We start from the raw sequence: 220807 nt of genomic DNA on the forward strand, positions 1-220807 counted from the left end.
TTACTCTGGGCGGCTTACAGCATACATCAAACCACAATAAAAGATCAAACTTTTAAAACTTCCTCATACAGAGCTGCCTGTAAATAATAATAATAATAATAATAATAATAATAATAATAATAATAATAACAACAATGGCATTATTATACTGGCAGTTTTATTTTCAATTCCTTTCCTATTGATCCCTACCATGGAATTTGAATTTGCCTTGTTCACAGCTGCTACACACTGGGTCAACATCAAGGTGCATTTCTGGTCACTCACCACCAGTTCAGACCTCATGAGCGTATAAGTGAAATGAAAATTCTCTGCCCTGGCATGCATTGATTTACACCTGTTTTCACTGAATTGCATTTGCCATTTTAACGTCCATTCATTCCGTTTGGAGAAGTCCTTTCAGAGCTCTTTACACTCTCTTTTTGCCTTAAAATAAAGAGAAGAGAAGCCTACCAATGGTCCACCAAAACCTAGAGCCAGCTCTCCCCGTTTTCCACTCAAGATCTCCAGAATCAATTATCACCAAAACTGAACACAGAAAAAGAAAAGAAAAAGAATGACAAGGTATCTGATGTATCATCAAACAACACTGGGTCTAATGTAACACAACATGATTTAGTTGCATCACACCACACTAGATTTCATACCTATTTTGTCCTCATAAAAAAGGCAAGAGATTTGCAATAACTTGGGTGGCATAAAACAAAAAGGAGTGTGTAACACAACATGATTTTTAATGTGTAGCAAGTCAGCAGTAATTCAACAAAATTCTATTGCATCCCACCAATATTTTTGGATGCACCAATTGCTTTGCATTCTTTTTCCTTTTCTATAGGTCAGCTATCATATTTATACACATATCCAAAACGAGCTGATTCACCAGAAATTGAAAATGCCATCAAATGAATTTGCCTCTTATTAGCAGATTTGAGAAAGCAGTGTGTGTCTAAACAGCCCAAGGCCTGTTTTTCCCAAAGATTCAGGAGAATACAAGAGTACTATGTGACTTTGCACCATTTAAATGTTATTTTATTAAATATTTCCGGTTCAAGGTTTCATTATAACAAAGCTATGAAGGTTCTACCAACATTCAGAAAAAAGCCTAACTTGATTTCAATTAATTCTCTATCATGCAAAATTTTTGCATCAAACATCTTCCATTTCCTGTTTAAAACTTGATATAATATTATATATAGATGCTTACATTAACCCCATAAGAGAACATTAAGAATGCTAAAGGTTTATAGCTGTGTTGGATAATGGCCATACCAAGCTAAGGTTCTCATTAAATTAGAACATGTCTCAAAGACTGTGCAAAAACAAAGACAAAAAACTTCAACTCAAAACTGTTCCAAAAAAAATATTTTTGAAAGATGCAGATACTTAATACAGAGAGGGTTTATCATTAATAATCTTCAGATAAAGAGACAAGGAAAGATCAGACCTAAAAGCATGCAGAATTTGTCATTTTTTAAAAAGCTGCATAACTAATTTCCTGTTCCCCACATGGTGGCTTTATTGTTAAAAACCTGAATAAAATCATCAAGGATTTTCTTTGTCGCCTCACTCACTAAGCTTAGTGCTATCTAAGGATGTTCTACATTAAAAGTCTCACTTCTATCCCTCTACTTGAGTCAGCATTCCTTTTCTCCTTCACCTGGCTCTAGACGAGGCTGAAAAAGGTTGAAGGATTTGCGCAGACAAACCTCGCAAAGGGTAAATTCCCTTTGCTGTGCTGAAGATAAGCTGTGATAAATGCCGTGATAAATGCTGTGGGACTGAGCTATCAGCCTTGTTAGCAGTAACAGAAGCTAGGATGTTCACTGCAAAGTAGAAAACACATTCCTTCCGTTCCATGGGATCGTCGCAACTTTCTGTTGTCCTAAAACTCCATCAAAAGGTTGTCTTCCTGCTATTCTCTGCTTAGTCCTTTTTAGGCAGCAAAGGGGTGGAGTGTAATTTAATGGAATCCCATATTCTCAAATGTAAGTGACCGTACATGCAAAAGAGATTTGGTGTCCTCCGTGTCCAGAGGACAGGGAGTCAATCTGAACGTCAAAGTTTACCGGGAAGGTTTCTATCCCACCTCTACTACATAAAAATGGGTAAAACAATGGCCAAGGTGTACAACTGTCAAACATTTTCCATGTAGGGAATAAAGAGCAATGCCTGCCTTTCTTGGTGGCAAGGGAGACAATTGTGGCCAATGCAAAATGGGTGTGTTGGGTTCCTAGTTGTAACTACAGCAGAAACTGGAGAACCTTCTACATAAAGTAAAACCAAAGTTCTGATTCAACGTTTAACTGAGTAAACACACCACCACAGATGATGGGAGGGAGATTTTTTTTAAAAATACACCCAATGGAACAACAGGAAACAAAGCTGTGTCAGAGGGACTGGGCTAGTGGAAAAAGCACTTGCCTGAAGTCGCTGGCTCCCTTTGCTTATTTATCAGAAAACAAATAAAACTGGGAAACCAGCAAGCCCCATAGTTACAGGGGTGCATATATATATTTATATATATATATAATCTATTTCAGTATAAAACACAAACTAAGTTACACACCATACAGGAAGCTAACGCATGTGTGTGCAAAACTTCAGGGCAGGATGTTAACACAAAGCTTTTCAACTGTTTCCTAAGCAGCACATATTCTGCAGCAATCTGGATCCCATCTATTCTAAACAAAACAAAACCAAGCCATTCATGTACCCTCTTCCCCCTAATATCATTTGCTCTTAAACTTTGCCCTTATAAGCTGACTTCATGCCTCCAAGGAGCGGCTGTTTCTTTAAAAAAAATAAAAATAAATCAGTGCACCTCTGAAGAGCAAGCTCCTACGCTATTTAATCCAGCTCACATTTGTTCCTTAAAACATTCTTGTTCATTTTAACGCAGTCCATCAGTGGGACCCAGTGGCCGAGCAATCGGCTGACTGCTGCACATCTCCACCGCTGACCCTTGGGCTCAAGTCAGTCTGCTGTATGGCAAAGGGCTGAGAAATGTCCTCCTTCCACCTTGCCCCCTTTTCTCCACGCTGGCCCTGAGAGCTCGTCGCCAGCCATATCTCGCCGATTAAAGCTGCAGCATAGCCCGGACATGTTAGTTCCCACTGTGCCTTCACAGAGCACAGGTTCCAGCATTTTGCTGCCTGAGCTGCTTTCTCTTTCCCCTTTCTTTGCTCCGGTTCTGAAAGATGCTCCACAGCTGCTGCCTCATCATCAGCCCTGGAGAGGAGGCGCTGGACACTCCATCATGGATGATGATCTCTTTTCTATACAAACAATATGGGTTTTCTCTCTTGAGATTTAAAAGACACCTTCATACAGCAGAAACAGACACGATGGATCCATGGAAAAACAACAGAAAGGCGGCAGCGCCCGGAGCATCAGATTCATGCAGGGTTTCGTGCATTTGGCTGCTGCCGGTTTGTAATTCATATATTATTTTTTTAAACGTCAAAACGAACATGACCGTTGCTGTAATTCAGGCACTCCAGAGCTGCTTGCTGAGAAGATATTGCCCTCCCGCTGAGTATCTCCGAAAGCTGCTGCAGTCAGAAAGGGGAGATAGATTTGAAGGGTGGGAAGACAGAAGGAAACGTAGCCAGGTTAATGGAACAACTTACATGAGGAATTCTTGGATGGATACACCTTGATTTAAGGTGGGGTAAGGGATTCAATTAGAGAGACTACAGTTTCATTAGAAGGCATCTCTCTCACCACCCAATTAAGTTACTATTCATCCGACCCACTTGCTTTGAAGTCACTTCTCACAGCGAACAATAAAACCTGCAGCAAGTAATGGAGCAGAATCTCATATTGGGTGAGATCAGTTTTCTTTTTCTGTTACTTTTATCAGAGGGAAAACTGGAATTACCCAGCAGCTGGCATAATTAGGCAGGTTTGTTTTTGTTTGGGGGGTCTGTTTTTGCAAGCTTCCATTAAGTATTTTAACTTGAGTTAACTGTAATCTCAGCACTGCACTTAGTGGAAGTCAGCATTCCCCAAGACTGAAACCTGGTTAGCAAACTCCGTTCAATAATGAACCCTGGTTAGCAATGTCTCATGGTGGTGTCAATGAACTGTTTAACCATGGTTCAAAATTCAGTGGTGGAAAAAGACCAAAAGGAATTCATGTAAAAGAGAATGAACTGGGGGATGGGTTAGGTGCCTTTAAAATGCAGTACTTCACTTGTGCACAGAATTGAGAACATGTTCCTAGATGTATAAAAATATAAATGTATTAACAGCATGAGCAGATTAACTATGCTGTTTATCATTGCAGATGATATCAGGAGTAAATTGTTGGAACAGGTTGGAACAATTTATTTCCTTGTTATCTATGTGTGAATACAGGAAGTGAGGGGATCAAGTCAGGAGCCAATAAATGTAGGCCTCAGTATACTCTTCAACACTCTTCTGAAGCTGTCAAAGCTAAATCTTCAACAATTCCAGACATTGGGACACACCGCCTTTTGTGCATGATTTTGCCCAGCACGGTCTTCAACAGAAGACCATGAGAAACACCAGGCATAGATAATAAAATTCTGGCTTGGTGTATTCCTATTCTTGTAGACAGGAGGGAATTCAGCACTGAGTTAGCCTGCACCTTCTGGGACTGGAGACGCAAGGCTAAAAAAGCTCTTTTGAGGCAGTTGGAACCTCCCACCAATCTTCAAGAAGGCCGAACAATGACAACTGTGAAACAACACTAAGGGGAGAAAACGACATTTGTCTTGTTCATCATCCTCCTTTGCCTTTCCCACCCCTACCTGATAGGTCTGACACCTTCAGCATGCTTTGTGCTTCACTGCTGGGAAAACAGTAGTGAGCATTATCTACTTAGCCAAGAGATTTGAACTGCCATGTATCTTTGCAAGTTCCCACCCACAGGTCTCCTTGGTCAGGCTTCCTCTGCCATTCTATACTTCCTCTTTGTACTGGAGAGACATTCCTGGCCCAACATACCCATCTTTCAGCTTCACTGGAGTGGAGCTGCTGGGGCCCCAGAGCAGTGGTAGTGGACATTCAGCCACTTGCCGTCACGGCGGTGCCAAACACGGGTTTCTTCCGACTGCGTGGTGCGGGGTCGGCCTTGACCGTCAATATACTGTGTCAAGCGGATGTAGGCAATGCAGGCTGCGTCATCACCAATAACGTGAACGTGGGGGTTCAGGATGGTGGTGTGGATTGGCTTGCTGTTGTTCTTGGACAATACTGGGGAGACATGTAAAACAATCAGCATTCCCCCTAACCTCGCAAAGAGAAACAGGTTTATTTCGTTCATTACTTTGGTCACTTCCCCCAACAGATCACACATCCTTTGCTTTTCTTTCCATCCCAGTCAGACCATAATGAAGCAGTCCGACCAACTGCCCCCACAAAACTCCTTCCTTTTCCTAACTGCTTCTATGCTCCAGTCCCTCAAATAATTTTCTTTAAATGAATTAATCTCAGACTCCTAGAGAACCAGGATACTTTATTATTATTATTATTATTAATTATTATTATTATTATTATTATTATTATTATTATTATTATTATTATGCTGTGTGAACCTAAAGGATTATTTGAAAATAAAAAACAATGGTTTTATCAAGGAACAAAGTTGACTGCTAAGGAGAAATAAAACAAACATAAGCAGATTGCAGAGAAAGGGGCCATCATTTTTCTCCGCCTGCCTCTGGGGAGCCATAAGAGATTCCAACAGTCAGAGCCTGCTTGTAAGTGGCTATCTTTCAAGTGTTGGTTATAGCAGGGAGGAAAGAACCTGAATCTTGCTTGATACTATTATTATTTATTCATGTATGCTTTCTACTTTCTAAAGAAGTAGACAAGGTGGAGTTCACATTTGTGTCCTTCTACTATTCCCCTCCCCCTTTCTTCTGCACTCTGATGCTTATTTGCAGGAAATTCTGGTCACCCCATATCTCTAATAATTTATTCATTTATATTCATTTATATTCATTTCTATACATGGACTCAAAGGTGGGAGAAGGGTGGAAACCAAGGTATCGTCAAAGCCACATGGTTGATAAATCAGATGGTTGTGAAATCACCACTGAAGAAACCCTTTTTTTTGGATCCTGGGGATTTTAACAACTAATTGGCCAGTCACAAATATCCAACTTCTGGGGCTGCTATGAATCTTCAGACACTGCTGAATTACACCAATTATCAGGATTCATTTCAACCTGGTTTCAGGTGTGCCTTCAGCACAGAAATTAATTGCCTTGGTGTCCCAAATGGATAGCCCATATAAGGAGAAACTCTGTTTGTTCTTCTAGATTTTTCTGTAACTTTCAATACCATCAATCAGTATCCTTATGGACAGGCTCTCAGGGTTGTCGTTTGATGGTGTATCAGGCAACTGATACAAAAAATCCAATTAAAAGAAAAACTAAGAGGAGAATTCTGGAGTGCAAATTTCCAAGATAATACACTTACAGTAAGTTCCCCACTGCCAATCTAAGTCCAGAGATGGTCTTAAAACTGCAGTTCTTTCCTACCTAAGCAAGCAGGGTCAAGGGTAATTTTGGTGTTGCCAGTTCTCTACCACTCACAGTTCTCAAAGTAAAACTTGTGGAAATCCATTCCCTCCACGAGATTCCCCAGTGCTTCAGGTTCAAATGAGGTTAATCCAGGGTCACAGATCTTCCTGCAAGAAACAAAAGTACAAAGGATCTCATTGGTATCTGAACCTGCAGCCTGTGTCAATATAGACTGTTTGCACCATGCAGTATTGATTCAAAGGACTCCCCAACCAGGAACAGAAAGTTGAGCTTCCTTAAGTATTATAATAAGCCCTAAGCATTTTCCTAAGCCCTACTTTATGATAGCCCTTTTAGCTTCCTAGAGAATGTGCCACCAGGAAGAGGTTGCAATGCATTACGGGGGGGAAAGAACACTAATCACTGACTAAAGTTTATATGTTGGGAAAATAAGCTTGTTTGCTTGTGTTTATGTGCATGCTTGCACACACTCCTCTATGCAACAGAGAGTGCTTATTAGTATTCACCTCTGCACTTCTACTAAAGTAGCTGCATTTATTCATGTAAATCAGATAATCTTTGGCCCTCCAGGTGTTGTTGGGACCCCAACTCCCATCAATACCAGCCAGCATGGCCAGTAGCCAAGGAAAACAAAAACTGGAGTCAACATCTAAGAGGCCACACATTCCGCACTCCCAATGTAAATGCAAATTCAGGTTCATAGACAGCTCTGTCCACACTTCCTTTCCTGCCTAGTTAGAAAACTAGTCAACTCTTTATTTTTAAGTTGTCACCTTAGAGAGCATTTAAAACTGCCCATACAGCAGCAAATACACACACACTTGCCATATTTACATCCTACTTCGTTCCTGTGAGAAGATTCCATATAACCAAGCGATCAAACACCAAATACATCTTATGTTGAGACTAAGGCCTAGTTTTCACTTAGGTGGTAAACCTGCATGTGGGCTGTGTCGACTGTAGGTGAGGGTTCACATGACAGAATAAAGAAAAGTAGCATACCACAGAGGTTAGGCGAATAACTTTCTCTCCAGCATACTAGTTTTCTGCTCACATGTTTGTTTGTATGAAGGAGGAGGCCATTATGTGAGTCCCCACCTGCATTGTGAAGTGGTACAGTCCAGCAGAAATTTACTTAGCCTGACAGTAAATGTTATTCCTAGATTCACACCAACAAGTGTGATCCTCATTGCCTCTATCAAACCACAGCAACTAGAGAGACTTGTTATTGCCCTCCCTCATAAGCACACAGGTACTGGGATGATTGATAAACACTTGACTATTGAAATTCATTTATTTTTTAATATGACTTAATAAATATAATGGACTGAAACTGTACGTGTATCAGACTACTTATATTTACGTTTTTGCTATTTTCTGCTCCCCTTCTCCACCTCACCACCCCATGGTTATGTCGTCTTTGACCCAAATTATCTGGCTTCGAATGGCCAATTGTGTTTCTCCACTTACGTGTATGCCTCGAAGTCTCCGTTGTTGATTGCCTCAATCAGCTGCTCTGTTATCTTTATGATCTCTTGTTTACGCACTGGAGAAGGGAATAAAAAAAGAGGCAGCTTTACAGCACATGGGAGTTGGGACAAAACATATGGCAAGCAAGTGCTCCCTTCCGGAGATTCAACAGAGCAGTGTTCGCAGCGGTGGTTGCTCTCTTGAATCCCAGAACAGTAGTAATGACAGCTACATATTGGAAAGAATGGAGTCTGGAAGATGGAAGGAATGCAGGAAGAAGGGAGAAGGCGGCAGTTTGAACAGCAGCACTGCTACACCCAAGAAAAGGCTCAGCTCTAACAATCTGTGCAGGAGGTATGTGGAGAGCACCAAGGATCAGACTACCGTCACATTTCCATTACACTATTTCTAGGGTGGAAAGACCCACTGCATCATTCAAATCTGAGGTGCAGATATGAAGAGGGGGAGGGTCTACTGGAGGCACGATGATCCTGACCTCAATCATGGTTACAGCAATGGCAGCAGGGCCAGGAGCTCAGGTGCTCGCTCCCTCTACCTCTTGAGCAACTTTCCTCTCAATTTTCCGTCCCTTATTGCATGCCCACTGTCACAAAGGGTACTTAATGCAAAACATGGCTCCCTCATAAACCTAGGAGTGGAACCATGCTTTGAAGTGGGTGTGCAAACCATCGTTTCCAATGAACCTGGTTTGCGTTCGCTGTAATTTGCACCGGGGTGCACGGAGAATACGAAGCCATTGCTAAAAGATGCGAAGGAAAGAATGTGGGAGTCATTCCAGAGGGAGCTCAGGGAAGGAAAGGGTGCCTGCACCGGAGGTTTACAAACTGCATTATGTTTGCAATGGGCCACAGAAGTCCCTCACTTCTTTGAACTGTGGGCTTCAGTTCCACAGATCCCCAAAGAGAACAACAAAAGGATGACACATTGACAGGTCTACAGAAACTGCCTATAAGTGCCTGTTTGATGGCTTGAACCATCCTTTGCCAACTTGGTGCCCTTCAGATGTTCTAAACCAAGACTCCCACCAGCAGAGGATCCAAAACAGCTCCCAAGAGCCTTCCTGTATCAAGATGCTGTGCCAATGAAAGGTTCCTAGCTGTAGTATCACCTTCCTCTTTCACTGGACAACCTTTCAAGACACAAACCACCTTCTTAGTATCTGCTCCTACTGCATAATTATATAGGATTATGCCTTACTGTGCTACTATCAAATACTGCTACACACACTATTTGCAGGAATGATTCTGGCACACTGGAACCTATTCTCAGCCATACAATCAGCCACAGCTCCTGTGTTCTCACTAGGAACTGTGAACCATCAAGCTGAATGCAGACCACCAGCCATGTATTGTAGCTTGCCAGGAATTTTGCACGCAGACAACTTTGTGGTTTTTTCCAGTCTGTTTTGTAAGTGGGTGCAAAAACATGTTTTCCAATGTTTAGGGGGATTTGTTTAGACTCCCGAGTTTGAGCTTGTTCCAAAATAGCCATGTGTACAGCAGAATGCCCCCAATTTTTAGAGGCACTGAGGCACCCCATGGATTTTTGAATCCCAGACAGGAAGCAGTATCTGCCTCTCCTTTACTCCAATTCAATTAAAACAAAGCTGAGCAAGTTCTAAGAACTGGACCAACTACAGGCCTTGAATGCATAAAGATATGCTACCTGGATGGAAAAAACCGCTGACTTTCTCTGTTCTTAGACATTTCCATGATTGTGATTGCCCTTGGCCCTTGTTTTGGTCAAAAGAGATAGAGCTCAAGACTTAATTTGAGAATGTGTATACTTCCACCGAATTCAAAATGCACACAGTTGTTGCGCATATTAATTACAGAAGTGTGACAGCAGAAAAGCTCTTGTTGGAACCATATGGGAACAGGACAAGAAATAGTTTCTAGGATTCAGGTCTGAGCTGAATCTGTTGGTGCAAGGCACCACACATTGCAAGTCACTGGCTGCTGTTCATAAGAATGTTTCATTTACACAGGTAAGACATATAGTCACTAAGCTTCCCTGGAGTCCTTTGAGGCAAAAGGCAGGGCAGAAATGAATGAATGAATAGCCAATAACAGCAACAAGACCTCTGTAAAGTGGGAAAAACTGCTTCATACCCCATCTATCAATGCTTTCATTTCCCAGAGCAGAAAGAACAGTTCTATCAACAAGGCCATCAATAACTTCACATGCCTTATGAACTTTCTGTATGGATGCTACTGTTACTAGTCTTAAGTGATTATGACGGGACCTATTTTTTCACATTTGCAAGTGAAATGCTGTCCCAACAACAGGGGGAGCATATGGATGTGCTGAGGCGGCCAGTGCATCACATGGAGAGATGCCATGTACATTTCGAACCTTCACCTCCTGCTGTATCCTCCAAAAAAGGAGCAAAAGGCAGCTCTATTTTGTCTCCTTTCAATGTCCCAGCTGCACAGATTGCAGCTGGCCAAATCAGAGAGAAGACACCCCTGTAATTACCACATTGGCATTTTCAATGCAGAAATGGTTCGGAAGCACACGGAGGCCATTCTTAGACCCTCAACATCATACATGCAAGCCGCTGAACCGTTTCCCTCCAGCGATGCTTGGATTCACCTGGAATTAGCATACTTGCCTTCCAGTCCTCTACCGTGGTGAATGCTTAGGAATTGCGGCTACATAACAAGAAGTGTTGGATGTTATATGAATATACAAATACATACACTCCATGCCAGGCCCAACCACAGCACTGTCTACACTGACTGAGAATACATCTCACTGCTGCCAGAAAACCTTTTCAGTGGAGCCACCAGGATTGATGTTTTACATGCAGAACGCCTCCTAGCCTGTCAACATACAGGAATTGAGGCTACAGAACAAGGAGAGCTGGATGAGATCAAAATACTGGTACTTCTCTAAACATCCACACAGCAATCTCCAATGCATTAAAACTGTGGAAGTGGATGGAAGGGTGACAGATGGCACACCTATGGTACGGATTCATTTATTCCAAGTTTGGAACTTTGCTAAGGCTGGAAACTTTAGATGGCGTAACCTTTTTTTTTTTGTCTGCAGTTGCAGCTTGAGAATTGTGCTTGCTGTTTGGGGCTGATGTTTTCATGTGCCCAACGGAGGTCTGAACTGGGGCTTCTTGCTCCAAGCTAGCCAATTCAGGAGAAAGAAATAATTCAAAGAGAGGGAGTGAGGGAGGGGAATATATATTTTGGAAAAATGAGAGAAAAAGGTTCAGAAAAGGTAGATAAGTAAGGAGGCTAAGTACTAGGTGTTGTTTTTTTCTACTCCTGCTACTACAAAGCTAACTTACATGGCGGATTGTTAAGTGCAAATGGAACTACAGGAGTTAGAACAGGCTCCGACTGAGCGCGGTCCAACTCCACAGTTTGCCCTGGGCTGTCCCAGGCAAGTAGTTTCTCTTCACAAGATTGTGTAGTGGTAGCTGCAAAACAAATGCAAGCATTAAAACAAAAATAAAAACCAGAAAACAAAATAAGGACTGCATTGAAAACACACACACACACACACACACACACACACACACACACACACACCCCTCCCAGATGCAGCAATGCCACCAACTTCTGCAATGCAAACCAAGTGGGGAAACTGGATCCTCACAAAGAGAGTCTTTCAAAGCAGCAACTAAGAAATACAGTAAGATTTGAGGAAGGAGAAGGTGAAGGAATCTAACTCCAAATAATAAGAGCAACAGATAAAGCACAGAAGCAGGGCTCCCTTGCCTCCCCCTGAGCAGGATTTCTACATGACCCTAACATGCCTCATTGTGGTTCTACTTTACAGGAGGGGAACAAAGGCTTTGCAATAGTTTGGAATGGAAGATGATGTCTCCTTTGGTCAAATGTTCATTCCAACTAGGCAATGCTGGGATCCAACCCCCCAAATACTTTCTCACCAAACCTATAGATTTTGGAAGAGGGTATTGTTTGGAGAGGAGATAAAGATCATCTCCATATAGGCTTTGAAATACAAATGTAATAAACAAAAATCATGATGCTTTGTTAGCTGTTCCGTATCACTTTCCTCCCATCCGCCTGCCCACGTTCAGCTTCACACACACGTACGACTCACAGAAACAAAATGACTTAAGACAAAATTTTGCTTATCTCATTACAGAAGTTGGCTGCTTAAAAACAGTCCAGTCCTGGTTTTAGAGTAAAATATGAGCCGAGATGCTACAGTTGAATGGAGTATTTCAACTCTAAAAACCAAGGGGCACTAACAAAGAAGTCTCTGAAGGATTGATAGCAGATAATTTCAGGTGAACAAGAGAAGAGTAGGAAAAGGGGGGCAGGGTTTTCAAATCTGTTTTTTACTAGAAAGGGGCTGAATTTGCTTGTGTTTCCAATTCCCTGCTGAAGTGTGCCTCTTCAGTGAGGGATAACCTGAAGTCAAGTTGCAAGTGTTTCTCATACGGTCCCTATGCAGGATCATAACCACAGCTCTGACACATCTCAGCAAAAGTTTCTCAAGACTGATAGTGAGTAATCTAGACAGCTATACTATCCCCAAGGTGCTGCTGGACAGAGAAAATATATCAGAAATGGGTTTTTGAGTTCTGATTTTTCTGTGTGTGCAAGTGATGTGCATGGGTTCACACAACGGCAGTTTAAGTCTTCTGATTTTAACTGATATACCAATGATTTCCTTCCACACTGGTGGGCAATCCTGCATGGAAGGTTTTGTGCTGTGTGCTGTGGTCCCTTCTCACCCATGGTGTGCTGTGTTTGTTTGCTCCATGTGCAAAAGTTGGAAGACCCCCAGCCAATCAGGGCTTCCTGTATACATCTGCAATCACCACTTGTGGCATGAAAGACCTTATCTCATGCTTGTCCCTGCACCAATGTAGGAAAGGGATATTGTGTCCATAAGAGCTGTAACCTAACAAACTTTTTAGTAGAGGCCTTCTCAGCCAGCGAAGACTTCGGTTTACTGAATATTTCTGAACGCTGGTGCAGAATTGAACCTCTGCCCTACAATGGCTGATTAACATTCTACAGCCTTTTAAATGTGTCTGCGGGAAGGTGGAGATTTCATTTTGCTGTTTTGTTTTAAATTATGTACTTGTTTTTATCCCCTATTTTATTCTGTGAACCACCATGAGATCTTACGATGAAGGGCGGTACATAAATCTAAAATAAAATAGTAAGATGATAAGATACATATATACCCCCAAACAAAGTGTCATGCCCAAGAATACACATCAATAAGCACTTTTTTTAAACAATTGCAAAGGAAGTATGTGGTATCTGGCTAAGGAAAAGAGGATATGAAATTAGCTAGGTCATGGTTTCATTTTATTGTGGCAGGGGGAGGGAAAGGAGTTTCTCTGAAAGTGTTACATGAGCAGAAATGGTTCGGGGGTGGAGATGAATCAGATTGAAAATATGAAGTGTTGGAAATGGGAACCAATATTCTGGAAGAATATTGCAGAAGCCGAGGAAGACAGAGAAATGGGAGAAGAGAGAGTCACAGTAGGGAAAGGAATGCTGTGGAGGACTGTAAACCCTGGACTTACTGGCTGAATAACAGAGAGAAAGCTGGGACTGCCTGGACTCAGTCTGGGTTTTGCTCTCACAGTGACTCCGTCCTTCGAGCACTGAGCTGCCATCCCCGATGGAGAGAGGGGGCGCTTGCATGGCAAAGGATGCAGAACACACACACACACAAAACATACACACACAAATAACAAAACAAAATAAAAAACAATGTACATTCAGTAAAAAAAAAAGATAATGGAACAGGACATCAAAACAAGTACAACACTCATTACAAAAAAATCTTGCCGGTGAATCCTGCCAAGACATGACGTTATCAGGTATCGTGCACAGCTAAGGGCAGAGTTGGCTGCTTGTCCCTACACCTGTTCATATAGCTAACACTGAAGCTGCCAACTGCGTGAGTCTGTTTACGATTTTTTTTTCATGTTTACCTGCATGAATCCACTATCCACCACCAAGCTCATCTATAAACTACACTCACGTAGCAACGGCGGATAAGTGGCTCAGCTCTGGCAGAAGAGTGGATTGTGAAAGGGCACTCTGGCAAAGAGCAGCTCATCATGGGGAAAGCAGATGCGTGAGAGAATGGGAAAGAAATGACAACGGTGGAGAAATTATCCTTTCAAGGGACTAGACAGCGAAATCAGAGCTTGGTTCATTCAATGGAGCATACAGTGGCTTCTCTTGAAAGGAATTTATCAAAAGCTCCCACATGCAATTTCTCTTGCAACCCGTACCTTTCTTTTAGCTCTGCATACACACTTCAGAATTACAAGATGCTCTTAAGAGGGCACTTCCTATACGGATGTTTACAATACACTGGCACATATGGGATTTGAAGCCAATATGCTAGGTTAGGCCATTTGCCCATGTAGCCCAGTACTGTTCGACTCTGACTGGCAGCAGCTCTCCAAAGACCCAGGTGCTCATGCCAGGGACTGATCCTAGGACTTGGTGCGCAGAAAGTATGTGTTCTATAACTGAGCTTCGGGCTCTCACTTCAGAGCACATAATGATGCTCTTTTTACCACCACACCACTCCTTATTAAAGCATGCACATGTATTATTTTTGCCTACAGGCAAAAACAGCTAATGCTCTTGACAAAAAATATTCTGTGTTATGAGCTCTCTTGCTCTCTTAGGAGCCTGTTTCCTTGAGTAGAGTGTGAATACTCTCACATACCAGGTCTGTGACCAGTTTCTGTGCCACTAGGCTACGTTTTGTTGGTATTCCAACAAAGGAGCGGGAAGTAGCACATACTTGCTATTGTGGTCCATTCATAGATGCTGGCTGTCCACATCTCTTTGTTCCCCTCTGGCACTTTTCAGGTGGCTAGATTTAGGATAGGCTCCCCCAAGTTGCTAACACTACCCTCAGGGTAGCAGGTCCAATTAATGGCTCAGGGCTAATAGATCAGTCTTACGAACTAGCCAAGGCAAGGGGACATTTCAAAAAGGTGTTCTCAAAGGTACCTGTGCCTGTAGAACCCTCAAATCTTTTTCTGGATCTGTCAGCCCCCATCCCTTCTTTATTTCACTGTGTGACTTGCTCACACATATGAGCGAATGAAAGTGGGCTGATCCTTGATGAGGCACGGCCTCCTGTGTGGAAAGGCTTTTTGCTGAGTATTAAAGAGTCACTGTGGAATGCACCGAGGGTTTCGAACAGCTTAACCAATTCGGCAGTGCCCTCCACCCCAAATGCTCTTTGGTGTCAGTGTTACATTGATGGCTACTGCTACGATGCAGTCTTGTGGCGCTGCTGGCCTAAATTATGAGACTTGTTCATATGGTCTGTTGACCTATAAAAGACCATATGGGTCAAGATCTAGGTAAGGTAAAGGTAAAGGACCCCTGGACAGTTAAGCCCAGTCAAAGGTGACTATGGGGTTCTGGCGTTTGTCTCGCTTTTCAGGCTGAAGGAGTTGGCGTTTGTCTGCAGACAGCTTCCCGGGTGATGTGGCCAGCATGACTAAACCACTTCTGGCGCAACAGGAAACCGTGACGGAAACCAGAGTGCACGGAAATGCCGTTTACCTTCCAGCCACAGTGGTACCTATTTATCTACTTGCACTGGCATGCTTTCAAACTGCTAGGTTGGCAGGAGCTGGGACAGAGCAACGGGAGCTCACCCCGTCACGGGGATTCCAGATCTGGGTGTACTGGTAGAGGCAGAGTTATATAAGAACTATAAATGGGGGTAAATCCTTTGAGAAAGCCCTACTGACCAGCAAATAACTTCTGGCTGCTCATCTTAAGCCTTCATTCACGTTAGGAGGGATATGCCATCACAGCACAGTCTTCCCCAACCTCAAGCCTGCTGCTGAACTATAAACCCCAGGATCACAATCATTGGCCATGCTGGGAGGGGCTGATGGGAGACTAACTAAATATGCCAGTTGGGCACATCTGGGGACTGAAGGTTGGGGAAGGCTGTTGTATTCAGTGGCCCCCTAGTACTGAGTCTTACTCCTGCACAGCTGCTAGGTGAGGTAGGCAGGCTTGAATACAAGACATTCTCGCAGGCAAATATCTCTCACAAACGGAATGCAGAGAGCATCCTCCCTCCAAACCAAATGGTGAGCCATCTGTGATCGGGCCCCATTTCACACAAATGTTCTGATGAGCTGAAGAGAATGCAAGTTGGTTCCTTACGTATTTTTGGCCGGTGGGACTAGTCTACAAATAGCTCCTTGCACTTGCGTAAGGAGCGGTGATATAGCAGTCCGCACCCCCCAAACTCCCAGGATTAGGTGAAATCTCAAAAACTTTTAAGAAGGCAGAGAATCGTACATGCCTTCCTTAGACAACAGGAAGTCCTTCAGCTAGCAAAATCCTTATGGCAGCCAGCCTACTGCCCCACTATACTTACTCCTCCAACTACAACTAGGGGAGGGGAACATAGACCAGTCAACAAGGAGCCTGGCATGGAAAACTGCTCTGTCTCTGCCAGTGAGTCTGGGCTATCTTGCCCACTTGCAGCCAAGGAACCTACCCTTCAGGTCTTCATCTTCAGTGGTAGTATTACAGCTCTCCGTAGAACCCTGCAAGAAAGATTGGTAGATGGAAGTATCGAAACATGCATGACAGGGGGCTTTATAGGCTGAGAGATTTCTATATAAATGGGAAACCTATCAAAGAAATGGAATTTAAAGGAGAAATGGGGAAACATGCACATCCCTTGGTGCGCATGGCAACAAATCAGCACTTTTCTGCCACGTGTGATCTTTCTGAGTTTGGAAATTAAATTCTTATTTCTCCACACTGTTCAAAAGGTATAATTTCAAATATTTATAATTTCTTTTTGCTCAAATATGAACCCGGACAACCAAACAGGTGTAAGAATACCCTGAAACAACGATCTGGAATGTGACTTAAAGGAAGATACTTGGCTAGTAATATTTTTGGGGGGGTTAGGGGGGGGGAGACTCATTTTCGTAATATGAAGAAGTGTCATTAAAGTATAGGGCTCAAGTAGTACATGCCTTCTGGAAGTTTCTTGTATATAAATGCATCTGGAACCCCAAGGTACTAGAGGGGATGTTCAGAAAAATGGGTCATGCCTTCAATTTATTGTACTTTTTTTGGCACCTGCTATAAACATTCCTGTTTAGATAAGCCTGCTTAGGACAGTTGAAGTAATTTCGATCTGTTTTAGTATGTCAACGTTTGTATGTTTAAAAGTAGGGTTGCATTTTTTTCTTGATCTTACTGCTTTATCTTTTGTAAACCACTTTGAGGTTGTTGTTTTTTAAAACAATCAAATGGTGCATAAATATTGTGAAATAAATCAAATTAGCAAATAAACAAAATGTTTCCAAGACTGATTGAAGGCACTGTTTATGATTCTTTAAAGGGCTTCATTAATAAATCAGAGGGTCACAGGCCCCTACATTACAGGGGGTTGGACTAGATGACTCTTGGGGGTCCCTTCCAATTCTATGATTCTGTGACAGGTGTCTCCTCTCATATGAACCTTCGGATTCTGACCTTTACCAGGGGAAACCCTGCCCTAGATATTTTATTTTTTAAGAGGTAGAATTTAGTGGTGCCTGGGGCAGGGCTTTAAAGTGGCACCACATATGTGGCCACATTTGAAAGAGGAAAAGGCTACGGAAATTAAGACGAGGTAGCAGGACAATGGCCAGGAACAAGGACAGCAAAATGCTGCAACTACATATTGTGAAAGCCATAGGGGTATAAACGCAAACCTCAACTCGATGGTGAACCGAGTTCCCCAGCTCTCTCCAGAATTTGTAGCAAAAGCTTATGTTGTGCATACCCTCAAACTCACACACCCCACATTGGTGTGGGTAAGGGAGAGGGAAACAGAGAATGCAAAGATCTCAGGGCACAAGGTAAGGTTTCCTATGTGTTACAGAAACTGGGAGAGATCTCGTTTATGACGCTGCTTGTCTGGATGCACTCTATTAGACTCGGTTTTGGGGGACAGTGAAAAGGGTGTTTGGGACTACACAAGTCCTTTGTGATCTGTCACTTACCTTTATGCCATCATTAGCATTGTGCACAACAGTAGTTTGCGGTTCCTAATTGAAAGAGGACAGAAATACAAGTATCAGATGTCAGCTCCAAAACTTTTCTCCCTCCGTGTAGTGCCTGTTGGGAGAGCAAAGTGACAAGACCAAAGCACAAACACCTCTATCCTAAAACGGTGTAAGTACATCCCACCCCATCCCACCCACCTTAAAGGGCCACTCAAGAGTTTTGGAAGAGAAATATCCAATTGTAATAGATAAACTTGCAAGGAGACAAAGCCATACATACAAGCCTCTCTATATCCCAATTTTCTTTGTGAACTTTCCTCAGCTTAGAATATTTCCAGCAGTGCCCAAGAATTAGTGAATCACGGAGGATACTGGTTATTTATTACTTTTAAAAGCCAGCATTAGCATTTCACCCAGATCAGAGAGGAGAAGCAGGGCTTTGCCTCCACGTTTCCCCCACAAATGACTCTGGAAGGACATTCGCAATTTCCCCACAAAAATGGCAGCCAAAGCTCCATAGCAAAGAACTGCTCGAGTAGGTAAGTTGCAAAGTCCCACAGTTGGTTGAACTGAAGTTTCCAAAATGAGACATTTTCAACAAAAAGAGGAGGGGAGCAGCTGAGCGTCACAAGAGCAGCATTTTAAAAGCCAACGCATGGTGAGGTACAGTGAGTAGAGGACGGGGTTAAAAATTATGAAACATCCCAAGGAGGAGGGGGAACCTCTCCGAAGCATTACACGGAGTAGAAAGCAACTATCCAGTCTCTTAAGACTCCTAACTTGCAGTCATTCCTGTATTATTTTTGAGAAACTTGCCCAGTTCTGTTCCAACATTCTATGACAGTATCACAATGCCCACAATGTTCATCCATTTCTGTGGCCCACAGCCTACTTCCAAGTCTTTAAAATTAGGGCCAGAGTGGGCATTGGTTGAGCTGTCAAAAACAGAGGAATGTGTGCTCCCGCTGCAAGCATGTTAATCGGGAAGAGTGAAAAACCCGGTGCAAGTAAGACAAGGGCAGAAGTTTCCAATTCCATCATTCTTTGGAGACTGGATGTCGTTGACCACCCCATCATGGCCTCCTTGAGGTCAAATTATATCAGGCACACGGACCGAGATCTGTCAGGACAAACTGCAGGCCTCACACACAGACACCACAGCGCTTCTGCACCTCTCACTTGCAAGGGAGCTTGGGATAAGAGCCAGGGGCAAGAGATTGCAGACAGAATTAAGCAGAAACACGGAGCAGCAGCAAGCAGCATTCTGGGCAAGGGTAAGAACCAAAAGTAAAAACCAAAGAAGGGCAGATAAACGGTTGGGAAAGATACCATGGACATCTGCACTGGGGGTGATTCTTTTGCTGGGCTTACTACACTGGCTTTGTTGTTGGTCTGCGGCTAAGACAGAAAAACAGATGGTTTAGTTTCCCCCCCACCCTGCTGGGAAACAGTCATAAAAAACATTACATTGCTATTGCTGCAAACAAGACATTTCAACTCAGTCCCTTCCCAAAGTCACCTGTGGAGGGGAAAGGAAACAGGAGAAGGTGTAGTGGAACAGGTCATGCCTGGTTTGCCACCTTTCATGGCAAAGATGCACCCAGATACCCACGGAAGATTAAATAGGATTGGGAAAAGAACGAGATGCGTATAGATGGGTTAGTCCAAAAGCAAAGTGGCAAGGAACTTAAGGGAAGATGAGTAGCTTAAATAGGAGTGTTAACTTAGCCAAGGGATGGAGGAGATAAGAGAAGGGAATACATTCAGATGAACTGCAATATGTTGGATGGAACAACCTGGTGGCTGGTCACATTCAGAAACCTTGTGGCGGGAGCAGAAGGAAGATATTAATGACTAATCCCTCAGTGGGCCAGAGAAACCAATGTGTTCAATGACCTTCCCAGAATTCCACGTAAGTTTTTGATGTTGGACATAAGTTGGACTCATGTTCACACAAACCTAGTTCACTAAAATATCTTGACTTTATGTCCTTCCTTCCTTCCTTCCTTTCCCGCAGTTCTGGATCCTAGCATTAGAAGTTGCAAGGGCTAGTTGACTCATATGCCTCTCTCAAAGAGCGGAAGACTCCCAGCCCAATTATTTCCCAGTATGAGCAATCCTGCTCGAATTCAGGTAAGCCAGAAATGTATAGGTTGTGGTCTAGAAGCATGTTTTTCAAGAAGCAGGCAAACCCGGATGCTTGGTCTCCTTGGCGATGCACAGCAGAGGCCAGCCCAACCCTTTCCTGGCTGCCAAAGAGCAGACTGAGAAAGGAGCAGATAAGATGAACTAGTCGAATGACTATCCTACTATGGGAGTCACTGTCGAGCTGAAACTTATTTAGTCTGTAGTATCCACAGGGAAGTCATTTGGAAATCTGAGACAACTGGAAGTTGTATATTTGCAGTTCACAATGTATTGCACAGGCCCAGAGCGTAGTCTGAAGGTACATGATGCAATTCTACCGCTGAAACTAAAAGCAAATCTGGTCCTGGTTGGGAGACTGCCTAGGAAGCATATGAAAGTCACTCTGAGCTCTTTAGAAAAAGTGTAATAAATACATGATAAAATAATGGGAGAGGCAGATACCCTTTGGCAAAACAGAATTATACTGACACAGAAATATCTTATTAACCTGCTCTATCAAGCACCTTCGCCACAATAGCACCATGGCTGCTCCACTATTATGCATTTCAACTGGTACCAAGCTCCGCCCCCCCCCCCGGGGCAGTAGTCTTGCAGTAGTTCCATATGCACTAACACATCAATTTGCAATACGAGTTAGAAAAAACACAGTGTTTCATGGTGGCCAACCATGCAATCATCAAGATATTCAGAAGAAGTGTCAAGGATCACCTGTAATGATAGCATATACGTCTATAGGAAGAGGGCAACAGAAAATTACAGACAAAGTTGGGGAGATTTTTGTAACCTGGGATAACCCACAACTAATTTATTTACTTGACAGGTACTGGCCGACACAGTGAGCCCTCTTCAAATACAAACTCCAAGGCATTGGAGATGGCTCCCCATTATACAATGTCACTTTGCTGTGTTTGAGAGAGGAAATCAAGCAACCATGTGGGAGAGCAACCCCACCAAGATGAGGATAGGGTGGGAAAAGACCTTTCCAATTAATTAGCCCTGCCAACATGGTTCTTTGAGTCCCCCCCTCTCTCACACACACATACGCTCCCACACTGCACCAGTGTGGCACTGCATCATGGGAATGTCGCTTTAACACCGCCAAGTGTGAGTAATGGGTTGAGCAGGTGCAACAAGTACAAGCTGAACGCAAACCCTGTAAATAACCCCACACAAATCTCAGCTTCATGGAGAGGCATTGCAACCAACCCTAAGCATGTTCCGACTTTAACCACGCCCACTCTGTAGCATGTGTAAGCAGAACCGACATGCAAGCCATTGAAGCTGTGCTTTCCAGAATTCTGCTCTGTTAGAATTATGCTCAGGGCACACTCACCGGCAGACTTCCTTAACCCACATATCGAAACTGTTCACTATGCTATGTGGGTTAGAGGTTTTCAAGTTCTAAAAGGTCCATGAGAACTATTAACCTCTCCCAAGGGAGGTCATGAGATGCCTCCAAGTTGGCTGGGGAGGTGGTATCTCTGCCCCAGATCCCCTCGTGGCTGCAACCCTACACAGGGAAACAGCTCTGCTTTGGTTAATCCAGTTCTCGTTTTCTCCCCCCATAACCCATGATAAAAAGAGAAAGACAAAGCAAGTGTAAAACTGGGTTTCAACATATGTTCATTTGCACCAGCTAGGCCTGACGTTTCACATACCTTCGAGATGCAAATTAAAAACAGACAGTAACACGTGTGTTTCTGTACCTTCCACCACATGGGACAATGTGCACATCACAGCAGATATAATGGTTACAAATAAAACCAGTAGCAAATCTTCTTGCTGCCTCATTGCTTTTCCTAAAAACAAAGTCTTTGTGAATGAAGACTTAATTCCCACACTTAGGATCCCGCTGATTTTCTTCCTTGCTATGCTGCAAGCACCTCTCTCGCTCTCTTTTCTTTAAGAATTCTGGTATTTAACACGGGATAGATGCCAAATGAAGATCTTTTTGAAAATATATAAATTAATAAAATCTATTCATGGGTGTGTGTGTGTGGAAACGGCCCACTCAGCTCCTATTGAAGATTATTCTTAATACTTTAAAACAGGAGTGGAGAACCTAGGGTCTTGTTAGGCCGTGAATGCAGTCCAATGGGTGTCTCTGGACAAGGGCAAGCCCCTCATCCACTGCACTCTGTGCCCTCTGGGTGGAGGGATGTGTTTATTGTGGGGGTGCAGAAGCCACTGACACCTGACTGACTGGAACACAGCCTACTGTACAAAAAGCTAAGACACCCATCCGTTGCTTCCACTATTTTTTTGCTTCTGGTTCCACCTGAAAAGGAAAACAGCTCTCAAGCTGGAAAACCCAACCCTGTTTTTATAATGAAGAACTGCACCCCAACAAAGTAAACCCAAAATCTCATTAAGCAACGGTGCAGCCAAGAAAAGCACTCACCATATGCAAGGGACCTTGTGGTGTCTTTGCCACATCTTTGACTCTCACAAAGAGATGCAGAAGGGAAAGTCACCTGAGCTACCTTAACATTGCAACCTTATGCATGCTTACTTGAAAGTAAGCTCTGCTGTGTTCGGTGAGGCTTACTCCCAGGTTAGTGTGCATAGGATTGGGCTGAATGCATTGGAAATCAGTAGTAGCAGTATTCCAAATCAGAGACTGAGGACAGGTCAAATACATACACATAGGTTATGCGGAGAATTCACAAGAGAAAGTGGACCTTCACATTAAACCTGCTATTAACAGACATGTGAGAGGGCAGCCAGTTGTCTGCCTTGACAGCAACTGGCATACACAATAGAAATAGTGGCAGGCAGGCATAGAGTTCGTTCATATGCTGATTTACTATCTTCCCAATGCAGCAACTGGAAACACAAGCTGGGCACTGCTGATAATGAGCAAGACGGAAGAGAGTGGTTTCCTATAGAGAACATGACCTTAAGATCATTTAGCCCACATATGGAGGGAAACTTTGGTGCAGTTATCATGATATACAAAATTTTAACTTTGCTGTTACAGAGGGCAGGGGCCACTAGGAACAATGTCCACCTCCTGTTCTGCTCTTGTGTCATCAGAAGTACTAACTAAGGGGTTCAGGAGGTATAAGTGAGAAGACAACAGCCCAACCTGCCACCTTGCATCAAGGCCATTTGTTCCTATGGTGTACTTGCATTGATGCTTTACCATGAACTTCTCCAGCTGAGCATTCAATGGCGACGTGGCCAGCTCTGCTGTTTTTACTTTATAGTAGCAAGCACAAAACCTGTTGATGAAGAGACCACCTGTATTCTCCAGGAGTCATCCTGCTGTGTCAGATGGCTAGGCTATAACCAGATATCCCACCTTCATTAAGATTAGGCCAGGTACTGTCCAGCCCAATGAGGAGACAGGGAGCAAGTACCTGTGTCATGGACACATGGTGCGCTGGGATCTTGATTTGGAATGATAACAAAACCCTGAGGCCAAATGGTGACGATCTCCCTGCCTAATGTAGAAAGCCTCACTCGGCAGAAAGTTAACATTGAGGCCAATCACTATCTACTGACTCCAATGAGTGTTACTCTAGCTGGTAATCTCTGTTGAGGGGGGGAGCATGGAGCAGCATCCTCTTGTGCACTTTGGAAAGTAGCTAGGACCATTCTACTAGGTAGGTTGTGGTGCTGTTTCTTCCTTGTCCAGGAATTGGCGGGTGGTGGTAAGGTTTGGATGAGCACTCATCAGTGTTGGTGCTGACCTTCTCCCATCAGATGTCAAGGAAATAAACAACTTTCTGACTTTTAGAAGATCTGAAGGCAACCCTGTTTAGGGAAGTTTTTAATGTTTGATGCTTTATTATGTTTCATGTATTCTGTAAGTCACCGAGCGTAGCTGAGGAAACCCAGGCAGATAGGCAGGGTATAAATAATAAAATTATCATCATCATCATCATCATGGCACATTCAGCAGGTACTGCATTGTGACAGACTGTAACACTGCCCTCTATCTGCCTCATGGTTGCTCTTGCTCTGTGTTATATATTGCTCTGAGTTATACGCTGCTTTGGTCCTGAAGGCAAAATCTTGGCTGGAAGTGTAGTGGTAGTACTTACAATCCCCCACCCTCCTTGTAAGCTGACTTTCATTTACAGGGAAGTGAGAAAGAGGAGACTCTGATGGGGGCGGCGGCGGCGGGGGGGCACCCTAAAATTAAAACCTGAGGAGGTGAGCATAGCAGGAGCTTTACCTAGACTCTGTTTCTTGTCTGTAGATGGAGCTGTTGAGAGTGCAGGAAGTCTTCCCCCCCCCATGAAGGAAGTCTAAAGCTTTGGCTCAGCCACTACCCTTCCCAAAAGCTACCCAAAGCAATCCCTAAGGAAAGCTAGGAGAGGGGTGCTGATGTAATCAGAATTTTGCTTGAAGGAAGCGAGAGCTTCATATGACGAGCGACATAGAATGAGACTTACTTCTTTTGACATTTGGTTGCATTATATATCCAGCACATCCGGGGGGGAAATACACATTCATTATGAAGGGGGAAATGAATGGGAACAGTTGTCAGATATGTGATTAATGCCAACTCATTTTGGCATTAATACCAACCATATACTTTTGGAATTTTTTTGGTGCGGGAGGAGCACTGAAGTGGAAGGGAGAAGACGGGAAAAACAACTGTGTTACGGAAGAGGGTCTTAGGCACAGAATTCTGGGAGGAAACAGGAAGTTAATGATGGGTGTGAGCCACACCATGGTGCTGCATCTTTTCACCCAGGACACGAGGAAAAGGCCGTCTGTTCTGCACTGCAGGGCTGCTCACCACCAAGGAAGGTAGCGCTAGCGCAGTGCAATGCCGGCTCCTGTGTCCATTTCAGCACTTCTGCAATGAAATACCCAAGGTTCCATGCCCAGACGAGAGTGCAGAGACCATGCTCTTCTTGGCCAGGGTAAGGCTATGCGGACAGCTGATCCAGCTTGGGAGGCTGTTTATCAGTTCACTCAATATCAAAAGCTGAATTTAAGGTGCCCATCTTTCAGAACCAAGTCAAACCCTTACCCAAGGGCCTTGTCTACAGCATGATCCTTTCCGTGAGAACATGGACCTTTCGAAGTGCAAGATGTCTCCCCTTCCCACCAGCCCCCAGCCCCACCCCTTGCCCAGACATGCTATGTGAAGGGGGTGATGAGCACAAGCTGGACGTGCATGGCATGAGAATGGTGATTGCACAGGGTCACAGGCAGTTTTATGGGAGGTGCTCACCATCAAATGCACGCTGGAGCTTGACTTCCTTTTCTGGACACACCATTGAGAGGAGGAAAAAAAGAAGGAAAGAAAGAGATGAGAAGAGAAGCAGAGGAAATGTTGGCACTTGTGTGTCAGCACAGACCCTGCTGCCAATCATGCTCCTCCAAGAAAGGATCAAGATGGCACAAACATTTGGGCACATGGAAGGCAGAGATCATAAACCTGGCGAGACAGCATTCCAAACTGAGCAAGAGTTAAAAAAAAATGCAGCCAATGTGACATGGGAGATACGGAAACTGGCGATATGTTCTTCTCAAAATATTCCCAATCTAGCAAAGGATGAGGAAAGTTTCCCCGTAAACCACACAGTTTCCATCCAAAGAAATCACACTTCTGAACTGCCTATTCAATATGGTAACGATGGGCAATGGACAATTGGCGTTTCAACCCCTTAGCCTTGGTCTTTCTGTTCAAAACTGCCCTCATCTGGTCAGGTGGCAAGCATATATTTCCTCACACAAATAAGGAATGTTTAATTCGCCTGTACTGGGAAGGTGGCTTACAATGACAATTACAGCTGCAATTCCAAGGTATGCACAAATGCACCCACAGACCTAGAAAGCATGCTTGTGATCTTCCAGAGAAAGGAGCATTTCAGCATTCTGCCCATAGCAATAGTTTTCAGGATGAGCCAAAGAGACTGACTGAGCATGTAACAACACCCTACCCTTTTGATTCTTGTCATCAGAATCAAGGCAGATGTCACTCACAGAGCACAGCCCTGGGAACTTGCACAGAAAAGAAGAAACTAGATCAGAGACACTTCCGCACAGATGCACGATGGGTCAGACAAGAAGATGTCAAGTGTGTGCTCCAACAGGAGTGCAGAGAAAAAGGCACTTAGGCACGCTCAGCAGGAGGGGTCTGTGTGAATGGAAACAGCTAGGTTTCATCGAGTGAGACCAGAGAGTTTATGAGCCCCTTTTTTTGCCTGCTCCAAAAAGAGAGAAATGTGGCATTTTCTGAAACAATTCCGATAAAAAATAATGAAGCATAAAACAAGCATGGCTGAGAATGTGCAAGGCACTTCCCAGGTACATTGGCAGGAGAGTAAGATTAAGTACCAGCCTGCAATGATTGATGGGCAACAAGAGAAGAAGATGAGGAAAGCCAGAGATTGCAGGAAAGAAGCATGATTAGCATTGCACCATGCTTACTGCTTAAGCGATCCACCCAGATTATGTTTCCTCTTTCCTTTCTGGAAACAACTGTTACCCACATGTGGCACCGGCCACAGTCTCATTTGGAAATCCTACTCTCACCCCCTGCTCCCTCCCTCTGCACCAATAAAGAAATCAAGATAATTCCATTTCCCAGCTGCCTGTTATACAACCTTCTGGGGGCATGTAGATATGTGTTCTGACTCTGCAGAGAAACCCACATAATGGCCACTGAATTGCACATCATATTAATTGTGTTTAAGCAATTACACATGCATTTCAAAAAGCAGGATCGTGGTGTGTGGGGATACTGCCTGATGACTGCTGCTGCTACTAAAAGGTTTACATACACAATCCTATGCATGTCTACTCAGAAGTCCCATTGATTTCCAATGGGGCTTATTCTGTTTAGTTTTTGTTTTATCATTTTTTGTTGTGGTTTTGCCTTATAGTATCCGAATCTGCATGGGGAAAGTGGATTTCTATGGAACAAAGCATCAATTAATTAATTGTTTTGATGGCCTCAATGCATGCATTGCACTGAAGCTGGATGGGGCCATAAGTTGGCCGCATTGCAGTCTTGTTCTTAACACACCTCGTGTCTAAGGATAGGGTTGGGCGATATATTATCCAAAACCAGTTTTGCATTCCATATCGTGATAATCGGTTTCATAATTTTTGACCTGGCAATGTATTGTGAATCATGATGTGTGTTAAGGCTGAGCGATGTCTGGCTTTCAACATCGCAATATATCACCAGCTAAACATTGTGATATACCCATATATCATGATGTCTGAAACAAGGATGTAATTATGTAGAGGTGAACAAAGTAATGTCCTGAAAAACTGCTGCTACTTAGGGGTCTAAAACTGAGACATTTTTACTTACCTTTAACATATTGTTGCAACTGTTATTTTATAGTACAGAGCAACAGGGGCAGAAGGAATCACGAGGCAAGCAATGACCAGCTTCATGGTTTTCCCCACATTGCGATTTTTTACATAGCACATGCACACATTGTGATTCGCGATATATCGCCCTGCTGAATAGTATGAAATCGTTACCACAATGTGAACTTCAAATACCGATACCTTGCCCAGTTTGTGTGTGTGTGTGTGTGTGATGCAAAAATCACGATGTGAGAAAAACCATGAAGCCAGCCAATTCCTCTACATAGCTCCTTTTTCAGAGAGCATGATATATCAGTATATCATGATGTTTAGCTGGTGATATATTGCGATGTTGAAAACTGGATATTGCCCAACCCTACCCAAGGACATTCAGAACATCTTTCTTGATTTAGTGCTTTGTGACATGGGAATTCTTCTCAGAACTGCAAGTGTATTGTCAAGGTAGAATACAAAGCCATGCGGAGTTTCTCAAAGCATGCCATAGTGGGTCTTCTCAAGCATGCCTTATCACGGGCAGTTAAGGAAAAGCAGAGCAAATAGCTTCAGTGTGACAGCCCCATTACACTAGCACAAATAATCACAGAGCAAGGGGAGAAGGAAGGGGAGACAGCAGGACCCACTCCAGGGGATTGGCAGGGACCAACGGCACTTCATTCCTCATCCCACAGAAAAGTCTCTCTTAGAGGCCACTCCACTTGATCATGAACTATTTATGCAACTTTGTGAAGAATCACTGTCTAAATTTTATCATTTTCTTCTTCCCACCCCGTCACTTTTTCCGTTTGTATGAAGTCTATTGGATTCAAGTCTGTGGTCAGAGTTATGTTTTGCTTTTTCATCTCTGCACAGTGCCACAAAACACTTTAGATGCTTTACACTTAATAATGGCAGTTTAAGAGATTTTGAGTGTGGGTTTTGGGAACTGCCTAGCTAGTTCAAGTCAGGAGTTGACATTGCCTCATATCCTTCTCCTCCACCCATCTTCTGTCTTCTGCACCCCCTGCAGGTTCCTCTTTCTCAGTTCAGTGCACACTTACTTCAGTAAACTTGACTGGGTTTTCCCTGTCTCTTAGCTTCCCTATTTCCTGGGACCTCCTCCTGGCCTCGGCTTGCCACACAGACTTTCTTCTGGCACTTGGGCCTTTGTAAGGTTTAATCATAGACAGGCAATCTCCCCTTCACTCAGAGAAGCTTGTGTGCAAACATTCTGACAGCTCCATTCCGTCAGCAAATTGGAAGGTTTATCAGAATCCTGCTACATCACAACAATTATTATACACATTATTAGTATATTATTATTCTCTATTTATTACACCTTTACTGTTTAAACATCCTGCATCTGCTCTCTTTGTAACTTTGAAGACACGCTGGCAGACTACAATGGTAGATTACTGGTAGACTACAATGATTTCAGTAAAAGAAAAATGTAAATAATGCAAGCCCTTACCTCATCAGTTTCTCCTTAACAAATACAGGGGTTCTAGACCCAAGTGTTACCTGATTTAATCCCCTGACTCAACATAGATCTCCTATATCAAAATGATCCCCCTAGCCTTAGCTTTTATCTGAAAAAGCCTCACGAGCTGCCTTCTCCCTAACATTTAAGCTAATCCCCTCCCTTGAGATTTACATAGATTTAAGACAACTACTCATTTTATCTTCTGTAGTCTTGTAAAACATAAAAAACCCCAATAATGTTCTTACTAAGCATCTCAATTGATTTGTTCACTCTCCTCCGATTCCTTTTCAGCTTATTCACATTCTTCTGGATGTCCAGAACTGACCACAGGACTCGAGTTTCAGCACTTCGGGGATGACATAGAGGACAGGATGGTAGGGAAACCCTGGCTTCATTTTCCGAGTCATGCATAAAGCTCCCCTTAGGCCCAGTTACCACCTCTCAACTGAACCTACTTCATGGGCTAATTTCAAGAATAAAACACTATACAGAGAGGATGGGATACAAATGAAATAAAACACCACCATGACTGAACTACCATTACTTAGGAAGCACAGAAAATCACGTTCCGTTGAGGAAGCAGAGTCCTAAACATCCCTAGGAATTACGTCTCATTGGCTGAACTGCTCTTATAGTCAAGGGATTATTTACCCTAAACTGGCTTGCATATAAATGAAAGGGTGGGGTTTTGTCACTTATCTGTAAATTCTAATTCTTCCTAGTGGAAGTAGGTTAGCCTGAGAAATGGGATGGTTCCGCCTAGGAGCAGGCAGGATTAAAACCGATGGCATCATCCAGGATGAGTTGGCTCCTGCTTGCCTCAACCATGCTAGAGCAGTGCCAGAAGAAGACCCCTCCATGCAGAGCACAAATTCAAGAAAAGTAACCAACTATATTTCTGAGAAGGCTGCCAGCCATAACAGTTTAAAGCAAAACACCACAATACAGAACAGAGGCAATACCCAAAGAGTCAACGAGTAGAAGAGTTTGGATTTGATATTCCGCTTTATCACTACCCGAAGGAGTCTCAAAGCGGCTAACATTCTCCTTTCCCTTCCTCCCCCACAACAAACACCCTGTGAGGTGGGTGGGACTGACAGAATTCAGAGAAGTGTGACTAGCCCAAGGTCACCCAGCAGCTGCATGTGGAGGAGCAGAGACACGAACCCGGTTCCCCAGATTACGAGTCTACCACTCTTAACCCCTACACCACAATGGCTCTCTCGCTTGGGTGCACGACTCCAAAACAACTAAGAGTGAGGCAGTCTGCCCACATTCCACCGCAAAGTGAAGGAATTTAAGCAACAAAATTCTACTCTCCGTGCATTCTGTGGGATGGTTCAGGTACACGCACCTGAACAGACAAATGCGAGCCCTTTGACTTCTGTCACTGAGGCAAGGCTAGTCTGGGCAAGTAGGAGCCCCCTCCTTCTGGATGATGTCATTAATTTTGACCCTGTCTGCTGCCTGGAGAAGCCAGGCTGTTTGCCAGTGTGTCCTATCCGCACTTGAGAGAAAACCACTGCCTTTTCCCTTTATCCTCAAATAGGGCGAATTGTTTCCCCCCTTATTTGATTATTACTAAAAGCAACAATAACAATAACAGTAACACATTTCTATATATTGCACAATGTTTATAAATACGCAATAATAGTTTTACATGTTGCTTTCGGGTGTTCAGAGTGCTTCGTACAAATTCTCCTGTTACAATCCTTACAACAACCATGTTGAGTAAATTGGCATTATCCTGAAGTTGAAAGTAGCTTGGCTAAAATCATGTGATGCGTTCATAGTAGATGCGTCAATTAAGATTGATATACTATTGATTCATAATCCAGTCTCTTGGCTCCTTTGCAACACCAGGTCACACAACCTTTCCAGTATGACATTTTAAAACTCAAATTTCTAGGTTGTTAACTCCAGCGCATCCGAGGCAGGTTTTCTCATCCCTTGCTCAACAAGTGTTGGCTTCAATGGTAAGTTACTTTTTAAGCTGCCCAATATAGACTTATGGAAGAAAGCAGAAATTGTGAGTAAAACTAGCTACTTTGCTTTCTCTACAACTATATAGGATGAAGAGTACATTTCTACAAGAGCTAAAAAGAATTTGCCAAAAGCACACACACTTCTCTCTAGTTCAGATGAAGTATTTCAACAAACCAGGATAAATAAGTTAATGGGGTGAATGAGTGCTCACTGGAAGGACAGATCGTGAAGCTGAGGCTCCAATACTTTGGCCACCTCACGAGAAGAGAAGAATCCTTGGAAAAGACCCTGATGTTGGGAAAGATTGAGGGCACTAGGAGAAGGGGACGACAGAGGACGAGATGGTTGGACAGTGTTCTCGAAGCTACGAACATGAGTTTGACCAAACTGCGGGAGGCAGTGCAAGACAGGAGTGCCTGGCGTGCTCTGGTCCATGGGGTCACGAAGAGTCGGACACGACTAAACGATTAAACAACAACAACAACCCAGAGTCCTAGGTGAACAACAAAGAAATCCACAGACAAAGGAAAATTAATGGAATTCTAAGAGAAATCACACCCGTGAACATCTAGTTTCCTCTCTAGAACAGTACATCACACACCATTAAATTATCTCCTCATTACTATGAAGCTTTATCCTATTCTATCTCCCTGCCTCTTTCCCCAGCAGGAGCTAAAATAACCAGCAGAGATTATAGGAAAAGAACACTGAAATTAATTTGGAAACAGCATTCAGGATGGTAAATTCCACAGAAAAGCTAATTATCCCAAAGAAAGCAGTTCATTTGCTGCACTTGTTGTGAGATAAGCACAACCACAATTACTTGCAGCCAACACAAATACTCACAGGAAAAGCAAACGGGGAGAATAATCAATAGTCAAGAATTCATTAGAACATCACAGGGGTATCATATTAGGGTGATGTCTTTCACTTTGTATGGAACAGGAGCAACGCTCCTGTATCTTACATATGAACTGTGGAGATGAAATGAAGGAAACGCTGCCTATTTAGCAGTAGCAGGACAGAGTCAAAATTGGGAAACATGTACAGTTAGGGCAGACTTCTTCACACACATGCAAGGAGCTTCAGGGTCAGAGGTTCAGACAATTTCATGGGCAATGGGAGACTTCTATCCCCCCCCCAAATGGAACTTCACTTCCCTACACCCCCAAAAGGAAGAAGTTTCTGTAAAGCTAATTTCTCTATTTGGTTGGCTCCTCTTTTGTGCCGACCACTGATCTGATGAGTGCAAGGGTCAGAAAATCTAATAGCGGCTTCAAAAATAAGAGAAGCCTAAATTAAAAACAAACATGCAGGAGGAATTCTTCTCGTCCTTCGTTGTAGAGAAAAATATGAAATCTTGTATTAATTTATGAAGCCTTGAACAGATCAGGTCCTGGGTATCTCAGGGACTGCCTGACCCTTACATTCCAGTTTGATCACTAGGATCATCTGCCACAGATGTTGCTGGTTGTTCTCTGAGTCAGCGAGGATTATTTGAGAACAAGGAACCAAGCCTTTAGAGTCAGCCCTGTCCTGTGGAATACTCAGCTAGTAGAAGTTCAGCAGGCTTCTCCTGTTTCAACTTTGAAGCACCTGCTGAAAACTTTCCTGTCCCATTAGGCTTATGCATGCAAATAAGAATACACCTTTCCACAACAGTAATCTGATTTTAACTTTTTTTGTATGGTTTTTATGGTATGGTTTAATGTACAGTTGTTGCGAACTACTTTGACATTTTCCTTATGAATTGGTGGCTTATAAATTTTTTTTTATAAAAGTAATTAATAAATGAAATGTATACGCATTCTCAACAAAACCCTGATCAACTATGGAAACTGAATTACGTACTGGGTCTTAACGCTTTACTAATCTCATTTTATGGATTCTTATTCTCCAATATGTCAACATCACCATTGTCTTCTTTTCAAACTCCACAATGAGACACAGTGAATTCACAGCATATGAAATCTTCCATACCATTTTAATTTATATATTTAAACATAAACACACTCATACATCAATTCCAGAAGCTGTATAGCAGGGCTGGGCAGACTTCAGACTTGCCAGATATTACTACTACTACTACTACTACTACTACTACTACTACTATACTAGAACCCAAAGATTCACCAACCAAAGCGAAAAACATAGCCGGCAGAATTAAAGAACAAGGGAGCCTCTGAGCATGTTCTGAGCCTAGGAATTTATTTTCAATAACAGGAAATAACCTGGTTACAGGTAGGTAGCCGTGTTGGTCTGGGTCGAAGTAAAATAAAAAAATTCCTTCAGTAGCACCTTAAAGACCAACTAAGTTTTTATTTTGGTATGAGCTTTCGTGTGCATGCACACTTCTTCAGGAAATAACCTGTTACAGTACTTTCACACATAACCCCTATTTAGCTTGTTTCTTCTCAGTGCCCTATTTTGGGTGGGAACTAATTTTGTGTTGCTATATTTAAACAGTCGGGAGTCAGAAACCCTTGCCAATCTACTGCAAAATCACCCAGGGATCTGCCACTAGAGCCCAGTCTATCTTTTACACAACCCTGGCTTAGGAGAGACAGAAAGATCAATGACACAGTAAAACAGCAGAACTGAGGTGGGAAAGTGGTGAAGACAGCCACAGGAGGAGAAGCACAGTTGTTTTCTGGTGCAGGAATGATCGTGGGCTTCTGGTCAAGGACAGCAATTTTAGTCGAACAGACTGGAAAGGAAGAGGGTGGGCTAAAATCCAAAACCTACCTTTACTCCATCAGACTTCTTGTTCAGTAAGCTTTTGGCAGCTGCAGAGAGAAATAGGAGACACAAATAAGCTTCATTTTGTGAACGCCTGTTCCCTTGCCCTTCAACTCAGTCTTATGGGAGTGTTAGCAGAAAGTTTCCCTTGCTAATTAGGATGGCTATAAAGGCCAAGCTGTATCCATCTCAGGCTCCTGCTAGTTCAAAACAACAAATTATGCAACCTGCCTAGTATTCACACCAAAGACACTGCTTAGTAAAACAGGCCTCGAGAGCTCTTGAAGTTTGGTTTCAAATATTTTACTTTCATTGCTTGCCCCATCCCTTCAATATTCAAAGTTAACAGTGACAATAAAAGAAAGGGGGGTCTTTTAAATTCCAAAAGTTGAATGTTACCCCTTGAATACAGTTGTTAAGGCTGCTTCACACAAGGCAAACTTTCTTCACGGAAGTCATCAGCACTTTTTTTAAAAAAAAAATTTAAAAGTGCGAATCTCACATGTAGTTTGGTTGTGTGCAATGAATTCAAAAGTCGTCTCGACCAGCTGCAAGTTCCTGCTGCACGTACACATGGCGAAATACACGTATGATTTCCATGCAGAAAATTTTGCCTGTGAAGTGGCTCATGCATAGATATTACCTATTAAAAAGTAATAGTCAATGGGCATGGTCAACGCCTGGGAATTCCAAGTGCTTTGACCAATCCAATCTACCAGCAAGAATCCACGTGGAAAAAGAACCAGGGGAAGATGGCTCACGTTCCGGGGTGGGGAATGGGGAACAAAAGCAAGGCAGCACCGGCAGCTGCCAAGCGGGAGAATGCAACGGAGACAACTATGAGCAAGATCCAGGCTACCTGTTTTGCCTTCAGAAAGGCAAGACCATGTCACCTTTGTCTGAATGAACAGCTAGCTTGCAGACATACAAACACGTCACACACAAGTATACATGTACTGCGGATGCATGTGTAGCAGAGGGATACAGGGCGACCCCCAGTGCACACATGAGACCACCTATACATGCCCAAGGACAACAACTCAGCATATCTACTTACAACAGCAAAGCAGCATTTGCTTGCAACTTTGTGGCCAACAAATTCACCCAACAGGTGCCTACTGGCATAAAGGTACTGCCGCACAAACTGTACACTGCAGTTGGTGGAGGGTTCTAGGGACACGGTAGGACAAATGAGTTGCAAATTTATACTAATGCCTCTTAAAAACTGCTTAGGTCACATCCACATGAAGGTACAAGAATAGGGTCAAGGCGAAAGCATGATGTGAAATTTCCGTGGCTGGGACTGCAGCACAGATCAAAGCCCTACAATGCAGAGAATGGCAGCCAGAGAACATCTGCTTTATTTCTAAAAGTGTCAAAATACTAGCCCTTGTGGTCACCATGAAAGCATAGTTAAGTTTCTGCTTTAAAATCCCAAGAGAGCCAAGTTCTGGGTTCTCTGGCATACAGGATCTCCTACACGTTTCAAAAAGAGTTGGGATAAAAATGGGGTGGGCTTCATGAACATTTCCTTGTCCCTCCTTGTAAAACTATTTTTATACAGAAGCTAGATGGTCACCCATCAGGGGTGCTGCAGCAGAAAATTCCTGCATCAGCAGTGGAATGGATTGGGTTGCCTTGGAGGTCTCGCCCAAATCTAGGATTCTAGTACAGCAAGTTAGGGAAATATAACCTGGTTGCCTTAGCAGTGTGTTCCCTCTTCTCCCCCTTCCCCTTAGCAAGGGCTATGGGAGGAATTCATCCCCAGTGATTTCATCATATAGCCAAATCTGATTTGCTATACAGCACTGGGATATTGTTGTGTTCATTATGAGACTGGTTGGGATTATGTAGTGGTAAGGTAGCACATATTGGGGCTGTAAACAGGTACGAAATAGACTTTGCAGAGGCCACTGAGGTAGTGGTGGTGGCAGGGTTTCCTTTAGAGGAATTCATTGCACTCCTAAAGCCCATGTTTTGCATAAAACAAATGTAACTCATGGTAATTTGGCCCAGAACTGCACTCAACACAGTTACTGTGTGCCTAAGGAGGTTTTAAACCCAAGACTTGAACAGAAATATTATGCAACCCACATATTAGGCTAAGGAAATCTGACCAATCAGCAGGGTTAAGATTTCTTGCTCACTGAATTTGGAATTTCAACCCTGAATCCCAGATTATCCTGAATATGGGCAGGTTTGTATGGAAGTTGAAATTCCTCTGAAACTTTGTGCCCACCTTGAAAACAAACGAACAAAAAAGGAGGTGTTTTTGCTTCCCTATTTACATGAGTAAAAAAATGTAGAAACAAAAACGAAACAAAAAATTTCTGACTTTCTATACACAAGGACAAAGTAAAATAAAAATAAAAGACCCAGCTGCTACCACCACCCTCATAAACTGCATTCATAGACACTTGGAAGTTTCACTTGCCCCAAAGGCATACTATCTCAAGTTTCTCCAAGAACTCCACTACATTTCATGGAGAATTCAGGGCTACAAATGAACAGAGGGAACTCTGTTAACTGTCTTAGTTAACAGCAGAGACAGTATGAAGGAGACATCATCTACACATGAATCCAATGAGGCCTACTGCATGGACTGAAATCAATTTTTTACCCTGGTGTAATTAGTCCTGACTCCACTCTATGAAACTGAGACTTCATGCTTGGAATTTATTTTTTACAGTTCATAACTGCAGTGCACAACAACTCTGCTGCATGCTGGATGACAATTTCATATCGATTCCTCCCCACCTGTGAAGTTATCATATTGGGGAGAAAGGCAGTACCTTATGTGGTCAGTTGTACTGAATACAGAGACGAACACGAAAGAAAATTCCTCTCTGAGTAGTCTTCCAGGCTAAAGAGGTGGGGTGGTGGTTACTCAACTACAGCCTGTGTCGTTTGCAATATGGATAGCATAGCTGTCATGGAAAACCACTTTGGAGTGAACACTTTTCACACAAGCTGCTCTGTCCACGGAATGTGTTGCTTACAGTGGCTTTGCAACAACAAACAACGTGGTACCTTGGTTATGCAGAAGTGGGTTTCCGGTTCTATCACGCCACCAGCAGAACATATGAAACAGGTCTCAACAAGAGAGTTAAAAGCAAAAAGAGATACTATACAGCACATGGCACACCCAAAGTGGACATACACAGAGTTAGGCCACAAAATTCTGATGTGTGAGTTCTAGTTTTGTCTGGAACAGAAGACAATATGGAGGAGGGGGTGGAAACCAAGGGAGAGGTAACAGGAAAACACAATGCTTCTTATTGGAATTTGCTTCCATCCCTGGGGAAAATGCAGGACAAAGGTTTAAGAAATAATAATAATGATGAAAGAGTAAGCAAGCTGCATAGTTACACAGACCTTATGGCTTTGTTCTGCATAACCCTAACGTGTGGCCTGCTTTTAACAATGGAAATCACAACCAAGAAAGGGCACTTCCTTACCTGTCTCGCAACTTCCTTTTGGCCCTGTCAGAAATTATGCCCCAACACCACACAGAAAGCAGGGAAGTATTTGCATGGTTCTAGAGCACTTGGAGCTACCTCAAGGTAATAGGTATCACAATTTCCTCAATGCCTGAAAAAAACAACTATGCCCACAAGTGTTTGGAGAAGGGCGAGGGCGGGGGATAGGAAGAGCAGCAAATGCCATAGACCATCACTGATTGTGAACAGGCTGCAAAATGCATTTAATTAATTCCCCGTTCACCCCGAAACTCTTAACATGTGCATTATGGAAATAAGTCTGCGTTTATAGTGGGGCTAGAAAAATAGCTGGGTAGGAGAAGCAGTGGGAATAAACTTTCTATGCAACTACTGTGCACTGCGAAGAGATGCAAAGGACAGCCAGGAAGCCTGGTAATGCTAGCTTGAACACAATTGTGGAAATCTGCTCACATCCTGACCCTAATGAATGTTCCACAGTTCACATGCTTCACCCACACAGCCCCAGAAAAAAACAACAACCCAGTTACTGGCCCAGGACTGCAGGAAGAGAAGAAATTTGCTACTCATTTAAAGCAGCTCATGCAATAGAAGATGGTTGGGGAAGACTTTTATAAATTAATTTACAACACGGTGACAAGAGCAGACATCCCAAGCACACAAGACAAGACAAAGATGCATGTTTGCTCAGAGCTGTGGCCTGCAGGTGTCAGCCGACACACTAGAAATGCAGAGGGAGGATTCCCACAGATGAAGCACCACACACAGGGACAAGACATGGTTTAAGATGACTCCAAAAAAACAAACAAAACAAAAGCACAGGGCACAATACACAACTCAGCAGAAGGCGACAGGAGGGACGACCCCAGGAAAACTGCCTGGGAGGTCCCTTTCGGGTAAAGAAATGTTTTTGCATCCATGCTCTGCAGATTCCCAAACATGGGGCACATTGTCATCCACTCTTGACCCCTCTCAACCCTTCCCCAGGTGATGTTGGGTCAGGTTCTGCTTTGAGAAACTATTTTAACATTAAAAATAAATGAATATTAAAATGCTTACTCACAATTTTACCACAGGGTTGAGTGACCCAGAGTTTGCAGACTCTGCTAAACTTGACGTCACGAAAGCATGTGAAAAATTCTGTAGCCGCAATGAAAGCAAGAACCCCAAATTTCTAATCTTTATGGCCCCTAAATCTGTCTCATCTAAGAGAGTCTGATACAGGTTTATTTTTTAAATAATAATAATAATAATAATAATAATAATAATAATAATAATAATAATATCATCTTTAATGATGCCTGAAGTTCTCTGCTGATATCAATTTTGGGAATAGTTTCCCTCCCCCAGAGGACAACGTATATATTATCCGGCAGGCTGATCATCCTGGTTTTAAACTAATGGGCAGAGAGGGTAGCTGTCATGGTTGCAGAAATAACTTGGTATATAATGACAAAACATTTTCCAAGCAGTCCTGGAGGGATGAATTCCTCTGCATTTCCCTCTTGTTTAACTCATGGGAAATTATCAGTTAGTCTGCAAGCCTGAGTGCCAACAACAGAGGCAGGAGAAATAAACTTTGCCAGTGTCACAGCAAAGTAGGGGGAAGGCCCCTTATTTGGGACACCAGAGGCTGTGCGCCACTTCCTCTCATTTCCTTGCCTGCACACTCCTGGATCTTAAGCATCATCCCACCTAAGGCACATTGACTAAAACATACATGTATAGTGAAATTGGGTAGTTACTTTTGCTAGGTAAAATACGTGGTTGCTTTCTTGAAGTCCTTATCACCAATCATTCATAAAAAGCACAACCCTGCTCCCCACCCACCGAACTCTGTGGCAGAAACACTGGATCGCGAGAAGTCTAAATTCTGCAATGTGATTTGAATATATATATATACCTGTATATATATTGCATGAAACACCACACGCATAGTGCACCCAGAAACAAGCATGCAAATTAAGTAGAACAAATGGGGGTCTGTGAGGAACTTGTGGGGGAGTAGGGCACAGTGACAATGACTTCCCTCCCCCTTCCTTCCTTCCTTCCTTCCTTCCTTCCTTCCTTCCTTCCTTCCTTCCTTCCTTCCTTCCTTCCTTCCTTCCTTCCTTCCTTCCCCCCACCCTGCAGGTTCCTCAGCTGACAGGCATGAGGCCTCTGAAAGGCTATTGCTCTGTCCCAAGAAGCTCAGGGGATGTGGTCCCAGGCATTTTGAGGGCTCCATGGAGCCTAGCAGGGAAGGGGAGCCCAGGGAGTCTGGCACTTCAGCCTGATAGTCCTTAGGTCCACTTCAGCCCGTTTATGTGGAGGCTTGGCTTCAGCTCAGCAGATTCATTCATTCTGAGCCTAAGGCACTGTCAGTGTAATGGGTTTGGGGCTCAAGTTTGGCTGAACATTGATCCTTAGCTGGCTGAAGACTTGTGTCTACACACTGCTCTCTGCTGTCGGGGATTTTGGTGGAAGAGGGCACAAACCTCAGATGGCATTAGTCCTGGAGGTGTAGGGAGTTCCCCTTCAGTTTCCAACATCCATGTTGATGATCTCCTCCACTGTAAGAGGCATTTTTCTTGTCCTATTCGCTCCCCCCCCCCGTATTCAAACCCACAGGTGCTCCAAACAGATGGTTCGGAACCACAATTTTTGAACTACAAAATGTAACTTTTCTAAGATACTGAAAGCTATTGCTTGATACCCAATCGTGTGGATGAATGGCAAGACAACCCTGTATCTCCTCTTCCTGTAACAGGACAGGACACTTTGCTAGGAAAAAGCTTCATTATACAACAGAACCCCCACCCTTGCCAAGCCAGTTTGCTGGCATGTTTGGTCCCCTGACTCTAAGATACACTCACCTTCTGAAATCCCCTTCAAACAGCAGGCACTGGTAACCCCACACCAGAGCAACCCCTGCCTCCAAATCTCATGTGCTGATTCATTGCAGGACTGGGTTAAGAACCCAACATGCATACTTTGTTAGTAGACTTAAAATCCACGTGGTTATGGTTCTTGGTTAGATGGATACCTTAGTACATGCCCATTTCTCAGCCAGCAAGCATGGATGGCTTCTCACTGGGTTCACAAACACTGGCATGCTGGTTTTAACTGGTTGTGGAATTGGTGGAGGGTAGGCGGATAGGTAACTCTAGGTTCAGGCACTCAGGATATACGACTCATGCCACATACCTTGCTCAGCCAGGCCGGCAGCACTCATGGCGGCCGAAGCAGGGGCGGAGCTCTGCCTGCCAACTGATTGGACACAATCATTCAGTGGGAGGAGCCATAATGAAGCAAAAAGGCCCAACAGCAACGAGAGAGCAAGGTGCAAGTAAATTAGTTTTGAAAGGAAAAGTAGGAAGAAAGAAAGGATCGAAGAAGGGAAACACACTATTACAGGGGGTAAAAAAAGGTAATTGATTCCCCTTAAAACATTAAGATAGAACTACAGAATCCAGCACAGAGGGTTGGACGTCAGGAACGGACTTAGCTGTAAACAGTGTTTTAAAAAGCAGGGTCTCAGATCCAGAGTTCTGGGACAACAACGTCAAAGAAGAGGGACATTAACATCAAAGAGGCAGTAATAAAGGCTTTGGGGGAGGAGGGGGAGGAGTCAGAGGGTGCTAAAGACTTGTATCCAAACGTCATTGCAACATCTTGTACTATGAAAGACCAAATTGTGAGGTTTTTAAATATATATATATATACCACACACTCAATTGGTACGTCTGGGTTCACAGACACCATAGCATCTTCAGCCACTGTGTGCCAAACATGTGTTCAGTTAAAAAAAGAAGAAGTCAGTTCGGTAATAGGGAAATCAACATCCTTTGCATGGGAAGTACAGACATGGTATGAGCTGTAGTTTATTAGGAACATTTTCCAGAGTAGCATTTCCCACAGCTCTCCAGAGTGGAAAGATAGTGGTTTGTCTCATCAGCACTCAAGGTTCTTAAGCATCCCCTTCCAAACTGAAAAGCACTGGGAGGGTCTGGATACTTCTCTTCCAAGAGTTCTGATACGCATTTACTGAGTTTTCTCATAGCCCTGGTTCACACAAAACAGTAAGGCAAATTCTGACTTACTTGGGCTGCACACTTTGCAGCCTCCTCAGTCCTTTTTACTGCTCCACTTTGTCGAGTTAAGCCAAGGTTTTGCTTTGTGCGCTGTCCAAAATTGGGCTTGTGGTTAAACTCTCTTTTCACTAACCATGAGCTGCAGCCAAGTTCTGTTCTTGGCTACAGCTTGTGGTTAGCGAGGAGACAGCTTAGCCATGAGCCTGGGTTTGGATGGCACATTAAGCCAAACCTTAGCTTAGCTCAGCGGGAGCAAAAAGGATCATGGAAGAGCCAAGCGGCTGTGAGCCCACACATCTGTGCAGCCATGGCAAGCCATAGCATGCAGTATTAAAACCACCTTCCTAATAAAATGGTCTATGAGAAAACAAAGTTAAGATGTGGTTAAACCACCCGGATGATGTCAAACAAAACGGAAGAAGAAAGTATGCAATTCTATGCCACCACTCAGAAAGAGACCAATGAAGTATTTGGGTGTCTTGGTGGCTCTACAGGAAGGGCAAACACCCACCTAAAAGCAACAGGATAGTAAAACATGCCTGAGAACATGGACTTATGGGGGGGGAGGGGAGAAGAGGAAGTAGTAGCACCATTTTCTAAGTCAGAGCTTTCCGAACTTTTCATGTTGGTGACACACTTCTTAGACACGCATTGTTTCCCGACAGAGTAATTAAGTTTTACTAGCAAACCGGAGGTTAAACTAACCCCTTTCCAGCCCCGGGAGGAGTGTGGGGTGTATTCGCATAACACACCTACACACTGCAGCCGACACACAGTTTGGAAAGCTCTGTTCTAAGTGATGCAGGAAACCCCCGGCAGTCTGGACTTGCAAACTCAAGAGTTTCTTGTTAAGTTATAGGAAAGACCAGACCTCAATCTTCCTCAAAGTGAAAACTAAGAAGATAAGCTCTTAGGGAACCAACTGCGAAGAAGACGCCATTAATACAATGCATTTCAAGTATTCAGGGCACTTCACTGTTATCTCAGTGATCCTTACAAAAGCCATGTAAAATCAGGAAGTATTAGCTCCTTGAGTGCAAAGGATTGAATCGTGCTTGAGGCCATCTAGCGAGTTTGTGGTTGAGGTGAGATTTGAAATGGGGAACCTGCTCCTCACATCGCAAGATCTCAGCTACTCTATACCAGTCTGGAAAAGGAAGAGATATATAGAGAATGGATAGCAGGTTCAGTAAATTAAAACTAGTCATCTTCCCAAATCTAATCCTCCTGCCTTGCATATTCAGAAGACTAATGAGTTAGTTAGTCACTAGTTAGTTCACTATCTTGCCCAACATTTTATATACCTATACAGTGGTGCCGCGCAAGATGAATTTAATTCGTTCCGTGAGTCAATTCATTTTGTGAAAAATTCGTCTCCCATAGGAACGAATTAATTAAATTTCAATGCATTCCTATGGGAAACCGTGATTCGCAAGACGATTTTTTTGCAAAATGAATGCGTCTTGCGAGTCACCATCAGATCACAAGATGCATTCGTCTTGCGAAAAATCGTCTTGCAGGGCATTCGTTTTGCGAGGTACCACTGTACTGTATCTGTATTTATTCGAGTGCGCTCTCCCTCCCCCCCTCTCTCACACACATTCAGTGTAATAAATAGGTCCAGTCTCACGGGTAGTTCACATTTGCAGATTAATTAGTCGAAGACTGGAGCATCAAGAAATCACAGAATCATAGAGTTGGAAGGGACGGCAAGCCCCATCCAATCGAACCCCCTGCAATGCAGGAATCTCAGCTAAAGCATCCATGACAGATGGCCATCTGAATCTTGAACCAGTCTTTAGGTGTGCTATAGAGATGACCCTTGAGCCTATTTAACCAAGTGAGGGCAAGAAGCAGCGCCCTCATTCTGATTTGGCCACCATATAACCACCATATTCTATTGGATGCATGATGAGGTGACACTGTGGCAATGTCCAGGCTGGCTAGGATCTCTTTCATTCTCCGCTCTGTAAAAGCGCTAAAGCTTTAGATCAGAGGGAGAACTACTGGTGAAAAGGTGGCAAACAGTTTAGTACCAAAATACATGGTTTGAAATAGAAAGCTGGGATTGGGGCAAAGGGGGGGGGGGAGAAAGAAAGGTTTCACACTTAAATTATTATTATTATTATTATTATTATTATTATTACTACTACTACTACTACAACTACTACTATTTTGGGAGGTTTTTAACACTTGATGTTTTTAGATAAGCTGTAAGCCAGGCATAACCAAACTTGGCCCTCCAGATGTTTTGGGACTACAATTCCCATCATCCCTGACCACTGGTCCTGTTAGCTAGGGATGATGCGAGTTGTAGTCCCAAAACACCTGGAGGGCCAAGTTTGGTCATGCCTGCTGTAAGTCAGATGGGCAGGGTATTATTATTATTATTATTATTATTATTATTATTATTATTATTATTATTAACTTGTTGAGTAGGTGCGTGTGCACACACACACAAACATGGGTGACATCCAACTGTGTCCACTCACAAGCAAATAAGCCTTTCCCTTGTACAATGGGACTTGCCCTTTCTCTTCACCCTGGAACACACCCAGAATCTGCTCTGGAGTGGGGACTAGATATTTGTTTGTTTGTTTGTTTGTTTGTTTGTTTGTTTGGAGCTAGGGTTGGTGAGGGGCTGTACCAGGGAGATGATGATTAGGTCCACCTGAGTGACATTAAATATCATAAAAGTGAACCAGGTTTTTTGTGAAACCTTTCCTCACTCCCCTGCATTATCATTAATGAACAAAAGTAATTTGAACCGAGGTGTGGTGCCAGAAACTATGCTCAGCGGGGAGCCTCAGTTAGCCTTGCCTCCATTAAATATATTTGTATGACACATACACCTGCAAACGTATTTGCCACATCCATACTTCACAACTGTACCTCTAGAAAACCATTTCAGGTATGGTCTGTCGTGCATCTTGCATACGTAGCATACCTCACCCTGCACATATAATGAAAGGTAAAAACAATGTGATGAAGGGGAAGTATTTGGAAGCAATACTGGTACCCATGGTCAACAGCTGTATTGTGGTACTAAACTTTTATGAAGGATCTAAAGATGGTTATCACCTCCCTCCCACTGTGCTAGCCTCTGAGCTGTTGGTTCTAATCCTTTGCCAGTTTGGTGCCAGCCAGATGTATTAGGCTACAACTCCCACCACAGCTCCACTCCAAAACATCTGGAAGGTACCAGGTTGGGGAAAAGCTTTTCAATACTAGTCCAAGGACCATGAATATCTTGAAACCACAAAGGCTACTTCTACAAAAGAATCATCAATGCTCTAATTCTCAGGAAGTCATATTGTACAAGCACTGTGGCTTGCAGAACAGGGAGAGATTGATGAATCATAGAATTGTAGAGTTGGAAGGGACCCTGAGGGCCATCCAGTCCAATGCAGGAATCTTTTGCCCAATGTGGCGCTTGAACCCATGGACCTGAGATGAGGAGTCTCATGCTCTACCCACTGAGATGGGGGGCAAAGACCAACACCTCCTCAAAACAAGACAGTTGACCAACAAATGCCCTGTGAGGATAATTTCAGAAGAGAGGGGGGGGGCAGGCAACTAATACATCAGAGTCTGTACCAGTTGAACTGTACCACATTTCAGGTTGTCTACCACCAGTTGCCCTATGGGAAGGATTCTGACACACTGTTATATTTTATTATTTCTTGGAAGGAATTCTATCCCAAATTGCAATAAGTTGTAAACAATTGCAATGAATTGTAATAAAATAAACAATTGCAATAAATTGTAATGAAATAAATTTTCTGCTCTCCAGCCGAATATTGGCTTATGCACAGCCCTGGCACTAAATGAAACATAGGGAAGTTCCAGCAAATTCTATTTGATTGCTTTCAAATATATGCATGTAGAAACTCCAGTTTTCGCTGAGAAATATCAGACATGCTTAGGATATCCAATAACCAGAGTACATGAGCACTTAATGAAAAAACAGAAAGCTCTACAGCCAGCATGGGGGGCGGGGGCAGGAATGCTATGCTTGATCGCTTCTTCTGCTTGTATGGATGAAGTCACAGAAACAAGGATTTGTCAGGATTCTGTGTTATGAAGGTAAAACAGGACAAAAACAGCTGTCATTTCAAAATCCAAGAGACCCAAGAGATAGCAACTGGAGACAGGCAAGAAAAAACAAATAGCAGTTAACCTGTAGATTTATCCTTTGGTGCGGTGGTTAAAATAGCTCCTCCTTAGTATCTCAGTTTGGCCAGACTGATTAAATCCACATATATGGGCCCAAGCCAAATCAAAGCAGTAATCAGAAGCTGAATTCTAAAAGCAAGCCCCTTCCGTATTCATGTGCTGGAGGGGGTCAAGAGACCCCTGTGGTGTCTCAATGGCAGCAGTGTCTCTGCTCTGCAAAAACTAAGTGCTGGTCTATATATACACACAAAGAGAGCATGCAGAATGAAGTGGAAACCAAGTGGTACAGTCCCGACATTACAGCAGAACTGTGCCACTTCAGGCTGTAGCTTTTTGAAAAAGGGCTGTGCTCCCTTGTTTTCTGGTGGTTCACATGCCAGTGGCGGGCAGGGACAGAGGCAAAAGTGGGAGGAGCAATGGAGGAAGCTTTTGCTCTTGTACAGTGGGCTGCATTCCATACAAAAGTCAGAGGTCTGTATACACACTCCTCTCATTCCATCCACTTACACATATGTTGAATTTGACAGCAAACCATGGTCACATATTCTGAACCAGCTCAACAGCACTTGCATCCCACAGCAGGTCCTGAGTACAATTTAGGATGGAGGGTCACATGCCAGCCATGGGTGGGGCAAGAGGCAAAAGAGGGTGGGGTGAGAGGCAAAAAATTCCGAGTAATACCCCTCCCCACCCTCTCACTATATATAAGGGTCTGGTGACTTCTGTTTCAGTGTATCTGAAGAAGTGTGCATGCACACGAAAGCTCATACCAATGACACACTTAATTGGTCTCTAAGGTGCTACTGGAAGGATTTTTTTTTTATTTTGTTTCAACAAAAAAAATAACTTTCTGCAGTGGGCTGGTTGATACACAAGCTCATGTACCCTTTCTCCATCGTCCGTCCAGGCAGGAAAGAGGCATTAAAGGTAAAGGTAAAGGGACCCCTGACCATTAGGTCCAGTCGTGACCGACTCTGGGGTTGCGCGCTCATCTCACATTATTGGCCGAGGGAGCCGGCGTATAGCTTCCAGGTCATGTGGCCAGCATGACAAAGCCGCTTCTGGCAAACCAGAGCAGCACATGGAAACGCCGTTTACCTTCCCGCTGTAGCGGTTCCTATTTATCTACTTGCATTTTGACGTGCTTTCGAACTGCTAGGTTGGCAGGAGCTGGGACCAAGCAACGGGAGCTCACCCCGTCACAGGGATTCGAACCGCCGACCTTCTGATCAGCAAGCCCTAGGCTCAGTGGTTTAACCACAGCACCACCTGGGCATTATCAGAGCTTAAAGGATGCGTTCCAGCTAGGCAGAAGCAGTCTGGAAGGGTGTAGAGCAGGGCCACTGATGGGTGTGGCCTGGAGAGTCTCAAAGGCCAGACAGATAGCACTGGAGGGTCACATTCAGCCCCTTAGCCTGAGGCTCCCCAGCCCACATTTTGGAATGTTCCCCCAACGCCCTACCCCCCCCAAAATACTTCCAGCAAGCAAAACGAAACAAAAAAATAAAACAAAAAATAGACATCAGAAATAAAAGTTATTGTGTTATTACGCTACTTTTATTACTATGCTATGTATTATTATGCTCTGTGTTATTTTTTATTATGCTCGCTAAATTATGTTCTCAGTGTTGTACACTGTCCTGGGATCTTTGGATAAAGGGCGGTATATAAATCAATTAAATAATAGTCCAGCCTGCTGCATTGTTTGATATTTCTACACCCTGGGCTTTTGTTACAACAGAAACAAACAAACAAAAAATAGGATCCACTACTACCGTCCACCCTATCACAAAGCAGCATAAAAAGGCCCGAACGACATATTTTTTTGATATATTTCAAATATCTGTGTAGGAATATGCCATCTTTTTGCCCCTAGTTTCTCTCTATATCTTCAAGACTGCAAAGACTTTGTCTCTTGTCACCCAAACTTCCACGTACGGAGTGCGGAACTGCAGAACTGACTTGGACAGGAAATGGACTGATTCGGCCATCCATAGTTCAGCAACTAGTGGAAAAGTAGGACAACCTGCCTGACCAACCCACACAGTAAACCTGAGGAGAGTCTCCTGTTAAAGGATGGCCAGACACTGCAGATTTTGCTACAGGTCCTACCTAGAAATAAGCAATTCCCTTTGTGCGAAGTCCAATAGTTCTTCAGGTCGATGATTCAATTAAGCTTTGCAGGATATCCAGCTTTGCAATTAAAGCTGCCCTTCTAATCCTCTTGCTTTGGTGTCTAGCAGGTTCTTCCAACTAGACAGAGCACACCAAAAACAAACACCCTCAACACATTTGCTGCTGGAAATACCAATTTAAACTCTGTTGCCATGTTAACCCAATATGAAGACTCTTTAGGCAAGACTACAACATGACAAATAGCAATCCTTTGAGCTACAGCACCAGCCCTGTTGCAAGATCAAGCCAGAATGAGCTGTTTTCACACTTCCAGCTTGAAATACAGATGGGTAGAAAGGGGTCTGCAACTGAGGGGAGTCGGTAAGTTGGGAGGCTTAGCAAATGGGTGGTGAGCAGCAGCATTCTTTGTTTTGCAACCCCAAAGCTCTTGGCGACGTTCACCATCCCCTCTCCCAATAATGCCCTAGATGAAGCATCATTTTTGAGCATTTGGGGAGAGAATGTGGTTGCTTCAAAAGGTAGCCATCATTTTATTCCCTTGACTCCCTTGGCTGGCATGGGTCATCATGGGCTGCATGGCAACCATGCATCATAGGGCAGGGCATACCCATGATTTAGCATTAACCTCAGGGTGTGTGTGAGTAGTCTGAATTTTTTTGAGGGTATATGAATTAACCCTGTCGTCATGGTCAGATGTTTGGTGAAGTTAAGTTGGTACACCACCTACATCAACATTGTTGTTGTTGTTGTTGTTGTTGCTGCTGCTGTTACTACTACTACTACTACTCCACCTATCTGGCTGGATTGCATTGGACTACTGTAATATGACTACGTGGAGCCTCCCTTCATGCAGAATGCTGTGTCCAGGTTGAATGGAGGTCGTGTTGTTAACATACAAATCCCTGAACAACTGGGGACTACTTTATATTTCATGTTGTTACTGATAATGATTAAAAAATGTTTAGGGGTACTCTCATTTTCCTACTCATATTGAAACACTGCCCCTCACTGAGGCCCAACTTCATTTCAGAAATGTTTAGGGGTATGCGCACCCCTGCGTCCCCCCAGAAAAAAAGCACTGATGATAATGATTATGATGATAAGGCAAAGGACCCCTGGACGGTTAAGTCCAGTCAAAGACGACTATGGGGTTGCGGCGCTCATCTCTCTTTCAGGCCGAGGGAGCCGGTGTTTGTCTGCAAACAGCTTTCCGGATCATGTAGCCAGCAGGACTGAACTGCTTCTGGCACATGGAGGACTGTGACAAGTGGCAGAGCGCACAGAAATGCCGTTCACCTTCTCACTGCAGCGGTACCTATTTATCTACTTGCACTGGTGTGCTTTCGAACTGCCAGGTTGGCAGAAGCTGGGACAGAGCCATGGGAGCTCACCCCCCCCTGTAAGATCTGTAGGGTCACTTAGACCACCTGGGGAAATTCTACTTGTAGCACTGCACTGCACCCTACAGAAGATCCTATGGCACTGACACATGCCCATCTTAGTGGCATGCATTAAAGGTCTGCCGTAAGTTAAACTGTCTAAAATTACTAAGTTTGGTGTGGTTGATATCCAAATTATATCTTGTTTTCATACGGTCAATAAAGGGCAGCGACGAACTCTCAAATGATTCTATATGTTGTTAATGATCTCCCAGATCTGTTCAGTCAGATTTGCCATTTCCAGGCAGATTCCAGAACTTGCTCAGTCACTCTTTTAATGCTGGAAGACTATGGGCTGCACCACCTGCTAGTTAATAAACCAGTTTTCATCTAAGCATTTTGTGCGTGCACCCATTCATTTCTGTTGGGTGTCCCAGGCCTTTTACATTCTAGGAATTTATGTTAACCTTTCTGGCTGGCAGCTTTTTCAGCATGGCAGAGATAAAATTAAAGAATCATGGCAATTAACTGAGTAAGGCTTGGTTGCTAGTTCATCAAGAGAGTGGCCATGAGTAAAAGGTCAAAGAAGGGAGCTGTAGATCTCATGGAAGAAAAGATTGGGACACAAGGAGTTTTGGGTTTCCCCTTAAACAATGCACACTTGTGCTCATTCACTAGTGTCAGGCTAGGGCTTCAAAGGAATCCACTGACTTATGTAGACACAGAACTTAAAATATATAGAGAAAAACATAAAGAAAAGAAAAAAACATTAAAGCAAAAACATTCCCCGTAGTCCCTTTAACAACAGTAGTTTGTTGCTTCCCAAATAAGGTAGTAGTCAGTTGGCTGAGATAAGAACTTATTGGTCAAAGAATATTAATTTGCAGAGCCTTTTTCTATACAGACGCTAGATGGAGCTATCCGTCTTCTTCCCAAGAAAGAAAATTAAGGCCCGTCTCAAAAAAAATTCTTGAGAAGCAGCTGTAGGGGGCTCTCAACTGGATCAAGACTGAAAGGGAGAAGTTGTCATATCCCTTCCCACAAGGTCCTCCTGTCCTACCTTGGGGGAAACCAGAAGTGTTAAAGATTCCATGTTTGGAAAATAAGCATTTTAAAACACCCTGTGCCAAAAGTTCTATACAAATGGAAAGATGGGTCAGTACTGTAACTTGTTTTGGGATGATTTTTCCCTTGGTCTCTCTCAGCTGAGAAGATTCTTCCCACTCATATTTCATGCATAAAGCATAACAGGGAAAAATGTGTACAATTCCCAAACAGATATAATTAAGACCCATTGAAACAACCAGAACAGAATGAAATGTTGTACATGCACTTCAACCATACCTAGATTAGCAACTGTGTGTTTAACACTCAATGTAAGGGACAAAGCCCCCATCTTGGTGGGTTTGCAGTCAGAAGATCTAAGCCCCACTGAGTTTAATGGGGCTTGAGTATATTGCCTCTTGCTTGCCTGGATGGGGGCTGAAGAGATGTGCATGTAGGGTTGGGTGGCTGGATTTACCTCCCTTGCTTCCCCCAGGTTTGTTTTTTTCTTTTTCTTTTCCCAAAAATGAACCCTGAATTATTGAATTTTATTGATATTGATGCTGCATTTTATGTTGTATCCTATGCTGTTTTATGCTGTTTTTAAATCGCATTTTAATCAATGTTTTATATTTGCTGTTGCCAGCCCTGAGCCCGGTTTTTAAACCGGGAAGGGCGGGATATAATTAAAAATTTATTTATTTATTATTAACCCACCTACTTTTGCCTCTGACCCCTACCGAACACTGGCACGCTGCTCGCTAGGAATAAAGCCCTCAGGCTGGAAATTATTATCATTGTTCATTATTATTATTATTATTATTATTATTATTATTATTATTATTATTATTAGTTCAATTTGTATACCACCCTTCATACCACCGATCTCAGGGCGGTTTTAAGATTTAAAAGCAGGTGGTTACCCTGTTTTTCTTGCCACAGCTAAGAAGATCTTCTTCCCACAAATATCTCCGCACAACAAAACATCCCTAAACAAAGTAAGAAGTTGTGGAGCAGGAAATTTGTGACTTCTCTCTCTTTCTATAAGTATTTGTTGGAAATTAGCTCTGTGAAGCTAACTATTAACATTAGGTATTTTTCAATTACAAGCAATGCTAAAGATTAAAGCTGCAACAACCGCCTCAGTTGTAGCTTCTGTATTCTAAAGGCACGATGCAGCCTCGCTTAACGAATGCCCTGCTTAACGAAATTTCCGCTTAACGAAAGGATTTTTCTAGCCGAGGTTGCCTCGCTAGACGATTTCGTTTTATGAAAAATTCGTCTAGCGAATCGCGGTTTCCCATAGGAATGCATTGAAATTCAATTAATGCGTTCCTATGGGCAAAAAGAAATTAAAAAAAAATTCAATGCATTCCTATGGGATTCGCTAGACAAATTTTTCGTTATAAGAAAAGACCCGTGGAACGAATTAAATTCGTCTAGCGAGGCACCACTGTATAGGGCTGCCTTCAGATGTCTTCTAAAGGTTGTATAGTTACTTTTAAAAAAGCACGTAGCCATCCTCAAAAATAGTGCAGGTGGCAACTATTTTAGGCACGTCTAATTGGTGTGTGGTTACTGACACGTGGGTATTTTTGGATACCTGGAAGAGGGGAGAACTGGGACATAATGGGGGCAGGATATAACAGGACAGGGGACGTTTATGCGTGCTCCAGTGATGCACGCAGGGGCCGGGAACGGAACCCCCGTTCGAAATGGTTTCCAAAGGAAAGCAAAACTCTCTTTTTTAAAAAGAGAGAGAAAAGGCTAAGATTCACTATCCTATCTTCCCAACCACGCCTGCATACCCCCCACGCAGCAAGCAACCGATGCACACAAAAAGTAAATATATAATTGTCAGAGGTTCTTGCGACTACTCTAGAGTAACGACCTTCCGCATGCTTGTCTTTCAGCAGTTTTTATTAGTGCAGGCTATTTACAGTGAGCTGGGTATGTACAACATGTCTGGTCAGTCCGATGCAGAATCCGGCACTGAACCGCCCCTTGACCTCCTCCAACATAAGAGTCTTGGGGCAGCAAACCTCTTTCCCCTCCTTCTCCTGCGTAATTCCGGAACCGGAGGAAAGGGTCTACGCTCCATGTTTTCCTTCTCCCCCCTTTTCCCCCCTCTCTCTTCCTCCCTCCTGTGTAGCAGGGGCTCTCCCATGCTGAGAGAGCCCTGTCCCTCTCTCTCCACTTCCTGACTGCGAGGGGAGGGACTCTATACTCTCTTCCCCTTACAATAATAAATCCCCCATAGGGGACAAGATTTGTTTCCTGAAATAAATCACATAAAAGTGAGCAGCAGCAGCAGCACAAAAGGAAGGCATCCCTTGCTTTATTAGCAAACTCACCCCCCAACAATATATATAAATAATAGAAGTTAACAGTCAAGGAAACATTTTAGGAGGAAAAAAATGACATGGTTCCGTTCCCCCCCCCCCTAAATGAGCCACATTTCTTGGATAAGAGAAAGGCACAGGAAGAGGGGAGGAATCACAAAGTGACGTATTATGGCCCAAGACGCGCCCCCACCCCCTCCCAGGCACATGAGAAAGGAGCTATCTGGGTAGAAATGAACTTGGTGGTTATAAAAAAGCAAATTCATCTGTTTTTTTTAAAAAGGGGAAATGCCGCTTTATGTAAATTCCCATTTTCTGAAGTTGCAGATGGGTTATTATCATATCTGGGATAGCACCAGCTCTTGGCTACAGGCATTGTCAAGGTTGCTGGGATATCAAGGAGGGTGGGAGCTACCGAGTTTTCACAACTTTTATCTGCTTGCTAGGCAGGACCAGCGTGCAGATTGTCTCCCCACTGCAACCCTTAGGACACTGTTATTTTAATACCGTACAGATCAGAGTAAGCCCAGTTTCTGGCTGTGAACTAAAAACCTGTTTCAAAACACATCAGAAGAAAACAGGCAGCAGCCCGAGTGCTTTAGGACTCTCTGCAATGGGATTTGAGGGACCAACCACTCCATTTCTTCCAGTAATGCATCTTGCTCTCGCACGGAATTAAGCTCCCACTTCTGAGCTGAAAGAAATAAGCCTGCCACCACAAACTCTAAAGAACCGAGTTCCTAATGGAAAACTGAAGGATGTGGAGTAATCCATATCAAAAGTCGAGTGTAATAAAGGGTCTTCAGGTGAACAAACCAACTCTCAAGTAGAATGACTACACCTTTCTAACCTTGAGTTATATTTATAATGACTACAGAAAATCTTGAAAGGAGACCCTTCTTTAACCAACTTGGGATACAATCTGTGTCATTGACTCTTCAGCATTTGTTTAACGCATGCATTAAGGCCTATATTTAAAAAAGGATGAGGAAGGAGGAACAGAGAAAGGAGAGGGAGGGGAATACTTACCTGAAAAATTCCGAGACACCAGCATTGTTGTGAGGATTGCACCCTAAAGAGAGAGAGAGAAAATGATTTGCATTTGATATCAGGCTCCTGAGAGATATTCTACACCATGTTAGCAGACATGCATGCTTACTGTAGCCTGTAAACAGCAAATCTTAGCCAAAGGTAAGGCAGGCCCACCCTAACAATACACAACAAGCTTCCTTGAATGAAACTATTTCACTTCAACTTTTTTTGCAAGAAGAAATGTGTCCAGTACACAATGCAAAACCTTGATCTCACCCCATGGAAAGGCCCTGACAACCCTGAGTACAGCATGAACCCCAATGTCTGTGTCAGAAGCAAATATGCACCCCAAATATGCACCACCACCTACCATAATCCCAAACCGTGAGAACATAAAGACTGTTGCCTTCAACCCACCTTCAGCTTTCTTCTGGCATTGAACTTTCTCAAACATTCCACAGTCTCCTGTCTGTGCATCATGGAGGCCACAGTTGATCGTTGCTGGGGAGGGAAGCAAAGGACACTGTTAGGTTATCTCTGATAGGAAAGCAAAATAATTATCTGCAAAAAATATCTGCCACCCCTTTTTTTTGTCTCAGCCCTGAACGGTGCTGTCAAGAGCAGTGCTCTTAACACTACTGTAAAAGTGCAGGGGGGAAATGACTGAAACTACCCCTCCAACAAGAGCGGAGACAGGGAAGGGAGATACTTACGCAGACCCATGGGTGCTTAAGAGCCTGGTCAGCTGTGATACGTTTTGCTGGGTTTATTGTCAGCATCTGGTTGATTAAATTCTTCGCTTCCGGAGTCACAGTGTCCCATTCTGGAGATGGAAACTAGAAGCGAGAGAGGAGACAGGGAAATGCCTTTTGCCCCTTTGCTGTACCGAGGTGGCTTCTCCTGCTTATGATCCACACTGAACTCATTGCCACCTTCCACCCTTTCAGCTGGCAGCTTTGGCATATTTGCGAATATGAGGGCATTCGGAGATTTGCGTTTTGGGGGGAACTGAATGCAGACACACACAGGCAACGCATGGCGCAGCTTTAGTGGACTGCAGAGCCCTGCAGGTGTCGAACTTCACACATCTTCCTGCATGCATAAAAATGTAAAATGTCGTCACACTGCAGCTGGGCAGCCATACCGACTGCAGCATAATGAACGGACAGGCAGGAAGGCGAGTGAGGCAGTAGCATTGGTTTAGGGCAGGGAGGAGTTGTGAAGCCCCACAGTCTATCTCTACTGGCTTATTTCAGTCAACTGATTGGAATTAACTGTATAGAAAACAATTCTCTTACATCGTAGGCTCCTGCCTTGATCTGCTGGTACAGTTTGTGCTGATCTTCATCCCAAAATGGGGGGTACCCCACTAGCAATATGTATAGAATGACACCTGGGGGGGAGAAGAAAAGATATTGCAGTTACATTGGCTTGCTCCAATTAGGCCTGCAGCCCATTCTCACAATGCAGTCTTGGCATATGTGTCTAGACAGTTCCAAGCCCACCTTCTGTGGAGGGACTTTGTGCCATGGCCATGCCACCGTCCTAAGTGCTGTAATTCATTTGGAACACCAAGAGCTCAATTTTAAAACTAATGCACAGGTCATCAGAGAGTACTTCTGGCTTCGTCAGTCATAATATGTCCCAGTGGTTACTAAACTGCAAGCCCCAAGTGCTGGAAAAGCCCTTGTGTGATAGTCTTCTCTATGTAAGGCAGTGCTTGATGTTAACTTCCTGTGTTCTCATAACCAGACTCACTTCAGTAGTGAATTGTGGAGGGCATGTTTAGGGGAAAGCCCCACTGCACAAGTGGAAAGTGTATTTTAATGAACTGAAAAGAGTGAAAAGACATGGGGGCGTGGAGAATGTGTGTATGAACTTAACAGTTCTGAGCTTTATTTTATTTTTTTAGTCGCTATTTTGTTGTTGATATTGTTTTATAGATTATAAATGTTGTACCGATTTGTTTATCATATAATATGACTTTTGATGTAATTGTAATGCTTAGCTTATTTTTATAGATAGCAATTGTTTTACTGATGATTTGTTAATTATTTTATACGATTTATACTGTACTTGTGAAGTCATATTATGCTCTATGATGTTAGTTCTATTCATTGTTTGTAAGCTGCTTTGGGATTCATTTGAATGAAAGGATGCATAGAAAGACAATCAATCAATCAATCAATCAATCAATCAAGTCCTTGTGCAGGACTCCTGCTGATGGGACTCGTTAGGTGAATTCCACCCTAGCTTTATTTTTAAAAATAACTATCGTCCCCCCCTTCCTTTCTGTTTTATTGCAAAATGAATAATTAACTTGCAGAATTCACTGCAAGGTATGGTGGAGACCCTCTCATGTAAAACTCATTTTAAAACGATGTCAGATTTTAAGCATGCATACCCCTCACCCTCAAACAATATGAATGTTAGGTAGCCTTACCACATGCCCATATATCCACAGGTTTTCCATAAGGATCTTTTCTTAAGACCTCGGGGGACAGGTAGCCTGGAGTACCAGCAAACCCTGTCGAAACACAAGATGCAGAACAGACTCAGCAGCTTCAAATTAATGTTGCCATTCTCACACAAAGCGGCTGTTCTGTGTCTGTGTGTACACGCGCGCACACATAAAAACTAGGATATCAGGCAAAGTAGAGAAAGTGTGAGGGATGCTAGGCTATCGATAACAAAGCAAATGAGACGACATCCTATTGGCTCCTAGACCAGGAAACCTTGAGCCATATCATATTATTACTGTATGTTCAACAAACCCAAACAAAAATGCAGGATTCATCCATTTCCAGATATGCACAGGGAGCATTTGGAACAGAAAATGCCACTAAGGTAGTAAGGAAGGAGGGAAGCAAATAAGGCACCTGGAAATGTTTTAGGTGCCAGTTTTCAGTTTGTAGGTGGGGTCCCATACTGGGGGGGGGGATGCTCCAAGAAGAGTGAACAGGATAGCAATAGGATTTATTAGAGTAGTTTAGCTGCCACTGAAATTAACCACCACCAGTAGAAGTGAGCAGTGATCTAACTTCATGTTCTTATTTTAGGGTTACTAGGCTTTGTGGGTGAGGGAGGTGGAGGTGAAGAGCATGAGGGGCTGACAAATGAAGTCAGAAAATGGTGTCTAAGTGGTGCAGAAAGTCTTCACTTTTTAGAACATTGGTTCTAGCAGGACGGGAGAGCATCATTTGAGCTCCAGTTCAGACAGGAGGACAGTACTTGGCTGATGACCAATGTACTTTGCTGCTGCTTTTGGTGGCAGTCAAACTACTCTCACTGTGTTACTGCAAAAATGGTGCATTTCTAGCTACTAGCTGTTCACTGCAGGTGTGAGCTGTACACACATGGAAGTTTGCAAAACACCCAGAAGATAGATACCTCTCGGGGGGGGGGGGGGAATTTATTTGATGCACAGCCTAGACAGATTGCATCACTGATTTCCATTGCCACAGTGGATACCATCATCGATATTCCCTTCAATCACAGCACAACCCCTTCGACCATCTTACATTCCTTCCGGTTTGGAGAAAACACTTACCAAACCATGCCTGTTGCTCCCCCTGAACTTCAATCGCAAGTCCGAAATCAGCCAGCTTGACAGCTGCACCCTTGCACTTACTCGCAAGTAGCAAGTTCTCAGGCTGAAGTGGTGAGGAGAGAAAACAAGAAGAGAAGGAAAACCTCGAGTAAATATATTCTCTCTGCAAACGCTTGGTCTATATGTTGAAAAAAGTTCACACCTACAAATGTCCTCCCCAATAGAAGAGCTGTCTTTAAAAAGCCAGCTTCAAACTTGCACCTATGAGAAGCTCCAATTGGTGGCATTTCGCAAAGGAAACCGTGTTCCCCCACTCCCACCCCGAAGATCATGCAGTGTATTTATATAGAATTCTCCTTGGCAACCTTTGCAATCAAAGACAAGTTATTAAATATATTGACAGTAGGTGGCACTGGCGGTCCACTTCCTTCACTTTTGCTTGAGACAGCATCTATGTGGAGAAATAATGATGCAGTAGACACAGCAAACTGCAGTGATACAACTCCCAATGAACATCATACTGGGTCCCCAAGGCACAAAGGGGGGGGGGATAATATGCAGGACCATGTACACAGTGATTTGTTTGCATAGAGCAAGGGATTTGAAGTTACGCACCAAAAAAGAACAGAAAGTCTAAGTTATGCAAATTAACACACATTTGCGTAATTTACCCCGCTTTTGTGGGTGGGTGGGCAGGAAGCTGGGCAAGCCCATTCACTGCCATGGGGAAGCCGGTTCAGCTCTTTCAAGCCTATGCTGGGCAGTTTTAAGGGACAGAAACTCTTCCATCACAGAACAGTTCTCTTTGTATTCTCTGCTCAATTGTAAAGTCCCTCACGGAACGCAGAGCATCCGGCTAAGGACTGCTGAATGGAGAGATCCAGATGGGGATGGTTATGTAGTCACTGCAGCACTCTTGTCTGCTGATTCAATGTGAGCTCTGTTGGAAATTTTCATCTGCAAGGATTTATTACTACGAGGCCTCTGTTGCCATGAGGTGGAGGAGAATAGCCACTACTATATCCTTCCCTCCTTGCTCAGGGCATGAGATTGTGTTCCCCTTTCTCTCTCCTGGCAGACAAAACTAAAACAACTCCAATGCAGATAATTGGAGAAGGCAGAAGCAAGAGGCTCAGAAACAGACTGGAGTAAGGATCGCCCGGGGATGGCATCATTCCACTTCTGGAGAGACGGGATCCTGTATCTTAACACGCAAACTCTTAACTAAGCAGACTATGAAATTCAACTTAAAAACAGGGCAGCTGGTCCAAGGACTGTAATTAAAAACCACACCCAATGCAACATTTTTTTTCTTTGATGAGGGTTGATGAGGGTACCCCATGGTGTTAGGAAACAGGATCCTTATTTGGGGGCAAGCACTGAGCACACAGAGAGAATGTTTATTTTCCATGGCCTCTGATATTCGTGGCAACTGAAGCTTTTGTTCCGGGCGGATTTAGAACTGACAGGGTGCCCAGAAAATAGGCCAGGTGGATGTTCAGGGATCAGTTCTGTTGTGCTCCATGGCAGGAGTAGGTTAAACATACCTGAGGAACACAATGTGGTGGGAAGGATTTAAGTGTTGCAAAGCTCGCACCCATAATCCACTAAGAGACCAAGTGTCTAGAAAAGGTATTCTTGAAGGCACACATTTAAGTCTGAGCTGAAGTCTAGTATTTGCTAGTTTCAGGGCTACTTTCTGCTCTAATCTGAATCAGGTGGTAACCATGTTCCTTTTTCTTTTCTTTTTGCAAATTAATTTTTATTGCTTTTCAAAACAACAGCAACAAATTAACATCAAATTTATACAAAATGAAAAGTTGACCTACCATCCTGCTAACTTGATGTTTCTCTTCCCTTCCTTACTTACTGCTCAATGTTGCATACATTTCCCAATTCTATTTCAATACTTGTAATAATTTAGCAATTTGCCATTATTATTTTTCTCCCCCCCCTTCATTTCCCATCGGATGCGTATATTTCAATTCCTGCTAGACTTTTATTTAACTTTAACATATTCCCAAATGTTAAGTAGAGTTACTCTTCACTTTGTCAGCCCGCAGAGATCGATAACCATGTTCCTGGTCTACAACCACTTCAGACTAACATATGAACATGAAATAAGCTGTTGGGTCTTTTGACACAGAAGGTCCAAGCTGAATCATTTTGTGTTCCCAACATACTGGATTTCTAAAAATGGGGAGGCATTCCTCCATATGGGAGCACCCAAACATCCCATCTCCACCTGCAGGGAGAGGCAGTCCAGCCAAGGAATAATAACAACAACAACAACAATAACAATAATAATTTATTATTTATACCCCGCCCATCTGTCTGGGTTTCCCCAACCACTCTGGGCGGCTTCCAACAGAAATACTAAAATACAATAATTTATTAAATATTATAAGCTTCCCTAAACAGGGCTGCCTTCAGATGTCCTCTAAAAGTCTGGTAGTTGTTTTTCTCTTTGACATCTGTTGAGAGGGCGTTCCACAGGGCGGGTGCCACTACCGAGAAGGCCCTCTGCCTGGTTCCCTGTAACTTGGCTTCTCGCAGCGAGGGAAACGCCAGAAGGCCCTCAGCACTGGACCTCAGAAATGCCCTGCCTCTAGATTCTGATTAATGCATCAATTCTCACAATCCTTTTTTCCCTCCTTCTGGTTAGAAATCATGGGGCTGCTGCAAGGGTGTAAGGGTGTGTGTGTGTGTGTGTGTGTGTGTGTGTGTGTGTGTGTGTAAAACAAGAGACACAGTCCTCCACAAGTGCTTTATATGGCTCCATCAACACTGGCAAGCCCTTACACCAGCAGTAAGTAACAACAACTAAAATTCAACCACTGCTGTGCAAGTACACCAGATATGATACTACAGATAGGCAGTGCACAATATTCTTGCTTTGAAAGACGTGTGTGCATAATAATCAGACTAAGGGGGGTAATGCACACAGCAGCTAAGGGCAATGAGTTGACCATCACCATTTCCCCATAAACCTGTCTACTTCCCACTCTCTTCCCTGGCACATCACACAGCTGGTTCTCTCTATATATAACTGCCGGAGATATTTACAGCCAAAGCCTCATGCCAAGGCTGAAGACATGCCATTCCACTGGTGCATATCACAACTCTGTTCTGCATCTGGATTATGATTCCTGGCTGGTTGTGAGAGCTTCAGCATTCATGGTGGGATCATTGGCCTTGCTATCTTAACATACGAATAGGGAATGCACCTCTTTTGAAATTAAAAATGAACCAGAAAGGCTGAGCACGAACGTATGTCACGTAACGGAACAATGAAACAGTTTATCAGCAATTCAATTCCTAGGGAAGACTGGACTTTCATAAGCAATTGTGTAATAACTTCAGTGTCCAGATATTATACACTTATTTCTAGTAGCTCTTTGGTTGGAGCCCAGTCTGATAACCAGCTCCAGTTTAATCATCTTATTCCCAAAGATTATGCTGATATTGTCAATATTAGTGGTGCATGACTCACCCACCCCAACTTGTATCAAAGCTCACCTGTTTCTTGACAAGCATTCCTGTTGAATACTCAAAAAATGCCAAGGTGATTTTCATGGCCCCCTGCAAACCTCCTCCTCATAAACAAAATCTATGTGAATGAGGAGGGAATGGCAAGTAGTGAAGAAGGCTCACTGGAGAGGCCTTCCTGAACCAGAAATAATGTCATCCCCCTACCCTTGTTTTTCTAGACAGAGAAAACTACAACCCCATGGTTCCTGCAAAAAAGAAAAATACTTGGGCAGCATGTTCAGAAGTATCATTTCAACCTCATGAGTTCAGAGCCTGCACCCATTAAAAAAAAGTTCAGCTTGGCTTTTATCCAAACAACTTGCTTGTTTTGCAGCTGTCTGTTGTCCTACAGACCATGTCTGTCTAATCTCTGCCTGGGAGAAGCCAGATGCCATGGGGCTCCCCCCCCCCCGGGCTGGTGATGGTTGAAGACAGCAACACAGAGTTAAGATTTTTGCTGTGTAAATTGCCATGCAGGATTTCTAAAGTCGAAGAGGTGGTGTAATATCCTAAAAACAAATGAAGCAAGGAAGCAAACCACTGCTTCTGATAAAAACTATGCTGTACTCTAAAGCCAGGAACAGGGAAATGCTGTTTGACTCCAACTCCCATCAGCCCCAGACAGCACAGCAGATGGGCAAGGATGATGGGAACTGTAGTTCGATAATATCTGGAGTCCCAGAGATTTCTCAACCATGCTATAAGCATGTTGCAATGGATGTGGGTGGGTGTCTACAAACATAACAATATTCTTTGGCACCTTTTGAAGTTCTCTTTTTGATTGGAAGTTGTTACCAGCCAGATTTCATTGCATGTAACTGTCATGATTTATGCGCTTGTTCTTTTCCGGAATCATTCCTTAACAGGAATCAGTCGTGGAACCACATGCACCACCCCAAAGTCCCTGTCCTTCTGTGTGTTGAGCAGGAAGGTCCAAAGGGGTCTTCCAAGCACATTCAATGGAATGCATGAAGAAGCTTCCCCAAAATTGGTTAAACTTACTTAGAAGACTCGCCGTGCTCAAGAACCCTAACAACACAGGGTTCCCCAAACACACCAAACATACCTCCCCATGAAACATTGGAGGGGCAGGGGTGGAGGATTTGGAAGTGGTGTGCAACCCGCCCGCCCCCAACCCCACTCTCTCTGCTGGTGCTGACACCAGGCACAGTGCAACTGAAACAGATTATCCGTAGGAATTATTTGACCCTCATTTGCTATTTGGATTTCCTTAAAGGTAGTATGTAATTGCATTTGGATATCTTTTTTAAAAAAACATCTAAACCATCACCTATGGAAGTCAAAAGCTAGATTAAAGCAGAACTGGGTGAACTGGGTAAAAGATAGGTGACAGACCATGTGGATCAGCTAGTTTCCCTGGACTTATGGCTAAGGTAATTATTTCCATCCCTCACAGATAATTTCTGCAAAGGCCTGTGTACTATTGATCTAATTTTAACATACATCCAATATAAGAGCTGAATTTAGATTTCTGCCAATTTGTATTTCTTAAATGTTCTCACTCTCATGGTTGAGAGAATATATTTGAAATTAGGCCAAGTTATCCGCAAAACCCTCTAATGCACTGGTCTTCAGCTGGTGGGTTGGGATCTACGAGTGGGTTGTGGACTGATCCAAGATGGGTCAACAGGAGCACTGCCACCATCCAAATATATAGCAAAATTTTAAGAAATGGGTCCCCCAAATGCATGCTTGGATTAGAAGTGTGTCCTTGGTCTAATGTGTACAGTCAAAGCCTACATGCCCCTTTGTCAACATCTAGGTTCCTCATAGCTTACGGTCATGCTCCTCTGCCTTGCTTGCCCATCACTTGCACATACATTCCCTCCAGAAACTGGTCATGACGAAAAATATTGCTGTCCAGTTTTTCCATAAGAAGCCTGCATAATCAGTAAGCACAGATTTGGGATGGTTTGGAAAGGAGTTCAACATACTGGTTTGACTGTAAGCAGAGACAAATACGTCAACGCACAGCTCAACAACCACCATGAATTACCTAGTTTCTAGATCCTAACATTGATGCCATTCCAACCCCGAAGAGAAAGTTTTACTCACTGGAGACAAAGTGGTGGTATTATGCCCAATCAAAGTAGTTTGTTCCTAGGTTTGGGTCTGGTCTCTCCAGCCTCTATATAAGCCTCTCCCCATTCCCACAATGACAACAGAAAACGCTATACTGTATTTTGCTAATCTAGGCACATGTTCAAAATACTCATTGTAGCTCTTGGCTTTCATGTAAGAGATGGAACCATGGCAAAAGAAGAAGAGGAAGAGGAGGAGGATGTATCCTGGCACAAGATACTCACTGTTCAGAGATTTTGATTTTCTATGAGAGCAGCAATATTAACACTTGTGGGGTCTTGTTAAAGGTGAGGAAAAACGCATCTCAAAGTGATGTTCACTTCCATTTGAATCCATCTGCACCATTGGCTAATGCAGGATGCACCCCTACTTTGCATGCACTTAAACATTATCCTGGAATAAACTACTCCCTAAAGCATTTCTTGCAGTAGTTTTATAACACTGCATGAGTGGTTTACCACATGACTCATGCAAATGGCTTTCCGGTAGTAAACATCCATTTGAACGGTGCTTCAGTGAAAGGACGCTACCAAAGGTCTGACGGGGCACTTATCTTCCTCCGAACTTTTATGGGGTGGGAGAGCCAATACAGGAAAGTTCTGGGCGGTTCCTAATTTGCATCTAGTTTCTATGTGAGTGACTAACAGTGAATCCTTGAGCAGTGGCAATCGTAAGTATGGAACAAGCATTTCCACACAAGAGACAGATTAACACCTTGGGCAGGATGGCCCTTACGGTTGACTAGCGGCAGATTCAAATGGCTCCACATTCAGCCGAATTCCAAAACCAAAAGGTAGGGGTGTTTACATTCTTCACTGATGAAAAAAGTACATATCAGGGCACATGAACTTAGCATGCAAAGTAGTGTCCCCACTTTACCACCCTTTGCTCCATCACCGCAGGCACTCTTCTCACAGCCCAATTCACTTCTGGTATCAGAGTTCAGCTGGAGAAAAGAGCTCAGGTAACAAGTGGTGAGGAGGTAAGGCTAGGGAGAGGATCCCACTCTCTTAACCTGCATACCCCTGCATAATTTGGGGCTTGAGAAGGGGGCATGAAGTTCAGGTGAAAATTAAACATCACGACCCCCCCAGCTCCGTTATACATACACAGTCCCTGCAGACATCAGTTAAAGAACATGGGTGCTCCGTCACATTTAGTTTGGCCTTATATTTAAGTAAATGGTAGATGTAGCAATGGTATGCATTAGTATTTACAATACTTAACACTTAAATATTAGTATTTAAGCAAGTGTCAGATTTAAGAATAGAATGTAGTTCCTTGATACAAATCCATGAATCGTACACATTTTAATGCACTCTTGTAATTCCCCACTTTGATAATACTACGCCTGTTTTCCTCCTTTGATTCCCAGCAAAGTAACTTATATATGCGTTGTTTAGTTGCCTTTTCCTTAAGCTCCCAGCTGGAAGTTTCCTTATTTCCCCCCCCTGTTTGCTCAAACATTTCTCTTACCTAACAGATACTGATTAGGAAGATCAAAGATCTTGAACAAGTCTTGAACAAACTCAGATCTCCTGTGGTCAGTTTTCAAGCAAAGGTTTACAAAAAAGGCAGGCGGGAAGTTAACACTCTCTCACAAAGGACAGCCTTGCTGGAGGAGCATACAAATGTCCGAGGCGAAAGGAGAAATCTTATTACCACTTCAAAGAACTTTCCAGACATTGCGCTGAACTCTTCATGGCCAAAGGCAGTGGCACAAAGAGATACTTTGATGAGGCAGGCCCCCGCACTGACTATAGGTCTTTTCAGAGAAAAGGGGTCAGAGCCATTTTCTCATGATGGGAACTAATTTTCTTTTTTCTGGTTTTGCAATAGACCTCAAAATATTTTCTGGCTCACAGATGCAACCTGGAGGCTCCAGTATCTTAAAGCTTCATGCTAGCACAAAGCTTCTCTGCTAAGTGAGGGTATAAGCTATGAATGATGCCAATGAACACATACTGCAGACAAGAAATTAAAAGTCCCGTGGTTATATAAAATAGCTGCTGAGGAAGACAAAAGTCAAAACCTATTTTGGCAGCTTTCATTGGATCACAGTCTGGCAAGCCAGCAGTTTTCAAACTTCTCACCTGCAGGGAACCTTGTCCACATTGATTTCTCTGCCAATGAACCTTTGATCACCTGCTGTGGAACTCCGAAACACAACAGAGCTTTGGGGGGGCATGCTTAAGGACATGCTTACTGTTCATAGGGGATGCCAGCCAGGTTTGTTGGTCCAGGCTGTCATCCTATGTGAACAGAGAGCCCGACAAACACACAAACACGTGCACCACTCCTTAGTTGCCATGTAAAATAGAGAGTAGGAATAAATGGACCGTTCTCTCAGTGCTTAGATGTTAAGATGTGGGGTCCCTCAAAGTTATGTATTGCAACTTGTATTTTTTCCACTTGCCCACAAATGACTGAGTCTTGTGGGTTAGCAGTGAAGTGGCCAGGCTTGCTGATGACCCCAAACTATTCAGGTTGGTAAAAATAAAAGAGAAATTGTGAAAGCTCCATAAGGGTGTCTCCAAACAGAATGAATGAGCAATAAAAGGGCAAATGCGAGTCAATGAACACTAGTATAAAATGATGGCAAACTAAGGCAAAAAAATCATAGCCTCACAAATATATTGATGGGAACTGAGCTGAGGGAGGTGAAACTGAACAGGAAAGAGATCTTGCAGGCTCCCTCAAAAGGTGGTAGACTCTCCTTTCTTGGAGGTTTTTAAGCAGAGGCTGGATGGCCCTCTGTCACAGATGCTCTAGTTGAGATTCCTGCATTGCAAGAGAATGGACTAGAGGACCCCTGAGGTCCCTTCCAACTCTACAGTTCTATGATTTGTGGTAGATAGCTCAGTTGAAATAAGATTGTGGATGACGGGACAATGAAGGTATTTACGACATGTGTGGCAGCTGTGGAAAAGGCAAATTTCATGCTAGGAAAGGGGCTGAAAACAAGTGAGTGAAGAAGTATGGTCCACTGCATCCTTTGTAGGGCAGATATCATTAGAGCTGAAAGTGGCGGCCGTTTGGGGGGGGGGCTGTTGGAGCCAAAACTTGAGTAGAAGCAGAACTAGCTGTAAAAATGTCTATTGCCTTTACGGGCTGTAATTTTGCTGCTGCAATTTGCTCCTGGCAGGAGAGTGTGGATTTCTCCTATGCCTTTCCAGTTAAATGCAAGCAAAGAAGCCAGGAGCAATAGCAGATTCTTAGCTGATCATTAGCAAATGGAGGCTAACCCCTCCCCACTGAGAGCTAATGACTAGCAGTTTGAAAAGCCTTAGCTTCACTGAGCACAAGACTAGACAGGGGGGTGGGGGTAGAATCCAGTCAGCAAAGCAGAGGACAATACAGAGTCTAAAGAGGTTGTAGATAAGGAAACCAACTACAGAACAAGCCTCAAAAAATGAGCACAAAACATCAGAGCCGGGTAAGGAGTGCTGAGGAGAGGAGCTAACAACAGGGCCGGCTCTAGATAGACCCCTGGTGGCACGGCGAGCCAGGGTGCCGGGCCGGTATGCAGGGCGCCGCGCAGCAAAGCCACGCAGAAACCATGCTGCACCCTGCGAGGGCGGGGGCGCCGGAGCGATCTCCACCCCTCAGCACCAGGGTGCGCAACCTGCTCAAGACTGCCCTGGCTAACAATGAAGCTAAACCATGGGGCGCAAACTAAGGCCTGAAGGCCGGATCAGGCCCAATTGCCTTCTAAATCCGGCCCACGGGTGGTCCGGGAATCGCCGCATGGATTGCCAGTGCGCATCTTCTTTCCTTCTCCCTCTCTCTCACATGGCAGCAGTGGAGCCTCCTCCCTCCCTCCTCCTGGCTTTCCCCCACCCTGCCTAGAGGAGGTAGGGGGCTGGGCTCTGTTGGTGCCAGCCCCTCTCCAGAGCCCTTTCACGCGCCTCTCATTATCCCTTGTTCTTTTTTTTCTTCCCCAAAATATAGTCCGCCCCCCCCCCCGGTCTGAGGGACAGTGGACTGGCCCCCTGCTGAAAAAGTTTGAGGACCCCTGGGCTAAACACACAGAGAAATTCAGTAAGAGGAAGAAGAAATAAGGGAAAAAACCAGCCTGAAAGGAGAACACCAAGGGTTTTAGGAGGAAGTGAATGCTTTCTGTGAGGCAATTTTTTTTAAAAAAACCAAAGTGGGAAGGGGCGCAGAGGAGCTAAGATGGAAGCTTCCTGCCTGCTTGAATTCTTTATTTTATTTTTTGCAAGCTTGCAATGTTGCCTATCGACCACCGGGAAGCGGCAAACCTAAATCCCAATCTGGCCACAGCTTTTACGGGTTCTCCAGAAGATTGGGTTGTCTATCTGCCTCACTGCCCCATTTATCAACACGCAATGGTTGCCTGGGTGAAAACTCTTTGACGGTGGCAGCTTAATCCTTTCTGTCTAGCTGAAGTTTAACAACAGCTTCAGCTGATGCAAGGAAGAGCTCTCAGGGGGTGATCTAGACTTCCTTTTCCCTCTCCACTTCCAATAGAGCAGTTTCCCAACCTTGGTCTCCAGCATACCTGCCAAGTTCCTGCCTGAAAAATAAGGGATCGGACCGGAAGTAGCAGACCGGAAGTCGCGCTGCCGCCATTTTGGAACTGGGCGGAGCATGCTCAGAAGTGACTTTTGATGCTGCTCTGCCCAGTTCCAAAATGGCCGCTGCACCAGAAGTCGCGCTGCAGCCATTTTGGAACTGAGCAGAGCAGCATCAAAAGTCACTTGCTCCGCTCAGTTCCAAAATGGCCGCCACGCCAGAATAAACTGGGGGGAAACAAAAAAATCCGTTTCTTCGGCTGGGAACAGCAGGAAAAACGGGTTTCCAGGGGAATACGGGAGACTTGGCAGCTATGGTCTCCAGCCATTTTTGGACTACAATTCCCATAATTCCTGACCACTGGTCCTGCTAACTGGGGATGATGTGAGTTGTAGTCCAAAGAGAGCTGGAGACCCAAGGTTGGGAAACACTGCGATAGAGTAACCAGTACAGATTCCCTTGCAGTAAAGTGGGCAAGCTAGCACAAGCATGTTTCCACTAGGGAAGTGGGGAAAGTAATGGCACAAGTCACCTGTGCACCAGGTAGCAGCAGGCTCAGCAAAAGAGGCTGCATTAAACTGAACAGGGCACACATAAACAGGCTCACCTACAATGCAATGGAAATGGCAAGGGCTAACGGAATCTGCCACTGAAGCAGCCTCAACCACTCAGGAGTAGAACAATCATCTTCGTTTTGTAATAATACACAGGCTGGAAAATGACCTGCAAGCTAAATGGGTGGACACGAACTCGGTGCCATTCATGTGTGCATACAGTACTTTTAGAAATATGAGAAGATGAACTTGCTAAAACATGTAATAATGCACCATCATGAGTAGGTTCAAAAAGTAGACATAGAGCAACCTTGTATTTCAGCAATAATGTGGCTGCCATAGGTGACAAGGAATTACATGCAGGTGAGTACATAGAATTTGGCTCACTCTCCATTCCTCCTCTGCCAGCCCTCTCAGGCAGGCTAGTAATTAAAATTTTTGGTAGGCTAATAACTTCTGTGGCCTTTTTTACAGAGTTGGCATAGAGCTAAAGAACCAACTTTAGCACTGGGTTAAAGAACAGCAAGATGTGTACGTACAACAGTCATATAACGAAGAGCATTTTCAGGGTACCTAATGCAGCTTACCTCCATATTATGCAGTGTACCTATTCTGAATATTCTGAGATTCTATAAAATGCAGAATTAGGTAGAGCACTGGGTGTTACAGGAGCAAAGATATGAGTAAGTGACTGAGCAGCCCCAAAAGTAAACTGTAATTCATGCTATCTCGATCCCATTTCCATTCCTACCAACGACAGCTTCAAAGCAACTCTGCATTTTCACCAAAAGAAAGGGTTACCTTCAAGTCCCTGTGTACAATATCATGCTGATGGATATGATTGACACTCTCCAAAATCTGGTGAATGCAGTGGCTGCAGAAAAGAAAAAAAGCGAGAGTGTTATTCATTAATGTATTTATTTATTGATAACGTCAAGGCTCACAAGGCACAAGTGCCAAGATTATATCATCACCTATAACTATGACCAAAGGCAGTGGAACCAGGGAGCAGTAATACATAAATAATGCAACCAGTAAATACAGGGCAGTTCTGGTGCAATCCTATGCCGTAACTGTTACCTATTTTTGCTCTACTGTGAAGATGGTGTAGATCGCAGTACCTTGCATTTCAACTTGCTGCAGTGAGGAGTGCTTGGAAGCAACACAAAGCTTCAACCGGTCCCTGAATTGTCCACAGGTACCCAAAAAAGAACACCACGCACCCCACAAAATATGAGTGGCGAGCCCTGGGCCAGCTTACAAACTGCACTCGCCTACATTTGGCAGGCCTCCTCGAGACTTTAATCAATCAGCAGCCTCCTCCATCAGTCTCAAGGCTGGGATCCTGCCAGCGTGGAAAGGTTTTAGTAGCAATAAATGCAACCACATTGCAAAGATGATGTGTCTGCAGAGAGGAGCTGGACACCTTTTAAGTACAGAACCCACTCAGAGTGCATTTTCAGTTCCCCTGTTTCCCACTTCAAGCTTCCTGCAAGCTCAATGAAAATCTGCTGCCTCTTGTTTCTCCCTCTTTTTGCAGAGAGAGGAGCAACATGTCATTTACACCTATCATGTCAGGACAACACTACACCCACGTTGCCTGTGCATGAGGCAACACACACAGATTTCTGGGAATGCTCAACCAGATAGAGGTTTCCAAGCGCTTGGAAGGAAGCAGACACGGCGGCTGGTACGTAAGCGACTTACTGCAAGTAGCAAAGTCTCTTTGATGTACGGAGGAGTGTGTATTTTAACAGCTCCTGAGCCACACCATAGGAATCTGTTCCTAGGAAGTTACAGGGTTCAATCCCCCCCCTGGCAATTTCACGTTGCAGGAGTCAGACCCATCTTGGTGCAAATCCCTTTGAAAAGGTAGCAACAACAATGCCTGGGGGGGGGGAGAGGGGGGGAGTGTGCACTTTCAGAATCTGCTTTAAGTGTTGAGGACACAGGCTTGCTGTAGGAAAGAACAAGGCTGTGCAAGGCACTGCTTCCCCCACCCAGTAAAAGGGGCTTGCAATGTAAACCACTCTGCCAGGCCCTGTGACTACAGCTTCTCAATCCCAGAAAAGGGGTGGGGGTGGGGGGATCTGTGTAACTAGGACAGAGCCAAATTCACAGCAAGAGACTTTCTGGCCAAAAATGGCAAAAGCGCAAGGAGTCTCTCGGAAGGTCAGATTGGCACAAACTCCGCTCTCACTTGCTAGCTCTCTCCAGCCGGCTTTGGAATGCAGCTCGAAGCAGCAAGGGGACAAGCTAGCAATGACTTAAGCAAGGAAGTGCTAGACCTCTTCAAGCTGGAGGGGGGATCCAGGGTAGCAGGAGATAAGCTGGGAATATGACCACCCAGAGACATTTACAGGGGCCTTTACCCTGCCCCCCCAAGCTTTGCTTAAGTGGCACTGTTCTCCTTCTGCAGCCAAAAAAAAAGTGGGGGTGGCAAGTGTGGTGTTAATAACAGTATTTCCCATGAATTGCTTTTAAGGCAACATTTCAGGCTGGGATACATTGCATTTATTTGAGGAGGAGGAGGAATCCTTGCCTTGCTTTGCTGCCAGCTTCCTTCAACCATTAAAGGCTTCCATACAACAAGGTAAAGGTAAAGGGACCCCTGACCATTAGGTCCAGTCATGACCGACTCTGGGACTCCGCGCTCATCTCGCATTATTGGCCGAGGGAGCCGGCGTACAGCTTCCAGGTCATGTGGCCAGCATGACAAAGACGTTTCTGGCGAACCAGAGCAGCACATGGAAACGCCGTTTACCTTCCCGCTGTAGCGGTTCCTATTTATCTACTTGCATTTTGACGTGCTTTCGAACTGCTAGGTTGGCAGGAGCTGGAACCGAGCAGCAGGAGCTCACCCCGTCACAGGGATTAGAACCGCGAACCTTCTGATCAGCAAGCCTTAGGCTCAGTGGTTTAACCCACAGCGCCACCTGGGTCCATACAACAAAGATGCACCCAAGTCTCCTCTCACTTGCACACATCTAGCTGAATGTATCCACAGCCTTCCCTACCACCATAAAGACTAGAACCTGCTTTTTATTATTGCAATGAGAGCACCGGTTTCCTGACATCTCCACTGCATGTGGTTTGAGCTGCTTACTTGATCAAAGTTAAGAGGACCAGGTAATGTGGAGCTAATTGCTCTGCTGGCACTAGTCTGCATCTCTTCAGTTGCAGCCTATTATGGCCATGACTGCACAGACTGTTCTGCTGGGGGAGGTGCAGTAGACTATCCTGCCTTGCGACGCAGAGTCAGAGTCAGGCAGATGGCCTTCTGATTTCTTTCAACTGAGATTTAGGAAGGTTTCAGCAGCTTCTGGCGAAGCTTTCCAAATACACTTCCTAACCGTAGGTGTCGGTAAACCCCTGGGCCCAGGTGATGTGGAAATGCAAAGATGAGCTGAACTGCAAGGCTAAGCATGTTCTTGCTAGTAGGCTGCTCTCAGATTGGCTTTATGCAGGCATCTGAAAACCCTGCCAAAGTTGTGCCTAAACTGTAGGTACAGGAAAGAAATGCAACAGCTATAGCAGAACTACCCCACCCTACTAAATATGCTGCAGCTTAGGTGTATGGTTTAAGGGAGCAGGTGGCGCTGTTGTCTAAACCACTGAGCCTCTTGGGCTTGCCAATCGGTAGGTCACCGGTTCGAATCCCCGTGATGGGGTGAGCTCCCGTTGATCTGCCCCAGCTTCTACCAACCTAGCAGTTCGAAAGCATACCAGTGCAAGTAGATAAATAGGTACCCCTGCGGCAGGGTGTTTCCATGCGCTCTGGCACTCATCACGGTGTTCCGTACGCCAGAAGCGGTTTAGTCATGCTGGCCACATGACCCAGAAAGCTGTCTGCGGACAAACATCGGCATGAAGTGAGAAGAGCACCACACCCCATTGTTGCCTTTGGCTGGACTTAACGGCCCAGGGGTCCTTTACTCTTTTTTTATGAGACAGTAGTTGGAAGTCCAAACATTAAATACATCCATGTGTTTACCCACTCTCAGGGGAACAGGTGCCAAACAGAATATAGGACTAACAGGGAGTGGAATGGGATAAAACTTTGCACTGTACACAGTACAGACTCCACAAACAGCACTGGGAGAATTCAGTTTGCCCAACCCAAATCAGGGGGCATACTAGGTGACAAGCTCTTCTTACCTGGCATCTGCTTCACTGTAGTATTCCCTAGCAACAATGTCTTCGAAAAGCTCTCCACCAGTGACCCTAGGAAGAGATATAAATTCATGAGGATACAAGTACCCACTTTTCATTTGGAGGCTGTTAGAATTCACACTTCCTGGTCAAAGCAGATGGGATTCCTCCAACAGACTTTCCTAAATACTCTTCGGAAGAATTCAGAGCAATCCAGAAACTATAAAAACTTGCTGCTTGGTGGGCATATACACAGATTAAAGCCAAGCTATTATTTTAGATTGATTTAAAGTGCCTGTTATGCCTTCTGGTTGTACGCAAGATGAAAAAATTGAAAACGTTGAAAATTGAAAACGTTGTCCAGGTCTGGAAACATTCCTTTGCTGAATGTCCAACATCATATTGGAATTGCAAACATATTTCAACAACTCAGATAAGCCTATCCCCAAATGGTAGAAACAATCCTTGCTTGTGTTTTTAGACCAGAGTTTCCCAAACTTGGGTCTCCAACTGTTTTCATGACTACAACTCCCATCATCCCTAGCTAGCAGGACCAGTGGCCATGGTTGATGGGAATTGTAGTCCAAAAACAGCTGGAGACCCAAGTTTGGGAAACCCGGTTTTAGACTTATCAACTCCTGACCAAAAAAAATGGTTCCAAGTACAAGGAAGTACTGGGTCCGGTTTATTTCGTCAACTGCAGAGACAAATGTGATATCCCTGCAGTTGGCAAGAGCCTATTGCTCTGGTTATTTTTGCTTTTATGATTGGAAAACTTTAAGGTCCAAAACGATGTATCATTGCCAGTATAGGGTGGAAGGTCTACTGGCATGGTAGTGGAACTTGGGGTGCCAGCGCAGGTTCTAGTAAAATACACAGTGTAGTATTGTGTGCAAAATTCACACATAATTTGGGTTTTAAAACAACAACCCCACACACCCTTGAATCGATCAACTGCTGTAGCAATGTCTGGAGGAACAGAAAGGAAGGAGAAAATAGAACACCTGGAGATATATTTTATTTAGAAACTCCTTCTACAGCCCACACATTTTTGTCAGTGATGATGGATCAAAGTTAAACAGAAAGCACTTACAGATCAAAGACGAGGTAGTGGAAGCCTTCTTCCGAAATGCTCTCATGGAGCCGCACTGCAAACAACAAAAAGAGACAGAACAAACTCAGCAGGAAACTGAGGAACAGAGGAAGTGAAGCAAAGTGTATTGACCTGGACCAAACCTGTAGAGAACCGCCCACCACAATGCTCCCTTCACAAAACCGCACAACTGGGTTATGGATTTGTTTGTGGATATATTTACATTCCCTTTTGGTGTTGCTGTAGTGAGTTGTTATTCACTAATAAGCGAGTACCAACAAACATTTATATAGTGCTTTAGAGTACAGTGGTACCTCTTGTTGCGAACGGGATCTGTTCTGGAGGCCCGTTCTCAACATGAAAAGGCCGCATCCTGAAGCACCGCATCTGCGCACACGTGTTGCGCAAAGCGCGATTTAGCACTTCTGCACATGCGTGTAGGTTATGGTCGCGCCGAACCCGGAAGTAACCTGTTCCAGGACTTCCGGGTTCGGCGCGTCCGTAACCTGAAAGGACGCAACCCGCAGCGGACATATCATGAGGTATGACTGTATTCAGAAGTGCACATGTGCCCTCAGTATTCTGTAAGACAACGTAGTAAGAAAGGCAAGCTTCATCTCCATTTTGCAAATGGGAAACTGAAGCTCTCTCTCTCTCTCTTTTAGAAGCCTGATCCGATCAGGGCTTTGCCAGTGGGGGGGAAAGGGGTTTTCCCTAATTTAAACTGCCATGCCGCAAAGCTGGTATGAGACTTGTATGTTTTGCCCCATGCACAATTAGCAGCTTCCACAGACCATTTAGATCAAGGAAACCATGCTGTGGTAAAATCATCATTAACGGAGCTCTGGTCCAAACCTGCCAAGCAGGCCTTGCTGCAGTGACAGTATGAAAAAGCAGCATTCCACAGAGCGAGAGCGGGGATCCATATGTCAGATTCCCCAAAGGCCACACGCAAGAGACATAAAGTCAAGGTGAACGTGAACATGGGCACAGATGCAAAGTGAACAGATCGAGAGGAGACACCCAACTAATGCAGCCGTCAGCAATTCTGCAAGTACAGGAGGAGGAAGAAAAGAAAACATGAAATGGAAAAGTCAGGGCAAGGATTAGCACTGCTGCTGCTGCTGCTGCTGCTGCTGCTGCTGCTGCTGCTGCTGCTGCTGCTGCTGCTGCTGCTGCTGCTGCTGCTGCTGTAAACTGCTGAGGAAGAAGGAAAGAGTTTCATTGGGCATTCAAGGAGTCGCCAGTTTTTGACAGCCCAAGGCAATGTGAAACAAGGACACTTTTGCAAGTCAAAAGGTTAAGATGGGGCAGAGAGCCTAGGTGGGGCAGCGGGTGAGTGGCATGCAAAGGCGCACAGCAGAGAGGCACGGGGTAAAGAGCAGAATGGTGGCTTTGTGGTTGCCGCTAGAATGGAATATTCAACAAGTAGGTCATCTGGACAATGTACAGCGGAAGAGCAACTTAATTGAAAACAAAAGCAGCATCTTCTCTCTGTGAAATTGCACTCCTTTCACTTAATTGCCTATTGAGCTCCAGCTCTTCTCAAACTGGAACAGCCCCAGTATTGATTGGCTGCAGCAAACAAAAAAGAAAGGAAGAAAGAAATGGAAAGGGGGAAGGAAGGAAGGAACAACCCCCCCTGTGTGTGTGTGTGTGTGTGTGTGTGTGTGTAGATGAAAAGGGAAATGTTCTCTGTACAGACAGCAGAGGATGATGAAGAGGAAGGAACAGTGTTAGCTGGCTTGGTCCCCCTTTATGGGGAAACCCACCTCTGGATTTGTGCTTCCTCCTTTTGTGTTTATTACCCTGGAAATGGGCAGTGCAGTAGGAGAGGCTAGCAGACTCAGGTGGAATAGACCCTTGGGCCTCTCTTGACACCAGCCCCTTAACCCACTGTAAGAATTTTGAAAAATCCTCTTCCCTGGGGAAATCTGCAATGGGAGAAGGGGAGAAAGCTGCATTCAGCATAACCTACAAGATCATTTCTGCTATTCATAACACTGCAAAGGGGTCCCATTCGGCTATCTAATCCAGGCATCCCCAAACTTCGGCCCTCCAGATGTTTTTTTACTACAATTCTCATCATCCCTAACCACTGGTCCTGTTAGCTAGGGATCATGGGAGTTGTAGGCCAAAACATCTGGAAGGCCGCAGTTTGGGGATGCCTGATCTAATCAGTCTGTGCTATGGCAGAAGTTGTAGTAAAAAAGCGTGCCTCCTTGCCAGCAAGTGGGGCACAGCCTCCCCTGAATAGGCTTGAACCTCAGATTGCTTCAGCAAACACCTATGTCTGCCAGCGCCTTGACAAGCTACAAGAGACTTTGCCTCTTGTGCAGCAGACTATTGAAAAGGTGGCATTGGGTGCCAAAGACCTGGTCATAGGTGCCAAGGAGTCTGTTTGCGAAAGAGTCTCTAAAGCAAAGGGTACAATGTCAGGTTTAGTAGGTGTGGCCAAAGGAGCTGCCCGGGACAGCATTTTCTGTGTTGCACCCCCAGGAATTTGGCACCAAAACCATACTTGGAGGTATGATTCTGGCCTTCCTTGCCCTGAATCACCATCTTCTAACAAGGCAGTGTTCCTTAGGCTGTGACCCTGGGATGGTGAGGAGTTCCCGTGGCTGTCCATAGTAGAGGTCATGCTATGCTTAGCTGACCCTGGAGGAGGTGGGGCTAAGGGGAAACAGGTGCCATATCATTAGACATGCCAATGAAGTCATAATCCTTCGAAGTGCCAGGAGTTTCCCCTGCTGCTAGCTGTGCAAGGAGAGGCCACACAGGCATTGCAGATCCACCTGAGCACTCCTGCACCTACTTGTGAGGAGGCACAGCCATGGGGACCATGCTGCTGTTGCCCAACCCTCTCCACGGGAGATTTGAACTGGCTACACCTATCGAGAAGAAGATACAGTACTTGGGTTCTGGTGGATAGCTCAATGAAAACCAGGGATATAGTTTTCAGCCGGTACTCCCCAGAACTCAGTTCTGGCACCTCTCAGGTGGGCATCGTTGCTATTATAAGACAATAAGGGAGGTGTTCATTGTGAGTTCTGCCACTTATTATTATTATTATTATTATTATTATTATTATTATTATTATTATTATTTAAAAAATAGCACTGATGAAAGCCAGCAGCTTTGAAACAAGCAAATTCCAAGCTAGGATCTGAAAATAAAACTGCCAATATCATAATGCCTTCATATAATCTATGGATTTGGGATACTGTGAACAGTTCCGTTTGCTCACATCTCAGAATGGATAGGATAGAGAGCTGGAAAAGGTACAGAAAAGAGCAACCAAAAATAAGATAGAGGCTGAAGCACCTCCCCTACAAGAAAATGTTGAAGTATTTTAGGTGTTCTAGATTCAGAGAGGAAATTTGAGGTGCGGTGGGTTGGTGGTGGTGATAAGGATGGCAGAAGCAGACAGAATTACTGCGCGGAGAGATAATGATTTTGCTCCCCAGTCACAGTCCTAATACTCAGGGTCAACCAATTAAATGGCTTGGCAGACAGACATCTATCTTTCTTCACAACCTGTATAGTTTAATAATCTGTTGTTATCATATTTTATTTTAACTGCAGTATGTTGTTTTGGGTTATTTGTAAGCAGAAAATGTCGACGGTACTAATGAATAATTAGTAAAATAAATCCATGCCTAATACATCGGTTATCCTCCAATTCGAATTAAGCCTGCTGGCCTCCTTTCATCTTTAAAACACACACACACACCACCACCACCACCAACAACAACAACAACACACAAACCACCACAAAAACTCTGCCAACCGCCATCACCTCCGCGTTTTCAATCAGACACAGTGCTCTCTTCCACCCCCACAAACCAAAACCTTGAGGTTCACAAAGCCCCCCCCCCTCATACACACACACACGGGGGGGGGGGGGAGAAATGGGCAGGTTTCAATACTGTAGGAATCTCTCTGCGACATTTAGGCTGCTTAGGTGAAATAAATGCTGATGCAAACAGACAAGGCAGCATTGAAATGGGGATCTTAATTTCTTGCCCAGTAACTCCAACACTCTTTCTTTCTTTCTTTCTTTCTTTCTTTCTTTCTTTCTTTCTTTCTTTCTTTCTTTCTTTCTTTCTTTCTTTCTTTCTTTCTTTCTTTCTTTCTTTCTTTCTTTCCCCATGTCGTGTAGTCTCCAAATTGCTCTGGGGATCCTTTTGCAACAAGACACTCTGCATAAATGCCAGGTACTCAAAGTCAGCACTAACCTCATCCCTGGGCACATGCCAGGCTGCCATTAGGCAGAATCTGCATCTCTCCATATCCGTAATGGCTCTCTCGCTGCCCCCGTGCATTAGCTATGGGGGGTGGGGAGGCAGTTGCCCTACCTAACTACCACAGCAAATTGAGTGGAGATGGGATAAGAAGAACAACCAAAATGAATTTACTCCAGCCTACTCCCCCCGCCCACCCTTCCACTGCCACCGTCCCCACCTCAAAATACTACACTCAGCATTTAGGATGTGCTGAAGGTACAAATATAGAATACACACAGGCTGACAGAAGGCAAAGTGAGTGCTATCATCATCAGCAATGCAACTGATACACACATTGACACAGATGGCCGCCACCCACTCGCCATTTCCCCCAACTGCTCATTATCCCAACACAGCCAGAAACGCGCATGGAAGAGGCTGTGAACAGCCCCGCCACATCAACAACACCCATTGCCAGCAAGACTCCCCACACACCAAGATACAGGTTCCCAGTAGGAGTTCACCGTTCAGCTTTGGCTGTCAAGGGCAGCTCAGCTTCCCACCCCCAGCTTCTCCCTAATTATATTAAAACGGGCAGAGTTTTGCTGCAGCTGCTAAGGCAGCTTCCAGAAAGACTTTCCTTTTAATTAAAAGTTTGCTATTAAAAAGCATTAGCATGTGTAATGCAAATAATCCTTTGTAAATCATCTGCTCCAACAGCTAATGACGGGCTTCGCTGGAGTGGCAACGGGTGACATAAGGATGGTTAGCTAACAGGACACCGTGTGCAATTATTCACTAGTTCCTTGGGATTAACCCTCTTTCCCCCACCCAACATGCACCCCAACCAACCGAGCCACACCAGGGATAAAAAGGCAGTTAAGAACTTCCTGTCTTCCATGCCAAAAAAACAAAACAAAACGTGTACTGCCTGCCTTTTCAAACTGAAGAAACTCATCCTGTTTTTCAGCAAATCCTTGCACATAAGAGATCCATTGCTAAAGCAACCATTGACAGCAGAAACACCCAAGACACAACTGAAGAGCCCTCTACTATAAGGGAAAAAAGAGTCGGAGAATTTGGGACACCACTGAGGGTGGCAAAGGGGGAGTCAAGTCAGAATCACTGCTGTTGGTGTAAGGGGTCAGTTCCCAGCCAATCCTGCTTATTTTTGCTAGCCAGCCCAAATCAAACCAAATCAAACCTTTGGCGCCTACTGGTACATGGCTTGAGGCCCAGCTATTTGAAGGACTGCCTCTCCCAGTCCCTACCAACCTGTGCCTTAAGATCTGCAGGAAGGTCCTGCTTGCACTTCCAGGAGAAGTTGTAGTTTGCAAGGTAACAGTGCAGAGAAGGGCCTTCTCTGTTGTGGCACTCTGGATCTGGAATTCCCTTCCCCTCTGCTGCTTTTAGACATCAAGACAAATCTTTTTATTCAGGTCTCTGGAGATGCTGATTTATGGGACATGTTTTGCTGTTGGATTTCTGTTATATAATATTGTTAGTTTTAATACTTTAATGTTGCATTTATGTGTCATATTTTTATGAACTGTTGCTTACCACCCCAAGAACCCTTGGGTTGTAGGGCGGGTTATAAATCTGATTAATAATAAAAACAAGAACAAAAGCATGTAGGGGTAACGTTCTGGAGAATTATAAAAGAGATGGGAGGGGTGCATTTTTCACCTCCAGCACCAAAATTACTTTTGGCCAGCTAGAATAGAATGCTACACTTTCGAAAGCAGGGTGGACCTTGTAGGAGGTTCACTGAAAGACACTGGAACCATTTGGCAACCAGCTTCCTGCAGACAAAATTAATGAAATTATCACCTAAGAAATCACCTGTGGAAAAATACGAAGAAAAATAATTCAATTTATAATGCAGCAACTTTAGAAGACGCAAACATGATTCGAAAGTTAAGAGATGGCAAACATTTCCTTCGATTTGTTGTCTGTTTGGGTAGCTTTAGCCCAAAGAGCATCAGTTAGATAGCATTAAAGTTATGGCAGCAGTGTTTAATCAACTAAGTGACTTAAAGCATTTTGATAAATTCAAAATATGCCCTGAATTAAACAAGGCAGATCTAAAACTTTTATTAAAAAGGGGGGGGGGGAGAGAGACATACAGTGGCACCTCTGGTTATGAATTTAATTCATTCTGGAGGTCTGTTCTTAACCTGAAACTGTTCCTTACCTGAGGTACCACTTTAGCTAATGGGGTCTTCTGCTGCCGCCGCAGCGCAATTTCTGTTCTCATCCTGAGGTAAACTTCTTAACCTGAGGTACTACTTCTGGGTTAGCGGGGTCCATAACCTGAAGTGTTTGTAACCCAAGGTGTTTGTAACCCGAGGTACCACAGTACAGTGGAAGCTCAGTTTTCGGATGTCTTGGAAGCCGAACGCTGAAAACCTGGAAGTGAATGCTTCCGGACGTTGAAAGGCTTCTGAGGCACATTTCTCAATTTTCACCATAGACTTTGGTGACAGTCCTTAGATCCTCAGTTTTCAAACATTTCAGAAGTCAAACGGTCTTCTGGAACGGATTATGTTCAAAAACCGAGGTTCTACTGTACAGGGGTACCTTGGTTTACGAACTTAATCCGTTCCAGAAGTCTGTTCTTAAACCAAAGGGTTCTTAAACCAAGGCGTGCTTTCCCATAGCAGAGGGGGACTCAATTTACAAATGGAACACACTCAACAGGCAGCGAAACATGTTCTTATTCTAAACCCAAAACACTTACTTCCAGGTTTGCAGCATTCTTAATCCAAGTTGTTCATAAACTAAGCTGTTCTTAAACCAAGGTACCACTGTACTTACAAGAACTGTAGATGGCAGCCAGCATCTTAAAAAGAAGCACACTTTCTCTACCATGAAATAGGACACATGTCTGTCCTAAAATAGTACTGTTAGGAGATTGTTAGTCTTTTAAGATGCTATGGGACTTTTAACCAATTTATTCTATAAAGCAGGCTAGCATAGGTGCCTCTCATGTTTTGTTGGTAAGTGCCCCAAATGTGTGGAAGAAATAAATACTGTGGAAACGAATGGTCTCTACATCTCTACTGAAAAGACCAAATGAGTGATGGAGGCCGCAGCTACCTTGCTAGTAGTGTTTCAGCTTACGTTTCTTTTAGACTTTCTGATAGCCTCTTCTTCCTGGGATGCCCAGCCAAAAAAAAGTTCTGTTTCAGTGTATCTGAAGAAGTGTGCATGTACACGAAAGCTCATACCAATAACAAACTTAGTTGGTCTCTAAGGTGCTACTGTAAGGAAATTTTTTATTTTGTTTCAGCCAAAAAAAGATAGATGTTGAAAGTCCACATTGCCTTCTCTTATGGTTTTAAGGAAACCTTGTCTGCTGGCTGCAAGACTAGCGCTAAGTTCAGCAGTCCCATAAAATTTGGAAGGCAGGAAGAGAAGCAACCCAGGGATGCTGAGCAGTTGAGACATAAACTTCTGGCAAAGACCAAGATAAGAAATTACACAGAAGCCCAAAGGCTCAATCAGAAGACAGATAATTCCCATACTAAGAATACAAAGATAAATGGAGGAGATAAGGAAGAAAAATAAGGATGTACGGATCCAACAAAGTAGTTGAAAGAAACCTAATTTCAATATGAAAGAGAGAGGGTGGTATCATCAGTGCCACCCAAAAGCTACTCCTGCCTACCACCAGTTAAGAACTTGAGCTAAAAAGCAGGGTGTGTGTGTGTGTGTGTGTGTGTGTGTGTGTGTGGAACCGGACTCTTTAATTTTTAGGCAACAAACCTTATTAAGCCCCCCACAAATTAGAGTTCCAATGTACCTCCAATCTCACTATGTCAAATCTCCCACCCCAACAAGCAGAGTTCTATTTACTATGCTACATTGGCCACCCTCCTAAAACTTCCAGGAAAGGAGAATTCAAAACTTCCTCAAGCAACTTGTTCTGATATCTCCACCACATCCCCCAGCGCAATGTGTTGCCTGGGAAGTGTTTTTGCAGAGGGGGAGGTTTGATACAAAGTAGGGGAGGGAATGAAGATTACTATTTTACCCTACAAACAACTCCTGGAACCATGACAACCCAGCCTTCTCTTCACCAGCTGTGAGATCATTCCAAGGCACAACTATTCAAAGCAGGAGCTGGGAAAACAGCAAACTGTGTCTCCTATCAAAAGGGACTCAATAGCAGGTCCTGTGCCCTTCCCTCATGACTCCAGGTTCACACGGGAAAAATGGAGTCACCCCATGCAGAAAGCATGGGGCACAAACGCTGGCTTAGCATACTGGCATGTTTAAAGTCCATTGATGTTGCTTTGCTAAGGGAGAAACTGGGGGCACGAAACTGAAGGATGTCAAGAGCCAGAGTTTTCCAAGCTGTTCTCAAAAGTTCTCTGCTTCTGAATCCATCTTAAATGCAGTTTGGACACTCTGAACTCAAGGAAGAGGCTCCATGCAAACTCTCAAGGTTGGAAAATGGATTCGTGCCTATGAATCACTCCCCTCTACCTACAGAAGCACTGGTCTCTAAAATTGTATGTTACGAGTTTGGGTTATTGCTGCTTTCTGATTCCAGGTTCCACTGGAGATTGGATTATGTTCCACTGGAGGGGATTGGATTATGACCAAGGTGAAGCTCACTTTGGGCCAGTTACCATCTCTCAGCATAATTTTTCTCACAGGATTCTTGATGTGATTACAAAAGCTGCGAGGAGTGAACTCTGAGCTACTTGAAGGAAGGGGGAACATAGATAGAATTATAGAATTGAAGTGTTGGAAGGGACCCTGAGGGTCATCTAGTTCAACCCCCTGCAATGCAGGAATCTCAACTAAAGCATCCATGATGGATGGCCACCCAACCTCTGCTTTAAAGCCCCCAAGGAAGGAGAGTCCTGCAGGAGTTCTCACTGGCAAGAAGCTCTCCTGGCCAGAGATGATCTTGGAGGGCCCAGCATGACATGGCCAAGACATCATGCATTGTGGGCATAGCTGCCAAGTTTTCCCTTTTCTCGCAAGGAAGCCTATTCAGCATAAGGGAAAATCCCTGTAAAAAAGGGATAACTTGGCAGCTATGACTGTGGGCTTCTAGAGAAGTAGCACAGATACCCTTTCTAGCCCTGCTTTCTAATCCAGAAAGAAAAGAATGCTTCCAACATGTTGTGCTGTGATACACACTACTTCCCAGATCCACCATTAAGAAGGGCAACCTCACAGCTGGCAAGGTTAATTATTTTAACCTGCCATTGTGACAAGAGGGTAGTCAAGGGGTATTTCCCAAATGTTCAGAGATTATTCCCACCACCACTGTCTGGATATTACTCATGTTCCCACGCCCATTTGGAGAACTGAACACACACAAAAACCATGTACTTATTTATACGCGCTGTTGTCTTGATATTACAAGATTAATTACACAGGGTCAGGAGGTACCCAACATTGAAATAAAATAAAAAAATAAAGGGATAAGGGAAGACAGTCTCTCCACTCTTCTCAAACCCAAGAAACAGAATGTAGTAAAAATAATCTCCATTTGGATGGTGGCCAGCAAGAGAGTGCTCATGAGGAATGCGAGAGTGAACTGGTTGCCAATCATACTTTAGTGAAGTTATCCACAAAATGAAGAATTTATCCCCCCAGACTTATTTGCAAACAATGCACTCAGCTTTTGAGCTGCCTTTACCAGCCATAGCTCCTTTCCCACCCCCTTCTTGTCCTTCCACAGAGATGGGTAGATTATGGTCCACTGGCTGATCACTTGCCAATCTCCAGCAAGTCACTCCTAGCATCTGTTGGTTGCTGCCTCATCATCATCGTTTCTAAAGAATACTGGATGTGGACTTTTAATTCTACCATCAATACTGTATAATTCTTATACCCTAAAGTGGGGAAGAGGGTCTTGTGGCCCTCTAGTTGATTTCGGACTCCGGCTCCCATTAGCCTGTCCAATAGACCAATAGACAGGGTCAATGAAAGCTATAGTCTGGCAAAATCTGGAGAGCTACAGGTTCCCCATCCCTGCCCTAAAGCTAGGTATTATTTGCAGTCTGTTAATTGGAATGAGAAGAGCGTACACTTGCAGCTCTCCTAGCTGAACTCATCAGAAAAGATCGATCTATTGGTGCAGTCAACCCTTCATCTGAGTGTTTTGTGGGTTTTTTTTGGCAGTGTTTTAATTTGCATGAACAGTTCAGAAATTACTTCACTGATATATACAAAGGTGAACACAGTAACTGAGTGATGCTTACTCCAATAGGATATTTGTATTTTCCTTGTTTTCATAATACACTAATGGTTTAGGATGAAGACTTAAGTGGAAGGTATCTCTGCAGGCTAGGGTGCAAATTCGTAATTGTTGTGTAAAATCGCTATATCACATTGTATATTCATAACTATTGCATATATACATGGGCTATTTATGTCTTCCTGTATGTTAAAAGGGGGAGCTGGTGCAAACTGGTTTATGTGCCGCTATCCATTTTTATCATTATTTGTGACTGTCAGGGCTGGGCTCTGAGCAGCAGTCTCCATTAAGCCAGGAACCAGTCGCTGTGGGTTGAAGCCAACATTCAGAACTAAAAAGTAGGCTTGAAGGACAAAACCAGGAAGCAGAAGCAAATGGCAAGCTGAAAGTCAGGACCAAAGACAGCCAAAGGATACAGAACACCAGGGCACAGGAAGAGCTTTGTTGCTCAAGCAAGGGTTAATTGGAACTTGAATTTTATCATATTTCTGGTCCAAGAGGGTCTAATGGCAAGTCTGGGTGCTGGATGAGTGCCCTAGAATCCTGGGCAATCACCGCCACAATCACACTGTACCTCTGAGAGACTCCAAGTGTCTCAAAAACACAACATGGCAAGCATAAATCTTACGGCTTTTCTTATGCTGGGGGTGGGGTGGGGTGGGGTGCCATTGCAGCAATTGCATGCCCATCCCTCACAAGCTTTAATTTTGCAGGTGGGGAGGAGAAAAGGGGACTGTGACCTCACAGTTCTAAAGGTGCAACATGATATAAGTAAGGGGCAAGGCAGCTGTTGGCAGGGGGCCTGACAATCACTCTTTTTTTGTAGTAAACTGCCAAAGTCAACCACAATTTGAGGACTCCTGACCACAGGAGTTGTTCCAATTGGAATATAAGTATTAATTATGTGATGCAAAGAAAAAATGGGGAAAGGAGAAACTGTAATACCCCAAGTGTATTTTGTCAAATGAGTTCCCAGAGCAAAAAATGTGTTGAATCCTTAGATGTTGTTCTTGCATTTTCAACATCTCACCAATTTACGGTTCAACGTTTATGGTGCAAAGCCAGATTAACCATTCTACAAAGTACTCTGTGCACTAGGGTCCAAAGTGAAAGGGGCCCTACAACAGCAACAGCAACCAGCTGAGCAATAGATCACATTTCTAGACTCAGAAAAAATAATGAGGAAATTGGTGGCTTGGCCAGTACAATAGAAATTGAGGGTTGTATTCAACGTTAACACTAAGGAAAATACACCGTCGGCAAAATGATTTTTCCTTGCGCAACTGAATGCTCTCCCCCTCTGCGCCAGAGCATATTTGGGGGTAGCATGGAGCGTGGGGGGAAAGGGAAGAACATTCAACTGCACTAATGCTAATCCTTGCAATAGTGCATTTCATCCAATACCATGCTGATTATTTATTTAATGTATATTCTGCTTTTCAATTGAATTATTGATTCATCAAGTTATTTCACACTCCAGAGGAATTATCTTTCTTTCCAAATCTTCAGAAATCATCTTAGATGTTTCACAGTATGTAAATTCACAGCACAATCTATACATGTTCAATGGGGTTTTGCTCCCAGGTACATGGGTATATGAGTGCAGCCTCAATCATCGCTGGTTAAAAAGCATGCATGCAACTGACTGAAACATTTATTTGCTGCCACCTCTTCCTGCAGTTCCAGTGCTATTCACTATATGTAACCTTCATGAACATCCGTTGCATAGAATATGAGGGTATATGCAGAAATTGAAGCACTCAAATGATTATTATTATTATTTTTTTGGAAGGCTGAAAGACCTCTGTGCCATTATGCTCAGTAAATCTAAAATTCAGAACCACTTCTGTCACACACTGGACGGATGCCCCATTCAAGAGCACACAAGGAGGTTGAAGAGACATGAAGCCCAACAGCAGTCAAAGCTTCCTAGTTAACGTGGTCCAATTATGCTCAGCTTCAGTCCACTTAAGTTTCTCATTTGGTTTCCCAAGGCATCATACCTGGACCTGTTGCCTGCACTAAGTTCTTCCTAGGCAAGCATTAAATGTCACAGCTAGCTTAATAAAACAAATTTACATTTTCCCAGGAAGAGATAAAGCATCAGCTCAAGGTTAGCTCGCCTACGGCATTGAGGAATTAACGTAATGGTGGCAATGCTTGAAGGTGGAACCCTGTGGAACGCCTTCCTGTCAGATGTCAAGGAGATGTGATATAACCTTTAGAAGACGTCTGAAGGCAGCCCTGTATAGAAAAGCTTTTTAATGTGTAATGCTCTACTATGTTTTTATATATGTCGGAAGCTGTCCAGAGTGGCTCAGGCAACCCAGTCAGATGGGCAGGGTACAAATGTTGTTGTTGTTGTTGTTGTTGTTGTTGTTGTTGTTGTTGTTGTTGTTGTTAAACTAAAAGGTTACAAATAGAACAGGGCCACCGCTTAAAATCAGCATGCCCCACACATTACAATCCTGCAGTTGGGGCAGGAGGAAAGAGGGGGAGAGAGAACAAATCTAGACAGAAACCAACTCGGATGTCCTCTTCCATTTGTAAACTCGGCTGGCATGACTGCAGCCCCATGCAGCGTTCCCTCATCCCTCTGAAAAACCTAGTATACAATTCATGCAGTGTAGTGTTCCTCTCCCTCTGGCTCCACATCACTGGCTACTGTTGGCAAGCAGGCATGGCACTGGCATAAAAATGCCAGGCCTTCGGGTAAATTGCATTTGGTATTTCAGAGGGGGGAAATGAGGCTTCTTCTTCTAGTGGTAGCCTTCTTTTTCTAGCAACACTTTATTCCAGACATAAACGAGGTTGGGTGTGACTCAAAGTGATCTTCTTCAGAAATATAATCCTGCCAATTTAGCTTTCCAAAGCAACAGAGGAAATCCAAATCGGGGCTTTATTTTCCCTTGCTTAAAAAGAGAAGAGAGAGAGAGACAGCTTTATTCCCCTCACCCTTCCCAATGTTGCACCACAAAGAGACTGACATGATGGGCAGCTTTCCACAAAGCTGTGGAACAAGCAACAATCCTACTGCTGTTTGGCAGATTCAGTAAATAACGTGGTTTTGTCCCCAAAACCTAACTTTATTTTTTCCTCTCTTTTTTCCCAGTTCAAGTTGAAGTTTGTTCCCACGATCCCACCACTTGTTGCAGCCCTTCAGCGAACCCTCCAAGCGAACAATTATCCTGCTCCCTGTTCCTTGGGGTGACAGGAAATAAACCTGCTCACAGGATGATAACCATGGAAACACAGGCCCAGGGTGAGTGGAGCTCTCCAGCAACAGACAAAGGAACTTGCGGAGTAGAAATAAAAGACAATCGGCTTTCCCCATTTACAGAAGCTAACGGTCAAAGGGGCCAGGGATCTGGCAGTTTAAGAGCTCTGCATCTGAGACTTCTGGATATTCTGAGTGCAAGCCTTCGAATCAATGCTCAGGGAGAGGAGCCAAGGATTGGATGTGGGGTGAGCCCCAAGAGTTCAGTGGAGGCAGACTATGTCAGGCAACAAGTTCCCTGTTTAACAGTTTCGACTGTGCAGCAATGGATGTGTACATAGGGAATGGCTCACTGATGTGGTTCTTTCACAGCACATAACCTTTGCTGGGGAGTAGGTTTGTCAACTGCCTATTTAGCAGCAAACACAGGATTTCCAACCTCATGGCATGCAAAGCATTGAGTGAGGTGAGGAGATAGTGTTTGTTATATCTGCAGGGCTATGCTTAATTCTTTCCTTGTCTGACATTTTCTTCTACAACTGTCACTTACTCATCTGCTTTTCCCCATTTTATTTTAATGAAATTTCTACCTGCCTTTACATTTTGGAAAATGCCTTAGGAACGTACAAAAAATTGAAACACACACAACAACTAAACTAAAAAGGGGGGGGGTTTGGCAGATAAAACAAATTTAGATTAAAATGCCAAGGACAGAAAGCTTAGGCTGCCAGAACTAATGCTTGGCAGGGAAGAAAACGTATTTTTGCACTGTGGTGGAAAGCCTTTGGGGAGGAGGCAAGGCAGTTCCACAACTTCGGTGCAGCCATAAAGAAAACTCTTTCTCAGGCCCCAATCATTAAATGCAACTCAGATGGTGGTGGGACACAAATGAGAGCCCCTCCAGAAATTCTTAACGAGGGAGCAGGGTTCATATGGAAGAAGTCTTTCAAGAGTCGTAATGACCAGTCTGAATTGGAGATGGTATAATTCTTGGAAGTTGCATGGTGAAAACAAGGAAGTTGCATGGTGAAAACAACTGGATCCAGACAGCTCTTCTGAGCCAGCAGAGGTTTCCAGACACTTTTCAAAAATCGGTCTCTCCAGCTCTCTACAGCTTCCAACTAGGGTTACTGGGAAATGCAGTTCCCCCAGTGCTGCTGGCACTTATTAACAGCCCTGGGAAATGTAGTTTCCCCCAATAGTCCAGGCTAGTGGCTCACAACCATGGCTACATGGGAGGCACCAGAGAAGGGAGCCAGGAGAGAGGTACGTTTCTCTGTCTCAATCTCATATCTGCACCACCAGAGCAGAAAGACTGATACCATAGGCCAGTAGGTGGAAGGCAGGAGGAGATCTGCATGAGAAGTTTGCACCATCACTAGTGCAAAGTCCTCACCACATATTAGTGAGAAATCAAACTAGATCTTTGGGTTGTAACCTAAGGAGCAAGCAGCTATGAATTTCCAAAGCAGGGTAACAGTAAGGTCTCACAAGCATATGGCACCATAGCCCTTTTTGGCCTTTGATAATTATCTACTTAGTTCTGGTTACAGGTAGGTAGCCGTGTTGGTCTGGATCGAAGTAAAATAAAAAAATTCCTTCAGTAGCACCTTAAAGACCAACTAAGTTTTTATTTTGGTATGAGCTTTCGTGTGCATGCACACTTCTTCAGATATCTGAAGATATCTTCTTCAGGTATCTGAAGAAGTGTGCATGCACACGAAAGCTCATACCAAAATAAAAACTTAGTTGGTCTTTAAGGTGCTACTGAAGGAATTTTTTTATTTTATCTACTTAGTTGCTCATCGTGTCATACAAAAGAGTCTCAAGGCAAAAGTAAATATACAAATATAAATAGGAGGGCAGGTGGGCGGGGGGGAGGAATCACATACGAGACTAAAAACACAAGCAGCAAAGCACCGAACATGATCACACACAACTTCATAGAACAATAAAAAAACCACATTCCCCAACATCAGAATGATCACCATCAAATTAATTAATTAAAAGATGCCAGACAAAGCTGTGCAGGAAAATCAATCAAATGTCTGGGAGAAGAGGAAATTATTTTCCTGGAGCCAGAAATATATGCAAGCCAGGCTCCAAAGTTCCCTGCTTTGTAGTTCCAGAATTTGTTTGTTTGTTTGTTTGTTGTTGTTGTTTTTAAAAAGGGGAAAAACACTGAGTTAGCTGAGAGAGGCATGTGTGGGGAATTGAAGAGATGGAAACACCATGACCAGAAAAAGGAGCCATGTCAGATCCCTGTGCCTGAACGAACGTTTTTACAGGGAGTTTGAGGAACGGAGGCAAAATTGTGGTGGGATTAAATTCTAGGCCAGAGGCTCTCCGACGGCAGTCTGCCATATTCATTCAGGTGACCCAACCGGAGTCTGTGGATTTGTGGCTGAAAATGGGAGACAGCACATCCATCACACTAAATGTTCATATTGATTTTAGCTGCACTTTTACTGCTTCTTTTATTTCTTATGTTGCATCTTATAGTATTACAATTTAAATTCCATGGAATACAATAAGGTACAAGATGCAATAAACAACAGGATCAATAAAATTATAATTAAGACTCATACAGCATCTAGCACAGCACATGACAGTGCATCACTACAATGGGTGGATGTGGTGGTGGGAAAATCATTAAGTGGTCCACCAAGATCCTCAGCAATTCTCAAGTGGCCCATGGTGCAAAAAAACAAACAAACAAAAAACATTGGAAATGACTATCCCAAGCCTTCTTGACAAAATAGAAACTGGCAAATCATCAGGTCTGGATGCCATCCACCTAAGGGTTCTTGAAGAACTCAAGGGTGAAACTGCTGATTAACAAAAATAAATGACTTGTTCAGAAGATCAGCCTCCATACAAGGAGATAGGAAAATGGTTGATGCTCACACTGATTTTTTAAAAAGGGATCCAGTAGGGATACTGGAACTTGCAGGCCAGTGAACTTAAACGTAAGTTCTAGGTATACTGATGGAAAGCGGTAAGAGATAAAATAGCCAAGCATACAAAAGAACAAGCCTTGTTGAAGCAGAGCCAGAATGTCAAGTTTTGTGCGGCAGCTGTGAAAAAGCCCAATTCCATGCTAGGGATAAATAGGAAAGGAATTGAAACTAGGACTTCCAGTATCATGATGTCGTTATATGAATGTATGGTGCGATCACACTTGGGAGTACAGTGTACAGTTCTGGCCACCCCATCTCAACAAGGATACTGTATAATTGAAAAAGGTTCAGAAATGGGCAACCAAAATGATCAATGGGGAAGGAAAAGCTTCACCCTTTAGAACTTTTTCATTTGGAGAAAAGGCAAGTAATTATGCATGGCATGGAGAAAGTGGAGGGATACAAGTTTTCCTTCCTCTCTCACAATACTACAACTTAGGACAGCTGACTGCTGGAAGATTTGGGGCAGAAGAAGTACATCTTCACACAAACTGTGGAACACACCCTCACAAGAGGCAATGGCGGCCATTAACGTGGGTGGCTTTAAAAGGGAATTAGACAAATCCATAGAGGAGAAGGCTACTAGGCTAGGTTCTACCTCCACTGTTGCAGGCAATATGCTTCTGGATTCCAGTTGCTAGAAACCACAGGATGGGAGAGGTGCTGTTGCACTTGGCCCCTGCATGCTGGTTTCCCAAAGCAGGTGTCTGTTCAGCCCCTGTAAGAACAGGATGCTGGCCCAGACAGGCCTCTAACTAGATCCATCAGGCTCTTCTTAAGTCCTTATGGAAATGGGTAAGGAGCTGTACAGGGCACTGGAATGCCATTTACAGAGAGCACAAGCCTTGGGCTTACGAGGCTTTAGTAGGGATGCCCAATACCTTTAAGTTCCCGTTTGCTGCGATGAAGTTCGGAGACGCCCTTCTAGGAAAACACTTTTCATTTCAGAGATAGTGCACGTGCATGTACAAGGACAGGGGCCCTATAAACAGTGGTCAGTCATACAGCTAAATGAAACCTCCATATTTAAGGGCAGTATACCTTTGAATATCACCTACTGGGGAGGGAAGAGGAAGTATGTGAGCTTCATGCTTTGCTTCTTCTGGCTAGCTGCACTTTGGTCTGTTCCAGCAAGTAGTTCTCATTCATGTAATGGATCCCTTCATTGAATATACCCTAGAGCAGAGCTAACCAAGAAAGCAGTCAGGGACAAGCCAAAGGGAGCGCAACCACTCTATAATGGCAACCACTCTCTTCTGCTTGGGTGTGAAGGAGTTGAGGAGACAGATCAGGGGATGGGTCGATAGTGGTGAAATGCACTTTCTCTAAGGAAATGTCTTTTGAAGTGGAGGACAGAGGTAATTGCCCCTCACCCTAAGGTAGGCTACCCAAAATGTTTCTCTAGTACAAATTATCACTCTCTACCCACCTGGCTCTGGCCCTCACAAAATGGACATCTGAGGCTTGCTCACCATTTGCAGGAGAGGAAATTCCAACAAGCTTCCTGTCCCTGCTGAGCTGAATAATTTGAAGACCTTTCTCCCATGCTACTTACCAATATTTGGGTGTTTTAATAATCGGCAGATTCGAGCCTCACGTTCCAGTTTCTGGTGATCTAAGAGTAGGAGAAAATAAAATAAAGAGTTAGTTGGCAACTTCTGCTCCAGGGCCCTTACTCTGATCTAAACAAAAAGCCAGACAGACACACCAACAGACCAGCCGCAAACGGAATGTGGCGGATGTCTGAGAGCAGCCTTCTCTCTCCCAGAACATGCCTTCCTCCAGGATGGCAAGCAACTCTGACAATATTTATATTGAAGGCCAGCAGAGATGGCGTTAACACGCAAATGACATGCTACTTTTCTATGCAAAAAGAATTGCTTTAGACGGCCCGTTCTTTCATTGTGTGACACTTTCAGTAGTTATACACAAGACCTGAGTATTTTTTTCCCTAAGCCATATATACTTAAATGTGTGTTTAGGTATATTCTGCTAATCTCCTCTATTAATAATCACATCAAGATACTCCTCTGAAGGTGCATTGCTCAAAACACATTGGGACTGAGACTATTTTACTGCCTCAATAAGTGTGTGCACTTTTTATTCTCTCTCTCTCTCTCTCTCTCTCTCTCTCTCTCTCTCTCTCTCATATCACCATTTTTCTTTAAAAGTCCAATTATTCTGGGTTCAGAATAAGCAGTTGAATGAACATTTTGTCAAGGCCAGTCCAAGACATTTTGGCACCTGAGGCAAACCCCAAAATGGCAGCCCCTCCTCCCACCAGGGAAGAAGGAATGAGTGAAGATTGACATCAGGAACAAGGTGGTGGTGGGGAGAGGAGATCAACATTGGGATCTGCTGCCCCTGGTGGTCCTGCAGTCTGAGGCAATCACCTCACCTGGTCTCATGTGTGGGGCACCCCTGCTTTTTGTTGATTTGTATAATTTGGGTGTAGAACTAAGTTTCCTTGCTGCAAAACATGAACTGAACTTGATATCAGGGGAGATTATTGCTTTGTTTTTGTTATGTATTCTGTGTTTTTATATTGTAATTTTTTGTTGTGAACGGCCTTTAGATCTACAGATGAAGGGCGGTATACAAATTTAAAGAGTAAGAGTAAGACTAAGAATAAAATATATTGGGAAATGGTTTACAGAAGAGAGTAGGATAACGAGTCTAGTATCAAAAGCCAAAGAATTCACCCTCAACCTGTTTCTAGGACAGGTACACAGAAGGTTAGGTTGGACAATCTAAACCCACAATCGTAATGTGGAATGGCTTGGAGGTGGGGACACAGAAGTGCTGCCAGTTATCTTTATATCCTAAGGAGGACATTCATCGCAACAGAAAACCAACGTCAGTTCCAACAGGGTTGTCATCTGGACTAGAAAGAAAAAGCATCGAGGCAGCAGCTTCTCCATAACCCTGAAAAATCAGACATGATGTGTGGGGGGAGAGGGGGAGGTTAGGGAGGGAGAAGATGCCAGAGGGCCCTTTCTAGTCACCAAGGATCAGACAGAGAAGTGATTTGTCAACTCAGTGATCACGTCCCTTCTCTAACAGCAGCAAAAAGGAGAAGATCATCAAGCAAGGTGAAAACAAGGCTTGAAAGTCAAGGAGGAAGACTGGCATGTTTTTTTTAAGCAATGCTGGTGCTGACTTTGGGTAGCTTCATCCCTTGCCAATGGTAGAGAGTTAATGCCAGGATTTGTCTGCTTGTGTAAAGGAGGGAGACTGCCTTCAACCTCGGCATGCACACACGTTTATTGCACCAATATTGAGCCTGCTGCTCTCTCCCAGCTCAGAGAGATCAAAGTCAGGGGTTCATGATCAACAAGCTGGGTTGCAGAGGGGTTTCAAAAGGACCTCCAGCCCCAGGAAAGAGCTGCTGTTATGGGTAAGAGAAAACCTACCACCAAAAAAGTGTTAACTGTGCCTAGTGATTTTTGGAAGGCCTTCCGTTTCACACAAGACAAGGAGGTCTCATGCACCTTCAAAAACTGTTCAGAAGCAAAATATTTCAGTAGTAGTACTATTACCACTGCAGAACAAAGTCTCATCACTCTGAAACTCTTCCTATAGCAATACTTCTCCCCCAAACTGAATTAGTCCTAAGGATCACAGCAAGCATCCCGGGGTGAGGAAGGGAAAGTGCTTGAGTGGCATCAAAATGCAGCGTTTCAGAAGCACAGAGCAGAAGTTCTGTATCAGAGATCTCCTCCCTTGCACCCAAAAGATGCTGCAAACTGTGCAAGCAGAACCTCAAAAGATCTACTGCAATGATCACCAAGCATGAGAACAGCAAGTGCATAGCAGAGCAATGCAGTTCTTTGCCACTCCAGCACAGTGGAAGAAAAATAGTGATTAATCTTTTATATAGTGTAAGAGCCTTTCTGCACATTATGTAGCCGTGGCTGCAGACTTGGATGCAGAGCTGATCTATGTGTCACACAGAACAAGGTGGTAGAATTCTGGATGCTTCCACTTCAGACAACAAATTGGGGGGGGCATGCTTTTGAACACCACCATCCGTATGTAAAGACAAAGCCATCAAAAGTAGGTCTTCAGTGAGAAGACCCTGCTAGGATACTTCCCCCTCTTCGTGGGTTAGTTTTCTTAAGGCAGGAAGTAGCCAGTGTGAATGTTGCAAAAATATTAATGCCACTCCCCACACCCGGAATCTGATGTGGTCATCTTAGCATCCTAATTCATTGTGCATGGCCTGCATCTTCAACCTGCTCTTGGGGGTTAAATGTTGCCCCCCCCCGCAACCTTTTCTGTCTGCATGCACAAACAAATGCAAACCTGCTTCTATGGAAAGAGAGATTAGGGACTGAGACGTGATCATGCGCCAACAACAGGCCACAAGAGTCCCACAACCTACCAAACATTTTTTTAAAATTGCATATTCTATTTGTCATTAACCACACAAACTATAAGGGCAAGAAATATGCTACAGAAATGAAGAGCTCCTATTTATAAACCTTTGTGAAACATGCACCTGCATATAAATCTGTCCTCTGCATTATTATTTCCTACTTCCTACACCCAGCTATTTTTTTAAAAGCCATAAAAGGGAACGTTTCCAAGGTTTTCCTTGGATAAATAAGATTGGGCCAAAGGAGAGCTGGACAGTAAGGGGATTAAAAACTTAACCAGTACATGCCAGCCACGTGAAAGGAGAAGTCTAGAAAATACAGCACATGCTAAAGGGATGACTTTAAGCACTTTATGAAGAAGTCTCTACCCACCTACTCCTAAAAACTTTATTATTGCAACTTTGAACCCTCTCTCAATGCTCACCTGTCAAGACTCAGCTGCCATTTTTAAGAATCTCGCTGATGAAACTGATGATCAATTGTAAAACCCTTCTCTCACTAGAGGAGAATTGCGCCTGTTGTTCCCACCCAAAAATCTGCAGATGATGTCCACTGCTTAAAACCTAATTTCCGATAAGCTGATGGCGATCGTGTTGGCCCAATGAGAGAGTTATGTTTGCAGTGAACCTGTTTCTTAGGGCAACAATGCAAGGAAGCAAACAGCTGATCAGGAGAGGGATGGAGACTCACCACGTGCTGTTCAGCTAGCCAGCCAAGATGGACAGCTGACCAGCTCACAGCCTCAGCAGACATGACATAACCAGTGAAATGCCATAGGCGATGTAAATCAAGAGCAATTGCTACAGGGAACCTTACACCCTCTTGAGACGCAGGAGGCAAGAGATGTAGGGTAGAATATAGCGATACCCACATGCACAGCTTACAACAAGGAGCCATGACCTCTATGCTCCCTGAAACCTACCTCATCTAAATGCATGCCCCCACATATACACACAGCTGGCTGCAAACCAAGAAGGAAAGCACTCCAGTCACAAGGTACAGGAAAACTATTTCTGGTCAGGGGGAAAGAATTCCACGCTGTTCTGTCTCCAGGGCAACAAAACAGGCGGACAAGCACAAAGCGAAGAATTCAAGCTCGCTCTGGTTGTGCGGGACTCCTCCTGGAACTCCATGGCATCAGCCACCAAGCACTGTAAAAGGTCAGGCACAAAAAGAAAAAAATGGTTTCGGGATCCCCATCACTGACTCACTTGGAATGCAGACAGATCATCAATCCAAATGCTTATTCCAAAAGCTCATGTGACCACCAGAATGCCTGTAGTTATAGACTTTGAAACCGAACTCAGAACAAGCCACTCGGCTGCCCCCTTCCATATCAGCTTTTGAGACAACGCATTTCAAATTTTAAGTACTTGCCCACAAAAGGAATATTGGGAGGGCCATGGGTTCCATCCCAGCTCCTGCAATGGACTGAGCAGTTCATGCCCAGGCTGCCACCTGCAAACTTTTATTTTCATTAAAGCAATCGACCAATATAGATTTATTCCTGGGATCTATGGATTTATTCCTGGGACAGGAGTGGGGCAGGGCAGCTGTAGAGAGGTTTGAGCAGGATGGAAGTGAGCATACCTTGTTTCTTCTTGTCAGAAACAAGGCATGCGACCACCCAGGTCTGAATTCTCACAACAGCCATATTCCTATGACAATGCAGGTTTAGTGCATTAAACTCTTGTGCTAACAGAGCATTCATGCAACTTTGAATTCCTCTTTATAATTTTGTTGTGAACCATACTTTGCAGTATGGTTTGTGTGCTTGCCCACGTGTTCTCGATACATTTGACCACCTCTCAAGGTATCATCTCTAAACTCAGCTTGAGGGTTCCCAAGGTGGAGGATGAGGTCTTTGTGGAATCAAGATGGCGGACCAAATTAAGCCTAATTAAACATTAGCTCTCTCCCCCCCCACACACACACATTGATTTGGGGCCAAGCCAGGTGCTTCCTGGGTCAGGGCAGAGTTCTGGGTTGGTGCGTGGGTGTTTGCACACAGCCCTAAAACTCACAACTTACACAATCCATTTAAAAACCTCTATATTTTCTGGTTTCTTAAAATTACCAGGCCATAACGGGCACTTTCTGCTAGGAAACAATAAATAAAATAAATGCATAGCAATGTCCAAGCCCATCCCTGGACAAACTGTAGTTAATCTTAACTATGGTTAATAGAAACAAGCCAACTTCAAGTCATAAATTATGAAGGTGGCTTATTCCAACTATTCATACTAAGATTAACAACAGTTTAAAGTTCAGATAACATGCTAAACTATGTTTAAATTAAAAGGAGATAAAAGCATTCAATCTCCTCCTTAGAGAAGAAAGGGAAGAGGGAGCACCCAAGCCTAAGTCTCACAGTGGCTCATTCTCATAACTCTAAACACATTCAACATTCAGGCTTTATGTTATGACCTGCAGTAATACGAAACTTCATATAAAATAAGGATTTGGACACTAAATTAACCGTCTATTTAATTATGTATTTCGAATAGCAATATAAATTTGTCAAAGTTTTGGTGAAGGTGGTTTGCAGCAGCACCGAATCCTTAATTCTGAAGCCCTCATTCTAGCTGCAAAAAAGCATACCGGAGTTCCTTAGAGAGCTTTTTCTTTTTTCTTTTAATGGGGTGGGAGGAAGCCTGGGGCAGAATATTTTCAGACAGACATACAAAATCAGTGGCCATCTGCAAACCCCAGATGACCTCAGAGCTGTCAACTAGGAACATTTATGTAACACAAATAAAGAGATATGATGAAAAAGGTCAGTGTGCCTAATCAGCTGTCATGTGGAGGAGAGGAGAAGAACACAAGTATGGCTGGAGAAAAAGGACAAGTAAAAGCCATCCATCTTGGCCACCTCCCACTTCCCTAAGGGTGAACCGAGTTAAAAGTAGAAAGTCACAATAAAAAGTGATCAATCTCACACAAAATGAGGCCAAGCTCAAATGACTTGAGAGGGGAACAGATTTTTGGTCAGGTGAACTGGCGATACCATGACCTTCCTGCCATGACACACCACACAATAAAGGCCCTTGCATGCATTCATACAGAGAGCCTTGCTCTCCCCACCCAGCCAGAAGTTCATTCATAAATGCCCCAATGGATCTCCTCAGAGTGATGGCAAAGGAGGGTTTTCATTACTGCTTGGGGGCAGCTGTAATACAAAGCACCACTTTCTAGTCAAATTCTTCTCGAGGCAGAATATAGGCAGAGCAGAGAAAACTTTAAAGAGGCTGCACAGGATCCCATCTTGCCTCCCTTCTCCAAACACCTACCTAATCATCTAATAGTTATTGTTGGACTCTACACACAAATCATGGTGATCAACACTAGGCTGGACCTCACCTTTAAGGCCAGCAGCAGTGTAAGAAATAAATAAACGCTGTGGGCCCAGGAAACAGACACGTACAGCCGAAGGAGAATTATCAGGAGGAAATCCACAGAAGGACGAATGGGAAGGTGCTCATTTCTCATTTCAGAAGTTTCCAAGCAAGGTAAGGAAGCAAGCCCCATCATTCCCACCTGTTACTCAGAAGAAGAAAAACTGAGATAAAGGGCAAACCTGTATCTTGAAACACTCAAGTTTTCACATAGCTCTGAGGTACTAACTACAAAATGCATACACAATCAGAAGGTAAATCTCACTTCTACTTAAGAATCAAGTATAATAATTATTTCAGCACAGGCCTTCCATAGCCTGATTATTACAAAATGCTTAGTCCCCCATTTGGCTCTCTCAGAGGCAAACAACTTGAACCTTTTGAACTTCAGGAGCCCTTAGCTGAATGTATACCAGAGGTGGTGCTCGGTTTGCATCTCTAGGCCGTTTAGCTTTGGGTAGATGATACCTTATTTCTGCCTGGGTGTTGCTTATATATTTGCATTTCCCGGATTTTATATCACAGCGTTTGCTTTCTTCCTCAAACATGCTGGGGGCTGTGTATTCTCTCACCAGGCTGCACATGCACTGCGCTGAGCTTGAGGCCCTCTTAGCTCCACTCTGTCTTTTGGGTCATGCAGAGACTCAGTGTACCGAGGAAAATGCAAAGTTACAGTAGTCCTATTCATGCATTACTCACGTCCACATACCTGGGCTAACCGTGCCTAGCTGGCACCTGCATGAAAACCCCTATGTAGAAGCAGCTGCACATGCACAGATGTCTCTTTGTGGACATCTTCACCTGTGGGGGTTAGGGAAGTATCACATCAGGGGAGGGAGGGACACAGTTTCCGCTCTGATACATGATTGCCCTACACATGAGTAATACCCATGAGTAATCTAGCAGCTATGTTCAGAACAGAGGCCATCCCTTCTGCACACAGAAGGCCCCAAGCAAAACCATTACGATATCCTGGTAGGCTCTCCAAATAGCAGAGCTGGCAAAGGAAGTTGTGACCAACAACTTGGGAGAGTCACCGCTGGTCATAACCAGTGGCTTAAAAGTACAAAACAACTTCACTATGTTCCGCCCATGCCCCACCAACCTCAGAGTTCACTGGATGCGACCATTTTTGAGGCCATTGCTAACAACAGCCTGATTTTCAAGTGCATTGCCTGCGACCCATTCCAGGAATGGAAGAAGCCATCTCCACTTATGGAACATGGGGTGACCTCAAGTCGTCCTACTTCCACAGTTGGCTTGCCTTACCAGTGATAAAGGAATGGAATGAAGATGGCATTATCTTTGCGACCAAGCGGAAGTACTAAAAAGAGCTCCCCTTTGGTTCAGGAGTCCCTTGCAGCTAACAACTGCCGGCAGGAACCAAATAAAGCAGGCCAATCTTTGCTGCAACAGCAAAAGACGCAAGTTCCTATGATGAGTCACTCAGCCCCCGAATCCCTTTGCTGGCCTAGATTAGCACTGCTGCCACTCAACAAGGGAGTTGTGAACCAACTATTCTAGCCTGTGGCATGCTAGCTGCTCCTCTCCCAGCCAGCCCAAGGCCCACACAATGCCCTCCACAACAAAGAGTGAGTCAGCAGCAGGAGGCACATTAGCCGTCAGCCCACAGCAAATTCTTTGTTTCACCCAAGCCACGGATGGCAGGCGCCGAGAAAAGTTCGCTTCCTAAGACCTCAGAAGTCTGTCTTTCAGAAGGATGAAAACAAGAGTGGTAAGGACCAAGGTAGAAAAGGAGACCATTTGAAGATATATAGCAATGGAGCTCCCAGTTGTAGAACGGAACTCCTGGTGCTAACAGGCATATTCACACAAAGTTATCAGTCTTCTCGTGACGAAAAACTGAAGAATGTACATCCAGGTCTCATCCATATCGCTGCAGCATTTCCTTTTCCCAGTGTGGACACCATCATCCACTAGCTACCAGACATGACCATGCTAACAGCCCTTTGACCTTAGGAACAACCTGTGGCTGCAAACTTATCCGCAATGTCCTAAGAGGAAATCAGTGGGTCTTATTTCTGAGAACTAGAAATTTCTTATAAGGGTTGGTTCTCATAATGGGATGTGGGTGGTGCTGTGGTCTAAACCACTGAGCGTCTTGGACTCATCGACCGTAAGGTCGGCAGTTCAAATCTGCGCGATGGTATGAGCTCCTGTTGCTTTGTCCCAGCTCCTGCCAACAAAGCAGTTCAAAAGCATACTGTCAGAGGGCCTGATATGGCTACTCTAGAGTAACGACTCCAGCATGGTCTTTTAAGGCTTTTATTAAGTGCTGATTATTTACAGTGTTCAGAGCAGTAAAAATGCATCCTTAAGGTGAGGTGTCAGAACCTCCAAATGGCGATTGGCGCATTTTCTTCCAGCACCAAAGCTTTGGCAGACCCAACCTCTTCCCCCTACGTTTGCGTCGCAATTCGGGAGTTGGGGGGATTGGCCTCCCCCCCGTGCGTCCAACTTCCTGTCCCACCTGAGGCATGGGCTCCACAACCTTGCCTGAGCCTCGGACACCACTTCCTGACTCTCCGCTGGAGGCAGAGCTCTCCTTACTCTCTCCAGCGCTTGGGGATGGGCTGGAACTTAAGATGGGAGGGACTTCCCGGTATCCCCTGTCCCTCACATCCCAGCGAAAGTAAATAGGTATCGCAGTGGCAGGAAGGTAAACAGCATTTCCATGCGCTCTGGTTTTCGTCACGGTGTCCCACTGTGCTAGAAGCGGTTTAGTCATGATGGCCGTATGACCCGAAAAGTTGTCTGCGGACAAACACCGGCTCCCTCGGCCTGAAAGTGGAGGTGAGCTCCACATCCCATAGTCGAATTCAACTGGATGTTAAACATCCAAGCGTCCTTTTTTTTTTACTTTTACCTGTTTCTCATGTTGTTGCTTCTCTTGGAATTTACTCAGAAATAGTTAAGTGCATGATTATAAGTTAAGGAAGCCATATGGATATCAATAATACCCAAGGAACTAAGTAGCCCAGGCACATAAATGGCTCCTTGGTAGATTGCTTATGGTAGCAAGTCAGAATTGCTTCCAGATATGCAGGCACAAAGTCTGGTGTTTCAGTTGTGGTGGTTTTTGTCGTTTTCATTTTCAAGCAGTTGACATACCACAAACAACTAATATGGGAATGGGCAGTTGATGACCCATCCTATGAACTCGTTGCCGTTTGCAAACTTATTTGTAGGGCTGCATTAACTTCATGCTACTGATCTGTTCCTGAACAGCGACAGAAACAACTCTCCTAAGAGTAGAGTTTGCACTTCAGCACTATATGCAATTAAGTTAACACTCCAGTTGCAGCTCCAAGACACCTAGGATAATGAGTATTTTTAAAAGGCACACTGTGGCCCCAGGATTTGTAAGTAAGTGCTTGGTGTACCTTTCTGTACAGGAGGAAGTGGCCGGAGCCTTATTACCAAAACACAGCAACTTCCGTACTCTTATATGGTGCAGAGCGATGACTATGGAATAGCTGTACACAAGGAAAGGTTGGGTGGAAGAGAGAAATCGGGGCAGGCAGTGGACAATGCCTGCATGCAAAATGAACAGAAGCAAACCAGTATCGCAAAAGGAGGACCAGGTGCGATTATGTGAAGGTACTGGGCAGTATCCAGCCAACTTGTTCAATCTGTGCAAGGATTTCTGCTTCCACAACAGAACTTTCTCCCCACTTCTCCTTCTGCCCCCTAAATCTGTTCTGTGGGTTTCCCCCAATCCTTTGGAGTAGATGTGGGTTGGGCATAGAGGGGGGGGGAGACCTTGTGTGTTGACAGAGCAAGTAAATTAGATGCCGCCCATTAAGTACAAATACATCTTCTAAGTTGGGGGGAGGGGGCAAGCCTGGAAAGCCCAACTCACTCGCACTCACACAGGAACAATTGTGTGAACCTCATAAAATCCCACTTTGACATTACACACACACACAAACACACACACACAGCCTCAGCAGAAGCTTAAAGAAAGTCAAATCCACAGAGATAGAGGAACTCTTGATAGATCAGCAGTGTATTTATTTTTATTTAAATATTTGTCAGATGCACTTTCATATAAAATGCTGTATATTCCTGCGTATAAGACTACTTTTTAACCCAGGAAAATCTTCTCAAAAGTCGGGGGTCGTCTTATACGCCGGGTCGTAGTTCTTATACGGCGAGTATATCCCAAACTCTGTATTTTAACTGGGAAAGTTGGGGGTCGTCTTATACGCCCAGTCGTCTTATACGCTGGAATATACGGTACTGCAAGGTGATATATAAGTTGGAGGGGGGACATATAAAAATGTCAAGCACATCAACAGAAAGCTGGTAGGAAAAGAATCTTATTACAGGGACACAAGCTAAGCAAAGGCAGGAATGAGCCAGACAACCTCTCCCATCTCTACTATCCAGCCACAGGTACGAAAGAGATTGCACTTGCTTCTGTGAAGCAGACACCAAGCTGCACCAACTGCTACAAACACTACCAGGCTACCAAGCCCAGCCAAAATTTGTGGACTTCTGCATTGATTGAAATCGCGTAATGGTTTGGGAAGTGTCCGTTTTGCTTAAATACTACCCTGCCATATCCCAAAGCAATTAAGAGCCTAGTAGCCAATCACAGAATCCTAGAACCTGCCCCTTTGCTGCCACTGAGAAAAGGACGGAAGTGCCAGATGGCAGGGAAAAAAACCACGCTAGCTCGGCAGCAGGGGGCTGAAATGCAATACATTCCTGTCAGATGACTTGGCTCCTCCAATCGCAATGCAGTTTAATCTGTGCTTAAAACTTCTCTGCTGCATCTGCCTCGGGAACACGGAACACACGTCACCAGATCTTAGTGTGATTACACATCTGTTGCTAAAGGCAGATTTGTATTAGCTTGCCTGCGGAAGGGGGAGGAGAAAACCCCACAGCACTCCTCCTTATAGGTACATCAGGAGTTAAGCAACACCGGTCAGGTATTCTCTGAAAAGAGACACTAGACCTAGGCTCTCCTATGCCTACACAAGTAATAGGAAAAGACTGCAAATGGTTTTTAAAATTTATTTTTGGTATATATTTTCTTAGTGTTTATAAAGAGAGATACAAACCTGAATACCAAATATCTTTTTTTTAAATCCAACATTAAATAAAATAAAAACATAGAGGAAAAGGAAAGGAAAAGGGGGTACCGTAGAAGAGAAAAAACGACAAGAGAGAGATAGAACATACCGTAACTTAAGAGAATAGAAAAAATTAAATACAGAAATTAAACAACTTCTGATTTTTCATCTGTCCACTATATAGAAACTTCACCCACCCCAATATAACGCCCAACAAAACCACCTTCTATAAACCAACATTATCTTCAATCCCCAAATCATTGTTTCGTTTCCTTTTTCACGCAAAAGTCTATGAGAGGTTTCCAATCTTTAGTAAATGTTAACCTTTCTCCGATTAAACATGTCAATTTGGCCATCTCAGCTAGGTCCATTAATTTTAACAACCATTCTTCCATTCTTGATAATAATTAATATTTCCATCTTTGTGCCTACAATAGCAAAGACTGCAAATGTTTATCACTGTTGCAAGACTCTCTTTGCTAAGGCTGCCGTCCAATAAGCACCTACCTAGGAGTCGCTGCCTTTGAACTCAGTGGGGCTAACCTCTGAGTACCCTTTTCTCTTGGACCACTTTTATAGATCACACTGGCCGGCCCTCCTGTTTCATGGCCACACTTTTGTCACTACACATGAGGGCTCGTCTTATATTTCAAACGCACGCAAGTGACATCTGCGGCAAAGAAAAGCAAGCTGACAGAGGAACAGCATGTACAAACAAGCTCAAAGAGAAGACTCGTGAATAGGGAGAGTCTGAAAACAACTCTGTTCCTGGGTCTTATCTTTTCAGATGATTTGTTCTCACATTACATCTGTACATAATTTCAGGGGAGGGTGTGACTTGGGGACATGCACGAAAGCTTTTAAAATTGCAACATGAGGAGCTGCTTGCAAGTTCCGGCTTTGGGTCTGTTCCCAAACCACATCCAATGTTACCACACTTCTTTATCTTCACATAAATGTCTTGTCCAGCGCCTGTCCAAATCTGAACTTTTTAGAAGCAATTTGAACAAATAACCCTACAGGAGCTCTCAGTTACATAGAGACACGCCTTTCTTGACCACTAAGGGGCGACATAACGATTTAGAATCATAGAGCTAGGAGCCCAACTCCCTGCAATGCAGAAATCTGATAAACCATCCACGAGATTTTAGTTTACCCCATTATGTAACCCAGCCTCCAGTCCACCAGCTCTAGCCTTCAGAGTATAAGTAGCTCATTGCATCAGACATTCGGTACACCATTTTGGAAAGCATTTTGTCCAAGAAATCTATAAGCCATTTAATTAAAACAAAGGCCACCAATCAATATTATTTCATTGATCCTCAGGAGCAGCATGAGAACATGTTGCATTTCTAAGAACTTGGGTTGTTTAGTGTGGCAGCACCTACACTTTGGAACTCCCTGCCTGTTGATATCAAGCAGGAGCTTTCACTGTACTCTTTTCGGCACCTGCTATAATGAAAATAAAAATAAAAATTTATTACTTATACCCCGCCCATCTGGCCAGGCCTCCCCAGCCACTCTGGGCGGCTCCCAACAGAATACTAAAAATACGATAAAACATCAGACATTAAAAACTTCCCTAAACAGAGCTGCCTTCAGATGTCTTCTAAAAGTGGTACCTCAGTTTAAGCACACAATTGGTTCCGGAAGTCTGTACTTAACCTGAAGCGTACTTAACCTGAAGTGAACTTTCCCATTAAAAGTAATGGAAAGTGGATTAATCCTTTCAAGATGGGTCCACGGAGTACTCAACCTGAAACGTACTTAACCCAAAGTATGAGTGTAATTGGTTCTGGAAGTCCGTACTTAACCTGAAGTGTACCTAACCTGAAGCGAACTTTCCCATTGAAAGTAATGGAAAGTGGATTAATCCGTTCCAGATGGGTCTGCGGAGTACTTAAACTGAAAATACTCAAACCGAAGCGTACTTAAACCGAGGTATGACTGTAGTTATTTATTTCCTTGACATCTGATGTGAGGGCGTTCCACAGGGCGGGCGCCACTACCAAGAAGGCCCTCTGCCTGGTTCCCTCTAACCTCACTTCTCGCAATGAGGGAACCGCCAGAAGGCCCTCTGGGCTGGATCTCAGTGTCCGGGCTGAACGATGGGGGTGGAGACGGTCCTTCAGGTATACTGGACTGAGGCCATTTAGAGCTTTAAAGGTCAGCAGCAACACTAAAAACACCTTTGTTTAAACAAGCCTACCCAGATGCTTAGGAAGTTGAGGTAATTTTAATGTTTTGTATTTTTGAGGGGACAATTACTGAGACCTTTTGCAGACACCACAGGAGGTACTGGCAGCCATACTGGCATCCATGGACTGTCACTGGCTCTCTCTCTCTCTCTCACACACACACACACACATTATACAAAGAGACAATATATTCCTCCCATTTTTCTCTGCTCAAGACTTCCCACCCTGTGCTGCAGCCTTTGAAGAAGCAAGTAAGGAAACTTTTAGGGACTTAAACGTCCACCACTTGGAACCCGTTGGTCCATCTAGCTCAATACTATCTGCACAGACTGGCAGTGGCTCTCCAAGGTTTCAGGCAACCCCTGAATCTTTCCCTGCCTTACCTGGGAAAGTCCCCTACCTGGGACTTTTCACATACAAAGCAAAATGCATCATGACTGGTGGTCATTGAAAGCCTTACCCTTCAAGAATTTGTCAAATCCTTTTTTGGAAGGGGGGGGGGAAGCAAAGTTAAATATTCCTACATCCATCTTCTCTCTAGTTCTGGCTACAGTGACTAATTCTACCTTCTCTGATGATTCTCAAAGTCTGCTCTTTTCTAGGCCCGCACATTTCCACATAAACAGATTCTGTGCGGGATAACCACTGGGGGAAAGGATGAGGCAAACAGGATTTGCCAGGCCTCGCCCACAGGAAAAAAAGGGGGGAAATTATTTCTCCTAGCCCATCTGCCACCAACCATTTGCAGCCTGAGAGACAAAAGCAAACAACTCTTGCGCGTCCATATTAGGGCAATATATTTATTAGGCCAACCAAATAAATGTCACAAAATAGTGTTGGGGAGTTTCTTCACGTTCTCCAGAACTCCTCACTGGGATAGATGGCAAAGAGGGTGATGGGAGAGAGAGACACGGCTGGCTGATGGTGAAGTCGTAGTGTCTGCCACTGATCACAGGCTTTAGGATGGCATGGGAAGGGATGGGACAGAGGGACTCTGCTAAGTGCTGCACAGGTCTGAGTTTGCACCTATGGGTGCTGGGAAGGAGGAGCATAACAATGGCTCGTTCTCCATCCTTAACAATATATAACCCCACTGTCATCCTGGTTTGTCTCCATCTTTAGGCAAAGCATACAAATGTCTTGGCAGGTAGAAAAAGAATAAGAGAAACCTGTGTGTGTGTACAACAACAACAACAACAACAACAACAACAACAACGGTAGAGAATAATTTTAGGAGTTGTGCTAAGTTTGAAAAACAAAAGTCAACATAAGCCAAATTGGGCAGCTTCATCTTGCAATAAGAGGGAAAGCATGAAATCCTCTTCCTGAGCTTTAGAATCCTGCTGCTTTATGACTAAAGTTGGCATTACTGGCCACGCGAAAATTAAAAGCTAACTATGTTGGCCCATAAAGAAAATAATCCCTATTAGGGCAGCGACTTTATTGGTTCTTCCATTTGTACAGTTCCCCTGCTCAGAGCCGATTCTCGCATTTGATGCAGGTGACCAGGTGTGAGTAGCTGCTTGCAGGCATCTCTCTTCCCACCTGACTAACCCACAGCTCAAATTCAAGTTTGTTGTTTCCTCCACATGCTTCCAAAGAAAGAAATCATTTTACTCTGCCCTTAAGAAAAAGCAGTGCAATTACACATTCATTTGAAGGATGGATGGGATTAAGGTAGGGTTACCACACATCCCAGTTTCCAGGGGACAGTCCTGGATTTGCGAATAAGTCCCCGGACAAATTCCATCCCCAGAATGTCCCCGGATTTCATCTAATGTCCCCGGGAAATGCAGACTATCGGAGCAGCCTCCCAACTTCTGGGAAGGGAGGCTTCACGTTGCCTATCAGAGCTTGTGTGCAAGCAGGAGGGGGCAGGGCTCTCTCAGTTAGGCAACGGGAAACCTCCCTTCTAGCTGAGGGATCTCCACCCCCTCCTGCTTGCACGCAAGTATGAACGGGATTGGAGCTGCTCCGATGGGAAGGGAGGGATCGCGCTGCCCGAGCCTCGCTGCCACCGCCACTCTCGGCCCCTCTCCTCCACCTTCCATGCAATCCTAGGTACCCACCGCACACCGCTCCCCCCCCGCCGCCACCACCACCACCACAGAAGAACCAACAACTCAGGGGCTGCCCAGGCTCATGGAGAAAGGAGATAGAAGCCTCGGAGGAAGGGGAAACGTGGCAGTTGAGGTCAAGGCGGCGGCTGCCCCTCTGCCACCACCATCGCTGCAGCATCGATGTCCCGAACATGTAGTATTTATTTATTTGTTTGTTTAATGTGTCCCCGGATTCATTGAAAAAAATCTGGTAACCTTAGATTAAGGGCTCTTCAGAAACAAAGATGCAGCACCTTTCTGAAGCATTTCAGAAAATGCAGGGGTAGATGGGAGATGAAAGAAGAGACAGCTGGAAACCATCGCACAGACAGAGCAAGAGGGCTCTTAAACTTGCCCAACAACAACAACTGCTTTCCACGCCTCGCCAGACTCAACAGTTTAAAAACAGCAAAATGGATTACGACCTGCTCTCTTGAACTTCTTAACCTACAATCCACTTGCTACCAACCTCTTGGGAGTCTGCAGCTCTTGTCGGCTCCCCCTGAGAAACCAAAGCACCCTGCTCCTCATTAACACACTAGTAGCATTTCTGTTGCTGCTGCAAGGAACAGAGGCAAAAATGAGTCCCACCTAGGGACACACATACCAAAGGGGGATTTGTTTCAGTTGCATTCTGTCCAATTCTGCAATATGCAGCAAGAACAGCACAGCAGAGATTATAATGAGAGCAATCTCACAGGTCAGGTCAGGTCTTCCACCCAACTGTAATATGGCTGTGTGTATGTGTGTGAGAGACTCTGTGTGTTCTGCAACTGTACCCACCCAGGCAAAGACAGTGGTATTTGTTTATTTGAAAGTATTTTGAGCCCACCCTTCATCAAAAATTGATCCCAGGGCATGGCACAAGCTTAGTGAAATAAAACAAATTATTAAATAAATGAAATAAAACAAATTATTCAGTTTCAGACCTCCATACCACAGCAGCAGCAGTAAAAACATGATAATTATCTACAGAACCAGAAAGCAATTCCACCCTTCAGAACTAAACTTTACATAACACACTGGGTGTTAAGATTATTTGAACTCCAATGAACATTAAACTATTTGTGTGTTAACATAGATCTTCCCTACAAAAATAATCAAGAAGCGTGCCACAGGTAGTTTAAATGTTTTTATTTTGTTTTAAAAGATGTGACCAACACAACAGTTTTGCAACCTCAAGAATTCATCTGTAACACAGGCAATTATATTCTCTTAAAGTATGCATCTGCAGCAATATATATATATAAACAGCTAACGTTTTAAGGGGCAAGTGTCAAATTCATGGTAATGTTTATTTGAAACTGCGTTAGGGGAAAGAGTTTTCTAGCAAATGGCCTGTGACCAATATAACATGACAGACATAACATGTGAAAATTCATTGACAATCCAGACACAATCAAACAAATGCCTCCAAAGCAAGACCCTGTGTATACATCAGTCTACTATGCACTCACAATTTGCAACTTTGCACCAAGTCCATGTGGGAAGTTGCAATGCCCACAGGAATTTACACTTGGCTGTGTCAGCATTCTAATGATTTCTCTCTCTTCAACCCAACAATTATCATCATTTGCAGGGAAAACCAATGTCAAGGAAATCCATTTTAAAGAAGATTTCATATGATTCTACATTCACGATCATCTTGCCAACACCTGGGCATCACATTTTCTTTTCAAAATCCCTATTTCAAACTCTACTAAGTTGCCAACTCGCACCGGTACAGGCAACCCACAATTTGTTTATGCTTAAACTGCCTTCTCCATTGCCATATGCAAGTGCTCTCAGCTATGAAATTAGTGCTCTGTGTGGGTGACATAGACAGTGTTAGAAACTGAGATATGAAAGCTAGGAGCTAAATGGCACCTAGGGTGCAACAACTGAATGTCTAGGCGTGCTTTTTTATAATAAGAATACAAGCCTGAAAATGAATGTACTACAGCTAAAATATTATGTTCATTTTTCACAAGGCCTAGTCCTTCCCATGCCCACCCCCCTAATATCTTTAAGAGGGTCTCTTCTCCAGTCTTCAGAGAGCAGCTGGAAGTGGAGAGGCAGAAAAAGGTCCTCCTTTCCTCCCACTCTGCAGTTTCAATCTGAAATCTTAGGCGTACTACTGCGCCCAGAGCTCAAACTGCTTGTGCCTAGAACAAGGGGAGTTTCGAAAACACTGGATGTAGATTAAGACTAATACAGTGGTACCTTGGGTTACAAACGCTTCAGGTTACAAACGCTTCAGGTTACAGACTCCGCTAACCCAGAAATAGTACCTCGGGTTAAGAACTTTGCTTCAGGATGAGAACAGAAACTGTGTTCCAGTGGTGCGGCGGCAGCAAGAGGCCCCATTAGCTAAAGTGGTGCTTCATGTTAAGAACAGTTTCAGGTTAAGAACGGACCTCCAGAACGAATTAAGTTCTTAACCAGAGGTACCACTATAGTTTCAAGGACAAAAAGTGGACCATGAGGTCATTGCATCTGGAAATACAGCTGGGTCTAAAAGTAAACAGGTCAGGTTTTGGTTATGAATGCATACAGATAAGGCTGCAACCCTAATGTCCCTGACTAGCACTGGGTAGGTAGGTTGGAGTCAGAACGCAAGCAGGAACAGAGCTAGGAAGATCTGGGGTTTAACCAGTGAGTTCCAGAGCAGGAACGAGAGAGCTAGGGAGATGTTCACCCAGAAAAGGTCCAGAAGAGACTGAGTATAGTTACTCCAAGATTCTCTCCCATGTTACAGCCCTGACAATAGAACACTCTGGCAGCTAACAGGTACACCTTCTATGACCCTGAGCTTTGCATTGGGTCCAGGGGTAATTGGGGAAGGGGTAATGGGGGAGAATATAGGATCTAGACAGGGCTTGGAATGGCATCCTTAGGAGTCCAGGTGAGAAATCTCTGAAATACGGCTCTTCGGGCTGTTTTTGGTCTCCTGTGGGTTCTTCAGTTGGAGCAGGGTTTCCATAGGGCCTAACCCTCTTTTTCCAAAGATGCCTTCTAAGCAACTCCCAGTGTTTTCAGTGTGGCTTTCATGCACAGGATTGCAGCAAAAGGACGGAATAATAGTGCTATGCAGAAGGTAAGGAAAACTGGATAGTTTGCAGTATATAAGGATAATCTTCTTAAAGGCGATATAGAAACACTGGTAAGATGTGATTTAAATGCATAGTTGAAGAAGCTAAAAATATAATGGCTGGGGAAAAGGCTGCAGTGCTGCAAAAAAATTGAATGTACTGCCAAAATGTCTATACTTTTTTTTTCCAACTATGGTAACAAGAATGCCACAGCAGAAGTTAAAACTAATTCGGTCTCTAATCAGTCATTTCATTTAGGAAAAAATAAGCCTTCACAGCTAAAAATGAGTGCTACACAGCAGAAGGTTTTAGAAGACGATTTGGCAATGCAAAATATTACAAAACATTATCACCCTGAAAATCCTAACTGCAATGTGTCATAGTTGGGAAACAGAGACTATGTGTTTTCGTTGGGTTACAAAACAGCAAGATATTCCTGCATTTAAAAGCTCAGGTCATGTTAGAAAGAGATCAAAACATGAATTCACAAACAATAATAAAAAAGATGATTATTATAAACCTATGGGACAACTATCAAAAGGAATCGGCACTGACTGTGTCAGTGAATTTTCAGAGAGATTATTCTGTAGCCAAAAAACGTAACCAACTAAACCAACAAGATTGAAGGCGGGGGGGGGGGGGAGAGATTGCAAACATGTAACAAGGTGAGGAAGAGAAGCAAACAATCTTTTGTTTTCCAGTACCCACAAATATACCTGGTGGCAAAAAGTTACATGCAAATCTGTATGTTTTTAACTGGGTTTTAAGAAGACACATACATCTCATTGGAAAAAAGTTACAGCTAAATGATAAATACAGAAGGAAACAGAATCCGCGAACTAATATTTTAATACAGGAACACTATATTTGTAAACCAAGTCTAACAACTTCCTTAAATTTTACAAATAAAGAACATTTTGATAAGATGCTCTCTAGTGATATTATATAGGAGGAATTAAAGAACCTTTTAATGAGGGTGAAAGAGGAGAGCGCAAAATATGGTCTGAAGCTCAACATCAAAAAAACCAAGATCATGGCCACTGGTCCCATCACCTCCTGGAAAATAGAAGGGGAAGAAATGGAGGCAGTGAGAGAGTTTACTTTCTTGGGTTCCATGATCACTGCAGATGGTGATAGCAGTCACGAAATTAAAAGACGCCTGCTTCTTGGGAGAAAAGCAATGACAAACCTAGATAGCATCTTAAAAAGCAGAGACATCACCTTGCCTACAAAGGTCCGTATAGTTAAAGCTATGGTTTTCCAAGTAGTGATGTATGGAAGTGAGAGCTGGACCATAAAGAAGGCTGGTCGCCGAAGAATTGATGCTTTTGAATTCTGGTGCTGGAGGAGACTCTTGAGAGTCCCATGGACTGCAAGAAGATCAAACCTATCCATTCTTCAGGAAATCAGCCCAGAGTGCTCACTGGAAGGACAGACCCTGAAGCTGAGGCTCCAATACTTTGGCCACCTCATGAGAAGAGAAGACTCCCTGGAAAAGACCCTGATGTTGGGAAAGATTGAGGGCACTAGGAGAAGGGGACGACAGGGTTGGACAGTGATCTCGAAGCTACAAACATGAGTCTGACCAAACTGCAGGAGGCAGTGGAAGACAGGAGTGCCTGGCGTGCTCTGGTCCATGGGGTCACGAAGAGTCGGACACGACTAAATGACTAAACAACAACAAACACTTAAAACAATAAAAATATGCAAACAGTACCACTTGTGGATGGGTAAATAAGGCACTGAAAACCCAGATTTTTAAAAAATAAATAAATGTTTGTGGTAATGGTTGGAGATATGGGGTTATAAAAGGAGGTGGTAAAGACAAAACAGAGTTCTGTTTGTACCACATGTCCTCCTAAATGGAGATAAGTATGCAACAGAGAGAGAGAGACTGAATTTGTTTTGGTTAATAGCTGCCAAAATAATTATAGCCAAGAATTGGAAGAACAACATTAAACCATCTGTGGAAGAAGGGTGTAGGAAGGCTTGCCACGTTATGTTAATGAGTAGGCTTGCTGCTATCCTTCAGATGAGAACAGGCAGATAAAGGATGACAAATGTACTTACTGAAAAAAATGGTAACACTACTTATAATTAACCGGGCTTTTTGGCTGATTTGACATCTAATGCCCTTCAAAAATGTGCTGTGGAAGCAGGGGTTATTGGGTTGTCTTTGCTTATGTTTTTATTATGCATTGTTTGTTCTTTATATTGCAGTTCTTAATGTTGTGAACCACCCTAAGATCTAGGGATATAGGGCAGCATACACTTTTTTATAATAACAGCAACAACATCAAGAGCTGTTTTTCTAGAAAAAGAGGTGCCAGATCTCACCATGAACTTCTCTCTAGGAATGGCACACACCTGAGAGGTGTCAGAGCTCCGGTGAACTCTGGCAATAAGAAAAGAAAAGAAAAGAAAGCCCTAACAACAACAGCAGCAACAACAATTTATTGAAATGAAAATAAGGCTAGACATGGAATTGGATCCAATTTATTAAAACACCTGAAAAGTTAGGAAAATCTGCTCTACAATTAATTAGATGCCCTTGTTCAATAGCAATATAAGAAAAGTCTCAAGTCTTCAGAGTGGCTGCCCAGTCACAGGGAAACATCAGAGAATAATGAAGGAGGAGGATGAAGGGCAATTGAGGATTTAACCTTTTTCTTCTTGCAATAACTAGGGAAGATTTACCAACACACACCCTACAGATCTTTTCAAAGCCAATAGTGGCTTTGTTTTGCACAGAAAGTTTGAAGCAGAAGCTTGTCAGTGAAAGCAAGAAAGGCCACAATGAAGCAGGAAGCAAGGGGAGTATGAGGCAAGATGCTGGGAAAGAATGCTAATTGGCAGGAGGTAAACTTAAGTGTGTGGAGACTTTTAATTACCCACTGCCTAGCTCAAGGCTGAATATGGCCAAACAATTCTGAAGAGCCAACACCCTGGGGCCATGTAGCTTTAAAACCCACTGAACTCCCCCCACAAAAATACTTTGAGCCACAGTGCCATAGCTGCCAAGTTTTCCCTTTTCTCACGAGGAAGCCTATTCAGCATAAGGGAAAATCCCTTTTAAAAAGGGATAACTTGGCAGCTATGCACAGTGCACACCCATGATCATTTAACATGACTACCCTTCCCTCTTCCATTCATATTTCACTTTTAACTAAATGCTGTTGATTGATGGCTGGCCTCTAGGACCAACCAAGTTAGCAGTACTGAAAAAGATCTCCTAAAAGCAACAAGAACGGAATCAGACAACAGAGAAACAGTCAACGGAGATCAAGTTCACCATCAAAGAAGAATAAACAAATAAATTAAGGTGGGGAGGGGGAAGGAGACATACCGTACTTCTCAAGAACCAGGACATAGTCTGAAAGCACTGTAAACTATTCCACTCTTCTCGGGGGACATCATATCACAATAAAGCCTTGCCATCCAGTGACCAGTCCCTTAACTCTGCCCACAAATTTGCTCCTAAACTTTGTGCGTAGGGAGACACAGGACTATTCAGTAGTAAGAACTTTTCCCAGAGATATTTTACCTGCCTGAACTTTTCACTCTGAACTTACCACTCTGAACTTTTCACTCTGAACTTACCACTCTGAACTTTTCACTCTGAACTTACCTTTTCTGAACTTTTCACTCTGAACTTACCTTTTCTGAACTTTTCACTCTGAACTTACCACTCTGAACTTTTCCCAGAGATATTTTACCTGCCACATTCTGGGGATGGGTGATTCTTGGAAGAGGCAATAGCTCATTTGTGGAGTATATGCTATGGGTACAGAAGGTCCCACATTCAACAGAGGCTGCCAAACTGACACCCACAGGTGCCAGTGTGCCCACCAGCACATGAATAGCATCAGTGAATACCCCATCAAAAACTCATAGTGCATAAAATAGTGTTTGCTCTTCCTGCTCAGTTCCTGTTTGCACCTGCTTAAACAAGCCCACATTTCACTGGATGCCATTCTGGAGAGGTACAAAGGGCTTCCCTCTGCGCATGAGCATGGCAGGGTAAGCGACTTTGCCCCCACACCTTTGATGGTGTCTTGATGGGAGCAGACATGTCGGCCACATGTGGTGGTTTTGTCTCCTTTTTTGCTCTTTTAGATGTGGTGGCCACATCCTGGGTTGCTTCCACACTAGCAGTTCAGATTGGAGCTGCTGCCATTCATTGACTTGCGTTTTTACAAACCTTGCAGCCTATAGCATCTGGAGTTCCCCTTGTTGCAGTTCTCCATTTCGCCATACCTGCTTTGTGGCATTTTTAAAAAAAACATATACAAAACACAGTGCAAATATCATCCGATAAAGCACAATGGAGGTTTTTCATGCCTACTATACCCCAGGTGGCTCTGTGGGTTAAACCACTGAGCCTAGGGCTTGCTGATCAGAAGGTCGGCGGTTCGAATCCCTGTGACGGAGTGAGCTCCCGTTGCTTGGTCCCAGCTCCTGCCAACCTAGCAGTTCGAGAGCACGTCAAAATGCAAGTAGATAAATAGGAACCGCTACAGCGGGAAGGTAAACGGCATTTCCATGTGCTGCTCTGGTTTGCCAGAAGCGGCTTTGTCATGCTGGCCACATGACCTGGAAGCTATACGCCGGCTCCCTCGGCCAATAATGCGAGATGAGCGCGCAACCCCAGAGTCGCTCACGACTGGACCTAATGGTCAGGGGTCCCTTTACCTTTACCTTTATACCCTTAAATTAAATACAAGAAACACAGCCCTAGCTTGGATAAAAACCCAGATAGTGATGGTTGTGCCATTGTCTGTCAGGCTAGCAAACTCGGTCCTTAACCCAACCCTGTCATGCACAGGTTGTCTGCCTATTTTCAGTTGCGGACTTTTAGATGGTCTGAGGAAGTGACACAATCTCTCTATTTCTCCCTCACACTGTGCCCCCACTTTCAGTATGCCAAAAAGAACGAGGGTATATATATTTCACTTACCCCACCTGTTACCTACAGTAATCTACACATGCATGAGTGTGTACATGACTGAATTTATCAATACTAATAGAAACTAAATTATTGCTAGTAATTCAGAACTCTATAGACATTCCTTCCTTCCCATCATCTACCGTCAAATGGTAAAAAAACAAAACCCACATAAAAAAAATGTAATAGTATAAGGCATGGGTAGGCAAACTAAGGCCCAGGGGCAGGATCAAGCCCAATTGCCTTCTAAACCCAGCCCATGGACGGTCTGGGAACCAGCATGGTTTTTTACATGAGTAGAATGTGTCCTTTTATTTAAAATGCATCTCTGGGTTATTTGTGGGGCATAGGAATTCGTTCATTCCTCCCCCCCCCCACAAAATATAGTCTGACCCACCACATGGTCTGAGGGACAGTGGACCAGCCCCCTTGCTGACCCCTGCTATAAGGACAAAACCAGCAATTTAAGGAAACCACCAGTATCAGAACCTAAATGAAAATTTATAGAAATCATCTACATTAGAAAACAAGACAAGAATTGTGGAATTCCACGGGCAACTTATCAAAAAAAAAAGCAGCAAGGATCCAAGCAGGAAGTACTATTTTGGTGGAAGCTAGTCTGAAAATGCTTTACGCCTAACTGTGAAAAATCACTCTCCCTTTATTAATGCCACTATTGGACTTGGAGGAGCTTCAGCACCTTTGCTGTGAATGCCCCAAATTACTCTGTGCTGTGATGCCCAGGCCAGTGATTAGAGCCCAGAAAAAACTGCATCTGGAGATAAAAGTAACTGGGGGGGGGAGGCAGAGAGAGATTAACATGTTTATCGCAATGCTTACGTCTCTTACTGGCTAATGGTTACAGACGGATGGCAGCAACAGGACTAAAAATAAGAGCTAAGGCATTACCAGTGACTCACCGTGTGGGTGGCGACACTATCAGGGATCAAACACAAACCTATTCCCTGCCAGAGGCTAATGCTGCGAGGCACATAGGGAACATCTCCCTAAAGACAGGAAGAAAAATCAAAATAGAGCCGCTCCACACGCTTGCTTCTGTGCTGTGGGGAGGGGGAAATCTAGCCTCTGCCCCTTCTGCTACTACTGTACCTTTATATTGGAAAGAAGCTCACAGGGTACATAAAAGCTGTATAGGGTTCTTGGAGAGTACAGAACAGAGGCATTCTCCGAAATCAAATCCCGGGATCTCACAGGTAAAACACATAAGAGGATATACTATACTACTAGATTTTTTAAAAAAATGAGCTACTATTCCCAGAGCATGTAGTTCCCAGTGGCATTGCACAAGTGTACATACTGGTACTGGGCACAGAATTTAACTGAACAGGATTTCCGGTGGTCAGTTCTAGGAAAAGGGCGGTGGCCGGGGCGGGGCATGTGTGTGTGTGTGTGTGTGTGTGTGTGTGTGTGTGTTTGTGTGATTCAGTGCCCCTCCCTGAGACTAGCTGACACAGCAATTTAGGAAAACTTGCTTAATCTGTATAATCTCCACAGGTGGCAGTATTTCACCTTTCCTTAGTGCACGGAGGTCTTTTTTTTTAATTAAAAAAGAGAGACAAATGCAGAGTATATGCAGGCTAGCTATTTTGATATGGTTCACATACACAACCTTCCTTTATTCTACTAATGTCCCCATCCTCAGTAGTGAATGATCTTTAGCCCTCTGGTGAGGGCAGCACCAGCAACTCCATCCTCTTATTCTCCTGCTTGGAAAGGAGGAGGAGGAGGAGGAGGAGGAGGAGGAGGAGGAGGAGGAGGAGGAGGAGGAGGAGGAGGAGGAGGAGAGGAATACCCCGACCATCTAGATGGGTTGCCCAAACCACTCTGGGCAGCTTCCAACACATTTAAAAACATAATAAAACAACAACATTAAAAACTTTCCAATACAGGAAGAATGTCACACTCCTAGGCAAATGCCCCCTCCCCTGCTTGAGGTTGGGGAGGGATAGAGACACCCACCTCAGCTGCAGTGAGCTTCAGAAGGTTCCTAAGCACAACCCAACTCCAGGAAGATCCCTGCCAAAAGCTGTTGAGTCTCGCTGTCCGTGCAGGTTCTCTAATGCCCAACCAGGGCAGTCCCGAGCAGGTCGGGCGCCCGGGCGCTGAGACATGGAGATCGCTCCGGCGCCCCCCCTCGCAGCGCGCAGTGCCCCGCCTGCCGGCCCAGTGCCCTAGCACCCTGCACCACCGGAACTATACCTAGAGTCGGCCCTGTGCCCAACCAACACACAGAAACCCAGCCTTCCCTTCTGTCTTTCAGAGAGAAAGGTTAGGACTTCTTTGGGTGGTAGAGGTGCTGCCCAAACCCAGAAAGGTCCTGCTCTCCCCCCAGCACCACCAAGTTTGCAGCTAGAGGAAGCACAAGCTAAAGCAGGGGATGGGGAGAATCCCCCCCCCCATGAGGGGCCATTCACCCACAAGTAAATTCAATGGAGGGCTATAGCCAAAAGAGGCAGTTTGCAGAATGGCTCTGTGCCCCCCCCCAAATAACAGCAGTTATAGGCTGCTCTAAAACAGTTGCCAAGCGGGCTTACAAGAAGGAATAAAATGAGCTAAAATTCAAGAGCAGGGATGCGGGTGGTGCTGTGGTCTAAACTACAGAGCCTAGGGCTTGCCAATCAGAAGGTCGGCGGTTCGAATCCCAGCAACGGGGTGAGCACCCATTGCTTGGTCCCAGCTCCTGCCCACCTAGCAGTTCGAAAGCACGTCAAGTGGAAGTAGATAAATAGGTACTACTCCGGCGGGAAGGTAAACGGCATTTCCGTGTGCTGCTCTGGTTCGCCAAAAGCGGATTCGTTATGCTGGCCACATGACCCGGAAGCTGTCTCCGGACAAACGCTGGCTCCCTCTGTCTATAGAGCGAGATGAGCATGCAACCCCAGAGTCGTCCACGACTGGACCTAACGGTCATTGGTACCTTTACCTTTTAAAATTCAAAAGCATTAGAACAAATAATAAAAAAGGGTAACACTGCATAAAAAAAGCTATGTAGCAAACAGTAAAATAGTTTCAAGCTGAAGTAGTTTTAAATAGGTCCGTTGGAAGTGGAGAAAAACCTGCTTTTCTTTTGGCACGGTACTTCTCTATGAGCAAGTAGTCAAGTAAAATGTAAACAGAGCCATCTGGCATACAGACAATATACACACATACATGTTCATTATTTGCTTATTTAAGTGGGATGAACAGGATCTTAAAGGAATTCATTGTGTACTTTTCTGGGGATTGACCGGACCATCATCTCTGGGACTCAAGAGACCATCATCTTTGAGCCTAATCTCCCTACAAGGGATGGACTGAGTCCCCAGGCAAGTGGGTGAATCAGATTATTAAAAGTGATTCTTCACTTGGCTGTATGACTAATACATATGGAAGCTTTTTGAGTAACACAATCAAGTGATTAAAACAAGCAGACAAGCGTTCTCGGCAGGCAGCAGGGGAAGATACAAGTTTATAGTTTCAACTATCAAGGCACCAAACATCCACTTCTACAGAATAAACAGGAGGAAAAACCTGGGTGCCAAAGAACAGAGAAAAAGGTTATGATATGAGCCAGGATGTTCATCTCTGGCAGTCCTCCATACGGGGCTATGCAAAAGAATCTGCGATCTAGCATGGAATCCAATTAAGATTATGCAGCTCGGGGGACAGCTGTTATGTGCTTTGCATGGCTACCTTTGCACTCCTTCCCAAACAGCCTTCAATCATGTTCTCATTTAGTTGTAACAGAGCCACCCCGAGCTCTACAAAGGAAAGGAAGGTATAAAATAAATAATAATAATAATATGGTAATAATAAATATTGCCCTTATCCGCTTGGACACACTTCCAAGTACCATACTGCTTCCTTCCAATAACTCCCAAATTTATGAACTGTATATTGACGCTATCAGTGTAAATGTAAATAAAGAACTTGCATGTTATCAGTAAAGATATCAACAGCCTTGGATAAAGAACCGCCTTGAATGAAGTTCTATCTAACAGCAGCTCTTCGGTGAAAATATCTCCTTTGTGTTCCTCAAGACTCCTCAACTGAATATGCCAGAAGCCCCCACACTACCAACATATAGAGCAGAGTTTCCCAAACTCAGTCCTCCGGCTGTTTTTGAACTACAGCTCCCATCATCCCTGACCATTGGCGCTGGTAGCTTGGGATGATGGGAGTTGTAGTCCAAAAACAGCTGGAGCCCCAAGTTTGGAAAACACTGATATAGAGCAAGTGGCTTGCTCCAAAGCTAAGAAATGGTTCATTGGGGTTGTTCCACAGATAAGGGTCAGAAGCAAGCACAGAGAATCTTTTGGAAAATAGAAAATGAAGGGAAGTTGGTGCATAATTGCTTCATGGCCTTTGTGACAAGGCTGTAGCTATGGTGAAGGGTGGACTTCGCGGACAAATACAACTATATCTGCAATTGTTTGCTACTGTTTTTGGTTCACCTTTTTCTTTTTTTCATGCTTATTTCCATACTTATTACATACAAAAACAACAACACCGAAAAGGGTACAACTTAAGAGGGGAGGGAAAAGTAAAGAAAATAGAATTTACACACTCTGTTAATAAGATAAAAATTATGACATAAATTTGTGATTGCAATTTCATGTTACAATAAAAATGAAAATCTCATTATCTTTTATACCCAACCTCCCATTTATTCCGCAATTCTTTTTACATAACTTTACTGCCATATCAAAATGCCATTTTTATATTAATATTTTCACAATTTTTAAATGTTTATATTTATATAAGCAATTAATAAAAACTGCTGGGATCACTCAAAAGCTGCTACAGATTTTAACATGGTATCATTTTGTTTAAGATATGTTCTGAAGGCCTCCCATTTTGATACAATTTCAATTCTCGGTTTATTTTTCCAGATAGAGTCTATCTAGACTATCTAATTCAGCATATTCAGTCAATTTTTGTATCCACTCTTGTCTAGAAGGAATTATGTCGCTCTTCCACCTTGTAGCTATAAGAACCCTCGCTGCCACTGTTGCATACAAAAAAAGATCTTTAATTTTTTAAGGAATATCTGAATCAGTAATGCCCAACAGATATGCCTCTGCTTTCCTAATAAATGAGATTCTTAACATTTTTTCTAGTTCAAAGTGGATTTCCTCCCAAAATTTCTTTATTTTGCTACATTGCGACCATATATGGTACAGTGAGCCTGTTCGGTCCCCACATCTCCAACAATTACTTTTGGCTCCTTTGTACATTTTGGCTAATTTCCATGGAGTTAAATACCACCGGTGTTGCATTTTTAACAAGTTTTCCTTTATGGCATAGCATGTAGTAAATTTCCAACTCTTCTTCCACACGTGTTCCCATTGGGACATTGTTATAGCATACACAAAGTCTTGAGACCACTTTATCATGGCTGGTGTAACTTCCTCCTCCTCGACTTCCCAGTTGAGGCAGCGGCGATAAGCTTTAGAGAAGGTTTTACTGCTTTAGGTTCACCTTAAGAGTTGAAGCAAAGGAAACAAAAAACACTTTCCCTTTGCAGCTAACTAAGCTCCCTGTGAACTCGAGACTTCATGGCAGGGGTGGGGAGCCTGAATATGCCCCAAAGTATCCCAGATTGTTATTTCTCCCAAGGAAGCTACAAGCAATTAGCTCCCCACCACCATTATAAAGATGACAGGTGGTCCTGCCAACTACTTTCACAATTTAGTGATGGCAAGTTCTCTATTCAAAATGTTAATGATAAAAGGTAGTGGCCGTAGCAGCTAACGCGGTGGCATTGCAAGAAGCCTGTGCTACAAAAGTAGTTTAAAATCTCACCTCTGCCATGACCTCCCTAAATAACACTCTCAGCCTCAGGCCAACAACACCTGCAATGTGGGGATGACTGTGGTTATTGTAAGGGTGAGATAGTGTACATGAGGGGCTCTAAAATGCAATGAAATGAGGGTTTTCCCCTGTATGGAGCATCAAGTTAAGATTTCACAGGGTTAACAAGTTTACAACCAAGACCTTCTTGCAGAAAATTGTATTGGCAGTCTATCAAGTACCGTATTTTTTGCTCCACAAGACACACTTTTTTCAACCTAAAAAGTAAGGGCAAATGTCTGTGCGTCTTATGGAGTGAATGTGTGGTCCCTGAATTGCCCAGGGGCAAAAGGCAGATCATGCTTTTTTTTTTTTAGAAAGAGCTAAAGGCTAACAAGAGGGAAAGAGGGATGTTGAAAGGAAGCCGCTCAGCAGTTGATTGCAAGAGATAGGGGAGGGAGATAAGGGAAGCTAGCTCCCTTCCCTGCCCCGTCCCCTTGCCCAGGCCTCCATTGTTGAATGTACTGCAGAGGGAGGCTGTTTGTTTCCCCAGCAACATGTGACTGGCTGATTGGATTATCTGGCTGATTAGATTATCAGAAGCTGCAGAACTGTGAGCTGAACAGGATTTTTTCCCTTTGCAAAGTAAACTCAACAACTTTGAGCCGATCCTTTAAAAAACGGGGCTTTTGCTCTTTGCAAAAGAAGCTGCACAACTGTGAGCTGATCCCCCAAAAAAACGGGGCTTTCCCCCTTTCCTCCTCTGAAAACTAAGTGCGTCTTATGGTCAGGTGCGTCTTAGGGAGCGAAAAATATACGTTGTGTCTCTAGCCTTTTCCGTGGTGTCAGTCTTGCCACCATATTGCATCTTACAAGCAAAGAGAAACAGAGAGGGAGGGAGAGATGCCAATGAAATCTGCAAGTTAAGCTTGTGTGTGTGTGTGTGTGTGTGTGTGTGTGTGTGTACACACACACACATGTATATATAAGGCTACAAAAATGCCACTTGAATTTGGGTTCTCAAAATGGACTGTGACCAGCCCTAGGCTCAAAAAATCCTTTCTTGTCTCAAAGGGCAGTACTGTTCCTATCTCACAGATCAATCCAACCATGAAATTGTAGGCAGAAACTGCTGGAGGTTGCGAAGCCTCGGCGCAGGCATAGAATCTTCTGGAATCAATATCCTTAATCAAATAAGCATGTGAGGCTCAGCAAATGGGATCACCATGCATTGTATGTGCTATTATTACCCAGCTCTGGCATTTAACAGGCAAGCACACAAAAGGGGTCCCGGTTCTTCTTAGAGCAGCACCCAGACCACAGTTACTGCCACTGAACATTTCCTGCTTGAAAGGACCCTCCCACATACACAACGTCCACACAAAAGGCCACCGCCATCCATGCAAGCCTAAAATTTCATACACTGCTAACACCAGCTACAAATGCTAGTGCTGACAACCCACCCACCCACCTGCAATGATATTTCACGAACAGTAGAAGCTTTTTAAAAAAGTTTTCCCTCACAAAGGGCTCCATAACATCACACTTATCAAGAACCGTTGACTCTGCATTACTACCCTCAGGCTGCAAAGAGCCAATCACAGCAAGTTTCAACGTCAGAGATGATGAAGGCAGATTTCTTTCTACCATCTCAGCTTTGCACTGTTTTACTCCAAATTATATTTTTCCCACCGTTGCCCTGGAAGGGGAAATGTGGTGAATGCTACGACTATCGCCGCCTTTAGATGTCGCACTAAACGACAGTCGTGCTCTGAGCTCCTGTGCTAATCCTTCCTCTCCCCCCCTCAGAGGTAGACATGGTGGAAGGGAAAGTATTTGCTTCCCTGTATTAGCTAACTGCAATTTTTCATCAGAGTAAGGCTGAACTGTGGCTAGTTTAAACTAGAGTGGGTCCAATAATTTCACTCGGGAATTTTTCCTATCATTTGCAGGGGGAGAGGTAAAAAAAGAAGATATCACTCAGGAGGGGGATGGTGGAGAGAATTCCTGTGAAATTTCAGGTTTTCATAATTAATGGTGCAAGGTAGCCAAGAGGTGTGGGCATTTACTTTTATTTTTTACAACAACAACAACCACCACCAAAATCTGAGTACCATTCCACTGCTTCCCCCAGCCAGCATATCTCCTGGAAGCCCACCAGCCAACACACTTCCTTGAATGCCTGTGGAAGGACTGAAGGAGCGTCTCCACCTCCATCGTTCTGCCCGGACACTGAGGTTCAGCACCGAGGGCCTTCTGGCGGTTCCCTCATTGCGAGAAGCCAAGTTGCAGGGAACTAGGCAGAGGGCCTTCTTGGTGGTGGCGCCTGCCCTGTGGAACGCCCTCCCATCAGATGTCAAAGAGAAAAACAACTACCAGTCTTTTAGAAGACATCTGAAGGCAGCCCTGTTTAGGGAGGCTTTTAATGTTTAATAGATTACTGTGTTTTATTTTTCTGCTGGAAGCTGCCCAGAGTGGCTGGGGAAACCCAGACAGATGGGAGGGGTATAAATAATAAATTATTATTATATTATTATTATTATTCCTGATGGAACATCATCATCATAATTTATTCCAGCTTTAAGCTCATATACACATGAAAATAGGCACGACGAGACATACTTGCTTTACAACCAATAAAAAGAAATATAGAGCTAAAAATATAATATAATAATTACAGATAATATAAAATTGGGAAAAACAATATAGTAAGAGCCCTGATGGAACATCTTTCCATGTGCATTTCATGAGGTCTGCTAGCCGGGGGTGGGGACGGGACCTGAAAGGCACCAAAGGTGTGTGTGTGCTATTTTTTTAAAAAAAATTAAAAACAAGAATACCCACATCTCTCAGCCACCTCGTAATGATTTAAAGATTAGCGAATCCAAAAATGTCACCGCTTTCTTAAAAAGAAGCAGAAAAAACTACCAGAAATGAAGAATTTTATGGAACTTCTTGCTGCAGGTTCAGCACAGAACTAGCTTTAAAACTATTGCGGGCTGAAAAAAAAGCCATGCTCAAACCATGCATTCAGAATCAATTAATTCTGCCAAGGCGAAATTCTCAGAAAGGCAAGGTAAGTTTCTTCAAAAGATTTCTCTTCCTGGTTTAGCAAGTCATGGGTGGGCATTCTCCGGCCATTCCCACAGCAGCAGATTTTTTTTAATTAAAGAAAAAAAATCAAAATTAAAGGGCCTAAAAAATGGTAGTCAAGCTCTGATGGTTGAGAGCAAGAATTGTATAAAGGGCTTCATTTATTCACTAGGTGCCCATACCTAAAACACCATTCAAGGAGGCCTTGGAACCTAAGCACCTTCCCTTCAATCTGTATTGTAGGCGACATATCCATCATTCTCAATCCAGTCTATGATCCTTTTGATGGTATGACTTATAGGCCAGATTCAGCATCTCTGACATTTGATGCTAAGAAAGCATTTTGACAAGTTCTCTTTTCTGAGTGCCATGTCTGCCTGAACAGTTCATTAAATGGACTCTACTACAGTGTTCCATTATCTAGAGTGGTTATAAATGGATTATCCAAATCATTTTCACTGCATACAATTAAGAATTAGGGCTACCTCTTTTCTATTCTTTGATCTTGCGCTAGAGCTCACAGCATGTGCAATTAGAGGCTATGAAGATGTGAGGGGTTAAAATAAGAGACTCACAGTTTTGTGTTGCTGCTGCTGCTCTGTGTCAATGGTGGATTCCGAACTTGCTCAAATTCTCCCTCTTCTAACCCTGAAATTGTATTACAGCTCCCCACAAAATTTGGATTTTCAACTATTAAGTGGGAAAGGTCTGAACAGCTTGCTTTAGGAACTCATCTCACATTCTGCTTTACAAATCATCACCTGCTAAAAGCTGGCCATGGATAGAAGTTAAATATTTAGGAGCATGAATCCAAACAAATTAATAATACAGTTCAACAGAATACGGATATGTTGGTACCTAAACACCACTAGATTTGGAGCACTGGCAAACACTGTTTTTCTTGCTTTGGGGGAAAGTCAACAATTCAAAACAAACATCGGCTCATTTGGTCTACATGTTGAGGGGCCTACAACACAGTTTCTGTAATTTGTCTGGGGACTCTGGCAGGAGGCGGCTTACCCTCTGCACCATCGAGGCAGCTCTCAGGCAAAGGAAGTTATTGGCCCGATCTTTGCTGCACTGCAGCATCATGCAAATAACAACAAGGGTTACTACTGCACATCAGCCCAGTCAAAGCAAGTGATCCGAGCAAACAGCAGGAGGGGCCATGGCTGGTTTGTTTATACCACTTACGTCAAGCTTGCTTTGTCAATCTGAGCAACCTGTTGCTCCAAGTAGCCAGATAGACACACACACACACACACACACACACACACACACACACACTCCGCTTGCATGATCTCTCTTCCCCTAAACTGCCACCTTAAAGAATCTGAAAACTGCCTGGCCGTAACTACTTGCCAGTTTCTGGCCCCTCTGCTGCTCAGAACCTTGAATTTCACCTGACGTAGAAGATGGTACTCAGCTCTGAGCCTTCCAAAGGTCTGCCAGAAGGCCTGACCCCGAAAAAACTTGAGGGTTTCCTCTGCACCTCTAAACAACACACGAAGCTCATTCTCTGAATTCCAGTTATCAATTAAGGGGGGGGGAGCATCTGTACTCGTGTTTATCATGCAGCTTAAAACACCACAGGACTATAAGGTACAGCCTACCACTACACGGTATTGAGCCTCTGGGGCTATGTCAAAATCTCTTATTAAGAAAGAGTCAACTGTCAACAAAGTGCCTACTGGAGGAAACCAGATAACGAGTTAAAATTGTTATCCTTTCATACAAGAGAAGTCACCAATATGGTGAAATCCTATACTTTTTTTTTTAAGAGCACAAGCCTAGAGGCAGTACTCAACCAAACAGAACTGCAAGCACAAGGATTTCCGCTTGCACAAAGGAACTTCTGCTCCCCCCCCCCCCAGAAAGTTGGGTAAAACCCAAAATGGATTTAGGGAGCATGGGATATGCACAAAGGGAGAGGAGAGGGAAGGAAAGTTCCTTTGTGCACCTGTAAGTCCTTGCACTAGCTGATATAGATCAGCTAGTGTTGCATATTACCCTGAGGATTCAAAAGTCTGCTTACCACGGTGAAGTTTCCTTCCCCTCTGGCAAGTGTAACAAGGCCTTCTTCATGCACCGACGGAGGGAGTTGGCGGTGGGGCGTGGGGGCTCTGATTTACACCACAACTGCAGCAACGTAGTTCTGCCCAGCTCCAAACTTAAGGGAACTGCAGTGTGGAACTTGAGCAGTAACAACTGCAGGAACAATTTCCTCCAAGCCTGAAACTGGCAAGGGGGAGAAGGTGATTGCCCTGGAGTATACATTGTATACGCCAGGACAATCACTTTGTATATGGATTTTTGAGGCAAAGCGCATAACCCACCCCTTGAGGAAGAGGGGGCAGGGTCCTGAAAGATGGAAAGTTTGGTTTGGCTACCAAGGTTGGTCAGAATTTGTGGGTTGCTGTCCAGACCTCAGCGTGGCACGTGCAATCATTCAACCTTCTGTTCAGCTTGGAGCTGGGGAGAGAGATGAAGGTTCATCCTCAACTTTTTATTACGCTTCATTGCCAATGTAATTCAGCGCAGTGTCAGATACAATAGTTCATGACACTGAGAGTGGGACATGATAAGCATGAATTTGTAGACTCCTTGGTAAGAATTTTATTGGAAACTTTGGACAAATAGCCCTGCCACCCTTTGAATTCACAGAGCTTGCTCCTGTTATTTCAAGACCTACAATTTAAATAGCATTGTACGCCACTCCAATCTTTGACCCATACAAGAGTCAAGGGACTCCAGGCGCTTACCCAGAATTTGTGTTTCCTTTTGGAATTGAGGCACAGCAGAGAATGTGGTGTCTTTATGATTTATGGTTTATTAGCACATATACACAACCTGAGCCTGCAATAGAGGGGCTCATAGCATCAACACCCCAAAGGGGTCTTGTTTCTCCCATAGCTGCAGTCTTGGATTCAAACAGAAATCAAACATTACTCTGACACTCTCTCTCTCCAGCTTGCTGCTTTACCTCTAGGTCACATCATTGCAAACTCTCAACTCTCACTTTTTTTTCTTTTCCTAACTACCAGCCAATTGCAGTGGAAGGCTCTCACACAGATCCACTTCCTTTGTTCCCTTAATGGCCCATTACCCAGGCTATTGCTTCAACAGGAAGCTAGCCATACTTAAACACTTGCTGGATCCAGGGTCTCTGCATACAGCCTCTTTTCCCCTACCCTGACAGCTAGCCAACCATTTCTTGGTCAGTCAGACTGCTCCAAACTGCTTGGCCAATACCTCTTCAATGGGACCCAACCATTAGGAGATGGTTTTCCAATGATTGTACGGTGATATCTGTGTGTCTGATCTATACCTTCCTAAAACTCAAGGTGTAGGTGAAAGGCATGGCTTAGCATTAACATTAATGAACTCTATGATCATGCATCCTGGTGTTGTAGGTCTCACTCATATCTCCCATTTGCCATTCTATATCTTAGACAGCAAACTAATACTACCAGAAACTTACAGATCATGATGTGTGTAAGAAGATGTAGCATTCATGAGAACAGGACTTTTTAACATGAAAACCAGATCAGAGAGAGAGAGAGAGAGAGAGAGAGAGAGAGAGAGACTGCAAGTTGGCTGAAGGGACCTTGAGTGTGTCTCGAAATATGATCCCTGGTAGCATTAATGTTGCCTTTCAGGAGATCCTTTTATCTCTGCTTATGCTCTGTATATTTGTAACTAAAGCAAATATTACAAAGATGCTACAAGTCTCCCAGTGTATTTATTTCCAAAGTGAAACTAAATAAAGCAGTGTTAGTCCTGTATCTTCTCACTATATGGGGATGAAGAGAGCAACAGCATATACCAGGCATCCCCAAACTGCGGCCCTCCAGATGTTTTGGCCTACAACTCCCATGATCCCTAGCTAACAGGACCAGTGGTCAGGGAAGATGGGAACTGTAGTCCAAAACATCTGGAGGGCCGAAGTTTGGGGATGCCTGGCATATACTGTATACCCAACCCCACTAATCCAATTTGGAAGTATCTTCACACTTGTAACAAATAGCACCAACAGCCTTCAAGCCAAAAATGTGTGCAATTTCAATTGTGCTTCCTTATCAAACATCTCCTGGGATGTACTCAGCTTCCCCTCTCTTCTTCTGGTACCAAATTTGGATCCACTGAGGTGAAATGAAAGCTACACCATTTCCCCCTCACACTGGAAGAAAATGCTTATGGAAATTTCCAAGTCCTTCCTCCATTTGTAGCTTAGATTGATCCAGCAGAGTATTCTTGTATACCCCACCCATGCAATCCCATGGCCTTGGCAAAGTTCACCTCCTCCACTATTTGGGACTCTGTCTGTTCTTACCTCCTTTAAAAAACACATTAAACTGGTACATTCATGTGCACACACCAACCCATGTTACTAACTGGCATCCAGTTTATTGAACCCAAACTTGACACATCCTTCTCTGAAAGTGCAACTCCAAAAGAATGTGCCAAAAGGCAGTGCATAGCTACGTGGTGCACCTTTATCAAATAGAGACACGAGCACTTAGTTAAGAGTCCAAAGTAATTGCTGGGAGTGCTCCGTTTCCAATTCCTGCTGAAGGAGGCCATATAAGTTTTCAGTGTACTGTTTTGGGCATGCAACTGTTTTTATTTTTTACTTATCATGCAATAAATAAATAAATACAAATATACCATATACCATCAACAGAAAAGAGGAATGAGATAAATAGGAATGTTTGGTTGTCTCTTTAGGCCTGGGCTGAGCAAGAAGGATGAATCATATAATGCAGAAGAACAATAGGGACAATAAAATAAAAAGGATGTGACTTGCACAAACAGGAGTGGTGAAGTTCATCCATTATTGGAACCACTAGTGAACCATGCTTTGATTTCCAACCAATGGAAATTATTCGGCCATAGGGCTCCCCACCCCCACCCCACATGAACTCTTACATTATTGAAGGCTCAGATTTCCATACAAGGCTCTGTATGCTGCAAGTAGCATCTCTCCCATGTATGCTCCACAGTGCTGATGACAACCAGATTTCTAGAAGGAAAGAGAGCCATCCCCCTCACACACAGTTTCTCTGCTCGACAAAGCCACAATTTATACAAACTTATTTTGAACAATCATCAATGAAAGGCAGGAAGCCATAGAATCCCTCTTACTTTATTTGGCCGACTAATTCTGCAGTGCAAATCTACTGGTCACAAAAGTTGAACGGGTGTTTCAAGAATCTGTTTAGTAGAGAAAATGTCACATTAATTAGCATAACCACGTAAGATTAGATGCCTGAATTAAAGTTAGAAATTGTAGGTGGTCAAAGTGAGTGTTTCTGGGACTGGAAGAGGGGTGGGGGAATTGTGTGTTTGTTTGTGTGTGTGTGTGTGTGTAAGTACATATTTCAAGGTGTGGAATAAGGAGGATAAGCTTGCTTGCTCCAAATGCTAAACTCTTACAGACAGCTGCTTTAACCCACAGTTCCAGACATGCACACCTACAGATTCTGAGCATGTACAGTTGGACCGCAAGAGGTCATCAACTGTAGGGGCTGGTGAACAAATGTCTATCATGTAAGGTCTCCTTCAAGGGGCAGATTGACAGCGGGAGCTGTTGCCTTTCCAGAATGTGTTTAATAGCAATACATAATTCACATTAAGTTATACATGGAGACGCATGGCATTCTCCCTTGCATGTAGATCTGGGAACAAACTTTTGATTAGTTTGATTAAAATTTGGTAATGCTACTAAGGGAGAAGAAATGGGGTTGTGGGTTGGATTTGGCCTGCTGGCTGCTGGATGACTATCCCTGCTCTAAACAATTCTACAGAATTATTATTACAGAAACATAGTTGAGGATGCAGTCAGAGAAGCTACTCAAGTGCACCCACAGGCTCAATGAGGAGATCATTTTTCTGCAAAGCACCGCACTCTTCTTGGCTGTAGTTTATTGTGTCAAAAGGCCAAAGAAAGGACACAATCCCCAGTATCAGATGTACAATGAAGTCCCGGCCAAAAGGATGCAGAAGGATTGTGCTGGAGTGTTAAAAACATATTGGAAGCTTAGGTTCAGCTCTTGTAAGAAGGAAAAAGTTTTGTTGGCACGACATTTGCTCCAACAGCTTCTTAGGTTCTAAAAATAAAACACCATCACTGGTAGATGTAACTTGCACAACATACACCCGCAGCAGAGTGTACCGGTTTTCCACTTCCATCCTTCAGAAGAGACAAGACACAAGTCTGCCAGAGCATAATCAAGACAATTGCAAGCCTGGGAGAGAAATCTCTGGGGGATTGCTGTAATTAAACAAAACGTGCCATCTTCCTTAAGGCAGAGTTCCCTGAGCAGCTTTGGGTTGTTTCAAATTAAGTGGACTCTGCTGTAAATACAGAGCAAATTCCCAGGAAAATTATCCTTGAAATACTGCAATTTAGAAGGGATGAATCTTCACTGAAAGGTACAAGAAGCTGTGAGCAGAGAGCAAAAGGGAAAAGTCGAAGAGCCCCTTGAGGAGTCTTTAAATATGGATGTCAAACTTGGGAAGCCAGGAGTCTGGGCTGTTTTACTTATGCTTTTTTAAACCTGTGAACTGCCCTTTGCCCTGGGAGCCCAGCATGAATGACAACAGTACATATATAAAACAGTCAGTAAGGGAAAAAATAATTTAAGAATAATATAGTAAAACATAACCTTTTTCTGCTTTCTACGATTGGGCACAAACCTCCAGGACGAGTGTGTTTTACAACCTGGGTCCTCTTACTGAGACAGCCTTCTGACAGGAACTTTCCTTAAAGCTAGATTACCAGCCAGGCCTCCCCAGTAGATCTTAAGCCATGGCAGGGTGAATATGGACAGAGGCTGTCTCTCAGGTGCTAGGTCCCAAGAGATTTAGAGCTTTCTGCAGAAAGACCACAAGCTTGAACTGGGCACCTTAGTTAATTGGCAGCCAATTAAATGGTCTTATATGGTCCCTAGACGTCAGACCCAGCAGGACTCTGGCTTCTGCATCTTGTGCCGGCTACAACTTCTGAACCATTTTCAAGGACAGCCCAACACAGCATGCACTGTAATAGCCAAAATGAGAGTTTTTACTTGCTTATGTGGATCTGAGCTGTTATGCAATTTATGTCACTACCATCTTCACGTTTATCCAGATGTTTCTGACTTTAACTCCCAAATATCTGACTTATAGATTATCCAAAGATGGCAAGGCTTTATCTCAGCCAGCCAACGTTCTTCTGAATACTACCAAGTGTCGCAATCATTTTAAACACAGCTTTAGGATGAGAGGTTTTTTTCTTGGAAAAGACCTTATCCTCATTAAAATGAGTGGTTGCAAGATTGGAAACAATTCAAAAGACCACTCTTACTTACACCTTAAAAATAAAATCAAACAACAACAAAAATGCCTAAAAGGTGCTTTGAATGTGAAGTCACTTCTACAGGCTTGGAGAAAAACATTACAAAGCCGGCTGAGGAAAGGAACGAGCACACAGAAGTCAAGGCACAAAATGTGAGCTCTACCACTGAACAGCGACGATTCTGAGCTTTGAAGGTTTCAATAAACCTGTTATGTTACATGCTTGGAAACAAGAAAAGGCATGTAGCTGGGATTTTCAAGGAACAAGACTTGCTTTGGTCAGCACTGGTCTTCTCTCTGAATACTTGTCCTGCAAGCAATGCCCATGAGTTTCCTTTCTGAATGAGAGAAAGCAAGCTAAAAATTGCCCCCCCAACACCTCTGAACACTGCCCAAAGCGTATCAAAGGCATAAGTTTCTTTTTCAGATCTCTGGATTTTTAGTGCAAAACATTCAGAATAAATGTACGGTAATCTCTCCCCCCCCTCTTTTGGCTTGTAAGTGAATAGGGGGTACCAGAGCCAAAGCCACTGTAGTGTACTGGAAAAGGTGGTAGGCTTGAATCAGGTGTCTTTGCTCATCTATGAAGCTCACTGCCATTGGCTTCAGACAAGTCACTAACAATCCCGCAAAGAAAGTTGTGAGGTAGGTGAGAGTAGACAACACATTTCCATCATTCACATGACTTCATGTCTAAGCTACATTTTTTGTAAGCAGCCCAGAAGACTGGTCGATAGGTAGTTTAGAATTTGATTGAATGACGTGGAAGGAAAGGTGTGATATAGACTTAAGGGATGGGTAAGGGGTTGCGCACATGAGCATATATGCACAGCAGTAAATTTAGCAGGGAGGGAAGCATCTATAAATTTATCCCAGTGTGCCAATTCAAGTGTGCTGAAGGTGCAACAGACCTCCTATCCATGCACATAAGGGCCAAACTACACATGCCATTAGTCACACATTGAAACCAGTGTGCTTAAGGTGGCTGCTTTTATTTGGTGAAAAGGCATTTGTGGGACCCTGATCCAGAATATCTTCCCAACTGGGATCGGGGGCCCATGCAGGCTTTCTGCTGAAAATGACTCCCTCCTGGCTGCTTTTTGCCTCTATATGAACTGTTTACTGCAAATGGGAACTTCGGGGGCAAATAGCAACCAAGTGGGTGGCAACTTTTAGCAGAAAACTGGCACTGCTTATTTCACCAACTAAGCACATGATGTAGAGCAAACTATAGAATAATGTTAACTTATCCTGTGCAGCAGAGAACAAAGTAAGCTTCATGTTCAATTTTCCTAGTAATCAGTGTTCCTTGGTAATGTTTGTACCTAATTTCATATCTCTAGTTGCATGCAAAGGGTCTTTGCCATTTTGGGTTACAACTTCCAACTGCTGGTAGAACATTAGCTCTCTCCAGTACTGCCATTGTACACACATATATTTTGGAAGGAAAAGCTACTAGCAAAAGGTTTAGGAGCCCTTTTCTATGCCTCGGTGACATTTTCATCAAGATAGCCGGCTGTGAACAGCATATCCCAGGAAGCAGATCCTAAAAATAGCCTCTTACGGCAAAGTGGGAGGGGGGAGGAAGAGAGAATGGGGCATGTGGCTTATATACAGCCCAGCCCAATTTACACTTAATTCTGTATTGCCAGAGCATGGCACAAGATCATTAACGTACCCAAAACAAATATGGAGGGGCCATTATGATAAACATTCCACTACAAGGCAGTACCAAGAAAAACCCAAATTTCTGCACTTAAGAGAGCACACAAAACCAAGAATACAGCACTGTGTTTACATTTATTCAAGAATTTTAGACTGGTATTATTGGTAACATTTATGGCCCACCTTTCCACTGAATGGTGCCCCAGCCAGGTTACAATAAAATACACAGAAAGAAGGCAGGTAAAAAACACGTCAATAAAACCAACTCTCAGTTAAATAACTATAACATGTCAGCTCACAAGGCCAAAGGCGTGTCTGAAAACATGCTTGCCTGCTCATAAAAGGTCATCAGATAAGGGGAATGATGGGCCTCCCTTGACAAGGAGTTTCACAGATGGAAGATTGTCTTAAAACCCAGATAAGTTCATATGGAGGAATACAGCTTTTCTAACCTGGTCCTGAAGCTACAGTCATGAACAAGGCTTTGAAGTGTGCCCAGGACTTGTTGCATTGGGCCTTAGCTGTGCAAAAAGCTCCTGTCAAAACCTGGGCATCTGAGTTGAGGGCTGAATCCAAGACTAAGCCTGAGTTTTCATGGGGAAAACTACCCATTCCAAAGCAAGATAGATCCCCTATTCCTTGACCAGCCTTCCTATTGACAAGAAGCATCTCTGTCTTGCCTGGATGAAGCTTCTGTTTGTTCACTCTCATCCAGCCCATTACCAATGCTAGACACCGACTCAGCACTGCTTCCCCATTTCCATTTTATCTCCACAGATGCATTATACGTTGGGGTGGATACTAACCTAAGTGACTTTAACCACCACTTCTCTGATCAGCTTTGGATATTACCTGGCTGCAAGAGGCAGATGGAAGCTTGAAAGAGCTGCACTTCCTGCTACCTTATGCCTATGATAACCCTCAAAAATCAACTCTCAACCAGGGAGGTGTTCACTCTTCACAGGGACACTTAACTTCCAACATCTTCCAAGCACAAGTTCCTCTTTGAACACTGAACCAGCCGCAGGAAAAAACAGGAAGTGCAACTCTCTCATGTTTCCTCATCCCCACCACCCCCAAGCTACGTATCTGAAATATCTGAAGTATCTGGTATCTGAAGAAGTGTGCATGCACACAAAAGCTCATACCAATGACAAACTTAGTTGGTCTCTAAGGTGCTACTGGAAGGATTTTTTTTATTTTGTTTCGACTACGGCAGACCAACACGGCTACCTACCTATAACCCAAAAGTAGTTATAGCTGATATGTGCAATCACCCCTTGCCATTCCCCACATCACTGGGGCCAAGGGCGAATGCAACCACCATGCAGAAATGGGAACATACAGCATTGCCAAGGCCCCACAACACTCTTGGCAATAGACTTCCTGCCTAAAGCTTCAGAGCTCTCAATGTTCTTTTGTCAACTGGGGGGGGGCTCGGAGGGGGGAGGAGAATGAAAGGAACTCTCCAATTGCTGCTTGAATTGCTGATGTGGTCGATCGGATATGTAGTCAGTTTCCAAGAAATATGGGTGCCACAGAAATCCTGACGTATCAGCTAAAAATCAAGATACCAGATTATTAAGAGAGAAGCACTGAGCGCAACAGGATTTCCCAGTTCCACAACTATGGGCCACCAAGCTATTCAAATACCTTTCAGTCTGCTCAGCCAGTGCAGAATATGCACAAGTAGGGGGCTCTGGCTAATGCTCCCCCAGGCCTATGGAAAACGTATTGTGTGCCAGTCTCTCTCTCTCTCTCTCCCTCTGTGTGTGTGCGCTGTAATAAGGAGTTCGCCACGACTGCAGGCAAACGCAGGGCTCGCTTGTTCCTTCTTGGTTTACAGAACTTCCCAGCTAACAGCTGCATTGCAGATGAACCCTCTTAAAGTGGCCAAACACACTGTTAAGCCAGTCAGCAGGGCACTGTGCTACAGCAAAGCAAGCAGGCAGCTTCCCCCCCCCCTGAAATAAGCATAGTAATCCTGATCTCATCCAAACCACCACGAGCAGACCGTGCACCCATTTGTCATCTCATGTAGAACACCTTCCAAAAACCAACAGATTCAGAGTTCTCTTGCCATCTCAGAGTCTGACTTTCAAACAATGCCTCAAAAGAGCACAATGACTGTGAACAGACACATCCCAAAACAAATACAGAATGCTAAAGAACAGGATACAGTATTAAAGGGTTCATTAACCACGGCACTACAATGGCAATTTATGTGATAGCATGCCCATGTGGTCTGGGTCAAACTGTCATCCCATATAATTTGAAACACAGATTTTGGAACACAGGAATTCTACTACAGCAAGGTATATACCCACAGTACTGGGAAACATTTTTGTGGATTTAAAATTCATATAGAGAAAGATTTTAGGTTCAGGTGCACCGATATTGACTATATGAATAATGGGCAGATGAACAGCCAGTTGTGTGAGAGAATTATTTTGGCATCTATATATGGAGTTTGGTTAAAAGAGGAAACGGAATGAGTAACTGTAGAAATCTTACAGTTCTTCGCTTGCTACTGATTTATTTTTTTTGCCGGGGAGGGTGGGCTATAAATATATTATTATTATTATTATTATTATTATTATTAACTACAACGTCCAATTATGGCAGCTATAATTTATAAATTGAGAATGCAGAATTATATGGGATTTTATCACTGGTCACTGGATGGATGCTAGATGGAGCGTCCTTTATTTCCTTTGGTTCAGCTGGAAATCTTATGGGAAAATCTGTCTTCATGCCCCCCCCACTATGTATCTTTGAATTTCACAGCCTAAAACCCTGCCTAAAATGGGTAGGGGGAGAAAGAGAGGATAGAGAAGAAATGTTCAGAAAGAAAATGTAAGGCATCACAAGGGTTGGAAACAAAAGATGCCTAATCCTATAGGCAAGGCTGGTATAGGATAAGCAGGTGATTCCCCCCACCCACCCAACCCTGGGTGTAATTTTCTTGCATGAAGACCCTTCCCTGATAGGCAAGAAGTGGGGCATTCAAAAAATAAAGACTGCCGCACCCTGAAATAATATGGTTATTTCAGAAAACTTCCTTTCACAGCTTTACACAAACCAAGAATGGATGGAAGCCTCTAGAGGTGCATAAAAATATAACTGTTCAGAAGCTTTTAGCACGTTTAAGGGAAAGAAGGAAAGCCACACGTATGGGTTGAAGTAATTGATATCTTGCTACTGTTGTGCCCAAGTACCTAGATAAGTTAGTCGAATCAATGGCCTGGATCACAAATGCTGCTAAGCCAGGTTTTATTAAACCATTGGTTTTGTGGCCATCTGAATCTTCCCAGCAACTTAACTACAATGCCAACAAAGCAACATTTGAAACCATGGTTTGCTGTTAGCTTATGGTTGTTTTAACTATGGCTTGCCATTATATGCAAACCCCACATCATGGTTCCTTAACCATGGTTTATTTGGCCACCTCAGATACTCACTAAGCTACAAAGGTACAAGGTAATAGCCGATGGAAAACATATCAAACCATGAAAGAAAAGGCCATGGTTTGACATGCGACAGACCGTAGTTTAACTCATGGTTTATTAAACAAGCTTCAGCTTAGCATTAATATTTTTTTTCTACCGACTTAACCTATCCAAATATGGCTGTTTTAAATGTATTGCTATTGAAGATAGCCAATTAGGCTGAAATGGTTTAGGTTTTTATATTAATCTTTGTAGTGAGCGCACAAATTATCACATCACCACAACTGAAAGCAACGGTTCCTTAGAGAAGTGGGGAGAATTCCCTGTTGCTAGGGAGCTACCTGTCACTTTGACTGTTTAAATAATGCCTTGTGAGAGCATAAGATAAATCAGAAAATGGAATCAGGAACTGTGAATATGCTGGTATGTCCCAGAGGCAGAATTTTGGTGGGTCTTCATAAAGGCAAGGTGAGGAACTTCAGCTCGGAGTGTGTGTGTGCAATTTTCCTGGCCTCTCTGTCTGATCCTTGGGAATCTCCCTGGCCACAGCCCTAAGTATTTTTAGGTAGTACTATGTTGGCAGTTTCTACTACAGCTCAAGGGGTAGTCAAGGGTGGGAAGCTCAATCTGGCCAGTGGGCCAAATTCTGAGCTTCCACTGCCACTGACTGGTGAGTGGAGCCATCACAATGACATCAGGTGACCAAACTTCAAAGGAAAGTTCCTGATTTGCTCTGAACTGGACTGTCAACTGTGATGCTTATATAGAGAAAAACTGACCAAATACAGTGGTACCTCACAAGACGAACGCCTCGCACAACGAAAAACTCGCAAGACGAAAGCGTTTTGCGATCTTTTTGTTGACTCACAAGACGAAGTTTTCTATGGCCGCGCTTTGCAAGACGAATCCCCCCCCCTTTTTTTGCTTTGCTTACATTGGAAAACCGCAAAATGAAATTTTCGCAATACAAAACAACTTGCGGAACGAATTAATTTCGTCTTGCGAGGCACCACTGTACTGTCATATTTTCCCATACCCTTGTACTCACATAAATATATTGCCAACTCTTAATGAATAGTTGAATGGAAGGTGACGACTTATCCTTCCAGTCTGGCTGACCCTAACGAATGCATGACCCATAGTTCACAGCATACATCCTCATCAGGAAAAACAAAGGGCTGCTAAAGGTCAGCAATTAAGAGCTAGTGCAACTTTAACTGCCCAAAAGTTCATATCCCCGAACTGCATACAGACTCCCTGGGAGCTCCAGGGCAGGAAAAACCTTACAGAGTACATTAGCAATTAACTCTAGCCTAAAGGAACAACCCCTCTGGCTAAACTCAGTGTGTCCTAACAGGACAGCAAGGTTGCAATTCCCTAACCTCCACAGGGCCAGAGGAAATGCTACTTCTATTACCCATGAAATGATATTACTTTTTGACATAACTGCACAATATCATAGCAGAGGACAGCTGCACTGAAGCAGAAACACTAAAACATATCCAGCAATCACCGGACACTAAGACTGCAGGGAGGGTTTAAGAGATGCCCATTGCTCTTCTCCATGTGTTCTTTCCCAGTGAACACATGACTGACAGTTCTCCCTCAGGTCACGCTTCACTCATCAGATCAGATGCACAGCATCAAGTCCCAGGCAAGGAGCCAGAAGGGTTGAACACACGTCATCTATATATCCATGCCGCAAACTGCAACACAGAAAAGGAAATCCCTCAGATGCTGTCTCACCTGCCAACTGCAAGCCCATGTGGAATAAAAGGAGTATTAAAAACAGAAGGACTATGAAAAATAGACTACAAACCTGAATACATAGGGGGGAAATGTTAAAAAAAGAAAATCTACCTTACATCCAGCCAAACACATCCTGGTGCCCAGGCATTCACTTGGCCACAAGTGGCCGACAAGTCAGGTGCAAAATGTGCCTGGCACCTGGCTAATTTTGAACACTGGGTTAGCTAATTCACACACTCACACTCACACTCACACTCACACTCACTCACACACACACACACACACACACACACACACACCACAATTCTGGCACCCATCATATGAACTCCAAATCCAAACCCAGTATCATTACTCTTCTAGAGAGATCTAAGCATAGATTAACAGAACTACAGGTTCTTACCTAACTTCCCATCCCCCAGGGGAACAAACAAAATTTTTAAACTATAGCCAAGGATGTGCGATTTCTGAACTTTTACAAGTGTATTGGGTACAGAAACAATCACAGCCCAAGAATAGCACCCTCAACGTCCCTAAAACAAAAGTTAATTAAAAGGTAGGATGGAAAAGTTGGTGGGGGATTTCTTCGCTGTCGGACAGAGGTGCTTGCCTACTACTGAGCCTAAAATCTCAACCATTTGTTGAGATGGTGGGAGAAAAGTGAAACCTCTGTGAAAGAATGTGGAATAGGGAGGGTGTTTCCCCTGAATCTGAGGTCAAGTAGTTGACACTTCCCTTGCTGGGTGGCCAAAGTTAGCTGGACTTTGTTCCACAGGAACTAAGGTTAGTGGGAATGAAGGTCAACCAATTTCAGTCTAGATCCAATGCACAGAATAAAGGAACAACATGTTGAACTCAGTGACAATACAAACCCCACAGTTAACTTTCTGGAAAAGATGTGTTAGAATAGATCTGTTCAGGCACTCTTCAAAAAGAGGGCCATACAAATATTTTCGTACAATGGGATGGATACAGAGAGCAGCCATCAGTTTCCACAAAAGCTTACAATTCAACCTGGTTTCTCTACCACCAGGTTCTTGCCAAGTATCTATCTATCTATCTATCTATCTATCTATCTATCTATCTATATCTCCAAACATCCCAATGGCGTGTACAACATTAAGAACATAATTTATGCATAAAACAATGCATAACAAAATAATCATAATAACTATCGTCATCGTCGTCCCCGCATTTAACAAGCTAGAGATTATTTAATAGCTGAAGGCCTGGGTAAAGAGGAATGTTTTCGCCTGGTGCCTAAAGATGTAATGATGGGGCCAGACGAGCCTCTCTGGGGAATGCATTCCACAGACAGGGAGCCAACACAGAAAAGGCCCTGTTCTCGTCTTGCCACCCTCCGAACCACTTGGAGAGGGAGGACATTGAGAAGGGCCTCGCATGACAAATGTAGGGTCTGGGTTGGTTTGTTTGAAGAGAGGCAGTCCTTAAAGTATTGAAGTCCTGAGCCGTGTTAAGGCTTTATAGGTCAGCACCAGCACTTTGGGCCCAGAAACTAATTCGCAGCCTCCTATTTACGTCCATCTGCAGCTCTAGTTCCAAGCTGCAATGGGGAAGAACTTTTTGGAATAGTGGTCCCCTGCATCAAAATGAACAAAACCAATGGTTTTACACCTTTGGTTGGCAAGCCATACAAATCTGGGAGCAGTCAGAAAAGATAGGCTTTACTGACTTAATAGCTAAGCCTGGAGTCACAGCACAAAATGACTGCATGCAAGAACCCATGTAAAAACACCAGGCAAATAACCCAGAGATGCATTTTAAATAAAAAGACACATTCTACTCATGAAAAAACACGCTGATTCCCGGACTGTCTGCGGGCCGGATTTAGAAGGTGATTGGGCCGCATCTGGCCCCCGGACCTTAGTTTGCCTATCCATGATGTAGAATGAGTTCATTCAGTTATTTTCTTTCTTTCTTTCTTTCTTTCTTTCTTTCTTTCTTTCTTTCTTTCTTTCTTTTCTTTCTAGCAAGAATCATTTCAGTGGTCCCTCCAACCAATGAAATATTCAATGCAGGCAGCATTTCAATCATATTATCGGGAGGGAATTAAAATATATATATATCTGGGGGGGGGGGATTACCAAGGGTGGGTTTGAGCTAAAAAAGCCCAACACATCACTTCCTCAAGAACTTGTGTGATAATGACATGCCATTTGGTGGAAGAAGAAAATCACTTCAGGAATGTCATTTATGCATCAGAGGGATAAGCCTCCTCTAGCAGCAACCAGTTAAGCAATGCTGGAGATTAAATACATCCAAGGCAGAACATTTTGCACAATCCCAATCTCCCTCTGCCCTGCCAAAGACCCATGCAACAACAACAAAAAGGTTAGACATGTGGCTTCATAAAAGATGCAATGGAAGATCAGGAGCTAAGGCCCTTGTGATCAGATGCACTAAATGGAGCCATCATGTTTAGTGGCAGTACACCCATGAATATTTTTTATTCATTTGATTTATAACTAACCCTTCATTAGGTTTCCCAGGGTGGACTACAGCAAGTTAAAATTACAATAAAACAAATTAAACCCAGAACTCTAACCACTCCTCAATATAGGGAGGCAGAATAAAAAGAAGTCAGCAGAATTTAAAAATGAACACTTAATAAATATAAAGTTTCTGTGCCTGAAACTAAAGTGACAAAAAGACAGGTGCCAAACAAGCTTTCAACACAAGGGGAGCCACCACCAAGTAGACCCTTTCCTTTGCAGTCTCATCTCATAGACATGGGTGGAGGAGGGGGGGGCAAAGAATGGCAGATACTGGGAAGAGCCTTCTGCTTGTGAACACCCCCAGAACACCCACAGGCCATTGCTGGAAATATCTCATTCTCATATATAATGTCAGAAATTATATACCTTCAATGGTTATACCAGGAATATATTTAAAAAATGTTAATGGCTGCAGAATCTCTCTGTTCTCCACATTTGGAAGACGACACCTTTAGGTAGCAGGAGGGGCAAAGAAAATGTATGGAGGCCTATTTGAAGTTTTAAATTCAAACATAGGAAGGAAGATAATGCTTCAAGGTGCTGAATGGTTGTCTTAAATGTTGCCTACTGTAGGGGTGACTGTAGGGTCTCTGCTTATGTATTTGTAAATGGAACAAATATAACAAAGACATGCCCCTGTCCTCTCTCACCAGAAAGAAAACAAGATCTTGTGTCATTTCCCTGAAATACCTTGTTACTTATAAGTAGGGAGCATGTAACGAATTTATTAAAATATTTGTGTGTGTGTGTGCATCTGCAAATCCTCACACATGTGCGTACAGGTATAACATACATATGTACTAACTGGTGCGCCTAAACTCTATGCAAAATTTTATACTTCTCTAAGTCCCACTCCCTGGTGTCCCCCCCCCAATATGTCTGGTTCTTCTGGACAGTTTATACCAAGGACAAATGTAGTAATATGTAAATAATAGTTATTCGCTGTGCATTCACACTAACCCAAAATGGTAATTTACAGACATTTTTTTCTTTGTGCCAAACGTCACCAGTTTCAACATTATACAAAGAAAGGTAAGCTGTAAATCAATAGGTACCAAGCAGTTCCTGCTGCAAGACAAGAAAACTCCAAAGTAAACATGATTGGAGAAACAGCTTCAGAGTGAACCTGCATACCACAACTGGCTCAGGAGCTGCCTTTTCCAGGGGCTAACAACCTCAAGAGAAAAGTCAATGGGAAAAAATTATATTTCCTAAGTACAGGATATAATGAGCCAACATCTGGAGTTGCCCAAGAAGTTGTCTCTGCTGCAGAGGGTGGACCAGGAATAATATCATTTTGACATATTAGACACCAAAGACTCCAAAGTCTTGACATATATGACAGATGTGCCAGATCTTAACTCTCCATGGCAGATGGCTCTTCCCTGGAGACACTGGAGAACATGAGAAACCCCCGTTCTTCTCCTGAGCTTGACAGAAGGCAGTGGAACATGCCCAATCTTGTGTCATGCTCTGGGGATACTTGACCATTTCAGAACATCAGCAGAGAGTCAGAAAGAAAACTCTCCCCCAAGGTGTGGGAGGGGTAGATAGTCACAGCAACAACAGTTAGTGACCATAATCAACCGAGATGTGTGGGACCTCTACTGAAGGCTTTGGGAAAACTGCACAGATAGAGGCAATAAAGGCAGAAAAAGTCCTAGCCTGTCAAGCAATGTTATCCATTACAACTCCTACTGTTTTTCAGAGATGAAACTTTTCAGAGTTAACATTATCTCATTAAGAGAAAACAACAACAACATAAAGGTGTACGTATGAATCTCTCCAACAAAGGCATCTTGGACTGGTGGATCCCTGTCCTTATCAGGAAAAGGCACCCTCTTTCCATAAGCAGTAAGAAAAGCCCAACAAGGGTGTACCCATTCTTTGCATGTCATACATAGAGCAAAGTTATGGTGTCAATCAAGCAGCAACTCTCTGTATATCAATGTGCATAATAGTCTGGAGCTCTTTTTATTGCATCTCTGTTCACGGGGGGGGGGGAGAGGAATCGCCCTACTAATAAAATACTGTACCTAATTCTTCAAGACCATAAGCCTATTTGTGCACACTCCTTGTCTGCCCTCCTGTATGTGTTTCCATTAAAGCTGAATTGTACAAGACTTGGGCCACCAACACAACAATATAGATTCAAACATCTACTTCCTCTTACAACTATCTCCTCTCCCTGGAAGGCTGCTGAGTTACATTGCTTAATGACATCATTCAGTAACACTACTGTCCAAGTCCATGTGGACAGTTATAATTGACTTACCAAGATGGGTAGGAGGGTAAAGTGACAAGCTTGACTTTACTTAAAGCGCCCACAATGTTTACCAGGCAGTGGCTTTTCTTCAGTTAGAGAGTGCCTGCACAATAACCGACCAAAAAACATGCGGCTTGAGCAGGTCCTACTCGCAATAGTGCTCCTCAGACTGTGGGCTACTGGTGGGTCTCAGCAAAGCATACCCTTGCTTCCCCCCTGCCCTGTCTTAGCCTTTTGGTTGGGTCAACACCAGCAACTTCCCAGCTCCCCACATGCACAATCCATAGCTACATGTGGGAGCTGGTTAGAGAGCAGAGTGAGGCAGTAACACCCTAAGTAGGGGAGGAAATGTGTGCTAAGCAGGGGGGGGGGGTCCCTTTGAGTGTGAGGGAAGAAAGAGAAAGTGTGGGGGCAGCTGAGGGTAAGGAAATTGAGAAGGGCCCAGGCAGTGGCTGCTCCACACCCCAATTTCTCTCTTTCTCTCCTCCTCCTTCCTGCACAGTCTCCTGTCAAGACAGGAAGCCTCTCCTCCCTCTGAAAGGGCCAGAGGGGACACTGAAGGAAATAGAAAAGAGGAACAAAAAAGTTATCATTTTAGATAAATTGGTAAAGTTTGGAACAGAAAAGGATGACATGAGGGGGAAGACGCTCCAGGGGGAGGAAGTGAATGTAAAAAAGAGCAAGAAGGAGATGAAGCCGCCTTTTAATGCCTCTTCACCAGTAAGCTCTGGCCAAGATGAGGGGGGTCCAAAGAGGGATTAGACAGCAGAAAATGATATAAGTAATTGCTAGCTATTTGTGCCAAACTCCACCACCATCCACTAACGTTTTGTGACTGGTGGGCCTCAGTAATCTCCAGCCCTCTCAAATGGGCCCTGGTTAGATAACCCCAACTTAGGGGTTGAATAGCATTGTCTCCAGTTTCATTTTTGAAGCAAACCAAGGCTTACTCATTTTTTAAACCAAATTTCAGGAGCAAGCCATGCATCCATTTCAGATCTGACCCCAAACTCATTCATAATACAGAGCTTGGCCGACTGAAAATCTCTATCCCTCAGCCTGAAGCAACATCACTACTGGTCAGAATGGAAGGGATGGGGTACCTGAGGGTAACTTCCAGATATTATGGCACTACTACTATAATCATCCCTGGCCACTGGTCAACAACGCCTGGACTGTTTCCTATCCCTGCACCAAGTCCTGTTACTTTACTCATAAATATGACTCAAAGCAATGTAGAAACACTAGAGGAGGTTTCCTCAACCTTGGCCCTCAATATGTTTTTGAGAATACAATTTCCATCATCCCTGACCACTGGTCCTGCTAGCTAGGGATCATGGGAGTTGTAGGCCAAAAACATCTGGAGGGCCGAGGTTGAAGAAGCCTGCACTAGAGAAATACAAATAACCAATTACAATAAGCACCATCAATAAAGACCATAACAACAAACATATCTATGCAAACAATACACAAGTCTAGCAAATCATGAGCTCACGTGTGTGTGGGGGGGGTGCTACTCTTCTTGGATACAATGCATCAGTAGAATGCCACTGTCTCAAACCAGGGCTTTTAACCCAGATCCTGAGTAATCTGTGTGTTCTGGATTAGTTCCAGAATGAACAGGAAGGCACCTGTTCAAACCTAATCTAACCAGGAGAAAAAGGTTTGCAATAAGAATTATTTGCCCTCCATCAGCCTTATTAGACTGAATTGGTCAAAAATTTAGAAAACCCGGTGCAAGGGATACTAGTCCCCATCCTTCAGCCCCCCACTTCTGGAGCAGGTAATCCTAGACTCGACACGATTGCAAACAGGACAGACAAACACCAGACTGAAATCCTGCCTGCTGTAGCACATTTATAAAATATACAGCGTAAACCGAGAGGCAACTTGTAAGCCAGGCTGATCCTGCCCACGCACTTCACTATACAGAGAGAGAGAGAGCACCAGTTCCTTGCTGAGAGAGACCACAGCGCGGCAGCTCCCTTGCCCAGACCCCTGGTTCTCTGCAAAAGTCATTCCCAGCACCACAGAGATAGCGTTTCCGTTAAATATGTTCCCGAGCTTTTGGCAAGGTCAGGAGCTCCATCACGTAAGCTCTTCTATTCCAGTGATCCCTTCTAAGTCAATTTGTTCCAACAATAAATAAAGATTCTATCACTACAGTGTGCATCATATTGCAATGTTGCGTTATAAGCAGGCAACCCCAGAAAGGCGAGGGAGAGAGTTGAGGCAAAAGGCAGCTGGCACAAGGGGAAGGCTGCAGTTTATGACATCAGCTTATTACTACTACTCCCCCCCCCTTCCACCCTCACATACATTTATCCCTGGAGCCGGGAAGTGTGTGCAACAAAACACAAAGCACAAGACTTCCAGCATCACAGCGACACAGTGTACCCATGAAAAAGAAAAAGACTGACCAACAGCACGATCACTGCTTATTGACCTGTATCCATTCCTGCTCTAGCTAACATTAAGCCAAAAAGACCCAAGACACACACAAGTCGAGAAAACGCTATTGTGGCCGTTTCTGCTTTCGTCCTCTTGAAACACACAGGCTGAGCCCAAGGAAATATCCATTCATCTGCCAATGTTGTGGCAGCTCTTACGTGGGCTCCACAAGCTTAGGAGGAGGCTGAGCAGCAGGGGGGGCAATGCAAACCACACCGACTGCAAGGCAGTTTTGACAAACAAGCCAATATTGCACTTCATCTTGGGAGAATTAAGACAGCATCTAAGGCACAAGTGTGTAAATTGGTGGACAGGTTTGGTATGTTCTCGGCAAAGGACATTCTTCCCACCCGGTTTCCCTGTATGCAGACCAGCTTGTATTCTGTGTTTCAGGCTTCTGCAAACTTGTATTGTGGATTCTTTTTCCATGACGGACTTGCCTAACTAACCTGCAGTGTAGCACACTGTTGCCTGCATCCAATTCAGTTGTGTGTGCACTGAGAGAGAGAGGAGGGGAACAGGCTGACCTCACTCCAGCCTTGTAACAGAATTATTGACAAGGAAGGGATCGCAAACTGATTCCGCCACCCGTCCACTTCCCAATACTCAGCCCAGATTTCACTTTAATTCCTACCAGCCATGTCAACAGATAATCACAACTTCAAAAAAGCCTAAAATAAACTGGTGTTGTATGTGTTTGTTATATTATTAATTAGCGTTATGAAACAATGCAATATTATTTTTTAACATAATGGAACCATTTCCCGGGGCGGGGGATTAGCAATGGATAATTTTCCTCCCCAAGAGTTACCATATGCTTTGCAGTAAAGCAAATATGACTTTTTTAAAAAAATAGTATGTACTGTATGGGTAACAAGGTCTGAGGCATTTCAAGAAAAGCCAAAAAGGTGCAATTTCTCAGGGTGCTCTACACCCTGATTTAGAGAGCGCTTTTCTGGACCACAAGCAAATAAAGCTTCCTTGAACTGGTCCAGACCTCTGGTGCCTCTGGCCAAGCGTTGATCTGGTTGCTTGTGGCTCACTTGAATGGAGGTCTCTCCCAGTCCAGCTGCCTGGGGACCCTTTTGGCTAAAGGTGATAAGCTAAGATAAGCTCCACACCAACCTCAGCTCCCTTTCGCATGCTCTCCTAGACCCTCAACACTCTCCTATAAGGTATACCATTATCGTCACTTCCATTTTGCAGAAGGTAAGGGCTGATGCTGCAGGATATTGGCTGGATATTGAAGATCAGTGTTAATATGCCCTGGTGAGCAACCTGGCTGCTGAATTCTGAACCAGATGAGGTTTCCGAACTGTCTTCAGAGGCAGCCCCACGTATAATCTAACCTAGAGGTTACCAGAGCATAGACAAGAGATGTTAGGCTATCGCTGTCCAGATATGGGTGCTGCAAGGTCACCAGCTGAAACTGATGGAAGGCATTCTGCATCCACTGAGGCCACCGGAGCCTCAAGCAACAGCAATGGAGGTCTGGCAATTCACGCCCTTCACTACCATCCAACAGCCAGCTCTATTGTTCCATGCATTTACCAAACATTGACAGCCACCTTCAAAAAGAAGTTGCGTGCAATTCAGCAAGAAGCTTCCCCACAATTTCAGTGTAGGTCATGGACTTTCGTTTATACTTCCTAAACTCAAGATGCAGTCGTGTTGATTTGCAGATGTTCCCAAGACCAACTTTCGATTTTACTAAGTCAGTCTCAGGACTAGCTAAGTGCCAAATATTCTGCAAAGTGGGTCTTTATCCCTTGCATACAAACCTGTATAAAACTACTTCATAAATGAACTTTTTCAGCATCCTTGGCTCAGACATTCTCCAGGTGAAACTTAGGGTGCCCCTGTCCCCCACTAACTTTGAAATTAGGTGGCTGGCCAAACATTTGTTCCAAGTAAACATTTTCTAGTTGCTTAACAGCAGAATCTGGATAGTTGAATATTCCTCCCTACCGAGTTCAAAATTTGCTTTATTATTCCGTCAAGAGAACAAGTTTGAACAGACTAGCTTCCTAGCGCTGTTTTTTAAGACCCCAGTACTATATTTGCTGTTAGGGCTTGGGTGAAAGTGCTACAAAAAGAGCGGCAAGTTACTGCTGCACAATGACTTCTGATATTAACGTGCATATTAAACAAAGCTCCTTAAATAAGATCTATTGACCGCCCAAGATGGATGTCATTTCCTCTATCCAATATTCCTGAGATTCTGTCACACGGTATACTCCCTTTTACATTCATACATTTATTGGCGGCAAACAAAATCCAGTTGCTCACTTCCAGATAAGTTCACACTTTACAAATACTGGATTCCACATACTGGATTCCACATACAAGCACACATACAACCAGGCCTTTGGATGATTAGTCTTATAGCCCTTTTAAATGTGGAGGTTTTTTTTGGGGGGGGTTATTGGTTTGTTTGTTTGTTTGTTTTGTTTTATGATGTATATTGTGCTTTTATATTGTATTTTTATGTTGTAAACCACCCTGAGATTTCCAGATGAAGAACGGTACCCAAATTTGATAAAAAAATAAAAAAGTGAAAAAGCAACATGAAGTCACCAGAACCCTTGTTTCACCACAGAGTAATAATGCTGCCTTGTAATTGTGCCCTGGATAAGCAGCAACTGCTGCCCATGTGGCAAAGTGACCAGTGTTCTTTTGACTGGCCGAGAAGCAAGTCTGGCATCCCATGAAACAGGGATGGGGAATTCTTGGCCCTCCAGGTGTTGCCCGACTATCATAATCCTTGACCAGTGGCCATGCCGACTGGGAGTTTTGGGAATTCGAGCCCAACAACATGTGGAAGGCAACAGGTTCTCCATACCTTCCTTAAAAGATGAAAAAGGCAGACAAGGCTTGAACACAGGATTCCAGCTGCTGGAAACCACAGGAGGGGAGAGTGCTCTTGTGCTTGAATCCTGCTTGCTGGCTTCCCATGGGCAGCTGCTCAGCCACTGTGAGAACAGGGTACTGGACTAGATGGGCCATTGGCCTGATCCAGCAGGTTCTTCTTGATTTCATGACAGTCTGTATGCCATATTAAGCACTAATGGTCTATGGCACAGCAGTTACACACCCAGGCTAGCAGCCCCTCCACCACTGTTTGCATTTAGAGCAGCCTTTCTCAACATTGGGTCCCCAGATGTTGCTGGGACTACAACTCCCATCATCCCTGACCACTGGTCCTGCTGGCTAGGGATGATGGGAGCTGTAGTACAACAACATCTTGACACCCCGAGTTGAGAAAGGCTGATTTCCAGCAACAAAAACTCACAACCTTCCCCTCTGCCCCCACAGGTTCGTTCCAAAATGACACTCGCCAAAGCTCAGCAGGGATGGAGCAGCTGAGCTGAGTTCAACCAGAACGAACAGAGAGGCCCCACATCCAGGCCAAAAGCTGGAAACTACCAGCCACAGAGATTGTCTCTCTCTCTCTGTTTTTGTGTGTGTGTGTGTGTGTGTGTGTGTGTGTGTGTGTGTGTGTAAAAGAAGAGCCTAAAGTCACACACAGTTAGAACTTTGGGCAAAAACTGAAAGCCACGATTGACCACGATTCTCTTGTGGGCAAAGAGAGGCATAGCTATTAGTGGGAAAGGCCCTATATGCTTTACACTGAAAGTCAGTAGGGGGGGGGCAGCTTCATTTTAGAGTAGAGCTGCCAATAAAGACTTGAGTTGGGGTCATTCCCCTTTATCCAAGCAGCAGACCTACTTGGTAAGAAAAAAATGCTGATAAATATGGCCATCTTTAATTCCACACAGTTACATCTTGCTTCTGCTGGTATTAAGGAATTTGTAAGAGAGTTGTGATGTGCTTCTCCCACCCATATCACCAGGGCAGCATCACAAACCAAATAAGTGTCAATAGCGAGCATACACTTTAACACCAGCCTTCCCCCAAAACCTGGTGCCCTCCAAGCATCTTGGGCTGCAATTCCCATCAGCACAGCCAATGGTCAAAGATGACAGGAATTCTACTCCAACATCACCTGCAAGGCACCAGCTTGGAGAAGGCTGCTTTAGATGCTGCTGAAGAACTTGCCCTTATCTGCTGCAATGTTGCAGTGTAAACAACAACATTCTGTTAAGCCAAGCAATAGGTTTTGTGCCAAGGTCACTGGTGGTTCAAATTCTGGAAGGTGGTACTCTTTTAAGTTTTGGCAGTGTGGGGTTCTGTGCTGTTATGTTATTAATTACAGTGGTACCTCACAAGACGAACTTAATTCATTCCGCGACTCAATTCATTTTGCGAAAAATTCGTCTTGCGAATCACGGTTTCCCATAGGAATGCATCGAAATTTCTTTTTTTGCCCATAGGAACACATTAATTAAATTTCAATGCGTTCCTATGGGAAACCGCAATTCGCAAAGACGAATTTTCCGCAAAATGAATTCGTCTTGCGAGTCACCCATAGAATCGCAAGACGCATTTGTCTTGCAGGGCATTCGTCTTGCAAGGTACCACTGTATATGTTTCTTTACTACATTCATATCCTGCCTTTCCTCCAAGTGGCTGACAGCTATGTGCATAATGCTTAATTCGCTGTATCCTGTGTCTAATCACCACAACAACCCTGGGAGGTAGGTTTGGTTGAGAGCGACTGGCCTCAGGGTCACCGGATGAGCTTCATGGTCAAGTACAGATCTGACCCTGGTTGTCCCTGGTCCTAGCTGAGCACTAACTATAGCGGATAGACTTACGTACGGTAGGGGAAGCCTGGCTGCAAGCATGAGTCAAGCAGAGAGCAGGAGCCAGCCCAGAAACCAGGGAGATCCCCACCTCCGCCAACCTGCCCATCTCTTTTTATCAAGTCACTGGCTGACAGGTCTTCAGCCATGCCTTCTCTAACTTCTAGTCAGTCAGAACTTGGAACAAAGATTACAACGGCTGAAGCAAGTGAAGCAAGCTATCATCTCCTTTTTGAGTGTCCCTGAGAATCTGCACTCAAACATTTGCTGTGGTATAAGCTGATCCATTCTAAACTGGTTTTGTGTAGCTTTACAAGAAAGTCCATAGGTGTGCACCATAAAAATAATAATACAGAGCTAGATTATGATGCAGCAAGCTACAGCAATGGGAAACGGTAGTTATTTAAGGAACCAGCAGCCATCAAAGTAAATTCATGACCTAGAGACGTAGCCCTGTGCTTCTGTAGTTTTCTTAGAAAGCTACTTAGAAGCCATTCCAATTCATAGGGACAGTGAATTGGGGCCTCCTTCACTGCCAGTATGCAGTTTGACCGCATTATCTGGTGTCACTTTTGCTCCAATACCTTCCAAGCCTAATATTTAGTCACTGCCCTGATTCACATGCCTGCCTTGCAGCACCACAGAAACTGAACACCTCTTAGGTCACCGAGAGCTATATCTGATCCTACATACTCTGCCAGATTCCATTCGTTTCCAGCACAGGTTCCTTAGACACAGATTCAAGGAGCCTCCCTCCCTCTCTCTCTGCCTCCCTCCTCTGCCGGCCTTATACTTCTCCTGTTTTATTCCCTTCCATTCCAAACATGGCACCCACAAAACCCACAAGCCCCATGCAGCTATTCTCAGAAATGTTCAGTTTAATTAACTCACAGTCACCATCACACAGAATTTTCCTATGACACTGATGCTGTCCCTCAAAGCCATCCTGCCCTGGTTGCTTCCACTGATTTCAAGCTCATTAGTCTGCCCTCTATGTAGTTGGCAAACGCTGACGGGCCGCAGTTTGCTGCAACCCAACAGCTGTCTGGGTACTTAAAATCTTAGGCGAGCACATTATATGATGGTTTCGGATGCCATGGCAACTGAGTGACAGATATTTACTTTCCCTGGAATCGCCCCAGTTTTTACGCTCCTATCCCAACTTGCACATTCACCCAGGGTGGACTCAGGCAACCTTCCTGAGGTTTACTTTGCAATCAGAGATTCACACGGAACAGTCGCACGGAAAACTTATTATACACCATGCTAAATCCAACACGTCACCTATTTGGGGAGAAGGGGGCAAGAAAAGCTGGAATAATATTTTCAGCAAGGACTGCGCTGCTGCCACCCTCTGATTTTCTATCTATCCCTCCTCCATCCAGGGGCACAGCAGACAGGTCAGGTCCATGCTTCTTGCTGCCATAGGCAATCTGTCATTTTACCCAATGTCTTGTTGTATGCACAACAGTTAAATGATAAATAACACATTAAATGTTCGGGAGTTGCTTGGTATAATATATTCTTATTTTCATTTTTAAATATCTGTCACATCTTTATTCCCCTCTCCCTTTTACAACGGTTTGAGATGTGGTTCAGTAATATTTGGGACAGAGCTAGTTCAAACTAAGTGGGCTTAGAAGAATTGCTAATGGAGTTATAAAGGAAAATGCTTTGGATGAAACCTGGTCTCCCTTCTTTTTATACAAAAGGGAAGAAGAAAGGAAAGCCTCACAAACCTATCTGTGGAGAACCTATATGTACTGCCAATGTTTTAAGACTGCATGAAACAATATTTGCCTGGCACCTGCTTCATATAATACAGGTAGGTGATTTTAAAACTATTTTATTTTCTCAGGATTGGCTGGATTTTTGAGTTGCTTTGTGACTGCTTCGTTACAATATGTATTGCTTTGTGCTGTACCGTCTGTTTTATTGAATTCATATGTAGCCATTTTTAAAAAAACAAACAAACAAACAAAACCAATTGTCTGTTGAAGCTGCTTACTTTAGCAAAAAAAGTAGCTTTCCACACCTCATAACCTATAAACAAAACACGTACTGAGATCTGTTAAAAAAAAAAAGAGCACACGCCAAGTTACTAAAATCCCTCACCTCCACAACACAGCCCATCTCTTCAACTCCACCACAAAGCCCAGGCAATTGCCTATGCGAGAGAATGTGACTCAATATGGAAAGGATGTCCATTACTGCTGCACAGGATCTTTCCCAAACATCCACACATTCTTCCCTTATTCACAGCTCTACTGGTTTCCAGTTTTCCCTTTGCTCAGACTGAATTATGAATTAAATTAAAGGGATCCTTTAATGCCAACCCTCGTTCTTCACTGTTCCCAAGGCTATACATGGATTCTACCGATTTCCCTTTGTACCGTTGTCACTGGTGTCCATGAAGACTCCCATTTAATTTTAGACTGTGATACCCTTCAGGTTATCTCTCTTATACCCCTGCTCTGCATTGCTGCAATATGGCTAAGACACCATCCTTTTCTGAACAAGGGTGGCTGACACCCAGCCCAGTTCAGGTAGCCGAGCCAGTCCCTGACCCCTCAAGCAATTTTTTTCTCTATCCCCCATCCTAACAAGACCATAGTGATTTTGGTGACAACAGCACCGAAAGAAAAAAGGGGAGGGAGGTTAAAATAACCACGACACTATACCAGCACCCAGATGGAGATGCAAATCACCACCATCAAATTGATCAGCTGGTTAGTGGAAAGATGGCAAAAAGCCCTTTACTTAGCTAGTGTACCGGGGGGGGGGATGTGGCCCCAGAGATCTGGCCATGGTTTAATGTGGCCCTCAGGCCAAAAAGGGCTAGTCACCCCTGGTTTAGATTCAATCACCCAAAGTTACACTTAAAATACCAAGGTATTAATGAGAATTACTTGCTATTTCCACTATCACTCGGCACATCCTGAGCTACAGTGGTGCCTCGCTAGACGAATTTAATTCGTTCCACAGGTCTTTTCTTATAACGAAAAATTCATCTAGCGAATCCCATAGGAATGCATTGAATTTTTTTTTGCCCATAGGAACGCATTAATTGAATTTCAATGCATTCCAATGGGAAACCGCGATTCGCTAGATGAATTTTTCATAAAACAAATTCGTCTAGCGAGGCAACCTCCGCTAGAAAAAAACTTTCGTTCAGCGGAAATTTCGTTAAGCAGGGCATTCGTTAAGCGAAGCACCACTGTATTCCCTTTCCCACTCCTACAAATATCTCTGTGAGCAAGTTATGTTGGAGAAAGCAGGAAAGGGAATGCAACACAGCACTACTATCCAGTTGCAGACTGAGACACCAAGGCTCCAGTCCTAACCCTGCTTACCTGGGAGGTAAGCCCCACTGAATTCAGTAGTACTTACTTCTGAGTAGATATGGTTAGGTTTGCCCTGTAAATCATCATTTCATAAGCATTTCAGAGTACCAGTGGGAGCGGTTCAACAATATTCCTGTTTTGCAATAGGAGACCGAGACAGAGCATTTGCATCAAATTCAGCCCACAGCGGTTCCTCTGCCACAAGAGCACCAGATCCAGAATTCTGGTCCAAGTCCCCCATCTTCTTCTAACACCTGCATGGATTCATTTCAGTAATAACAACTTAGCATTTATAATAGCACTTTTATTGAGTATTCACAGGGCTTCACATGCGACCTGTGAGGAATTCTTACAGAAACCTTGTTAAGTACATCTTTATTATCCCCATGTTGCTGATGTGAGACTTGAAGCAGGGAGAAGAGCAGTTAGCCTAAGGCCACTAAGTTCAATGGGGGCTTCCTGGCTTCGAGCCATTAAGCCAGTTCTTAAGACCAGGGCGGGGATGGGGGGGGGGCGGGGAGCTCAAGTCAGGCAACTTCCATTGCAAAAGGAGCCAAGGCTATAACTGCTGGAGCTGCTTAAAAACCTGGAGAAAATCCAAATGCCTAAATGGAAGCAGTGCAGTTGCAGAACACTTGCGGGGCAACTGCAAAGAGAATAGAAACGGTATTTTACAAAAGGCAAAGCCTTCTGCGGAAGATGAAGGCTGCGGCACGTCTTTAGTTACACTAAAACCTGAAGTGTGTGCCTGCTTCTCATCCAGAATGTTCTCATCTCTTGAAATTAACTCGGATCAAGGCTGGCAATATATACTTTGACTTTAACTGAAAACATGCTTGCCACACATAGCTGATTACTGGACAATACAAATAACAGTTTGCCATAAATGACAGTGGAAGAAGGCTGCATAATTTCTAGCATCTGATTAATATGCTTGCACCAATGTATCTACCCTATGAGGAACAGGCAGCAGATCCTGGATCGATGGTCAAATGTTACAGAACATTTAGGTGCCAGGCAAAAACCTTCCTCTTCTCCCAGGCCTCTAATTAAACAATCAATGGCCTTTTAAATGGGAAGGGGAAGGTAATTGTTTTGTTTGTTATTATGTTATGTATTTTTGTGTGATCCTCAAATGAAGGGTGATAAAGAAATGCAATAAATAAGAATAAATAAGAATAAATAAGAATAAGAATAAGAATAATACCACCATTTATAAAGGCATAACACAAGATCTATTTCACCTGTTATATTTTCCAGGGAGATTTATTGGAATGTTTTAGTGCAAGTCCTTTGCTGTTATGGTCTACGGCTACGGACAAGTTTGTTAAATCATTTGGAAGATATAATATGCATGCTTCACAGTGACTCGTTGAGCCCTTCGTGCACAACATGATACAGACTTCTTGACATAGAAATAAGTCTCCATGCTTAAATATATATTTTAAAAGATGCACCACAATGCTGAATTATATCCATTAGATCTGGGAAAAACAAAAAGCTCATCGCTTTCAACACCATTAAGATTAGTACCCTTATAAAATTAATATTCCACAAAAGACTATGTATGAACCTAGATTCCTTCAGAGGAGCTTCTCTTTTTGCTGCCAACAGGGAGGACTGCTTCAATTGTTTGTTTGTTTGTTTGTTTGTTAAATGCACGGGTGTTTTACTTCATGCTACCTTGCCTAGGTGCAGTTCTTGAGAGCACATATTGAATTGCATGTGCCAACTCCATAAATACTTTCAACCCAACCTATACATACCTACTCAGAAGTAGGTCCCTCTTTGTTCAGTGGCAATTAGTTGCAAGACAAATGTCTCAATTCCTATGTAGTGCAGAATAACCACAAAAACAGCACTAACTCTGTAACAGGGATGGCTTCCATACGGGTAAGTTCTGTTTCACTAACCTATTAAGATATATTTGAGAATGCCAACAAGCATATAGAGGTGATCCAGTTGACAGGGTGTACTTGGACTTTCAGAATAAGTACAACGAAGACGACACCAAGGTAAGCTTCGCAGTCAGAGAATAAGAGGAATTGTCATTTGTGGATCAAGAACAGGTTAAGCAACAGGAAGCAGAAAGTAGGAATAAATGAATAGTTCTCCCAATTGAGAGATGTAGAAAGTGGAATCCCCCAAGGATCGGTATTAGGTCCCGTGTTTTTCAATTCGTAAGTATATCTAAAACTAGGGATGAGCAGTGAAGTGGCCAGGTTTGCCGGTGATACTAAATTGTTCAGGGTGGTTAAAACAAAAAGGGATTACAAGGAGCTCCAAAAGAATATATCCAAACTGAGGGAACGGTGAGTGGCAAATGCAGTTCAATGCAAACAAGAGCAAAGAGATGTGCATCAGGGCGAAAAGTCTTGTATTATGCACATGTAACGTTCATGGGGTCTGAACTAGCAGTGACTGACCGGGAATGAGAACTTGGGGGTCACAGTGGACAGCTCAATGAATGTCAAACCAGTGTGTTTGGTAGGTGTGAAAAAGACAAATTCCACGCTAGGGGTGAACAGGAAAGAACTGAAAATAAAATTGCCGGTACCACAATGCCATTATACAAATCTATGGCGCAAATGCACCTGGAATGTGGTGCACAGATCTGGTTGCCTCATCACAGAAAGGATATCAGAGAGTTGGAAAAGGATCAGAAAATGGCAACCCAAATGAGGAAAGTTCACGACATTTGGGATTTTTTTAGCTTTGAGAAGAGGGGACACGATAGAAGTGTATAAACTATTACGCATGGGGCATGGAGAAAAAGAGGGCAGAGGAAAGCTTTTATCCCCTTCTCGTAACACTAGAAGTAAAGGGCATCCAATTAAGTTGAATGTTAAGAGAAGACTTGGGGCAGACAAAATAAAATACTTCTTCACATAGTTAAACGATGGAATTCACATCCCACCAACTTGGATGGCTTTAAAAGAAGATTCGACAAATTCATGGGTGATAAGGTTTTCAGTGACTACTACTGCATCTCAGACATCCCTACATCCACCCTAAGAGGAAATATGCTTCTGAATACCAGCTGCCGGAAACCGCTGGAAGAGGGAGTGTTCAGGCTGTGCTTCAGGCAATGAGGATAGCCCAGGGGTCAGCAAACTTTTTCAGCAGGGGGCCGGTCCACTGTCCCTCAGACCTTGTGGGGGGCCGGACTATATTTTGGAAAAAAATATGAACGAATTCCTATGCCCCACAAATAACCCAGAGATGCATTTTAAATAAAAGGACACATTCTACTCATGTAAAAACATGCTGATTCCCAGATCATCCGCGGGCCAGATTTAGAAGGCGATTGGGCCGCATCCGGCCCCCGGGCCTTAGTTTGGGGATCCCTGGGATAGCCATTGCAATAACAAGTTGGTCAGTGGCCTGATCCAACAGGTTCGTCTTATGTTCAACGCGCTATTGGTGCAGTACTAGTGCAATACTATAGGTGCCAATCCCAAGTAAAAGACCTAATTCCAGATCTAATCTGCTATCAAATCTGAAAACACACACACACAAAAAAACCCCTAAATTTAAACAATGACACAAAGAAGGGCCTGAAGCTGGCGCTTTTCACACGATGCAAATGAAAAGTTTTAATGATCCATTCCATGTCACGGAGCTGCAGGACAACTTGATCAAAAACAGCGTTCATGCACTCACCTCTGGCCGACAGCTTCTTGGTATTGATTATCTTTGCAGCATACTCCTGGGATGATGTTTTTTTCACACATCTCCGGACCACTGAAAAAGCTCCCCTGGAACAAAAAAGAAAGGCTGAACCTGTGAAACTGGTTTAAACATGAAGTCCAAATCAATAATTATAAACTGAAGGCAAACCAAAACCTCATTGTTGACATCAAAGTATTTAGCCAAAGTCCTTACAGAGTTGCTACAAGTATTTTAAAAGAATTGAAAACACAGCACTTCAAGAATTCCAAATGAAGAGGAAGAACAGAGGAGCATGAAAGGATGACTAGGGTGGGTGCAAGAAGATTTGGTTCCCACAGAGAGTATAGCTTTGATTATGAAGTTATTTTGCAGGAGCTCATTACATCACCTAGACACACGCCAGCATCATACACGTAAAATCTAAATAAAAATGGTAATCTGATACGCAGACAAGAGGAAGGACTTTACTAGTGTTTGCATTACCTCTTCTGTAGCGCAACTCTAATTAATACATATTTATCAACGCAAGTTCAGCAAGGTGTTTGTGGGGGGGGGGGAAGAGAGAGGAAAAGGTGAGTAGGTGCGCTGGTAAGGAAACGATGCCAATTCCCAGAAAAGAAGGGAGATGTGGCAACAGAGTCTGGAAAACAGCCTCATTGAATGGTGACAGAGAGGACAGAGTAAGTGCAGGACAAAAGATGGGGGGGGGGAATCCACCAGAGCCTTTTCAAAGGGGGGAACGTTCCTCAGGTGCAGAAGGCAGCCTGCCTGCACCCTGAAACGAGAAACCGGCTAGAACAGCAGACAAGCACAAACACTCATGGAAACAAAGACCAACAGAAATGGCCTGGTCTGGGCAGGAAGGAGATACATTTCTTTTCCACCTATCCTCACCAACATCCATTTCTGTATGCAAGTCAGAAAGAAGCAAGGCCAGTAAGGAAGATGAGAAGTGGCTTAAAAGAGGTGGTGTGTGTGTGTGGAGATACAGCAGTACTCAGGGACTGGTGCAAGAAAGGAGGAGGACTCAAATGCAGCAGTACCTGGGGTGCATCTACCCCCAACCGCACACACAATGTATTCATCCCAACCAGAATATTGGGCAAATCTCCTGCAGAATACTGAAGGAAAGGAAAAACAAAAACAGTGTCTGTTTAAGATCAGTGCTGGAGTAATTTTTTTGGGGGGGGAGCACTGGCACAGGGAACCTCCCTTGATGCATGAGAAATGCAGCAATGTCCCTTGCAGAAATGAGGAGGGGGGGAAGGAAGAATCTTGGAAGTTGCAGGCTGCAGCAACAGCAACAGCAGGGAGGGTGGCATTCAGACGGAAAAGCAGTTCCTGGGTTAAAGCAGCAGTATCCAGCTCAGCAATGGGTGGAATCCCATATTTCTCGGGGCAGAAATAGCCCCGGAGCGTGCCCCCATCCTGTGGGGGGAAGCAGACCCTCTGGACTGCTTGCCCCGGCTTCATTCCCTCCCTCGAGCTACTTCCTCCAACTGCCTTGGCATAACATAGCGGAGCACATTTCCTCTCGGGCTCGCTTTTGCCAAGCCCGGAGACCAAGCGCCTCTGCTCCGGTTTAACGGAGCCGCAACACGACGGCCTACATGTGCGCGGATGGCACGGGCTATAAGGCTCCGTTCCAATAACAGGTAAGGGAAAGTCCGCATCGGAAAGGAAGGAGGGAGGGAGAGGCTCCGAGCAGAGAAGAGTTTGCTAGAAAGACTTCCTGAGTAGAAACTACAGTTAGTAGCACCAGAAGGGAGGGGAGGGAAAGGGAAGAGAAGCCCCCCAAGGGTTCCAGGATCGGGATCTAGGCTCGCCGGAGAAGGGGCGAGAGAGGATCCAAGGGGGAAGGCGGAGCAGCGCCCGGCCGCAATAACAGCCCGGCTGCCAGGAGCTGCGCCAAAGCGAGGAGGGAGGAGGAGGAAGACACCGGCGAGGAACGCCTGGGCTGCGTACTTGCCGAGCTCCTCGTACAGCTGGTATTCATCGGTGAAGCGGGTGCACGTTGCCGGGGAGGCCATGTTCGCGCTGCGGAAGGCGTTGCAGGCTCGGCGGGCAGGCACGCTCAGCGCCGCCGCCGCAGGGACATCGGACTGGGCGAGGCTCCGGGGGCTGCGCGGGCTGGGACGGTCGTCTCCTGCAGGAGTTGCTGCTCCTCTCTTCCTCCCTTGCTCTCACTACTTCGGCCTCCGTCTCCACCTCCTCGTCCTCCTCGCGGAGCTGGTGCCGGCGTGCCTCTCCGCCCAGCTGTGCGCTCCCGCCCGCTTCACTGCGCACAGTCACCGCTCCCCGCAGAAAGACGAGGAGGCGGAGGAGGCGGCGTCGGAGGCTGAGCGCGCCCAGCACCGCGAGATCTTCTTCCCTGGGAGGGAATCGAGGAGGAGACGCCGCCGCCGCCGCCGCCGCCTCCTTCCCTCGTCTCGTCGCCCTCCTTCCTTGCCTCCGCCTACCAGCCAGCCCTCCCTCCCCAGAGGTGTGGCCGGAGGGAGCGCGGGCAGACTCGCCAGCAAGGGAGGAGCTGGGCGCGGGTTGCGCTTGCGTGAGGCGGCAGCGGTTGCTGCTGTTGCTGCTTCGCTTTCCTCCCAGGGAAGGAGCCCGCCTTCCCCAGTCTCGGCAGCCCAAAGTACTGCTTGCCTTCCGCCTCACAGACAGGAGGTAGAGATACGCTGGTCGCGCGCGGAGCTTCCTCGAATGGAAGCGCCATTCAGCTCGGCGAGCGTCGCTACCAAGTAAAGCGCAAGGCGACAGCGCTTCTCTGAGGCGTGAGGCGACGGCCAGCCGCTTTTTCCTCGCGTCCCTTCGGAGGTTGGCGGATAGGAGTCTCTTCTCTAGAGGCTCGTAGAATTGTCGAGTTGGAAGGGACCCTGAGGGTCCTCTAGTCCAACCCCCTGCAATGCACCCATGACAGGTGGCCATCCAACCTCTGCTTAAAAAGTTCCAGGCGAAAGTTCAGCTCCTTTTTTTTTTGCCACCTCGCTCACCAGAATGTGGGGCAGGACACAATCTGACCACCCCTCCACAGGCCCCACATGGGAACTTTAAAGAGGATTGGCGCCCCCCCCCTTTGCACTGGCAGGAGAGGCGCCGCTGTCTCCCGCGCTCTGTCTAAGCTATGCGCGCGCGCGCACGAGAGGCTGCGAACCGCAGCCCTGCCTCGCGCTGGTTCCCCGCGCCAATCGGGCGAGAGCAGACGGCTGCAGGCGCTTGGTGACTCTGGCTTTGCATATCCTGGACGGGATGCGCCTTGGTGAACGCGGGGGAGGGGGCAAGGGGGCGGGTCTCGTCGCCTGGAACGCCGTTGCCATGACAGGAAGGCTGTCCAAGCCGCTTCTCCGACAGAGCAGGGTCTGCAAACGGGGGAGCTGGTGGCACTCGAGCAGGTTAGGTGCAGAGGGCACCCGCGCAATTATTTTGAAACGAGTTCTGTATCTCGCGCAGGGGTAGTATCGTAGCCAATGAGGTTGATCATGGAACACGCACACATATGAAATAACCCTGCTCTGCAGCCAAAAGGGCTTTTGGTGTGGCTTTCTAATGGATGCAGAATGAAACCTAGTGCCGAAGCGCCACGATAATCCGACCCAGGAAAACAGCATTTAACCAATAACAGTCCGCGGCAAATTCAGCAACTGCAGAAAAGCAGCAGGTGCATTTTAGAAAGCCAGATCGGGTCTTAAGTAGCTTTTTGTGCAGAGCTTTCACCAGAAGTGGTAAACCGTTATTATTATTATTTATTGAATTTATATACCGCCCTATAACCGGAGGTCTCAGGGCGGTTCACAGAACAAAATCAAAATACAAAGAAGCAGCAGTGGGAAGGTGGTGAGAATAAGAATTTAGGGCTGGGGAAGCAGTGTGGAAAGAAATGGTCATCGTCATCATCATGATAATATCCTTGAGTGAATCTAGAAAATGATTACACTAGAGTGAAAGGAGAGTGAAGTCAAGATGGAAGAAGAGATTAAAGAAATAATGAAATGTGTTTAAGTTAGTTGGTGGGTGTCCGTGTGGGGTAGGTATGTTGATATGTATAGTATAAAGATAAAGGGACCCCTGACCATTAGGTCCAGTCGTGACCGACTCGCATTATTGGCCGAGGGAGCCGGCGTATAGCTTCCAGGTCATGTGGCCAGCATGATAAAGCCGCTTCTGGCAAACCAGAGCAGCACATGGAAACCCCGTTTACCTTCCCGCTATAGCGGTTCCTATTTTATCTACTTGCATTTTGATGTGTTTTCGAACTGCTAGGTTGGCAGGAGATGGGACCAAGCAACGGGAGCTCACCCCGTCACAGGGATTCGAACCGCCGACCTTCTGATCAGCAAGCCCTAGGCTCAGTGGTTTAGCCCACAGCGCCACCTGGGTCCCTATGTATAGTATAGGCAGGTATTATATAGAGTAATGGTCCATGGGGTCACGAAGAGTCGGACACGACTAAACGACTAAACAACAATGTAGGTATGTTTTATGCTATGAATATAAGGTACCAGTAGTGTGTTGTGTATGTGTTTTGTGTAAATGTAAATGTATGTGTTTTATATGTCAATAATGATAAAAAATAATAAAAAGATAATATCCTTCCCCTGTACAGCAACCCTGATCCAGTTCAGGGGAAGAGGAGGAGCAGAGAAAAGTGGAAACACAAAGGTTGAAGGAACTTGCCACAAACCAAAAGGCCCACGTAGACAGAGAAAGAAAAAACCCGACACTCCCCCCCCCATTTATTGTAGCCAAAGAAAATGAAATTTTCATCTGTTTTTATTTAGCTGCTAATTTTCCATATTAGAGAAGAGAATTTCTTATCGAACTTATAAAATTGCTCAAAAAAACCCCACAAATGGCTCTTCCTTGTTTTTCATGCAAATTGAGTATGAACACACTAAATTGTACTACATTTGAGATGATAGAATGTGCTTACTTACAGCTACATAGGAAGTTACAGGTAGGTAGCCGTGTTGGTCTGAGTCGAAACAAAATAAAAAAATTCCTTCAGTAGCACCTTAAAGACCAACTAAGTTTTTATTTTTATATTTATTTTATTTATAAAATATTTTATATTTTATTTTTATTTTGGTATGAGCTTTCGTGTGCATGCACACTTCATCAGATACCTCATCAGATATCTGATGAAGTGTGCATGCACACGAAAGCTCATACCAAAATAAAAACTTAGTTGGTCTTTAAGGTGCTACTGAAGGAATTTTGTTAGCTGCATAGGAAGTTAAGGTGGGTGCCTTAACTTACAATTTCCAGACTGTCTCTCTTAAAGGGAGGGCTTTTGGTTCCTGTGTTTTAGAATTTACTTGCATTTTGAAAAGGAAGTTCACCTCCTGGCAGGTGAGTCACTTCTGCTTACTGGAAGTGGGAAGGGCAAGGCAGAAGTCAGGTTAGTGTGCTGAAAAACACACCAATCCATCACTCCTGTCAGTGCCAGTTCCCCATCCCATCTCACCCTACTGTCCACTACCATTTAAATGAGCTTTCTCAACCATAGGGAGCAAAATTTAAGTTTTTGCAACTATAACATTTAGCATTTACACTAAGCTTTAAGTTGTTGGAAGTTTTCCCCCCCCAAAATAGTAATACAGTATTTACATTAACTCAGTAAGGCTGTTTTTATTCATCCCCATCTTTTTTAAATCAACCTTATATTCTGACAAGTATGTGCAGATTACTTTGTTTTTAGTTAAGTGATGGATTAAAACGGGGCCTGGGGGGGTTAGTCACAGCAATTATGGTCAGTAGGGGTCTGCTAGATCTATAAGCTTTGCCATAGGGGGCAAAAATCTGAACTGTAGTCCCCTTCTCCATAAAAACAACCAAATGTTTTAACAAAACATTTGGGTAAAGGCATGGGCATTACACATTTTAGTCAGCGGATATAATTGTCAGGTTGGGTTCTGCAGAAGAAGATACCCTTTTGTTGGGAGAATTTCTCTCTGCAAAACTAAAGAGCTTGCCAAGTACAGGGAATTTACTGCCATTGAAGCTAATGGTCAGAAAGTAATAGGCAATCCTGAAATTGATTCTCAAAGTCACATGCTTAATATTGCTCTTTGCAGTAGTCCTGTGCTATGGCATTTGGGGGGTGGGGGGGACCCTAAAAATGTAATGGGAGCATTAATGCTACGAATTCCCATCTCTTACTCGGCCTATATATATCTTTAAATAAACTATGTTTATTTAATTCTCTAATGACCTTAACTCAAGGAAACCAAGCCAAGGGTATGTGTTGGGACCCCCCAAACCTCATTTCTTGGTGACTGGAGATTGCCACTGGCACTCACTTCAGTTAGATGAGCAAATGGACTGTACAAACCAATCTGTCCTCTCTTTCTCTTTACAAGGCTGAATCTCTGTTACAACCAGATGTTATATTTCTTCTAGCCATAATCATCTCTTTTCTACCTGAATCAGGATTTGATTCACCCCTTATTACTAGTATATATATATATATGACACTTCTTATTGTCAGAATAGGCTGTTCAGTGGTTTACAAAGTATTTTTTTAAAAAAATCTGTAGCATGGCCATGAAAATATGAGTATTCACGATGAAAACACATAGAGAGACAACACAATTAAAACTGGAGGCTTATGTCAAGGGATCATGGATAATGCCCACCTCCACATTACCACAAGCCAATAATCACCAGGCCAATAATGATTCAAGACGTCTCCTTCCATTTTATTGGCTGTCAGGAGGGCCTTAGCGCCTCTACCTGCATAGAACAGCACACCTACTTTCATAAGGATTCCAGCTTTTTCGTTGGTTATAGTATGCAACGACTACTAAATTTCACCTCTGCAATTGGCACCCTGGATTGTTGCAGCAGTCAGACTTCTGCTGTGTACTGGCCTGACAGACCATTGCTGCCATCCTACAAGCTACCACCTCTGTGACTGCTTCCACCACCATCTGTGAAGGAGTTCTGGTCCTGGAGTAGTTTTGAGCAGCTCTCTGACCTCAGATTTCCATATTCAAACACTGGGGCTTTTTTCTTTTTCTTCCCTCAGCCGGAACTCGCCACAACTCAGTCCCAGCACCTCTCAGGTGGATGCCATCACTATTGTAAGAGAACAAGGGTGAGCTCTGGCACCTCTTTTTCTATAAATGCTTGGATGTCAAAATCTGCTTGGACACTGCCTTCTGGAGATTACCCTCACAGAGCTACGTTTCCGAGCACCCTTAAACAATGGTTCCCATAATTATTGGGGCGGCAGGGGTTGCTTTACATATATGGTGTATGTGCAGACTGTGTGCCTGCACAGAGACCACAAAGAAAAGTAAACAATTGCTTTCAATGAACTGGTGTTCATCAAGTGGCCGTCTATGCCCCCCTCTTTCCCTTCTGCAGCTCTCCATGCTCAATTTTCTTCAGCAATCTAATCTAGGAGACTGACCTAGTGAGAGGGGACTGAGCCTTCTCTTCAAGGCATGCATGTAAGGACACAGATTCCTTCCAGAGAAGGGCTTCTTTACATCAGATATACTTTAACTCTAGCTAGCAGCTCCTGAACATTGCTCTGGGCAGGCTAACTTGCAGAGATGTGTGTGCTTCTAACCTAGTACAAGGGTTTACGTACACTCTTAATTAATTGAAGGTATCAGGCCTTATGAACAAGGAATACACTACCTACCTAGTTGCCCAGCTAGGCAAATGGAGTGTTGGTCAGCAACTGCTTTACCAAAGAGCCATTATTCTATTTGCACTCCCTACTTATATCTCTCTGACAGCTGAGGAGCCAAAGTGGGACTCTTCAGAACTCTAAAACTTGGCCACAAGGCATCCAGCTGCTGATCCCTATGCTGCAGGGGCAACTTTATTATCTGAGTTAAAAGGTCACATCGCCTTTCCTTCATTGATGCGAGGAGTTCTGCACAAAGTGTCTTGTGCAAGTAATTTGGAGAGCCCCAATATTTCATCTTGTCCTTAATCATGCAAATCTTCATTTGTTTCCCAGCATCAGCCACCAAGGTTTGGCATCCGAATGGTGAGCTTAGGAACTCAGCCAAGCTGCACGGAGCAGATAAATAAGGTTACTGTATTTTATTTGGCAGTGCTCCTATGCTTTTAATAGCTGTGCAACACTCTAGAACGTAGCAGGTGAAGTTATCTCTCGTCATTGCTTTATTTATTCAGGAGCATTTCTAACCCATCTGCTAAGGCAGCTTGCAATGTATTTAAAACACAATAATACAATTGTCATTACAGCAGGGCAAAGGTGTATATAAGTCCCCCACTCCCCTTGTTCTCTGATGTTCCAACAAATGCAGTTCTTCAGCTGAATCTACTGGCTGTTGAATCAGTTAGATGACAGGACAGGACATCCTCATTGTGGGGTGGCTGATGTCTGACACAGACCTGGCCCTGGTGGCTGATGCAGGAGGTGCTAGGTGGAGCAAAGATGTCACATGCACTGTCTCAATTCTCAGAAGTTCCAACATTATCATGATGGGAAAATATACTTGCTGAATTTCTGCCTGTTAGGCAAAGGCAATGCAGTCTCATCGGACGAACAAAGGTGACAGCCTTCCTTGCCGTGAAATCCTAAGTTTATCTACTTAGGGATAAGTCCCATCATGTTCCTTGGAGGCTACTCCCAACGACGCATGCTTGGGATTGCAGGATTAATGGGCAGAAGCCCAAAATATTTCACAAAACCTATACAGTAAGTGATGCCAAGCAGGTGTACTGCCTGATCTTGGGCACAGGAGCTATATCACTGCTTGACATTAAAACAGACCAGATATTAAGCGATAGGTCAGACTTTGTATGGAGCATGTAATTAACACTGGGCACTTAGCACCATGGGATATCACTGACTTAAACAGCTTAGTAAAATAAAATAAAAAGGAATCGGATGGTGTCAAGGATAAGAATAACAGGTGCATCAGTGGCAGCTAGAAACTAAATGATGAGGAACCTCAATTCTTGCGCATCACAGCGTGTTATATGCACCTGCTGGCTCAAGTAGAATATGAGCTTAGAACAATACTCTTCCCCAAAGGGCAGGTGCACTGACTACTGTTCTTTTTCGTGACTCGGCACTGAGCAACATAAACTGCTGCTTGTCTGTTCGTGGTTATTCTGTTCTGCTACCCAGACTTTCAACGATATCAACAGAACACCTGTTCAGCCATTCATTTCACAGGAGAACTACTTGAATGGGAGAATGAAGAAATGTGAGCCAGCCCCCTTCAAGGGTCCCCAAAGTGGACTGCCAACATCCTGGGTTCACAACAACCATTCCCCATCCCCATAAATTGATGTATTCTTGAAGGGCCGATATTTTTCCTTGTGTATTCAGTGGACAATCTGGTGAAGTGGTATTAATTCAATTGCATTAATGGCCACCAATTCTCATTTAGAGAAGGCCCACAATTTGCAAGGAACTCCTTGTTTATACTGCTTATTTGCTTTCTGCAGCATTTTCATTAAACAGCAACAACCCTTTGGTTGACATCCGTCTTGTCTCAGGAGAAAATGGAAGACTTCAGGGTGTAGTCAAACTGTTGGAGTATACAGTACCTGCATTGGTCTCCTGTAAAGACCAATACAGGAGAGACATGTTTTGTTGCAGCTGGGGCAGATGAAGGCGTTCGGTTGTGCTGATGCAGATGCACTATGGCGTTTCTTCTTTCTGCACTCCTCCTAGCGGTTGTTCCTCCTCTGAATATAATGCCTCCCTCACACGTAATGTTATGAACTGAATCATCTCTTGGTTTATCCAATCACACTGAATAGCTAGAATAAATGTGATAGGCATTTCCATGCCAACAGTCCATATAATATAGCTGTAAATTGCCTTCCGGGGGAAAAAACACCTCTTATTGTAAAGTTATATTTTCTTCATTCACTATCGGTTCTCAAAATTCCCTTTTTTCAATTCTAGTTCATTAGTTCTACTTTTTGCTTTCAATTCTCTAATTACTGTTCCCCATTGTTTGTGTCTTACCTTCACAGTCTTATATTTTACTTCCCTGATTGTTGTTGTTGTTTAGTCGTGTCCGACTCTTCGTGACCCCATGGACCAGAGCACGCCAGGCACTCCTGTCTTCCACTGCCTCCCGCAGTTTGGTCAAACTCATGTTGGTCGCTTCGAGAACACTGTCCAACCATCTCATCCTCTGTCGTCCCCTTCTCCTAGTGCCCTCCATCTTTCCCAACATCAGGGTCTTTTCCAGGGGGTCTTCTCTTCTCATGAGGTGGCCAAAGTATTGGAGCCTCAGCTTCACGATCTGTCCTTCCAGTGAGCACTCCCTGATTACCTATCTTAATTTCCAGTTCTCTCAACTTCAAGCCTGCCTTGCTCTGTTTTTTTGGTTGCAATATTTTATTTAGCATCTAATCTCCTTATGGGTGGAATTCAATGTCTCGCTATCATGAACGATCCAGCTGTGCTAGCATTACAGCTTACCAGACGGGATGTTTTCCCCCTACCTCCCCCTACACTGTTCTAGGGTTTTCCTAATACACTTCCCCCAATCAATTTGGGGGAAAGAAGGGGATGGGAGAGCAGAAAGGCCACTGCACAAGCAGAAATCATTGAGTAGGGCTTCCACAGATGAGGCACATCACGTGAACCCCACCCTTTATCATATTAACATTGTTGTTCTAATTCCTTGACTCTCTAAACATTTCTGCTTGCTTCTTTCTTCAAATTATTGCAATCATTTGTGAAGACTTCATTAATTGTTTCAAGCATTAAATCAACATTAAATCAAAATCAAAATTCACCATGTATTGTTTTCTTGCATCCTTATTTTTTTTCCTTTTTGCAGACCCATTTTCTCTAAATACATTCAGATCTGAGCTTCAGTTTTCTGATTTTTCATAAGCTAATCAAACAATAATATTAATGGACAAACTCTATCAGGAAAAAAACCCTTTGGTGGCTCAATTAACTACTCATATTCACCCTTGATATATAAGTTATGGTAAAGATGAAATCCACAATAAAAAAAAAGTTCATCAGCCAACTCAAATTATGGCTGTGCTGCCCACAACTGATATGATGGTGATCAAAACTGCAAATGAAATAAAATACAACAATCCCTTCAATAACCATTTCAAAATTCACTCCAAAACTAGATTCCCATTCCCTCAAGTCCAAGACAGACAATTCAAAGACTGATAATTCAATAATATGTTTTATCTATTAGATGGGCAGGGCATAAATAATAAAATTATTATTATTATTATTCTTATTATTAAAAACACTTAGTTTTTAGACTAATTCACAAATATTAAACTCCAAAGTAATCAATATGGATGCTGTCACTTCACTTAGTTTAAAATAAATATTAGTTGATAGAACATGAAATGAAAGGCAATCAGTACTATTGTTATCAATTCAGAAACCATCACTTCAAAAGCTATTAAAATAAAACCATCACCACCAAACAGTGACCCAATACAGATAAACATAATTCAATTCAGGGGTTGTGAATTCAATGTGGGGGGCAAGTCAGCGCCCCTGCTACTTGGACCATACTCCTTTCCTCTCTTGACCTCACTGCTTTAAAATAGAACAAATCTTGATCAGGATAGCAACCCCCTATTGCCAAAGAAAAACCATATGAAATGTTGAAGTTTTGAAATGATGACTGCTGTTGGCTGTCACAGACTCTCCAAGTGTCCCCATTTTCCAAGGACAGTCCCAGATTTACAGAAGCCATCCCGGTTTCTGATTTTATCTGGGAATGTCCTGCTTTTCCTTAGGACACCCCTATTTTCATCAGAGAAATGTTGGAGGGTATGGAGTTATGTGAGCCAAGGAAATAAGTTACAACTTTTAGAAGGCATCTGAAGGCAAGGAGCCAAGGAAATAAGTTACAACTTTTAGAAGGCATCTGAAGGCAGCCTTGTATAGGGAAGTTTTTTTTAATGTTTCAAGTTTTATTATGTTTTTATATATGTTGGAAGCTGCCCAGAGTGGCTGGGGCAGCCCAGTGAGTTGGGCAGGGTACAAATAATAAAATCATCATCATCATTATTATGATGGCGTGAGACATCCCTATTTTAATCAGAGAAATGTTGGAGGGCACAGTGTCTCATGGCAGGGTTGCTTTAGAGGAGGGCAAGAGAAGTTTCACAGTTACGAAACATCACATCTGACGCGTCTCTATTCTGAGATCTTAGTAACACGGAGGTTTGTCGGTATTTGTTACCTCTAATTCCTCCCACTTCATCCCATACCAGGAATCTCTCTCTCTGCCCTGTGAATAAACAATGGCTCTGTTTTTGAAATATTGAGGTGGAGCTGAAAGAAACCTGCTCAGCTCTATCTTGGTGAAGCTGTTCCATTTACATTCACCCATAGTTAAGAAAACAAACACTCCAGCCAAAAGCTGCAGAAGAGGGTGAGATGAGATGGCACACCGGAGTCCTCGGGGAAACTTGGCAGTGTCAGCCAGAGTAGAATAAATAAATTAATTAATTAGCAAACATACATCCTGTTTGACTTGAAAAGGCTCCAGAGCCTAGGCCTGGAGATAGAGAGGTCCTGCAACTATTTACAGAAAGAGGCTCAGCTAAGATATGTGACTCGGGGGCAGCAGGGACTGCAGCAAAAAAAAAAAACTCTGTGCAGCTCTCCATGAACTGCACTCTCCGGTTTATCAAGCACTCAATAATTCATATACACGCCAGCAGAAGATACAAGCCAAACAAAGAGAGAATGGCACACTGCACTGACTTCTAGCTTTTGAGAAGCAATAAACAGAGGCGTTTTTTTTTAATTGATAGTCACTATAAAATCTATAAGATGGAGGTAAGCATATAGTAGCTTTTATAGATAGGCAAGCTGGCTCAGATAAGGCAAGGTGGTTCTCCCAGGGCCTTAGAGCAAGTCAGAGTCAGGATCAGAGCTTTTCCAAGATTAAGAGACAAAATAATGTTCTGGGAAACCTAAGCCCAGCATGTCCCACTGCTGCAAGAGCTTGGATGTTCTAGATGAAATATGTCTATGTTCCATGAGGGCTGCCTCTGAATTCCCAAGCCCAGTTCAAGGGGTTGGTAGTGGCATACAAAGCCCTAAACATTTTAGTACCCAACTTTTTGATCTCCCAGTACTTGCCTCTCCCAATAGTTACCAACTCATCTTGGAGAAGGGCTAGGGAGTTCCTGCCCTTGACATAGCTGGTGTGTGAAACAGAATAGGGTTTTCTGTATGCTGGCACCCATCCCTGGGAAAGTACAGCCGTGTCGGACATCAACTGAAGACGTATTTGCTCAACAAGGCGTTTGGGACATAGGTGTGGTCTGAATCCAAGCTGGAACATGTACAGAAGAGGGTGGGCCAAGATAATAAGAGGGCCTGGAAACCAAGCCTTGTGAGGAATGGTTGATGGAGTTTGGCATGTTTAGCCTGGAGAAGAGAAGGCTGAGAGTTGCTTTAATGGCCCTCTTCAAATATCTAAAGGGTTGTCCCATGAAAGATGGAGAAAGCTTGTTTTGGGGCTGCCCCAGAGGATAGGACCTGCACCAATGGAGTTTAATTACAATGGTACCTCTGGTTATGAACTTAATTAGTTTCAGAGGTCCGTTCTTAACCTGAAACCGTTCTTACCCTGAGGCGCGCTTTCGCTAATGGGGCCTCCCACTGTGCGCGTGCCTTTGGCGAGCAATTTCCATTCGCATCCTAGGGCAAAGTTTGCAACCAGGAGCCGCTACTTCCGGGTTAGTGGAGTTTGTAACCCGAAGTGTTCATAACCAGAGGTACCACTGTACAAGGATTCTGACTAAATTAGATTATGAAGGATTTTCTGATGGTTCAACAGTGAAACAGACTACCTCAGCAGATAGTGGACTCTCTTTCGTTGTACTTTTAAAATCAGAGGCTGGATGGCCATCTTTTCACAGATCCTTTAGCTGTGATTCCTGCATTGCAGGGGGTTGGACTAGATGAGCAACACCAGCAAATTTTTGAGAATGGCAATAGGAATGGAGAGTTCTTTCTACTTGGTGCTGCAGCTATTCTAGATAGAAATTCAGACAGGATCACCTGGTGGTAGGCCAGCCCTGAAAACAATGCCAGGGTGTCAGTCCTTCCAAATTTCTGAAGGGCAAAGCAAGGAAAAACAGAATCTTCTCTTATCATCCATTAATAAAACTCAGGGATTGCAGACTCCAGGCCATACTTCTGAGAGACACATCACACATAATTTGCTGCAAAGGGTTCAGAATGGTTCGCTTTTATTCAGTTGGTGGTGTTAAGTCAAGAGCAAGTGTTCAGGGCACACAAAACTCTTATCCAAAGAAGAGAAAGAAGGGGAAAGATTTTGCCAAGTTCAATAAGTCCACCTTTAACAGAAGTTCAATCCCGGCGGGATATTTGCATGTTTGACTTCTTGTTCCTTCTCCTCTATGTACTTTCCCTCATATTTATAACATGCAAACAAAGAACAATGAGCTAATAACATGCAAGAAGAAAGGCTGTTGAGAGACTGGTGTCATTCTGTTTATACAGGATATGCCTGTTCAGATTCATACAGCATAGGGTTGATGTGTGAAAACCCAGAACCAATAATGGCCAAGAGCTGATTGAATTCACAAAAGCATCAAACAAACTGGTTGAACGTAAGAAGAATCCTTCTGGAACAGAGCAAAGATGGGCCAGCATCCTTTTCTCACAGTGGCCATCCAGAGGCTTCTGGGAAACTCACAAGCAGGACAGGAGGACAATAGCTATCACTCACTGTTGTCCCCTAGCAGCTGATATTTAAAGGCACGCTCTCACTGATGCTGGAGGCGACATATAACCACCATCACTGTTAGCCGTCAAAGACTAGTACGACAGACAATTAAGAATATTAGCAGATGTCAGGGAGGAGCTCAGATCATCCCTCCAAATCCTTTAGTTAGGCAACACTTATGCAACTCAATAAAGCTGAAAAGTGAAGTACTCTGCTATATGGAGGAGGGAAGCCATTTTCACTAATTTCCCCCTTTCCCTTGCTGTTCTGGAAAATCTCCCAAATCTACCTAGCACACTTTGGGTGTGTGGAACATAAGAAGCCTTGTACTGAATCAGACTGTTGGCCCACCAAGCTTAGGACTGTCTATCTACACCACTGGTGGTGAACCTTTTAAAGACCGAGTGCCCAAACTGCAACCCAAAACCCACTTATTTATCGCAAAGTGCCAACATGGCAATTTAATGTGGGATAATAAGGATTGTCTGCATGCGCACATACAAATAAATATAAATAAATAAAGAAACCCAGCCAGATGGGTGGGGTATAAATAATAATAATAATAATAATAATAATAATAATAATAATAATAATAATTTGCTATAATCCCATGAATGCTAACTCCGAGTTCCATGATGAAGGAAAGGCAGGCTATTGGTGTATGCAGGGGCAGCTATTATGGTGCCATTCAGATGTTGCTGGACTCCCAACTCCACCAGCAGGCTGCAACTCTCCCCGATGCTGCTGCAGACGGCGGGTGCTCTAGGGAGCGTTTCCTGCTCACAGCGGCATTGGGGGTAGGTGCTGTAGGGAGCAATTCCCACCCTCAGTGGCATGGGGGGGAAGTTGCTGCCCACTTTGCCAACCCCCAGCAACGGCCCTGCTGGGGCAATGGTGCGCTTGCCCACAGAGAGGGCTCTGAGTGCCCACTCTGGCATGCATGCCATAGGTTCACCACCACTGGTCCACACTGACTGGCAGCTGCTATTTACCGTTTCAGACATAGGTCTCTTACTTGGAGATGCTAGGGATTGAACTTGGGACCTTTTGCAAGCAAATCAGATGTTCTACCACCGTGTTATGGCCCATCCCCCAAGGGCCTGTGGAGGGAATTTGCAAAAACCACTCGACCCTCCTTTGGGGAGTTGCTGTGTCCGCAGACTCAAAAGCCCTTCTGTTGGGAGGTTTCCAGGCTATCCTTCTGTTGGGAGGTTATCAGAGCTTGGATCCCTGTCCAGAAATGGTGGCAACTGCTGAACCAGCTAACGCTTTTGAGTTGTGCTCCATTCTACTAAGGCGCAACCTTAGTAGCAACAAAGCCAGCTCTTTCAGAAGTGCAAGCCAAAGACCTGCTAACCGTCTCCCCACAGTGCCTCCTACTTCTCAGCATTAAAAGTCAGTGTTTTGACTGACTAACTCAGGATTAAATCAAATAAAAAAAAATTATTGCATTAGCCGGTTGGCCATAGCACACAACACACAAAACATTAATAATAATAATAATAATAATAATAATAATAATAATAATAATAGCGGTAACCTACCGCTATTATACAGAACATGTATCAAACACTTACAAAACATTGGATATAAAAACATGCGATATAAAACAGAATTTGGTAAAAACTAGGATGCATCATGTGTGTTTTGTCCACTGGGGAATGTTTAGTGAAATCTGCGTCTAGAGAAAATTAGCCAGTCGAGAGAGCTCTGAGTTTCAGGGCCTGCAAGATATAAATGGCCACTCCGCGGGTAACTAAATCAGGATTAAATCTCAGTTTATTGACCAATTCAGCTGAAACCCTTAAGCCTACACCACTTACATTATGCAGCTATGTGATAGTTCTACCATCAAACCATGATCAGAAAGAGCTAATTGAAGTGAAGCAGTATTGCAGTAACCAATCACATGACATTAGGGGAAAGTCCTGATTTCTGAATTATCCAAAAGCAGATCTGGTGGGAGAAGTAGGCTGATAGCTGAATTTATACTTTGTCTTGTTGGTTAACCACAATGACCTCCTTTGCAGACATACATAAGTTTTGTATGTGGTATGCGCCACTGGATTCAGATCTTATCATAATTGGAAACACTTATGTGGGCTTACACAAATACAGCTTTGAAGTGCTAGTTATTTCTGAATGACCAAAAATACTAAAGTTATCTGTAAAAGATCCCTGAAAGTATTGTGCAACGCATTTCGGATGATCTTAAATCTGGCACAACCTGCCTGAGAGCTAATTTGGTTCAGCTTTCAGCATTATCACAATAGAAGGCTACTTTAGATCCTTTAATTTTGTCCTCCTTTGACCTTCATTTTAAGCTTACACCCCAAAATATGAATTCTGTACTAATTAGATTTCTTTTTTTTAAAAAAAGACCTTGATATAACTGCTGATGCAGGTTTACATGCAACTCCATTCCGTGTGATTTGGGAATGCTCTATTTACGGTGAACTTTTCGAAAGTTGTCCTTGGCAAGATTTATTTAGTCTTGCCCAGAGATCTCATTTATTAACCTCATCATGGGATACATTTCTGTGATCTGGAAGCTTCAAGAACCTGGACTGTCGGAGCATTGCTTGTAGCATTGCACAATATTTTACACTTTCAGAAATCACATTTTGCACCTATTGATTTGAGGGCCTTTTAGGCAAATCATATGCTGCAGAAGGGATAAATTAGCGAAATGTAATGCTTTGTCAGCACTCCTATAAATGTTCTCTAATTAAACATTAATCTTTTGTTGGAATCCAATCCATATGCAAAAACTCGATGTTTCTTTCCTGCTTTTTAATTTGTTCTTTCTTATTACCATAAAATTCCCTTTGTCTTTTACTATTTTTTTTTTGCCAATATTAGCGCTGATCTAATTTAAAACTGTCATTCAAAAGGCGCTTGGTGGGAGAAGTAGGCAGGCCGACCAGAGGTGCCAATAGGTGCTCCTCTCCCTACAAGCTCAGCAACACAGAGTTTTTCCAGTGTTCTGTATGTCAGCTAGGAATGGAAAGATTTGTCAATTTCACTACTCTCAGTTTCTCATTTTCCCCATCTTAAATTGAGTTCTCCACATTCTGCAGCAATTTGTACTTTTTAAAATGAAAAATCCACACGAAATGTCACCAGTATTTTAGTGTGAATTTCTGCTTCCAAACACATTTTATACGCAGTTTTGACCGATGCAAACAATTTCATTCAATATAATGCATTTTGCTATGCTATTTTCCACTAATATCTTCACTTTTGTGCATACTCTCCCCTAATACATGCATATTTGTAAACATTGCTTGGTTCAAAAAGTGCATTGCTAAAATTCAGCTAAATGCAAAGTGTTTTGGTTTGCATATCATTTCAGAAAGTGCATATTTCTGAAATGTGTTTAAATATGTACTGAATTGCATTTCTCCCTCATCCCTAATTTTAGCCATCTATAATACAGTTGGTGGACCATCTTGAGAAAGTTTACTTGGTTGTTGGTGAAAACTGAGACGAACGAAGGACTAAGTGGCCCTGGAACCTGCTTTTGACTGCAATCATGTGTTTACCAATCATAGCATCTAATGATCAGTGATATTTTTCATTTGTCATATGAGTGCATAACTCTCTTTGGTGTTTGGAGGAGGCAGGATTAGATCTCGCCCACAAAAGCCTAGAGACAGCCCAGTTACTCAAACCTAGCTTAAAGCAGGTTCACTAGATACAGCAGTGTTGGGGGGGGGATGGGAAATGGAATGCAAATGAGTTATAAGAATGGGAACCAAAACTGTATAAATATAACCAGGGAATCATTGGTGCCAAAACAGTTAAGCACAAATATTTGTCCACTGACAATGAATGCTTCCCACCCTGGTTTAAATCATCATTCTGCACTTAGAAATGCCTTATTTGTCATTCGCCAACCACTGACATGTAATATCCCAACTCTTCATCCAGCTAACACAACTAAAACTAGCACATGCATTCTAATATTTTATTTAATTCTGTTGACATTCTCATTGGGTCTGATTTCAGTTAACTCCCGACTCGCTGCTCAATATTCAGGTATTTTTAATTGTCATATGTTAAGGTAGTGATGTATGGAAGTGAGAGCTGGACCATAAAGGAGGCTGATCGCCAAAGAACTGATGCTTTTGCATTATGGTGCCGGAGAGTCCCATGGACTGTAAGAAGATCAAACCTATCCATTCTGAAGGAAATCAGCCCTGAGTGCTCCCTGGAAGGACAGATCGTGAAGCTGAGGCTCCAATACTTTGGCCACCTCATGAGAAGAGAAGACTCCCAGGAAAAGACCCTGATGCTGGGAAAGATTGAGGGCACAAGGAGAAGGGGACGACAGAGGACGAGATGGTTGGACAGTGTTCTTGAAGCTACTAACATGAGTTTGACCAAACTGTGGGAGGCAGTGGAAGACAGGAGTGCCTGGCGTGCTCTAGTCCATGGGGTCACGAAGAGTCAGACGACTAAACAACAAGGTTGAAGAGACAGAAAAGGTGCTCTTGTTCCTTGCCGTTTGTAAATTCAGATCCTCTCTAAAGCTACAAATTAGATATTTGAATACTTTTGTAGCATTTGGAATGGCAATGATAGCAACACTAATCAGTTGGCTCTCTGCTGACCTCTCTCACCAAAGTTCAGGCAGGTGACTGCCTTTGGGAGGGAGTTAAAGTGCTTTATCAAATTCATCATCTACATCATCATCATCATTATATTAAATCAAATTCTTAAAAGTCGAAGAACTGTTCCACCGAGGGAAAGGGAAATGAATTTGTGACATCACACCTGACGTACCTTTGCATAGCTGACTACACAAAGGTGTGCTTCCATTGAGCTCTGTACTTACGAACAGATTGTATGCCCGAAAAAACCCCCACTCATAGAATCATAGAGTTGGAAGAGACCACAATGGCCATCCAGTCCAACCCCCTGCCAAGCAGGAAACACCATCAAAGCATTCTTGACATATGGTTGTCAAGCCTCTGCTTAAAGACCTCCAAAGAAGGAGGTCCCCACTCATTAAAAGTGTTTTCAGGGTGGAGGGGTGGTGGGGTCACTGCTAAAAGTTTGCACATCTAGAGATCCCCCGTAATTATAAGCTTCTCAAGGTAGGGACATTTTTCTGAAATGAAATCTCTGCCTGCCATGTCAAGCAGGTTTCACGGTGCAGCAGAAGTCCAAATACAACAGACATAAAAATTACAGGAAAAATTAAACAAAAACGATCTTCAGTGCATTTTCTTGGGGTCTGCAAGGCTAAAAGTCTCTCTCTCCCCCCCCCCCCGATTAATGGTCATCACAACTTCACAAAACTGGAACCACATATACTGGTATATATGTGTACCTATGTCAAAACTCCAAAGCGAGGTAGCTCAGTCCTGTTGCAGGAAGTACAGCTGATCTGCTGATTCAAGGGCTCCCTCTGCTGGCAAAGTGGTGGTTCAGAAGACTTCAGAGTATCTGAAACATCAAGAATGGCATTTATAAGGCACATATGCACAAATTGACAACAATATTTTTAACAGGATCATCAAGATTTCTCCCTCTAGGGCAGATATCGGAAAATAGGGATTGTCCTGTAATGCACTATATATGAGACTAGGAGACAGTCCCTCAGGATAAAAGGGGTGTGATGTGATGGGTATGGACCGAGCAATGGGAGCTCACCCCGTTGTGGGGATTCGAACCCCCGACCTTCCGATCAGCAAGCCCTAGGCTCTGTGGTTTAGACCACAGCGCCACCTGTGTGTAGAGGTCTTAGGACCTCTACAATTCTTTGAAAGTGTCAACATTCATGTGGATAGGGGTTTGTACCTGAACTTCCAAAAAGTTTTTGACAAGTGTATCATTCAAATTGGTTGTATCTGGCTGAAGTGAGTTATTTTACCATGTATGTTCACCAGATAAAGGGCCCTTCCAGAATTATTACCTTTTACGAAAGCTATTGTACAAGTTTGGTATGAAAGGAATGATTTCTGTGGTCTGTAAGGGTCCTTTGTCTCTGGTCTGTGATTCTGCCATTGTACTGGAAGAAATATGGGAAGCTAACTTGGGGGAAACTATCCTTGAAGGATCATGAAAGACCATGTGACACAAAGCACTATTGTGTGATTATTATTATTATTATTATTATTAAGGTTTTTTGTAAAAAAAACAAAACAATCTTTTGACAAAGTCCCTCACCAAAGCTTCCTGACAAACTTAGCCCTCCTGAGTTAAGAGGTCAGATCAGTAACTGGTTAAAGAACAAAAAATGTGTGGGAACAAATGGAAAGTTTTCACAGCCAGCGAACTTGGGTGAGTTGAGCCACCTCACTGCTGAACTCCCAGATAACTTATTAACAGGTTTTTAAAAAGTGGGGTGGTCAATACAGATCCTTGGGGGCCCTAGTTCTTACACTGAAAAGTTGTGGAATACCATTCATTCTCTTTAAGTCTGCAATTCCCTGTCATTGATCAGATGGCAAATCTAGAGTTTAGCAGCTAAGGAACAGCCAGGACATTACCAGCCAGGCTTGTGCAGAGCTTGTCTGAGGCCTGGGGCGAGAGTCCCAGATCAGCTGGGTAGCATGAGATGTTGTTGCTATGACAGCGTAAGTCTGGCAAGCCCCTGGTGCCCACCCGGCTGCCCCTTCCCATCTGCATGGGCCTGCAGCCAGCCTTTATTAGGTGGCATATTAAATGCCAAAACAGAGAACAATACAGGAGCATAACTCTCCACCCAGCTACAGCCAGGTATATCTGTAACATTTAATCCTAAAGCGATTAGTTACAGACCTAATAGGCACAAAAGGTTTACCTGCTGAGCAGCAAGCAATCTGAGTTAGCCTCGCATTACCTCTAAAGGATACCTTTGCTTTTAGCAAGACAGCTGCAGTAATGAACTGGCCTGTGTATTAAACAGACGACTGATCTGCATGATCTCTGAGGAAAGTGAGAGAGAAGTGCAACAAGAGGTTGGAAGACAGAGGCTTCTATGCCATTTAGCCTGGCTTCTCCCCTCAAAGCTAGTTACCTGCCCTCAGATGCAATGTAGGATCCAGACCTGTTGCCATTGTTGATGTTATCAGTTATTAAGCCACACAACTTCTTTTTGTGGAACTGGGACAAGGGGGTTCCAGCTCATCCTTTGCCTCAGGCAACAGATATATTGAGCTTGGCCATGTTTGCATGTGTGCAGAGAATTATGGAAATATACAAATATCTGTTAAAAATCAATTTCTTTATATATCAGCCAAAAAAAAGGAGACCGGTTATTAAGAATAAACAGATGCTTTGAAGGCATTTCCCAAAGTTAACATCATGCATGGAATCACCTATCATGGAATCATTTTTGTTTGAAGTCCACAAAGTACTAAAAGTCTTCCTGGAAGGTCACAGAATGCTGTCCCCAAAATCTCAGCTGAAAACCTTGTGCTGAGCACTACAGAGTCCACAGCACTGCCAGTTCGATAAGTCCTCTGTTCCGAATAGCAATGTGGAAGGATTAATGTGGATTTGTGTGATTATGTAAGCGGCTGGATCTTAAACCTTATCTATTTTTAAGGCCTCTCAGCATCTGAGTCATATTTGCATCATTTTACAGCAACCTCAAAAAGTCCGAGCACCAGGCATTAGCAACTTAACAGACACAATGGCAAGATTCCTGTTACCTCCCAATATGCTACGGTTGCAGCCCTGCTGCAGGAATCTAGGATGGCAACAGTTAGTGTTGTTTTATAAAAATCATCCCAGACACCACCCAAAATGGTTTGTTCTCCAAATACATCGCCAGTGGAGAAGACAAAAACTGTAATCAAAGGCCATTTGGTTGTGTCATAGTGTGAGACCTCGAGGCTTAGCATGGATCCTTTGTAGAAATACTACTTGTAAAACTATATCAGTCATCTAAGAGATACATGAGCTCATTTAAGCCCTGGACTGTGTTGCATCAACAGCTACCTTTTGGGGGAAAGTTCCCTCGGATGGCTTCTAGAATAGATCCTGAATAACCTGAGGCCCACGCCAGCCTGGTATGTTGTGTTTTGTGAATGGATTCTGCATTATGTCATTGGTGCAATAATAGTGCATTAGTGGTGGATTTATACTGGATGATCCACACACCATCCTGCTTCCCTAGCATTAACATATTATTGATGTCTGGAGGGACACACTCGAACAAGGAAAGCAGGACACACACACGCAGAGCCCAGAACAATTGAGGTATGGAAAGGTTGCAGAATTTTAGCAGGAAGTTCCAGGACATGCACCAAGTGGAAATGAAGCAGTACCTTTTGGAGGTGCAGGCAGCATTGAAAATGTGTTTGTGGATAACTGCCCTGATACCAACATGAGCACAAATAAGCATAAATGCACGTGGTAAAGGATGTCTGGAGAAGCCCTGCACACCTGTTAGCTCAAATTTTTGCCCTTTGGATCAGTTACCTGCTACTCAGTGGCTCCATCTGAAGTTGTTTGTCCTCCAGGTCTAGCTCAGTGCCCCAAGCTCATAGCATGGCTGAAACAGGACTGCAGCAGACTGAGATGCAAACTGTATGCTTTGTATTGTTTTTATATACAGTAAAGCAGCCTTGGAGGAAAGGTGGGGGGGGGCTGCCTTTTGCTTTCCTTTTCTGTTGTTTGCACACTCAGCATCTTTTCCTCCAAGCTATTTTTTTCCAGGAGAAAAAAAAACGAACAAATTGCCTGTGCGTTTTCCTCAACAGGGAGAATAGTAGTTTGGGGTGGGCAGTTCTGAGTGGACAATCGATAGGACGGGTAGGATTTAAGCAGCCCCTCCTACTCCCTTCCAACTCTTGGAAGTTGCTATCAGCAGCTCATCGCCATCTGTAGTTTGAACCTTGGACAGCAGCTCTCCTAGAAAGCAAGTAGATTCCTAGGTAGATCTGTTCATGTCTGGGCTGGGCTGCTGCTGTAGTTACAGGTAAAACCCACCAGATGTCAGATACATCTCAACCGTCTAAACATCTCAACAGTTGCTGACTGCTAGGAGCCACTGTGGATAGTCTTAGGGACCACTCGATAAGGGCAAATTGCACAAGGAAGGGGGCTTGCTTGTCATGTCAGATACGAGAGTCACATAATTTTGAAGCAGCTTTTTATATGTGAGGATCATGAAGAGGAACAGGGTTTTTTTTATTATTATTTTTTAACAAAATCACCCCTTCGCTTAACTTGAGGCTTATTCCAGCCTAAGTGGCATGAAATCTGAAACAGCAAGTGCTTTGTGTTTACCCATTTACTAACTGAAGGGATCTAAATATACAGCAAGAACCACTTTTGTTAAATATTTTATAAATTTTGTGTCAAGATGGCCATCAGGGTTTTTTTTTAATGCACTTCTCAGAATGTTAAAAGTAGTCTTATATGCAGGAATATATTGAACTTGTATACTGCTTATTGAACTTGTATACTTGTATACTGCTTTATCTTTCAAGCAATCTCTAAGCTGTTAGCAATCCCTAGGGATGCCCTGGGATCTATCAATGATTAATGCTTAAGGTTGACTTGTCTTGAGGTTTGCTAATCCTTCAACACCTCAGTAATTCTTCCTAGCCCACCCCAACTTAATGCAGAGGAAACTAAATCCAACAGGATTTTCTCTTCCTAACCCTGTCATGAAAGGCAAATGGATGGAAACAAGACTAGTACCATTTTTGTTTGTGGCCAGCATGACAAAGGTCATGTGGCCAGCATGACAAAGCTGCTTCTGGCGGACCAGAACAGCACACGGAAACGTCGTTTACCTTCCCACTTGGAGCGGTACCTATTTATCTACTTGCACTTTGAAGTGCTTTCGAACTGCTAGGTTGGCAGGAGCTGGGACCAAGCAACGGAAGCTCACCCCATTGTGGGGATTCGAACCGCTGACTTCTGATCGGCAAGCCCTAGGCTCTGTGGTTTAACCCACAGCGCCACCCGTGTCCCTGCCTGTCCCATACCTGACATCATATACAGCTCAGGGGCAGAACATGTGCTTTACATGCAGAAGGTCCTAGGTTCCGATTTGTTTGCAGAGAGGTTAGATGGCAGCATTGCATTCAAAGCAAATGTCACCCCACACTTTCCAGTGCATATTTCCGTTGCTTTCCTTATTGCAAAACGTCTGATCTTTTGGGGAGGCCAGTTTGTTGCACAACTAAAACTATGCAACCTGAATTTGCCAGGATGTGACGGAATCCCACCCAAAAGTAGCAATACTCTGGAAGCACCTCACTATAAGGCAGCTTGCTATGTTCATTCCTAAGTATCATTTGAAATAGACCTGAGCAACTGAAATCAAAAGTACTGTGTCTGAGGATCTCTATGTGACTCATGGAAACACTGAGAGGGAGTCTCCTGAGATGCCAACTAGACCAATCTCTCTGGAAAATAGGTCAAAATGGTTAAGGAAAGCTAAACAAATAAAAGGAAAAGCTGGGTCTCATGGGCACATTAGCATTTCAAAAGATGCACACAAAGCAGGTTCTGCTCTTCAGCATGCTTATTCTGGTTAAAAAGTATTAAATGTAAAGCTCTTTTTAGATTTAGGATTGTGCTGCTTTTAGTTTGTGGTGTGTTTATGCTCTTAAATGCTTTGGGGTGGTACTTTTGCTTTAGCGCTGTAAGCTGCTCTGAGAATCTGTTTGAAGGGTAGAGCATAAACCCAGGAAGAGGTAAGATGGCATAATGAAGATCAGTAGGATCTAAGGGCAAAATTAAATCTTGCTTTTGTGATGGTCTAAGAACAGAAAACCTCTTTAGCTACTCATAATCCAAGTCGCCACATACACAAACAAAACCTTCCCGGAGGTTAAAAGCACCTCTGACTTTCAGGATTGGAATTGACCTCAGCCTCATCTGCAAACAATTCTGACCAGGCTCAGCCTTTTTTAAACAAACAAACAAATGAAATGTTTATTTGAGCACAGAGGTATTAACCACTGTACAAACATACAACTCACCTTACAGTTCAGATTGAATTTGTTTGTTCATAAGACATAACAAGATCACATAGATTTTCAGTGTACCAATACAATCAAAGCCATTAATTCATATCCCATATCCCCCCCCCAATAATAATTAAGCACACGGGTCTCTACAAAGTTTGTTCCAATTTTCTCCAGAGCTAATGCTAAAATAACCAAACCCGAGGCTATCTACTGTGCACACCCACACCCACACACCAAGAAGCAGAATAAGTTGGGAGAGAGAATAGAAACAAAATTTGGAGAAGGAGCTGCTGGTGGTTGCTTCTTTCAACCCATCTCCCCTTATCTCTCTTTCTTAGTGACTCAGTTTCCAGGGAAGGCTCAGCTGTCAAGAAGGGAGGGGAGATAAAACACAGGTTGAGAAAGATAGCCAGCAGCTCTTCCTTCACTGGGTGTGTAAGTTGCGATCCCATGATCCAACCTTCTCTGCCTCTTGGCAGAGAAGCCTCAGCAGATAGAGGTGGCATGAGATAGGATTGCATTCGTATAGCAAGTATAGCCCACTTCTGAGTAACCTAGATAGATTGTTGAATTGCATCCAGGATGGTGGTAACAACTGGTATTCTGACAAAGATTTTTTTTAAAAAAATGGGCCACTGGGCAGCTGCACAGTAAGTGGATATGAGCTTTTACAGCTTGGTTGCATCTTCATCAGTGATTGTAACTAATGAAGCCCCTGGGGACTCAAATTCTTGGAGAGCCAGGTTGCATTTGTTCCTATTGGATGAGTCTTAACTTTAGGCTCAGGGGTGGACTCGGTTATCTTCAAATCCATTAACTGCTATTGAGTGAGGACAGGAGTGTCTGTCCTCACAACCTTTTCGATCCTTGGTTCTCCTGCATCACTCAGGTGTTTGTCTAAGTGTACCCCACACTTTCTAGACAGCATCTTAAAAAGCAGAGACATCACCTTGCCTACAAAGGTCCGTATAGTTAAGGCTATGGTTTTCCCAGTAGTGATGTATGGAAGTGAGAGCTGGACCATAAAGAAGGCTGATCGTCGAAGAATTGATGCTTTTGAATTATGGTGCTGGAGGAGACTCTTGAGAGTCCCATGGACTGCAAGGAGATCAAACCTATCCATTCTTAAGGAAATCAGCCCTGAGTGCTCACTGGAAGGACAGATCGTGAAGCTGAGGCTCCAGTACTTTGGCCACCTCATGTGAAGAGAAGAATCATTGGAAAAGACGCTGATGTTGGGAAAGATTGAGGGCACTAGGAGAAGGGGACGACAGAGGACGAGATGGTTGGACAGTGTTCTCGAAGCTACGCACATGAGTTTGACCAAACTGCAGGAGGCAGTGCAAGACAGGAGTGCCTGGCGTGCTATGGTCCATGGGGTCACGAAGAGTCGGACACGACTAAACGACTAAACAACAACAACCCCACCCTTTGGCCAAAGTAGGAGGACTAAACGGCAAGGAAGGCTGAACACCTCAACCTTCAATTAATTGACTTGAAAATTGTATCTAAAATTCAAGAGCCAGTGTAGTGAACACAGTGTTGGGCACAGGTTAGGGTAATCTGGATTCAAATTCTCACTCAGTTAATCTTGAAAATGATCATTCACCCTTTCTCAGGCTTGCCTATCTTACAAGGTCTGTTGGGAGAATAAAGTAGGGTGACTTCATGAACGTTGCCCTGAGCCACTTGGGGGAAGAGCAAGGTACAAATTAGGTATAAGTAAACTCAGGTTAGCCCTGGGTTCCCCCTTTCTAAAAATCAAACCAGTTTTAGTTGCTGTTGCAGCATTCCCACAGAGCGCTCCCACAGAGCTCCTTTGTCTTCTTTCCTAGATTAGTCACAAGGGAGATTCCATCCAGTCTGGTATCACACAATGGATCAAACCATGCACACAAAGCTTTGAGGCCCATCAGATTTGGTTATGTGCTGATATTCCTGAATTCAGGCAACTGAGGGGCAAAAACCACAGACGAAATCACACAAAAACCACAGATGAAGTCAATGGGGCCCATAAAATGATACCATATATTATAGCAATAGTAGATCAAAAACATGTTTTATGTGCTGTTATTGCTGTAATGTATCATCTTTCTCCCCCTATCAAGTTGATCAGTTATATCATTTATGAATTGGGGTATATTTCTGCAAGGAGTGCTAAAATAATATATAACAACAACAACAACAACAACAACAACAACAACAACAACAACAACAACAACAACAGAATCATATTCCCAGCACTGCTGAAAATGTTAGCAAATTGAAAATAGTTTCGTTTTTGTCTCCACTTTGCAGTTCCTTTGAAATTCAAGTCACCCGAGTTCTTGAGTTTGGACATGACTGTGTCCACCCCAAGCAAGGAGATTTGTGTAACTGGAAATATTGAGGGTATTCTCCTTTTCCAACCCCGATTTAGAGGTTAGGCCTCATGGGGGGCTCCTTACTGCAACTAATACCAGGTATTCTTAAAAAATTAAATCAGGGAGGGGGGGGGGAACAGATTCCTCACTAACTAGAAATGAGTCATAAGAAAATGGCATGTATGATCAACAAACAATTTTTCTGCAGCTGGACTCTCCCAGGATGCCTTCACAACTGCAATCATGACTGGAATGGAACCCAAACCAAACAAATGTCCACGTATTACTGGAAATGTTTAAAAAATAATACAGAGGCAGGAAGAACAGCTGGGGAGGAAGTATTTGCTTTTGGAATCTGAGTTTTGACCCACATGTCTCGTGGGAGGAATAACTCAGCAGTCTTTGAGGGTGCATTTGTGGGTCACGTAAGATTAAGACCAAATAAATAAATAAATAAATAATCCATCCAGTAGCACCTTAGAGACCAACTAAGTTTGTCATAGGTATGAGCTTTCGTGTGCATGCACACTCCTTCAGATGTATCTTCTTCAGTGTATCTGAAGAAGTGTGCATGCACACGAAAGCTCATACCTATGACAAACTTAGTTGGTCTCTAAGGTGCTACTGGATGGATTTTTTTTTGACTATGTCAGACCAACACTGCTACCTACCTGTAACTAGTAAGATTAAGAGTAGGAGATGTGGCAGCTGGGCATATGGCAATGACACCATTTGAATACTAAGCCCTTTTCTTCACACATGCCAACTTACCCCAAACGCAGGTAGAATTGATATGGTGGAAAAATGAAAGATGCCAGCTAATTGTGAAGATAATGGATGTTTTTTTTTGCGGATTACTACGGCACACTGCCATGACCATTGACAAAATCACAGAAAGGAACATGATGAGTTTTTAGGAAAGGCCGCGTGCCAATACCATTTCTGCCTGTATGAAGCTCATGTTAGAATGAGAGCAATCAGACGGCTAAGAGAGCATGGCCGTAATAAGGAGGTGGGCTGGAGAATACACAGGGGTTCTTCCTGAGTTATGACATGCTTCCACTGAAACATGGGGGGGAAGGCAATGCCTTTATCTATTGCAATTTTGTATAAATTGTGCAGCTACCGGATCCCTGTTTTGGAAGATTGAGAAAATCCCCCTTGGCAGCTGCCTCACTGCATTCCTAAACATCAAGAGAATAGGTAGGGAAACTGCTGGCGCAATGAAGGTTAATACACTCCATCTAGGACACACAAGGCCTGTTCTTATGGGTTCCACATGTTGGCAATTCCACACACCAGTTGTACAGGGCAAGAGCCACCCAACACCTAGAATCACCCTCACTACCCAGAAAGTCTCCATGACAATGCTGCTTGTTTGTAGTAGTGGGCACCACTGTAGCAACTCTCTATTTGATGTGATGAGCAACACTTGTGTGTTATAACAGCCACATGTAGCCTCCGCAGTGTGGGAAGTGCTTCCAGTAGTTCCCATGTGGTGGCCATAAGACCTACACCTGGAAATGAAGCACATCAGGGTGCACACTTTATTTTCCCTATGGTTTCCCCCCTATTATTATTATTATATTTATATCCTGTACCTTGGAATTCGAACTCCTTGCCAGTTGAATGTTTTGGCTCCTGAACATCGCAAACCCAGAGGTGATTGTTCCGGTTTGTGAACGTTCTTCAGAACCTGAACGTCCGTCACAGCTTCTGTGGCTTCCAATTGGCTGCAGGAGCTTCCTGCAGCCAATCGGAAGCCACGCCTTGGTTCCCAAATGTTTTGGAAGTCAAACGGACTTCTGGAATGGATTCCATTTGACTTCCAAGGTACCACTGTACAACAAAACATCAAACATTAAAAAACAGAATATCTTATACATATTCTATCCCAGTAAGAAATGCAAATATGGGAATCATAGAATTGTAGAGTTGAAACGGACCACAAGCATCTTCTTAGTCCAACCCCCTGCAATGCAGGAATCTTTTTCCCAGTGTGGGCCTTGAACCTACAAACCTATGATGAAGAGTCTCATGGCCTAGCAGCTGAGATGTGTGCAAAGACCATCACCTCAGAGCTTGCTCCAGCTGAACGCCCCACCCTACACTCCTAAAAAAAAAAAGGCAATTTGCCACCATATGCCCTGTGAGGATAATATCAGGAGAGAAAGTGGAGCAGGCAAATAATACAGTGGTGCCTCGCTTAACGAATGCCCTGCTTAACTAAATTTCTGCTTAACAAAATGATTTTTCGAGCGGAGGTTGCCTCGCTAGATGAATTTGTTTTATGAAAAATTCGTCTAGCGAATCACGGTTTCCCATAGGAATGCATTGAAATTCAATTAATGCATTCCTATGGGCAAAATAATAATAAAAAAAATTCAATGCATTCCTATGGGATTCGCTAGACGAATTTTTCATTATAAGAAAAGACCCGTGGAACGAATTAAATTCGTCTAGCGAGGCACCACTGTACATCAGAAGAATTGGATGGGATAGTTGCTGTATTTCTTACTGAATATGTGATTACTCTGGGTTAAGTTTCTATGAGCGGCATTCAGGTATGAAAAACAATATTTTTCTCATACCTGAGAGGAATTCATCTCTGAAATAAGCCGACTCCTTGCCAGTGTCTGTTGAGCTCTGGTAGCAGCAGACCGGGTGTGTGTGATAATCCTGACCTGCAATCATGGGATATCTTATAAAAGTGGTGGTGTAAATAATTGCTGTGCCCATGCTGAATCAAATGGCTTTAATACTTCAACAAGCTTTTCCCACAGTTCAATCACTTCTTCTCTGCCTGCATGATCTCAATGCATTCTCAGTCATGTTACATGAATGTGGCATGCAGCATGATGCATGACCCAAGAGCAGGACAGATAAAAGGTGTGGGGCAGCAATAGAAGCTTGCAGCACCCCTAGAAATCAGGCTCTTGAAGTGGCTGGATCAACACGGTCAACTTCTCAGCCTGATAAACTCTGTGGTTTTTTAGCTGCTTTCTTTGTTGGCCTTTCAAGATCCTTTAGTTCTTCACAAGGGGATAGAGCCTATGAGGGATGGAGCAGAGGCAGAGGCTCAAACGGGTTCAGTTCACTCCCAACCCTTGTTGGAAAAAGTTTCTCACAAGGAGCTCTCCGTGGTGCTGTAGCAACTAACCTGCCTCTGAACTCCTCCATTGGACCAAAACAGGATACAGTGGTATCTCAGGTTACATTACCTTCGGGTAACGTAATTTCAGGTTGTGAACGCAGCAAACCCAGAAGTGTTTACTTCCAGGTTTCACTGTGGGCACATGCACAGAAGCGTTCTATTGTACCGTGCACATGCAGAGAAGTGGTGCCTCTGGATACGGATTTTTTGGGGTAAGTACAGACCCCCGGGATGAATTAAGTTCATATCCGGAGGGTCCACTGTATTGGCAAGGTTGAAAACTGCCACTGCAAAATACTAGCCAAATAACATAATTTGGGTGTGCTGGCTTAGGGAATAAGCAGCTTATCACAAGTACCATATCTTGTGTGATCACAGCACAAGATTTGACTGGTCTCCCAGTTCACTGTTACTTTCAGTTCTTGCCAATTTAAACACTGTTGCTGAGGGTGGGAGTGGCTAAATATTTTGAGATCCAGCACAGCAAAATTACTAAGGCATTATTTCCTGAAATTCTAACAGAACTTTGATTTAGCTTCCCCCGATAACTGCATATAGGATCAGAATGCAAATGGCAAAAAGAAAACCCCACTATCAGTCTGTTGTATGAGGTGGATTACACTCATCATGACATATAATATAACAAGCAACACTCTGGACAAGTATAGGCAACAGCCGTTTCTGGCACAGTCACAGCAATAAAAACCGCAGTTGGAAGGTCAATGTGATTTGGCCTTTCCATAGGGAGTGTTCTATAAGCAGGTCTTAACGGCACATTTTCTTTTCAAACATGTGACCAATTAATAAGGGGAATTAACCACCCCAGGTAAATAAGAGGATGTGTGCCAGCCAGCTGAATTTGCTTCTGCCTCCAGGGTTAGGTACAACACTTGGTTCTTTAAAAATAGATGCAAACCACCCACGCCCTAACTCAAGATCACTTGGGACATTGCAGGGACTTTTTGCTCTGCAAGAGACTGGCGGCAAATTATTTCCTTGAAAATGTTGTTTTTTGAAAAGTAGTCTATAGATTAATTAAGCTGAATGAATTAAACCATCTGAACGAACCATGCCTAAAATTCATGGGTGAGATTGCAAACCTTTGGAGCAGGGGTAGGAAAATCCTGTATTTCCATATCTTGTTGAATTCCAACTTCAGCCCCAACCAACATGCCCAGGAATGTTGGGAGTTGGTGTCCAGAAACATCTGGAGGGCCACAAGTTCCCCATCTCTGCTGTAGAGAATGCCAGATAATCTAAACATTACAAATAGTCCTATCAACCAGGAGAGCTGGACTCATAACCATAGACTTTAAGTTAACAGGTGAATAAAAAGTATGCCATTTGGCATAGATTTGGGTGAGACATCAGATGGGCTACCATGATCATCAGGTAGAAAACAATTCCAGGAAAAGGAAAGTCTAGATTACAAATCCCAGGTAGGCAAATGCAAAGGAAGAGGCCAGACTGCTTTAAAAATAGACTTGGATCAAGCCATCTCTGGTTTTGATGGAACGCTTGGGTGCATACTGAGCTGGCACTGAGCTGGCATGCTAATAATACACTTTTCGTAACTCAAGCACATTTCCCAAACCGTTGCAAGTCCTGATTTGATGATAACAGTTCTAGTGTACTATGGCAAAACCTTGAATGAGTTTCAATATGTCAGAGAAACCACCCACAATATTGCTATTGGAGCCATGAGAATGGACAAAAAGCTAACAGATAAACTGGAAGAGATGGATTTGAGGAGGCATGCTGTAGTTTCCAATGGTTTAGGTTCTTAAATGGGGAATGGACAAACAGATGGTGACAAGAGGGGAAAATGAGGCTTTTATTTTGAAGTAAGCTATTGGTAGTATGTCTTATGTACAGTATGCACTGGGAAAATGTATCTATACTGAATCATCCCCTATGTGTATTTGACTAAACTGTGACATCTACTTTCTCATATTACAGGGTTTTCCTTAAAATTTTCACTCTAAACCAGAACCTTGCAATTATGAAGACGCCAGGGACGTATGCTTTGTACGTACGTATGAGTCACTTGTTCTCATGGGACAACGAAGTACCTTTTTGACATGGTGGGAATTATTCCATCATTGTCCTATGAGTGTGACTTGTGACAACGTAAGCTCTGATCTTGCACGACATTTTCAACATGTTTACATTCTCGATCGCTTTATCACTTTTCTACCATAAACAAAGAAAAGCTCCTTCTTTCTGACTATCCATAGCTCTATCTACTGGAATCCAAAAACTGTATGATAAAGTCTTAACAATTGGAACATTTTGTACAAATATCCTACTGTATGTCAGTGATACAACTGTTAGTAATCCACAACTAAACTGAAAACAACTTCATTCTTTGGTTAACCTTTATCTAAGCCAGAATTCTGGTGGTTGGGCTTAATTTTAGGCCTAAAACTTCAAACGTCCACTAGGATGTCACAGACTGAATTCCGATCCTAAAGAGAGAAGGGCAACACCACCAAGACATAATAAAGGACGTAGGACCACCTAATGAATGTATGGTGCCAGCCTACATACCTTGTCACCCACCAAGCCAAACATAGCCCAACAGGTGGCAGATAAGCTCCATGGTTTTTCAATCCTAAACAGGCAACAAAAGCAAGATACTTACTGATTCTCTTCTCAGCCACTATGTATACCTACAACTGATTTGGTAGGTCATACACACAAACACAAATGTATTCACACCAATTCAGACAGTGCTTTAATGTCTTGCAGACCGCAGAGGAATTTGGTTAGGTCACTGGTTGTAAGATTAATGCTACAAATTTTATTTTTATTACAGGAAAGAATAAAAGTTTATTGAATGTGTTACCAATTTCCACGTCAAGGGTGCTTCAGTATAATACTTATACTCCCCTCCCCTAAAATTCTAATGCACAGCTATACAGCTACACATTTTGGGACCTTGATATCATAGCAGAATGAGAAGACTGGAACCATTTTTGCTCTCTGGGTAGAATGGTTTCTAACAAAATGATAGCAAATATTTATTGTAGAGTTTCCTGTTTTCAGATTTAGAGAGGAGGAACTCTGAAGGGGTGGTAAACAGTGATTAATCCTTCTTTTCGAAGCAATTTTAATGTACTTTGCAAAACAATCAAAGAAGGGAGCCTTGCACCTGCATTTTCATGCACAAGCTGCCAGAATTGGATTAACAGATTAGTACTGTGACCGAGCATCAGGTTCTGTACATAAGATGGAAACAACCTAACGACATATGGTTCCTATACATCCAGATTTGAAAACTGTAATTTGCTTTATATGGGGCTCCATTTAAAGAACCTTTGGAAACTTCTCTTGGTCCAGAATGTGGTAGCAAGGGTGTGTTGACTAGTGTTCCTCTTTGGCACGGGTCTTCAAACTACGATCCATGGCCAGATCCGGCCCGCCAGGTTCCTGAACCTGGCCTGCCTGCAAGGCCTGGGGCTTGGAAGCAGCCAGGCGGGAAGAGCCCTGAGTTAAAAGCATGCACATGTAACAAAGCCCTAGTAACACGGTTGCTACTGCTGGGGCCGGCTGCTTGATAACAGCGCACTGCCCCTTTAAGCCCCTTGCCTCACCCTCCACCCCTCCCTTCAGACCAGCTGTGTTCTCCTCAGAACAGCACTTCACCTCGCAGGCTGGTTGCCTCCTTAACTCACGTGTGGGTGCCATGCGGCGGCCTTGGCAACCTTAAAAGTTAGGGAAACACCAAAAACACAGGCAACATATGCAAATAGAATTAGCAAGAAAAGAAGTCTGGATCACAACAGTTTATTGTACAAGGGAATCTCCCATATAAATAGTGGTGGGTTAATCCTTAAAATAAAGCTATCCTCCGAAACTTCCCCAAGTTTGAAAATAAACTTCAATGCAGAAAAAGTCATATGCATGAGGAATGACAACATCAAAAATAACCCAGAAGAAATGAAGTATAAAGGTACCGTATTACTGGTAGCGCCTGTTGTGTGTGTCTTCTGGGTAATATTTTGAAACAAGGTGTTTTTTTTTTTAAATGCATGAAAAAAGAGCATGTTTCTGGCACCTCTTTAGTCCGGCCCCCAGCAGTGTCTGAGGGACAGTGAACTGGCCCCCTGTTTAAAAGGTTTGAGGACCCCTGCTCTTTGGGATCGTTTAAAACCTTTTTACAATAGCTGCACTGGACCAGGAGACCTAAAGGGATATATTTTCCCACCCCACTCCTTCAGACATATTGGAGGCTCTTCCCTCTCCACCCCATGGCAGCTGAAATATGGCAGCCTAAGAATTTTTTTTGGGGGGGGGTTGCGGGCCTTGCCTACACTATGGACCTCCTTGCCTCAAAATATCTGTTTAGTCCCCTTATTCCAGGAGGTTTGAGGATTTTTAAGGAAGACCTCTTTTTAAGCTGTTTTACCTGCTGTAACTTGTCTGCTTTTTTCTTGTTGAACTGTTTTATTGTATTATGGCATTCTGTTTTTATGATTTGTTTTGTATACTGTTGGATTATTCTTCGTGGCTCCAATTTTGTAAATGCAAGCAGAAGAGTGGGATATAACTGCTATTAAGTATATAAAATTGTGGAGATTTTTAAGCAGAGGTTTCTTGGCCATCTGTCATGGATGCTTTAGTTGAGTTTCCTGCATTGCAAGGGATGGACCAAATTGTGTAAGTGGGAGGACGCCTGTATTAGGAGAAATTTGCACCAAAATGCTGATGAATTTTAATGAGCACATCAAAAAAAACGTAGACAGATATGGAAAAAATGTTAGAAAACTGGATTTAAGATTGGAAAACAGAGAAACTGAAATTGAACAGATTCACCCAGCTGATAAAGTCAGGGCCAGCACCAACCCTTAGCATATAGGGCATCTGATGGATTCTCTGCCACTAATGACTTCTCATGGTGATGCCACTTCCAGGTCAAGATAAATCAAGATGGCAGACCAAAACATGACTTTGGCATGACTTCACCCAATCTTTGGCATGATGAGTCTAAACTCACAGATTACACGATCCATTAAAAAACACAGTATTTTTTTGTTTCTAACAAATCCTGGGCAGTGTCAGCCCCCCCCCCTAGTTATATATACTAAAAAATGGGGGAGCATCTCATTTCCCTTTTTGTCCTAATAAACCTTTAAAAAAAACACACAAAAAAACAATCTGTCGTGCACCTTGAGGCCCATTCCACTTATATCTGCAAAACACTTCCTGCTTTGCAGACCAAAGTGTCTAGGGGAGCAATTGCACAACTAGGAACAACCCAGGTTCCTAAATATCTTGTCTAATGCAGGACTAATCCTAAGGAGGCAGCTTCTTCAAGCAGTGGATGCTTGGTGAGCAGAGAGCAAAGGTGAGGTGTTTGAAGATCACCAGTGCTGAAGACCTGCTTCAAATGGGTGGGTGTGGGGCGGTATCATACTGTATTTTGCCTCAGGCTGCAAACTGTCATGGGTTGCAAGACCACTTGAGAACTTAAAATATTGTTCACCATCTGGCAATATTTTAGTTGGGGCTAATAAACATACTGTCCTAGTATCTGAAGAAGTATCTGAAGAAGTGTGCATGCACACGACAGCTCATACCAATGACAAACTTAGTTGGTCTCTAAGGTGCTACTGGAAGGATTTTTTTTTATTTTGTTTGTCCTAGTATGGATTTTGGATTTTCTCTGCCACTGTTTCCCTCTTCAGGATGCTGCTGCATTATTTTTGTAGCATCTTTCATAGCAAGTTTGCCCTCCACTGATTGCTTCCCATGGCTCTACCTTTTGGAGTGAGTTATTATGACATCTGGACCATCTGGCTCTGATTTCTATTACTCACTGGATTTTCGATTATTTTCATAGTCTGACAATTTAGAGGTCTGGCAGTGAGTGGTTAGGGTGTGAATGGGCATGTTTCAACATCTGCATTCCCCTTGTTTTTCCAGTTCTGTAGCTTCCCTTCTCCTCTCCAGCCTGCTCCTCTTACTATTTTTGCAGGTTGCAACTGGGAGTTTTCTTGGTTCAGAACTGCACACTTTTGGCACAAGTCAGTCATAAATCATTTTCAACCACTCCCTTCTGGCAAGGGTGGTTTCCCACTAGCACTGCCTCTGGGAATCCAACAGATTTAGCTACATTATTCTTCATATTGAACTGATTTGAATCTTGCCTTGCTACAGACTTTCCACAAATGTAAGCAAGAAGCACAGCTTAGCCCACAGCTTAAAACAGCATTTATGCATACATGTCAAGAGGTGCAAAGGCTGAGCATCCAGAGACTTAGGCTCCCCTATTCAAAACTGGAAATTATCCTTCAAAACTACTAAAATTCATTCAGTTTCTCTAGGAGTCTCAACTCTGTGAAAGTCTCTTGTTGAGATGCCAAACTTTTCAGAAGAAGGGTCACAAAAGGTCCAGCAAAGAATATTGTATAGATGCTGCTATCCAAGTTCATATTCCACCCGACTCTCTGGCAATTGGGATGTCCTCAACAAGCATAATACTAGGCTGTTCAGCTGTCTTGAGCTTGTGCACTTACAAGCACACATAGTATAGTACAAGATGGTGATACACCTGAAGCAATTTTAGGAGGCTGTTTTGGATGCTACCCCCATTTGAAATCCCAATCTCATGCATTTTTATGTTGAGATTTGCTAAAGCAAACAGACAGGAAAAGCAAGCTTTGTCAGAACTGATGTCATTTCCTAGAATCATTACTATGCCAAGACATTGCAAAAAGATAATGCAGTCCTCAGTGGCTTTGCAAAGGGGTACAAAATGACCCGAGAAAGGATGCAAAACTTGTAACAGTTGGCTATGGATGATTCCCAGTGATGGATGGGATACTTGCCAAAGCCCCTTGCCAGACAGCCATCAGCAAAGCTCCTTTTCTGCCCTGGGAAGAAGCAACAATGGGAAGGTGCAGTGAAAGTAGCACCATTCACACCCTGCCCTGCCCCCAAGGATGAATCTCCAGTGTGCCTCAGAGAGTCAGCTAGTGCACAGAGGCCATAGCTGCACACCCAAGGAGGAGGAGAAAAACTAGGTCAGTTATGAATCATTGGAGATCAGTTGAGTTGACTCATTGCGGTGTCTGCTGATTATATGTGCTACTTTGGTGACTCTGGTTCCTTGCTAAGCTCTGCTGAGCAATCGTAAAGCATTGAAGAAGCACGCTCCTTGCATTTTGTGCTATTAGAAGCTGCCTTAACTTTATTGATGGGGAACCCTGTTTCTGTTTATAAATTGTGTACATTTGCAAAACAAAAAAAGGATGGGAACAAACATTTGCAAATTTTAAAAGCTGTGCATACTATTTAAGGGGAAGACAGAGGAGGGATTGAGCGAGCATGACTGTTCAGGCATATCCCCAATATTTAATCCCACATACTAAAAAAGAAAAAGAAAAAGTTTTATTATTCTATGTGACCCAATGAAACTGAGTTCAAAGCCCAATAGATTTTGGGAGTGTGCACCAAATACAAAATTCAGTTTGGATCTTTCTTTGATTACTCAGAAAGTAGCTGAATCCTAAATCTTGGGTAGGTTTAGAGATATTTGGCCTCTTCTCACGTGCAGGGGTTATCTTTCAAAGCATTCCAAACTGAACTGGGCTGTTTACATTCCCTAAGTCAGGCATGTCCAAAGTCCGGTCTGGGGGCCACTTGTGGCCCCCACAGGGTTTCAAACGGACCCCCCCCGGCAATTTTGAAAAAGTAATCTCTCGTGGCCCCCGAGTGCCTGCCCACCAAAGCCATTTCCTTTTTGCAGGCTCGTCACAAGCTCTCCCCTCTGCTTGAGGGGCGTGGCTAGCCCCCACGCCATTAGGGAGTCCCTGGCTGTGTCACTCCTTGGGTCGACCAAACTGGTCGGCTGGGGGGTGTGCGGCTAAATAAATAAATAAATAAATAAATAAATAAATAAATAAATAAATACTACAGTACACGTTCATATGTCGATGCTGCAGCAATGGGGGTGGCAGATGGGCCGCCGCCTTGACCCAGTGCCAGATTTATGTATAGGCTAAGAAGCCTAGGGCCTCTAAATCTAGGGGGCCTCACCAGCCGGCCCGCTCCCCAGTGGGCAGTCTCCCCTCTCCCAAAATTGTAAACCCAAGACTTCATGCAAGGGCAAGGCAACTCAGGCCCAGCAACTATGAGACTCAGGGCTAGCCAGTGGGGCCCAATTTGAAGCCGTGAGGCGCAACTTGATTTTTTTAAAAAAAAAAATTGGTAGGGCCCCAGTTCACAGCCAACGTCTTCAAAATCTTATAGATATAAATAAAATCCATCTAGCTTGCCCTGGTGCAGGGGCCCCCTTAGGAGCTGCAGGCGGGGCCCAATTTGGCCAAATTGTTCCAATTGCCTTAAGGTCAGCCCTGATGAGACTGTGCAGGGGTTGGACTGGTGTCACTATTTAGAGTACAGACTCAAGGACTTGTTATGGAAATAAAGGAGGGCACTTATTGGAAATAAGTTTTGTCACCTCTTTCCCCAAAACCCCGAGACAATGAGCCCAGCCACCTTTTATTCACAGTCGCATAAGCACTACACTACAGCATGGCCATAGTGTACATACAACCGCTGAAATATACACCCAATATGTAGCAATGGAGATTTATGTTACTGCTTTATGAATGAACAATGTGTTTTATTAATGGACTCTGTATTTTGTGAATTACATAAGAGCCACCAATTGGGAGCTCTAGAATCTGACAGCTAGCCAATTGGGTACTACCAAACAGCGAACCCTATTGCTGAAAGCAGGTAACCAGCAGGGAATGCTTCAGCTCAGCCTTTGCCTTGTTGACTGAACACCCCCTGCTGTGGAGATAATGGAGAAAGCTTGTAAATTGTAAACCTTCTGGCATCCTGGTCAACTCTATTATACCGGTGTAAACCCTGGTGCACCAGAAGCCCAGAATAGCAGCAAAAAAAATACGTTCATAACAAATAAGAAAGTTTTGAGAATTTAAATTCTAGATTAAAATTGACTACTTATTTGAGAAGGGGATTGTAACAAAGCCCTCGTCAGGAGACCAAAGCACTCGTCAGGAGAGCTATGAGATTCAGGCGAGGGTCAGATGCCTTGTCAATACCAGCAGGTATATAAGAGGACGACGCAGCCTGCCCAGGCACCAACACTTTGAATTGTGCTTGGAAACCCATCCCTCCCTCCCTGGCTCACTGTGAAGCGGCAAAGCAGGAGCCGCTTACAGTGAGCTGGGGGCCCGTCTCCCTCCCTCCCTGTCTTGCTGTAAGCGGCTCCTGCTTTGCTGCTTTATAGCGAGCCAGGGAGGGGGACGGACGGGAGCCGTGGCTCCCTAGGGGACAAGCTGCACAGGTTTGCCAGCACCCTGGCAAAGCGGCATAGCTTCCCCCATCCCCCAACAGCTCGGGGTAGTTGGGAATCACGGGGGTGGGGGTGCAGAGGCATAGGCAGGTGGGGCGGACCACCCCAGGTGTCATCGCTGAGGTGGTGACATTTGGCACCTACCCGGGACTCCCAAGCCTACCTCGAGCTGTCGGTGTGTGTGGGGAGGTGACAAAAAAAATTCCGCACCGGGTACCACCTGGGCTTGCTATGCCTTGGAGCCAGGGCAGTCCCTGCTTGCTTGGTTGGTTGTTCGGTGGTGGTGGAGAAGCAGTGTGCGGTGGGTAAGGCATGGAAGGTGGAGGAGGGTCAAGAGCGGCAGTGGCAGCAAGGCTCGGGGAGCGCAGTGCCTTCCTTCCCATCAGAGCAGCCCTGATCCCATTCCTACTTGCATGCAAGCAGGAGCGGACAGAGATCCCATCAGAGCAGCCCTGATCCCACTCCTACTTGCATGCAAGCAGGAGGGGGCAGCGATCCCTCAGCTGCAGCCCAGAATATTTCAGTTTCACCCTTTGCATTAGTGCAGTCATGTTTTTCCCCCCAATTGAGATGAATACATTGTAAAATCTCGGTTAATGCCAGTTGGTCTAAATCAGGTATAAATATATTTGGGCACAAGAAGTATACTTGGTATTATGTTCCTGTTCATATGTTGTGAAGTTAAAAGTTGACAGACAACCTTTATTACTGTGTAATGTACTTTACAATGTTCCTGACATATATTTCAGCTTTCTGGATTTTTATTTGCATAAAATCGTTGCATAAAATCGTTGCATTTAATTTTAATGATTCTAAGAATGTCAAGCAGAATGGTCGGGCCTCATGCATGTTCACTTCATCAGATCTGGCCCTCTTTGCAAAAAGGCTGGACACCACTGCGCTAAGCACTCCATGTGGAGAGGAGAAGGAGTGGAGGAGGGTGGAGCTTTTTGGCTGACATCTCTAGTGTCAAACCAGGCAGTAACTTTTCCAGGGTTCTGTTTATTACTTCCAATCACAGTGCTAGTCTTCCTGTCACAAGGAAGGAGGAACTGCCTCTTGTCAAATGAGCACAACAACAACTCATCCCCAGTGAACTGTTCTTTAGTCATCATAAACCCTGCATCAATACATTTTGAAATGTTCAGGTTCCCTGTTTAGGGGAAACTGTACCATATTTGCTGTTTTATGCAAATCTCTCCCCAAACCACGGGGAATCCCTTTTTAGATTCCCCCTCATCAACTTTAAAGCTGTCCTTTATCTAACACAATATCCCATACCTATCCTGAAAATTGACAACCTTTTTATTACTTAGGGGCATCTCAATGGCAGAATGTTCTCATACAAATTACGTACAAAACAATATGGGTGGGGGGAGATAAGTGATTTTTTTAAAGGTGCATTTTAGAAGATTTACAGAGCAATCCTAACCATGTCTGCTCAGAAAGAAGTAACTCTTACTGAATTCAGTGGGGCTTACTCTCAGGAAGGTGGGGTTAGGCCAGGCATCCCCAAACTGCGGCCCTCCAGATGTTTTGGCCTACAACTCCCATGATCCCTAGCTAACAGGACCAGTGGTCAGGGATGATGGGAATTGTAGTCCAAAACATCTGGAGGGCCGAAGTTTGGGGATGCCTGGGTTAGGCTCACAGCCTTAGATTTTGCCTTTTGGTTGCAATCCTAAACATGACATATTTGGAGAAAGGTCTAGCTGAAATCAGTGAGATATACCTTGAGTAAACATCTCGAGAATTGTAGTTTTAATGTGAAATACAGTGACATTTCTATTTGGGGAGATTCTAATGGTTAAGAGACAGGTTTTTATTTTATTTTCTTTGTTCAACATTTGTGCAACCAATGTTTTGCTTCTCGTCATCCTCAAGAGAAAAGGAGGACAAAAACAATGGGCACATGCAATTCATAACACTGATTTGGTCCCATGTTGCTTGTTGGGGTGAGACTTCAGCCTGATGTGCCTTTGTATCCTGAAAATCATTGTAACATCTACAAAAGTTTCCAGTCCTTGCTATTCTTTGTCTCTTGTAAGCAGATACTTTAGCTGAGCCAATTAATGTTTAAAATATTTCATGTCTAGATTAGCACAATGCGTTCCTTCAAGACTCTTGTTTTCTTTTTACTGTGTTACAAACTAACACATTGAAAAAAGAAGCACTAATTCTGAAACACAGCCTTGAACTTCCCGACTATTATCTTCTCCCCACTGTGGGAAGTTGGGAACTGATTATTTATGCCTGCATTTCCTCTCCTATGACTGTTATCTGCTTCCTGCTCTAATCCACAGAAATACCATACGTTTCTGCTTATGTGACTACTTATAAAACTTAGCCTTCTTAAATAAATGCCTTTGGTGTGGGGATCTTGCTTTGTCAGCAGCAGCTGAAGAATTTACCTGTTAAGCTGAAGATCTTAACATTTGCTTTTATGTTTCTCCTCATAGATGCCAGGCTAGGGACCTATATGTCAGACTGAAGAGGGATCCATGTCAACTAGAGTTTATGCTGAGTTTTGTGACAGAAATGGCTGCCAAGGATACCAGGCCCCCCAGCCTCACTTGTGAACCGCCCTGAGACCCCTGGGTATAGGGCCGTATATAAACTCTAATAATAATAATAATAATAATAATAATAATAATAATAATAATATACCCAAGTTTAGGTATCTTTGCTTCCTTAACTTTCCAGTGCCACCAATTCACTCAGAGTGCTTTGAAAAAGCCTCCTAGCACAGAGATGGACACCAGCACTTGAGACAGGATGAATTATAAACTAACATTATTGTTTTATTAAAGGGATGCTATAAGAGAATACTGATACTCGGGCCTTTTTTTTTTCCAGCCAGAGCTCACTGGAGATCGGTTCCAGCAACTCTCAGGTGTGTGCCATTGCCATTCTAAGAGTTCGTGGTGAGCTCCAGCACCTCTTTTTCTATCTAGAAAAATAGCCCTGCTGGTACTTACATTGGGTACTTATTGACAGTTTCTGAAAACTCAGGAGACCATGTTCCTAACATCAGATCTCCAACTCTTCAAGTGGCTTTTACCTCAGGCCAATTTTCCTGGACCTCCACCTCAGGCAATAACTCCCCAACCCAGTCCACCTATTGGGGGAAATCTGCTTCTGTACCCCAAAACTCTACTTCTGGATTCTTGGACATTTTAGACCATTTGTATGACCTTCCTCTGGTAAGAGGATAGCCTCTCAGGCTACCTCAGCCACCAACTCCTTTCTCTGACCTTCCACAGACGAGTATTATTATTATTCCTTATTAAATGTCTATACTGGCCTTCATCCGAGGATCACAGGGCAGTTTTACAATATAAAAACACAAAAATACACAACACAGATAAAACACTGGGCATTCTAAATAACACACTGGCTGTTAATATATATAGGCCTATATATATAGGTTTTATTCCTCACACTTTCCTCATCAAGCCCTTTATTCCCACCAACTTTCAGCAAGAACTACTGCGACAAAGGCTTACAACACCATAACAGAACAAGGCCTCAAACTCTGTAACAGAAATCGCAGAACATTTTATCCTTTCAGGTGCCACAAATATAAACAGGTTTTGTATCTAATTTCTCCACAGCCGCCCTGAGGGAGGAGGTGCATTTAAAAGTTGGACAAGTTGGTTAACAATGATACAGTAACAATGATAACAATGATACAGTATAAAAGGACGATATTGTGATATAAGAAGTCTATTTCCTGTTTTACATTATGTTTTTGTCTATTTTCAGTTCGAGTTTAAAGGAGAGATAAAGTGGGGAAGTTTAAGAACCATGGTTATTTTTGAACTTAGTTTCCTCTGTTGAGATCAGAGGGCTAAGAAATTGAAATACATAATTTTTTCCTCTATTATTGATGTAATAAGCTATAAATGGTCAAGAAATTATTTCGAGGATATGAATATTGGTATTGTATGGTAATGGAATGTAGGTATTTGTGTTTTCGCAAGTTTTTTGTATGTTTTTGTATGTCTATACGTATGTATGTATGTAGGTATGTATGTATATTTGCTGTGTCCGTGATTGTAATAAAATATAATATTTTTTTTTAAAAAAAAGTTGGACAAGTTGAGTGTGGCTCTCCTCATCCTTCTAAGAGCTCCATGAAGGAAAGGTGGGGTATTAATGTAAGAATAAATAATAAAATGCCTAAGTCAACTCTGCTGGCTTATACAGGACATGCCCACTTGTCGCTCCAAGTCAAAAACTCTGGAAATGTTTTGAGTTTGGTTATGGTTTCTAAAGAATGTCGCAACTAGTACTTCAGCACAAGCAGTTCTCATGTGGCATTGCATACCGCATCTAGAAACAATTTAGAGAGGAAGTAACAAGTTCCCTCTGCTTCTTTTTCAGATTATTTCCCTTTAGGAAAGTCAACAAGGATGCAGATCTTCACATTTCTTGCTGACATATCAAAACCTTTCACAGAATCATGTTGGGTCAAGTAAACAATCTCTTTTCCTTTTTTGGTCATGCAATAGGCCATTTCTTTCTAAGAATAAAGAAGCGTCCTTCTTTTTCCCCTAGTATTGGAAGACTTACCATGTTGGACTAGGGTTCACGAAGTGCACATCCTCTGCTCTCATCTGAGCTCTCTGACTCCCTGAAGGCTCTTTTCCAGGAAACAAAGGGCACTTCCACACTGACATTATTATGGGACTGGGATTCAATCGCATATCAGCCCATTTAAGATGCACAGTTATAGATGAACGGGATTAACAATTGCTGGATGCATTGTTGTATCATTTTCCTGCAAAAAATTTAAAAATTAAAAATTGAGTGATTGCTCATTTCAACATATAGAGGGCCATAGTTTCCCCATTCCTAATCTAGGGATCAGATGGAAGGTAGTAGTAGATCTATACCTGTTTCCCCCCGCTTTATATTTGTAAATACAGCCAACAGCACAAAAACACCATAAGCCTCTAAGTGCTTTCTCAAATAAAGGAAACAATTCACTTTTTAATCCTGATAGCAGCCAGTTGAGGCAACATTATCTTGAGGATCCAGGAATGAGTTTAACTCAAAAGGTGAGGTGAAATGTGAGGAGTGGAATTTGTCATTGCACTCTTCTGTCTGTGCAAGCATTCTTGGGATGATTCCCCTTCTCCGTGGTGGAACTTGGGGTCTCAGATTTCAGTGGCGCTCTATGCAATGCCAAAATCCAGTGCCCTCCTACCTCTCGCCTTATAGTCTTCATCATAACTACAGCACCTCCGAGGCTCTACCCCTAGTGCGACTGAACACGTTCCGCTTCCCTAAATCTGCCTCTGCCCTCCTCCTCCTCCTCCTCCTCCTCCTCCTCCTCCTCCTCCTCCTCCCCCCTCCCCTCCCCCCTCCTCCTCCTCCCATGTGCTATACTGGGGGCTTTTTCAATCCGCCCCAGCCATTTAAGGAGAGCATGGGTGGGGAGAGGTGGGGGGGAAAGCCCCCTTGCCCAAGTAGAAGTCCTTGTTCAGGGCTTCTGCCGGCAGGGCTGGTTACGAGGTGAACCCTGCATGGTGTGTTTTGTTTTGCATTGCACCAGGATTTTGGGGTTGTTGTTTTTTTGGTGGGGGAGTTGCCCTAGGTCTTCCAAAGAGTTTTACAATCAATAAAAAGCTTGTAATTAAACACAGAAATGTTGCAGACTGTTTCAGCGTTCCCATAACAAAATAGCAACCACTAACAAAAGTATTGCCCAAAGTAAAGCCACTCCAGGCTTTACTTGTGTCAGACTTGGTTCTTGTGTATAACTGGATGAATTCAGTTTTGCTTCCTTTTTAAGACAGGTGTGTAGCTTTCAAGGACCTCTGGCTGAAAAACGGAATAGAAACAAACTCTTAACAGTCATAGATCGTGAGAGACCTCTAGCAAGGGATGTGCAAATATGTCAATTTTGGCTGTCCAAGTCTCCAATCTTTTCAATCTTAAACTCTGTTCTTCATATTTCACACACACACACACACACACACACACACGCATATACATCAAACAAATCCACCTGCATTTTAGTGTGGATTTCTTATAGCATACTTATTTTTGTAATCAGTTTTGACTAATGCACTTTTTGCAAGCAATTTCCCTTAATAAAATTAACGGTAATTGTAGCTTGTAATTTCCACTACTTATATGCATTTTTGTGCACACTTTACTCTAGTATATGCACATTTCTTGTTATACATGGCTGGAGATCTGAATTGCACAATTTGGAAAAATGTGACTTTCAAAGGATGGTTGTGTTTCAGTTCAAAAAGTGCAAATTTGGTAAGTTTGCCTGAATAAAAAAAAATCTCTCTCCTTGCTACCTCTAGAGTAGCAGTAGCAGAAGTACATCTCCCAATTGTTCAGACCTGGAAACAAATGGGACACAAAGAATAACACTTTGTGTATCTACTCTGCCCTATAGGTTGGCGGGTTTATGGGAAGGGCCACTTCTGAATGAAAGAACACATGTTTTGTTTCCAGAAGACCTGAGATTCACCTCTTAGTATTGTCAGTTAAAGGGATAAAATGGGAGCAGGGCTTGGGAAGAGTCTCTGTCTGAGACCCTTGAGACCCAGCTAGCGTAAATGGTTTGAGGTTAGTTAGGTCCCTGTCTTAGCTCTTTATATGTTGCAATATTTCTTTATATGTTGCAATATTTCTGTGGGAGAGCACGTGCTTTGCAAGTCGTGTAAGGGCCTAGGTTCAGTTCCTTGCATCTCCATTTAAGATGGGGACTTAGGCAGCGTGACAGACAGCTGCAACCTCAGACAGCTGTTTTCAGTTAGACATGACAGCATCGGGCTGGAAAGACTAATAGTCTGATTCAGTGAAAGGAAGGTGGGCACTGATGCAGAAACAGGGAGAGAGGGAACCTCAAAAGTAAACTGGAGTTATGTTCGATTTAGCCCTAGTTGTGTCTCCTCTAAAACAAACACATAGCTTAGTGCAGGGGGTCCTCAAACTTTTTAAACAGGGGGCCAGTTCACTGTCCCTCAGACACTGTTGGGGACCAGACTATCGTTTGAAAAAAATATGAACAATTTCCTATGCACACTGCACATATTTTGTTAGTGGAACACAAAAAAAAACAGGAAAAACAATACAATATTTAAAATGAAGAAGGATTTTAATCAACATAAACTTATAAGTATTTCAATGGGAAGTGTGGGCCTGCTTTTGGCTAATGAGAGGGTCAATATCCGGTTCCATATTTGTCACTGCTAGTCGTAGCAAGTGATGCAAGTGTTCATCAGTTAGTCGGGATCTGGTTGGAGATTTCAGATGTTTCATTCAGGGAAAAAGTCTGTTCACAGATGGTTGCAATTTTGAGTGCATGGTTCCTGAGATTCAGATGTGTCTCAGAGGGGAGAGATGCATAGAAATGAGTGAGGCTGAATTCTGTATGTAGGGCATTAAATTTCTGCACCCAATTTTCTGCCACTGCTGTGGCAAAGGAATCTACTATCATTGAAATAACTAAATTTAAATTATGTGAAAACATGACGATAAAAAAACCAGCATACAACAGAAAACCTTATGTGGGCAAGTTTCAGATTTAAGCAAACGATAAGGCAAGGCAAGGAGCCCTCTTTAGGAAAGTATTTAATCACTGATGTTTTAATGTATTTTTAATCTTTTGTTAGAAGCCGCCCAGAGTGGCTGGGTATTAAGGAGGTTAAAACTTAGTACTCTGTTTCTAGTTTGATGTAGGTGCTGTGAGTCACATGTATAACTGTTAACAATACATTTTAACATGTTTTCTTTGTGCACTCTCTATTTCTGTATGCTGATAAAGAGGTGCCAGAAACATGCTCTTTTTCATGTTTTTTTTAAACCTTGTTTCAAAATAATATCGGTAGCCAGAACAGACACACAACAGGCACTATCAGTAATAAAATAAGTTACCTATACCTCACCTTCATACTTCATTTCTTCTGGGTTATTTTTGATGTTGTCGTTCCTCATGCATATGACTTTCTCTGCATTGAAGTTTATTTTCAAACTTGGGGAAGTTTGGGCAGAGAGCTTTCTTTTAAGGATTAACCCACCACTATTTACATGGAGATTCCCTTGTACAATAAACTGTTGTGATTCAGACTTCTCTTCTTGCTAATTCTATTTGCATATGTTGCCTGTGTTTTTGGTGTTTCCCTAACTTTTAAGGTTGCCAAAGCCACTGCATGGCACCCGCGGGTGCATTAAGGAGGCAACCGGCCGGTGAGGCGCTGTTCCAGCAGGCATGGAGCCAGCCTGAGGGGAAGGGAGGAGGGGAAGGGCTGGCGTGGAGGCAACTGGCTAGCGAGGCGCTGGTCCGGCAGGCACGGAGCTGGCTTGAGGGGAAGGGAGGCGGTTGGCGTGGAGGACCCTGGCGGGCCGGATCTGGCCAGTGGGCCATAGTTTGAGAACCCCTGGCATAGTGGTTATTTTTTCAACCACCTTTCAAAGGTAATGAAATCTTCCTGTCCCTTTATTTTATGACGATAGTGCTGCTATCAATATGGGGTGGGGAGCAAGGAAGAGAGCAAATGTTTTTTCTGATATCCTCGCATGTCAATGGATGAGGTCAACATTCCTAGCCAAAATAAAAGATCTGGAGCAGTTGCAGAGTTAGCTGCCTGGGTGCCTGGAGCAGCAGCCATACCATGCACCCGGGGCATACCATGCACCCATGCCTTTTTGTCACCCCCTTCAGAGATGACACCCGGGGCGAACCACCCGCACCGCCGCCCTTCCTATGCCACTGATCTGGAGGTATTTGGAGGAATGGTACACCATGGTGACCAAAAGAATTTCGCTCTACTGATGACAGCTACTAAACTGAATGGTCTCTGAGAACCCCTGGCATAGTGGTTATTTTTTCAACCACCTTTCAAAGGTGTTTACTTTGTAGGGTTATGCTGTTATGTTTGTACCAAATCTTATGGTACAACCGCCTTTCAGCTTTACAATCCTGGGTTGTGGTGAGAGAGGCAACTAACTTGTGACATATAAACTGCTTGGCTAAGTTAATAACAGCACAAGCTCCTCCATGTTTACTCAAAGTGGGAATGAACCAGAGACATCCGTAATATATTCCAGACTTTTGATCTAACAGTAATTATAACAAGTCTGCTTCAATATTTCATGTCTATTTTCTGTGTGATTACATTTAAATATTTTTTTTAAAAAAGTACAGATGTATGAATCTGTTAATTCAAGCTTTTTTCACTTTCTCGTTTTTAAAGGCTTTTCTTCAGTTTGTCATATTTCTGCAACAGTTTGCGATTAAAAAAAAGTCCACATGAACATTTGTCAGCAATTTTGGGAGTGACTCCAGCCATGGGTCAAGTGGGGCACTGGCCAAGGACCCAGGAGCTCTGAGGGGGGCATCTCATTGACCCCAGATCAACCACAATCTGCTGACCAGTTCCTGCTAGTTCTAACATTAGACAGTGGACTATTCCCACAAAGGTCTTCTTTTCAACGTAGGATATGTTTGTGCTGCAGATTTCACCTTTAGTAAAATGCTCAATTTCTTAGTCATATATCAAAAAGCACACACCTAGTGGATTGTTGTTGTTGTTGTTTAAAGGTGCACAGATGTGCCACAACATTGCATTATTTGCTGGTGCTCATGTAGTACAGACAACTTATGTCAACAGCTGCAATGTTATTCTTGTTTGTGCACACACACACACACACACACACACACAACCCTCTGACACTCATTACATGTAGATAGGAGATCACAACAGTGTTGCTGAAACGTTACTTCTGGGAGAACTTTGCAACGGCTAACATGGTTTCTTATTTATTCGACGTCTTGTGCAGAAAGTCCCTCAGTGATTAATTTCCTGCACAAATAAATGACAGTCTGAATGTTGCCTCGTGAAGGTATGTTACGATAATTCAGGTGTGGGGAGAGCGTACATAAAACGTGTTTATAGCAAACAGTTTCATCATCGTGCGTATGGTTTGAGGTTGCCTCATGTGAGTGATTGCATTGGTTTGAGTCTGTTCACCCAAATTGCATCAGTCCATCTCCATTTGCCATGGTCATACAGCTTCCTTTGTTTATGCTCAAATGCCTACTAGTTTAAATGCAGTTTATGGAACTGCGGTTTTACGCTGAGGCCATCTCCTTGCTACATAATTGTGGGCTGAGTTTCTAAACAAGCTAGGATGAGACTTTGAAAAACTCTTCAGAATGAGTGGGTGCTTTCGTAGGCCCATACTAGTTCATTTCCTTTTGCAGAAACCACCACATGCCACAGGGTTCAGATCTAATTGGGGATTATTACTATTATTATTATTAAAAAGCTTAGTAATCGTTCCCTCATTTTCAACCAATCAAATTCAAACTTCCCCCATCTGTATGTAAAATACTAGGCTTTATTCACAGACGAAAGTTTTCTTGATTAAGCTAAAGGTCAATTTTTTAAATCTCTTAGCTCCACTACTTCACTTTCAAATGAACTGATGAATAGACACACTTCTCATAACTGAAGCCATATTTGCTATGATGTATAATTGTAATAGGAACTGGGGAGGTGGGGGAGAGAGAGAAATATTCAAGGCAGACATTTCTCCTAAGGGGAAGCTATTGTGTGTTAACCTGCAAGGTACTTCAAAAAGCACTCATACTCAGGTTTTGATAGTGGTAAGCAAAGTTACTGAAATGTAAAAAAGTGATCAAAAGGCAGGTGACTGATCAATAGACAGTCTATTACATGCCTAATAGTACAAACTGAGCTCATGGCTGTTTGTTATCTGCCAGGCATAGGCAAACTCGGCCCTCCAGATGTTTTGGGACTACAACTCCCATGATCCCTAGCAAACAGGACCAGTGGTCAGGGATGATGGGAATTGTAGTCCCAAAACACCTGGAGGGCCGAGTTTGCCCATGCCTGTTCTTTGCTCTGTGTACGTGGGAAGTGCCTGGGCACCCTTCTCTTTTTATAGCAGTTTTTTTTAGACTTTCCAACTCTCAACCCAACTGCTGTCATGTTCTATAATAACAATAACAGTATCCATACAGGTAGTCATAGACATCAAGTTGGTGATCGACATAAAATTATCAATAACATCGCATCATGAAAAACACATGACAACTAACAAATCAGTGAATTGAATTGCTAAGTTGGCTGACTCAATCCTCAGGAAAACCCTGGGAGAACCAATATGTTTTGAGCAGGCAGGTAAATGTTGATACTGTAGGCACCAGCCTGATTTTTACTGGGGGTACATTTCAAAGAGCAGGTGCCACAACCATAAAGCCTTGGTTTTTGTAGACATAAGGTGAGCCTCAGAAGCATGTTTCTCCGAAAATAAGACATACCCATAAAATAAGCCGTAGCAGGATTTATAAGCATTTGCGCAATATAAGCCATACCCCGAAAATAAGACATAGTGATAGGCGCAGTTCTGGAGGGTGCCAAGGAAGAGGCAAGGCTGGACACGTAATAAAAAATAAGACATCCCCTGAAAATAAGCCACCGTGTGCTTTTTTGAGGAAAAATAAATATAAGATGGTGTCTTATTTTTGGAGAAACACGGTAGCTCTGCTAAGAGTGTTTCTCCTGAGGAACATAGTGTCCAAGCAGGGTGTACAAGGTAAAGTGATTCCGAAGATAATTTGATGCCAAGTTGTGTAATTTTGCTCCTTCAAACTTGTACACCTTTGCTAAAATACCTCCTGTTTCTGCATTAGTGTATTTCTTCATTCCACTAGTAAATGAGCACAGAAGCATGTTCATGGCTACTCTTAGAGACCTAGAGCCTTCCAAAGCTAATTCAAGTGTGTCAGTGATAAGCAAGGGAACTCCCACAGCCCAACATTTCATCCCATGGATGGCTTTGCTTGTTATATGCTGGGGTGTTGCCCTCTACGATCAGGTAAACTTCATGTCCTGAGTTTTGGCTGTTAAGTGTGAAAACATCTCATTTTTATACTCAGGGTGCCTTGACCTACATATGTGATGTACCAACCAAACTCTGGCTTTCAAAGTCATTTTGATTGACAATCTGTTTTCCACCCTTCAAATTCCACTGAAGTTGCTCTCATTGAGATCATAGACTGCATTCTTGTTATCAGATCTACAAGTATCTATTTTGCTCTTTACCTGTGATACAGCTAACCACTCTGTCCTTCTTGGCTCCTTCCATGTTTTGGGCTTCCATTCCTCTGTTCTTTTCTACTTCCTCTCCTATTTGTTTGGGTCGCCATATTAAAGAAAAGAAAATAGAGAGACCAGGACACCCCAAAGTTGTTTAGCTTTTTAAAATACAAAACACCAAAAAACCCATGATTTTTCAATTGACTTGCCTAAGATCCAGGACAACGTGCCATCAGAAATTCCCCCGGACATCAATTCTGCCTTTAAAATCCTGGTAAGGTCCAGGCATATGGCAGCCCTATATTTGGTGATCACTGATTCAATATTTCTAGAGGGGAAGTTCCTCAGCAACCTTCCTCTGTCTAGAAGACTCACCGAATCATGGCTTTGACTTCCACAGGTAGATGGCATCAAGCAATGTCTCTCCAGCCAGTCTCACCTCTCCATCAACCTGATGGATAGATGAATGGATACAGATGAATGGATACAGAGGGAAGAATTGTAAAGTATATTACTGTATGGTCTAAACCTACAGTATTGGCTATGACTTTTCTGTGGTAGACAGGACTGTAAAGATGGACACTGATATAATCAACTCTAAAATATTATACATACCTGCTTAATGTTTGATTGTATCATTTACATTGTATATACCCCTAATGTTTCTTCGGGGATGGGGTTATATGGGGATGATTTGGTTATAAGTATTTTCAGAAACTGAAAAATAAAATATAAGAACTAAGAAAGAAAGGAAACTTCTCAGCATGTGACATGAGCCATTCTGGTTCTCCTTTGTCTCCCCATTTCCTGCTAAGCTCTGGAGAAGTGGAAGCATGTTTGCACATGAATCATGGCAAGTTGTGACTATAATGAGCATAGGTGCGGAAATGAGAACAGCCATTCCCAAAGCTTTCAGTTCTCTGGGCAGCAGAACTGGTGGATATCCTTGAATTCTTCTCTGAATTATAAACAATACTCTGTAAGGTTGCCCGTTTCTCATAATAGCGTAATACCAAGCACACACACAAAAATATATTCTGGCCTTCATGGTGGAGAAACCAAGAAAGCACTTTCAACCATCTGTGCAAACATCTTGAATCGAGATATCTGGACCGGAGAACGATGAAAAGAGGAAGTCTTGATGTGAAGAGGGAAAGGAACTAGAATGGAGCAGAGCGTGTAGAATATTAGGAACCCTGGGCAAACATTTCATCTGTGTGGAGGAAGGAGAAAATCTCTATTGCTGGTAGCAGCTGGGACAAACAAGACAAGGGTGTAAAGCAAATTCATGGAGGATTAGACAAATTCATGGAGAGCAAGACTATCAATGGCTATTAGCCATTCTACGTCTGCTGTTCTTTTGGAGGCGGTATATCTCTTAATATCAGTTGCTGAGGTGAACAAGTGGGAAGAGTGCTGCTGTCTTGCAGAGATCCTTATGGGTTTCCCATAGCATCTGGTTTATTACTAAGAGAAAAGGAGTCTGGATTCCACAGGCCCTTGGCCTGATCCAGCAGGCACTTCTTACGTTAGCACTGCCTACACTTACAGAACAAACCTGTCTAACCAGGAATACATCCCAGTGATTTCAATGGGATATATTCCCAAGTTTTATAGGAGAGTTAAATGGGTAACACCTTAAAGCCCTGAGTGGCTTGGGGCTCAAGTTTTTGCAGGGCAACTTTCTCTAATCCCAGTCAACTAAGCCTTTAATATCTGCTGAGGAGCGTCTTCTAATCCCACCTATGGTATGGCTCTGTGGTAGCTCCTCAGCCTCCCCATAGTGTTGTTGTTGTTGTTGTTGTTGCTGCTGCTGCTGCTGCTGCTGTTGTATTTATTTATTTATTTATACATACATGCATATATACGTACGTACGTACCCTGCCCATCTGACTGGGTTTCCCCAGCCACTCTGGGCGACTTCCAACAAAATATTAAAAACATGATAAAACATCAAACATTAAAAACTTCCCTAAACACGGCTGCCTTCAGATGTCTTCTAAAAGTCAGATAGTTGTTTATTTCCTTAACATCTGGTGGGAGGGCGTTCCACAGGGCAGGTGGCACTACCAAGAAGGCCCTCTGCCTGGTTCCCTGTAACCTCACTTCTCGCAGTGAGGAAACCGCTAGAAGGCCCTTGGCGCTGGACCTCAGTGTCCAGGCTGAACGATGGGGGTAGAGGTGCTCCTGTTTTCCCCCCACCCCCTGAGATTTTTAAGTTGCACCTAAGTGCACTTGTTTGTCCAAGCCGTTAGGAAAGGGTGACTGTTGCTAATCCCTACTTGCAAGGAGTTATTGTCATTTTGCCATGTGTTTTTAATGTTTTGTAAGATTGGATGGTATGCCAACTACCCTGAGCTCCTTCGAAGGAAGGGCAGGGTAAAAATAGAACAAAATAATTAATTAATACTTGGTAGGACTAATGACTCATAAGCAGTTCTGTTTTTACCTTTGCTCCTTCTTCTTAATGTAGGGTCCACTCTTGACGAAAACACAGGAATGGATCTGCATAGCTGCTTCTCACCCGCAAACCCAGAGACCATGTGAGAGGGACCATCCCACACCATTTGCTGGTATGTGAAATAATTGCCTCATCATCAGATCCCACACAATCCAGAGCAATATGAGAAGTGGCTAGGCTTCTGTAACTCCCATGGCACTGGGGTAATGTAGGAAGAGGACTCAAGAGTTCTAGGAAAGTAGAAGTTGTAGTTCCTGCCAGGTGACAGCAAAGCATACCAGATTATGATTAAAATATGAGGAAATGGGACCCAAGCCCTTAAAAGGTATCAGACGGTCAGCTTCCTCAAGATGAACCAGCTCCCAGCTATTTATTTAGAAAAAAACATATATGAGCAATCTTTAGTCCATAACCTTAAAAACAAAATCATAAGGTTATTCCCAAGGGTCACCACACTCTCATTCGAACCCATTATGTCATTGGTCTTTGTAGCACTCTTCAATTCCAGGGAAACTTTGGGGGAAAGTAATTGCTAATATGCTTGTGGATTGCCCCTTAAGTTATGTTGATGTCATGTTAGTACAAGTTGCCCATGCGTGTGGCAGCACCATAAGACTGCTCAGCCCATTACGCTAAAATCCTGCCTGCCCCACCACAACTGAACATGAACTAGAGCAGGCATAGGCAACCTTGGCTCTCCAGATGTTTTGGAACTACAACTCCCATGATCCCTAGCTAAAAGGGCCAGTGGTCAGGGATCATGGGAGTTGTAGTTCCAAAACATCTGAGGTAACTGCGCCCCTGAAGGACCAGGTGCGCAGCCTGGGAGTCATTTTGTTTTTGTTTTTTAAACATAATTTTTATTGTTTTTACAAATGACAAAGAATGGTACATACATGAACACCTTTTCCACCTTCTTCCCACCCCCCCCCATGGGTCCTCCCCTGCCACAGAAGTATCCCACGCAGGTGAACAGTCAGAAGTGGTCCATTTTATGATTGGATTTCTGTCCTCCTCCCCCTCCCCTGCCCCCGAAGCCCCCCCCTGCCACCAGGAAGCTCCAGCAAACCAGGGCAGTACGCAGGAGGTCATCCATCCAACCATCTATTGTCATACCAAAAAAAAAAGAGAATACAAAAAGAGAAAAAGAGAAAAAAGAGGAGAAAAAAATGACAAAAAAGAAAAAAGATAAAAAAATTAATCATAATTGTTAAATTCATAATTGTTAAACCATATTTTGTGGGCTTCCCCACCCTCCCCCCTTCCCCGGTTTTCCTCCCTTATTTATCATCTTCAACAGTTTCATAGTTTCATATTTTATAACATACACCTTTATAGCTTATACCACTTTTAAACTAACTATTATCATTTTCACCTAATGTCCAATCACTGAAAAATCAAACTCCCATTTTTTCTTCCCGTGCCTAATTTTTATCCCCTCTATAGGCCTCCATATTTTCACCTTTTTCCAGAATCAATTCACTTTTTAAACCTATAACTATTCCCAATCTAACCTTACACCCCCGAGTACCGGCTCCACCCCACCAATCCCGCAAGTTCCATAGTCAGCAGTCCAGTTATAATCCTATTAACCATCCTTACAATCACAACTTCACTTTCTCTTCACCCCACCCCCTGTTTACAGTATTTTGCCATCCAGGCCTCCATATCAGACCCCTGAGCTTCTTCTCTTCTCTGCTTAATTTTTCCTTCTTCCCTGTGGTCCTTCTGGAGTTCCAGTAAATCCAATCGTGCCCCCCTCGAAGGGGAGGCACTCCATCCGACTTTTTGTAGAATAAAAACATCATTTTTTTCCTGGTGGGCTTCATTTTGTGATATATTATCACAGTCCTCATCCTCCTCTTTTCCTTCCAAGTCACAGTCTCCATCATTGTCATTCTCTCTCTCATCTTCTTCAGTTTCAATAGCTTCATCCTCTATGAAATCATATTCTGCCATCACCATCCGGAATTGTTGCTGTAACTCTCGCTGTTGTGTCTCCTCTTGACATAGTTCTATTCTTACTTCCCACATTAAGGTCAAAACAGTCCGCTGAAACTCAGGCGAGTACCTTTTTGTTGACATAGTTCAATCCTGTCAAGGTCAAAACTTATCACATGGGGTGGAATATGATCGCAGTTTATCCTCTCAACTCCATTTTAACAAGCTGGCTGCATTCTTCAAGTCTTTTTTTAAAAATAAAGTTCGAACTCACATTTTAAAAGCATATAGACCAAAAAGGAGTTTCCAAAAAGTCCAGAAATAAAGATAGAAATAAAATTTGACTATAAATCCTGATCAGCTCACTGGGTTGTCTGGGCTGCCGGCTCCCGAGGAAAAGAAAGGTCTTTCTTAGTCTTAACCTCTTTCTGCAGGGCATTCACAACCACAGTCTCTCTCCCCTTTTACCCTGCATTTAGGGGAGATTCTCTTTGATGCCTTTGAGGGGTCCTTTTAAGTTAAGATCTTCTGTTTACGGCTTCGGGTTTCTGTTTACTGTCTCTTATGTTACCGTGGGGGGGTGGCTTCCTCTTTTCCCCCTCTCTCCCAGGTCCAAATTATTGCCTTAATTTAAATTCCAAACAATCCAAATTACTCACAGTCTATTCATTTGCTGAATATTCTTGGAAGAATTGGCCGCCTCCACTTCCCAGACACGCAGCTTCGCGCTCTCAGAGCAGCAGTGTCAGCCTGTCCGCCGCGGTTCACCTCCTCGCTCTCGGGGGCTTAAACAAAGCCGATCCGGGGAGGAGAGAGCCCGCTTTTGGCGCCGCCAGGCAAAATCCGTCCCCAAAAAGCTCGATTTGGGGCTTTTAAGGAGGTTTCGCTTCGCTGGAGCGATTCCCTCCACCTCTGAAGCGCCGAGGTCCGCTCCGCTGAGCGGACCCCCGTCTGAGCAAGATGGCGCGGTCAACCGGAAGCCCGCCTGGGAGTCATTTTGGACTCACAGCTGTCCATGGAGGCACAGGTTGATTCTGTGTCCAGGGTGCTGTCTACCAGCTCCATCTGGTACGCAGGCTGAGACCCTACCTGCCCGCAGACTGTCTTGCCAGAGTGGTGCATGCTCTGGTTATCTCCCACTTGGACTACAGCAATGCGCTCTACGTGGGGCTACCTTTGAAGGTGACGCGGAAACTGCAATTAATCCAGAATGCGGCAGCTAGACTAGTGACTGGGAGTTGCCGCCGGGACCACATAACACCGGTCCTGAGAGATCTACACTGGCTCCCAGTACGTTTCCGAGCACAATTCAAAGTGTTGGTACTGACCTTTAAAGCCCTAAACGGCCTCGGTCCTGTATACCTGAAGGAACATCTCCACCTCCACCATTCAGCCCGGACACTGAGATCTAGCACCGAGGGCCTTCTGTCGGTTCCCTCATTGCGAGAAATGAGGTTACAGGGAACCAGACAGAGGGCCTTCTCGGTAGTGTCACCCGCCTGTGGAACGCCCTCCCAGCAGATGTCAAGGCATAAGTAACTACAGTGGTACCTCTACTTACGAATAACTCTACTTACAATGTTTCTACTTACTAACGGAGCTCCGTCCGCCATCTTGGATGCGGTTTAGATAGGATTTTTTCTACTTATGAATTTTTAGATAGGGTTGCTTCGACTTACGATTTTTTTCTCCCAATGCATTCCTATGGGATTAGACTTACAATTTTTTTCGACTTACAAATGTGCATTCGGAACGCATTAAATTCGTAAGTAGAGGTACCACTGTATTCTACTTTCAGAAGACAGCTGAAGGCGGTCCTGTTTAGGGAAGTTTTTAATGTTTGATGCTGTACTGTTTTTAATATTTGGTTGGAAGCCGCCCAGAGTAGCTGGGGAAACCCAGCCAGATGGGCGGGGTATAAATAATAAATTATTATTATTATTATTATTATTATTATTATTATTATTATTATTATCTGGAGAGCCAAGGTTGCCTATGCTAGAACTGGAGGAAAGGTCTAGATCCTCGCAAGGAATATACTGTAATGCAAACAGCTAGTTAGGAAGAACTCTTTCAAACATGAGTGTCTTTCAGCTGGTTTGAACCCGAACCGCATCTTCTTTAATGCAATACTGTTGTTGTTGTTGTTGTTGTTGTTGTTGTTGTTGTTGTTGTTGTTGTTGTTTCAACTTATAAACCGCCCTATACCCAGAAGTCTCAGGGCGGTTCACAACAAGACCACAACATATAAAATCCAATGCCCACCATCCATGTTACTTTTGATATTGCTATTCTTTCAACAATTTATATACCGCTCAACACTGTAGTTTCTAATAGGAGTCAGCTCTTGATATGTGCAAAAAGGAAGGCTATTTCTAAGGCTCAGATACTACAGTAGCTGTTTCAGCTTAAACATTTTAGGGCAGATAAGAGGGCTCTTGAGTGTCTCTTAAACGTCTCTTAAAAGCAATGTAGGAAGCACCCCTTTCATGAGTGATTCTGAGACTATTCCTGGGCACATTAGGGGGACCTGGGCACCTTAATTAATTGACTAACAGCTCTCCTTCAAATTGTATGCCTCCGTTGAGAGTGGGAAATTCTGCCCACCTGCACTGGGCGTGACTCAAGCTCTTAAGTCATTTTTTATATAAAGGAGCAGCAGAATTCTTAATCTTCAGAGGTGGGCTGCCTGCTGTGTCTCTACATGAATCTCTGTACTGGGTTTCCCACCTTTCAGTGAAGAGTCACACCTAGAGGAGATCCATAGCAGGGCACTGTTCCTGCTGTCTCACCAATGGGGACAGGGAATAGAGTCTTCTCCCACTGTTAGGAGAGCTGGCTCCAGGGAAAAATAAGCAAGCGATGGCCCGGAGTCGAACCTCCTCAGTGAGAGGGGGGAGGGTGGGTCCGGGCGAAGGACATGAACAGAAGGGTTGCTGGGAAGGGCGACAGAAGGGTTGCTGGGAAGAAGAGAGGGGGTTGGAGTGGGTGAGAGACGGAATGTAACAGCCAGGGGTCCTAGCAGCTTGGAGTGGCTTGGACGGTAGCAGCAAGGCTTGTTACAAAGTAACAGCCAGCTGCTAACAGCCAGATGTAGCAGCAAAGGGTATAGCACCGAGGCTTATTACAAGTGGTGGGCTCTCGTGAAGGAAGACAGACAACTGATAGAATCAACCAACCGTGGGACGAGAGCCCCGAGTTCTCTCGTGACCACATATTTATTAGGTATAGTAAATGCATATGCAATAGCCATAAACCAATCATTACAATACACCTATATAGCAATAGCCAATAATATCAGCAGAACACTCTTATGCCCATATATGCTCAGACCCTATTGTTCTCCATAGTATGCATGTTTCCCATGGGAAGTTTGAGCTCCTGGGGAATGAATAATTAAAGATGGATGAAGTCGTTCCCAGGACTGGCATGACCTCAGGAATGGATAACTTGTGATGTATGTGAGATGTTCCTCATGGCTGGCTTGGCTTCCTAGGACCATCTATCTTGTGGTATGGGGAGAAGTACAGACTCTACATCCGGCTCGTTATGCCTAGCCGATCTTGCCATGGTGCCTGCATACCACTTGGAGAGTGGAGCGCAGAAGCACCATTTCATGGCTTTAGGATGTGGCTGCATTATTCCCACATGTCCACTGTTTTTGTTTTTTCAAGGCTAAGAGATCTGGTCTGAGAGGTACCTTCCCATGGATTGAGAGCCAGAAGGTCCTCCACTGGGGAGGGAGGTGGAGCAATGGGGGTAATGTGTTGCTGGGCAAGGAGAAGCATAACTTGGGCAGCTGCTTTGCGTTCTGCAATTACTGACAGGCCATTGGTAATGGTTCTCATTAGAATAGGTAACACACAGGGAAGCAAAATACATCCAATGGCTATAAAACCAATGAGGGCCACAATGGCCTGTAACCCTGGGAGCTTTGGGAACCAGGATCCAAAAACATCATGCAAACTAAACCCTTTCCAAACTTGGTCTGGGTTGTGTGTCAATTGGCAAAGCTCTGTAGTGAGTGTCTGTACCACCTTACCAACCGGATTGATTTGGAGACAACAGTTGGTAAGATTGAATTTTCCAGAGGATGGAGGCAGAGGAATTTAGGAAGGGGAGAAGGGACACATTGTAATGGGGAGGGGCACTCAAATTACCGGGGGAGGTCCATGAGGTATAAGTATTGTCCCATAGGCCCAAACAAATGAGGTCACCAACAGGAGTTGAGCCATTGCGGGTGAAGCAATTATGACCGACCAGATTTGTGGTGAGGGACCAAATCAAGTCCTGATTGGATGTGTGGGCCGTAATGTTACCCGCTATGGACATATTGTTGAAGGTTTCAGGGGAGGCTTCAAGAGCCTCCCACGGCCACTGCTCACCCATGTTGGTCCCTCCACATACAAAACAATTTTTAATGCTGAGTTCTTTTGCAATGTCCTCTGCCATTTCCAAAAACAAATTAGTAGCCTTTTGGCTAAGTTGCAATGGGTTGGAGGACAATTGTTCTAGAGAGTCATAAACGGACCAATGAAATGAGCGCTGGGAGCCTTCAAACAGTTCGGAGACCGTGACAGTGATGTATGTGATGGGGTCGGAGCCGGGGCCATCGATATCGAACCCATAGCTGGCAACTGCTGGATGGTTGCGACTGAAAGTCAGGGAGACAATATTGGCGCGGTCCCGGTAAAAGGAAGTAACATAGGGGCAGCCAGTGTAGCCACCCCCCGTATAATCACAGACACACTGCCAGCCGCTGCAGCGGGTGGAGCCAGCACAAGGGAGCCAGGCCTCGGGGGAGCCATATTGCCACTGTGAATTAGCGGCACACAGGTACTTATGGTGGAATTATGCAGACAGGTGCGATGTAGGGGGCGACAGGCGCGGGGTTGCTGAGTATGGTAGACCAGCGTTGAGGTGACTGCTCCCCCTTTCCGTGCCTTAGTGATGCACTGATGACAATCATCGGCACCTGCAGAGGAATCAAGAGGGGGGAGGGGTAGAAGGAGGAGGAGGAGAAGGGGAAGGTGGGGGATGATAGGGCCGGACGGCCCGAGCAGGAACCCAGATGACTTCATCTTGGAACTGGACGGCGGCATAACCTCTGGCGTGCGTGATGAGTTCCCCAGGACCTTTCCACGTTGGATCCGGTAGATGACGGAAGAGAACCAACGGTTTGACAGGGCGGGCTGCTGGGGAAGTAGAGAAATGACGGGTGGCCGCAGAGGTCGGTGGCGAACCCGTGAGATTCAAAAAATTCAAAGTGAACAGACACAGGTTGAGGCGATTTTGGAATTCTGGCAGGGTAGGGGCACCCTTATGGGGCTCAAGGCGATCGAGGGCCGTTTTAAGGGTGCAATTTGCACGTTGCACAACGGCCTGGCCTTGAGAATTGTATGGAATGCCAAATTTATGGATTATGTTCCATTGATGACAAAATTGTGCAAAGGCCGAGCTAGCATAAGCAGGGCCATTATTGGTAAGATTGATGGGTTGCTTTGGGAACCGCTGGATGGCAAGGAGTTGGAACCCAGTTGGTGGGGAACTCTTTTAAACTGTCAAAACTGCCTTTTAGAGGAGGAAGGTTAATTGTGTCTGAGAGTGCACCAAGAAAAGGAGGGGGGCTAAAGGAGGAGACAGGTTCTGAGCGATAATAAAGTTACCTCAGGAAGGAGGCTAGCTTTACAGTAAGGGAGTATCTAGTGAAGTGAAACCCTTATCTGAGTACACATAGGAACAGTCTTATTTATAGCTCCAAGTCTATATAGGTACCTGGCCACGTTTAGGCTGGAAGAGGACTCTCTTTTATTTTTGAAAACCCACAAGTGCTAGAGGGTTTAAAAAAAGGCTAGAGGGATAAGTGGGAGGTTTGATTTACCTCAGAAATCCCTGTTAGTGCTTTTAATAATTGAGAGGTCAGAGTTATAAGACTGAAAGTGAGAGGACTTTCGTCTCAGGAACATTGCGTAGAAGTTGGAACCGGGGATCAGAGGGAGGATGGCAACTCACCCTGCCAGGCCAATCGGCAAGAGCGGCCTGCAGGGCCTCACAATTAATCAGAGAGCAAGGCACAAAAAGGGTTTCAGGTTCGCAACCAATGAGAGCTTTTGCACGGAGGCGGCCTCTGGCGCAAAGCTGGGCAAATTGAGAGGGTTTGGGATTGATGGTAGCGCGGGGGGTATGGGGGAGGTGCAACCATTCCAGGATCCGCACTGAATCAGAGGGGGGAGATTGAATAAGGGCGGCCGTGGGCAAGGAGGGGGTATTCAAGAGCACCAGAGAGATGGAAATGTTAGAAACGGCCCAGTCCACCCACCTGGTCTGCAGGGCCTCTTCGATCAGGTGAATAACCTGCCATTGGGCCGAGGTGAGCGTGATTGGATCAGAGGGTTTAAGGCCGCCACGCAAAGCCTTGAAAAGGGGAGTTAAGGCTGATGTGGACAATCCGAGGAAAGGACGAACCCAATTAACAGAGCCCAGATACTGTTGGAGGCGAACAAGGGTGATGGTGGGTCCGAAAGAGAAGCGGGGAAAAAAGAAGGGATAGCCGCTGATGCAAGGACTTTATGTCCCAGGTAAGAAATATTGAGTGGGTGTGAGGCACATACGTGCCAGATCTTTCCAGTCTTGCGGGATGAGGAAATAGGAGTGGGCCAGGGTATTAAAAAGTCCCTGCGTATACGGGCTTGTGACGCCATACTTCGTGCAGGTGGACTTAGCTTCCTTAACAAGGTCTAGGGGTATGGCTATCCAACTGGCAGTAGCGTCTCCGGTAGCTGGATCAGTGGCATATGCGAGGGGGAACGCGGCAAGTTGGGAGAGGTCTTCAGGGGTTAGGGCGTCGCTCTGGGCACCCTGGAGAAGAGCGCGGCGGATGTGACCGATTTGCTGCGGTCCCTCAGCCCGTGTGGTACATGTAGTACCGGCCGGAGTGGCCAGGGCTGAATCCTGCACGGAGACCGGTTCCGGGGTCAGGGGCATCGGCAGTGGGACCTGTGAGGGGGCACTAGGCGTTGGGGATTGATTGGGGGTAAGGGGGACCTGCAGCGAAGCAGAGGGGGGTGGAGAAACAATATCTAAAGCAAAAGTATCAGAGGGAGAAACCACCCAGACAGAAGAATTGTACGGTGGGGGATCTAA

The 220807-nt window shown here is 43.8% G+C and overlaps 2 protein-coding genes and 2 long non-coding RNA genes across 38 annotated transcripts; 1 reads left to right on the forward strand and 3 right to left on the reverse strand.

The window, feature by feature from the left end:
- Positions 1-707: 707 nt before the first annotated feature.
- On the reverse strand, positions 708-158965 carry CAMK2G (calcium/calmodulin dependent protein kinase II gamma). 35 transcript variants are annotated; one of them, XM_035138186.3, is made up of 24 exons: positions 158649-158965; positions 156675-156769; positions 91008-91067; positions 72827-72881; positions 71740-71805; positions 68383-68455; positions 56858-56960; positions 55751-55834; positions 54606-54700; positions 54021-54143; positions 53725-53808; positions 53305-53347; positions 40312-40374; positions 33674-33714; positions 25367-25399; positions 19354-19422; positions 18022-18066; positions 16515-16563; positions 13537-13650; positions 11308-11439; positions 7983-8058; positions 6564-6658; positions 4969-5217; positions 708-3545 (listed from the first exon to the last, which is right to left on the reverse strand). In XM_035138186.3, exons 1-23 carry the CDS (start codon positions 158711-158713, stop codon positions 4982-4984), a joined length of 1899 nt encoding a protein of 632 aa, XP_034994077.1. In that variant the 5' UTR covers positions 158714-158965; the 3' UTR covers positions 708-3545; positions 4969-4981. The 35 variants fall into 35 exon arrangements, with proteins under 35 accessions (XP_034994077.1, XP_034994076.1, XP_034994079.1 ...); XM_035138185.3 differs by having other exon boundaries at positions 708-3548; XM_035138188.3 differs by lacking the exon at positions 40312-40374 and having other exon boundaries at positions 708-3548.
- Positions 158966-159673: 708 nt separating this feature from the next.
- LOC148685567 (uncharacterized) lies at positions 159674-161530 on the forward strand. Its single transcript, XR_015949972.1, has 2 exons — positions 159674-160402; positions 161284-161530. It is a non-coding gene; the product is annotated as an uncharacterized LOC148685567 (long non-coding RNA).
- A 22213-nt stretch (positions 161531-183743) lies between these two features.
- Positions 183744-205285, reverse strand: LOC148685568 (uncharacterized). Its single transcript, XR_015949971.1, has 4 exons — positions 205084-205285; positions 202919-202996; positions 201743-201950; positions 183744-184268 (listed from the first exon to the last, which is right to left on the reverse strand). It is a non-coding gene; the product is annotated as an uncharacterized LOC148685568 (long non-coding RNA).
- An 11544-nt stretch (positions 205286-216829) lies between these two features.
- On the reverse strand, positions 216830-220648 carry LOC148685569 (uncharacterized). Its single transcript, XM_088669773.1, has 3 exons — positions 220276-220648; positions 219677-219879; positions 216830-218503 (listed from the first exon to the last, which is right to left on the reverse strand). Exons 1-3 carry the CDS (start codon positions 220646-220648, stop codon positions 217703-217705), a joined length of 1377 nt encoding a protein of 458 aa, XP_088525899.1. The 3' UTR covers positions 216830-217702.
- Positions 220649-220807: the final 159 nt, after the last annotated feature.

Source organism: Zootoca vivipara, chromosome 5, assembly GCF_965207765.1.
Source record: "Zootoca vivipara chromosome 5, rZooViv2.hap1.1, whole genome shotgun sequence".
NCBI classification, from domain to species: Eukaryota; Metazoa; Chordata; class Lepidosauria; order Squamata; family Lacertidae; genus Zootoca; species Zootoca vivipara.

What these genes read in the sequence shown, in the direction of transcription:
- CAMK2G (XM_035138186.3), bottom strand. Translation starts at nt 158,713, where the DNA reads ATGGCCTCCCCGGCAACGTGCACCCGCTTCACCGATGAATACCAGCTG. An exon ending in ATGCCAGAAGAAAGCTGAAG is followed by an intron (nt 53,348 to 53,724) that starts GTGGGTTGAAGG and finishes CTCTCTCTTTAG; the next exon opens with GGTGCAATCCTCACAACAAT. An exon ending in GGAGACTTCGAGGCATACAC is followed by an intron (nt 6,659 to 7,982) that starts GTAAGTGGAGAA and finishes TGTTTCTTGCAG; the next exon opens with GAAGATCTGTGACCCTGGAT.
- LOC148685569 (XM_088669773.1), bottom strand. Translation starts at nt 220,648, where the DNA reads ATGCCCCTGACCCCGGAACCGGTCTCCGTGCAGGATTCAGCCCTGGCC. An exon ending in AGACTGGAAAGATCTGGCAC is followed by an intron (nt 219,880 to 220,275) that starts GTATGTGCCTCA and finishes CCTCTGATTCAG; the next exon opens with TGCGGATCCTGGAATGGTTG. An exon ending in TTGCCGATTGGCCTGGCAGG is followed by an intron (nt 218,504 to 219,676) that starts GTGAGTTGCCAT and finishes TTCCACCATAAG; the next exon opens with TACCTGTGTGCCGCTAATTC.